This window comes from Dermacentor variabilis, chromosome 3 (assembly GCF_050947875.1).
Source record: "Dermacentor variabilis isolate Ectoservices chromosome 3, ASM5094787v1, whole genome shotgun sequence".
Classification (NCBI taxonomy): domain Eukaryota; kingdom Metazoa; phylum Arthropoda; class Arachnida; order Ixodida; family Ixodidae; genus Dermacentor; species Dermacentor variabilis.
The window spans coordinates 30448738-30693862 of record NC_134570.1 but is presented as its reverse complement, the minus strand read 5'-3'; the positions used below and the strand labels follow the sequence as shown (position 1 = coordinate 30693862).

At 49.3% G+C, this 245125-nt stretch overlaps 1 protein-coding gene across 15 annotated transcripts; it reads left to right on the top strand.

Moving 5' to 3' along the window:
- The first annotated feature begins 22534 nt into the window (after window positions 1-22534).
- On the top strand, window positions 22535-241685 carry LOC142575352 (uncharacterized). 15 transcript variants are annotated; one of them, XM_075684643.1, is made up of 20 exons: window positions 22536-22910; window positions 50592-50654; window positions 87031-87101; window positions 179068-179275; window positions 207661-207800; window positions 209124-209381; window positions 210780-211028; window positions 213396-213713; window positions 215172-215231; window positions 219566-219755; window positions 222467-222777; window positions 223874-223960; window positions 227452-227728; window positions 229492-230657; window positions 231718-231942; window positions 232696-232795; window positions 234107-234337; window positions 236379-236467; window positions 238320-238685; window positions 240045-241685. In XM_075684643.1, the coding sequence occupies exons 5-20, from the start codon at window positions 207726-207728 to the stop codon at window positions 240237-240239; spliced, it is 4197 nt and encodes a 1398-aa protein (XP_075540758.1). In that variant the 5' UTR covers window positions 22536-22910; window positions 50592-50654; window positions 87031-87101; window positions 179068-179275; window positions 207661-207725; the 3' UTR covers window positions 240240-241685. The 15 variants fall into 15 exon arrangements, with proteins under 15 accessions (XP_075540762.1, XP_075540761.1, XP_075540758.1 ...); XM_075684647.1 differs by lacking the exon at window positions 50592-50654 and having other exon boundaries at window positions 22535-22910; window positions 238338-238685; XM_075684646.1 differs by lacking the exon at window positions 50592-50654 and having other exon boundaries at window positions 22535-22910; window positions 238329-238685.
- The last annotated feature ends 3440 nt before the right edge of the window (window positions 241686-245125 follow it).

Below are 245125 nucleotides of genomic sequence, written 5' to 3'. Positions count from 1 at the left end.
AGCGATGAACCGTTCATTCTTCTCTCCGCTGTCATTCTGCGGAATTCACTCCCTGATAAGATTGCGTCTTGCAAGGACCACTCTAAATTTCGCGAGATGCTCACATCTTCTCATTAACACGGAAACGCCGACGCCACAGAATCAATTTCTTCCTCTCCCTTTTTTATTATTGTTTCTCCTTTAATGTGCCTAACGTACTACTTAGTTACTTGTGAAGTTCCAAACTATATTTCTACTAATTGTTTTTCTGCTAGAGTTGCAACTGTATTTTGACACATCCTATAGTGTTGTTATATATAGTGTACGGCTTTATATATATGCACGGCTGTATCCCCTTCACCCCTTAAGTAGTGCCCACGAGCTTTTAACGTGGGATAAATGAGGTAAATGAGAATGAAAAACATGGCACATGCGACGCCTTCCTCAGTTTCGCGCTCCTTCAACGTCCGAGGCTTAAAGGGTTCGAGATTTCGGATTGCGAAGTCTGCTACCGTACTGAGGTGGGGCTCAAGAAGGAGGCGACGACGAAAAATGAACTTTATGCTTTACAGCCATTCAAATGTAGTTTCGCCGGCGAGATATTGGCGAAAGCTCTCCGCCCTTGCAGCGCGCCTGGGCGAAGTAGAGTGTCTTCGCATCTTCTGACTTGGGCAGGGACTGGCCAACCGGAGAGTCGCAGGGTCCTCACGTGATAGTCGCATGATCTTCCTGATTCGACGGCGCTGGCTCTGACAAAGCGACCTAATCCATAAGTGCAGTGAAACTGGCTCCCAGGAAGAAGCGCAATAGGGCAATATTTTGTGGAGAAGCCTTGCTATCAGGATAAGGCTCTGTGGAGAAAAACGGCATACGTGCGTACCGTCCAGACACGTACCTATGGGGAGGGGCGCCTCCCCCCCCTGAAGTTAAGCGGCATAACCCCCCCCCCCGCCCACTCTCCGCCCATGCCAACACTCCCCAAACACATTCCTAAAGCGGCGCGAAATCAATGTTGAGAATTGACAGCTATTTGGAGGCCAGCATTTTGCTGCCTTTTTCACTCCTTTTGGATGGCGGTAGTCATCGGCATCTCCTGGGTTGTGACGGCCAGTTTTCTCATAGATTCGGTGCCCGCGCGATAAACTCGAGATGCGTTCAGTTGTCACCACCTATTTACCGGTCACGCGCATTGCTGTTGCTCCGTTCAATCTTCCTTGTTTAGACTGATCCAGGGACCAGGAAAGGGATTCGGTTCGTGGTCAGCTGGTCTGTATGCACGGGAAATGAGTTGCGGCCGGACAAAACGGCAGTTGCGTTTAACTTGCCCTTTATCTTCATTATTTCCTCGAGTGAGGGCTCGTCGCGACGGTGGCAGATCGTCGGAACCATATACCGGCGATATGGGTTAGATAAGGTGGAAAATAAAATAATGCGAAACAGTGTCCATCATCAAACCCTGCAATAACCCTTAAGAGGAAGTTTTAGCTCGAGTGCTCCTATCTAAATACATGTAAGAGGAGAATTCGTTTTTCTCGGCAACCACTGCACCAAATTTGACGAGATTTGTTGCGTTTAAAAGAAAAACTTAAAATCTAGTGCGGGTGAGGGAACAACGTGAGTTAATGGCATCTTAGTTGAAATCAAGAAAAATATTTTGGCATGCATTTTGAGATCATGAACAGCAGGCTGCCATTATCCCTCAAGAAAAAAGTGTATAACAGCTGTGTCTTACCAGTACTCACCTACGGGGCCGAAACCTGGAGGCTTAGGAAAAGGGTTAAACTTAAATTGAGGACGACGCAACGTGCTATGGAAAGAAGAATGATGGATGTACCGTTAAGGGCTAAGAAGAGAGCATATTGGTTGAGGGAACAAACGCGAGTTAATGACATCTTATAGTTGAAATCAAGAAAAAGAAATGGGCATGGGCAGGGCATGTAATGAGAAGGGAAGATAACCGGTGGTCATTAAGGGTTACGGACTGGATTCCAATAGAATGGAAGCGTAGCAGGGAGCGGCAGAAAGTTAGGTGGACGGATGAGATTAAAAAGTTTACAGGGACAACATGGCCACAATTAGCACATGACCAGGGTAGTTAGAGGAGTATGGGAGACGCCTTTGCCCTGCAGTGGGCGTAGCTATGATGATGATGATGATGATGTATTTGCGGAACAATCACAGTTCTTTTGGATCCCTCGTTTACTGCTCTACCAAGCTAAGTGCCACAACCGAGCCGTATTGTTATTTGGGAAGTTGCGTAACGATGCGTGACCGCCAGTCCCGTACAATCATGTAGAGCTCAGGACGCTGCTGTTCTAGACGTACTGCGCCCACCGCGGAAGGTTATAAAAACACATATACATAAGCACAGCAAAGAAGTGGCTATGTCAGGTGACTCGTCTGATAACTGTAGAAGCGTCATTCAAAACACACGGAATTGTTCTCCACTTCCGGCGGCGTTTTCTCTACTTCCCTTTTAAGTAAAAAGATGTTGATCCATAAAGATTTTCATAAACAACGGTTAAATTTGTTAATATTCGCTTTTCCTTCCTGTTTGGCCGTTGCCTTGGTTCTCTCCCCTTAGAATATCGCTTAATTTCTCAACTCCTTGCGACTCTTGTTTCCAGTTGCCAATTTTGCACGAAAAGTACTGTACAATTAGGGAAAAACCAGACGAGGTAACGGGTGACAGTCATATTGCTTATGGGTTAAAGAGGAAGCTTTAGCTCGGGTGCTCCTATCTAAATACATGTAAAAGGAGAATTCATTTTTCTCGGCAACCACTGCACCAATTTTGACGAGGTTTGTTGCGTTTAAAAGAGAAACTTAATATCTAATGGCTTCTGGTTCCCGATTTCTTATTTAGATTATCAATTTTTTATTAACAATTGGCAGAAATCAAAATTTTTTAGAAAACGAAACTATCAAGTTTACAACTCTTTAACTCGGCGAACAAAAATAATATCGCAATTCTGTGAATTGAATCTGATATAACATCTGAAGGGTACAAAAGTGATATGTTACACATGAATCTAAAGAAGTTCAGTAATATGTAAATACAGCTTTTGCAGAACCCTTGTACACAACGTAACACATTCAAGCAAGATATAAATTGGCATATCGGATTTGTCCGCTTTGAATGATCGAATGGATGACGTTTACAGAACCGCGGTATCTGTTTTTAATGCCGATCTATTAATTTATAAACTCCGTGCGTCTATATTTTTATTACCTTCCGAATTTTTGAAAATCTTTTTCATAGAAATCAGGTCATAAATCGAAATTCCACTTCCAACAGTCACTAGTTTAAGTTTATCTCTCAAATGCAACAAATTTCATTAAAATCAGTCCAGGGGTTATCTCAGAAAAGCGTTTTTGCGTTTTACATGTAATTGAATAGGCCGCGTCGCAGTTGGACCCGAGCTAAAGCTTCCCCTTAAGGGTTATTGCTTAGATGTTTCCCCCAGTGCAAAAAGAACATAAAAGAAAAGAGGGGAAGGTCTGCACCACCATGAGGTATAACGGGCTTAGACGCCAATCAAAATATAAAAGATTGAGGGATTATCATGAATGATAATCCAAATAAATTTAGATACAAAAGACAATAAGGTAAAAAAAAAATTTCCGGAGCTGAAGCCAAAGGTATAAGTTAGGATAGTAAAGGAGTAGGGAGAAAGTCAGCATGATTGGCAGCTCGGATCCACTAAGTATCGTGCTCCTGTATGTTATATTAAGCATTAAGCTTCGGCAGTGATGTGCTGTGATTGGGATGCTGCAGCTTTATTGCATAAAGATGCGATATTTTAAATACACCAGCCATCTTCCGTCGGTTGTCCATCTTCTGGCCAGGGGACAGATCAATGTGCTCACTTCCTGCTTCTGGGGTCCAGGTACATCGCATATCAGCGTGACAGGAGGCTGGGTCCGTGGTAGGCCGAGAGCAGCATGATTTGGTGATTGGCCTGAAAGCTCTAAATCACAAATGCCCGGGATGGTCACCGAGCAGGCATAGATAAATGATGCATGCCAGCATGGGTCTGAAGGCAGTAGTATGTTATACAGCAGCAGAGTGATAGAGATGTGAAGAGGTGGATAGGAAGGGAGGTAATGTAGATGGAGCATGAAGTTAGCTAGGACCATAAGCAACGGGGTATAGACCCCACCACGGTAGGCATTTACAGTGCTAATGGCACGAACAGACATGCAAAAGTAATATGAAAGCGTGAAAGAGCGAGGAGAGAGACAGAAGCCATGGAAAAGCAAGGGGAGTTATGAGCCATCCGGAAAGGTGATAGTGGTGGGTTGTGCAGGCACAGAACGTACAATGGCATGGGCTAATTGTAATAACAATGCGCGCTGTCGTTTACTTTGTAGCATCGCGAGTTACACTGCTGGCGTCACATGCTAAATCCGGGAGTGAGCGAGCATTTGTGCCACTATCGGCGCAGTACGTGGGCACGCAGTAAAATAGTGCTCCGCTCCCTCGCACTCCGCTCCGCAGATACACAGATTCGTGGCAATAAGATGAAACCGGTGCAAGTAATATGGGAAATGTCCGTGTCCTGTGAAGAGGTGAACGAGTAAGCGGTTTGGAGGGAACCAGCCAGGAATTGAGTGAACACTGGGCACCCAAGCGTATAGGCAGGTACCGCGCCCCTCCCGTTGCCAGTATGCATGCCACTGGCTCGCGGCAATCCCAAAAAACCGCTTTCTGATCGATCGGATGGAGTGAGCGCTCGTTCGAACTGCTTCAGTAGTGCACGCAGACGAAGCGGCGTTGTCGGCAAGCTCGTTGCCCAGCACGCCCCGGTGCCCTGGTACGTGAAATAACAGGGCACCAGGTCCGTTTCTTGCCAGGAAACGCAGCACATTCCTGACCCGCCCCATCTGTTCCCCCGCACCGCGCTACCGCGACAGGGCCACCAACAGCGACAGAAAGTCGGTTATTGCAGGGTTTGATGATGAACGCTCTTACCCATTATTTTATTTTCCACCTTATCTGACTCATATCGCGAGCATATGGTTCCGAGGATCCACCACCGTCGCGGTGAGCCGTCACTCGAGGAAATAATAAAGCAAAAGAACAAGTTAAACGCAAATGGAGTTTTGTCCGGCCGCAGCTCGTTTCTCGTTTATACAGACCAGCTGAATACGAACTGAATCCCTTTCCTGGTCCCTGGATCAGTCTAAACAAGGAAGGTTGAACGAAGCAACAGCAATACACGTGACCGTTGAATAGGTGGTGACAACTGAACGCATCTCGAGTTAATCGCGCGGGTACCGAATCTACGAGAGAACTGGCCTTGTTAGATACGGGACCTTTTCCTGAGCCTCCTTCGAGTTCACCAGACCACATCGAATCGCGCCTCACCTAAGGAAGGAACGCAGAAGCAGTTCCCGAGGCGCAGCACATCCAAACAAGTTGGCGTCCCCCACCTCGTGCGCCGCATCTGGAGCTATTCACTGCTTGACTCTTCCCGAAAGTGTAGCGATAGCCTGGCACTGTTCCAGGTAACGTGGGTCCCGAGGCAAGACGGCTGCAATGCACCGTGAAGCCCTGGCAGCAATCCCCCCATCCGCCTTTGTGAAGGCAGTTGCGGACCGGGAAGGCAATACCGCAGACAAATAATCCCTCGGACAATTGAAGCCCAAGGAGTGACCCTCTGAGCCGAATGTGACGTACACTCGCACGGGCACCTACCATTGGCCGAAAATGACGACACCTGAGCGGGCTCCCCGACTGGTCGAACGTGACGTGACTTCGATACACCGAAGGGGTTAAAAGCCAGAGACCGGGAGCAGCAAGAGTGCATTCCTTCATTCATCTCTTTCGAGCTTCTTGCCACGGGCCGCAGCGTCCGAGTTGCTGCCTGCCCGTAATGACTTTATGACTGTGAATTTCTTTGTACTCTCACTGTAAATAATGTAAATAAACCTTCAGTTTTCATCTCAAGGTCCTCCTCAACCTCGGCCAACTCCCGCACCCAACGGCAAGGTCCGAAATCTGGGGGACAGCAATTGGTATTGTCCTCCAGATCCAACAGCCTTCACACCCCAGGAGATGCCGATAACTGCCGCCATCCTACAGGACTGAAAAAGGCAGCAAAACGTTGACCGCCAAATAGCTGTCAAGCCTCAACATTGATTTGGCGGTGCTTTAGGAATGTGTGGGAGGAGTGGTGGCGTGGGCGGGGAGGGGGGGAGAGGGTATGCCGGTTAATTTCGGGGGGAGGGGTGCCCCCCCCCCCCCACTGGGTACGTGCCTGCTTCTGGTATTAATTCCTTCCAACGAATGAAGACTAAGACCCTCCGAAAGAAGTCTGGAGAATGACACGGGGGCACTTCGGAGTAACTTAAGCAGCGCATTCCTCATCGCAGCTACCTTGTGTAGCCGTCTGTACACGACACGATATTATTCACAAATAACAGAAGCTATCAGTGAGAGCCTTTACGTGGACGACCCCATAAAAGGAGCGAACTCAGAATAAGAGGCTGCCGACTTTTATCGAAAGGCACTATAAACAAATTCCAAAAGCTGCAACAACTGTTCAACGACGAAGGAACCGGATCTGTCCTGAGTTACATCGAGCGTCAAACAGCAAGTGTCGATCGAGTTCTCGGACTTGTATGGGATAAGGAAAAGTTCTTGTGGCCTTTTCCATGGAGGCCATCTTTCATTTCCTAGACCAAAACAGCAACACAATGCGATTCACCCTTCAGGCATCGGCTCGCACGCTTGGTCTCATTTCTCCAGTCACAGTGACAACCAACTGATGTTGCAAACACTGTGGTAATTGGGTATTTAGTGGGACGCACCTCTGGCCTGAAGAAGTTAAAGCAGTTTGGACGCTTTGGCATAGGCAAGTATACATCATTTACCGGACATAACAGTGTCAATACGATACGATAGCTTGCCCAATGATAACTAGAAATAAATTCACATCGTCACAGATGCGAGCCAAAAACTTGCAGCGCAGTTGCGTATTTGCACAGCTCCTGGGTCAAGGAATCAACGATTACTCTTGGTCCTCTCAAGTTCCGAGTAGCACCGATTAAGAGACTTTCTCTTCCGAAGCTAGAATTGACGGCCTTGCACAGTGATATATGCTCAACCCCTCGCCGTTTCAACATGCTGGCGCGCTGGAGAAATGCGCTAATGGTGAAAAATGTGCTCAATAAATGTGTGCCGAGACACCCTTTTGACAGCCGTGCTGCTACTGAGCCAGTTGCTCCTTTTTCTCGTGCGAGAGTGACACAAGCGGCATGTGTCCTTTGATGTATACCAGTGTAGACTTCGCAGGACCACTACAGATCAAGGAAATAAGAGGAAGTCATTCATCGTCATTTTCACGTGTGTAGTGACGCGTGCAATACCGAATCTTAACTTCAATCTTCCTGGTGGCGTCCTGAAGATACATGAAGAGGATGTCTGTCGAATCATCTTTGATGACAACGCCAAGACATTCCCCTACGCATCTAAGGTGGCTGTGGAAAACAACACGGGAAAAAGAGGTCCAAAACTTCCTCACAAGCCACCACATCCGCTAGAAATTTATAGCTGAGAAGACCGCTGGTTGGGGCGGTTTTTGGGAAAGGATGATTTTGGGATAATGATAAGGTTAACGTCTTATCTGACAAGTGTACAGATGGTGTGCTGACACACCCAGAGCCGCTTTTCTTTGTCGAACTAATTGCCCTCCTCTATACGAGTAAACGTCACCACTTTGGCCCCTGCCACTTCCCGAGCTGGCCAAGCTGAAATGAGCGACAAGCAACCAGCGAAGGGGAGGAGGCCATTGACGTCACGAATGGACAAGGGGACCAAAAGTCTGCGGCGAACACTAAGGCACTGGCAAGAGCGCACCCACAGCCCCTAGCTCCTTGAGATGACTCAGACAACAAAGATATATCGCGATGGGTAAACGACCTTTTCTTTGGAAGCCCCTCCGCTTTACTTTGCAATTTCCTTTTGCTTACTCCGCCGAGTGTCTCGGATATACGCGGGCAGCTATGGCCCTCCTGACCCCAGTGTTAACCAGAACCACTCGCGGCTCTGATCGATTCACTATATACTTTAAGCACCAATTATGCAATTACATTTATTCCCGTTTTGATCATCATAATGCCCGCCTTTGTCGTCGTCTCCTGATTCCTGCGGTGAAGGCCAATCTCGCCCGACCTTGGTCGTATCAGAGTGGTTTAGCGAGTCCAATAATCCGGTAAATGCAGGCCGACTGAGCTCTTTGCAGGATGAGCGCAGGCGCAAACGGGAACGTCCTGCATTGTGCAGCAGCCTTGTGGCACAGAGCTCAAACAGACAAACATAGGGCTAATATTGAAGTAAGCAAGTGTATTTTATCTTGCTGCTGGTGTATATTTTCGCCGGCAACACGATTACGCCGCTGCCGTAAATTTGCACCAGCAGCGAAGTAGGATGCACTTCGTTACCGCGAAATTAGCTCTGTGTTTGTCTGGTTGAACTCTGCGCCACCAGTTGGCTGCACCCTGCAGGCCGTTCCCATTTGCGCTTCTACTCATCCCGTAAAGCGCTCAGTCCGCCTACGTTTAGCGGAATAACGGACAAGCTAAAATAATATTTAGAAGAGCAGAACGACTGCATTTCATACAGCGCCGCTTGCCGGTGCCTGCCCGAAATGATCGATACGTATGTTTTGTATTACAATACGTTAAAAGCAATAGTCATACCGGGTGCCGGTACCGTACCAGAGCCCGTATACATCTACAATGGCTATGGCGATGGCGAAAATATAATGATTATGCCCTCGTTCTTGTGTATCGTGCACTTATAGCAATTTGTCAAAACGTGAAACAAAGTGCACAACAAGAAAAGGCAAGGACAGGAGAGAGCTTTATCAGTATGAACCACCGTCATAACATCGTTATACGTATGAAAGAACTAGCCCAGCAGCAAGTACTGATACGTGTACTTTACGGACGGGGACGGGCACGTTCCGCCGCTGATCAGGCCGGGTCCGCGCAGTCTTTCATCAGCCGGTCGCTGGGCCGAACTGGAACGCCTTGTGCTATATCGTCGGGCTCGGGCCATGCCGCCGTATCGCAACCCACGCACATCTCTATCTGCTACGATTGCCATATCTAAGAAGTGGCCGCGCCTTCACTCGCTTATCCGTATATTATCAAGTAATCCCCGGCTGCATCAAGTAATATCCACGCCCAAATACAATTTTTTTTTTAGTTCTTCGTATGACATATGTATACGTTTGTTCTGAAGATTAATATCCGTGTACGCTGTTGCCACTACAGCTCTCCGCCATGCGCCTTTCAGCTCTGTCTGTGATACATCCAAGTAGTTCGAGTTACCAGGTGCATGTGCGACATATATGGCTATATCATAAGAAGCCAACGAACACTGACACCAAGGACAACATAGGGGAAATTACTTGTGCTTAGTAAATGAAATAAATAAACGATAAATTAATAGAAATTGAAGTGGATAAAATAACGACTTGCTGCAGGTGGGAACCGAACCCACAACCTTCGCATTTCGCGTGCGATGCTCTACCAATTGAGCTACCGCGGCGCCGTTTGCCCATCCACTTTCTTGGGTATTTATGTGTCCTAGTAGAGCCTTGGGAGTGTTAGCCAGCGCCACCACTCACAGACCTTGGCGGCGGACGTGGAACGTCCTTTTTGCCGCAGGCGTCAGCTATAGTATGATGTAGCGTGAACCGTGGCGTACAATTCACTTACACATCGCACGTGCAGAACGAGCAGGCGCTCGATGTGGGTCAGCAACACTGAACACGCCGCAGTCACGCGTCACACGTATGCATGAATACGCAACATCGGCAGGTGTAATTCGGCACAGTTCTGCAGGCGTTATGGTTAGGTGTTTGTTGCTTGCTGGATGACAGCAGCGAGTGCAATATACAGCGCGGCCAACAGCAACGGAGCAGAACCACGAAGAACTTCCAAAGAACTAACAAGAGCGCGAACAGGTGTGTGCCGCTGCAGGAAAGATGGATTGCGAAAGTTTGGTTCGCGCAGCAGTAAGCAGCTTTGGCCTGTCCGTATACATATTGCTGCTTACGGATTACCGGACGGCAATAGCAGCGCTGATAACGAGATTTTCTGGCGCTTTGTTCAACACCGCGTTGGAAACCTTTCTTGTGCTGTATGATGTACGGTTGTTTCCAAAAAAAGAAAGAAAACCGCTACTCAGTAATAATTGATCCACCCACGCATGCCACCAGTTAAGGGTATGTTGTCCGTCATAGCAATACTACAGTCCTTCGCACTACGATTGAACTCACGTACACAAGATGGCACCACCGCGAGCTGCTACGCACGTCTGCGTAACCGGTGTCCGGTCATCCCGTTAAAAGTAATGCATATACGTCCAGGCTAGAGCTGTAAAATTAGCTTTAGTCAGTGCAGTAATGCTTTAGCGCAATAATGGGACGCTGGGCTCAACAGACAGCGTGGGTCTAGCGTGGGCCTTTTACTACGGTGGCTAGAAGGGGGCAGTGCGCACTGATGAGCCATGAATGTTGCAGGTGGCGCTACTTGTAGCTGGTGTGCAGCTTTCGCGACCTTAAAAGGGGGCAACGCACGGCAGCTAGCACGCGCGGCGCGTTCTCTTTGCCTCGCGTTTGAATGTTTAACGTAATGCGCGGTGCAAACGTCACGAAATGCTTGCAGCTCAGAGCTGCATTATTGAGAAGGGTGACACTTCTGCGGAGAGCAGAAAATGGAAAGATGTGTTACTTGCAACACCGGAAAGCGCAGCAGATGTTTCGACATGCGATTTAAAAAAGGAGGAAGACCACATTTGAAGGCCACTCTGGACGAGTGGATTTTTACTAAAAGGCTCGGTGTTAGAGCAGACGAATGTGGTCCGTGAACACAAACGACCCGAAACGCCGACTTTCAACTTTTGTCATTTGGTAACCTGCCGCAAATATAGCTAGTAGGCGCAGAGAAAATCGTACACGCAAACAGAAAAACAACGCTGGGGCTGCGCGCATAACCGCGTCGTTCAGTTCACTCTCCGCGTCCGCATGCGCCTGCAACATGTCTTTAAAAAGCTTTCGCTCTGTTAAAAAAAAAAAAAAAGTACATATGTGGTTGCTTTGGCGAACCTCGACATGCAGTAGATATTTACAATCACGGCTCTTGTTCTAGACGTTCACAAGACGAGAGGAAACGCTTTATTACATAATTCAGTAATACACATGCACACATCAAAACGAACTTAGCCGTAAGCTCTACTTCATTCTCCTTAACTTCAAATATATATGGCGCTCCCTCTGAAGAGCCTTGTCCTTCTTAAACGATTTTGGGAAAGAGTACAGCCTAATTAACATCACAAACTGGATATTTTTCGCAGTCAACTTTTTTGCGATGGAGCTCGCATCCCGCTGGGCGGAGCGTTAAACTGTTCAAGAACTGCACAAAATCATGCACAATGAAAGCATAAAGCTTCTCTGTTGAAAGAAAACATAATTTGAATGCACCCTCTAGCAGTTTAATGAGCGTGGCTTGGTTGCATAAATTATCCTCCTTCTGTTTGGCAAGCGCCTTCTTGGTTAAGTATTCGGGGGCATCCGGAAAGACAGTAGGAATAGCGCCGTCAGTTAGCTGCGGACGATCACGCGGAATTTCGACTACTTCTCTATTTATCACATGCCGACAGGTCTTTGCAATGTTCTTGAATTCGATGTGCCCTTCGCACGCACTCTGTTGCCAACTCCTTGTCAGCACATTTGATGTTTCGCGACCACAATTCACGCCGAGCTGCGTCTTAGGCGGTCTGAAAAGGGAGGCCTTGGCTTTGCACGTTCTGTACCCGCTTCTGCACCACCCGGGTGCAAAACATGTTGCCGCTTTCGAAGCCATGAGCGCACACCGCGTTACTAATACATAACACATAACCCAGTAACAACACAATACCACGCGCTAGGCACCTCAATATAATCACAGTGGCACATGTGCGACGCTTCCCAGCTTCCAAGTGACCACGATTGACGTGCAAACAAGCGCGGTCTACACGCCTACGCTAGCCCGACAGACCGCGCCGCGGCTTGTCCTTTCACGGATGGATGTTATGAGCGCCCCCTTTGGAACGGGGCGGTGGGTTGCGCCACCAAGCTCTTGCTATTATGCTGCCTAATGTCCTACCTAAGTTAAACAATAAAAAATAAACACTATGAACTCCCACACCCAAATTTTCTGATCCCCTATTGCTAACTGTGCTTTTGTACGTCTCCATTTTTTGTCGTTTCCCTACTTTTCGTCCACCAGTCCTCCAATCGCCTCTTACTAATGCCTATTGCGGACATGTTTACTTTTCAGCTGCTCCCGCTAAACCCAAGGGCTTCAAGGAGGCCAGTGGTGCCTAAATCGATCGCTGGGTAGCCGTCTTCACGTTCTAATAAAACATGCTCCGTCGTTTCCCTAGCTTTACCGCAGCAAGCACATGCTTCTTCTTCCTTCTTATATCTCGCTTTATAGGTGCGTGTTCTTAGGCATCCCGATCTCGCTTCGAAAAGTAATGAGCTTCCCGTTGAGTTATCAGAAATTGTTTCTTTCTTGATTTCGTTTCTTCCTCTTAAGTAGTTACTCATGGCAGGTTTCCTTTCCATTGCCGCCACCCATGAGATTATTTCAGCCTCTCTGACTTTCCGCTTGACCGTCTTTGTTGCTGTGTTGCCCACCCTTCAGGCCATATACTTTCTGGTAAGCTTCCTAGTTCTTTTCCTCCACTGTGAATCAATGTTTTTCCTGTACGGATACCTGAACACTCTCCCAGCCCATTTAATTTCTTCCATATTCCTCAGGCGTTCTTCATACTCAGTTTAACTGCGAGCTTCCCTCACTTCAAAACTAGTCCAGCCCATATCACCCTGCACATCTTCATTTGTAGTATTCCCGTGAGCGCCCAATGCGAGGCGACCCACTGACCTTTGGTTCCCATCGAGTCCTGATTGTACCCCTGATTTAAAGCAAACAACCGCATTTCCAAAAGTAAGTCCTGGAATCATTACACCATTCTACATACCTCGGAGGACCTCGTACCTATTGTATCCCCATAGCGCTCCGTCCTTCCATTATGGCTGCATTTCTCTTCCCCTTCACTGTTATTGTTTTTTCCTGCCTTTCCATATATATATTGCCCTCGTTTATCCATATACCAAGGTATTTATATTCTGTTACCCGAGGTATTTCCTGGCCCTGTATCTCCACTGTCTGTTCACTTTTTTCATTGAATACCATAACACCTGATTTTCTAACACTAAATTTAAAACCTAAATTGTTGCCTTCCTATCCACAGATATTAGCCAGACGTTGCAAATCACTTTGCTTGTTATCTAGCAACACAATGTCATCCGCATAAAATAAACCTGGGAGGCACATCAGGCCTCTTCAGCGCCCCTAGCGGCGCTGGAAAATTTCATCGCTCATCGTGCCTCTCCCTCGCAAGGCGCAGATACGCCGCCCGTCACACTGCCCCTTTCTAGCCAGCATATTTTTACTACGTCCTGTTGCTTTCCAGACTAAGGCAGAGGTTCACAAGAAGTTCGATACTTGACGCATTCGGGGGCGATACACGCGGGGGCCGTCAGGGAAATTATGTTGAAAGCCGTGACGGCGTCCCCCGAGCCACTGTGCAGAGAGATGACAGAGAAAGCGTGTAAAGTGCGTTTCGTGGAAGTGAGCCGTGGGCGGCGGGTCCCTAATTCACGGAGGAATGCAATTCTGCTGGATGCTACTTTTTCAGCCCATGTTGCTGCAGAGGGCCACCAACCGGCTGTTTGCTCAAGCGGGCTTGACGGGGGGACAATTAACCCGCAGCGAGTGACTGCGAACGCTTGCGGGGTTCGACGAGTTGAGTGTTGCTCCCGCAGGGACCGGGGGAAAGCAGAGACAGTCAGAAGATGTACTAGTTTTTGTTACGGTTGCCTGACTGGGTGAGACGGAGCCCTTGAAAACGTGCCCTCGCGATGAGAGTATGTTGTCGGGCGCAGCCCGGCCGCACGCTTCGCGTTGCCAGCGTGCGCTCGGGCCATCGAGGGGCGCCATCTCGGACCACCACAAACCACGAACATCCACGGGGTTAGTGCAGCCGACGAATGTGAGTAGCATTGGTAACGACATCTCGGGACGCTTTGTTCAACCACAGCGCGTTAAAAACGTTTCTGCTACCATGTGTGTGCAACGTTATTTCCCCCTTTGCGCTTGATTCTCAAGCCGACAAAGCCGTCTTATACTTGGCAGCAGAAATTGCTCGCATTCCTTCCTATCGCCGCCTTCGTTGCTTCTGACTGGCAGCACTCGCAATACAGCAACGATATTAAGTGGTTTTAATGCGAGTAAACGGGATAAACAAAAAAAAAACCTCAGTGCCCTTCCACTCTGTGAAGAAGGATGACCAGCGAGGCTGTGTATTTGGGCCCCTTAATGGCGAACTACACCTCCGCCGCGAGTCGGCCAGGCATTGTACTACCTTCGTGATCGGCCCACGTACGGGGAGTGCTTAACGCCTGCTTCCCCTCCGCCGCGGGTCGGCCCGGCTTTCTTTCCCTCTTCCTTTGACTTAGCCACTGCTGCTGCTGCTGCTGTGGGCTGCTGTCGCGCGCACCGCCTCGTGGAGTGGTGCAGAGCGTGTACATAGATGAAAAGCGCGAGTAAGAGAGGAGAGGCGACGGGATAAACTCGTTTTCAACCCACCGCGTCGAATGTGCACAATATCCTCTGGAGCTCCCTGACCGTCGCCACATTAACCGCTTGACAGCTGTAATTATCCGTGACTCCCAGCAGAAGCATTGCAGAAACTGCCGCGCTTCCCTTTCTACTAACGTGCGAGGCCAGAGAGGACGCAAATTTAACTGTAGAGAGGAGAGGGAGGAGAAGAGGCAGTTCCCGTATAAGAGAGGGAGCAGGCGACGTGAGAAGGCAAGGAAACCCCACTACTATATGACAGCGGTTGCGGCGAAACAGGATAAGCTTAACTTCAAGGTACGGTACAGTACGTTGCTGCTATTTATGAAAAATAAACGTTATACAAATATGTCAAGCGGGCAACTTACATAGGGCTCAGGGCGGGCAGAGACAGAGCCGCAATAATTACAGTGCACCGCAGGGTCCAGGAGACCCTACGGAAGCGGTCGACCGTCAAATCAACAATTCTGTGCCCGCCGCGTTAGCGTTACGGCTATGGTATTGCTAGAGGTCACGGATTTGATCCCAATCGCGGCAGCCGCATTTCGACCGGGGCGAAACAGAAAACGCACGTGCACTTAGATTTCGCGACACGTTAAAGAAGATCACGGTGTCAAAATTAATCCGGAGTCCGCCACTACGGCTTGCCTCATAATCCGACTGTGGTTTGGGCACGTAGAGTCCCATAATCCAATTCCAGTTTAATACTACTGCGACAATGCGATGTGCCATGTGAGGAAATGACAACGCTCAACTCTCTCAGAGGTTATAAAATATGGCGCACTACGCCTCAAGCAAACACTTCTCCCTGTGTGTTCTGTGTACTACGCAGACAAACAGCAGTGGTGCACGTAAGGTAACGTTTAACATCAACTCACCAATCTCGTGTTAGCCTAAACGTTAAAGAAATTAAGCTTTAGCCGTCAACATCATTGCTAGTTATCGTCAATCAAAGCATCCAGCACGGAAAGCTTCGCTTACATCGATTCCCACAGTGCGTGGGATCTGCATATTTTTTTTTGCTTACCACGGCAACAACGACACGAAAATTTCCTTGGACGGTAGAATTATACAGCTTCGCTGTAAACTGTTGCAGTTCTAGGCGAGAAGGCATGCCATTCACCACGCATCTCGCTCGTATAAGTCCTTGTCCTCGTCTGCTTGCCGTGTTTATTGGACACGCCTCGAGCACAATAGAGGAGGGAGAGCTGTGAAATGCGGCGTTGAAGCCCGATCCCTCGGACGTCAGGCATGTCTCGACGGTTGCGAGGTGTGAAAATGCCTTGTTCGTCATCGGACTGCTCGCGCGAAGAGAGGAGGGAATGAGGGAGAGTGGCGAGATGTAAAGCCCCTTTAGCGAGATCTCGTGCAGGCGTAAGGTCCCTAGATAAAACTTGGTGTTTTACCTAGGGACCTCATTGCTGCAGTGTTGGAGGCGAGGTTGTGGCGACGAGATAGTCTGTGCCGCTGACATCAGAAATGTGACACCATAGACGCTTATCGTTACACCAGCGGACAGCTTGCGGATTCCGAGGAAGATAGAGAACACACTTGGGTCGTTTTTTTACAGCGGATAGTTGAAACGAAACGTAGCCTTCATCAGTGAGCTGTATTTCTTGGTTTGCCCTTTCGGGTTTTCACGCATGGAAGACCACAGCTCCTCAGAGGCAAAGAATAGAGAAAGAAATTCAAGTTGAACGCCTTTCTCAATGGGCAAAGTGGCGCCCGCGTTTTCTGGCGAGCGTTCGTCGCTTGCGCTGTTCCGCCTGTCAGCTTTCCTGAGAGTAAGATGACCAACTTCAGCAACAAATGGCTTTCTGAGCGCACACAGCAAGTATTTCCGACGTCTACGCAAAAGCCAGGCGAGTTACCGACGCCAAGGTCATGTACAAGGCCACTTCGTGGATCCGACGCAGGTCGAGTTGCCCACTGTTCAGAACTCGACACACATGGGACATTTATAAACATAGATTAGCTTCAGCAATTCACGGCGAGTTAACTGCGTCGGCCCGGCACCACGAGTCGCTACTCTTAGCTTTTATCAAGGACTTTCTGTCCATCCCCGATGCCTTGCGTCATCCCCTGCTCGCCACACCCTCTGGATATTTCTTGGGCGTTTGCGCGCTGCGCGTTTCAAGGCCGGACCCGATAACGTACTTCGCTGCTAGCCAGATCTCCGTAAAGTTATCCAATGCCAAATGCCACAATGTTGCTATACTCTATTTCAGACATCAGGTGCAACGCTGCGGATGCTAGAGACTTTTCTGAGCGGCTGCGTTGGCATTTGGAAATACTTCGATGTTTTTTTTGACCGCAATTGTGCAAAACTGTCGTTTATAATAGCCGCATTATATATATACTGAATGAGAAAGAAAATTTAGTTTCTAGAAACAAGCAAACTGATATACGGCGGCTAATGCGTGGTTTTTTATCATTTTGCGTTTTCCTTCTTTTTTTTTCTTTTTACTTGACAGTACGTCGCGGCAGCCTCACGCGCATGCTCGCGCGAGCAAGAGCCGCTGGCGCGCGACGAAGCATTAACGCGCGGCGCGGAGTGATACATATTTTTCTGGCCGGACTTCTTATCTTCTTCGTATCAGTCAGTATAACCAGATCGTCGTCGTGCGCTCCTTTTCTGCATGTGTCCCGCTTCTGCGCTCTTTGCTGAAGTATGTGTTCGTACCAACAAGCCCGGCTAGCCACAATCTTGAAAAATATCTTGCCTTCGAGTGCTTCACGCCCTTAAGAAGATACACCATGAAAGCCTGAATGGAATCTCCCTTGGGTATCAGTTCCACCTGACGAACACGAAACTCGTCCAGGTTGACATGCATTATGGGCACTGCCATGGAATGCCTGAGCGACACAAAGGCGCGTATGTATGCCCTCTGAATGGCACCTCGGGGCCCGCACTTTTTGTCTTTCATTGAAGGGACTGCAATATAATGCATATCCGACACAACAGATGACAGTCGACTTTTGCCTGACTTTCGCTGTCTCGGCCAATCGGCACATTATTACAATCTGTATCCCTGATAGTGAACGATCGATAACTCAGCTCCGTGGTCGGAGACTGGCAAATAACCCATACGCTCAGTAGACCCCAGGAGGGTGTCTCCACCCAAAGCCCCTGCATCTACGCGCGTATGGAGGGGCTTTATTTAACGTGTATGGAGGGGCTTTATCTCCACCAAGCTCTTTCGGGCGAGCTGATGATGATGAGTCTTCAAAATATGACAAGTTCACCACAGTGGAGGATGTGCCAGGAATCGGGGGACTTGTACGCACCTATAATGGCAGGAACAAATGGCAGGAGTACAGGCAATGCTAAAACTGGGTAGAAGTTACTGCCATCTGCTTGAGAAGTCGGAGCACATGATTCACTCAGGCTTCTTTCTTTTCCGCGCGACAACAAAATCGCAGTTCCGGTTTCGCCATGGACACGCGTATTTGAGGCAGAGATAAGGGAAATGAAATACTAGAAGGTTAAGCAAAATGAATGTGCGTTGGCCGCCCTGATGTGTTCTTCTGCTAGTGGGCTGCCGAGCGGAATGTGTTTCCCTTTTCCATATATAGCCGATGTGCACTTACTAATGGACCATTTGCAAAAAGATGCGACCATAGAGTTTCATATTAGTGTACCTAGAGGGAAATCTGGCGCTGCAATCGTTCAACCATCATGGGAATGATGGGAAGTACAGGCTTCGGATTGAAATTCTATTGACTGGCGATCTAGTCTATAAGTATTTCTTTGGCAGCTTTGGTTTCGCTCCAAGCGCAATTCCTATAACCTGCAGTGAGACAGTGCAACGCAAAGCTCTCTGGCTTTGTTATGTTGCTCGAAGTGGCGATAGCGCGCTGGGCCAGCGACTGGGACGATGTTTGTGTCGCGGTGTGGCGTCGAAGCCCTGACGAGAAAGCGACGGCATCGTAAACGTTGAAAGAACTTGTTTTGAGCGTTTGGACCTTGGTTTGTTAGGTTGGCACTGTAGCGTTACGTGCTTTATGAAACTTCAGAATAGGAAAAAGAAGTCGCTACTGATACAACACAGATACAGTTGTACTTCTAGTGGCTTGACAATCAAATTGAAAGCTTCATTATGCAATGCTCATTTATGTGCTCATTGAAATGCGTTTTTTAGGACTTTGAGAACACAAACTTACTTGTGGTAGGAAAGGCTGCTGCTCCCTGGCTGTAGTCTAGTGTCGCAAAATGGGTAAGTGCAAAGCCATGCCATAACGCTTCAGAAGCGGTACGTCAATATAGAATATGATGAGGAAATACTTGTAGGAGGTCACTAGCGTCCTAGCTAGCACTGCGGCAGATGTGCTTAAAAGTACTTAAAGACGTTCAGCAACCGTGACAGCCGATGCAACCTTCCGAAAGAGCGAGAGAGTTCGCAAGTGCCTGTCGTCTGCGAGAAAAGTCTCGCGTTTGCAGCGAGCAGGCGTCGTAGCAGACGACACTTGTAGCATTCCGCTCAAAGGCGCAACACTTTCTCACAATACAACATTTTTATTCCCAGAAATGCTTGATGAGTATTTTTATATAAGTACATGCACGGTTGTTATTGCTGTTGTAGACATAAATAAATAATTATTCTTTGGCGTTAAATCAGGAACAGAATCGCACAAGTATGCATACCCTGGTGTGTCCTGGTGACAAACCATAGTAAACCATGTTTCCATCTCAAAGTCATACAAAGTTTATGTAGCGTGTTGTACATTATATAACATGCTGCAGAAGTAAAATTAGATTTTATGCGATAATATTTGAGTATAGCTTTGTTTACTGCACCGCAAGCAAACGCCACTAGTCTAAAGATCGAAGTCAATCCGAAGCCTGTACTTGACCAATTTCCGTGTTTGTCTGGAAAATTGTTCGGATTGAGCCGAGCTTAGCAGAAGGCCAGAAGCAGTGTTGCGAGTATAGGAATCTCGGAGGGTAAATTGAATTACGTATAAGGCCACCTATTACCAGTCGCACCAAACTTCACAGACCCAACTCTCACGTCTATATAGCTGACTATACTTTCCCCACCCGTCTCTTTCTGCGAGGATTAGGCAGTGGTACAGACAATGCCTGCTGTTTTCCAACCAAGAACGCTCGTTCACAGACTGCCTTTCGCACTTTAATTGCCTGCCCCCCTCTCTTCCAGGGAGGAAAGGAAAAGAGGGGGGTGGGGGCTTCTCAAAAATTACTGCGAAAATTGCACGTCCTCGTAGTTACCCTATACATCTGGTCACCGGGGACCGTATATGCTCATCAAAACTGAGAGGTGGGCGAGTTGGTGCGGTTCCATCTTAATGAAAAAGTGCGCGAGAAATAGCTAGACGTTTCTCTCTTTCTCGTCTACTTCTTTTTCGCGCACTTTTTTGTTAAGACGGAACCGTGTATGCTGTCTATCAATACGCTTTACCAGCGCCGAACTCTAGGACAGTAGAGGCGGTGAGCTGGTTCAAAGCCACCAGAGCAGGATTCGGTGGTGATAAACACGAAGCCGTTGAGTGGGAACAATGCTTGGTTAAGCTCGTGGTCTTTCTCCAACTGCCCGGCTTTGAGCCAATATTAATACCAGGATAATTGTTTTCGCTCTATGAGTGCCAAATGCATCTTTCATTCTACGAGAATTTTATTTCATCTATCCCCCAACATTTAGGCATCATCCATTTGGCATGGATAGCAGGACACACGAGCCTAACTTTAAGGGAGTCAGCAGACGCGCAACCGGTGGCATCTCTTAAAGGCACGCTACTCAGGACCACACGACCTTCATTTAACAAATTTGCTGTCCAAGATGAATATCTCAAGTTATGTGTATTGAATAACATTCATTTCCAGCATCTTTGATTACCTTAGCACAGCATATGTTGCCTAACAAAAAAAATTGAAGTTTCCTGTACGAGAATACGTTGCCCAATACAAATGCTTAATTTTTATTCCAATAGGTCTGGTATGGCTCCTTTCGCTAAATGCTATTATTTCAATGAACCGGAAAACATGGAAATTTTTTTATAGAATGTCGTCGGCTCGAGGTGCAAGGAAAACTACTTCTCGAAGGTCCCCTTCGCCAACTTGGAGTGGTCATTATGGTTCTTGTGAAACTGTCTCTTGGGGCGTCGGCACAGGGATACTGCAATAAGAACGTATCTGATGCCATATTTAATTTTTGTAAATGAAACAAAAATACTGCCATGTTGACTTTATCGGTGTTCTATTTATTTTTTTCTCGCCAAGAAAAAAAAAGCGTAACAACATTAACTATTAGTATTCATTTGACATCTCATTCCTAATAGCCAAATTCCCTTTAATTTTTCTTCCTTTGTTACCTCCTGCCGCCAGATTCATGGCCGATCCTCCGCAGTGGTTTGAGCCATGGCCGTAGACACTGAACCAAACCAAACTTCTTTCTGCTGTTCTGTGATCCAAAATATTTGGATGGAAAACACTTTTTCTCCCGCATGCGCACCAACATTATTTCTATCGAACTGGAACAATACATTCCTTCTCCTTACCGTGAACACGGTTTGGACGTCCTCAGCTAGTTTCCTGCAGTATTCTCGGAAAGGCCTCGTGTTCTCCCTTCCTCTCTATGAAAAAGCATTTCGTTCCACGAGGCACCCTTCCCGAAGCGCGGCCGGGAAAGGAGGGATTTGCCTGTAAATACCAAGCTGCTGAATGAGAAAAATGCTTCGTTCTGCTAGTATGTAGCCGAGGTTATTTGGTAGGCAAATACTTTTCCTTCGGGTGTGCATCAACATTCCTGCAAATGCTGTACTGAATGGGAACAATACATTCGCTCTCCTTGCCGGGAACACGTTTGGGCGTACTCAGCTAGTCTAGTCCCGTCATGACAGTTTCCTGTAGTATTCCAGGAAAGGGGTCTCCCCTCTAGTCCGGCCGTGACCGAGGACACTACGAAGCAGCGTCTTGCCGGCCATATTCACGATCTGACGCGCATGATCGGCAAGGCGGTCATGGTTGGGAATCTGTGGTCGCAGAAACATTGTCCTCTGGTCCTCCCCACCCTGACACCATTGGTGTGCGTCGAGTTTTCCGACTGTCTCTTAACCCACCCCTGGTTTTTCACCCCGCTAAATGGCTGCAGAAGCTTAGTGAACTGCAACTTTTCTCGTTGGAATTTTTCTTACAGAATGAAAGCCAGAGGCGCTGCAAGATTCTTCACGTTCCTTTCCCAAGTTTCAAAAAACTCCAGTGCGCGCCTGAGCACGCGCTCTCCCACAAGGCCCCCAAGCGGGGCCTCAAAATAAACGGAAAGCCGATACGCCGGAGTCGCCCGCAAAAATAAACCGGCGCGGCGTCGAGTGCGCGCGCACGTGCAGAACGTGGTCCACCGAGCGCAGGCTAGACCGCTCGGAGCTGCTTGCGAGCAAGCGCGCAGCGGTGCACGCAGCCAGCCAACTCTCACTGAACACGGCGGTCCACGCTTGCCAACTGCGGATTGACCCAAGGGCTCTCATTATGTGCCGGAGGCGCTCCTTCAAGCCTCGTGCACACACCAGCACAGAGGCGAGCGAAAAAGAGCTAACGATAAATGCACAATGAGCACGGGGGGTAATGGCGTGGCAAATGGCCGCCCGGAGAGCGCGACAACATCGGCGAAGCTGTTTCCCAAAGGCCACGCCACGGCCTCGTTCGAAGCAAACACAAGCAGACGACGCGGCAGCTCCAGCCCGCCTCCCCCGCGGCGCCCCAAAATGGACTCTACCCGAGACGGCCTCCTCTGCTCTGCGCATGCGCAGCACCACGCGCTTGCCTGGCCAATAGGCGCTAGCCAGAACCAGCGCATAACCGCTTCCTTCATTGGCTTGAATTTGGGCCGCCCAGGCAGTGTTCCCATGCCGCTGGAGTAGGCGGGACCAATTATCATGGAAGACTACGAGCTGCACATGACGTCACATGCTCGGGTGACCAATAGTGGGGCAGGGTTTTCGTCGCAGAAAGTTGGCCAGGCGGACGCTCAAGAAGGAAAGAGGTTCTTGCGTTTTTCTGGGGGTGCGACGCCGCAGCGTTGGTTGCCGCGCGTGGATCGTCGACTGCCTGTGCGCATTTCGTTTCGCGAAAACCTCGGTGGCATCACTGGGGCTTGTGTGTGTGAACACTGTGTGTGAAATATCTGCGACACATTCGCTTTGGATAACCGGCACGAAGCAGCGACGACCACTTGGATCTAACGACGACTCGCGGAGCTCGCACCGCCATTTCGGTGAGTCGTCCAAGCATGTGCTCCCTACACGAGCGTGGTTGCCTTCGTAGCAGTACCATGTCGCTGCGCCTGAAGCGGTGTACGTTCTCTTCGTGACGCTTTTCTAGCACGGTTTGCTCATATAGTGTCGAGTTTTGCGTATTCTTTAATTTTATTTATTTATGTTGTGCGTGTGCATGGATCGCTATTACGACCTGTCTTCGAAATTTGCGATTTTCGAACCTCACGTTGGCACCCTGCCCGACAGACAGCCTTACAGATTTTGCAGCACATATCCGACTTCAGACTTCTTTAGTTGTTTTGTGCCACTGCGGTCACGGCTGGCTGCCTGCCGTCCCGCATAATAATCACGCGACGACAAACGAACCAACGAAGCGACCAGAGGTCCCAGTCATAATTTCCATAGTGGGAAGGGGCGAGAGAGAAGTCAGCGAAGCAAACACAACCACCTTGGCGCGGTCGACGGAGCAATGAAAATAGCTGCAACGGCAGACTGAGCGCTTGCATCGACCGAAGCGGAGAGCGAGGAGGCGTCGTTGCATAAAGCGCAGACACAAAACGGTCGCCGTTAAATAATATCCGCAGAAAAAAACATGGCGAAGCAAAAACTGTCAAGTGGAGATCACCGTCAATACCCGACAGGAGGCGCTCAGAACCTGGCCCTTAGGTTGCCATGGCGACCGCGGACGCCCCCTCCAGCTGTGTCGTCTGCTACAATGGCCGTTCTGCTGCTGCTGCTGCTTCTACACGCGAGTTCGTGCATCGGCCGCTCACTGGGCGCTGCATGTTCGCAAGGCTCGCAGCTGAGTTTGCTCGAACATCTGATCGGCTCCGGCCAGTTTTTACCTCTCGCTCAAAATAAGCGCCAGCCAGCGCACTCGACGGCTGCTAGGGGACGGCCGTTTTATGCACGGCCAAGCTTTTCTTCGAAGTCATCCGCTTGCGACCTCCGCATCTCGGCCCCCTTACCATCTCGCTTTCTGCACCCCCCTCTTTTCATCCCCCTTCACTGCGTCAGCTGCTATGCCCCACTCGCCTGTTTGTTGCAGACAGCTATCGGCTCCACGAGTCCTTCCTGGGAGCCGGCCCGAAAAAGACGGGGGGTCGGAAGGGGGGTAAGCGGGCAGGGGGCACTCTTCGCAAATCCCCGTCGCTCCGGATGTGTTCCACCCACCGCTGTCGCTTTGTGCGTTTGCTTCCTTCGTTTTCCCTGCGGCCGCACCCCGCTGATACGAGTGCCTGTAGTTTTCCTCCTGCGGGGTATCAGTTGGGGGCTCGTCCGAGCCGTGCCTATGTGTGCTCGGTTCCCAGGGGGAATGCATGTGGGGGAAAGAGACCGCGAGAGCTTTCTCTGAAAGAGCGTTAAAGGAGGGGAGGGGGTAACAGTAGATTTGCGCGACTCGCTTGCTGGACTGAACTGTCGGTCCGCCCTTCCTTTCCCGCTTTCCGTCTCTCTCGCACGCGCGCGATGCATGACGGGACGAAAACAGCCGGCAGTCCTCCCGAGTATCCGTACCGGTCTGCGGCGGGTGCGTCTTGCCGGCTTGCTTCCCCAGAACGGTCGTCGACGGTTTCAAATGCTGTGCTGTGTGATGCGGCATCTCGACTGTTCTCCATAGCGGATTGAACCCAAACGTTCACGCTGTTTTGACGCAGCCTTTCACGGTGACGGCATGCAGCATTTGCGGACGCGAGAAATGGAGCAGTGAACGGCCGTGTGCGTGTCGCCGCCTCCACGGGCGTGTAGACGCTGGTTTGCTCTGCGATCGATACGGCGTCCTCGGGTGTTTTGGATATCTGATCTTGAGCTCCATGCATCTGGGTTTGGCTTTATTCTCCGCCTTGTGTGACCGTGTTCAAGCAGGTTGTATTGGTTTTGTGAACTTATGTTCGTGTAACCTGTTCTCGATCTTTCTATTTTTGTATACAACTGTGGTAGAGCGTTTTGCAGTGCTGCGCTATTGGATGGAATTTCGCCAGCATCGGTTTCGCCCTTTTTGTTTCGTGGTACCTCGACAACTCGTTAGTCCACCTTGGTGCAAGATTGTCTTACCTAGTGGAATAGATTTGATGCGCCCACCTTGTCCTACCTTACCTTACCTATATTTGGTAATATCGGCGCGCTTTCCGCGTAATACATTTCCTTCGGGAAACAGGCGATTATGCGAACTTGCAAACTTGGTCCTTTTCGCTTCGAGTTCTTTAAGGTGTCCGGATGATCGTACGTCGTTAGCCGAGTAGCGTATTGTTACTTCGCTAAGACATCGCTTGCAGTCTTTTAATGCAGTTGACTGTGTTGGTTGTGTCCCTGCAATTTCATCGCAGAAGCTTGTTTTTCATATTTGACATCGTCGCAATCAGTTTTTATACTAACTACACTGTTGCTTTTGGATTAGGAATGGATGCTCTGCACACATAATTTGTTGTTGCTTTGAACCGCAGACACGCCTTTCGATTAACATGTAAGGGTTGTCAGGCGCGACAGAAGCTTTTTTTTCTTCTCTTATTGTACAAGGTCCACATCTCTACATGCATGTTATAATCGTTCGCACATTGCTCCGGTCTGGGAGCACTTGCGTTAGGTCTGTTCTCCGCAGGCGCGCATATGTCGCGTTGACAGAACATATTTTGCCCGATATCATCGAATCTTTGACTCTGCCACTGTCTCCGTCGTGGCTTGGTCAGCATTTGTGTTTAAAAAAATTACAAGAAAGCTAAACATGGTCTATAGTCGAAGCAACCTGCTTCGATTCTTGTTGAACGCTTGCTTATTCCCTACTACAATGGATATTCTTCGTGTGCTCTTCATTTTGGTGATTCCCGAATAAAGTTGCCTCTGGCTTATTGTGCACGATTTGTCCGCGAGAGTGTTTGTGTGTGTGCATGGCGTTCATGCGTTCTTCTTTGATTCAAGGAATTCAAGGACGAACTGCCAGTGTTTTGTTTATGGCGCCACAAACTAGATTTTGAGATCTGCGTTTCGCACATTATTCTCGCTACTAAGCGCCGAGCAAGCAAAACATAGCGTGCATAGCGTTAACTGTTGAGCATGTTACCTTACCTTCTTGAATTCACAGTGCGCTGTATGGCGCGTTGTTACGTGCCTTGCGAAGTTTCGTTATGTAGAACTGCGGTGCATCGATATCATAGTGTAACGATGAGGCACGCTTGCGCACCGTGAACATCTTTTTTTTCCTGCTACAGGGCTATGTCCCAGGTTAACTGCAGTTACTGGTATCATTGAAAAGATAATACAACGGTTTCATCATCTCGATATCGTGAGCTACGTTTACCGGTACCTTCGCAAGTGAGTTGTATTATCTCACTGTGTATTGTAGTTGACAAAAATGGGTGGCTGTCCCCAAGTACGAGTGAATCAATCGCATTGTGGCACACACACAAAAAGAACGCACACGTTCATAACTTTCCATGCGCAGTTTGCAGTCGTTTCTTCTGAAGACACCCGCGTGACCAAATTATTGGTCGTCCAACGACTGCTCCGGCTAGGCCAGCTTTCATGCCGACCTAGCCTTTCAGTACGTAGGCACTGCTTCGAAGCAGTGTCTGCGTACTTAAAGGCTAGGTGAACACTCTGTTAAAGCACATTTCTCGGAGAAGCATTTGAGGCGCTTTTGTCGACCTGACGAGAAAAAAAAACACACTTGTGGATTTTTCCTGATGGTGTGGCTTTGGAGGAAGCGCAATAATTGGCATCTCTTCACAACGGTCGCAAGCAAAAGCAGTGTATTCGCGGTATACTTCGGAAAGTTCGAGTACGACGCGGAGTGTTTCCGAGTGCATTAGTTTGCGAACATTCTGGAAGTGTGCTGGCCGTGCAAGAAAACCTGTTTCTACAAAACACTGTCGTGCAGACTAAACTTTCGTGCTTTCCGAAAAGAAAAATGCCGTTCGTCTCTCGCGCTTCTCAGCGAGTTCGGGTCTTTGACCGTAGTGAGTGCCGCACAGAGTAGTAGTATGGGTCGAGCGTGTCTCTGCACGAGGTGTGAAATAAGAGCGACCTTCTTACTGAGATACAGGTACGGGACAGAAATAGAACCAAATTTTCGCATTGATCCTCCGAAAACGAAAACTGAGAAAGCAGTGCTCCAGCTTCGCCTCTATCGCTTTAGCAAGCTGGTTTAGGAGCGATATTGTACTGCCGCTTTCCACAGGAGCTGAAGAAATGCAGTGTGCAGCCGAACCATCTGCGAAACAGTCACTTTAATAGTCTAGCTCGAGTGAGCCAGCGCCTTCGCAGAAGGCGCCGTGTAGTAGAAAGTGCGCTTTTCGAACGCAGTTCTCTAGGATGCAGTTTCCTTCGCTGCGACAACGCTCTTTCCGATGTTTCACCTTCATGTAGTTTCGATCAGCGCGCAAAGCGAAGGACACAAGGACGATCTCTGTCCCTTCGCCTGCCCGTTACTCCGTGTAGACGAGGCACCCGCGGAACTTCCTGTAGTTGAACGAAACAAAATTTTCTGGAGATTTGCTCTGTACGTGTGCCACTGGGAGGCAGGTGTTCCTGCACTTGTTAAAAGTTGAGCATTGTGACTGGCCAGAGAATACGCGAGCCACATGCATTATGGGCTCTTTTGAGTGACTGCAACGAGGCAGTGATGTCACTGCTGACGCCGTCAATTGGCGAAGGTCGCAGCATCGATCTTATAGAATGCGGTGTCCGCCTGAGAGACTTAGTGCACTTTGACGATATCTTCGACGGAGCAACGACCCTCGCGTTGTGAAAAAAAAAAAAAAGAAAGAGAACCAATGTCTGCGCACGGCGCGTCAGTCGACGCTGCGTGGAAAATTCCTGCCGCTGCCCGTATAATGTCGCTTGCACGGCGTGTGTATCTGTACACAGTGGGAGCCGTCTCGGAATTCTTCGCCTCTTGAGTGGCAGACACGACGACCGTCGTTGAAAGAGCGATGCGTTTCGATACGTGGGCAGTGCTCGCGTATGCGAGGACCTTAATGTCGACATCTCTCGCTTCTCTATTGGGCGAGTGACGTCGGTGGGTGTGCGCGTCGGATCGAAGTGCGTCGAGCTACAGGCGCAGTTTGGGGGCACACATAGAGATGCACGGACAATGTCGAAATGTTTGTCTTTTCATGTACGTAAAAAACAAAAAAATGGAAAGAGCAGTGTTGAGGCGTGGCTTTGTCCTGTTTTTAATGTCTGCCTGTACTTTCAAAGATCGGCCCACCTGGCGCGCTTGCATTTTCAATGATATAACATTTTTTTTTTTTTTCAATCAAGAACGTCAGTTGTGGGTGAAAGCTGCTCCCGTAAGAGCGGTTTCACAGAAGCCCCCTTTACACACAGATATCGACCATATTCATAGAGCAGCATGTACGCGACGCTTTAAAAAATAATATATTCATCTCATACTGGTATGAACGCTATATCTTACATCTGCCTGCGGGAATAATATGTACGACAGTCATGCAACATCTTCCAATAACCTCAATAATTGTCTTTATTTTTTGTCATGTTTGCGAGATTCGCGGTACCGCTATTTTGAAGGCCACGGTAAACGTATATGAAGTATAAAAAAACGCGTTTCATGGACTACGTTTGTGGGGATGCGCACGGAACGAAGAGACAAGCGTGCGTCCTGGTAGCTCGATGACAACTGACTTTATTTTCTTTCTGCTGGCGCCTTCTGGAGACGCTGGTTTCCCTTATCCTCGCGCTGACAGCGCCACGGCTGCAGCTCGCGGTGCATTCCGGGTTTACCACACGTTTTCGGCGACTTTCTTTCGTTTTGCGCTGTGCTCCCTAACCGGCTGCAAAATGTAGCGTATATATATATATATATATATATATATATATATATATATATATATATATATATATATATATATATATATATATATATATATCGCCATATACACCGTTGGTAGTTGTCGCACGCGCCGGCTCTCAGGTGCATGCACGACTAGCCTTGGGAGCTACGTTGTCCGTTAATTAAGGCACAACCACAACGCGCGGCGTCTTACTATAGTTACTCTATATGCTACCAAAGCTACGTTTGAAAAAGGGTTAACCGAGGGTCCCGATTTTTTTATTAGTCATATCATAACAAGCCAACAAACACTCACACCAAGGACAACATAGGAGAAATTACTTGTGCTTAATAAATGAAATAAACGATAAATTAATGAAAATTAAAGTGGATGAAAAACAACTTGCCACACGTGGGGAACGATCCACAACCTTCGCATTTCGCGTGCGATGCTCTACCCATTGAGCTACCGCGGCGCCGTTTCCCCATCCACTTTCTTGGGTATTTATGTTTGCTAGCAGAAACCTGGGAGTGTTAGCCAGCGCCACCACTCACAGACCTTGGCGGCGGATGTGGAACCACATCCACATGGATGTGGAACCATGTGGATGTGTCTGCCACAGGCGTCACGAGTAGGTGATCTTTTTGGGTGAAGGCAACCGGTCAATAAACCCACACATGCTACCTGAAGGCATCATCAATGTTGCCGGATTCAGGACCCTCGTTATGTAATAAACGTTGTCCTTGGTGTCAGTGTTTGTTGGCTTGTTATGGCAAAGCTACCTTTGGTATCATATACAGTAACTCTAGCATGGACAAACGTTGGCGTCTAACGAGCGTCGCTCCCCCATTGTTGCATTCTTTTTGGCGACGCCGAAGATCCATGAGGCCAGGGGCCTTTGTGCCGTTGTTTCTTGGCTCGGTTCTTGGCTCTCTTACAGAAGCAAGACAAAGTGAAGTCTCAATAACGCAATCACTGCTAACAGTAAAGAGTTTTAGATTAGGTGACGCAAGAAGCGCCTTGCTCACCCAATGTCTGCTCGGGCAATGAACTATGTGGCAATGAAGCGGAAGCTGCAGAGATGCACATGTATTACTGCGCCGAGCAGTCCGGCGCAGTTTGGAGCGCTTCCTGTTTCCCGGAGTATAGATACCGATTCTCATTTGGCCGAACGCGGAAGAGAAAAGTGAAAAAAAAAGAAAAGTCAAATTTAACACTGAGCGAGTGAGTTTTATTACCTTGCTTTAGATGAACCTAACGCGAATAAGACTATATAAGGGACTATTTTCCAGAGTGCTGTTACTTGTGCGCACATTGCCTCCGCATCCTTTTTTTTTTTTTTCGTTGCCGCATAAACTTGTCGGCGATATGAGCAACGCGGTGCCGCGTTGACGCCAACGGTCGCTTGTTCTGTGCTTTTCCTTTGTGCAACGCACAACTTGAAAGTACGCCGCATAAGAACGCCATGATTGCGTAGTTTAACGCCTTGCATAGTTTGATGCCTGGAGCACAGCGTGATAGGTAACGCATGATGATCCCCCTCCTAACGAATTGCCTCTCATCTAAACCAGCGTCGTGGATCGTCGTTAGCGTCAACAAGTAATGAACGAGTCATTCCGGCATATTCTCGTGTTGACGAAACAAGCTAGCACGAGAGAAGAAGTGGAAAAAAACAAAAACAAAGCAGAGTTAAGCGTTGCATCATGTTAGATGAGAACCTGCCGATATGTTGCGATGGCCGTGGACGCATCCGCGCTGCCCTAATCAAATAAAGTGTGCCGAGAATATTTTGCTAATGAGCTTTTACTGTCTGCGCGCGATGTCGTCGAGTTAACTCGTTCGCGAGAAGCCAAACGCGCTTGAACGACCGCTTTACATTCTGTCGTTTCTTGCACTTGCGGGAACGTCAGCTTTGACTATAGACATGGCCCCGAAAAAAATAACTGCTGCGTAAATTTTGTTGCGCCTGACCGTTTGCATGGCTACCTTCCAAATCAGCAATGTGTATTGACAGCGGTAGCTGAAAGTGCACGCTCGTATTTGGACTTTGCGTACCAGCCGTCCCGTTCTACACACAGGCACTATAGCTTAAGATGCGCATGTTTCCGCGTCCTCGGTAGTACGAAAACTTCGTAATAGCAAGTTGTCGCCCAAATGCGCATCTGAAACGTCCGCAGTGATTATTAACAGTACGGCTTTCCGCGGTGACGTTAAATGGTCGCCTTTTATTGCGATAGCAACTGCATGCGGACGCTCGAACCGCGTTTAATTGCGCCGTCGTCTTGCTGTCCTGCCATTGACGGCACACGCCAGTGCGTTTGGCTCCAAAAGCGACAAAGCCACGTGCACCGTCACGCTCCGTTCAGTCGGTTCTTCCGAGGCTGCAGGGCTGCGTATACTGGCTTCCACTGCTGGCACATCGGCGTTCTGCGCACACGCATTAGACAGCTGTAGAATAGCAAACATCAGTTACAGCGTGTACATGGACAGGGACCAAAAGAACGACGAAGACAAGCCCAAACTAGCCCGTACCCAAACCCTGCTTTAGAATAGCGTTTGCCGCCTTATGTACGTTAAACGTAAGCACCTTTGCGGGACGTTTCAGTGCGTGTCCTTTCAAGTCCTTTAGTTCAGCGTACGAAAACGCAAACCTAAAGAAATAAAACATGGCGCCGTATGGCGCCTCATGCCAAACGTATCCAAGCCAAGATGATCCATTAGCAACCACATCCTGCCGTTGCTATGTGGACGCGTCTCGTTAAGCCTACGGGCGCCACAATCGCCAAATGATCTCAGAAAATGAACGCTCTATGCGCGCATAACTAACCTTTCAGGTGAGTTTAGAGAAAGTGAAAGCTCATTACAGTAGTTACTGTCGATCAACGCAAGTGAGAACGTAGCCATCACGAGATTTCACGCTGAAGCGGGAGGCATGGTTGCCGTCCCCATGTTGGATAACGCTATTTCTTAGCGTCCATAAACATTACGACCGTTAAACTCGCCAAATAACGTACGTTATCATAGCGCACGTAAACCGCAGAAACGCTGTAATGTTCCGAGCATGCACAGTGAGGACGACGCGATTTATTTATGTACGTAATGCTTTTACGTTTGGTTGCAAACCCTAAACTAAAACTGTCTGTTATAACGTGTTCCCGCTGAGCAGAGTGTGTGTGCACCGTGACACGTGCACACACACTGGTCAGAGCGGAACAGACAGCAAATAACGCCAACCTAGATTTATGCAGTGATTTCTTTGGACGCTTAAGATACGCCGACGGTTTTCCTTCGGTCGCAACTCGTGCGACACCGCTGGCCAGGTCCTCAGCACGCCAGAGTTCCGAATACTAAACCTCGCTGTCGTGCTTCTTCGCCTTCCTGCGAAACTAACGGTTTCTTCAGCGTCTATCGTGTCTACTTCGCGAATACAAAGGGGAACTTGGAAACCCTGCCTGCTCACTGGTAGTATTATTGTCATGACACATAACTTGAATACTATAAGAGCTTAAAATTGTTTTCTCGTATTTGGGCTGTTTTGAGCACAGGAAAAGCTTCCCGGAACTTGCCGGATTGATCCTTGAGTGTAGTCCTTCTTTGTTGGTGAACCATTAAATATAGGCGCTGTGAAACATTCGTGACGTCACGGTGACGTGGTGCAGCCGGAATTCACAACGCTTCAGTCTTTCTTCCTTTTTGGCTCTTTTTCTGGTTCAGCACGCCTTTTCTCTCTCTCACACACACACACACACACACACACACACACACACACACACACACACACACACACACACACACACACACACACACACACACACACACACACACACACACACACAAACACACACACAAAGGATGCCGCATTGCTATTGCAGATGCGCAGTGTACACGTACAGCATGGCCGAACATTCACTGTAAGTGTAGATGTATATATTTTTTTATGCCCCCCCTCCCCCCTGCAATGCCGCCTAATGGTCGGCAGACGCGCAGGACGACGACGCCGGGCAAACTTTTCGCGCGGACGCGTGGTCATCGCGCCATATGCGACTCACGGGGTTTCTTTCTTTTCCCGCCCATGCCGCAGGCTAAGGCGGACGTCCGCTGCTTGTCGTTGCACACGGCAACGGGCCACGCCGCGAACAAGTGCACCTTTAAATACATTGTATATAACTCTCGGCCCATACCCGCACACGGCCGCGCGAGCACACAATCCTCCTCGACGGGCGAGGACATTCATCACCGCCACTGGCGTGTATAATGCTGCCGCATCAGCAGCAGCTATAAGCTGGGCAGCCGCCATGTCCCACGGTATAGCGACAGCAGGCGCGGGCCTTCTTTCCTTTGAAGACGCCGCCCCGTCGAGCCGCGTTCGTTGGTCGGGCCCGGGTCAAGCCGCGGCATGCGCGCCGTCTCAGTCCCGCGGTCGCACCAGTCACTTGCGCTGCGTGATTCGTCGTTGCACTCGTCGACGACCTCATTGTGGTGACTGTGCTACTCGGGGGGAGGGGGAGGGGGCAGGTATGCATGCCTGTCCCCTCGGAATCGTCGGACCGATCGGCAGACGCTGCATGGTCGACACCGTGCGAGCAGTGTGTAGTTGTGCGACTTCGTGGTGGCGGTCGTCCTCGTGTGGTCATTTTTGTCCAGCGCTGATTGCACGGGTTGCGCGCGGCACCTTGATCCCCCGTCAGACGTGGTGGTTGACCCACGATGAGAAAGAGAGTGAGAGAGAAAAGATGCGGAATTGGATTTCGAAACGTCGTCGCGCCGACAGCCGATGCGGTTTATCTTCCAGACGCTCGGCATAGTCTGGGTGGCGGTTGCCGGCGAAAATTGGAAGTGGCGGCGCGGGAAATGCGTCAGGGCCAATTATAGGGGCCAGCTGGCGCGGACTCTTCTGCCCAAACTGCATGCGCGCAGAGAGCGAACAGGGCAGGGTATGTAGGTTGCTGTACTCTGCAGGCGAGCTTGGAACGTGCGCGCCGCATTTTGTGCGATGCTTACGTTGTGCGGTCATTTCTGTCCGTCGATAGAGGGAGGTGCGGCGACGCGTGTAGAAATCACGGGTGCGATGCCTTTAAGACGTGGGCGCTTATAAACTAGAGTCGAACGTAAACAGCGAGTCCTTGGACGATTGCCTGACAACCTTCGAACATCGCGTGAACGGACTGAACGGCGATGCATTCTGTGCATTCCGTGACGGACCAGAGATTGCTGTTTACGTTGGTTACCTTTCTCTGCATTCGTGTATACTAAGCTGCTGTTCTCATAGCGGTACGCAAAAATGACGTGGGGCAAGGAACGCACGCCATATATAGAGTGAATATAAAGGCCAGTCGTTCGCCTATGGCTCTACACCGCTTGGAGACCGAGGGCGAGATACATTTTCAATAAAGCTATATACTACTTTCTTTCGCGCGGTGTTGATCAGCGTTAACTGGAACATTAGTTCCTTTCGCCACAGATTTCGAAAACGCATTTCTCGAAACTGGTGCTGTGCGCAGGATTTCTGCCAAATTGATATTACCTCGATACTATATACTGCGATTCAATTCCGTAATTGTTGCATGTGCCCTGAAGTGAATACGGCGGTATCGCGAATCCTCGCTAATCAACGCCGCGCTGTCATTTATCATGCGAGCCTGCTGTCCGCCGCTTTGAGTGATCCAGCTGACATGGCATGATTGCGCTATCTGCCACAGCCGACCTTCCACAAGTCTGCTTCAAATAAAATAAAATAATGATGTGGTGTAATTTAATGCAGTGTGATCCTGTATTGTTGAAACTGCGGCTATCGTTCAGACAATCCGAGAGCGCGACCGCAGCAACGCACTTGTCCCCGCGCCGCGTATTCCTCCGCCCATGAGCGTCGAATTTGCTGTTCCTCTCTATTTTTCTTTTGCATTTTTATTATTTTTCTTTTTTTTTTCGTGAACACGATCAAAATCGCGTTAAAAGTTCGCTCGACCGTCCAATTATTGTTATGAACCCGCAAAAAAAAAAAAAAAAAAGTCTGCTGTGACTAATGTCAGTGAAAACTACCATCGAGTGTGCATGTCAACCGGCGACGACGAATTCCCAAAAATTTTTTGTTTGCAAGTGCACCCTACGATCGGCCGGTCGTCTTTACCAATAATTTCGTTACGCGTAACGTAGGTACAAAGCTATATATAGAAGCTATACCTTCAACGTTAATTCAAGCGCGACCAAGATTGCGATCGACTAGTATATATATATATATATACATATACACGCGCAAGAATGACGTGGGGCAAGGAACGCACGGCATATATAGAGTGAATAAGGCCAGTCGGTCGCCTATAGCGCTACACCGCTTGGAGACTGAGGGCGAGATATATCTTCAATAAAGCTATATACTACTTTTTTTTTGCGCGGTGTTGATCAGCGTTAACTGGAACATTAGTTCCTTTCGCCACAGATTTCAAGTACGCATTTCTCGAAACTGGCGCAGTGCACAGGATTTCTGCTAAATTGATATTACCTCGATACTACATACTGCGATTCAATTCCGTAATTGTTGCATGTGCCCTGAAGTATATATATATATATATATATATATATATATATATACTAGTAATTGGCGACACCTACGGCTTTTTCCCTGTCTTCACTGCTGCAACACTTCGTCTCCAGCGTTAGGATTGGCTGGTTGGCTGGTACTTTGCTCTTACGAACAACGCTAGCGTAAGAGAGAGAGAAAGCAAGGACAGGAAAGGCAGGGAGGTCAACCAGAAGAGCATCCGGTTTGCTACCCTACACTGGGGATAGGGGAATAGAAAGAGTATAAAGGGAGAGAGTGAGCACTGAGTGCGTGTGGGCGGGACACTATGCACAGGGACACTATAAACGGTCTCTTAAGCCGGTGCACTACAAGTACTGCACTAATGCACGATTCGCCTCTCGTGCCAGTGACGGGTGTGGCCACGGTCCGAGTATCTTTGACTCGGTGAACGGTCTTAAGTCCAGTCGGTGTAAAGTTTCCCGCAGAGAGAGGCGTTGTGCATCGTAGCGTGGGCACGTGCACAATAGGTGCTCGATGGTCTCCTCGCACCCACAGGAATCGCACAGCGCGCTCGCGACCATTCCCAAAGGATAGGAGTATATATTCTCGGCCATTCCCAAACGATAGGAGCTAGCGTAAGAGCTTTTCTTTTCTGTCTATGGGCCCAGGAGTTTTGAAGACGGGTAAGTGCGAATTATTACGGTACAGCGACGCTTGGAGCTCATGAAATTCAAATTTAGACGTTCATTTACGTCGATGGTCAAGCGCATATCGACCGACTGTCTATATATAAATATATATATTCTCGGTGTTTGAAAGCACTATATGTACCGCAAGGGTTGTGTGAATATAGCCATATAATTGTATGGTGATTATATTACCAGCGGCATGTCAAGAGTCATGCATGTCTGCTCGGCCCCGCGAGCACAATCCTGAGCGCCTAATGGCACCTTATATCTAAGCTAGCCCTGCATTCATTATATGAGGCGTGTTTTAACCTAAACGTGCTGCTGCTCCTACTGCTACTATATGAACCGCGGAAGTGCATGTAGCGGGTCAACATTATGACTCATTTTGCGTCCAGTGTGTCACAGTGTGCATGCGATATATGTTGTATGCCTCTTTCTTATAACTCGCCACCATATCGCGTTTGGCAGGATAGGGCGAGTACGACTTTTTTTTTTTTTATCACTCTTGACTGCACTAGACAGTATTGCCTTAGCATATTCACAAGGCAATCCGCCTTGAAATCGGGAGTAAGATTATCAATATCATAGCGGCACAGACGCGTTTGGCGCTGTTATACGGTCCTGAGCATAGCCGGATGAACTATCTTCTGCCGGTTTGCATCGCTTAATGTAGCAGCGAAAAGTGGAGACTCAAATTCCGCGCCTGTCCTAACTGCCTAAAACACAACTGGCTGCAAAATGTTGCATGCTTAGCAGTGTCATAAAGCTTACTGTCGAACCCGGTTATAACGAACACGCTTACGTGCCGGAAATAGTTCAAGTCCAATGCATCGGGTAATTCGATACACCCAAGCTCGCCTATACTGACGTGAAAAAAGAAGTCATTAGGTCGTTGTAGTGTACACGCCTTTCCAGTAGAGCATAGAAGCCTGTAGAGAAGGCATCCATTTATTGAAAACAGAACTGCGTGAAGTAGGCATGTTAATACTTGCCTTTCCTTTGTTTCTCAGTGTCATGAAGAATGACGTTCTCGATGCACGAGATTGTTCATACCTGCTCCCTTCCACTTCCCTAAATGTCTGCACCGTAGGCCTGCGTATAACATCCATATGGGCCGCAAAAAGTGCGTCCCGACGCGTCCTGCGAAGCGGCTTTTCACATAGCAGCAGGCATCCCGAGTGCAATAGATTCAATGTCCGTTTCGTTATGAGCGCGTTAATTACTCGACACGTGAGTCGGTCAGCAAGTTTCGCTTGTTCGAAATAAACAATGCTTCATTTTATCCGGGTTTTTTTTTTTATGTCCGGGTTGGACGGTATATATATCTTTGTACATCTATGCATTCGGCGTGCAAGCAAGCGCAGATTGGGTGGAGCCGCTGGTCGAAGTCCCGTTATGCACTGATTGGGACAATTCGGGCATAAACGCTCGTGCCTGATCATCATATATGCGTGCATTTCATCAGTGCTCTTGCAAGTGCTAGCGTGCGCACAACGCGCGTGCCCGTGTATATACACGGCTTTTTCTCCGTGCGCTGCACCTCTCGTTAGTTAGGAGATAAGTCGCAAGCACCCATTTATAGCTAGCCATACGCAAGAAGCCAATCACTCCAACATCTACTTTCTGTAACCAAGCCGGACCTGAATGTATACGCGGCGATGTGATCGCGGCTGTTGCGAACGGGGGTGTTCTGCATGGCAGCGCCGAGTTTGTGGGTCGGTATATAATGTATAGCAGTTCTGTCCCGGTTTTGTTTGTGTTTCTTTTTTCGTTTCTTTTTCTTCTTCTCTTTTCACGCGTCGTCAATTCTAAGGCCTGGGTCGGCGGTTGCAGCGCGCGGCCGCCCACGTTACCACCAATACCGGCCAGTCGTGAGCGTTGGATGATAAGAGGATAGAATCGAGCGAAATTAATCGCCACATTATATCGGTCGTTGTTTGCCGGTGTACTGCTGACTTGATATATATAGAGCGCCTTATGTGGAGGAACCATGTATGCGCTCGTGTATACTTAGAGATATATAGGTGCACGTTAACGAACACCGAGTGGTCAAAATTCATCCGGAGTCCCCCTCTACGGCGTGCCTCATAGCCATATCGTGGTCCTGGTCAGTAAAAAAGGGCAGATTTTAATTTCAAAATTTTAAGCTCACTTTGGTGAGAAAGAAATTGCGGTGGTTTTACCTATGCCGCCTTGTTGTGTCAGCGCAAGACGATCACTTTACAATGATATTCAAAACATAAAAGTAAGGGGCCGAGAAGGGGACGGGGGGGGGGGGGGCGTGACTTGCTTCCAGCAACTTTATCAATGCGTGTTCCTGAGGCAGGCGTAATCGGCAACAGCAAAGTCGCTCATAAAGTCACTGCTCGTGGTCTAAAAACAGCGTGTTAATTGCTTGTCTGTTTGCGCTGTTCCACTGCTGCTTCCTTTTGTGCTACGTTTAAAGGTAAATCGTCGTAAGTAAAGTGCACATGTATGCCACAAAAGGTGTGCGCCCAGCATAAACGTAAAAAAAAAAAAATGCACGCCATCCCTTCACCTATAATCCTCTTTGCCATGCATTTACACGCTTGATTTTTACTAATGTTAATATCCACGAGTTAGCGGGGGCATGTAGCTCTGACGTCCGTCGAGCGAGGAGAGAGGTTTTGAATGATTACAGGAGTGAGAGTGAGAAAGCATAAATTATTTTCTCGTGCGATAAGGCATGCGATAAGCAACTCCATCGACAACGTCTGGCAAGAAGGCTGGGAGCTGGTCAGCATTCACTTTTTTTCTGGAGACAACCGTCTATGTGTGTCGGAGCGTTGCAATGTTCGCGTCACCGCTCCTGGCGTTGTAGTACATTGCACTCTGCCCTTCTCTCGCACGCAACGTCGAGCTTGCCCGCCCGCGATGGAGACGCAGTACAGCGACGGGGCCTCTTCGTCTTCGCCTCCCTTCTTGCGCCCGCTACACGCGCCGTTTAACGCTAAGTTCCCCACTATGCGTTTACTCTCGTATCGTGTTCTCTGCATTCGATACCCAAATTTGTCGCGACGCCACCGTTTTCGCAGCGAAAGAAACATTCCCGGAAGACGAGGAAATACCGAGAAATCTCAAAACCGCAAGTTGAAATGCACCTGTTTTATTTCTCTCTCTTCGCGCTGTTCAATCACAATTGTTCCTTCGCTCTACATACTCAGCCCCCACCGCGCTGTCGGAAAAAAAAAAAGAAAAGAAAGAAACCCTCGCCTACCGTCTCTTTTTTTTATAATGTGATCCGGGCTCGCCCACCACGTTGAACATATTAGCCTTTAGCTATACAGGGTATAGTTACAGGCAAAATTTTTCTCCTGTAGTCGTAAACCGCAAATGTTGCATTTGCTTCACTTTTGCTCCCGAGAAGCATTTCTCGTATGACCTAGTACCCTCTGTACGGAAATATGCGGCATGTCTGTAGAGGTCTCTGACCTTGCTATCGACTAGCGCATACTTCTCGTTCCCAACTGTACCGTTGTCAGATGGGAAGAGGACTTGGCAACCAGAGGCGCCGCGTCCCAGAGCTTTCATGTACTCATCAACCCAGCATCATTCGATACATTGACCCCGGTACCCCCCACAACCCGGGCTGACTGGGTGGGGGGACTTGGGTCGGGTACACTTGACGTCCGTTTGCAGCGGCCAACTCACCACTTCCAGTGCGCTGCATGGTTGCGCTTGACGGCGGCATTCAGGACAAAGCCGAATATCGCAGCCGTCGTTCTCAACCGAGACACTGACTTAGGTCCAGCAAACTTCGACGGTTAGCTTCTCGCACTAGCTGTCCCATTGAGCAGCTTTTCACACGGTGTTCCAGCGTCCGTTGATGTAACTTAATGGCCCAGTGTGGTAAGACAGTGTTTTCACACAAATTAATTCCGCGAGACATCGGGCGCTGTATGCATGAAACGCAAGCATCAACCGTTAAATGCTTCAATGCCTACTTTATTTTTTCATGTAGGTTCTCCTCGTTTGCTTATCGAATCCTGCTGGTTCCTTAGCACAACATATCTTTTTTTTTTCACGCATAGATCACGGGACGTATGTTTGAGAGCAAAAATCGCCTTAATATGTTTTAAGAGTACATACTCAGGGGTTGTTGAAACGAAGTTGGGAGACAGTGCTTATATATATCGCGTTGCCATCGCGGCTATACGCGTTTATCGATACGCCGAACTGCCAACCTTAACGTCCCGTGAAAATGTGATATCGCTCATTTCCGACGGGCGACAAACCTCGCGCATTGATTTCAAGTAGACGCACTCTTGCTCTGATTTCTTGTCGTATCGGAGTTCCGAGTCTGTACAGCGACAGCCAGGGGCAAGGCAGGGATCCGTGGCCGTTTTGTCACCGACGGCAGCTGCACCCCCGCGGTAACCGATTGCGGTCAAAGACCGGATTGCACACTTGCCACCGATCACGCATCACGATCACGATCACGCGGAGGAAAAAAACAGAGACTCGGGTCTTAGCCACATACCTTTCTTTTCGGCCTGTATTTCGTCGCCCACAAAATCACGTGAACACACCCTGTTGCCGCTGAAGGTGCAAAACGGCTGCGGTTGAGCGCACTGCTCGGAACATCGAGGGTGAGCGGCCGAGAGGACCGACTCCGCTTGCTCGAGCTTCATAGCAGATAGAAAGGTAAAGAAAGAAATAGAGAGAGAAGCCTGCCATGGGAGCCGAAAAGAGGTTCTCTGTTGTACACCCTCCCAAGGAAAGCGCCTCAGAAGCACCTTTTTCTTTCCCTCTTTCTTTTTCAGGGTGGGGGGGGCAAACAAAAGAGTAGGGGCTTTAGGCTGCAGGGGTTAAAAGCCATAAATAACTTTGCCTGGTGCGAGGCTGCATGCACGTGTGCGCACCCACGACCTGTCCGCCTGTGATCGCCTCGGCTACCTTGGTGAAGGCTTAGTGCGTGCGCGCCCCGGAGACAGAGTGGAAGGCAGGAGAGTGTTAGCTTGGGGCTCCTTCAACCCACCCTGTTCCTTCTCTGTTCGTCGCTAGGTGGTCTCTCACATCCGCACGTCGTGCCAAAAGGGTTCCACCACCCCCTCCGCGCACCACCCCCCTTCCCACTTCCCACCACGCTAGGCCCCAGGCACCGTCTTCACGCCTGTAACTGAAAATGGCCCTCGGATTAGGTGGTGCTCCGAGAAGAGCAGCGTGCTGGCAGGATCAAAGATGCGCGACGTGTTCCGGACGGTTAATAATCTTGACGAAAGAATCAAGCCTGGCGAAAGGGCCCAAACGGTGGTAACGACGGCCGGCTTCGATCATCAGTGCTGTCAATAACGCATTTCCCAAGGGTCATTGCAACGACCAGCTGCGAACGACCTCCGCTGTGTTGCTGCTTCACGGCAGTGGTGCACGACGTTCTTGTTGCCACGACCAGACGCATCGCGTGCGCTGCATTTTCTCAATGCATCGCAACGCGAGTGTTGAAACTTGAAAATTTGCAACTTTAGTCCTCGCGGGCGCCAAGGGAGCAGTTATTGTCCAGAACAGCACAAGTGTTTGTGTTTTCGCCGGGAAGTGCTCGTCTACTACCGGAAACTTTCTATCTATCGGCAACACTTGCATTCTTCAAAACGGGCAACCTAAAAAATTCAATACAGGCTTCGTCAACAAAACCGCACTGCACGGGCCGTGCGTGCCTCCACGCTCAAAAACAATGAAATTCGCCTCCCCGCCGTGACGTCATGTAAATGAGAGAACATAATTCAGTTTCACATCTAAGGCGAGTTACTTTGTGTGTGGGACAGCTATGTATTTTTCAGTGATCGTCACCCACTAGGAACTTTGTGCTCTTGCTGTGCACTGCATCGGTCGTGAGCCTTAATTTGGGAACGTAAACAGACATTTGTCATGCCTTAGTAGAGCCTCTGCGTGCCAAGATTATACCGAATATGATTCTCGCCGTTATCTTCGCTGTGAGGTGATTTCGTCAAAAATAATGTGCTGAACATTCGTGCGCTCTTTAACGGACGAGCCCCTCTCAAACTTTCAAAGGGGCGGCAAGATGTTAAATGAGCGTTTTAATTGCGATTACGCGTATGCTTCGGCAAAACTGTAATGATTCTTCTTTTACGCGTGGTAACGTTGAATGTTTGCGCAATTGGGCGGCATACATTAATGGCCAATGTCAGCGCCACCGTTGGAGATGTTATTGAGATGTTTATTTGTTTTATCGTTTGTTTCGTAGCGCATTTTTCAATACGTTCTTGTTTGACGAAGTGTGTGCATGGATATATAGTACTGATAGACAGAGAGAGCGATGTTTAACAAAAGCCGACATGAAGGGCTTGCTTATTTGCATGGGCGATTCAAATTGTCAAACAAACGATAAAATTATAAAGAAAACAGAAACAAGTCGCTTAAGCCCCGTTTACATGAATGCGACAGTGGCGCATCGCATTTCCCAGCGCATTTGGGAAAGGCGATGCGACGCCGTTTACATGTAGCGCATTAACTCTCGCGAGAACGCAGCGCCGCAAGGTGTCGCATAAAGGAAGTGCAGCCGACTTCCGGTCTAACTGGTATCCGGTAGTGGGCGGAGTGCACGTTGGTGGCTGAGTGCCGAGAAATAGACAGTTTTGGTTTAGCGTACTCAACTTATAGCGTACACTATACGCTATAGTGTACACTATACGCTATGGTCTAGCGTACGCTAAGCAGCGCACGTTTTTTACAGTTTTAGTTGACCAGCGAGATCTTCGGATCTCAGAGGCCATATGCCGTCGTTGTGGCTATTTCCCGACTCTAGAGATAGGTAGCGCTGACATCTCGAATGTTTCTTTCGTTAGGCTTCGACCCGTTCGAAACGAGCTGCGATCTCGAAAACACTACAAGGTTAGCCATAATACTCTGTCGTCGAAGCGGCCTGAGACTAAGCGAAAGCCGTTTACACAATCATTTGCTGCGAACGAAGTTCATTTTACAAAAGCAACGCCAAATTCAATTCGAAGCGGGCAGCCGGGACCGCCGCCATGTTGGTGGCCAATTCCTTCCCATCATTCCTAATGCGACGATCCTGCGTTTACATGCTCCGCGAGAGTCGACTCGCGCCCGTAAATCTACCCTCGCCTGGCGCACTAATGCGATGCGCCTTCCTAGCGCATTACTGCTGTTTACATGAATGTGATGCGCTATAAATGCGATGCGATGCGACGTTGTCGCATTCGTGTAAACGCGGCTTTAGATATTCAGTGTGCTCCAATAGTGCCTCAAAGGTCCTGACTAGCGTATCCACGCCGCCGCAGTCGATCGGCTTCTCTTAAATAAAGTGGTTGCCCATGCAGCCAGTCTCTCTGGCACCGATCGGGGCGCTAGCGAAATAGCAAGATCATGGCTTCTCACCAACAGAGCCTTTCCCTTCTGACTATTCCTCTCGTGTCGCATATTTCTCCCTTCTTTCTCTCTCCTCACCCGCTCTGTGCGAGGCTCTGCACGCGACGGTTCTTCGAAGTGCGTTCAACACGTCCCTCGAGTTGGCCGCCTGCGCTGCACGTTTTCCCCTTCCCGCAGCTTTCTTCCTCTCCGTCCACGGCCGCCCAGGCACGAAGCTCACAAAAAGAGCGCCGGGAAGGGGGGGGGGGGGGGCGCCTGCTGAAGCAAAAGGGGAATGCCGCCCAGTCGGACCACGCGCTGTAGAACACCCTTCGGAGTATAAGGCGGGGGGGAGTACGCGCGAGCCCATTTCGTCGAGAGCTATTTCATTTGGTTTTTCTCTTAAATCGCCTTACTCTTCGGACTGATGCTGCTGCCTGCCTTTAATATTAAAAAGCCTCTTCGTCGACGAATGTATATAAGCAACGCAGAGTGAGGCGGGAGGAAGCAGTGGAGGAAGGGGGAGGGGCGAGCGGCGCAATCGATGGGAGCCGCTGCTGTGGCCGCGGCTGAGTCGTCGGCCGAGCCGAAGCGCGGCGCCCGTCGCCGCGCTGGGCCAAGCGCGGGAGGCGCTTCCGTTCGAGCGATGTTCGTTGTGTTTGTGTGTGTAAGTGTGTGTGTGTGTGACACGCGAAAATGAGCGGGAAAAAAAAATGTAGGGAAGACGCGCCGCCCACGCAAACGGCTGCGAGACGCGACGTCGTCTCACGAATATGCTCGGTTATGTTGCAAAACGCTGCCGTAAGCTTTCGTGGAGGCACGAGAGACGCGGTCGTCGTCCCCTCTGCGGTCACGTGCGTGAAGGGACTTACTTGTACGCGCGTAATTAGCGCTGTTACGCCTAAACGCAACTCAATAGCTTGAGGTTATTGCAAATTGGTGTCAGTACAATCTGAAATGCGGAGGTTTTGTATGTTCGTGCTGTTCTCAATTTTCAGCGGAGACATCCGATTTCCGCATCTTCTTTGCTAGCCGCAGATATATCGAATAATCAGCATGGAAAGCGGCAGTAGTGACGGAAGAGGCGGATTATGGCAGTGCGTGGACCATAGATTGACTGTGCGTTTCTTAACTTACTGTTATCGTCATCAGCCTATTTGAGTAAATGGACTGGAGGGCAGATGCCTCTCCGATACTTCTTCAATGTATGTATTCCCATATTCAGTGCATCTAATCAAATCCACGTTCCAGTTAAATCTGGCGCCTGATTTCGTTCGCGGACGTGCAGCTAGATACAAGCGGCTTGTTACAAAGCTCGAGTCGCACGTAGGTTTAGTTTGATTAACAACGGAAACGCCAGTGTAGTTTATTTCTGGTTGAGCAGCGAAACATATATTTGTCGCAGGAAGACACGAACGAGTGAAGAGAGGACTACAGGGCATGCGCGTTGTCCATTCTGTCTGTACCCAATTGTACATTAAACAATTAACCAGTTCTCATTTACCCTGACCTCTCCCTGTAATGACTAAATATTTAATCGCGTGTCTTGTCTTCCTCGCGGCTTCAACCCGAAATGTCCTCCCCTACCCCCCCCCCCCTTCTTCCCTTTACGACTAGGTGAGGCGTACAAATCTTTTGAATTTGCGCCCGCGGCAGTAGTATCTATTGTTGACGGAATGGGAAGAGGCCGTGAGAATCGTAACTGTCCCGCGTTTACGCGAACCCGTCGACTGTTCCGCGGCCAGGAAGGAGTTAAAAGAAAGAGGAAGGCTTAGCAGAGACGGGGGGAGGAAGACGGGGGAGGGCGATAACGGTAAAGGGTCTCAACGTGTGCTCCTATAGGCGTACGCACGCGGGGACAGCGCTGTCGCGCACCGTGAGTGCTGCGTGCGTGCCGGTCCGCGTGCACGACCCGAGAAGCGCCAGCTTCACTTCGCCATACGGATGGATGGAGGAGCGCGAAGGCTCCGTGCAGAACGGGCATTGCGGAGGAGGTGGGGTAGAGGCGTTCGAGTACGCGGGAAGCAAAAGGGGATCCTCCTAGGCAGGGAGGAGGGAATGGCCCGCGAGGCGCCGCTTGTTATGGGACGCTGGGGAAACGTAGAGCTGAAAGACTCCCCTCCGAGGGAAGATGGCGACACCCGCGGGAGCTATGCCTCGTTGTTACCTTCCGCGTCGCATGCCCTCCTTCCGTGTGCCGCCTCTTGCAGCAGTCAAGACGAGTCTGGTAGTGCTTCCACTTTGCCCCCCTGAGCATTTGCGTGCGATGTGTTGCTGGTTTTCGCGCTCGTTTTGCCCTCCTGCCTCTTCGCCTCAATGTCCCAGCGCATGTGCGAACCTCCCTTGTCTTTAATTAATAGAAGCCAGATGGCGGCAGTATGGATGGTATCTTAGGCTATAGCTGTGACGTAAGCGAAGCGAATGAACGTGTAGACGACGGAACAAGCAACAGCCGTCAGCGCAGAGGAATCCTGACGCATCAGCATACGACTAAAGGGGATAGGTGTAAACGTGTTTTATGTTTTCTTTGCGTTATATTCCTAGGCGAGTCGCCTGACATTGGGTCGATATCATCATGCTTTCAGCATTCCTGGCATGTTGATGTGCTCTGCAATCTGCCCACCAGAAAACCCAGGGGTATTGCCTTGTGTTTAATAAGCTTTCTTGCACTTTCTTTCTTTCTCTCTCTCTCTCTCTCTCTGAACAAGTAGCCTAGTCACAAAGGATGTTGGCATGCAACCTTGTGCTGTCATGGGCCACTTGAAACAATGTGATATCACACGAGTGTAGCCTTTGGGTAATCGAGTGCTAAGTTAGATTTGGGATTATTAAGTATCTTTAAGAACCCGTAGTCTAAGACGACGCTGCAAACGGCGCCAGAGATATGGAAGGTTAGGCATGTAAATCGGAGCAGTCGCAAGGCGTTGACAAACCAACTAGTCCAACAGTACGTTTTGAATAAGGTACGCAAATTAAGATTTAATTAAATTGTCGTGTTTTACGTGCCAAAACTGCGGTATGATTATGATGCACGCCGCAGTTGGGAACTTCGTATTAATTTCGACCACTCAAGTTCTTTAACGTGCACCCAATTTAGGTTACAGGGACATTCTTGTGTTTCGCCCCCATGAAGATGCGGCTGCCGCGGCCGGGATTTGATCCCGCGACCTTGAGCTTTAAGCAGCGCAAACGCCACAACCACTATAGGCCGCCACGGCGGGCGACTAAGGCTATACGTGTAGCAGGCACTGCTCCGGATAGTTTTACAATGGAAATGGTTCAGGAACGCCAGTAACACTTGGCGGTCGTATTTGTGTGGGAGACCTGGATAGATGACTTAATATCTGGCTCGTCTCGTTCCCAAGGGGTTGAAGGTTGATTTCAAGCTGACTTTTTTTTTGTCCGAGGTGGTCGACCGCTCGGTTTGGTCATGCATGTCGAATCAGTTACCCCTCTACGAAATGGAAATTCAGACGACTGCTAATAACAATCCAGTAGCAATAGTTTGATTCGCAAATTGCCACCCATGTGCTAGTTGAGGGTGCCAGTGTCACCGATATCATGTCGTTTCAACCGAGAGAAGCCACGCAACCGGCTCGCGTTTGCTTCGCGTAACGCGGGATAACGCCGTGTGCGTCTTTCATTCTGTGCCCCTGTCTTCCGCGCTGTGCTCGTTCTGCAATCAATTGCCAACTCTCTATAAGCTTCTACCCTAGTTCTCAGAACTGCTTCAATCGCACCCAAGACGTGGCGCGTGTTCGCCAAAGGCCGCGCCGACCAACGCTATACCGGGCACCGACTTCCTCGTCGCGAGACTATCCAGCTCAAACCTTGAGAATTCCTGGCGTCTTTCCGTTGAACGATTTCTGCGTCTTCTTATACGTCTTCGTATATGCAAAACGGGAGAAAGGAACCACGAGCACGTGATAAGCGCATGCCGGATTCGCGTCTGGGTTTGGGGACGCGAAATGCTCGTCATGCCGGCCGGCTCGCGCTGGCGGTCCGACTTAAAGCCTTCCTCGCCTCGCGGGCGGCAGGCAAAACGACGAAGGCTCGCTCGCTCGTCAACTGCTGCTGCTGCTGCTGCTCGTGCGTGCACGCGCTCTTGCTCTAATGACACGCACGTTTTCGCGCCGCCTGGCGCCTCATCCAATCCTCGGTAATCTTTTTTCTGTCTCTCGCTCACTCGTTCCTCCTAGAACGTGCTCGGCTGTCGTTAGGGGGCTCTGGCGGAATTTCCTTTAGACTCGCGAAACAAAAAGAACGAATATATAGCGAGATGATGCAGAGGAAGCGGATGAGATGATCAGAAGGAGTGGAAGTGGGGAGGGGGTGTTAGGGGTGGCACAGTTGTTCACTTGGCTGTGTGCACCGTGCAGCAACCACTGCACTAGCGCACTACCTCCTCCTCTCTCCCCCTTTACCTTACCCTTCCCCTTTTCTTGAGGAGATGAAGCAGCGATCGAGGAGCCCTGTGTGAGCTGAACGACGGCCAAACTTTTGCAGGAAAGCTCGTTGCGCGCCTAAAACGGAGTGGAAAAGAAAAGAAGGGGTGCTTCTTTTTCTGTGCTTTTATTAGGCGCCAGCTAAAAGGAACTAGTGGAAATCGGTGCGTTCGGGCGTTTGTACGAGAAATGGGAGGACGGACGGGGAGCGGGACTGGGGCTTTCGAGAAGCCCTGTAGGTTCTTCGTGCGTGTTCTGGGGCGAAAAGTGCTCCGTTAATTCGTCGTTGGCATTTGGGGAAAATAGCGCGCGCGCTGCGTGAAGAAAAAAAATATGAAGAGGGAATGAGTGGCGACGAAAGACGCCGTAAAAAGGCTGTAATGAAAAAGAAAGAAAGAAAGAAACAGAGAGCGCGATTAAGTAAAAGAGCGGACCAGTACGGGCGCTGTGTAAAACTCTGGAGATAACTGGAGGAGGTGGAAAAGAAGGGAGCGGACGGGCGAGGAAAAAAACGAAGAAAAATTAAAGCAGCCACTCGAGGAACTGCTACCAGACGAAGCCGGAGAAAAGAGAGAGAGAGATGGCCTTTGTGTTTGGAACAGGGCGCGCCAGCGGGCCTCCCTCGGTGTACGCACTACGTAAAAGCTCTGCGAGCTCTCTTTTTGCTCGCGCTCCTCTTTTGAACTGCCAATTTAAGAGAACGTAACAGAGGGGGAGAGAGCTAGGACGGATTTGAGTGTTGGCCCGTTTAGGCAGCGGTAAAACTACAGTGGTTCTTCGCCATTTTTTTTTTCTTACTGTCATTTCGTTATTCGGCAATGGTGCGGCGACGCAATGAGGCGGCGAGAACGCGAGAACGCGGTTTTAACGAACGGCCAATGAGCGGGCGTTCATCTCGCACACCCCGCCGCCCTCCGTTCCTGCCGAGCAGTACAATCGCGGAGCCGTTCATCTGTGGCGTTTTCCTAATGGTCCTTTATGAACGTGCACCGCGGAAGTTTTTAAATGCGCAGATTTCTGGCTTCCTGCCCCCCACCTCAACTCCTTACAGGAGCTCTCATTTGGTCGTTCCCATAGACGGTCCCCCATTTCGGCCTTGCTCGCAGTTCGTGCCCCTCGGCACAGTCGCGCTGAAGTGAGCGAGATTGAGCGATTAAAAAACGGTCCGGGGGTGGTGGTGGTGTGGGGGGGGGGGGGGGAGGGGGGCTCGGCTGGAACGCCCAGACCACCGCCCGATCTAAGCTGCGACGGGGCAATTGTCCTGGTGCCATAGCTACGTACGGAACTTGTGCATGCTGCGAGCTGCCGTTTCGTGTGCAAATGACCTTTTCCTGACCTCAAGCATGTCTCGTGTATACGATCATTTCCAGATACACTGCGATGCCGATTGTTCTGCTGCCGACTGGTCACGTCTTCTCGGAAGCTGACGCTTCGATATGGTTGAAATGGGGTGTGCTGCTAGTTGCAAGTTGTCATCCCCGTGTGATGCACGGTATACTTTCCGGTGCGCAGCAAGGTGAAAAAGCGAACGAGAATCATGCCGAAGTGGCAGCGCACAAATGCCCGGCCCGTTCGTTTTCCTCGCTAAGCGAAGTGGTGGTAGCATATTTTTTACCGCGGTTGTTCTCACGACGCAGGGCCGAAATTCACGAAGCGTTTGGTTTGCGAGTCCTATTTGCAGATCACTCGCCGCTTTCGCTAATAGTATGTCCAGCATCAGAATTGGCTGCGATTCGCTCTTACGAACAATTCCAGTGTATGTCAGCACGCTTTGCAGATGCAGGCGCAATTCTTTATTGAAGTGTGAGGCTTACAAACCATGCATTATAATATCGTGACTCAGCTTTCGGCGCGTGGGCACTTATAGTTAGTTGCCTGCATTTTCGCTCAAAGCAACCGCAGTAAACACAAATACGCTCGCCGATATCGTGGACTTACCGCACATGTCTGACTCAGTACAATATATACCTGAAACCGGGCAGTGGGCGTACATCGCGGGCTCAAAAATGTTTAGGGCAGGGGAGAGTCAGCGCGACAAACATGGCTCCTGAAGGATATAGTTCAGTTTGCACCCACTAAACGCTTAGCATGTCACCAGCGCTGTCTCGCACAGCTTTCCGTTCGTTTGCTTCATAAGCGTGCATATAGATGTTTTGTGTGCCAGTGAAGACCGCGTATATAGCACCGCTATCAGGAAGGATACTTTCGCACAATAGCTCGTCTGGTTTAGTATGTGCCGGAACTTGTTGGCTACATGCTGTGGCATTTATTTGAGAGCCTTAGCCCTCGTTTTCAATATTACTCGCGAAGCGTAACATACATGTGTACTTGAAGCGACAAGCGAGCGCATACGAACAGAAAAATTCGCAGCCGCTTCGGCGTGCCCTGTACAAAATTGAAGCGGATGAAACAAATTGGCTAAGTCGTTAAATGCTAACTGCAGCACTGTATTGCGTGTCGTAATATATATATATATATATATATATATATATATATATATATACACACACTGTGTGTGTGTGTGTGTGTGTGTGTGTGGAGGCTGTGCATCACGCAAACACACACTCCTAGAGCTCGCCAGACAATGCCAAGAATGCTTTAACAAGTATGCACGTTTCTTGAGTTGCCGAAACAACAGTTTGCTTAACTTCTGACAAAAGTATTTCATTGCTAAGGCGTGAAGCCACTTCGCATCAAATTATACTTTCATCCTTATGCTATTTTTAAAAATGACGATATTACAAAAAAACTAAAATTTCGTCGCAAATTGACGCATATATATAAGGTACGTCGATGACCTAGCTGGTGCATGACTTGGAAAAACGAACAGTGCTAAAAAACGGGGCCAAATAAAAAAAAGACAGCGCACTATCGTGTATCTTCTCGTTTGCAGGCCAGTCTTGCTGCAGCCCAGGCAACAGTGAAAACAACAGTCGTTTTCGAGCCAGATCTTCCAGTGAGTACGGAAGGCTACGTGTGGAAGAGGGCGGCTACTATTTTGCAAGTCGCCTATCACTCAGTTGCGCTTTCGGCGTTGTGGGCATGCCGTATTAATCTAGATATAGAAATACAGGCACGAAACATTGCGCTAGAACTTCGGTAGTGTCATATGGTGCAAGTTTCACTCACTTTCGGTAACCTGCTGTCCAACTTGTTTGAAGATATTCGGACCGCCACTAGCCCTCGCCTTGCGTTCACATTCAAGCTTTCCCTTTCATCCATGTCGCTCTTCGGGTGCTCACCTCCTGAAACTTTCTGTTCCGTGAGAAAGAGGAGAAGGGGGGAGGGCTCGTCAGGAAATTTCAGGTGGGAATAAATGAATATTAAAGCGACGGTGAAAGTGTCCATGTGACACGGAATATTATTCCCTCAGTATCTCACTTCGATGATTTCAAGTTTTCTTTCTGGTCATTTACCACCGAAATGTAGAATAACCTACGTGCTTCTCCGCGGTAATTGCCACATGAGCGATTTTTGAATGTGCTTGCTTTACATGTGATATGTTCAATGTATATACGTTGTATTAGTGTTCGGAAGCAGGCACAGCGGTATTTCTAAATAAATCAAATATTGAAACGCGCTTCTGCTGTAAGTTGTGCAAATATATGCTATATTTGCAGGGTGTTGTATTGTAAAGGTGGTAAGCGAGAAAGATTGGCCCCGTGAACTCCAGCCTCGCATTTTAGCGGACATTTTAACTATGCCGCGGGCTGAAGAATGTGTTTGTTCCATACGTGAAGCTCTCACTGATACTATATATATATATATATATATATATATATATATATATATATATATATATATATATATTGTGTGTGTGTGTTTGTGTGTTCTCGAATTTATTCTGACGCGCATGGCGCAGACATTTGTAAGCACGTTAACAATGACGCATTAAAACAGCATGCTATTTGAAGCCAGTTCGGTTAAACTGTAAGTACTATGGCCACGGTAAAAGAAGGAGGGGAAAAAAAGAAAAAGCCGCCCGCTGCAGCACAGGCACAGCTACGAATCTCGCCCGCGCTGTGTCGTGGTGTTACTTCCTGTCTCTGTGCCATCTGTTGTCGTCATATGAGTGTACTGCATACACCATTTTGAAGTCTCAGTTCAAGTCCCGTGAGGTGTGCGCTACGGGTCCACGGCACGAGTTGATTAAAGAGCTGCGAACACAACGTTCACGCCTGCACGTCGTATCAAAAAAGAAACACTACGGCCACGATCCCCGTTAGCATTTTGCCTTCACCAGCCGCATGGAATTCGCGTGCGGCGGACGATGGATAATACTGGCAGTGCTGACCTTCTGTCACAAAGTCAGGTCGTCCAGAGACGAGTCCGAACAACCTTTGCGAGGAAACAAAAGGTCGGCCGCGCCGCGTGTTCTTCGGCATGCTTGCGGGGTTCACTAAGCAATTCTTCGCGGGACCTTCTTTTTTCGAGGGCCGGCCTTTCTGCCGAGGCCGTGGAGAGTCAGCCAGCCGGTGTGCCGCGCTCGCACGCATGTCGGCAGACTCGACGTGTCTCCTAGCGACAGGCAGGCAGGTTCGAGGCAAAAAACTCAGCGGGGCGCCCGGCTGCTGCTGAACGCTGCCGAGCCGGGCAGCACGCCAGGCCGGCCTCGCCAGCCAGCCCAGCCGGAGAAGCCTCCTCCTCCCTCCTTTCCAATCTCCGGTTCGCCCGCCCCTCTAGGAAATGCCGGTTCCCCTCGGTCTGCGCATGCTCCGAAAGCCTCGCCTCCTCGCCTACGCTTTCTGTTCTGTCCTTTCCATTTTATTTTGTCTTTTTACGGCTCCCTCCACTGGTATTTTATTTTTCGCCTTTGGCTATTGTGGTTACTACGCTTCCCCCTCCACACGACCGTGCGCGGCGTTGTTTGATGTCTTTTTCCTCCGCTGCGCGCCCTCCTCTCCCTTTTGTCTTTCCCCCTTCCTTCTGGTCCTCATCCTCTGCCGACGCTATTATCGAAACCTTCTCGAGCGTTGCTTTGGCTGTGTGCTTTCTCGCTCTTTCTTTCTCTCTACAATGTTCTTTCCACTCACGTGGCCCAGCTTGCTCGCAGGGAGAGGGGGTCATTGCCACAGACGCTCCCCGCGCGCCACTGCAGAGAGGAGGAGAAAGAGAGGGCGAGGCTGACGAGGATGAGGAGGAATGTTTTTCTACCCGGTTGCAGCACTGGCCGGCGTCGGCGCGCGGGCTGTGGTGCGGGTTCGCTTGTACGAGGGATCTGCCGCGTCGCTGCAGCCGCTCTACGGCCGTCGCTGGTTGCTGGGTCGGTGGGTCGCCACCGCCGTAAAGCGGGCCTGGTCGCTTCAAATTCTGAAGCTCTGCTGGCTTCCGAACTACTCTGCGCACTTACACCCCCACCATTCTCCGTACGCACACACATGGTCCAGTGCACCTTCTATTCGCCATTTATTTGGCTGCACTTTCACCTTCCCACCAAACCCGCGTTCGGGCAGCAGATTTCCCTGAAGACACGACTAGCCCCCGTTGTCCGCGCTGCATTGGCCACACAGTGGTCACGCACTGTGAGGGCCGCTAGCGATGGGAGCTATTCATTACGAACACTTCTCTCGCGTTCTCTTATCTCTCGTTCCCCCCCTTTTTTTGTGTGTGTGTGTGTTTGTGTTCCATCCAATCGGCGTTCGCCTGCTTGAACGCACGCCAGGCACTATCCACTCTGGACGCTCCGCTATTGCGGCTTCGGTAGACCACTTTCTCAACGTCGGCGTAGGGCTCGCCAACCGCAGGACAAAAGGACGAAAAAAAAAAAAAAGGCGGGTTGTCTTGCGGACGGATGTGTATTACGCAATCGCGAGTAGAATTTGGGCTCCTTACGGGGGTGTTCGTTGGATTTTGCTTTTGCTGGCGACTCGTGGTCGAGCTGTGCCACACGCCGCGATGATATTTGTCTTTCGCGCTCGGTGGATGCAATCGCCGTTTCACCGTAGCCGGTGTGCCTGCCGTGCGCCAGCGGAAGCACTCCTGGGGACCCTCCTGGGTGCTCGCCGCAAAATCAACGGCCGTTTCGCATTAGTCTTCTCGCCGCTTCGCGCGGGGTTTTGTCTGTACGTGGCAGTGCCTGGGCGGCGCATCGCTTCGCGGCCGACTTCGGCCGTCACGCTTCCGGCTTCCCAGCTGGGTACCGAGAACACCGAGAGAAGCTGTGGCGAAGCAGAGGCGATGGGTCTCGCGCGTCGAGAGAAAAGAACGAGTGAAAAGAACCGCCCGGCACGTATACGGGGGGTTAATTTGACTGCCGGAAGCGCACTGGGCGCGAGAAGGTCGCGACGCTCTGATGATTCCCGCAGCGCTAATAGGAGCAAGCTCAGAGAGCTGCGTGGTTGGTCTCGCGTATGAAAGTCGCCAACGTTAAGATAATGCCTCGCAGCGAGCGCGCGCCGTGCTTGTTTTGTCGCTTTTTTCTGTTCAGCCTTTCTGTGTAGCGGACGTCTTCAGAACAGTGAACCTTTATTTAGAACGAGGCCACTCTCCGGGAATAGTTTGTCAGAAGGGAAGGGTACGGCACGTTTGCATTTCAGATTCGTTAGCAAGCGAGGTATTTTTACTACATTGCCTGCATTTGCCGGTTTTGCGTTTTTTTTTTTTTTTCATTCCTACTGCAAGCCGGATGTCGTGGTATACATCACGCCGCGCCACCCCATCCCAGGTCCTACGGTCTTGCTTCGCAAGTAGTAAAGGGCAACTTCGACTTTACTGCATTCGCGCGCGATTAGATAAGGAGGCGATACAGCCAACGTACCGTATACCTCCGGTTTCCGATATGTTGTGGCTGTCTTTCAGTGACCTCTGGCGTGTTTTCGACTTTTGTTGCGTCATCTACGCTTCGCGCCTTCCGACAACGATGAATCCCCGCCTTCAGATGATCTCCGCATTCCTTTCAGCCGGTTTCGCTCGTTTGCGATTGGCCGTGAGATTCGTTCAAACCATTTGGACCAAGCAGACGACGTGACCGATGTCGCATCTCCTCATCCGTGCCTGTAAAGCAGAAGACGTGCGGTATAGGACTCCGATAGTTGCAGCTTGTTGGAACCTGTTTGAAACTTGTTCTATGTGGTTGTTGGTGTGGCTGGTTGTAAGTCAGGCAGCATGTGGAATATTTTCTGTTCAAAGAGCTCGTGGATCTGGGACCATGTTTCTTTATAGCGCTATAATACACGACAACTGACGAGGAGGAGACAGAATACGCGCTTGTCCTGTAACTTCCCTGGCCGACGGTTGTCGGCACTGGCTAGACATTATTCTAAGCCTAGTACTCACAGATAGCCCGACATGGAAGGTGTATTCTAGAATGTGGGTCCGGTATTTCAGTAGGCTTCTGTCAGTGTGCCGAGCACGATATGTCATCGCTGTGCTGTGGTCAATATTACACGCTGCGAGAGCAGGCAAACGATAGCCACCTAGAAATCGCTGTCACTTGCATAAGAGAAGTTCTGCGAAGACGAACACTCTTGTCGTGTGCGCTTTAAATGAATTCGCATCGTTCAGGGTCACTGTTGTTTCCCGTCTTTTGTATTAGCCGCTGGCTTAGAGCGGGTTTACAGTTCGTTGTGCGAGTGCGCTAGTGCTTGGCCATCTGCTGGAAAGCAAGTCTGTTCGCTCATTCAGCAAGAACGATACTCCGACTGAACGAGTTCAGAGCACGGACAGCGGTGTGTGTGTGTGTGTGTGTGTGTGTGTGTGTGTGTGTGTGTGTGTGTGTGTGTGTGTGTGTGTGTGTGTTTGGGGGAAGGGGGGGGCGGTGCATACGCGCGCTCATCTCCCATCGTGAAGGCCTCGGACCACGTTTGGGGGCCCACATAAAACTCACGGTTTTCCTCGGTACAGTGGCGCCTCGGCGCCCTCCCTACGGCCGTTTCCAAAAGCCGTTGAACGCAGCGCGCGTGTTTAGGGATGGTCGTGTGCTAGACCATGCCTTACGGTATATAGAAGTCCTCGAGAGCCAACCTTATAATACGATGGAAGCTCTAGACAGGCCCCGCCTTCCCTCGCGGCCGTCGGAACCGCGCCTTTGTTTTGTGCGATTCGTTGCGCTGTGCCGGAAATAAGAAAAGAGAAAAGAAAAATGAAAACCGAGAACTTTCCGTAGGCTGCCCGGAGGCAAGTGCCAAGGGGCGGTGGCGGAGCCTGCACTTTCTTTTTCTTTTTCCTTTATCCAACTCGACAGCATACAATGTACGCGTATACCAGGCGCCCGGGGGGGCCTCCGTTGGTGCGCCCTGCATGCTGTTGTTGGCCGAAGGCGGCTGGAATGTCTGAACGGTCGGCCTGCATACTTTATGAGCCGTAAAACGCGCGGCTTTGGCCGCTGCGTCGCGTTCAACTCTCTCTCTCTCTCTCTCGCTATTGCCAGTTTGCCGGTTATACTATATAATATATGTGTATATACGGCTGATCGTGCGGCAGATGCGGCGGGCTGAGCTCATCCTGTTCGTGCTGTATTAGAAGCCACCCTCTCCCGCTGCACTGAAAGAAAGTACAAGCCTAGCGAGAGGGACAAGCTTAATGTGGGAAGGTTTCTCATTTTGACGCAACCTGTTTTCTCTCGTCGTGGTCTTAGTGGGGCTCGCGGACATCGGTAGGGGGGTGGGGGGTGAATCACACCAAGTAGTGTATGCACTTGCGCCATTGTCCAGAGGAAAAGAGTCACGAGCATTTGGCTTATCATTTTGTCTTCTATATTTATTTCTGTTTGCCCGGACTTTCGATGTCGTAATATCGGATACCGCTCAGGTTTAACTCGCAAACGGCTCCGCAATAAAGTTACAAACATTGAGAAAAGAAAGAAAAGCGATAAGCAATGAGTGTTTGTGCACAGTCCCTCACACGTATCGATCGTTTTGCTGTTTGGAAACTGGTACCTTGACAAACTTGCAGTTTTCCTCGGAGAAATACAGCGTGCTAGAAGGACAGTGCACACGGCATGTCTGGTTGTTCGGTTCAAGTTCTCATAAGCTGCTTTATTGAGACCTTAGCATGGCAGACAAATTGTGATAGAATTGCTGTTGGAATGGCGAATAGTGTTTCGCTCAGTCAAGGTATACTAATATACTATATGATAGATGTTGTGGGCCCATGCCACGCCGTAGCTGTAGTCTTAAAAGGATACTAAAGGGCAAATACTAAGTCAAGCTAAAGGGATAGATTAGTGCCTGAGAATCTCTAAGGCGTGAATATCATCGCCGACAGAGTTTTAATCGTCCAGAAATTGAGGTGAATGCAGGACACGATTAGAGACTCCCCCGGGACATTCAATCACTTGCGCAATGGCGAAAGCACCCCTCAGTTAAATTCTGTCACTAGTACTCAACCACTGATAGCAGAAAGCGACCTTGTATTGTGTTATCATATGAAATAAAATGCTACTTGTCCAGTTCTGTATAAGTTTTAGAAAATAGAACTAATTTCAATTCCCCTTGACGACGACGTGGGCCGTCGAAAGGCTTCGCTTTCTCTCGGCTGTGCGCCGCCCACGTTCTCGCGTTTCAGTAGTTTCGTTATCGCGTAGCGCTGCGCTAGTTTTGCTGGCTTGCGAAGCGCGCACAAACTGAAAGCAGCAGAGGATTCAACCAATTCAACTTCCATCTGATGTCGCGGGATGCCCGAACGGTCTACGCCCTCTACGCCACTTGACCAAGAAGCAGCTGCAGCGGCGAATGCACCAGTCTGTCTTGGCTCGGCACCGCCGTCTGTCGGGCTCCGTTTTAATCATCGATGGCTGCAAAGGGTGGCGATGGCGTATGCAACGTCGCCACCTTCTCGGTTGGGTGCGTGGCGGGAGATTTGAATTTCTAAAAAGGTATTCGGACCCCTCAGGTGCAATATTCTTGTAAACTACGTCTGTTCTTGGCACGAAATAAGCGTTGCGATGCTTTTAGACTGGTATTTAAACAGTCTACGTCGACTTAGTATTTGCCTGTAGTGTCCCTTTAAAGGAACTTACTAAAGGCCACTATTAATAAGTTTGGACTGGTACATTGCTCCTCCGCAGCATTATTTTTTTTTTCATTTGGCATAAAGGAATGGCTATTTATTACTGGAGAAACGTTTGACTACCTGGTGTTCTGCAAACTGCACCTAAAGCGCGATATATGCTCGTTTTGCTTTACGCCCTTATCGCCGCCGAACCCGCCATAACGCGCTCAACATCAGAACGCCATATATCCACCGACCCGCCGCTGCAGGCAGCGAAAAAGTACAAGAATGACATAAGACGAGTATGAAAGTGTCACTTGGAAGCGGGCGGAGTAACCCGCGTTTAGCTCAATATTCAGATCAACTGAACACTCCTCTGCCGGCCGCCGTTAACTCGGGAGTACTGCTTTTCGTTGTGCCTTGTGATGGTTCGTTCATGACGCCTGGTTTTCGGGTTTTTTAATGTATGCGTGTATACGGACAACTTCGCGCGCAGCATGCGCAGCAGCACCGCATGCATCTTCCAGGTGGAGGGGGAAAAAACGAACAAAGTGAACCCTCTCACCCCCTCGCAGCCGCTGCGTTTAACTGCCGGTTTGCGTGTCCTAGCAGACGTACTCACACGTGTGTGTGTGTGTGCGTGCGCACCGGCAAGTCCTCAAAGTGCCGGGTGCGAGCTCCCCCCGCTTACTCTCCCTTCTTCGCTGGCCCGCTTTGTCGCAACGGACGGCGGTAGTCCTCTCTTCTTCCTCTAGCGTTTATTGCTTTCTTTTTCGCCGTTTCTTGGTGTGGCTTGTGCGTCGGCGTACGCGGTGTAATTGCCCGACGGTCGTCTCTGTCCATCTGTCCGCCCATGCGTAGGCAGACAGCTGACGGGGACAGCAACAGGTCCGAGAGAGCCACGCCCTGTGATCGCCCTCTCCTTCTTCTGCCTCTTCGCATTTCCTTCTGTCTTCCAAGCTACAGAGAAATACGTCCAGGCATCCATTCTGGCGGCGAAGTCGACACCACTGTGTCCTTAGCACGGATTGTCGCCGAGGCCGGAAGCCAGGTTCTGGCTCCATGTGAGCGAGTGGACGAAGCCTTTCCTCTGTACACGTTTAAGCTGGCCTGACGCTCGTAACCTGGCCAATTAAGAAGTGCTCTTGCGTAGAAGAGGAGCTCGGTGAACCTGACTTCTGAGGTCCAAAGAGCAATAAGTGGTGTGTGGCTTGGACCGTAGAAACCGCTGGGTGTTTAGTAGTGTATGCGCATGTGCGGCATTCTATAAATTTATTCTTTAGGTGTTCTCATTGTCTGTTTGTTAGCTTTGTGCGTGTTCTTCGCTCCTCGTTAGCGAGCGCAAGTTGAGCGTTGCAGCAAATGGTGGCTCGAGCTCGTTGGTGTGAACCTCACCTCAAAAGAAAACTGGGAGCACGTGCGGAGCTTCCATGAAGAGGACATAGACAGCGTACTCAGCGTCTTGCTTTGTCCTCTTCACACTGTCCCGAACTCTCGGTGACGCTGTCCATAAAGCCATTGTGAGAACCACGTTGATGATGGCTGCAGAAGATATAGCTCCGAAGCACAGCAGCCCTTCTTTTTGAGGTATCTCGCGGCTCCGTGTGCTCTCTTCTCGTGATTTATTGAAAAAATCGGGAGACAACGAAAGCAGTAGGGACGTACGACTCCCCAAAGCGATTCCGTGGCTCAATTCAATGGAACCAGGGGCCCGGGAAACAGAGCTTCGCATTATATAAGACAGAGCCCTTCGGCATCGGGTTCCGACGCGGTCTTGTGTAGGCGCTCGGCGTTGCCACCGCGTCCGATTGCCGACTGAGCCCTTTCTCTTCGTCCCTATCTTTTATCTCTCCATTCCGACCCCCCATCTCGCCATTGCGGAGCCTTTTTTCATCCTTTCAATCACAGCGCACGGTTTTGGATGTTGTCATCGTCCTTTCCTGAGACATTCGTCTTTTTCGCCTCTGTCCTTTCCGCTTGTAACACGGACCATTCCTTCCCCTCCCCCCCTCTTTTTTCCCCTTTTATTCTGTCGAGGCGCCCTTCGAGAACAGCAAGAGAGGAAAGGCTTCCCCATATATAGCCCGCGAGGCCAACACGTTCTGTCTTGCTTACTGCCCGCCTGTTGTGCCACCCCTGTCCCGTGAAATATACGAGCGCCCATATATATAATCCGCGTTCTCGTTCCTTTTTTTTTTTTTGTTCGCGCCCTTGTCTCTTTTCCTTCTATAAAAGAAAGTGGAGGGGGCTTTGCCTTTCTTTTCGCCCCGCTTCGCGCGGGTCGCACTCGCGCGGACCTGCAAGCTTCCACGCTACTGCAACTAAGTACGCTGCAGTGCCGGGGACGCTATACAGACGTGCCGCACTGTCCGGGGTGACCATGCTTGGGTGGTTTTCGTAAGACTGATTCCTATATGTAACATTTCTGGAGACTGATTGTTCATGGATGGCGTATACTTGCAGGCGATCGAATCGGTGAGGCAAACGGCGCGCGAATTAAAAAAGTGAATTTCTTTTTGAATCTGCGAAATAAGTAGCCTGCGCACCTCGCCGCCTCATTTGTAGTTTTATAGATAGTAGGGAATCTTAGAGATAGTGCACTCGATCAGCTTTGCGTAAACATAACACAAACCCTTTTTCACGCCTTTTGCGTTCTTTTGTACGCTCCTTGCGATCTTTTGTACGGCTGGCCGATATCATCCCCAAGCTTTTGCGTTTCCTCTTTCTAACACTCTCTAATTAATTTGATCTTCAACGTCATGCACTGCCAGTATCGCCGAAAGACGGCTTACATTCTCGCCCACGGCCCTGTGGTCGCCGCGTTTTCGCAGTTCGCACCTTTCACAGTGTTGCACATTTTTATCGTGGCGTGGTATGAAACCCTGCTATATATAGCGATGGGCCTTTCTTCTTCCCTAACTCGAGTCTCTATTTCCCCTCGTTCCTTTCCTTTGCAAGGAAGTTGACGCCCATTTCTTTCTGTCTCCGCGACGTTATACCCCCTTTTTTCCCCTCCCTATTGTTTATATACTCACCCGAGTCGTTGTTCATACTCGTTGGTTTCGTTTTTTTAGCTCCTTTGCGGCGCGTTACGAGGGACGACAAAGCGTGCGTGATGCCGCGCCACCTATGCCTAAAACTGAAAAAAAAAGGCACGGGACACGACTAATTAGGATTTGCGTGACGGACTATTCTTCGCCGTGTTAGCTGTCGCTAAACAGCGCTAGCAGGCAGATCTCGCAGCAAATTCGCTATAGTGAATAAAGCGGACATCTAACAACGTTGTCAACATCTGAAGTAGTATTTTATAGCGGTATATTATATCAACAATGTGTACTGCTTGTACGCGACGCTTTTGGCCTTTGTGACCTTGTCTCTGCTATTATAGCAGGCAGTTAGTGGGGTGCACTCCGGCACGATGGTTTGTTCATGCTGATGAAGCCCATGGACATGCTCTTTTATTGAAATGCATTTCGTTTGCTTTAATGATTGGCGTTGTTTAATTTATTACCGAACATAGAGCGGTCACGCGTATTTAGCAACGCGTTTTCTTATTTTTCGGCCTCTGGGTGATAAGATACATCAACAACGCATTAATTTAGTGTGCAGGTTGGCATATTCGTGGATCGCTCTGCAATATACATTGACATTCAACGACTTTCAGATGATTTCGTGTTTGCGAGTTGTGCGCGCGTCACGGTCGCACGAAATCTACGTTTCGTATCCAGAGCTCGTATTCACAAAAAGCTCTCACGATATAATTATTATTCGTAATAGAAAGTTTCGATCGATACTGATCCTGGTGTCACCATTAGGAAAGGCGACCGGCCATTGGCATAGTGCACTTATAAGAACGAAGATTTTTGTGAATTTTCGCCCCTGGTTCCGAAGAAAAACGGAAAAAAAAAACGGGACCATTGATTTAGCAGTGAAAGAGGGGAATAAAGTGGGACGCCCTCAGACTCGAGCCCTATTCCCGTGATGCTATAGGAGGATGCGCGTTAACCGTGCGTTAAACCACGCCACTGAAGCGACGCCGCAAATAGTATAACTTCGCAATCTTTGAAGTTTTGTGCAAGTTGTGCTTCTCTTCTTTTCTATTCATAATTCGGTCTCCGAATGTTCCCTTTGCCGGTCGTGCATGTGTATTCAGTGTCGGCTGCGAAGCAGCCACATAATGATTTCGCATTAGACAGCAGCGTCCGCGCTTTTCCTCGTCTCAATGGCTCTTGGCTTCGCCGGCCCCGGAACTTACGCGGACGTGCCGGAGCTCGTCTCCTGTTCGCCGTATACCTGGACCAAACCATCCGCCTGTCATCACATTGCTGCTCGCTTATGGTACCATCACGACCGTGTAATGCGCTCCGGGATTGCACAACAGAGTCGCCGACAGCAGAAAACAAGGCAAACTCACGTTGCCGCCCGCGCCTGTTTCAGCCGCGGTACCCTCGGCCCTCACCGTACGTCCCCCTTTCTCCCCTTCCCTTCCCCAGTCTCCTTTCCAAACTAAACTGATGTTTTTGCTGTTGTGGTGGGGGAGTAGGAGAATGGCGAGGGGGAAGGTCTCCCTCCCCTAGAATGGAACGGCCGCTGTCCGCCTCGGCCTCCAACTCTCTTAGTACCAGCTAGCCACAACACGCAATCTCCGTTTATCAATCCGGCGATTTCAGTGCGGCAGCGCTGCGTTTCTGAACCTGTATATGGGAACCATGACGTCGACCCCCACCCGGTTGTTTCTCCCCGAACAGCAAGCACACTTTATACGCAACTTACGTTATGCAGCTTGCGATGTGAAGTACCCAGGGGAAAAAAAAAATCATGCCGAAGAAATTTAGGCGGTTTGGTTTAATTTTTCTTTTCGTGTTATTATTGTATGTAGCTGCCAGTTGATGTCCGTCAGGTTTCATTGTTCTCTCGTTTCTCTTCGCATTCCTGTGACGCCATAAATTTCTTCTTCCCACCATTGTCCCCCCTTCCCGTTTCTTCCTTTCTTTCTTCGTTTCTTTTATTCTTGCAATGCTTTCTTGCTTTGACGCCCTGTGTTTCGTCGGCTATTCCTTTCCTGCTTTTTTTTTTTTTTTTTTTTCTGTCATCCGCATGTACTACTATACGGGGCAGTATACGCGCCCCTTCCGCAGGAGAGAATACATTGTATATTGCGCCCTCTGTGCAAGCTCTGTACAGGGCCCACCTTCTCCGCGAAATCGAGGTACAGAGACAGAGAGAGATGTGAATCGAGGGTCGGGAAGAGGGGAGGGGAGCCGTAGCGCGCGTTGGCACGCCGAGATGGGTGGAGGGAGTGCCGGTAGCGTACCGTAATTTGGCTCCGAATCGTCGGAGGCCCGCAATTCGCGTTGGTTGCGGCGCGGGCGCGTCGGCGGTGATGACGGTTGCGCGCAAGTGGTCGTCTGGTGGGCGAAGAGGGAAGAATGCCTGCGTGCGTTCGTGTAGTGCGCGGGGGCGGAAAACTGGGGAGGGGCGAAGGGGAGGAGGTTGGGTCGCATACAGAGACGCCTGGCCCCGGTCGAAACGAAGGACGCTCTCGGCAGCTCGAAATAAATGTGAGCCACTTGGAGAACACAGCTGTGTGCGTCGTTTGGCCGTGCGGAGGCCCCCATGTCCGTCTGTCTGTCCTTCTCTCTCTCTCTGTACACGCGTCCTTCCTTGCTCGCTTATCAACCCATTACTGAGTCCTTCCTCTTTAGCGTATTGTCTTATATGTGGGTGATTTTCTTTGGCCCGTGTGATCTTCAGCCTTTATTGCTGCCGTATATATACGCCTGTCCCCAGCACCGTGTCTCCTTTTCGTTTTTTTGTTTTCCCCTCCTACTCCCTCGCTTATCGGCCTATTTAGTGTTTTCTTTATCTAGTTTCGCATTTTGGTGTCCTCACCGTTTTCACTCTACCTGTTCTTTCGCCGTTTCTATAGTTGTGGGAATTGGTAAGTTTGCACGAAACGGCACCGACCGCTGTGCATCCTCCTGAAGTTCCTCTGGGACAAGAAGACTGATGCCTTTGCTGCCTATTATCTCTATCACTTTTGGTTATATTTGCCTTCTCCTCCTCCTCATCCTCTTCGAGCCAGCGAAGCGGTGTGTCGTATGATTGCACTCCGTGCCGCTAGCGCGTTAATAACGGCCCCTAGCCTCAAGAAAGGGGGGGATAGATAGAGAGAGAGAAAAAAAAAGGAACAAGAATAGAAAACGAATAGGAAGCGGCCGTGAGAAAACAGATATAGCATAACAGTGCGCGTAGTAGCGAACACTTATATATACGTTTATGTATAGATGTAATTTGGCTTAACTCTTCGTAATGTTGCCTTGGTTCTGCGTAATGAGAAACAGTAGGAATAAAGTGGAAGTTAGAACATCTCGCGAGAGAGGTTTCGTAATTTGTGTACCTCGCCTATCGGGCTGAAAATCACGTTGCTGGCGGATTCTATAATTTTCAGTGGAGTTCCGCTTCATTTCATAATATGTCGCCTTGCGGTGAAAATCTGTTGTATCCGCTGCCGCCGTCCATGTCTTGCAAAAGTAAAATAATTTACGATAGGACTTAACGGATTGTTATGTTCAGGGTTGCCTTGTGCCTTCGTTATATATATATATATATATATATATATATATATATATATATATATATATATATATATATATATATATATATATATATAATTCTCGTACGCAGCCACTACTTGGCCAACAATGCTCGCTTTTGCGGCTTTATCTGGCGCCCCATTATCATCGTGCCTACGGCCGCTGCCTTGGAGCCGCTGTGGAAAGTGAGTGCAGATATGTATCACTGCCGAAATGTCGCGCAGTTGTCTCTAAGCGCATTCGTGCGTACGTTGGTGCTCTCACTTGTGGGAAGAGCTGTCGACTTACTCTTTTCTTTCTCACTTCTGACTTACCGTATTTATTCGAATATAACTCGACCTTCTATAACGGGTCAGCATTAGGAAAATCAAGCGTGAAAAAAAAAAAAAGAACGTACGTATGTGATGTATGTGAAGCCGGTCACGTATTAGTTGGCCGGTCAAGGTCACGCCTCGAGCGGCCAGTCGCGCGGCAATTTTGCGTGTATTCGCGGGCTTCTTTCACGCTCGGAAAAACACTTTTATGTAGCGCGTATTGAGCGACAGAAAGCTGTATCAGGACTTTTTCATGTCCCTCATCAATTTTCTCATTGGCACTTTTTATCTAATTGTAATATTTGAGAAGTTGATTAATTAAGACTTATTAAGTATTAAGAATTATCTAATTAGGCGGAATGAAAAGATAGTATGAGTATCTCCAAGTGACGGCAAACAACATTACCTTGGTTCTGTTCAGCTGCGTAGCGTTCGCATATTTTTATACCCTGGCTAAAGTTAGATGGGACACCCTGTATATTTGTCCTGTAGTACAACTAATGTTTTCAGTTTTCCGCGCAGTCAAGAGGAGTCGTCCTGTGGTCTGAACAAGGTGTTTCTGTCGAATGGATTTTGTTGGTTGCACATTCCAGTCAAGGAAAGCGAGTAATGTCTCGTAAGATTTTTTCTTCTTCTTTTTAAGCGACTCGAGGGGCAGTAAGCGTAAGCGTTCCGGGAGAAGTAGTTTCATAGTCGGCCCCATCAAGGTTTTTCCTTAAGTGATTGCCATGGCGGCGGCTGCCTGACGACTTTTTCTGACTACATTTTTACGCACCTGCAGAGAATTTGGTACTTTTTTTACTACTTCAAGTTATTTCTGCGATGATTTTCACTTTTTTGGACTTGGCAGTCCTGGTTCCGTCTTTCTTTCTTGCCTGTCGTCTGCGCTATTCACCACGTTACTTTAACCAGCCGATTTTCTTTCTTCTTGTTGCTCTCTTTTTTCTTTTTAAGGAGTAAGCGCAATTTATTCAAGAAACTAAAGGAAATGTACACAACGCTGTTTGTACTAGATCTCGTGCGGTTTCTATGCACGTGTGTGTTTCACACGTATGTGCAAGTGCGCGCGTATAATACTAAGCAGGGAAAATATATATTCGGATGTTGGATGACATTACCAAATTGCGATGCGGTTATTGAACAGCACGTGACGCGGCTACACACACTGTGTCACATTTTCGCTTCGTCGGAATTTAAGCAAGGCGAAGTTCACTTTCTTTCGACATCAATATCGCTGGCGCTTCCTCGTCGTTTCATCGTTTAAATGTTTGGCGTCACAATAAAAAAAATCACTTTCCGCGAAAAGAAAGAAAGAAAAAAGAATGTGTAGGAATGTTACTCTGTAGTTGGTATACGTCTGGCAGATGTACGTACTGTGATCTTAGGAAAGCAGCCTCAGGCGTCAAGAGTCATTGCGTGCTAATGGCATCAATAAAGCAAGAAAAGGAAGAAAGAGAATGGAAGAAAGAAAGAAAGAAAGAAAGAAAGAAAGAAAGAAACGCAAAAATCTTTGAAGTGAACGTCGTGTGCCGCTTCGCTTCGGAGGCATTCTCAAAGGATAGAAACGAAGTCGCGGCGAACGCGAAATCATACTTCAATTTGGTTCTTTTAGATTATGTTCTGTTCTTCTGTTCATGCAAAGACGCTGAGAGAGAGAGAGAGAGAGAGAGAGAGAGAGAGAGAGAGAGAGAATTCGGTTATACTCGCTACGGCAAGAGCGGTCGAATAAAGAGGCACACGAGCTTCATCTGGCGGCCGCGTCGGACGATGTCCTTCCCTCTTCGTAACTCGCCGTCGCGTTGTAAGAAGGAAGCGAGCAAGGCGTCCCGGTGAATGCATAAAACTTATCGCCCGTGGCGGCGAAACGATCGAACCATAGCGGTCTCGGTCGGCCGTCCCCGCGGCGTCGCCTACGTGCTCCTTTCTTTCTTTTTTTTTCACTTCTGTAGTTCTGGTTAGTTCCGTGCAACGTACAGAAGCCTACCGAGCGTGCAGCTGTGACTAGCAGTGCTTCGTAGAGAGCTTAAAGCACTGGAGTTTTGCTAATCTTTGCATAGTTAGGCAAGACGGCATGTTAGTAAACAGACGAAGATGTTGTGTGATGCGGGGTGCAGCTAATTGTGTCGTGTAGGCCAAAAATATCAGCTCGCGCTACAGCAGATCGACCCTGCGTTTCTTTGTAACGGTTCTCGTACTTTGTGATGCTCGCAATCAAACTTCTTTCTTTTCCTCAAACTGTTGGTATTGCATCGAACTAAAATTCACGCCAGGAAAGCTAGTCCTATGAGAGTCAATCACGAGCTCCGAGAACACCGCGTAAGTGCCGCAGCAGGGTCGATCTAGAAAACAGCCGATCAATATTGGGTATGCGCCGGGCGTTGCACGGATTTATTTAACGTATGTTACCGCACGCAGCCGTTGCCAAAGGTTTGTGCGACCAGCTGTTGACCGAATTAATGCTTCTAATATGACAGCCGTTCGACCAAAACTTAAATGACCTACACTTCGTGTTCGTCGGATTTTGCATATCAAAGCATTCCGAGTTCTTTCAGCGCATTATTTTCTGTTTGCTTACTTTGTGTTTTTTCTTCTTTCGATCTTTGATAGCTTCTAGTGTCGTCTGCTCTTGTTCCGGAGTGAATGCGACATTATTCCGCCTACGTATGCGTGTCGGTGTATCAGTGCATATAGATGCGTTTGTTCTTTCGTTTGAATGAAATTGTATAGCATGTTCTATAGATGTAGAGTGCACGTATCAGGCGTCTATGTATACATAAGCTGATCGTAGAGAAAAGCACAAGAATAGTGCTAGATGGAGCCTTGCTGCCGCTTTATTAATTTTTCTTTCTAAATGCTCTGCCTCTCTCGCGTGCCTTTCTTTCTTTCTTGCTTATTTTCTTGCTTGCTTTTCTTGCCTGTACATCATGCGCATGCGTTGCTGGAGCGTCCATTTGCAAAGATTTCAGATACAAGAGGAGGCAAACGCAGTAATAAGGAACATGCTTCATTTCTTTTCTTCCTGTCTGTATTCTGTCCTTTCCTCCAAGCAGCGACACTGTGCTCTTTCTTGAACACAGTGCTCTACGAAGAAAAGGAGAGAGAGAGAGAGAGAGAGAGAGAGAGAGAGAGAGAGAGAGAGAGAGAGAGAGAGAGAGAGAGTTCATGAGATCCTATAATACAAGCTGAAGCTTCAACGGAAAAGAAAGCGAACAAAAACAAAGAAGCCTGGAGTCCACATTTGAGCGAGTGCCGGGATAGTTTTGTCTATTTCCTTCCGTTTTCTTTTTTTCCAACTCCATCTTTTTCTCGCCAACCCTGCTTTATTCTGAACGAGAGCCCGCATGGGGATGGGCCCTATCGCGGCGTCTGCATACACCCCCCTTAACGACTGTTCAGCGGCGCTCGAATTTTGATCGTCGACGTCGTTCTCCCGCTGAGCACGTCCGGAACCCGCGGGGTTGAGCCGCCGAGGAGGAAAAGGCCTCCTCCTTTCGAATGCACCACGCCACGACGAGAAGAAAGTCCGGCCGTCCGCAGTGCATGTGCCGTTCTGCGGACCCCTTCTCCTCCCGGCAGCATAGCCGCCGTGGTATACATTATTCCGCAGCACTCACTGTCTCCCGCTGGGCCCTCTGATGTCTGTGTAGGGAACGTGCTGGCTCCACCCCGCGCTGTCAAAGACGCTGTGCCACGGTATTTATTCAACGGAACACACACACACACGCACACACACACGCATATATATATATATATATATATATATATATATATATATATATATATATATATATATATATATATTACTTTCGTTTGCATTGAAAGTATGCTTTTATGTTTCTACATAATTTATTTTTTAACTGGCGTACAGCGTTGTCCAACTCCCGGTTTCCCGCTAAACGGTGACGTTTCGTCCACCAGGCGGTTATCATCTGGGCAGTGATAACCGGGCCTGCACAATGTGGGTGGCCGGCTTGTAGCCACGTGACGTACATTATACTCTCTTGACATGGTGCAAGCATTGGCCCTGACTGTGTGTATGGCTAGCATATAGGATGTACAAAGTGCATGCGAAGTTCGTTGAACACCTCAACTCATCCCTTACCTATACAACATCGATATGCGTGGCCGCTTCCTGTACCTAATAGGCGTCCGGTCCTTAGAGAGAGAGAGAGAGAGAGTCGACCATAACAGCATCACAATGAAGGTGCCAAATGGTTGGCTCTCCTGGAATCCGTTCTGGCCTATTTCTTGAACGCCGCGAAGGGACAGTCGTCGTCAGCCGCCGTTCACCATGCCGTATACGAAGGAGCCCGAAAAACGAGAGGCTGGCTTTCCTTTCCCAAATAAGGCCTTCCGCTTCCGCCTGCTTCAGTGGTGCAGAGCTCGCTGTACGATTGTTTGGAGCGAATTTGAACGAATCCGCCTCCTCTGTGGGCGTTGTATGCGCGTTTACTGCCGAACAAAATGTAACGCCGCTGCACCACTGGCTGCGAATGCGAGTCACGTCGGCCGTTCGCTCGCTTCGCATATAGATCGCGCATGCGCACACGTGACCCCACTGCATGTGCACGCATTCAGTCGGGCCTTCCCCTTTCCGTGGCCTTCCTTATACGTTTAGGTGACGTTGCAGCAGGATACACCACGGGCCGCTAACGGGCCTCTGTGGGGGACGAGCGCCAAGCGCTGTGAACAGGTCGAGAAAGGGGTGCCGACGCTAACTCGATTTTTACGATGGCAAGCACGACCAGCGCCGTTGACGCCGCGTTCTCCGAGCGTGCTTGTCTGCGCTGCGCGTTCAGCCTATTAAAGAGCGAGAGGCCCGCGCGGGCGCCTTGCGTGTTGCTCTCAGCGGATATGCAAATTAAGCGGCCGCCCCGTACACTCATCCGACGCCAGCCGCCGCCAGCCAGCGAGCCTCGCCTTGGGCACGGACGAGGCCCGCAAGACCGACCGACCGACTGGAGGGCCTAACGATCGTCGCGGACGTCGTTAGCCGAAGCCCGCACGCTGTGGGCAGAGTACGATGATGGTGGTGTGTTGCGGTCGCCGCCGCTGCTGCTGCTGCTGCTGGCAGCGCAGTATAGAACGCGTATCATGGGAAGCGTGCCGCCAGCAGTCCCCTCCTCGCTATAGAACTGGCGCAAGGCTGCGGAGGCTTTGTAGCTTTCTATAGGCGGCGAGCCCTTCCTTGGCTGCAGAGACTATTTTATTTACGGCCTTGCTCGCTTTCTCTTTAGCCTTCCATCTTCCTTCATTATCCTTTCGTTCATTCATCCACTCTTCCTTGATTCGTTCACTCACTCTTTGATACTTTCTTCCTTTATTCATTCTGTCTGTTCTTTCTTCCTTTCTTTCTTTCTTTCTTTCTTTCTCTCTGTGTTGCGCGTGCTGTGTGTTCGCTTCAATTCATCCCCTGAGCGCGCGCATCGAATCGTTGCCGATCCTATCGGTTTCGTCGCCGTCGTATTATGCGGCTCCGAGACCTCCATATACTGCTCACACGCGCTGTGGTGGCGCACCAGTCGATGTACCCACTGTGGGAGTCGGCGAGAAAATGAGCCGCCGTGGACGGTCGTTAGACTGCGCCGCCGGTATTATTGGTGTTCCGCCGGCGCGTGAATGAGATGGACGCGAAGATGGAGTAGTTCGATTCGGTTCGTGCACGTACACCGAGGTCGGCTGTCCAGACTCGTGCGCCTTTTCGCGAGCGAGATCGATCCGTGCCCGGGTGGCGATAAGAACGTTTTCTCGCGTACGAGTGTAGTACACGTCAGCGGGGGCACCGTCGAATGGATATCGTTCCTCATCGCGTGCAGCGACAACTGCTGCCGTGACCTCTTTTATTTGTAATCGCCGCCGTCGCCTAAAGCAGGCTTCCATTTGGATGCGTTGGCGGATTGAATTAACTACTTTGGTTACTTTAGCGGCGCCCGTATTCGTTGATCTGGGGAGGAACAGAGGCGGATGTTCGAGTGACCGCAGGTTCGCATAATATCGCATAATGAAAGCCGCCATGCGACTTTCAGGTATATTTTGAGAGCGTTTAACTTTAAACAGACTTCATGCAGGGTACTGTAGCATGATTTGTACCTGTTGGACCGACACATTTTAAAGTATAGGATCGTCATCATCGTCAACATAAATGTTTCAAGTCGCTATACACCTTGCGCACTTCGTTGAATGCACAACGCACGCTTCTTCTTCTTTCCAGCACGCTCGCGGTAAATGTCGCCGAGAGCTTTATTTAGACGCGATTTCATATGACCACTAAGCCTAGATGCTGGCACAAACAAACCGTATATATATATACGCTTGAATGGGAGCCGCTAGCGACATCTATCGTGATCGCTTTTCTTCCCTCTAAATAACGGTTTTTTAACGGTAACGTCGGCCGTCCTCGATGACGTCACGCTCACAGCTCCCAGTGTGTTGATGATCACATGCACTATATAGACTTGCGCTGTAGGTTTGTTTCCTACAGTTGTTTCCTGTAGTTGTATCTAAAGAAACAACGACGTCGAGGCTGAGTGCGACGAAGAAGAGGCGTGCGCGGAGACACGGTCGACCACTGGTGACGCCGAGCATGACGCGCGGTTCTCCTGTATACGTTCCCTCGTTTTTGAGTCCCACACATGCACGCTCTGTAGTATGGACTCGCGCACGCGCGCACGCACTCACTCTTCCGTCCTCGGTGCGCGTCGACACGCCCTCGTCTCCTCGTGCCCCCATCCCGGTTCAGAAACAGGCTCCTTTACTTTCTGTTCCTGCGATTTCCATCCCAACCCCTCCTCCGCCCCGATTTCCCCGCAGGCATACGTCATTCCAGCCTGCATTCGTACGCCACGCGGACAGACGCATGCATGCAGGCAGGCAGCCAGACCGAAGTGCTCGCGTAATGCAAAATCCATATCCGACGGATATGCGCGCGTGCATGTCGCGTGTGTATCCGTGCCTGCGCGTAAGTATTCCCCCCATGTGCAACTCGCAGTTTCGCGTATGCGTTCTTCGGCGGTAGATGTGTGTGTCTATATACCGTGGGGAGCACGCTACGGGGGCTTCTTCCTTTGAGAGACGTGTGCTCATTGTTCAACCCCGAATGTGGTGCACGGCTGTCTACGTGGAACGTATAGCGTCCATCCATTCCGCGCGGCTGTCTCAAAGGCGCGCTCCGCCTCGAGCGCCGAAAGCAACCGGCTCGCGTCTTCGGAACGAGCGTATTCGATCTTCCTTTTGTGCCCCGTGTTGTGTAGTCGGCCCGGTTCACTTTTGGATTTGGCGTCGTGCTTCGGTACCGTCTCCTTGTCTGGTTCTTGCAGCTTTCAGCGTTTCTACGGCCCGTCTATCTGTGTTTTTTAGCGTTCGATAACGCCTACGTTTCTTCGTGTCGTCCTACAGTTCCGAAGATATACGCCATCGTCGTCCGGAGGTGCTCACTCGAAGTCAGCTCGGATCATACTTATCGATGCGATGACGTGGAGTGGTTTATATGATCGTAAAGCCAACTGACAGTACCTGAACATGTCTGGCTTGATCGAAGCCCTAAGCGCTGTCTTAGGGGCTTTGCTGAGTTATACGATTCGATCATTGTTGCGATGTCACTGCTGTCCCCTTGCTACGTCTCATGCTTAACCGGGGTTAGTGTTCTTACACTCTACACCCTGCCACTTGCTCCTTGTTGGTCACCATCTTAATTCTTGACATGTAATGTCATTACCAATTGGTGAAAATGGAAGCACGGTAATCATTGGAGTGAGGAGCTCAGCATCATTAATCTTCACCTCAGTCCAAACAACCGGGAACGTTTCACTTCATGGCGAGTCAGTGATGCAACGACTAAGCATACAGTGACAATAATAACGAAAGATGGAGTAAAACCAAAACTTGTTAGAAGTGGAAGGAGCGGAAGTTCTGCGGACGCTGTAAATGTCTTTTACCGGGCGGGCAACTCAACTTTTCTTGCTTGGCGGGAGGTAAACGTGGCAGGCGTTGGTTCGACGAACACGGCATAGACTATACAGTAGCTAGAAGCGCGACGAGCGTTCGCGCACCTTTGGGTGAATACTATAGTCAGAATCTGTTAGGTCGCGAAGCTGAAGTCAGCGTGCATCCACAACTTTCCTGACTGACATCTGCATGCGTGTCTGACAGGCGCATTTATGTCGCGCGCCAATCAACCTCTCCAGCCGGGCTTCCTTGCCGCTAAGCTGGACCGAGGCAACGCGAGAGCGCTCAGAGAGAGCTCCTCTAAGCGCTGCAAATGATTCGACAGGTGACCGGTAGCTTCGCGTCTTCCTCCTTCATCAAGCACAACCTTGCTGCCTTCCCCCTTGCTCTTCTGTGGCGCTGTTGGCGTCGTAGGCCTCCTCCCTTCTTCCAGCGCGGGTGCCCGACCCCCTGCGCAGCTTGTTACTTCGACCGCAACAGGCCTTGCCCACGCCGCGCTATCTGCGAGAGGCCGCAGAGACGCTTGGTGTCCGCGCATGCATGCGCGCCGCGCGAGACCATTAGCGGGACACGCGACCACGCACGTTTACCTACCCGCCCCTCTTTTCCCTCGGCTGGAGCGAAGTGGAGGGGGGGAGGCAGAACCGAGGGGGGGGGGGAGAAAGAGTTCGCCTTTCAGTTGCGTCGTCAGTTGCATGCACAGCTCCCGGAGCCTCGTTGCCTTGGTGCACTGCGCGTCGATGTTGTAACCTACTGGATAAGCGTAGCTTCGCATTCGGGTGGATGCACGCAGTGTAAATGGTTAGTCGGAATATCTGGTCTCGTCAGGCGTCAAACTCGGCGCACATTCAACGTTACTCTGATTGACGCGAAATTTAGAGATTCCGAAGTGTCGCGCCACCTTTGGGAGGATAAATTAACTGCGATGCCCGCCATGTGGCGTCCGGGAGACGAAAGCTTAACATATCTGGGGCACGTACCTTCGATACTTACACCCACCCTTCAAAATAAAAGAAATTGTGAAAACTGGGAGAATGGTAGTCGGGTATTTGGAGTGCTTCCCCAGGTCAGCCACCTATGTTTCGCGACACACACATGCAAATGCAAGGGCCACACCGTAAGGCGCTGCTCGTCGAAACGTCGGCTACACCGACCCTTTAAAACCTGACCGAAGCTGTTGGAAACTTGTTGGACGCGGCTGCAAGTGCGACGTCTCTCCTGGTTTTGGCCGTTGTTTACCGTAGCCCTTCGCTCCGCTGCACGGAACTGCGCCGAAGCACTGCAGCTGCCCGCGCCTTCGACGACTCGCTCTCCCGCTCCCCGAGGCGCGGCGCGGACGGCGTCGCTGGCGCTGCCTGCGTGTTGTCTGGAGCGGGCAGACAGCACGCCAGTCAAGCCGGCGGGCGGGCGGTAGTGAGCGAGGCGGTGGCGGGATCGATACGGTGGACGGGCCCGGCGTACGCAAGCTCAGTTGAGGGCGCCCGTTCTCCTCGGTCGGTGGTGGGAACCGTGAACAGCCGCTGTCTGTTGGGCCCTGCGTGGATGTCGACTGCGTGCATGCCGTGCTGTCGTTGACGGGTGCTCGCTGCACGCGCGATCACGACTCGCTCGCGTGCAGCACGTGCCGTGGACGTGCCCGCGTGCAGCACGTGCCGTGGACGTGCCCGCGCAAGCGGCACGGGTTCGTCCGGTCTGGACTTTGGCGGCGTGCTGTTGAAAGATGTGTATGAGAGAGAGAGAGAAGTTTCGTTGAGCGAGATTGAGAGAAGGCATGCGCGAGCTGTGACGGCGACGAATGGCGGGTCATTGATGTGTGCGACTTTTTCATTGGCTCTTCGTTGGCTGGCTGTTGACCTGTCTGTCGTGCTTGCTGGTCGACCCTGGCTGCGAGCGCAAGTGTTCAACGGCATGAGGCAGCTTGTTTGCTAAAGAGAAAGAAAGCATGAAAGAGAAAAAGCGATGGTGGGTGGTAGTGAGCGTGGAAGGAGTTGTTTTTATTACGCGCGAGCGGTTGTGACAAATTGCCGCGGTGATTAATGTAGCCCACAGCCACCATGATGAAAGGCCATGGTTCCCCAGGCCTCCGGCATCTGACGCTGGTTACAAGAAGTCTCCCCTCCATCACTGCTACAGAAAAGGAAGTTTGTGCCCATATTGGTTGTTTTCATGTGTTTGTCGTTGGTACTTCTTCCGCGCAAGCCTTCGCGATCGCTCATTGGCTGCCGAACTCGGAGGAAAAAAAAAAAAAAACATGTCCCACGCACTGTGGGAATCCATGTAAGAGAAGCTTTCTGTGCTGGTTGCTTTGATTGACGATAATTAGCGGTGATGTTGACGGCGAAAGCTTAATTTCTTCAACATTCAGTCTAACATGAGAGTGGTGAGCTGATGTTAAATGTCACCTTGGGTGCACCACTGCTGTTTGCGTAGTGGACAGAACACACGGGGAGAGGTGTTTGCTTGATACGTTGTTGTGCGCCATATTTCATAACCTCTGAGAGGGTTGAGCATTGTCATTGCGTCAGATGGCACATCGCGTCTTGACAGAAGTATTAAACTTGCATTGGATTATGGAGCTGTACGTGCCAAAACCACTATCGAATTATGAGGCACGCCCGAGTGGCGGACTCGGGATTCATTTTGACACCGTGATGTTCTTTAGCATGTCCCAAAGTTTAAGTGCACGTGCGTTTTCTATTTCGTCCCCGTCGAAATACGGCTGCCGCTGTCGGGATCACATCAAGTGTAGATTTGATGGTCGACCGCTTCCGTAATTTCGCCTGGTTCCTGCGGTGCACTTTCATTAATGCGGCTCTGCTGCTGCATGCCCTGCATAATTTGTCCGCTTTACGTACCTGAATGGTGTTTATTTTTCAGAAATAGCAGGAACGTGCTGTACCGTACCTTGTACTCAGGCTCATCCAGATTCCCCGCAACTGCTGTCGTATAATAGTAGGGTTTCCTTGCTTTCTCACGTAACCTCCCCCTCCCCCTTGTATGGGAACTGCCTCTTCTTCCTCGTCTCTACTATTCTATCTACGTCCCTTCTGGACTCGTGGAGCGCTGCACTCTCTGCAATGCTTTTGAGGGGGCTTACGGGTAATTACAGCTGTCAAGAGGCTAAGGTGGCGACGCCCAGGAAGCTCCAGAGGGCATTGTGCACATTCGACGCGGCGGGATCCAAACGAGTTTCTCACTTCGCCTTTCCTCACTGACTCGCTCTTGTCATGTATACACACGCTCTGAACCACCATTTGCAGCGGTGTTTCAGACAGCAGCAGCCACAGCAGCAGCAGTGGGAAAGTCGAAGGAAGAGGCAAAGAGAGCTTCGCTTTAAAAAAAGTAAATAAAACACTTGTACATGGTCTCTCCTAGTGTGCGGCCGCCAATATGCTGGATGAATATGTGAACGTCTTGCAATGCATTCTGAATTGGTCGTATCGCCTGCCGAGGCACCGTCAACTGGCTAACGTCCGCTGCTCGCTCCGCAGCCAGAATGTATCTCGCTTACTTTGAGATGACCAAATGCGGCCTTCATAGTATAGCTTAGCTGCCTTTTGTGTTAATGTACAACCGTGACGCAGCATGTCTTATATGCCGTCAACCGCGGTCTCGGTTCGAAAGCGCACGCGCACGCGGTTTATCCTACCAACATGATGAGTGTAGCGGCATCAAACTTATTTGAGCACAAGATGCTTGTACCGCTCGAAAAGAGTAACTGACTATACAGTGCCAAATACCGAATTTCAAAGCGCTATTGAAAAGGTAACTGTACAGCCAAGATGCTATTTGCTGTGAAGTTCAATACAAGGCGAAGTGCTCCCAAGGAGTTGTATATGCTTGCAGGAACAGCGTGTCGGACGCAGAATCTGGCGTCGTCGATTGCCTGGCAATATATTTGAAGCCCCAGCTCCAGGCTGGGGCTTCCCTTCCATACTGTCACGACCTCAGGGTGGCGACAAGGTCGCTACCGAGAACTCACAAAAGGGGTGGGGGGGGGGGGCGGAGGGCGAGGCGTTTGATGCTCCGCAAGACCGTAGCAAACGCAGTCAACTAGTCAGAGTGGCGTGAACAGTAACAAACTTGAGTTTATTAGACAGTGCATTAGACAGTTTATTAGACAGTGTGTGCACGGCACAAATGCACAAAACAGCGAGAAATCTGCTTCCCATGCCTGTGCCATTTGCAAAACAGCTAACCGGATGTTTACAATAGAGAGCAGCTTCCGACCCTATCCCCTCCGTTCTCTCCCGATCCCGCGCTCTGATTGGCTTGCGAAGAGCGATGCTCTTTTTTTTTTTTTTGTGTGTGTGTGTGTACGGCTACGAACATCTATCTCGGACCGATCGGCGCGACGAGCGCATTTTTTCTTTCTGTCTCGCGGCGTAGATTTCTCGGTCGCTGATGTTGTCGCCGACCGGAAATTTCTCATTGGAACGGGGCAGAAGAGCGATCCCTCGAATACGGCGGTGCCCCTATGGCCGGAGGCTTTCTAGACGGGGGTATAAGGTGTGGACAGGACGGCTGGCGTTCCCAGGAGTTGCTTGGCTGCCCAAAAGCGAACAGCTCGGAGCTCCCCTAAACACCGTTGGAGCGTTTCACGGCCGAGCAACAGGCCGATGCGGGAGATCCAGGAGCTTTAGCTTTTTTGTACGCAAACGGGAGTTCAGGTAGCCAAAGGGACCTTCGCGAAACGCAAAGCGCGACGCCCGCTTTGCGTTATTTCGTACTTCCTCGGGGTCATTTTGCATACCTCTTGCGTTCTTTTGTGAGCCCGGTGGTTTGCAACCTTCAGCTCTGCGTATTCGCAAAACCAAAAAAACTCCCTGTGGTGTAATCAAATGTGTCGCGTAACTTCGCTGGCCGTTCTTGACATTGGTGCTCACATATGGGGCGGAAACGTGGAGTTTGACTAAGAGGCTCGAGAACAAGTTAAAGACCGCCCAAGGAATGATGGAGCGAAATATGTTAGGCGTAAAGAGACAGGAAGAGAGCAGTGTTGTTTAGAGAGCAAATTGGGAAGGCCAATATTCTAGTGGACATTAAGGGGGGAAAATAATGGAACAGGGCAGGCCGTGTAATCCGTAGGGTCGATAACCGGCGAACCGTTACAGCTACAGAGTTGGTGACAAGGTAAGAGAAGCGCAGTCGAGTGCGGCAGAAAACTTTAGGGCGGGGTGATGAGGAAATCTTCAGGCGCAAGTTGGAATCAGCTGGCGCATGGCACGGGCAAAGGGTAACTGGAGATCGCAGGGAGAGGCCCTTTTCTTGCAGGGGACGTAGTCTGATGATGATGAAGAAATGTGGCGGAAGCAGGCGGAGTGTCTCCCATAAGCTGTGGTGCGGGTAGGCAATTGCGTGAGTTGGAAATAAAGTACAATTACGCATCATGTGTCTATCTGTGTGGCATACTCTCTTGAAATTATTCAATAAAGTTTCGATCGTTTTACGCTTTGCTTCGGTTCCAACAAGTGCCTTAGATCTGCAGTAATTATTTATTCATCTTTCTTGGTTTCGCCAGCGGAGAGCGAGTGGCGCTCGCCTCCGCGTTGGTCGGAAATCGGTCTGGCGTGACGGATCTTTTTATAGCACAACCTGGTGCGCCAGTGCTTGCGAACGTTGTACGTAAGCTACGGGTTCTCGCTTCACGTGGCACGAAAGCCGGCTCACCATTCGACGCGACATGCTGTTGGCGCGTTAAATTGTATGCACCGAAAGGAATTGACCGCGTTGTTCGGTGCAGCGAACAGTGGTCATGATGCCCTCGCGTTAGGAGTGTCAAAGTGGAAAACAGTGCACGCGTTTGAAGCGTGGGAAGCCGGTCACGTGGTAGAGGTAGATGCGCAGTCTGCTCCGCACCACCGTCACTTCCACTTCGCTCTTCAAAGAGGCCCGCCCGCACGTGTGTTGATTGAGCTCATGAACAACACCTTGCAGTGTAGTAAACACGGTTTAAATCATGTACCCGGGATCCCGAAAAAAAGAAAAAGTGCGACGCATTGCTAACGTATTTCGCTCGCATTTACCGCTAAATGCCCCCTGTATCTTTCATTGGCGTTACTCTCGACGACGGAGTGAAACGGACAGGAAAATTCGCCATTCGGCAGTCAAATCGAAACACTGCACGTTTGAAGTACGTACATGTTAATCTTGGAACAGGTGACAGAAAAGAGAACACATATAGGACGACACGGGATAAATATGCCACCGTTCATTCGGTGTATCCCTATCTTCCCGTTCTTCTTTATATTTTGCCATTAATGTAGTGCGAGGTGATAGGAACTGATCGAAAAACTGAAATAACCAGGCTCAGTGCTATAACACAAGGCAATGACTGCTCATTTATGATGCGCAATGTAATGTGTACGACGCTAGCCGTGCACGTATGCTTGAATGACACGCGCGCGCACTTTGTTTTGCTTTTATTTACTCTTATTGTCGTGCTCGTACGCTGCGCGCTTCTATCAGCACAATACAGTCGCATAGAATCAGCACTCAGCTCTTCCCAAACGCACGTGTTGTTATGTTGCTGTGCTAGGCGTGTAGTCACTTCAGCGCAGAGGCAAAATACAAAAAAGGAAGAAGAAAAGAAAACGGGAGGGCTCGCCGGTTGCTCGCGTGACAATAGGACTGTTCTGCTCCCATATTTTCCGATGTATAGAAGAAGCAGCGAAAGGCAAAGCTCCTTCCGTATAGGATCACAGATGGGGGACCATCTCGACGCACTAACTCAATGACATGGGAAGTCTCTCACCGGAGATAATGCGGCCAGGTGCATATTCTTACGTCGAGGCCACGCTTACGTAAAGCGAAGCCGTATACGCGAGGGGGATCGATAGCAGGATATGTAGCGGCACTATGCGCATGGGAAGGTAAACGATGACTGTAAGCGCGCTGAGAGGCCGGCCTTTCCTTGCGCCAGGCAATCCCGCCGGGTTCGCGCTCCAGTACGTCTATGTAAAATGCACTATCAGCTGTTGTGTGTGCGGGCGCCTCGCACACTCAAGAGCTATAGCGTGTCCAAGCGGCTCAGCGTATAAAAGAAAAAATGAAAAAAGAATAGGCGCCGCCACACAGTCGCACAGCGCATGCGCAGAAACCAAATTGCGCTTGGATTCGTTCGTGTGCAGGGTGGTTGACGTGCACGCTTTTGCCCTGGTTACGCACTGGTGCGCTATTTGGCGTTAATTTGTACTTTTTTTTTCGACCTTTTTTTATGCGCCTAGCTGATAGCGTCCCTTGACTTTGGGTACCCTATTTCTAAATCTCCCTCATATTTCGCACCCGACACACACACACACACACACACACACACACACACATGATCGTACGTACGTACGTACATACATACATACATACATACATACATACATACATACATACATACATACATACATACATACATACATACATACATACATACATACATACATACATACATACATACATACATACACACACACACACACACACACACACACACATACATACATACATACATACATACATACATACATACATACATACATAAAGGACGGACGCGTGTAGACACAAACATCTCACGGACTTGGGCAAGCGCTCTGGTTTCGCAATGTCGTCCGCACAGCTTGCCACCTCGCTCACCAGTATGAAAATGGGCGGCCCGCACGCGTACACACTGGCCACGCAGGGCACATAGCCGTCGCTGGTGGCTTTCCCCGGAGGCGTATATTGGAGGTGCCCGTCGTCGACGTCGACGTCCACCCCCCTGGGAGCAGCCGCCAGGAGCTGCTGTTCCCGCTGAGTGGTGGTGTGTGCCCGGAAGGGGGACCACTCGCCTATCGATTGCTATTGGATTCCCATCGGGCCTCCTCTCAGCACCCGCTGTCCCGGGCGCTTTTGTGCCATGGCCTCGGGTTGGGTTTTTGGACGCGGCCCGTGGGGGAAAGGAACGGGAGCGAGAGCGCGCAGGCTCCGCCCGCCTTGCCCCGGCGTTGTCGTCCAGATGACGGCACCCACGCTGCTGCAGATGATGGTGCAGAGCGGTCTGACTGCGCTAAATCATGCAGGCAGGATGGGGCATTCCGCAGATTGCGGTTGTTGCGTCGATACCCCCTTCCCCCGCTCCCACATACACACAGTTTCTTACAACGAGTGTGTGTGTTTATGTAAAGTTATACGTCTAGAATCAAGAAGACGGGGCCACTGTATTACTTCTATGTTTGATGAAGAGGCTAACTTTAATTACAAGCTGGAAATGTTATATAGCCTACCATGCTACTCACGGTGTTGGGTGAAAAACGTGATTTAAGCATAGATCACATAAGCGGCACATGCACCCACAGACATGCACAGCTATGCTATCCACAAAGTCTGATTGGGACCATGTAGACCCCAGAAAAAAAACAGAAGCGATTTCACCGTGGTTGACGCGTATAGGTGCTGGTTCCCCGCGTACCCATAGTATGTCCCGTAGCTCCAAGCTCCAGTAGAGCTGCTGTGTATACTATACTGGGCCGGTATTTTGTAGCGATGCCTTTTCCGATTCTATGCTTTTTCACGATTTTAGCGCTTGGCCAGTGGTCAGAGCGACGGTCTGCCCACGTTATCAACGGGATCGGACGGCCGTGTGTGGTGGATCATATATATAGCATAGAATAAGGCATAAGGCATCGCTACAAAATAGCGGCCCTGAACACCGGCGTGTGGTTACTGAAAGAGAAACCGGCTGTGCCCTGACTTTTTGTCAGAGCTGCACTCGCTAGTATGCGGCAGAAATCGCATGTGCTGACGTGTCCTTTTTGTTGATATAGTACTTTTTTTCTTGTATCTTTTCCGTCTGAATACCCACTCACCATATATCTTGTATTGCCTTAACTTTTAACCTGACCTTTTTTTTTCTCGGTCCTATGGTGTGGTAACTGACATTGTTATCTGGATTTTACAGATCTTGCGAAAGATGCCCCATTCTGTTGGTCCTGTGTATCCGGATTCTTGTCTGTTGTCGACTTCCACTGCAAGATTTAGCTTTCTGACAAGTTCGGTAATAGCCGCGGCGTTTGTTTGGCGATGCGTCGATGCAGCCACTCATCGATGGTTTGCTGTCGAATCTTCTGTTTTGGGCGCAGATATAGAGAGAGAACCACTAAGCGATAAGCTCTTCTATCCCGAACCATATCGAACGCAACCCGCTCCCGCAAAATCAAAGGAATCTTTTTTTTTTTCCCTAAGCGAGTCTTGTTTATTTTGAAAACACCACAGGCGGGTTTCTTCATTTATAAATCTTCCTTCTTCTCACTTTCTTTCGCTCTCTCTTTCTCTCTCGACTCGTTGGCCGCGATGGAAGATTGCTTAAAATGTCGCTTCCAGTCGTCCGTGCAATTCGTCATATCGGCCATTGCCGCGCGCCGGGAGGTGAAAAAAAAAAAAAAACGAGAAAGAAGAAATGAAAGCTCGAAGAAACGAAGTGCCACAGAGCGGCGAAAGCGTAAAAATGAGTTCTGCAAGAAAACGAACAACGCCGCGACGTTGGCGAGGCCAGAGGCTGCTTGGACAGCGAAGATGAAGTGCGCATGAGCAAGGAGAAGTCGTAATAACTCTCTCTTTCTTTCTTTCTCAGTTTAGCACGAAAGAGGGTAAAGGATGAGAAAGAAGGTTTGACGGAAAAGCAGGTTTCGAAAAAAACAATGAAAGCGAAAATGTAAGATTATGAAGTGTTGCCGGTTTGTTTCAACCTGTCTCTCTCCCTCTCCCTCTCCTGTATTTTTTCATTCATGTGGAACGAACCGAAACATTAAAGAAAGAAAATCATGATGAAGGTCGGGAGAGCGGAACCATCGCATTGAATAACAGCGCACGTGGGGGCCTTTACGCCCAAGCCGAAGATAAAAAAATATAGGGGGGGGGGGAAGAAAAAAAGAAAAGCGGCGACTCGAAGAAAGCGAGAGGAGAGGATGGAAACTAAGAGGCGAAAATAATGTGTACGGCGGCGCGCGACGGTTTATTTCGGCGGAGTAGCCCCCCTTCCTGGCTTCTCTTTCATTACCTTTCTTTTTTTTTTTTTCTATCTTTCATTCCACATATTAAATTGGAAGGAGCAGTGAGGAAAAGGAATATGCCAAGCTTGGAGCGCATTAACACGGGAGGCGGAGAGGTCGGCCGCGGTGGGCGAAAGTGAACGGAGAAATAGAAAGAACTGGTAAACGAGCTGAGAAAGAAAATTTGCGAGACAGAAAGAACAGGAAAATGACTGTGCAGCGTTATGGAGGGTGTGCACTACGTACTCGCTGAGCCGGTCACTACACGGCGGCAGGGGTTCGGTATAACGCCGATTATTATTAGCCGCACTTATGTACATTTCTCGGTCTTCGAAGCTTGTGTAAATACTTTTGTGCATACGTTAAAGGACGACGTACTATGATGCTTTTTTTAAATTGTTTTTTGAATAAAAACAATTCAACGTGAAAATGGTTTCCTTCTTTATTTTCTTTTTCTTCTTCCCGTGACGTTATACATACGTGTATACGTTGTATGACTGCTGCGTCTCTCAACCGGCATCTGTGACGTGCACTTATGCGTATCATTTTTTTTCTCTCTCGTCATTAGCGTGTTGTGTAGCATGATATGCGTGACGCCAGGCAAATCGCTCCAGGATTCGCCAAAGGAAATCTCTCCCTTCTTTACTAGGCTTTGGTTTAAGTACTGAACACGGTATAATTGTCGATTAGGTTATGCAACTGCTTTCAGTGTATGTTTTTGTTCCGCGGGATACATGTTGCATTTACGTCTTCGCTCATAAGTTTCCCGTTTCCACTCTACTTACTCTATATTCCCACTCCTCCCAAGCCGAAACCATGGTGTCCTGGCACGTGGCCACTTTGCCGACGTTTCCATCTCGAAGCGCGGAACACCGGCTAAAGCAATGGTGTGCGCTGTGGCCTGCAGAATCGGCGATTCTGCGCGCTGCCAGAACTTAATCCTGACGTAAAATACAGCCATCGTTAAAAAAAAAAAAAGAGTAGCAGCAGCAATACTCAATTGAATCTCCACGATGAGTTTCCCGCAGCTGCCGCGCGGCCGTGGCTATCGTTTCATTGTAAGCTGTTTAATATAATGGCCGTACTGCACTGTCGTTTGTCCACAGTATGTTATAGATATCGAACACGCCACGTAGCTGGATACCGCCAGCCTGCTAGGTAAAACTGTGTTTTCGACGGCAAGTAAAGATCTTTGCGCATCGAGCGAATGACGAAGAGTTCCTTGGAATTGCTTCCACCGCCTCAGTGTGTGTTTTCTCTTTCTCTGTCGGTGCCTTCGACTCCCAGCACATACTGCACAGGCTCATAACGCGCAGACGCTGATGATGTATCGCCTGCCCCGGTTCCGTTCCCCCTTTTCATAAAAGGAACGGCGGAGAGGAAGCCCTGCTTTCCCGCACAAAGAGGCTGGAGCAACAAAAGAAGCGCGACTGCACATGAATGGGCCAGGGCATTTTCCTTACAGAAACTTTCGAAGAATTCGCATTCTCTCTCTCTCTCTCTCTCTCTCTCTCTCTCTCTCTCTCTCTCTCTCTCTCTCTCTCTCTCTCTCTCTCTCTCTCTCTCTCTCTCTCTCTCTCATTGCGCATCGTCCTGTTTACTGCGCTTTGCATATTCACTAAGTCCGGTGCACCGCATTGTCCTCACTCGCTCACTGTAAAACGTACCTCACTTTCTCTCTGTCTCTCAATACCTCTTCCTCTCCGCTCGAGGGCATATTTAGAGAGTTTTAGCATAGCGCTGACATTCTAGGCAGCACCTCTGGCTGGGCGACAGCTTGCGACGTTATGCTCAATCGGAGCGTTTTTGCGTATCGCGGCTCATTTTGGCGAAGTAAGTACTTTCACGGAAAATGAATTACGAGCGTCAGTTTTACGCTATATCAGGGTAGCACATTTATATTATTGGCGCACTTAAACTTTTTTTTAGCGCTCTCGTTGTTAACCCTGGCGAAATGAAGACGTCACAAGATGTAGCATCCTGCGTTGCGGTCACCCGCCCTCATTTTCCATCTAAGGACGCTTTGTTAAAATAATTTGTTAAGAGATATTTAGCGCAGCGAAGACGCATACAGCAGCGTAGGGGGTATGCCGGAACACCCGCAAACGTATACCACCGGATTAACAACACCTGGGGTGACGTTTGGTGAATTGAAATGGAAGTTTAGAGCGGTAAATAGTTCAGCGTTCACCGAGCTGGATTCCTTGCATTCTGGTTAAACAGTGCCAAAGACGATGATTTGCCAACAGACCGCTCTCGTGCTGTGCAATCTTTTTGTCCTCGTCTGTCGCTATGTTTGACCGCAACAAATCCTAGAGCGGATCTGTAGTCGGAAATCGGGCTGACCTGCGGAGCTGCTCGATTGCGTTTACATGCATTTTGCGAAGCAGATCGATGCGACTCGTCTCCACCCCTTGCAGCTAACAACTCAGTTTACACTAAACCGAGTTGACAGAGCTCGGATCGACGCTATATAGCTTTACGCGATTCGTTGTAGCGCTTACGTGAACCCAACGACCGCTTTTTGTTCGGCAAGCCGGCACGACCCGGCTTTGTCGGGTTTGTGTGAACATAGCTCGGGTTACTCGTTCCCCTTACGTCGAGGTCATTAAATCCAAGCTTGTAAAATCATTAGTTCTACCCGCAGGTGTGCAACTTGTCAGTTGTGCGCGCGGAGCTCTACCCGGGCCGTCGGTGAGGTTAAATATCCTCCGCTTGACTTGCTTTCAGAGTGCCCTGAATACTGTGGAATATCACGGCATGTTCGGTGCTGCTGAATCCCACTGTGTGTGTGTGGGGGGGGGGGGGGGGTAGTGTAGAGGCGCCTTCTCCTTGTGACTGTGTGACCTGCATGCAATGGAACTTACTTTCTTTTTATGGGGGCGGGAGGTGGGGGAGGCGCGGAGTTCAGGAGAACACGCGCAGCTCACTTTTGTATGAAGAGGGAGAATTTCTCCGGGTATTCTTGACAGCTGTCACCGACCTGTCACTGGTTTTCGAAACCTACACACCCTCGTTCCCTTGTCACGTCGGAGGTGTCACTCGCCTAGAAGCGATTACACCTCACGCTAAATACGGTCAATCGGGACGTTATAGCGGTAAGTTTACCTTATACGGCCATCCACGGTCACACACACACACACACACACACACACACACACACAAACACACACACACACACACACATATATATATATATATATATATATATATATATATATATATATATATATATATATATATATATATATATATATATATATATATGCATGCCTGTACAAATATACTGCCTTTGACCACAACTCAACCGGAAGGCAAAGAAGAGGTCGTGGAAGAAAGCTCGTATAAACGTGAAGTAAAGGAACCACGAGCTTGCAGCGGAGGCCTAAGCGCCCCCTTTGATGGAACCGCGGCGCGTGTACGTTATACTGCCAAGACCCGATGGCTCAGTGGACGCGATGCACTCCGTCTACAATACTCGGCGCTCGAGCGAGATCGCGCTGCTCCACATATATACATATACAGGCATCCCGCACACGCTGACGTATGTGCGTCGGCGGGGTTACACACTGCCTCCATCATCGGAGCAGTACAGTAGACGTATCGGAGGCATATGGGCCCGGGGGAAAGATAAATATGGGCGCCAGCGATGGTGCACTACTCTGATCGTCGGCGCAATCCCTTTCGTGCCTTCTTATGCCTGCTTAACGCGTAGACAGAGCGAAGAACCTCTTCCGTGCGACTCCGAACGGGCTCTCTCCCTCCTCGCGAACGCAGCGTGCACTGTGTCTGCAGACGCGGCCCCGCGCGGTTCATTTGCATGCGTTTTTGTTTGATCTCCCGCAACCCGATGGGGAGATCAAGAGAGAGGAGGAAAGAGGGCATGAGAGCAAGAGCGGGGGGCAGCCTCTCTTACTTCCCTCCTCGTTTGTTTTTCTTCTTGCGTTTGTCTTTCCTCGTCACTTTTACTATTATTATATTTTTTCCTAGTGTGCGATACTGGGAAGGAGTTTGCGCCTCTTCGAACCTTTTCTTTTCCTCGTGCGGCTGCAGCGAGGTTTGTTTGCCTTCGTTTTAGTCCGATCCGCCTGCGTGGCTCTTTTGAACCTCTCTCCTGTTTTCTCTTCTGGTGGGTACTTCTTGCGTCCGATTCCTTAACTCCTCCGTCCTCTTCGGACTCGGTATAGGGAGCAGGTGCTCTCTATCGCATCCTCTCTCTCGCTTTAGTTAAGTCGCTCGTCGGCGCAACCTAATTGTTTTAATTTTATTACGTCGCCTTGCCAAGCTATTCGTTGCGTTGCGCCATTCCTCGTGTAGCCATGATGGCGTGCGTGAGCCCGAGCAGCCGAATCTATTATTCTCCGTTGGTGGACTTCCGCCAGTTTTCTCGGGAGTTCATCATTTCTACACTTGGGTTTCCGACCTTTTGGTGACTTCTATGTTTTACGTTGTCTCGTTTTTTTAATCTTTCGTCGTCTTCATTTGGCACATTCTAATGAGTTTTTTTTTTTTTTCGCTTTGCTTCCTTACAGGATACTTGAACGCAACGAGGTGGTATAACCTGTAAGCCAGCCCCCAGGTTCCTCATCCGGGGAGTTATAAGGTAAGGACTGCGTCGTGCAGTAACATCCCTAACACGTTTCTTATATATATGTAAGAACAAGAAACTGCGTAACTTGCGTCTTTGCCGGCGAACGGGCTTATTATATAGGAAGCGGGGAGAGCGTTTCAATTAGGGTGCTCGCGTGGTACACGAACGACGACGAACAGGTACGAACCCTTGAGGCCTCCTCGGTGCGCACCCTGTCGTTTATCGAACTACTACAGACGACGAAGGCACAGTTGGAGCGAAATTTTAGTCGTTGTCTCAGATGATCGTAATTATAGTAATATCATGCTTACAAAATCTTAATGCGCGCGCAGAACGCGGGAGCTGCGGAAAGTAATTCCGAGACCCCTCTGCAGCCTGGAGTTGCGGTTGGTACAGTGGTGTGGCAACGAGATATTCGAGCCACGGCTTCACGTTTGGTTTCTTCGCGAGCCCACGTTTGCATACAGGCTTCGCCAAAAGCCGACGTTGAATGGGCACGTCAATTGTCGTGTGGTTGCTGATGTGACGGGGCAGGCAATTTACGGTGGTCTCTACGTCACTCGGTATACGTTGACGACATGCCCTTTGATACCTTTGACGCCATAATGTCCACTGCCGTGGGTCAGACGACGGATGCACATGAGCGTTAGGCGAGGAGAGGCTAGTCTCTCCTCCGCGACGTTTTCAGTTTGGGTAGGTGATCCGGCACAGAGGGCGAACCGGGGCACTACTCCCTTCAACAACGATTCGCGCCATGTCCGCACACAGGCACTTGGTCTGGAGGCACAGAGTCAGATGACACGCACTGCTGAAGTGTCGCCGCCGCACACTCACGCTGCTGTTGGTCACGCACGCCGGAGATGCTGGCTAAGTCTCCGGCAAACCACAGTCTGTCACAAACACAGCGAGAGGAAGTCCGAACAGGTCGCCGACAAACTCTCGCTGAAACCTTGTTGTGGCTCCTGGGAAGCGTAGCCAATTCGCCGCCGGGAGTTTTTGGGCCGCCCGGTACTCTGGGTCTTGGCAGGCGTGGCGTTCGCGCTTAGCGTCGGCGGCCCGCTCATCGTTGGTCACCCTTTGCTCGCCGAAGACGTTGGCATTCCAGCTTCTGCTGCCGCCGTTGGTCTAGACGGGTAAGCTGCCCTTCGTCAGTGAAGGCACAGCTACTCGAAGTAGAAGGGCCCGAACGGTCGGCCGCTGCATGTTCAGCTGCAGCGGCTTCTCGCCGCTTCTGCGCCCATTCTCGCTTCTTTTCTCGTTGGCACTCCTTGAATGCGCGCTCTTCCTCCTCGGAGAGGAGCGATACGCGTCCTACCCATGCTGAGTCCAAAGTGCAACTGATAGCGTCGCTGAGAGAAACGACTACGTCAGGAGAGGACACTATTGCGTTTTATTATACTTTTAGACCCTCTACTGCAGGAGCGAAGGAGCGCCGCCATCCCAGGTTTTATATATGTAGCCATGAAGGTCATGCGTCATAACATGCTCGATAAGATGATAACACTCAGAGCGACCGCCCCAACTGATAACATCACGTGGAAACAGTTGGACGACGGAGACGGTTATATATATATATATATATATATATATATATATATATATATATATATATATATATATTCCATTGTACACGGCTCTTGCCCACGGACACAATTTTCATCAGAACCTAGCCATACACAGCTTCGGTGTATAAACGAAAGAAAGAAAAAAAAAATCTTGGTAGAAGGAGAGGGGGATTGAGCGGGTAAGAATATGAGCAGTTGAGAAGAGGGAGAGAAAGGAAAAAAAAAGAAGTCAAATCGACGAGCCGACGTGGCACATTCGCTGGCCCGACAAACAGGAGCCCCGCAGAAGTAACGGGCGGGGGTGTCGTATTCCCGTTAGGCTGTTTTTTTTTTCTTTTTTTTTTCTACGGCGAAATAACGGCCCGACCCGCAAAACACGCAAAGGTCCGTCTGTCGGCGCACTGCCTCGGGGGTGTAGCTGGTTGAGCGGCGTTGTATACCGCCGAAAAGGCAGGCGATCGTCACTTGCGCTTCGAGTTCGAGGCGCCCAGAACTCGGCGAAGTTGTACGCGATCGTGAATGCTCACCGATCGAGCGACGCGACGCGGCTGCGATCCAGCGGCGTATCTAGAGTGCCGCTACTGTAGACAAAAAAAAAAAAAAAAAAAGGATTCTTTATCGCTGAGATACCCGCATGTTTACATTCCTGCTCTTTTGCACCAACGCCTGGGTGAGTTGGTGTTGTGGCTTCGGGGTGGAGGACGAGAGACGGATTCTTGGAGCAGACGAAGGAGAGGAAACGGAAAGCTTTTACAATATGTAAAGATATAGTAGAAAATGGCGTACAAGTAGCGGTGAGAGCGCACCAAACCGACGGGGCGGCTAGTGGCAACTCTCCCTCCTAACAATGGGCCGGTTCTGCCTTAAATCCCTTTGGCGGCCCATCAACAGCAGGAACGAGGCGGAGCGCGTGTTGACGTCACCCGCGTCGCGTTCCTCTTTCGTCGCGCTATAAGTCTCGGTGCGGCACACCATCAGACTCCTCAGTTAGACCCACGGAAATAGGTCGGCAGTTACGTCGAACTTTGAAGGTTGTCGGTGACTGTTAAAATTGAAGCCCAGCACAAGGGCAAGATAGGCACGCAGTGTGGCATAACGGTTGGATACCATGGTACAAAATGGGTTGATTGGTGTGAAACGCCGATAAATAGGGCGAATGAGATTTTCCAGCGTGTTCATCCTCGCGATATAACATAAGCGCACCTTTTCTTAATTCTGCTTGCTTCGTCTGCGTCCCCCTCCCCCCCCCCCATTTTACGCTAACGTCGTCTGCTCCCTCCTTCATGTCTTATGCGCTGTTTCTAAGTATGAAATAGACCTAGCCAACGAGCCCAAATCACCACCTTACGTCGAACTGAAGTAGTCCGGTCGCTTGAGTGCCTGAAAGATTGTAGAAGTCTGATAATCACCCTTGCGACGTTAATTGCTAGCGTCCCTTGTCTTTAGATGCGGAGGAGGAGAGTCGGCCTCGTAAGTGTGTCGCCATCATACTCGACATGTCCCGCTATATGTATATAATAATCATCTTCGAAACAAGCTCATCCCTCAGGAGCCGGCTCTGCTCGTAGCGCTTAGCCTAGAAAAACACCGTTGCTTGAAGAATATGTCCCATTGAACGCATTGGAATTAAATGACGGGGTTCCAAAGGCCTCGTGTACTCGCAACTTCACGCTCTAGCGATTCAACGCCGTGCCTCGTTAATAACGAGCACGACCGTCGTTCGAAGGCTGCCCCCCCCCCCCCTGCAACTTGGTACTTATTTGTTATTATTTTTTATTGTAGCTTTCTTTTCCTATATCCCCGGAGATGGAGTGGCTGATTTTCTCGCGTGTAGGCTGAGAGGATGCCGGAAGTGCTGTAATTGTAATCACGAAGCAATGTGCTCAGCAAACTGCAAAGACACCAGTTCGGCTGATGTTTAGAAGAAACGTGCAAGCAAGCCTCCGCAGTCTACTCCCTCCCAATTTAACACATAGACGGAATTTGTCGATAGCAAACAAATCCTTTCGTCCCAATCAAGAAATTTTTGCACGTATACCCTCAGAACGGGACCACGTTGCGTTCCAAGTGTTATTTGTAGAAGAGCGAGCGGACCCCGCTCTTGGCTCATCCAAACGAGTCTTGGGGAGATAGGACGCCGTATGAATCACTACCGGTGTGGGTCCGGCGCCAGGAAACACGAGCGTCGCCTCTCATGGCGGAGGCTGCCGACGCTCACGGAGCCGATCAGACGCGCCGATCGAGACTCCTCTCCCTGTTGCGGTAGCGGTGCCGGGCCCGAGCTCTTCTATTACAGCTTGAACAAATCATATAGGCACCGATGCCCGCAGAAGCGGTATATGCAGTTCTCGACCGACAGGGGGAACGCAGGCTGCTATGTCGCTGCGAGCTGCATCGCTTTCGCTGTTTACAACCGCCACGCGGCGCTGCAGCACCGCCCTCGCCCGCTCCGAACGCCGAGACTCCGGTAACCTGAACCCAAACAGAGCCGCAGAGCGTGGATAGCGTCAGCGACTCACGCAAGCAGAACACCTGCAGCCACCAAGCGATACGCTTCGTATATAGAGTTGAATAGAACTTCCTAAAGACATAACAAGAAGTGAACGTATCATTATTTCCGAGCGGCACCATTTGTTCGACTACTGATGGCTAAATTCAAGCCTGCGTCTTCCGGTGACCATCAGATAACGTCAGCAGGTTTAGCCTTAACACAAACATCTACAACTATGAATTATAGTCCGCGTCCTGCGATCCCCGCAGTAAGGACTCGCGTTGCCCCCTCCCCCCCTATTTTTTTTTTGTTTACTTTCTCGTGTCCTGGAAGTCTGTGTGCGCGGTCTCTCTCTCTCTCTCTCTCTCTCTCTCTCTCTCTTCTCGTTCTGACAGGTCTCTCTGGCTTTCTGGCAAGGGGATTCTGCGAGGTGGGTTCTGCCGGCACGGGTTCTTTGATTAAGCGCGTTAATCTTGCACGAGGAGGGAGAGCTCGCGTTACCCGAAACCGCGCTGGAGTTATGCGCTGTTTGGATCGGACTGCTGGTACGATCTGTTGGGAACTCGGCGCTGACGCCCGTGGTTGTACCTGGGTCGCAAGCCCCAAGGGTAGCGTTGGCCTGGCGGCCTGGGGTACAACTGGAAGCATCCGAAGGTCCCGGCAAAGCATGAGTCGACTGGTAACAACGAAACAACTTGTTTATTTTAACATCGCAAAGAGTTGGCGGTCAGGTTTGACCGAAGTAGAGAGACGGGAGAGCACTTCACTCAACAGAAGAAATCGGAGCCCTCCTTTTTGCGTCCGGGGGCAGCTGTTTTTATACTCTCGCAGTTGAGGGCAAGAAGGAACCCCTCAAAAGACGAGCACGTGAATGTACAATGGGCTAATGGTGACGCACACTGTCGTAGCGATGCCGTAGCACCATGTCGAGCACGATCTCGTAGCACCCTGTCGTGGCGCTGCCGGTCGGACACAATGACTGTAATGAGAGGATGGTCCCTGCTTTGGCATCGCCTGTTTCGGGCACAATGACTGGAACGAGATCCCTGCTTTGGCATCGCCTGTTTCGGGCACAATGACTGGAACGAGATCCCTGCTTTGGCATCGCCTGTTTCGGGCACAATGACTGGAATGAGATCCCTGCTTTGGCATCGCCTGTTTCGGGCACAATGACTGGAATGCGAGGATGATCCCTAGGCGGTCGCATCGCCGCAGTCGCGCCTGGAAACACCTGGCGATGAGTGTTGCGGCGACGACGATCGGGCCAAAATGTCTGCCGCCCCGCCGCAGTCGCGCCGGCAAAACCACGTGTCGCAGGCGAAACGCAACAGACCGCCCCGCCGGGGGAAGGAGATCCCGATGGACAGGGGACTGCATCCGCTGTCCGGAGGGATGTCGCTCGATGATGCTCATAACCGAAGTCGGGCGTCCCTCGACGTTTCTTGAGCGCAGCGCACAGAGAAGGCCTCGTTCTCTTGTTCAGGTTCGCACGGGACACTGCAAAGTGACTTCGGGAGAGTTCACATTTTTGTTCTCGTTCCCGGCAAGCGTTAGAACTACGCTGAAACTCAACCGCTCAGTCAGCAAGCACGGCACAACCCTCACTAAGCCCTGCCAGGCTCTTTCCCCTTTTTATACCACTGCCTAGTTCCTTACAGTAGTCTAGCATCACTCAGAACGCGTCCACAAATTGGAAAATTGCACTAGAAAGCATATCATCACTTTGAAACACTAAACAAAAGCAATATGTTAAAAAAAATCCTGCCTCAGGAAGAAAAACATCAGTAACAAACAATTTTGAGGCTGATTCCTACGTTAGGGGCTTCGACTTAAGCCATCGGCGTTACCGTTGAGACTCCCCTTTTTGTAACGCACCTCAAAGGAATATTGTTGTAAAGCGAGGCTCCAGCGCAGGAGGCGGCCATTTTTGGGAGAGATGGTCTGCAGCCATTGGAGAGGGCAGTGATCCGTCTCAATGATAAACCTCGAGCCGGCTAGATAGCATGACAATTTCTGAACGGCCCACACGAGACATGCACACTCTTTCTCGGTGGCGCTATACGCCTGCTCACGACTGGTCAGCTTACGACTAGCATACAGGACGGGGTGTTCTACTTCTCCATTTTCCCGTTGGCACAGTACAACGCCCATGCCTCGCTCACTAGCATCGCACTGAACAATGAACCCTTTTGTATAGTCTGGCGATCGTAGCACAGGCTGGCTTGTTAGGGCACTCTTTAGGGCGCTAAAAGCTCTTTCCTTTGTCTCGTCCCAGACGACTGTTTGAGGCTCTGTCTTTCTTAGAGCATCCGTCAGGGGAGCCGCGATATCAGAGTACCTAGGGATGTACCTCTGATAGTAGCCGGCGACACCCATGAACGACCGAATATCGGTCTTGGTGCGCGGTTGCGGAAAGTCTCGCACAGCGGCCACTTTTATTTCAGAGGGGCGGCGACGACCCTGACCAATCACGTGACCGAGGTAGACAACCTCGGCCTGTGCTAACTGGCACTTAGGAGCCTTGACTGTCAAGCCTGCTTCGCGCAGGCGGGTTAGCACTGCCCGCAAGTGTGTCATATGCTCAGACCAGGATGCGGAGAATATCGCTACGTCGTCTAGATACGGTAAAGCGAATTCTTGCTGTCCCCGCAACACTTTATCCATGAGACTTGAAAAACAGTATGGCGCGTTCTTCAAACCAAAACTCAACACTTTAGGACGGAATGTTCCCATTGGTGAAATGAACGCCGCATACCTACTAGCCTCTTCTGTAAGTGGAACCTGCCAATAACCCCTGACAAGATCTAGGGTGGAAATAAACTGAGCGCTACTAACTTTCTCAAGGCGCTCCTCGATGTTAGGGATCGGATAAATTTGATCCTTAGTGATGGAATTAAGCCTGCGGTAGTCGACGCAAGGACGAGGTTCCTTGCCCGGTACCTCAACTAAAATCAAAGGGGAGGTATAATCACTCTCACCTGCCTCAATAACACCGAGCTGTAGCATTTTCTTTACCTCAGCCTCCATAATATCGCTCTGGCGGGGTGACACCCGATACGCCTTGGATCGTACTGGCTCTGTGGAGGTAAGTTCTATATCATGAGTAAGTACAGAAGTCCTACCAGGCCTCTCAGAGAACAGACCTTGAAACTCTTGTAATAGCTGGTGTAGTTCGGTTTTCTGCTCAGGCGACAGCGGTGCTTTACTGATAAGGTCACTAATGACTTGACCGGTGTCTTCCCTGTTCGTCACTGAGCCTAGTCCTGGAAGCTCGACCGGAAGCTCTTCAGGAACGTTTACCATCATGCACACCACTGCTTCCCTTGGTCTATAAGGTTTGAGCAGATTACAGTGGTAAACTTGCTGTGCTTTCCGCTTTCCTGGCAGACTTACCACGTAGTTAACGTCCGACAGTTTCTGAACAATTCGTGCTGGGCCCTCCCACTGCACGTCTAGTTTGTTGTTTAGCGATGTACGCAATATCATGACCTCATCGCCCACCTCAAAACGACGGGCCCTGGCTGTCCGATCATAATAAACCTTGGCCCTCTGCTGGGCCTTTGCCATTGCTTCACCTGACAACTCCTGTGCCCTTCTTAAGCGTTCGAGGAGCTTAAGCACGTACTCCACCACGACTGGGTCGTCGCGCCTGCCTTCCCACGATTCTCGAAGCATGCGAAGCGGAGACCGAAGCGAGCGACCGTACACCAGCTCAGCTGGCAAAACCCCGTAGCTGCATGCGGCGCGGTCCTTAATGCAAACATCACCCCAGGCAGACACAGCTCCCAGTCAGTTCGATGTTCAAAACACAATGCTCTCAACACGCGCTTCATGACGGAGTGGAGCTTCTCAACGGAATTCGACTGTGGGTGGTACACTGAGCTGTGTAGCAGCTTTACCCCACACCTTTCGAGAAAAGTTGTCGTCAAAGCGCTAGTAAACACTGTGCCCTGATCTGATTGAATTTCTGCAGGAAAACCAACTCGCGCAAATATGGACAGTAGTGCATTAACTATCTCAACTGAGCTGAGTTCTTTAAGCGGCACTGCTTCAGGGAACTTTGTCGCTGGGCAGATCACAGTCAAAATGTGTCTGTACCCCGTGGCTGTTACCGGCAGAGGTCCCACAGTATCAATAACGAGCCGTCTAAAAGGCTCCGTAATGATAGGTACCAATTTCAACGGCGCCCTCGATTTGTCCCCTGGTTTGCCCACCCGCTGACAAGTGTCACATGTCCTCACGAAATGGTCTGCGTCCCGAAAACACCCTGGCCAATAGTACTCTTGCAAGAGACGGTCCTTAGTTTTCTTAACTCCTAGGTGTCCGGACCACGAACCCCCGTGTGACAAGCGCAACAGATCCTGACGATAGCATTGAGGCACGACCAGCTGATCGAACTCCACTCCTCGGCGGTCTAGATACTTCCGGTACAGGACTCCACCCCTTTCCACAAAACGCGCAGTTTTCCTGGCGATACCTTCTTTGACATTGCAGCGCACGTTTTCCAGGCTGCCATCCTTTTTTTGCTCGGCTATCAAAGCCGTCCGGCTGACTTTTAGCAACCTATCAAGTCCGTCTGACGTAGGCGCGATGAGCAAATCAGTAGATAGCTCTTCTAACTTTCCCGCGTCGGGCGTTTCCTCTCCAGTATCTGGCGCCTTTAACGTTACAGACTCTAGTTTATTCAGTTCGGGCGTGCTCGGCATATCAGCTTGCTGCGCCTCTGACCCTTTTTCGTTGTTTGATAACGTCGGCCCCGCAACTACCGCCTTTGCAGGGAGCTCCCGAACCTTCGATCTGGTTAAGGCCTGAACACTAGCTTCACCAAACAAAAGCCCCTTCTCGCGCAGGAGGTGATCGGACCTGTTTGAAAATAGGTACGGGTACTGGGGTGGCAGCATAGATGACACTGCCGCCTCTGTCTCAAGCGCTCCGAAAGGTCCTTCAATAAGCACCTTTGCTACTGGCAGACACACGCTATGAGCTTCCACGGCTTGCTTGATCCACGCGCACTCGCCCGTGAACATATGGGGTTCTACGTAAGATGGGTGAACTACATCCATCGTAGCTGCGGAATCGCGAAGCACTCGGCACTCTTTCCCGTTCACGAGGAGGTCTCGCATGTAAGGCTCGAGAAGCTTCATGTTCTCGTCAGTGCTGCCTATTGAAAAAAACACAACTTTTGGTGTCGTTTGCGGACACTGCGCCGAAAAGTGACCCGGCTTCTGGCACGTATAACAAACGCGCGCTCGCCTCATCTCGAACCGCTTTCTGCGTTTGGCTGCCGCCGTCTCTTTACGTTTGGTCGGACTGCTTTCACTCGCATCCTCACCACGCGTGTCCCCCTTAAATCTCATGGGTGTGAACTTCGGCCTCTCAAACTTCGAGCCAAATTCACCCTTTTGACCGTCCTTAGCTCCGCGAGCCCGACGCGTCACAAACTCCTCGGCTAGCTCAGCGGCTTTAGCCACCGTACAAACGTCTGGCCTATCCAAGACCCAGTATCGCACGTTCTCCGGTAACCGACTATAAAACTGTTCTAGCCCGAAACACTGCAGAACTTTATCGTGGTCACCAAACGCTTTCTCTTCTTTGAGCCACTCCTGCATGTTCGACATAAGCCTATACGCAAACTCTGTATATGACTCACTTCTGCCTTTCTCATTTTCCCGAAACTTCCGACGGAACGCCTCCGCAGACAGCCGGTACTTTTTTAGAAGACTCGATTTCACTGTGTCGAAATCCTCTGCCTCCTCTCTATCCAAGCGAGCGACTACGTCGGCCGCCTCGCCGGGTAACAAAGTGAGCAAGCGCTGTGGCCACGTTTCCCGAGAGAACCCCTGCTTCTCGCACGTTCGCTCAAAGTTAACCAGGAACAAACCAATGTCCTCTCCAAGCTTAAACGGCCGCATCAGGTCAGTCATTTTGAACAATACGCGTTCTCCTGCACCGTGTGCCTGACTTCCATTACGAGCGCGTTCCATCTCTACCTCAAGACGCTTCATTTCCAAAGCGTGTTCGCGCTCTTCTTTTTTCTCTTGTTGCTCTCGCTCTTTCTGTTCTTTACGTTCACGCTCTTCTTTTTCTTTCTGTTCTTTAAGTTCGCGCTCCTGTCTTTTTGACCTCTCCTCAATAGTCTCAAGGCATTCCGACAGCTCGTCATCCTCAGCCTCTAACTCAAGAATAGCCTTTAGCAGTTCAGGTTTTCTTAGTTTGTCTGAGACATCCAGACCCAACTCTCTTGCAAGCTCCAACAATTTCGGTTTGCGCAACGACTTCAAATCCATGGCTGCTCTGAATGCTGCTTTCTCTACTGCTTACTATTGTCTTGCCGCAAACTAACCCGGCAGCAACGACAACCACAATTACCAGCTCTGTTTCTGACACTAACAAAAGCCTGGCAAAGCTCAGAAGAAGAAAGTCCCGCACTCACCAAACCTCGCAGGCAGGAATTCCGCGTAGTCGTTCCGCTGCAGGCAACCAGTCGTCACACAGGGCTCGTTGCACTGCTCCCGGATCGTCGTTGAGCTGCTCAGCATACCGTCAACTGCATCTCTTCGCTGCTGGCCTCCGTTGTCGCGATCTCACCGCTGGCAGACAGTTGTTTGAAGTCGGAGGCGATCCCACCGCTGCCACCAGATGTTTGGATCGGACTGCTGGTACGATCTGTTGGGAACTCGGCGCTGACGCCCGTGGTTGTACCTGGGTCGCAAGCCCCAAGGGTAGCGTTGGCCTGGCGGCCTGGGGTACAACTGGAAGCATCCGAAGGTCCCGGCAAAGCATGAGTCGACTGGTAACAACGAAACAACTTGTTTATTTTAACATCGCAAAGAGTTGGCGGTCAGGTTTGACCGAAGTAGAGAGACGGGAGAGCACTTCACTCAACAGAAGAAATCGGAGCCCTCCTTTTTGCGTCCGGGGGCAGCTGTTTTTATACTCTCGCAGTTGAGGGCAAGAAGGAACCCCTCAAAAGACGAGCACGTGAATGTACAATGGGCTAATGGTGACGCACACTGTCGTAGCGATGCCGTAGCACCATGTCGAGCACGATCTCGTAGCACCCTGTCGTGGCGCTGCCGGTCGGACACAATGACTGTAATGAGAGGATGGTCCCTGCTTTGGCATCGCCTGTTTCGGGCACAATGACTGGAACGAGATCCCTGCTTTGGCATCGCCTGTTTCGGGCACAATGACTGGAACGAGATCCCTGCTTTGGCATCGCCTGTTTCGGGCACAATGACTGGAATGAGATCCCTGCTTTGGCATCGCCTGTTTCGGGCACAATGACTGGAATGCGAGGATGATCCCTAGGCGGTCGCATCGCCGCAGTCGCGCCTGGAAACACCTGGCGATGAGTGTTGCGGCGACGACGATCGGGCCAAAATGTCTGCCGCCCCGCCGCAGTCGCGCCGGCAAAACCACGTGTCGCAGGCGAAACGCAACAGCGCTTGCTCCCGAGACCCGGCTGAAGAGAACCGTTCCTCTCGTTCCCGGTATTTCCTAACTTTCCTTCAACCACATATATATATATATATATATATATATATATATATATATATATTTATTTATCATACCCTCAAGGTACGGTTGTACATTGCAGAGGGGAGGGGCAAAGTAAGTAAATACAGAGGCAATCACAAAATAAGGAGGGAAGGCAAACAACATGGCCAAAAACATCGTATACAAAACAAGAATGGTAAATAGAAACTTGTGAGCGTGGCAAAAATACATGGCGGAACAAAATAAAGAAAGGAAAGAACATACGATATAAAAATACAAGCAATAATGTAAAACAATGGCATAAAAGCAGTTATTATACAGAACAAGCAAACGCAACAATTATTTATAACATGAAGCTTTGAAGTGTGCTTTTAAAGTTATTGGTGTCAATAATGCTTGTAAGTAATGCGGGTAAGTTATTCCAATCTTTGCTCGTTTGGGGAAGAAATGAGTATGAAAAGCCGACGGTGTTGCAGTGCGGAATGTTTACCTTTTGGCGGTGGTCTATGCGAGATGAAATGTATATATATATATATATATATATATATATATATATATATATATATATATATATATATATATAAGCATCGTCATCTCATTCATGCGATGATCGGGAGCGACAGGTGACAGCGTGGATTTATCAAGCAAACCTGATGCAACGAAGCGGCAGAGAACTCAAAAGCGTGGCAGGTGTTCCAATGATGTTTCGAAGCCTACTGTGCATACCGCTTGGCTTTCACAGGTCGAAGTGAGGGCGCATGCTCTGGACTCAGCTATCGTTCTAGCTCACTGTATAGTGCGCAGTCGCAGCGAACCATTAAATCGAAAATAGCGTAACATAACCGCGTTGTTACGTAATATCTCGACGTGCAACGCCTGTTTATGCAAGCAGTAATTGAGTTATTCCTGCTTGCAGTGCATGCAGGACAGGGGTGATTGGAGATCGCAGGTAGTGCCTTCGTCCTGCTGTGGACATAATACAGGATGATGATGATGATAATGACGACGACGACGACGACGATGATGATGCAAGCAGTAATAGCCTGACCTATATAACGTGTACGTGCGAAGTAGCACGCCGACAAGCGCTTCAATGCAGGACTTCTGTTTCTAGCGGTGCAAGCCAGATATGCCGTGGACGTGATTGCAGGTTCCGCACGTTTTGTGTTTGTGTCCTGTCCGTAAGTGCGTGTAGTCTCTTTAGGCATCCATATCGCCCCAAAACCTGCCGCGTTGGTCGCATGACCAGGCCAGTACATCCGATGTATATTAATAGTAATCTATATCTCCGCCTTCTCGTGAACAGGTGTATCCGCGGAGTCAAACTGTTTACTGTGCATAGCTCTTCAAAAACTCTGACTCCTTACGCATGAAACATGCGCAATGCATCCGTATAATGCGCCCTCGTGTGCTATGCGCAAATTTTAAATCTAAACCACTCTGGACTCTTCTAAAACAATTTTGCAATAAACAAAGATTAGACATGCTGACTTGCATTAACGATAACTTGGAGTATATTAGGGTGCCGGGTAACTTGGATTGCTATTTCAGCTGTTGCAATGACAACAGCACTAGCACTGCTTATCCTACTTTTTGTATTTGTAAAGATTATAACTGCGCACTGCACGACGTCCTCACATCGCGAAAGCTAGCACGTCTACGCACGTTTGGTCCTCGAATCCGTTGCCTTGAAACCGCCCCCGTTCGAACTCCACCGAGAATTACAAACGCGGAAAGACGAACTGCTAGACGAGTCAACTTCGTGGAAGTATACATTATAGTGCGGGTAGGAAGTGCGGTGCTCGTGTAGCCTGAAATAATAAATTACTAGGTGGGCGCGGGATTATATATACTGAATGTGTATACGAAGCCGCCCACGGGCCACCACCGCAAGGGTCCCCATAACGCACCCGTCGTTGAAGAATGTCGCCCGCCCGTCGGATATGGCATGCTTGCAAGGAGGTGGTCTAGGTAGCGTCAGCAGCAGCAGCAGCAGCAGCAGTAGTTGTGCAAGCGCGCATTATAAGACCCCGCGTGCGCGCGCGGAGGCAAATGCGAGGCATTCGCAACCGGCACCGCCTTCGTGTTTTTTTCCAAGAGCGCTTTTAAAATATTTACCGCTGTGCCGCGCGCGTTTTACGTTGAGTGCGAGCAACGCGCAGAGCGAAAGAGGCTTTTCGCTCAAGCCCTCCTGAAGAGAAAGATAGAGAGGAAAAGAAGGCGAACCGAATATGCTGACGATCTGTTTTTGTCGATCTTCTCGTCTCTTGCGCGCTGTTTCACTTGGGTGCTCCATTCCATAACTCCCTCTATCTCTCTTTCCTTTTTGCGTGCGTGCGTGTGGGGAGCTCAAGCCGCTTTCAGTTCGCAGTAGCCCTCTTTTCCTATTCCTTGTTTATTTTTTAATCCGCCTCCTACTGTTAAACATTTTGTACGCAATAGGCAGTGCGCGTAAAGTATATTGTATGCTCACACACGGCCCTTTCTATAGAGCGCGTATGTGTATCTACATATGCGTTGTGTCTGTCTATTTTATATAGTCTCGCGCGATTCGGTCGTGTCTCGGCAACGTCTCGCGTTTCATTTTCTGTTTACGTTTTCCTCTTCCGGGTTATATGTATACGGTCGTAAAGCGCAGGCGCGAAATGGCTCCCCCTCCCCCACCCACACTGCCACCCTGGGAGCAGCAGCGCGGTACCGTGGAACCGTGTGTAACTACGCGCCCTTTGCCTCAGCCATGGAGGTCGTTACCCGCGCCGCAAAGCGCACCTATTGCGTTTAATATTGCCTCGTGCGCCAGTTCACGTACGAATTTAAGCGCGGCGCGAAGTGCGCCGTAAAACGCACACGCACCGCGACGTAAGGGACTTTGATCTTAGTCGACTGGCACCCGCCGGCGGTGCACGTTGCGTTCTGTCGCTGAGGGCGAGGTTGCGAGGTCGAGTCCCGGCAGCGGTGGCCGAGTTCCGACGGAGGTGGGACGCCAAGAACGCTCGTGCGCCTGGACTTAGGTGCATGCTAGGAAAAAAAAAAAAGAAAAGGTAGCCAAAACAGAGCTTGGAGCCTTTCTCTGCGGTGTAGATCTGCCACAGCCCATGCGTTGCAGTTGAACGGATGAGAGTCCGTGCACAGTGCAAACATTCAAGCGAGTAACAATAACTGACAGAGTTTGACCATGAGCTTTCAGGGGCACAGTTGAGGACTGAGGGTTAGTTTAGAGCGTTTTATTTTTTATTATTTTTATTCTGCTCTCATCTGAATGCCGAGCCGGAGATTCGCACCCGGGACCTATAGCGTATGCCAGCAGAACGCCACGGCCAGCCAGCCCAACCCAAACGCTCCTGCGGGTTGTGTCTGGTCCACAGCGGTGAAGCACCTTTTTTTCCGCAAGGATTAACGCCTGGCATGAGACTTGCCTTCGCTCAGACCTGTTGCGCACAAGGGCATATGCTTGCTGAGCGCTTCGCAGAACTCCTGCTTGTCATTTGCTCTGGGTCTCGTGCGGCTCTTCTTATATAGAAATACTGTAAATCAGCCTGTCGGCCTCTCCTGCTCTCTCGTCGCATCGTTCCGTCTTCAAGGGCAGACAAGCGCTGCGTCATTGGCGAGCCCTCACTGTCCGGGCGCATCAGACAGCCAGCGTCGTTTTCCTGACAGACCTATCCGAAACGGCGATTGACGTCACTGTCAAAGACACGCATGTATATGCATGCCGTGCGTGTCTGCTTACCCATAGCCCGCGCACTGGCTGCGTACAGCGCGCTTGTCGAACAGAAAATGCCAGTGTCGAAGCGCACGGGCTGATCGCTGCAAGGACAGTACTGCGTTTTACCTTGCATGCCGGAACCACTCCGTCACTGTGTCCTCGCGCGTCCACTCTGTCGCGAAAGGCCAGCTGGACGTGCATGGAAAGCACTGAATGACGCGTTGGAAGGGGGGAGGGGGAGGGCTTCGAGATATTCGAGAACTTGTTCAAGCGAAAGCTACCTGTCCACCGCGAATGCGTATGGAATGCAAGCGAGATAAGTGAAAGGGGGAACGGGGAAAGAGAGGACGCGTCATGCGTACGGACGATATGCGTACAGTCGGCGTCAAAAGTGCACAGACCGCGTGATCTGAGAAGAAAGCTTCATGTATCCGCGCACACAGGCCTGGATACGCAGCTTGGTATTCGGATTTGCAGCTTTCACGACACTACTAGACGCGAACAACAGAGTGCCGTACGGTTTTACCGGCCACTGTCAGAAAAAAAAAAAAAAAAAAAAAACTCGAGAAAGTCAACGTTTGTTTTCTCTGACTCCACGCTCCGCAAACATTTCGCGCCGGTTGTACATTCCTCGATCGCATCGGCACGTTCAGCAGGGTCGAGCCCATGGAATGCCTATTATATCTTCGCAGCGCTCTGCATGAAACAGACTTCGCTCGTGTTTAGGAACTTTCTAACGCACAAGCGCACAGTCTTCTTCATAAACAGAGAGCATTGGACAAGTTGATGTATGGTACGGTCATGGCTGGAGCAGCGCACGGGCCCCAGAAACAGGAGGGGGCAACAAGCACAAAAAGATTGCATCATTTCTTTTTTTGCACAATTGATGAAAATGATGATGATGTCGATGTGGTGGCGGGGCAGTGAATTGTTTTATTTCGAAACAAAAAAGAACATAGAAGAAAACTGTCCAAGTATGGGACACTGTAAGTACATGCCTTGCAGTGCTGCGACCGCCCAGACTATCCCGTCAACAGAGCTGGTAGCACTCCCGTTCCAGGATGTGTACACGTTCCCTTCGCTTTCAGTAGGATGTTGTCACCTGCCCGACCAAGTGTCCGAAAACTGTCTTAATCGATGTGGACCTAGGAACGAAAGTACATTTACGAATGTTTCTTACACTTGGCGTTAGCGACTTGGTTACGTACGTGCTGTTTATAGAAAAATTTTGGAAAGTACCAGATGCAGCAGAATGATTTTTTTTCCTTCATGAGCGTTCAAGCAGAAATCATGTGACAGCGTACTTCCGTCCGTTGGACAAATCTGATCCATGAAGATTCTGATCCATGATCCATTTCCACGTTACCCCGCTACGCCAAAATAAATTGCATTTATTTTGTCTTTATATGGACATCCCACCCAGGTGAATTGAACCACACCTGACGCACAGTTTTCTTTATTATTCTTTTTCTGTATTTAATATGGGTTTGTTTTTATTTGTCTTATGTGGAGGCCTATTCATTCAAGCGTGCAGGTCTGTAGTTATTAATAAGCACCGCGAAACACTCATGCGACTGCAACGTGTCATGATGTATGCATCCCTTCACGTCCTGGACTGCTTAAGAAGAAAGAGAAAGAGAAAAAGAGCGCCCGAGAAAAAATGCACCACAGGGCAACTTCCCGGAACCACGCGCCGAAGAAAGATAGTTTTGACGCGAAACGTTATTACAATTTTCTTCCCTCGAGATGACGGCTTCCCCACAATGCCCATTCATTCCACTTTCTGCCTCAGCTGCGCATTGCGTGCCTCATTTTCGTAGCAAGAAAGCCGGTCCCTCTCTATTTCATTTTCTTTGTTTGTTCCTCTCCCCTTCCCGGTGTTTGTGTCATCGCCCAACCAAGCTGTGCGCGTTGCCGATGCTCCGAGGCTCTGTTTCTGCCGCCGCTGCATACTTCATGAAGTCTGCTGCCCGTTGCGCTGTAGTAGTCGGGAACCGCATTCCCGAATGTTTGCGTTGCTCGGCGTAACCATCCCCCCACCCCCACCCCGCGCACAGCGCGGTTCCTTGGCAGAGGTATATAGTCGCGGAATTACGGGAGCATCGCAAAGAAAGCTTGAAAGGGAGAGCCTGCATGAGGCTTCTTTGATGTCGCCCCACGAAAGCCGAGCTAAGAGAGGCGTGCGCATTCCCGAAAGGAGACACAGCTAGCGCTCGAACGAAAAGGAGAAGCAAGAAGACGCAGAAGGAATGGTGATGTAAGGAGAACGAAGGAAAAAATAAAAAAAATAAAGGGCGAGTGCGCGAAGGAGGGATGGGAGAAACCGTTTTCTCCACTTTCGCCACCGCCGTCTCTGTCATTCCTTTCGACGGCGGTGGCAGCGGCGGCGTGCCCGCTGCAAAAAGAGAAACGCTCGCGCCCAGCTGAAGAAGGCACGACCGACCGACATTGCCGACCATTTGCGTGAACAATGGGCCGGAAAAAAAAAAAGAAAATAACGTAGGCAGGAATCTCTCAGCTTTCGCTTCCTCTGCCGTGGTGCGCCTCTTTGAGAGAGGGGCAAGGGGAGGGTAGGTGCGCGTCTGGAAGGGAGGGGAATAGGGACGGTTGTAGTTGCAAAGGGAGAAATAACAAAAAACGAGCCACAACGCTCTTGCTCTGCAAGCGCCGCTAAAGAAGACGGAGAAATGGCGTTGTTGGGAGATGGAACGTTGCGTGAGGAAGTGTTATTTCTTCTTGTTCGAAGAAAGAAGGTGGAGAGGATGGCGTTTCGCGGTCCGGACCACGTGGTGCGGACGGCCAGCGCCGCGGAAGGCGGCAGACGGGATTGGAAGGCGGCTGTGGTGGTGGGCGAGGGGAGCGCTGTGCGGGCGAACTTGTAGTGCTCGCGGGGCGGAGGCCCGTGGCGTCGAAAGTGTGGTCGAAAAAGCGGGCTGCAGTGTAGCGCCGACAAGACGTCGTTGCCTTGTGTGTTTCGTGTGAACAAGAACAAACGAGCGAACGCTTGGTGCGCAGTGCCGGTCTAAACTTGGGTCTACACGCTGTCGCTGTGCCGTTGTTTCTGCATAGCGTTGCAGAAGAGTTTGCGTCATGCTGCGGTACCATTACACGATGGCTTCCCGTGGCGATGCGTATGCATGGTTCGTTTGTTAGTTGTTTTCTGTTCCCCCACATGGACTTTAGCGTTCAGTACAGAGCTAATTCTCCTCCGTGCTCACTAACCAGTTGTTCGCGCAGCCAGAGTGTGCAGGAGAAACCCCCCACGGGCACTTCGACTGTGTGCGCTTTCTCAGTATATATTTCATAAATAGCTCGTGGCTGCTTCCGAGGTCGACGGTGTCAATATTAGCATCCTTACCGTTCGACCAAAACAGAGGGCTCCTATCGCACCCAAATTGAGCGACTTGAGCTGTCGCTGAAGAGAGCTGGACCCACGGTTCTAAAGGTCAGCCGCTCCGGACGTAGTCTCTATGGCGTTATAGCCACGTGCGCGTAGGAACAATTTTTTTCCCCTAACACATTTGCGCAATGTGTAGACAGGAACACAGCCACTCGGCATAACGGCACATCCTTATCTCGCTCGAAGCCTATCGTCAGCCGTCCGCTCCGGGCGATGCGCACCTCCTCGCGCTGCTCCCCGCCTGGCACGCACAAAGGGGGCGTCTTCTCGTTGCTTCCCAGCGCGAGGAGCATAATGGCGTAATGGAGTCTGCGCTGCGTGGCGGCGGCGGAGGAGGCCCCTGTGTGCACCGGTTTGGGGTCTTACGTCAGAGTCGGCTTGCGCGTGGGTCCAGATAGCGGTGCCAACACTGCTGCTGCTGCAGAGGCGGAATATTACGCAGGAAAGGAGGAGGAAAAGAAGGAAGGAACAAAGAAAAGCATCCGCTGAGCGTGCTCGCGTGTATATGCGTGTGCGCCCGCCCACCGAAAGACTGGGGACCGCAAGGCGACCGTCTCTCACTTGTTCTCTCCATTTTTCTCGCATGTGCCTGTGTTTCGCATTGCGCATCTGCAGTGATGTACCTACGACCAAAGCGACGAGGTCTGTGATGCAAAGGAGGCAGGAAAAAAAAAAAAAAAAAAGCAGCAGAAGACAATCAGCAGACGGCAGCGAAATGATGCCTCGAGAAGGAAGGCGCAAAGAAAGGGAACTCTGAATTCAAAATGTTTTTTGTGTGGAACGAACAATAGTTGGCAACGGCGGCGTGTTCGAATCGGAATAAGCGAGCGAGCGCGGCCGAGAGTTTGTGAGAAGGGCTCTGCTCGTTGAGCGCATAAATTCGTGTGCGTGCGCCCGCGCGCGCGCGCCTTTCAAAACCCCGGCCCACGCGTATGTTGTGCGTGGCTGAATAACGTTTTCGTGTCGCCAGCGAGCCATGTTTACGGCTTTGTTCTTTTCGCCGTTTCGTTTCTGTTTGATTGAAGAGTCAGCTTCGCGCATGTATGTCCGCAGAATAGAAGTTCTTTTTTTTCTTTTTTCCTTTTTTTTTTCGGGGCGTCTGCTGCGACTGCGCTGCAGCGAAGCCATACAAGCGTCTGAGGAACGGGAAATCTCACAGCGGCGATCCGCGCTCTTTGGTATTGATTCCGCTTGGTGACATGTTGCCGCTAGAGCAAGCCTCCGCTGCTGTTACTCGGTCAGTCTATTTTCGTCGCCGCTGACATTTTTTTCAGGAACGCCTTTGAGCAGCCTCCGGCGCATCAGGGTATTATAGCTAGTGGTACTAATGAGAACTATTTTACAGAAGGCTCCTTACAATGTGTAGTCGTCGGCGCCTTACTTCTTCGTGCTCTTTCATCCGAGTGGTTCACAGCAAGGTGTGGACTCGTAGCTGTAAGGAAACTATTAACACTGCAGCCATTTTTTTTTTTTTTTTACTGCGATGATCAGAGGCCTTTCCGTGCCAGCCTAAGCCGTTTGAATGGCTTACAGAGCAACGGATACCGGGACCTTGGCCTCCAACGTCATTTATGCAGAAAACACCTGTACAACGCTTAGAGACATACACAGAGTGAGGTCGAAAGTCACAATACTGACAACGAGGGGCAGGATGTCGTTCTGTACAAACATGCAGCATCTATTTACATACTAATCGAAGTGCTTTGCCTTCGCCTCCATTTCGGCGTCCTGTTTTGTGAGTTTCCTTTTTTATTTCGTTATGTCATTCTTCATTTTTTAAGCTACTTTTTTTTCTCTCTCTCTCTTTCATCGGGAGACCGCGGATCTTCCGTTTTTGCCGCAAGCTGTTTGTAGCGTGCACGGCTGCCGACCAATCGGCTGCGCAACGACGCCACTGGAAGCGGTTTGTCCCGCCAGCGTTACTCGAGATCGTTACTCGAGAGCGAGCTCTCGCGTTTTGTTTTGGCGTCCGTTCGGGGGGCATCCGCTGGCAGCCCGGCGCACTGCGTACGCTCTTTCTTAGTAATTGCGTGCAGCGCTGCTGATACTATATGGAGGCTGCACACGCTTATCTGAATGGCGGGTGCGTGCCCCTCCGCAATTTGCGCATGCGCGCCGACGCGTCGTCTGCTGTCGATACCGACGAGCAGACGGACCTGAAAAGTGCGCGTTGGCGCCGCACGGCGGTCTCTTTTCACGATAGTTGCTTTAAGCCGCAATAAATACCCAGTGCAAGCGCCGTCAAGGCTCATCACTTCGCCTTTCTCCCTAGTGACCGGCTGTGTGCACTCGGATCGTGAATTCCTCAACACTGCACGACATCAGCGAGACGAGAGCGTATAGCTTGCGGCGGTGCTCGCTCGTCGTCCGCTGAGTCGTTCTGGTTGCCATCGCTTTGTCGTCGCTCTGTTGCGTGGAATACGACACTTCGCCAGGGCGCTGCTCAACTTCCTGTGCCTCCTCCGATGCCAGACGGAGAGGACGAGCTGCGTTAGAGGCAGAGGAAAGATGGTGGAAAGAAGAAGAGTCGAGAAGCCATGAACAATACGTCGCGCCTCTTCTTCTTCCTGTGCTTTTCTCTCCGTGCTGACCCTCCTGTTCTCGTTTTTGCCTTTCCATTCGTCGCTTCTCCCACCCGTAGCCAAGCGCGCCAAGCTTGGGTGAAGTCGTCTCTCTGCTTCGTCGTCTCTGTACGTGCGAGTTAAAGCTTCCTGTCGTTCTCGTGTGGTGTGTGTGTGTGCGCAGCCAATTGTCTAAATGTTGTTCGACGCCAGTTTCCGCTTCCCTTTCTCTCTTCTCCCCTCCGGTGCTCTTAGACACTCGTGAAGCCTTTTCAATTTCTTCTTTATCGCAGGGTGCGCTTTGACTTTTGCGCGAGTTGTGCCCCGCGGTAGCTTTCTGCCGCGATGAGAAGACAACTCCGTCTCACTCGACGCTAACAACAGCGCTCTCTGAGCAAACGGTCGCGAACTTCTGGAAAACACTGGAACTTTCTTGGAGCAAGCGAAGTCGGAGATCATGATAACCAGCGCTCACGTTTTGCGTTTATGGTCTGCTGTTGCTGGCACTGCCGCTGGCAGGCGGTCTCTCTTTAGCACATTTCGACAATTGCAAATCGCGATCGCGGTGATGTGCACGTCGTGGGACGGCGGGAGTGGGAGCGTCAATAACGCGTGGCGCGCTCGGCTAACGCCCTTCGCAGGAGAAATGGAGCGAAGCGGTCGGCTCCTGAATGGTTTTACATTACGAGCACAAGCCGCTTGTGTTCCCAAACCTCAATCTCTCTTATGATTTTTCAGTGTTTCGCTGTACCATGATTTAGGGTGGCTGAGGAACTTCTGTAATGAGAGCGTACCACAGGAATGAATGAATGAATGAATGAATGTGGAGCATCTGGCTATCGGTTAGTTCATCGTGAAATCACTGAAGCCGTGTAACTTTTCTATCATAGATAGTAACGACTAATGATCTTTCCGGTGGCTCTTCACGATCTTTCTATCTTTCAAGAACCAGTGCAAGAACCAGCAGTGCAAGAACCAGCAGTGCAAAAACAGTGCAAGAACCAGCAGCGGTGAACGTCACTATATTTTTCGTGACATTTCCACACAACGATTCGTAATAGCAGAGAGTGTTATATCAGGGAACGCAAGCCGCTTGCGTCCCCTGATCTAAACTCTCTAAGAACTCGCCGAGCGCAAGATGGCATGAAACCAATAAATCCAAAACATAACGCCTGTTCTTGTAACATGACTCGTTGCGCAGTTAAATCATCACTTCACTAGGGATTTTCTGCACACAGTTTCTACTTATCAAAGCGTGTCTACGCAGCGAAATTTAACAGTGTGCGGCATTTTAATTTACCGAGTGCCCTCGTGGCTCGGACTGGCTAATAGAGCCGTCACTTCTTCGTGGAATGGCTCAGAGGCTGGCAGCACCGGCCGAGCGCCCATTCTCCCCACGGAGCATGGGACTCTTTTGTTTCCTCGTTCACCGCGCCGGCAGCTAGGAGCAAAACGCGCCCGCACCGGAGTCGCCTTTGTACTAAGCAACCCTGCCGCGTCGTAGCACCACCTCTCTCACCCTCTAGCGTTTCTAAACACGGCGCCAAACCCTGCGCGTTCTCGCCGGGCGAGGCTTCATTTGAGCGCTCCTTTGACGGCAGAGCACGTGACCAGGCCTCGCGCTGCCGCAGCCCTTTTGTTTCCCGCGCCGGCGCCGTCTGGTCGCTCTCTGGGAGACGCGACCCGATGCATCCTATACCACCACGTGGACTACGTGCATGCGGGGTGGATGAAGAGAGTGCGGGGGGGGGGGGGGGTGTTAAGGGGCTCGAGCGTGTCGTGGAAACAACCGCCACCATCCCCCCCCCACGTACGACTCTTCTCCCCTCTCTGCTGGCGCTCGCATCGCCTCCGTCTTCTCCCTGGTTCCATTCATCGCCGGAGGGCAACACCTGAATCTGCCACCTGACGTCTTCTCCCTGCCGCCGGAGAGCTACGCGCCAGAGAGAATGAACACGTTTTCGCGTGCGGGCCGGGCTGGCGTCCCCTCAAAGGAACTGGCGAAGTGTGTACGCCGCCGCTGCTGCTGCGGCACTCGACTGGGGCTCTTCCGTCTGCTGCGCCACCTTGTTTTGTCGCTGCGTTGGCCGCTACTTTCTTTTTCAGCGCTTTTGTCGCCGCAACTGTCTTGTTGTTTTCGCGTAGCCGTATGGCGCGAGCTGGATGTCGGTCGTCTGCACGCACTGTTAAATGGCCCCCTTCGCGCGAGCGTTCGCGCGCGACCGTTGGCGCGCCGACACACTCTCTTCTGAGCGTTCCCTTGGTTTGTTCCGTTTCTTTCTTTCTTTCTTTCTTTCTTTCTTTCTTTCTTTCTTTCTTTCTTTCTTTCTTCACTGTAAGGTACTTCGAAGCAACACCTGCTGTTGGCATGGAGCAAGATGAAGTGAACGAAACGCAGTCCGGCGTGAACTGATAAAGCGTCAGCTTGAAGGTCGATCAGCTCTTCGTTGTTCTAAATCCCGGAAAAAAAATGTTCGTGTACAGCTGGGCGGCCCCCTTCAGGGCCTCGTTTGGGTGTGTTGATTACTTCTGGGAACGCTCGTCGTGAAAGCCTCAGCGTGGTGCCTCAGTATGAGCCAAGCGCCTCAATCGCCTGGACTAAACGAGTGCCATTGAACGACGTGTACCTGCCGCCTTCTTCCCCCCGTTTATGCTTGCTTGTGTACCCGCCATTAAATGGCACATGATACATATATATTGTTACAACAGCTAACCGCTTGCGGGATCTTGTTATGCGGGTACTCATGTGTAAGCTGCGTTGTAGTGAATTCAGAGGTGGGGGGAGCTGCCATCCAGCGAGAGCGAGGCTTCGATATCGACTTTTCTGAGGCTAATTAGAACGATCTGGTGAAGAGGTGGCATGCGCTCGGTTTTGGCGATGTCCTGAAGAGCCTCTCTCAGAGACAGCAATTGAGCTGTGCAGTTAGTTGCAGAACTGAAGCGGCTGAGACAAGCGAGTCTATTCATGCATACTGTCCCTCGTGGACAACTCGTTCCCAGAACAATACGCTCATATACGAATCCAACGAAGTTCAACTGGCTCTTAAATATTCCTTCGCTAGACAATCCGTCGCCTCCTTCTTTTGACAAACAATTGTTCGCGCTCTCCCTCGCCAGTAATAGAGAAAGGTTGAGTGGAAAGACCTTTATGCACTCCTCGATCCACCCATTCCTGTTTGTCGTGGTATTGTCTTCTTTTTCCTCGTGAACTGCGTTCTCTCTTAATCGTGCGCATCCGCCGTGAGTTGAGCGCAGTCGATATAGTAGGCAAGTGGTTACGGGCTACATCTCTCCAGCCTGAAATTGCCTCTTGAGGTTATAGCCACGTCGTGGTTACACCGCGTACTTAGGTGGCTCAACGGATGAGACGCGTTTAATAGCAGGTAACTACCGTGAGCGTACTTATACGTTCCCACGCGCAGGTGCGGCTATCTTGAGCCGTATCTCTCCGCGTTCGCATGCGCGACCTGTGGGTCGTGCGATCACAGTTTTGCCGTTTCTTCTCGCTTCGCTCTTTCAGTGTTTGTTTAGAGAGAGAGAAACAAAAGAATATATACAATCGACGTCTAAAGTTCGTGGACCGCAGTGTCCGAGACAGAAAAAACAAAAGTGGAATATATCAGCAGACTTGGCACGTAGGCTGGTATTCGGATTTTCAGCCTGTATTCCGCATACGCTAACGACGTAGTGACTTCTTTGACGGCTACAGTTACAAGTGTCAAGGAAGTTCCACGCTTTTTCTTAACTTGGCACGCCTCTTCAGCTCTTGCCTTTCAGTGTACCGAGCAGCACATATCGCCGCAGTCTGTATCTGCATTATCCTGCAGTATATCTCAGATACTACACCGGTACTCCGTTCACGCTTCTTTATCTGTCTGCCGTTTGTTCTAATCTTGCATTAGTAAATCATTTTGATACTACAGTGTGAAAAAGGAATAGTCGTCACTACTGCCAGAATGACTCTTCATTTCGTTTCTCTTTCACACATCTAATTTTACTCTTCATTTCACTTCAAATCAAATAAATAAATATTAAAGAAAGATATTGAAAGAACTAAAGGAATGCGCCCGTGACAACATATAATTTTTACACGGGCACACTGTCTAGGGCGGGGTTCACATTGGCACACAGAACAGCACGTCACTCTTTTCAATGAAGAGCAGGCCTGCCAATGCTGTGAAGACCACGACGACGACGTCTGTAACCTTGCGTGGGTTGTGCTCTGGGGCAGTACTGCGCATGCGCCTGTAAATAAAACTGCATGCATGGTCTTTTCCCCTTCCGCGGGACATTTTCACCGGGGGGGGGGGGGAGGGGGGGGCTCTTCTCTCGCAGACACGGTGCTCAAAGCGCCCCGCGTGCCCGTTTACAATGCTACAGCGTTGTTACCCGTTGTTGAAACATCTCCTTCGCGAACGTGTCGCAGCGGTCTCGTACATCACGGAGTGGAGAAGCGATAACCACGGCCGAGCGCTTTTCGCTCGCCCGGCGACCTGTTCCCTCCCCGAGCCGTATACGTGTACTACGTTGTCTGTATATATATACTATATAGTATCGCGGAAAGAACCGCCCGCGTGGTGCCGGACCATAATATAGTCGCTGGGAACACGTGCCATGGCAAGCTCGTATACGCGAAGTCGACCCCGCACCCCCGACTTTAGCTTTCCCGACCTTGTTTACGACTGACTTGGGGAAAAAAAACCGCGCGCCACAATCGCGGACTTCCCAGCTTTGCTGCGCGCGGGCGGGGTCGTCTCTTCGTCGCTGCTTGACTCTGCCTGCTGTCCCTATATAACCGTGCAACATTGCCATACGTACAGGGCGTGCTAAAGAACATGGATAGGTATATAGAACTGAAGAGGTTATAGCGACTTTCGTGCATAGAGTTTCATGCAATAATCATTAGTGGGAACTCTGGCGTTCGTGTCTACGGCAACTGCAAGCGGGGCGGCTGATCGAGCATGGGAATGAAGGGTAGTACATGGATTTGCCTAAACTTCGCCCTCCCGGCTTCAAACGGCGTCGTGACTTCGTAAACTAGTCAGTTACAGCTAGTTCCAAATTCCAGCTAGCGCGTGCGAATTTAATTTCATCATCCCACCTAGTCTTCTGCCGTCCTCGACGGCGCTTCCCTTCTCTTAGCACCCATTCTGTAACTCTAATGGTCCACCGGTTATCTAACCTACGCATACATGATCTGCCCAGCTCCATCTTTTTCCCTTTATGTGAATTAGAATATCGGCTATCCTTGCCTCCCTCCTCCTCCTCCTTCCTTTTCATCCTCCCTCTCCTTTCTTTTTTCCCTTAAACCGCTTCCCCTGTGTAGGGTAGCAAACGGGACGGACGTCTGGTTGACCTCCCCTACATTTCCTTCTTTCCTTTTCATCATCTTCGGCTATTCCTGATCCCACACCGCTCTCTTCCTGTCTCTTAACCTTACGCCTAACATTCTTCGTTCCATCGCTCTTTTCGCGGTCCCTAACTTGTTTTCGAGCTTCTTTGTCATTCTCCGTGTTTTTGCCCCATATGTGAGCATCGGTACAATGCATTGATTGTACACCTTTCTTTTTAATGGTAATGGTAAGCTTTCAGTCAGGATCTGACAATGTACTCCGAATGCGCACCCACGCATTTTTATTCTTCTGTAAATTTCTTCTCGTGATTAGGGTCCCCTGTGAGTAATTGACCTAGGTAAACGTACCCCTTCACAGACTCTAGAGGCTGACTGGCGATACTGAACTCTTGTTCTCTTGTCCGGCTATTGATCATTATCTTTGTCTTCGGCATATTAATCTTCAACCCCACTCTTATACTCCCTCTGTTAAGGTGCTCAATCATTTTTTTTTTCTAACTCTTCTTTGTTGTAACAAAGACACAAGAACGTGGGAATCCACAAGCACGAAATTCAGACCAATCCATGTACTGCCTATATCATTCTCGTGGTGGCTGAACGATTGCGGCGCCAGAGTTCCCTCTAATTATTGTGTCCGAAGCTCTACGCTTGCTGGGCAATCTACCTTAGGTGCAACGAGGGATGGAAGAGAAAGAGAAGGGGGAAAAGCTGCGCACTGAAATCATGGGCAGGAAAGGCGGAGGGACAAGGGTGTGCTGGGCCGGTATTTTGTAGCCATGCCTTTTCCGATTCTGTGCTTTTTCAGGCTTTTCGCGCTTGGCCAGTGGTCAGAGCGACGGTCTGCCCACATTATCAACGGGATCAGGCGGCCGTGTGTGGTGGATGATAAGAATAGCATGGAATAAGGCATAAGGCATCGCTACAAAATAGCGGCCCTGATATGTTCCGGTAGACCACTTCATCGCGAAGGTGCACTCCATCTTTGCTGTTATCGCGCGTGCCCAGGCGCCAAATCGCCTGCTTTTGCTGTAATGTTGCTCTACTCTCTACTACTCTCCGTCACTGCACGGAGATAAGAGCTCTGGACGAGCAGAGACAGTGACGCTAGCGTCAGAGCAGTATACGTGAAGAGCGCTACGTCGCTGTTTAGTTTCGTCCCATACGAACAAGAGTACGTATCGTTGAAAAAGAGGTCGATATCAACGTGCCACCTACCTCCATTGCTGCGCTTTTATCTTTCTGTTCGCGTTCGAATATTGACGTTCGTGTTTTACTTGCCTTCATTGCAGTATACTGCGATGCGCGTTTCGCGCTTGGCTATATACAGTATATACTGCACGACTATGTACACCTTATACCGACTATATACCACTAGTCGGGAAGCATGCCGAGGCTTCCCTAGAACTTCTGCTGCTCCGAAGCCTTTAGAGATTGAGAACTACGTACAGTGCTTCTCATTTTATTCAGCTTCAGGAGCGCCAGGACCTCTCTCTCTCTCTCTCTCTCTCTCTCTCTCTCTCTCTCTCTCTCTCTCTCTCTCTCTCTCTCTCTCTCTCTCTCTCTCTCTCTCTCTCTCTCTCTCTCTCTCTCTCTCTCTCTCTCTCTCTCTCACACACACACATTCTTTCTTTTTTTTTTATTTGGTATAGTCAGCTCATAGTACACAAGACATACGTGGCTTAAACCGACGCAAGAAAGATGATGGAACGTATCCCAGGGTTTCAAAACTCTGGGCAGATCTTGTATTACGGACCGGCGCTCTCGCCTAATCCTCGTCGGCTACAGAATATGTTGGGCTAGCTTTTGCTTGTTGAATGACTAGAGCAATGAGAAAAGCACCACGAGAAATGGAGACACACAGCGGCGGTAACGTGTGTCGTGTGCCTATCAGCCTTGATTGTGTCGTGTTTCTGAATTACATCCTAATTTCGGGTATAACACGACTTCCGTACGGCTCGCAGAATGCTGCACGGTATTAATGTGACGGCGTGTATGGTACGGGTGTATGTGTATGCCGCCACCTCGCGCTCTTTCGCCCTCGCCTTATTTATCTCCATCCGGCCGCGCACGGCATGGGACAGCACGTTGGAAGTTGGCAGCGGGGAACCGGCCATCCGCTCGTTCAAACCTGTTCCTCCAGCCCGCGCCGTGTGTGTACTACATACGGCGCATCGCGACCGTATGTGGCTCGTTGTTACGAGCGAATGTGCCTCCGCGCCGACTCACGAACCGTATTTTTTTTTTTTTGTCTCGAATATTTCTTTAGTTTATCCTATTTAATTTCCTTCGCTCATTTATCCATACGTGACTAGGAAACCCGAGGTGCGCGGATGGCGGTGTTTTATTAAGAGGAGCGATTTCTGTTGCCGCCTAAGTGCTTCGTATGCTGGAAGAGATGCCTGTAATTTGGTATTTATTTATCTATATTCTTGCGTGCGAGAAAGGAAGAAAGGCAGTGCCTGCAGTCGTTTGTTGGTTCTTTGTTGAATGTTTTATCGATATTACATCTGTCGTCACGGCTGGCGTTGCACGAGCGCTCGTCGGGGAAGTCGTTATTGCACCATTAATGAGTAACGAGGGAAGCTGCGTGTGGCGGGTCTCGGGGCGAACCGTAAATGGCCATTCAATGCACGGACGGTCCGCTTTCTAATGTCGCTTGCCGGTGACGGTCGTTGGATGTGATTCCGCGCCGCAACGGCTACGCTCTAGGGCAAGAAAACGTGCTCGTCACCGAGGTTCAGCGGCCTGCGAGCTGTAACCGACGGTTTTGTTCTTTGATCCTGCGGCGCGCGGCATTCCTGGAGGCAGTAGCTTGCGTGCCAGCTTACGCTTGCCGAGTCTCGGAAGCCGAGTCTCGTTTTGACGTTCCTGCGCAATTTTGTGAGCGCCGCCATAGCCTGTTGCAGCTTGAGATTTGGTCTTCCAAAATTTTTTTGTTTATTTTGTTTACAGGGCATGCACATTGAGCTGTAGCTTTTCACAAGGGTCCACAGTTGACAGCAGTGCCGGAACACACAGTGTCACGAGCGGTGGAGGCGAAATGAGTAGCGCGCGATGTATATCGCTTATCTCGAGGCAAGAGTGATAAGAGATCTGAAAATGTCCAAGTGCGCGTGCTTGCGATTGAGATTAGGTGCGCGAGCATTCCCAACCGTCAGTTTTCACTTTCTTCCATCCCTAGCGGTCGGCGTCGGTGATGCCGGTGTGGTATAAATGAAATCTTCGTATGCCACCCTCTGGCCGGTGCAAAGTGCCTATGTAGTGTCACTGATATGTCGCGAATTTCAGGGCATTTTTTTTTTCGTATTTCGACAGTTTTGAACGTATCAAGATGTCTCACAATTTTCATGGTAGAGTATTTGCTTCCTTCAGAAGACAGTGTATAGCCTTTGTTTACCGAGAAACTCTGCTGCATGATGCGGAAACTTCAAGCCGGCGTTGCTGCCTATCTTTTGGCGTCTTTTTCTCGCTCAACAAGTCCTCCGTTAGGGTGAGATAGACCACTTTGCAACCTCAGTAGCGTGATTTATTAACTTAATTAATTAACTGAATATTCCTAGTTAGTGTTCATTCATGTTCCATATGAAACGCTCGTGTGCAACACGAGCGTTTCTGCACTTGTGCCCGCAGTATCACGGCGGCGACAGCGTGAGAGCAAACACCACGTGATCAATGAAGACGCGCAAAAAGCGCCTGCCCGGAAGCCCGGAGACGCGTCTTTTAAGAAATGCTCGCTCCGAGTGACACGGAGCCAGGAGCGGAAAAGGTGTTGGGATGGTGTTGGCACAAGTGGAGAACGCGCGATGCGCTCTGCCAGCGGCGTGTCTTTCTTTCCTATGTCATTCTGTGCGCTCTGAAAGTCGGCCACGTGTTTACACATTCAGCTTCTTCCTTGTTTGTTGTTTAACTAGCGCGGCACAAACGAATATTTGTTCTTACCAGAGTTGTAACTCCTCACAGCAACGACTCAGATGGGCCAGAGTAACTACGCTGAGCGTGGGATGAGAAGTGCGACAGCGGAACGGTCTGTGCCCATAGGAACGAGTCGACGCCAGTGGAAGCGGCTCGTGAGGCGGCAGCGGCGTTGATTGAATTACGAAGTGTTAGAAGAAAACCATCGATAACGGCGTCGTTGTTGTCAGGAGCAGAACGCGAACGAGCTGAAGTAAGTCAAGAGAAAGGAAGTGTTCGTTCTCCTGTGTCTCGTTGTATTGTATTAGGACTGCGCTCCGAGGGCGTGCTAGTAACGAGGCAAGATACATATGGCTTGGAAAAAAAAATAAAGAAAATCGGAATGCTCGCTTTAAAACAAGTGTCCGGGAAAGGGCCGTTTATGGGAAAGGAGGGAGGATGGAGAGGAAATGAAATTTTCTCAAGCGGAACTCGTGCTTCTATCGCGTAAGTGTAATTTACGAGCGGTTCGAGTCGGCGGCCGGCTGAACAGAAAAAGACCAGCGCCAGTGTGTCGCTCGCGAAATGACGATGGCTAAGCATAAATAATAGCGCTCTATCTTTGCCTCGCGAGCGCAGCGTATTCGTTCTGGTTGAGTATCCTCCGGCATACGTTTTGTTCTGATACTCACTGACATTTCTTGTTTGCTGTCTTTTGACGCGTCAGCTCTGGTAGTGTCAAAGTGGAAAAAAGTGATTGTGCGTGAAGTGTGGGAGGCCGGTAAAGTAGTGTGCGTATATATATATATATATATATATATATATATATATATATATATATATATATATATATATATATATATATAGTGCAACTGACTGTGGTCCGCCCCGGGCCACCGTCAATTGCACTTCGCTTCTCGAAGACGCAGGACCTGTGCCGAGTGTCCTCCTGAACAACGCACTTGACAATGCGGTTTAAACAATCGATAGGGGACCTCAAAGAGGTGCGACGTAACGCTCACGCATTTCTCTCCCATCTACCGCTAAATTGAGACTGCTTCAACCCCCCCACCCCCTCCTTGTTTGTACACTCCTTAGTAGTCTGTGTCGCCTCTTACGAAACACTATATAGTTTATTTACATGTCGTGCTATGCAAAATAACTTGGCTTAGCACGAAAAGTTCAGCGAAAAATTGATTTGACTACATCTGAACCTCTTTACAAGCCAGTCGGCAGTGCTTTTGGTTGTTGGTTTCGTTGTTTCCATATAGAACCTGTTTGCTAAGTTTCTTCGGTTAACGATACAGTAAATTCTAAGCAATATGTATTAGCGTGTGTGTGTCTATGTGTGTGTCTATGTGCGCGTGTGCGTAAGATGAATTCATGAAATTTAAGAAACCGTACGCTGCTTGAAGTTGCTGCTAAATGCATAAACTTGGTCTCATACGCATAGAAGGCTAAGGATAATTTTGGCATATGAAAGTTAGGGCACCTTGTATATGTACAATCATGCAAGCACACACCTATCTTGGTTGCCGCGAGCGCACACCGTTGAAGCTGGATGCACTGTTCCGACCAAGCAGGAGGACGGTTATGCAGCCTTAACTGACGACAGCGGCGATGATGACGAAGAGGCCAGCAACGAGTCGATTTCGTCGCACTTGAATCTGGAGAACGTGCTGGGGGGCTGGATGAGTGGTGGCGCAGGACAGGGGAGAGATAAGTGCGAGAAAGGGTGACGGGAATCGAAGAAGGGCGTGTACGACGTAACAGCGCGCAGGAGTGTTGGAAAACGTGGCTGCTGGTCGGATCGATGAATCCCTTCTCGTTGCGTCGCAAGCATCACAGCGTAGCTCTCTCTCTCTCTGCCTCTCCCTCCTCCATAGCGTATATAATCTTCTCTATACTGAAATGAAAATGACGAAGGAGTCGCAATCATTTTGGATTGGCGGCGGGTAAGTACTTTTCTTTACTTAGGTGAGGAACACGTATAAAAAAGAAATCGCACAGAAATCATCGGAGGATTATTGTCAAAGTTTAGCGATGGCTTCCCGGTAGACCTATGTAGACTTAGCCCAATGCACGAACGCATCACCGCAATGCCCTATGTATAACTTATGCTACGCTGATAGTTATACGTGTGGATTCTAATTTGAGCACAGGAAATCTAATGCGTATAGCCTCTCTTAGCGCTTTTGGTAGTCGCACGGAACGCGTTTTCAGTTCTCGGTGGTTTAGCAAGACAATTAGTAATTTATTACAATACTGATTGTTTACTCAATTAACAATTCATTGCAGTTTGGGCACAAACGTACTCTCTGTGACCAGAAATAGAGCTGACGAAGTTCTATAATTTTCCTTTGTGTGGAACTGTCTTTGGCCATTATGTGGTTAATGCTATGGGGCGCGTGGATGCTGCGATGTGGCGCTGTCTCTGCAGATCGGCCCGCGTTACAAACCACGTTGAAATCCTTGCGAGAACACATGCATCGTGCACTCTTCTCGGTTTCGGTCCGCAAATTCAGCGCCTTGTCTTACACTCTCTCCGGGATCGGTTCAGTTCACTCAGCCAGACAGTCGACCGTGCACCCGAAGGAAGTTTCGATTTAGGAGAAGACGGGGGTCGAGGGCGCTCGCGAGCAGAACGTGCAGAAAAAACGAGGATCGCGCGAGTTGTGTAGCTGGCAGAGACGAGCGCAGCTGGATGTGCCGTTGTGTTCATGGAAACGTGCGTGCCCTCTGACCACAGAATGTGTCCCCTCCCTCTCTCCCTCACTTATTATATTTCGCCGGGTCCAACCTTTCACGTGACAAGCGTTCGGAAGATAAGGGTCCGCTACAGCACGTAATGCGGATAAGGGGTGTTTAGCTCGAAGGGAGGGCGGTGCACGAGGTCGCTACAGGCGATTGGAACGCCCCTGCCTTAAGTAATATAACGATGCCTACTAGCGTGTATCTCGCATTCGCACAACAGCTCATTTTTCTCTCTCTCTCTCTCTCACCTGCTGTGTTTTAATTTCTTTCCATGCCTGCTGTTAATACGGCGGTGCAGCGACATCGATCTCTGTCCGTATCAGTGTCAAAACGCTCGCAGCTGCTCCGTGTCGTTATCACGCAGGCGGCGTGTAGTAGGTGAAAAAGAAAAGGAAGATAAAAATGCAGCTTGCGGTCCCGCTGTCGACCCTAGCTGGGCGTGCGTGCGTGTGTGTCGAAATTATTTCCGATAAAAAGAAAGGCCCTTTTAGCGAGCCTTTCCGGTCAGAAACGTATTTGCGTCAGCCGAATACGTGTCGCGAATGAGATAAACATGGTGATAAGGATTGTTGCACATACACTGTGCGGGTTCGTTTCACGCTGAAACGAGCCCTCTCGTATGAACGAATTGTAAATCCGCCATACGTCGCGATCACGACTACCGTGTAGTACGACTTCGCGTCTCGTTTTTCTCTCTTTCTGTCTTCAATTTATTGTCTTTTTTTTAGGAGTGCGTTCTTCATTAACATTTCAGCACTATTCTTCGGCGGGGGCTTAGTGCGTGATTACAGGCAGTTCTTCCTCAGCTGTGATACAGCCCTTCCTTAGCGGCATGCAGCTAGCGACTTTTTGGAAATGCAAGAACTGAAATCCCGCAGATTGGTTGTGGAAATAGAGCGACAGCTTGTGCCTTGATTTTGCCCTGATTATACGCCACTCACAGTATACTACAAACGTGCATGTTCTTTCTTGTATTGCATGACCCTCTCCCTCCTTGCCTCTCTCTCTCATTTTGTTACCGGAAGTACCCGTTTTTGATATACACGTAATACATCCACAGTGATGCCTCGTTATCATATGGCCTTCATTAGTTATGAAAATGCAAACGTAGACAACCTACTCCTGCTGTGGACGACTTTACGAAAACAAGGGGGTGTCATATACTAACTTCCTATATTGCGGGTAGTTCAAGTACTACACACGTAGTGACTTGGTGACTTAGTTACGGAGTTGGGTAGCACTCAGTAACAATCTCGTTGGGTAATCAATGTGTGGATTCACAGACTATTGCCACTTCGTTGAGAATCCGTTGACTCAGCAAGGAGCCAGCGATATGTCAATAAAAACTCAACAGATGTATAGTTTTGCACTGCACGAGGTCGACGATCGTATACGCGTTGGTTCGTCGACGTGTATGCGGTTATCGTGGCGCATGCTAATAGACTCGCGGGTTAGGCGCGTATACCGATTGTCTGCGTTGACTGCAGCTACGAGGCCATTGCCTGTCGTGCATGTATAAACTCGAGTTTGCAGAGTTCATACGGGAGTTCGTGCACGCACCGCTTGGAGGCGCGAGCTGCAGCCCGTATACCTGCAACGCGCACTCGAACACGCGCGTCAATGAGCCCGACGTCTATGCCGTTGCGTTCGTCTTCTCCCCCCGAGGCTTTTGCCGGGTATTCCTTCGGGAGAAGGCCAGGGAATTACTGCGGGTTGGCTGCTTAGACGACGAGACGGTAATTAGCAGGAACCAATCGATACAGCTCGCGAGTGATTAGCGCTGCGTTGCCCCTCGTTGGTGGCACGCATGATCTTTGAGTTGTATTTGGCTCTTGCCTAATTGCAGCCCCCCCCCCCCCCCCAACGCAGACGATTAATTTCTAAGCCTTGAGCTCGCTTTTTTCCAATCATTTTGGCGGCGACGGGTCATGCAGAACGAGCACATGGCGAATGATTTGTAGCATCGACTGCTCAGCGCGGTGTCTCCCAAGTGGCACCGTCCCTGTCCCCTTCACAAGAGTGTTTATGGAAGCATAGTGTGTTTCTGTTGCGTCTATGTTGATTTCCATGGACTTTCTGTTGATGTGCAGTCGAGTGTTGTGAATAACCTTTGCCATGGTTATAACAAGAAACAGAAAGATGCATTTTTAAGTAAACCTAAACCGACGGATCTGGCGACGCGCAGTATTGGCAAATGTATATATATAGCACACGGGTGAGATGACATTTGAATCATTTTCGCTTTCTCACTGCCTTGTACCAAGGCCTGCTTGAACCCGATTAAACCTGAGTATTGACCGAGCAAATTTTTAAAGCCTGACTCCTAGTCTCGAACTCTGCTTTCGTGAACAATTTATGCCTGCAGAGCTTCCTGAAAATTTATCTCGCGTGAACCGAAAATGACAACAGCGCAACCGCATCTTCGTGACGCCACGATCTCCTGCTTTTTCTGAATGATTACGAACACTGCAAGCAAACGTAGCGCTGGACGGACCAATTCAGGCACCTTTACTGCATTATCTGTTGTAACGCTAATTAGATATGACAAGAGATTCTGGTTTGTTTTACAGTACATTTCGAGCGTTTATTTTATGAATTCGAGGGTCTGACGAAATCTCATCTGGTCGGGAAGAATCATGGCGAAAATAGGAAACAGACGCCGACCAAGGTAAATTTTCTATTCTTCTTTCCCCCTAACTGACGTTCCGGCTCCCATACGGGAACCTTGTCCACAGTGAACAAGACTCCACGTCAAATAAGGGGAAAGAGAGAGAAAGAGAGAAAATTCACCTTGATCGGCGTTTATATTGTACAAGGACTCAGACCGGCTTATTTTGATTTGTCTTTCGTTCTGCCACAAATTCACATGCCCGTTTCAGTCCGTTGTAGCAACCCCCCCCCTTTCTTTATTGCATTTCAGTGGTCTTGTATAGCTGCGTATACAGTCGCATATTCTGTGGTATATGGTCTGCAGTGAACATTACGTCATATTTAATTTTCGTTGTTATGTGTAGGAGGTTTATCACGTTAGCTATTTTCCTACAACATGGCATGATTTCCATGAATGTATGAATTGTATTCCCCCCCCTCCCCCTCCCACCCGTGCCCTTGTAGACGTTCAGGATACACAGACTAAAACGCACGTATACATAAATAAGATTATGCAGATCCAATGCACATGCTGTCATCCATGTGAAGCGAAGCTTCAGTCAAGCGGTGTATGTTAAATCCCATACAGCTAACGGCGGTTTCATGCAACTGTGCTTACTTTCATCCTCTGCAGCGTGCCACCTAATGCAGTGTTTATCCACCACAAAGGTCGCACAACTATAATGTCATCGTTAACCTTTAAATCTCATATCAGACGGAGTTCGGTCACTCGTACAATGAGTTCACCTCTCGGGTGAAGTTCACGAAAACAAAAAGTTTCACATCTGTGGCGGTGAGAAGGCGTGGTCCTCCTGATGATTGTCGCCACGGACCGTCGCGGCTGAAGACAGGGGCCGCATCTCTCGCGAAGTGGTGTGGTCGCGTCTGCGCGCGGTCTCCCGCCTGGCGCGTGGCTCGTCTGCCTCCTCGATTCCCTTCGGTCGCCGCTCCACTGAAGGCCCGGAACGATGCCCCCCCCCCTCTCCCTCCCTCCTCTCTCTCTCTCTCTCTCTCTCTCTCTCTCTCGTGTAAGCGTTGTTCCTTCACAGAACACTCCTGCACCGTCTTCTAAGACGAGGGTCACAGAGGTCATGATAGGCGACAGTCGGAACCGCACGCCGACACAGCAGCCGGTTCGTTTTCGACAACGCGCGCGTTCCTTGGTGTCTCCATGCGTGCATACCAGCGTTGCCACAGCGGAAGCGGCTTGGCTCCTCACCGGCCCCGCGGGGCACGGACGCTGTTTTGTCTCCGCTGCAGTTGAGGTGGCCTGACTGTGGTCCTTTGGAAAGGACTGGTTCGGGAAAGCGGTTGAATAGATCCGCGCTCCCAGACCTGATTCGCGTTCCCGACTTTTCGGCATCATTGTTCTGTCTCAGCGAAACGTAAAAAAAAAAAAAAAAGAACACACACACACACAAGAGGGCATGAAAATTGTCTGCTTACGTGAACATTGCTCTTCGAAGAGCAGCAACAGGTTTATACAACGCGCATTTGTCCGATAATGAGTGTGTAAATATCGATTTGAAAATGTTTATTTCGTAAGAACATGATGTGCGTTGCAAATGTTGTGAAAAAGTATCTGAAGCCATAACCCTGGGTCTAGTTTCATATCCATAAAACAAACCAGGGCTGGAATAATTTCATTACTCTGTTCCAGTTACCCTTTTCTTTAGGGGGTGGGGGAGGGGGCTGTGGTACGAGCCTACGTTATCTATCGTCAGGGTCGCTGGTCGTCAACGGTGAGCGATATTAAAGGAATAGAACCAACTGAAAGAAATTCTTACATTATGCCGATTCAGTACGGAATACACATGAATAAGCTGGTGATATCTGCTGTGTGTCCGAGCTAACGTTAGCCAAACTGCTCAACTAAAAAAAAAAAAGAAGATTGAAAAAAAGAGAAGAAAGAAATGCACTTTACAGGATACAATTATGAGATTTATCGAACACCGTAAATATTATAGGCGTGCCGACCGAACACCGTAGGTCTTATAACAGTATCTTGCAACGCGTTCTTTAAACATTTTTTTTTTTTCGTTGTATAGCTTGGCTAACGTAGCTGCGACACCCTACATAATTCTGTGCTGCACAAAATCATATAACCTTTACAGGGTAACGTGCACTGGTCGAATACGGAGTTTTTTTTCGACTAAGCAAGAGTGTTTCCTCAAACGTTTCGAGCTTCTAGATTTCGGCTCCAACAAATAAAAAGACTCGGCGGCCGCGTACGTTAAACGCTTCCGGAAAGTCAAGTTGCTCGTTGTGTGCCATGTCTTGTGACTTGTTTAGGTTGAATTGTGGTCGAGAAATTCCATCGCTGTTTCCTTTAGTGCGCGGAGAGCTTCAAGCCACGGACGCTGTTCTGATATCTGAGAGGACCACCGCGCCAGCACCTCTTGCATTGCATCGTAGAGATTTGAAAGCAGAGGAAGGCCCGAGCTGATCTCGCCCTCCCGCTTGGACCCGAGGAACGAAGGACGCGTACCGAGTTCTCGGTGTCGCTTCGGAGGCGGTCGGTTGCGAAAAGACGGGGAGGACAGCGAGCGAACCTGCGTACTGCTGCGTAGTAGCGGCTGCAGTAGCACACACCACGCAGTGCGAGTGAAACAGCTGAGTGGGAGAGGCAGACGAGGGGGTTGAACTTCGCAAGAAAGGCCTGCTTCGCGCGTCTGGTGTGCGGCTCCCCATATCTGGCGCGTCTTTCCTTTTCCTTTCCTATATTTTTTTGTCCGGCGCACTGTTTTCTATTCCGTCCTTCCTCTTCGATTTGCCCTTCCGCTTCACTCCATCCTCTCCCGCGCTTTGTGTCCCCTGCCCCTCATCCTCACCGGCCAGCCTTCTCTAGGCCAGGCTCAAAGTGCGCTCGCAGCACATCTCGCCTCGCGGGCACAGCCAGCCACGCAGCTAGCAGGCTGGCGCACGAGATAGGCTCGCGAGTGCGCATGACCGGCAATCCATCGCTGCCCGCCCTGCGGGAAGGCGGGTCCCGGTCCAGCCTGCGCATGCGCGCTTTTGGCATCTCGTAGCCTAGGGAAGGGGAGCGCTCAAAGCAAGAGGAAAGGGGGGGGGGCGACAGATACAAGGGGGCTGCTCACGGCATGCACGAACGTAAGCGTGTCCTTCCTTCTTTCCTTCCTAGCGAGCACGCACGCACAGTATTTTACGCTGATATATAGAGGAAGCAGCGAGCGGTCCCTGCGCACACGCCCGAGGCGGCGGCAGCAGCAGCGACCCCGAATTCGAATCGCAAGCACGCGAGGACTGGGTGAGGGTGAAAGGCGAGACCGAGCGCGTACTCTATGTACGCTTACATAAATATAGATGCACACACACACACACACACACACACACATATATATATATATATATATATATATACACACACACACACACACACACAGACCCTGTTCGACTCTCTCCCACACTTCTCCCTACTAGTCCCCGGCACCGTTGAAAAAACACCGAAGCCCCTTATTTTCCCTCTCCACTACCCTCCTTCATCTATGCAATGCTTGTACGCGGGGCTGTGGAATTAAGGGAAAGGAGGGTGACGCGGGCACCACCGTGTGCCGAGCGAGCCGTCCCCTTTCACGTTTGCCCATCGCATCTTCGGCTGTTGTGAAAGTCCAGATAGTGGGGAGAGCAGAACCTCTGTGAGCGTTCTCTCCACTTCGTCGTAATCGTACAGCCCCGGGTTGGGTTGACGTCGCTGGCACATCTCGCGTCCCCCACCCAACTTTTTTTTTTCTTTCTTTCCACAGTCAACTTTCTTTCTCTGCCTTCTACCCTGCATTCTTGTTCGAGAAGGAGGCTCTCCTCGGCTGCTGGGAGCGAACGTTTCTCGAAACACGCCAGCTCGCGCGCTGCGTGCCGGCGCGTAGACCTACTACTACGCTGCTGTCGACTTCGACCGGCGCCGCGCTCTGTGGAGAAACCCTGTTCCGCGCTCCCTGCTGGGATAATGGACCGGCCCGCCGCGTTCCTCTCGCTCTTTCTCTCTTCCATCTCTCCCTCTCTCAAGCAAGGCAGGGGAGCACTTTGCATCGAGTGGAAAGAGGGGCTTGGCAGTGCCTCCCTGCCTCCTAGCAATCCTCACCTCTCCTTGTTCGTTTTTGCTTCTGTTTTTCATCACTGCGCTCCTTCTTTGCGAGGCCTCCTACCCCGCCTTCTTTTCCTCTCGGCGCTCGCCCCTTGACCCACTTCCTTTTTATATTTCCGAAGTTTCTGTCTGTACCTCTCTCTCTTTTTTAGTTTTTTTTTGTAACTGCCACATTTCTTTTGACGTGTCTGTTTCTTTTTCCCCTTCCCTCGGAGCTTGCACGTATACCTTCTTCCTTGCGTTGGTCGAAAGAGCCCATGGTCCCCCCTCTCCTTCTATATGATCTTTTTGCTGCATCGTTTCGGCTGGCATGGCAGTTCTTTCGTTTTCCTACTCGCACTGCCGCTGCGTCCTCTCCTTGCATCATCCTCTCCTGCCGCCTTTCAGTCGTCGCCCTCTCTCTGGACCTTTTGCCGACTGGCGCCCCTCCTGGCGGGCTTCCCTCCGCGCCTCGAAAAAGCTTCGCCCAACTTAGCTTTTTACGTTTTTATTTATTTTCCTTTTCCGTGCTCTCTCGCTGTTGCCGGCGGGGGAAGCCCCGCTCGGACCAGACGGATGGACTTTGGCTGCTCGCTTTTTGCTTTGCGCCCCTCGCTGACGCGTCTTTCATTTATGCCTGCTGTTGCCGCATCTTCTGCTCTCGGCTTTTTTTTTTTTCGTTTGTCTTGTTTTTAGTTTCTTTCGGTCTTCGCAGTAGAGACGGCGCGAATGAGAGAGGCCAGACCGTGACACTGGGGACAAGACGCAAAGAGAAAAAAGTAGCGGAAGTCCCAACTTGTGGCACGGAATCTCGCACGAGCGACCGATGCAAGTCGCGAGTACAAGTGGGCGAGAGAAAGAGGGAGAAAGAAAAATACATGGTACAAGGCGAGGTGAAAGCGCTAATAGCAGCCAGAAAACTGGGTAAATTGGAAGCGCCGAGAGGAATGAAAGAAAGAAGGAAGCTCTTTTCTTTCTTCTTTCTTTCCCGGGGTTGGGAGTTGAGGAGGGGGGGCACTACGGAGGTGCGTGCTGAGCGGCTGTATTGGAAGCGGCCCAAATATACTGAAGATAGGGGCGTTGAGCGAAGTCCTTCGTGCGTACATGACACTTCGGCACTCTCCGATTCACCGTGTCACGGATTTGGTTTGTTTGCCTGCGTACTGGAGTGCTCTGGGAAAGGGAGAAACGGAAGTTCTTCTCCAGCCCTCTGAAGGCTAATGGCATCAACTTCAAGGGATTCGGCGACGCAGTATTCATATTGTGATGATGCGAATGTCATTGGCTGTGTCCATTGGAGCTCTGGTTGCCCCCCCCCCCCCCCACATATTTGACCAAACAGTGCCTGTAAATAGAGGAAGAGTAGATAACAAGGGCGGGTGGTGGGGAGGTCATCAATAAATACTCAAAAACGCGGAAGGGCCATTCCATTGCTCCCTCCGCTTTCAACCTCTGTATCCGTCACGATGGCCATGATATGAACACTTGGAGCAGAAACTAAACAGAGTCCATGTTATTTTAGAGAATTCTTGACGCCGTACATATATATATATATATATATATATATATATATATATATATATAATGTGTGTTTGTGTGTGTGTGTGTGTGTGTGTGTGTGTGTGTGTGTGTGTGTGTGTGTGTGTGTGTGTGTGGAGAGAGAAAGCGAGAGAATAAACATTTATTAAGTCATGAGCAGTGTACCGACCTTCGGGTGGAGCTCTGGTGTGTATACCTCAGGTGCCTTGCCTGCGGAACAGAAGAAACGACGTTAATGGTGCGATGCACAAGTCTTCATAAGCGGTTGCGAATAGTGCTCTCGGGCACAGATATGTGCACAACCTCTACTGCCTTTGTGCATGTCACCGCTGATAAGCCCCCCTCTCTCTCCCGTGTCATCTGTGTGGATCCGACGCTGGAGATAGCTATGTCAGGCATACTTTTCTGCCTCTTCAGACACAAATGTCCCTCGTTTCTTTATCTTCTTAGATGTCTTATTGGTGGACGTTGGTAATAAAGAGGCGGAAATACACTAGATGTGGGACCCACTTTTCAAACCGATACAACTTATATTACCTACTTTATTATATAGAAAGAAAGTGACCGCGGCCCGCACGCATATAATAAATAGTAATGGACTAGACTGCAGAATTTCATGCCAAATTCCGGCTGCTACGGGCGCGCGAATGTTAACGACGTGTTTTCCCCCGAGAGTTTCGCGACCACTTTTCCTGAATGCCTTTGCATGTAATGGCTTCGCCGCGCAAATGAAACGTCGACGACGGAGCTCAGGCTTTCACAGCATCGCATAGTATTAGCGGGGTAGAGGCAGTGTAGTACTAGTATATACGCGGCACGGAGGCCAGCCACTCCGCTACGACAGCGGGCTCCGCCTCGCCATCCACAGTCTGTCGCTTTGTCGGAGTGTCGCGCGCTGGCGCTTCGGCGGCGGAACAGGTTGCAGCCCGGCGCCTGCGTCGCCTTTGCGCAACCGACCGTCGTGCCACGGTCCCGGCGCCGCGTTGCCCCGCCAGGCAGACAGATGCGTCTGCTGCGAGTGGGCGGAAATGGGTGACGCACGATTCATCACGACCATTAGCTGTACGCCGTACGCAGTGCAGCACTTTGCGTTTCTCTCTACCTGTCCCCTTTCAATGCGAATCGCAAAGCGAATGCTTCCTGACTGCGGCGAAAGTTTGACCCCCCCCCCCCCTTCTACGTTACACGTCGTTTTGCCAGCGGGTCGTCACGCAGGTTCTCGTCAATCACGTCAAGCTAAGCAGAATTAGTCTCGGTCAGTGCCTGTGTGCGTGTGGTGAAAGGCGGGGGGAAGAAAAAGTCGGGGTACGGAGGGGGGGAGGGCGTAAGGGGAGTAATGCTACCTTCCACGGTGTGGCTTTGTGACTGTGGCGTTGTGCAGCCGAGCACGGGCTGTCAAGTTCGATGGCCGTATTCCGGTGGGACAGAATGCAAAAGCGCTTGTGCACCGACCTTTGAATGCACGTTTAAGGGGCGATCAAAATTTGCCCGGAGCCGTCCATTACGAAGTCCCTTGGTACGGTAAATGCACTCAACCAATAAATCAATCGGTCGATTGATCCGTGGATCAACGCTGAGCGCGCGTGGCTCTTGGGTTCGATCAGGTGTTCCAGTTGGCTGATGGGTTGATCAGCAAGCTTAAGATGTCAGCGTTGACTGAGATAGTTACAATACACAGTATCCGCCTCTGCAGAAGCACTATTATTATTGTACGTGCGTCATTAGGGCTCACTTATGGCAGTAGGTCTGGACAAGTGCATCAGAACCTGCAAGCTTCGTGAAGCCTCCGCACTATTCGCGTTCGAGTATACATTCAACGCGTAGCTATGGCCCACAATGTGACCCACTAACCTTAACCGATGCTTGCAAGCTAGGGAAGCGGTCACTCTGCTCGCGCAGCGTTAGCGTCGAAGTGTATGTGTCGACAGGAGACTACCTGCGAGGTTTTACCGGTTCTCGTTCCCGCTCTTTCAACTACCGCACGCCTCGGTCTGCGTTGGAACCTTTCGGCGCTTCCCAAACATGCGCGTGGCGTTCCCACAGCGGCTCAATCTAATTACGTGCACGCTGCACTGCACTATGCTTCACCGGCATTCTTCCTCGGGCTGTGGGCTGCTGTCTGCACACGGCGTTCTCTGCACCAGAGAAAGCACCCCTGTTATCCGACCGCCTCTTCTTGATTTTTTTTTTTCGTTGTCCTTTTTCCTTTCTTTCTTTTTTACCCCGCAAGCTTCTCGTGGTGGCTAGTCCCTGCGGTGAAGGGCCAGTGCCCGCAGGGTTTTCCAGCAAGAGCGCAAGGCCACGGGGAGCCGCAGTATAGAAAGACGGTGGTCGGGGACTCAAACCGCTATAGGGGGCGGAGCCACACAAAAGGGCTTGTGAGGAAGACGAGGAACGGGCCCCACAATAAAGAGCCGTAGGAACGCAGGAAACAGAAGTAGATGAAGAAAATACGAGAAAGAAAACGAAAACGAAGATGGCAGCCTGGAAAGAGGATCTTCGCCGAGCTACAGCGGGGCACCAGCGTTGGCGGTGTGCGCGCGCACTTGCGCTCGGGTGCGTCTTGAAGGAAAACGGATGAGCAGCGGAGACGGCGAGGCGCTGCGAAGCGGAGGGATGGAAGGGAAGCTCGAGCCGTGCGGCCTCGTAGGGGGGGAGGAGCAGGTCCGCCGGGAGGATTAGGGGAGGAAGGGGACGCCACCTGGTGGTGAAGACACCGCTGGCTCCATTTATCTTGGTTTGCGCGCGCGCTGCGGACAAAAGAGCTGCGGATCCCCCCTCCGGCGTCTTCTTCGCCGCCGCCGTCATGCACAGGATTCCTCTCTCTCTCTTTCATTTTTTTTTTTCGCTCCACATTTCGTCCTTGTCTCGCTCTTGATGGCAGTGCCTATCAACGTCACCGGCGTTCCCGCCTTCTGTTTCCTTCTTCTTCCTCAATGTCACATGGGCTCCCCTCCCCCTCCGATCCTTACTGTGTTACGTTATGGTTTCAGTACTTCAATGTTTTTCCTGCTAGCCGTCTCGTTCTGCTGCCTGACTACAACGGACTCAAATGAGACTTGCGAGTCCGAAACGACTCCGGCGGGAGTGCATTAGGGAGTAGCAAGATGACGTCTCTGGGCAAATTAGTGACGAATAGATATCTGAAGTTACCTAGGTATACTTAGTGGCGCAAAATACATTTCTTGAAAAGGGGCAGAAGGAAGACAGTGAGGCGCATTTGGCGTTTCACTGTCGTCCTTTCTTCTGTCCCTTTTCAAGAAATGTATTTTGCGCCACTAAGTCGACCTAGGAAATCTAAGCACCAACTTGCCCAAGAAGAAGTCCTTTTACAATATCTAAAGTTACGTATGTGCAGCTTCGGGAACAACGCCTGTGCATACGTGTTAGTAGGAGGAGTTGGCGTGCCTGCATGCGGAAGTCACCTGTGGTGAACAGCCTAGTGCTCGTTGCAGTTACCTAGAAGAAAAAGTGACGCCCCGATAATGCATCAAGCACTGCTAGAGAGGCTTATGATTGCAGCATCTGTAGCGTTGCAATGCTGGCAAAGGGGGAGGAGGTGCCTTCCTTGTAGAAAGCCGGGACATGCTGAAGCGAGCAACGTTGTTGCGAGATATGGTTCGCCTCTGGTGGAAACTGCAGTGTTTAGTGCTTTCCGCTGTTTCGCTATATTAAGGCAGACAGTACTGATCAAAATGTTCGTGCTCTCGCGCTAGGATGCACTAAATATTAATTCTCGACATCATACTACAGGCAGTTCGAACCGCTATATATTTGAAAGAAACAGAAGGTTAGCATTCGCTGCGCTCCTTTTCCAGTCGCGCATTTTTTTTTTTACTTTGCTTTTATACAATTGTGGAGGGTAAATTTCAAGAAAGATTTATCTTCACAAGGATCGGCAGGTTTTGGCCAAGACACATGCAGCGCGATCCGGGCATTCTGCTTCTCACCAGCATGCTATTTTTGGGAGGTATTCTGTAAGAGTGCACCTGGTGGGACATGTACATTTCGTCTGCTGCTGAAGTGCTGATTGGCTGTGGCGCCTGGTTGCTGCTGACGTGCAGCCCAGCCAAGCCAATCAGAACTTCAACAGGGAGCGAAATGGACATGTCCACTAGGTGGACTCACAGAATACCTCCCCTGGTAGCCACTCAAACTGGATACAACCGCCGCCTTAGACAGTCAAAGCAGACGATATAGCGAATTCGACACGGACAAAATGGGCACATTATGACCCTGGTATAGTGTCTACGACGCATACATGGTGGCGCCATACTTCCCCTAGTGGAAGCTGTCGGTAATAAACTCTGGTGAACGAATCGGCCAAAGGCCGCATGCGTGAGCTTGATTGAAAGACGTCTCGTCCTAATATGCGTGTTCGTAATCGTGAGGTCGTACTCTCGAAAGCGCACTTGTAATCTCGCGCGCCACGCGTTATTCGAACGCCGATCAGGTTTAATCTGCGCACTTCCATTACCTCGTGCAGTCCGAATGCCAACCGCAAGCATTCTCTCGCAGATACGTCCTTCGGTCCTCAGCAGACAATCAGGCTCGCCTAATCTAATAATTCCTAACTCCCCCTTTTTCCTTTTGTTTTCCTTTTCATTCTTCTTTCGAAACGTTTGTCGTTCCTCGGTTTAATCAACTACGTATCTCAACTGCTGTCGGCCGTCTGTTCCTCGAGGTCTGTGCCCTCTCTCTCTGTCTTTCTCTGTTGTTCTTGTTGCGAAAGTTGTCCGGCCGCCGCACTTTGGGCGATTAAGTACAACTCAAATACACGGCGCGGCATTTAAAAAGCGCACCCTAATGAAAAAAAAGATATCCGCGATGCAGCGTACTCCCACCGACGCCATCAGAAACAGCCGGCTGGCCGCAGGCGCGCGCCTCCAATTCCGGCGTCGTGGCTTCATTAAATCAAATTTGAAACAAAATCGATACAGCTTGCGTTCAAGCGCAGGAAAAGAAAAAGAAAAATAACCAACACTGAATGGCAGTAAAAAAAGTAAATGGGACCCATTCACAGAATTTAATACCGCGCTCCCTTTTCCTGCCTCAACGAAACGGAGGGGGGGGCAGGGAGGATGACTCCCGCTTTCCCCATTTGCCCCCTTCCTCACGCTTCCCTTCGCCTACTAGAAGGGAAGTGCGCGAGTGCGTCGATCTGTTTGTGTGCCGTCACGGTGTGCTTCTTGTACGCAGTGCCTCCGTTCTTTTTCATTTACTTGCTTCCTCCGATATTCACCTTTTGAGTTGAGGTTTTGGTCGCAGGGCAATCATTGTTCTTCATTTGGACCCCTCTCCCCTTCGTGCTCCCCTTTTCCGCAACCCTCGAGGCCTCCTATCCGAGGCTTCGTTCATGCACTCTTCCCCACTCTCTGGTTCAATTCACTTTCCGTTGCAGCCATCTCTCCCTTTTCCCTCTCATTCCATTGCACTCATTTTCGGATGGCTCTGGTTCACGAATCTTAACACCGTTCGCATGGGCGGTGACTGCGAGCTCGAAATTCATTCCGCTCAAATGCTCCTTTCGGTGTCGAACTGCCACGCAAGACGTCGCAGCAGGACAGCGGGCTATAAACGGGAGCCGCATAAGTACGCCTGGAACCGCTCTGAAATATATCTACGGCTTTTATACGTACGTTCGTTGTAGGCGTGGAAATCAGTCCTAAAAAATGAAAACGATAAGTGAGAGGGGGAGGAGAGGGAGTGAGCAATGGACACATGCTGCTTCTGCTGGCTCGAAATAGAATCATTTGAAGTCCATTTCTTTTTTTTTTTCATTTCCTTCCTATCTATCTTTTTTCTCCTTTCTTTTAGGTGGAACGTCGCGGCGTTATTAATTCATATGCGGTTCACATTTTGCTGGCTCATTGAGTGGCCATTACTCTTCGGTTGATGTTTCCTCCAGGTGTCCTCCTCTGCGGCGTGCCCATCTCCCCTCCACCACCTGCCGAATTTTGCGCTATACTGATTTTCGGAGACGTAATTTTGAATTATAGAAAATGGAACTGATAGCATACACGTGTGGTCTTACGCGCGCTGGCCAACGTTTCTCGAGGGAAAAAAGAATCTGGTGATTCGTTTCTTGTCAAACGCAGGCACACACGCACGCACGTGTACACTGAAACATAGCGCGCCGAAAAAACTCGATACTGTCACTGTTCAATCCTGAAAGCCGTGATGCTCATGAAAAGAAAAGAAAAAAGGAAAACCATCAAGGTGGCCCCTCTTGTTTCCATTTTATTGCTGATCGAAGCCGAGTGGTGGCTATGAAGAGGAGGAAAGGGAAAGAAAAAACACTTCCCTGCGAGACAGCCTTCAAAGGGAGAGAGGGGAGAGAGCAGAGCAGTGGACGGAAGAAGAGGGCTTCCCGCTCAACTGGCCGCCAGGGTGACTTGGCCCCCCTTCCCTCCAGACCTGACCCTCCCTCCCTTCAGCGGCTGGCCTGTCACTCTGACGCTCTGAGCACCAGCGGCGCACTTGTGGCGACGACGCTGCACTACACAAACCTGAGCGGAGCTGTGTGCGCCCCAGTCCGAGACGAATGTATGTACAAGAAACGGCGGGGCGTAGAAAACGTCGCCAACCGGCCCATCGATATCGCGCACACGTAGCCACCAATACTCCTCTTCTGAAACCCTCCACCCCCCTCACCTCCAGCCCTCCACAGGCTCACGCTCTAAGCAGGCGAATACGCTTAGGAACGTCAAATCAAACGGCGTTTCTTCGAAATCCCTGGGGAAGGCGCCCTGCCCTGCCGGCCTGTCCTGCTGCTGCTGCATACGGCGCCAGCTTCGTGGGCTTTTAAAAGAATTGTTCGACTTTCTTCTTCCTTTTTTCTCATCTGGTTTCATCTCGTTCTTTGCTCGGAGCGACTGGCTCGGCAAGTTCTTGCTCGACTTGTGACGATTTGGATTTCGGCCTGTGCTTTGCCCGAGCTGTACGCGGGGATAGCTGGACCCTCAAATATGGCCGCCAGCTGTGCAGTGATCTCAGACGGCTCTGCACGGCGCCATATGCCGCTGTACGTTTTGGACCAGATCCGATGAGTCGCTTTAAATTAAAGAGTGAGCGGATGGCCGCGGGAGCAAGCGAAGTCAGACACGTGGCACGAACTGCAACAATGCGGTGATGGTGTGTTGCTCCGATCGTGTGCAGAAGAGAATGACGAAAAGGAAGATTGAAGGTCGGCTGCTGTCTTTCGGTGCTTCGTATTGAGGATATGGCTTTAACTTGACCGGTGCTACCGGATAGCTGCATATAGTGTATTTGGCCGGCTTGGTTTCTCTAAGTGATGCTTTCGACAGAGAGAGAGAGAGAGATGCCACTTTATTGCAGGAAAGCTAGGTAGGAGTGACGTCTCTTCTCCATAGTGTATACTAACCGATAGGAACGGTTGACTTTCGTGCTTCTGTTCAACGCTGCTTTAGAAACGATGCTGTTGAGTTCAGCGTTGGTGTCTGGGGTAAGTCGTAAGTCGGGAAGTCTGGTAGGTGATGGCTTTCGTTCGTGTTAAGTTTGGATCGATCTCACTCGTACTGTTTATAGTTTGGTTAACTTAAATGTGCGAGCGTAACAGCTGGGGCTGTAACGGAAATAAAAATACACGGTAGACATGAAGTTAAAAGGACACTAAAGAGAAGAAAAACATTGAACTGCATTAGGTGAATTACCCTTGCAAAATACCAACAATGGCACTCTTACCTAGAGTTTCTGTATAAGCACCGAGCCTAAAGAGAGCCTGTATACAGTATCTCTACTCTTACCGTGAGAAGAGGCCGGATTTAAGCCAGAAAAGACGCAAAACCAGACTGGTGGCGACGACACCCTGAAGTTCGCGCACCAACTTGTAGTGCTGAGGCTGATGGCGTCTACTCGGACCTATACAGGGTTAATGGTTTTTAGCGCAAAGAAACGCACGACACGAGAGAAGACGCTGTGTCCTGTGTGCCTTCTCTCTTGTCGTGCGTTTCTGTGCGCTAAAAACTATTAACATACAATACCAACTAGCCTACCAGCCTGTTTTGTTGAACTATACAGGGTGTGCTTTTGTTAAACAATACAGATTTTCAAAAAGTGACGAGTGCAGGGAGCCTGGCGATGTTGAAGACGATTTCCTAGGCGAGGTGGGCACATCGTGCAGTGAATAACGTGAACTTCGGGAGTCTGATTAACAGTAATGCGTTAGTTAACTGCGCAATACAGCTCACTGGATTATTTGTTGCGCTGTAATAAGGAAAGCCACTCCAGGTTCATTCTTCAATACGAGAAATACGTCGGACGTATCAGCTTGTGTCCGCCTGTATACATAACGTATCTAGAATAACGCCACATGTATTTGGCGTAAGTGTTGTTTCGAATGAGCGAACGTGCCTTCTGTTGCACGTGAAGATATTGGGCAGTTCATTTCCCTCTCCAGTGTCGCTTCCGACATAGGGTCGGCGCTACTAGTTGGCGTCAGAGTTTTCTATTTAATCAGGGATTTTACTCGCGGTGCGCGCCCATTCGTATCATCGCGCGCGCGCACACTTCACGCGTTCCACGGTTTCGTCACCTCGGCGGGGCGGTGTCATTGCTCTGAACATTTGGCAACCGTAGCACTTCCCCGGCAGAAGCCCTTCGTGGAACGTGCAGAAGAACTTGGGATCGATGAAAAACAGAGGCCACGAGAAGGAACTAACGAGAAGAATAGAGAGTGCAGGGCAGGCTGGGCTTGCGGCAGGCACTGCGGCGCCGGCAACGAGGCGAGATACGATATTCCCGGGGTGGCGGCGGCGACGGCGACCGGGCGGGGTTATCTGGAAGGCATGCCGTTCGCACGCGCGCAGACCCACGCACACACAGCCGGCGCTCGTACAGCGAGCGCGGAAGCAGCTCCCGGAGATTGGGAAGTCCTCTGCGGGGGGCGATAAAAGAGAACGGGGTAGTATATGTGCGCTCTCGCGGGCTTCCAAAGCGCGGTGCTTTCTTCCTTTCTTTCTTTCTTTCTTTCTTTCTTTCTTTCTTTCTTTCTTTCTTTCTTTCTTTCTTTCTTTTTCTCTTGTTTTCTTTCTCTCTGCCGCCTCGGCCGCCCCTGCCACCTCGGCCTGTATAGTCTCAGATGTGGCACGCACTTTTTAGACTGGGATCGATGGATCCGGTGTTGGTATAGTTTTGGCCCCACCGACACTGTCACCACCGTGGTCCCCTTGACTGACGACGAAGGCCTCTCTGTCCTCTGTACTCAGCTCCTTCCTGATGAAGAAATTGCGGTCACTGACCAATTTAAGGTGGAAATAACACAGGGAGACGTTTCGGGACCCGTATAACAGTGAACTCTCACTTGAGTGAACTTCAAGGGACCGAAGGAAACAGTTCACTAAACTGAATATTCACTAGACCAACATAAGACATGGCATACAGAGTCAAAAGTTTGAAGTGCGATTCATGGAGCAAACGACATGGCATCCTTAGTGTTAGAAATGTGTGAAATGAAATTTGTACATATCAATGAAAAACACACAACGTGGGTCGTTCGTGTGCACACGCTGAACCGACGAGACTGGAAAGAAAGAGACAACGACCATGCCACGACTAGCCGGTCGGAAAAAAACACACACCACATGGTTTGTGGTGTGACATATCGCCGCTTTGCTCTGGCGGCGTTGTAAGCGCCAGCGATGTTACTTTGTTCATGGCCTCCGAGATTACATGCTTGCTCGTTTTGTGTGGGCGATCTCGGGGGCCATGCCTCATTGCCGTTCGTTTTCCGCGCCGACGCTTTGCCCCAGGGGCGCTGTAGCGCCAGCGACGTTACATTGCCGCTGGAGCGGCGGTTTGATAAGGGCGGAAATCGGTTGCGCCTGCAGTGCAGTGCAGTGCAGTGCAGTGCAGTGCAAGCCTTGGTCCTCTGAGCAAGTTCGTTAAACTGAAATAGTGACTGTTCCGAAATTCGTTTAAGTGAAACATTTTTGCATATAATCTGTAAGAAAACTGTCGGGGATTTTTAAAAAGTTCGTTATTCTGAAATATTCGATAAACCGACGTTCGTACAACTGAGAGTTTACTGTATACGGGTTCATTGATCACACCTATTCCTCTTTGTATTCGCTCGCCGATCCGTGATTTGCCACGTTCTGCCAGCGTAATGCACAACAGGGACTACATAAATGAAACAAGAACACCGCTGACTGTTCGTGTGCTGGCCGAACCAGTCCATAGCTACGTTTACATGAACCCGATAAAGTTGAGTCGGCTTGTCGGGCCTCGAACCGGTCGTCGGGTTCACGCAGACACTATATAGCTGAGCGGGCGCTGGGGCGAGTGCTCTGTCAGCGACCTGTTCACGTCGAAATGTTCACCTCCTCACTTGGTCGCAAATGTTTGTAATAATGTTTATTTCCCATCAATACAAAAAAAAAGAAAAAAAATGATGATAGAGTGGGTTGTATGGAACAAAAAGCGACGATCCACTTGACGGAGCTCCCACTCCGTGATCGCAGAAACTTAAAGAAAAAAAAAAAGGTGAACTAGCGTTTCGTGTAAATCGTTCCCGTTTCAAACCGACCGATAGCGAAATAAGTTGGCTGGAACTTCGACACTTCCTCTTGTTCCGTTCCATCGACAACCTCTGAGCTCGCCTCCTTGGTGTCACGGTTTACGCCGATACGCAGGGGAGGGGGGGGGTAGCCTTCCCTGTCCGCATCCCTTCTTCTTTCGTGCAAACAGAGGGGCGGGGCGTTGCTGCGAAATTTAAGCCTCTGTCTCGGCACTGAACTTCCCCTACACCGTGTTATTCCTCTTTTTGGAGAATCTTCCCCGAAACAAGTCTTTCGCTGCTCGTTAGCGAGGTCGAGTTCGCGCAGCTTCCCCGGCCACGGCGCTTACTGTTTACACACACGCGCGCGCGCGTCGTTGCCGGGATGCGAGCACCGGTCGCGTGGCTCTTCTTTCTCGCTTTATTACCGCGAGCGCGCCGCCTAGCGGGAGACGCCCGATAACAGCACGCTCCCGTGGCAACTCTTGCCAGCGAAGCTCGCGTCCCGTTCTTTCTTGCCAAGGGGTCAAAGCGCTGACGACGGTGGCGTGTAGGAAGTGCACTGGGTGCAAGTAACTGCGAAAGAAGGCAAGTTTTGTTGCCACTGGGCGCACGCTCCTGGAGAGTGTGTGAAGTTCCTCAGTATAGTGAGGGGAGTAACAGCATCCCCAGAGTGAGCGTATACGTTATCGACAATGCTTGCAGAAAAGCCCGAGCCGAGCTTGTTTTCTATACGTGCGCAGTGCTGCTGACGCAATTTCTTCTATAAGATAAAATCCCTTTGGCGTTGAGATAAGTTTCTAATACGGAGGTTCAGAACTAGCAGATACAAGGCCGACGTAGTAGGGGAGGAGGCGCTGGGCTGGGTTATAATCTGCTTTATATGCACAAAAGGAGTCCGAGCTCGGCGCATGCGCAGTGCCACAGACGAGATCTTATGGCTACGCCAAGGTCCTTTATGAAAACGCGAGTCTCGCTTTTTGTGCACTACCGCTGTAATTCTTCAATGCCGTTGCAGATGGGATAGAAGTAGGCTTCATGCGTTGCGCGTTGTACGGCAGGTTATTTATGACCGGATGTGCCAATTGCCTCCGCACCTCGCCACCCATGCCCGCCTTATGTGAAGTGCGTTGGTAACGTGATACAGTCAGGGTTGAGCGCCCTGGTAGGCGGCGATTAAACCACGAAAGACGTCGCCAAGCCGACTTAACGGTTCCTAAGGGTGAGGAGAAGCGGCCTGGGTTCAGGCCCGGGATTAGCCTAATCGCCTACCCCTTTTATTCCCTCTGCCTGGCAGTGCCGTCTAAGCCCCAAACCCCGCCTAGACAGCCTCCGCCGCTTCTACTTCTTTCTTTTTCCGGCCCACCGTCGTTGTGCATTTGCGAATTACTTTGATTTCATCTGTATTTCCCCCCTTTCTTCGCGTGCCAACTCCAAGCGCCCTCCTCTCCCTCTCTCACTCCCTCCATCACCCAGGCTTCGGTTAACCCTATCGATTTTATGGCCTTGCGCTTAGTATTTCTATATTTTCGTTGTAGGTCGCTGCCGTGGACTTCTTTTTCGACGACTCTGCCCTTTAGTTCTGCTTGCCAGCGTCCCAATATCCATCCCATTACAGAAGGAACAGCAGATTCCGGAGAAATTGAGAAGGCGGCCGTGATAGAACGGGCGAATAAGAGCAACACTACTATCTCTATAGCAGTGCAGCCAGGCAGTCCATTTGAAGGAGTGTTCCTCCGCATTAATATTTTCAGCTGTTTTGTAGAAGAGTGCTCAAAAAGAAAAAGAAGTACAATGATATCAAGGTTTCAACTAACACGGCTCTATGCGTCAAACTATAGCATCCTTTTGTTTTTCTTGAGTGTAAATTTGACCGGTTGCGTCGACGCTTTCGAAGCCGATAAGCTATTCTTGCCGCAGGCAGATAACGGCTCTCGCCGGAGCTGTTCCCGTGGTCGCGTGTGTCTCACTTTGCCCGTCGGCTACAGCCCGAACAGAAATCAGCACATCTCCAGGGAGCACAAGAAGCGTTGTCGGTCCGCGCGCGCATACCAATTTCGCGCATCAGCGCGAGCTTATTTTCCACCTCCCGGCGCTCGTCGCCATCGTCGCTGCCGTTCCTGGTGGGCGCGCGCAGTTTCTGCAGCACTGCAGCGGGGTAGGGGGGGGAACCGGCGGGGACCGGCTCGCATGGCGCCATCTGACGCCACCATTTGCGTCCGGACCCCTCCGCGCCCGCTAGACGGACGGGAGAGTTTCGCCTAGTGACGACGACGACTATACGTATAGACTGGTAGTATACGTAACACGGGGACGCGAGAGAGTTGGGCGGGAGGAGGACGCAAAGTCCCAAGTCCAGCAGCAGCAGCAGCTGCACTGCCATCACACCGCCCCCTCTGGCCGTCGTTTCGGCCTTATCGGGACGGATGCCCGCGCGCGCCATCTGATACGACCGCGCGCGCTGCCACCCCGACTCCGTCCTGCTCGCTGGCCGTGCGCGCGTCCGGGGAGGGCTCGAAACTTGCAGAACGCGGTTCGGCGGGCGGATTGAGCCGTTTTACTGGTCCGCTGCTTCTGGTCTTGTCGTCGCCGTGCGGAATGTGCCTACGTCTGACATCTGTACATCAATCAAGAAAAAGAAAAAAAAAGGGGGGGGGGAAGGGGGAAGGCCACTTCCGGGCTTGTCGTATGCCGATTGAAGCAGACGCCGCCAAGCAGTTCGCTTTTTGAGCTCCTTAATTTCAGTTATGTGCTCGTCGAGTTTTCACCCTGTATTCCGCGCAATTTCGTTTTTCCATGCCGACCTTTGCTCACCATGTCAGGCTTGTTTACTACATTTAAAGTTATACAGTGCGTGCACACATTCCTTGGTTGGGTTGCCGACGGGACATGCAGATTGCATGCTACCCTAACCGGGACTAACCAGAGCCCGAATCCACAAAGATCTTCGTTCGTAAGTGCTGTGTCACATCACGACTGGCTGGCATTTGCCGTTACGAACAGTTCTCGCGTAAGAACCTTTGCCTAAATACGGGCCTAGCCTTTCTTTTTTCCCCTCCACGACATTTCCCTGCAATTTTACGTTCCTACCAGAACTCGAGCCGCGAGTTCATGGGGTGATTGCTACACGTCAGCCAATACGCCAGCGTCACGGCGCCTTCGGCACTTCTAAACACGTTCGTGCACGAGCATCCTGGTATCCGCACGGCCTCGAGCTCCATTCGACGGCACTATAGCGGCGGTCGCGGCACTCCCCCCTTCCCATAAACGATCGATATTACGGCTAAAAGCCTTAGTTTGGGCGTGCTTGCGGAGCGGGTCTGGCCGGATCCTAGCATTTTTTATCGCCGAACCTGCGACACCGCGCTATCGCTATAGAGCGCGCGTTACGGCGGTTCATTTCTCACGCGCTGCTGCCAGCGAGCCGCTTATCCGCCCTCATGCATCCGCTGTGAGGGACGACGGCAACCGTCCGCAGGGCTGCCGATCGTGTGTGCTGCTGCTATCTGTGGGTAGCCTCCGTAGGGGAAGCTGCGCGCTATTTCGATTGCGCGGAGGAGATGACGGCTCAGTTGTCCGTAGCGTATATAGGGGCGGCGCAGTCTCGTGGCCGCTTTTGTGTGTCGTATACCGATCATAAAAGACTGAACTGTCTTGCGACCGCTGTCCGTACGTGCCTTACAACGCTGCGCCTGACTTTATCTCTTCTTTTTTCTTTCTCCAGCGTCCCTAGATGCGCGGTTTCTTTAAAAGGTACCGCTCGGGCGGAACAGTTGCGGGCATAGGTGCACGGTTATGGATCGCCGAGCGCTAACTTCCTCCTTCTCTCTTCTCCTCCTTTTTCTTTCTTCCCCCCCCCCCATCTTTTCCATGAGGAGAAACACCCGCATCTTCCCTTTACCGAGTCTTGCCTCTTTTGGCTACATGCTAGACATCCACTGCTCGTTCGGTTTCTGGAAGCCACGCAATGGCGTAAAGCGAGTGTATGGTTGAGACTCATGTATGAGCGAACCATGTATGCGCTGTGCTCCCTACACCGTGTACTCATGTACTCTGCACCTGTCAAATGAAGTTCCTAATTGCCCTACGTGTCCTTCTACGTTTCCTTCTTTACAGATTAGGAAATTAGTGAAGCATTCATGAGTTGCATGCATCGTCGCTGCAACCCAATATAGCTTTCGTTCATTATTTCCCGTTCTTCGCAGACCCATGCATGTATACCTCTTTTCCAATCGTCGTCATTGCAGTCAAATCATCTAGCTGGCCTTTCGCTGCGCCTCGTGAGCACAGTGCATATACTATATGGCTATATACGTATGTGGTAATTTTGCTCTAGCTCTCGTCGCTTGTTACTTTGTCCTGTGTCTGCTTTCGCGTTGTTACCCTACATATAGCTCGTGAGCAACTTTGACGACTGCCCAGTGCCCACCGATGCTCTGTGATGCCTGCCATCGCCCCCTGTGCAACCAGCGACAGCTCCTTCTCGTTTCGAAGACGGCATGCAAATGTCCAACAAACCTTGTGAGGGTAGCACCTCTGTAAGCCTTCTTTCACCGCCTGACTCTCCCCCTCTGGGTGTCGTTATTCGTTCCGTACCATTATTTTCTTGTCCTTCACTGGAGAGGCCCAAGCTGTCTGGTCAACGTGGAGCGATGCAAAGAAGCGTTCGCCTTCCGCGCTCCCCACACCGCGGAGGCAGGCAGACTGCGAGCGAATGCGAGTGGCTCGCTTCAGAGTCGTCAAATTGCTCGGTTCCCACGTCTGAGCCTCTCGCTCTCCGCTACTCCTCCCGGCCCTCCGCCACCCAGTGGTGAGAGATGCAACCGTCGTTGACGGGGCACGTGGTCACCGCGGCTGCAGGGAGGTATAGAGAGAGTCCTGCATGCGGCAAGTCCTGTCCGTCCGGCGCTGCTCCGCAGGCGGTGGTCACGACTTCCTTGATGCGCTAAGCTAGGGATCACGTCCGCGCGTCCGCGCATGCGCTCCGGTGTCGACATCGACGCACTTTTTTACATTTTTTTATTGCGCATGTGATGCGGCGCGCTGGTGGAACCTCTGCCGTGAGCCCGTGGGAAAACAATGCTGAGGTCGAGAGACAAACAAGAAAAAAAAAAGAGGAAGAAGAAACGGAGCCGCTCCCGTGGTGCACAATAGAGTCATTCGGTGAGCAGTAGGCCCCCATCCGATCCGATCGCTTCGACGTTCCAGTCCCTCGGCGGTTCTCGGAAATGCTGTACACATCCGGAAAGCAGCAAGCGTTCACGCGCAGGTATCGCGAGCATTATCGGCAGGCGTCATATATATACTTTTGCTGCCGTTAGTTAATGACGTACGTGCGTTTATTTAGCCTTATGCTCAGCAATAACGATGAGTAACGATCACGTTGACAACATCGTCTCCCCGCTTTGCCCAATTGTTTAATGCGGTTCACAGCAAGAGCTCGAGTTTCTTTGAAGGAGTACCGCGACCTACTGCCATTCCATTTACGTTTCTTTTTTTTATTTGCCTACCAAAATACGTTGCACTCGCGCGAAGCATCCACGCTGTTAAGAACGGCCTGCTGAGGTGCAAGTTTTGCCAGCCAGTTGCGACAGCGGCGTCAACTTTTCGTGAAACGCCGCCGCAACCCTGTAGCCTCACGGCGTCAACAATAGCCGCGACCTCGACTATCCGTCGCTGGAGCCAAGATGAGTGCGACGAAGCAGGCCTTGTGCCTGAACTCGCCACCGCCAACCTGGTCTGCTGTGAACGAGGGAGTCCCCGAGGGAACGTAGTTCGAGGTCCCTTCCCACGCGCCGTTCAAGACGCAAGACAATGGGCAACCGTCCGCGCTGCGGGGGTCAGCTCGGGGAATAAAAGGCACCTCTCCTGATGTAAGCCCCGAGTTCTACGAAGCCCGTCTGGCCTCGGTTGGGGACCGTGAACCTCGCACAAAGAAGTGTGTGTGTGAGTGTGTGTCCCCCCCCCCCCGCAGAGAGGCGACTCGTTTACGATGACTGGTCGAACGTTTCCCTCGCCTTGAGATCGAGGTAGGACCGAGTGTTTATAAACCGCTGTTGTGCGGCTGCTCAGTGCACTTTCTCTCGCAGTCATGCTAGACTGACGAACTGCAACGTCCTTATGTAGATACTGCAAATAAACCCATATTCCTCGTTCTCGATGAGAAGCAGTCCTTCCCTTCAACGTCCTCAGCGTGGATAAATTGGACGATGGCATGGGCCAGCTACCTTCTAATTCATGCCCGACTCCAATCTTGACAACTGATTACGAGCGATGGGATTGAGCCCCCAATCCTAACAACGCGTTAGCCCAACGCTGTGCTTTCCTCTTCTGTGGTCTCGCCTTTCTTTTATCTATGTCTTTCTTTCACTCGTTATGCTTCATTAATGGTGTCCACTCTGTAGTCATGCACAAACTCGGCGTCGCTGAAAGACCGCGTTATTCTCAAGCAACCAACGACGCTACCATAGAAGCTTGCTTGTAATGGTAATTAGGATGACATGTGAGTGTGGGGCCAATCCGCAAATATTTTCGTTCGTGAAGTGAATCTTGCCAATGGCCATGGTCGGCCGCCTTCGCCAATAATGTGTCCAACATCAGGGTTGGCTGGAATTTGCCCTTATACGAACACATCTAGCGTAAGAGGTAATACGGGCCCAGAAAACGCCGTTATATACGCGTGTCTCCATCTCCTTCTCGTCTTTGTCTGTATAGTATGTTGTGCTGCATCTGCTATTGACAGCGTGACTATTACGCCTCGTCGCGTTCGGGCACCCATCGCCCACTGTATCCCCGGGCAGGCAGCGATGTGAAAGCACGGAGCCCCTCCGGCATCATCCCGACGCCCCAGCTGTACCCTGTAGCTGGCAAGGGTCCGCTATTTCACCTCCTCTGCCCTAGCTCGAAGTGGGAGGAAGGCGATAGGCCGGGCGGCGAAACGGCAGGGAAGTTCTGGGTGGGTGAGGTCGGTGCTCGTTATGTGCGCATTATTTTTCGGTAATCCTTCTCGGGCTTTTTTTCACGCTCACCCGCCCTTGGCCCCCCTCTCGCCACCGGCGCCCACCCAAGCATTTACCACGGCGCACGACGGGCTGCTGGGACCCCGCTCCGTCGCCGCGGCGATAATTCTACGGCGCCGTCGCCGGCGACGACGACGGGCTAAAGCGGCCGGCGAAAAGCTTCTCTAATGCCCGCGTTACTTCGTGTGTGCAAGGCGCGTTTTTTGTTCTTTTCTTCTCTGGGTCCCTCTCGATCGTTCCTGCAGTTGCCGGAGCAGTCGGAACCTTTATCTACAGCTTCCCTAGAGTTTGCGCACAGGCAGGCCGCTAACTAACTGCCCCGGGATCCTCTGATTGTGTGAGGCAACGCGGGGCCTCGGCTTGGCTTGGCTAAGCACGCGCGCTTCCTGGCGTACTTCTTCCCGTATTTTGGCCTTGTTTTATTGTCTTTCCATTGTCTTATGCCTAGAAGAACAAAGAATGCAGGCAATGAGTGTGCCCCATTCTTAAGTGAAGTTTGAGAGAGAGCTTGTCTCTTTAGGGGAAGGGCAAAGTGGGAGGGGAAAGGAGGAGGAGTGCATAGAACGGGCAACGGGCGTAGCGGCTTCAGTTCGCAGTTGGAGAAGAAAAATCGGTCATTACAACCTCCCCCTGATGATGATTATGGTAATGGCGCCGATGGCGATCACGATAATGGATGAAAGTAAAGTACTGCCACGTGCTGGAACGTTTCGCGGATTCCGCTATGCGCCGAAGCTGGCGCGACGGTGTACGGCCGCCACTCGCGAACTGTGTGTGGCATTATTGAAGAATTGACATGTTTTCGCATCGAGCCACTCTATACACGCATTTTTATAGACACGAACATGAAAGCCTAGTGTACTCCAGATTTTGCGTTCGGCAGGCGCATGCATTGCAGATAATAATGCGCATTTTTCGAGGATTTAGTTAACTTCGCACTTTTAGCTTCGAACAACTTTCTCGTTTTTTATATTAACCTAATCTTGCGCTCAAGTTATGTCTACATTGCCCCTGCAAATTTTATTAACATTGATGTTACTTTCAGACCTGATAATAAACATTAAAAGAAAACATTCAGGCCAGCTGGGCGTTTCAGATATTTACGGTAAAAGAGCGTGGCTTACTTGTAAAAAAGCATAAAGGGAGTGGGGGAGTGTGCACCTTTGCGAACGTTACCGTGTTTGGAGCGTATACGCATGAGCGATGCGCCACCTTGCCTGTCAACGTGCCGAGTCATGTTACGTGCACGGCCATTATCCTCCAGCTTGCAGGCTATAGACGTACGCGAGCCGCAGCGGAGGGCGCGCCCGTGTGCGGTTGCGGCGGTATATGGAAAAGTAAGGAAGGAAGACATCCGAGACGGGCACGTCGTTCAGATTACAATCATCCGAGCGAAGGTTACGTCGCGTAGAAAGAAAGAAAGAAAGAAAGAATGAAGAATGGATCGGAGTACTGTGTTTCACGCAGTTTCGCACAATACTTAGCTGGAGAATTCTCTATAGTCTTCTTCGTTGGATTGCATTGCGCTGCTTTCCCTCGGGGTCCTCTGGAGTCGAATTTTCTTCGCTGGTTGCATTATACATTCGCGTAACGTTATCTTTATGTTTGTTTTTTTGTAGAACTTAGCTCGTCGGCCGAGATTCCGCTGCGATCTAACCGATTTTATGCCGTTACGGGATTTATATGCTCATCGCCGTCCACTGATCTCATCCGTTTCCTCGTATCTGTGTTTTCTTTGGCCGGCCAGTTGCGAACGGGAACGGATTATTATGGTCGCCAGAGTCTATATATATAGCCCAAAGGAAGAAAAAACTGTGGTCGAAGATTTCTTCGGAGCTGTATCCAAACTTATTTTATTGCGATACTAACTAGCGCCTGTGCTCAGCCTGCGTCTCTCGCTCTCTCTGTTTTTTTTTCTCACTTAAGTAGACTCAAATGTTTAGTACTTGTGGTGCCACTGCCACCATAAGGGTCCTACTCAGTCCACTCTAATTCGGATGCAGGGAAGCGCGAAAATATAACGACTGGCCCGCCTGCCTGCCTGCCTTGCCTGCCTCAGCGTTAACTTTTCACGGTTGCTGGCTATATACCGCGTGTTTCTCGAAACAACGACTCTAAGTGTGACCGCGTATAGATACGCGTTGCGTGTTTCGAATCGCGAAGTTCGAGAAACGAAGTTCGCAAATAAAAGCTCGGAAAACGAAGCGATGATCTTCTTCCGACTCTGCGGCAAAATCTTGGAAGATCATCGAATCGAAATAAAGTTGTGCCGTCTGTATATAATCTTTCTGGATATATGCTATAGTATATAGCGCCAGCGATTGCCCGAGGAGGTTTGTATAATACCCGCGCCAACTGTGTGTGTAGGAATGAAGGACTAGCGGGGACGAAAAGAGGAGAAAGAAGAGGCGGGGTTAGAGAACTTTAAAGCCTCTCACGGCGGTGCTGGTTTCGCCCGGCCAATATTAGCTTCACGTCTTTTACTGTTTCGTTGTTTCAAGCGTCGACTTTGTTGCCCGGTTCTCTATATACTATAGATTAGGCGAAGGCACCGTATGGTGAGCTCGCTGTCGGTATGTATTTTCGTTTTCTGTTTTCGTTATCGGCTTTCATCTTTAAGTCACCGTGTATACTTGTTTTGCGTGGCTTTGCCGGGGCTTGGTCAGGAGGAGCTCGAAATTTCCACTTTCGTGTGATGGGGCGACGCTTATATTCGGTCGTGATGCACTTCCACCTCCTCGCCCTCCTTCTGAGATCTTGCGACGTTTGAAAGCCTCCTCTGCGGCGTCTTTTGACCCCGCTGTTTTGTTTCGCGTGGTGGGAGGGATGTTTGGAAAAAGCAGGGAAATGGCGGCGCATATGCCTCAACGCCAACAGCATTAACAAGAGCAAGAGAAGAATTTTAGTGCGACGTAAGAGGGTGTGGAGGATGAAGGCGCAACTTGTGTCGCGCGCTGTCCCGTACATATTTTATTATTTGTTTCGCAAAATCTCCTGGCTAAAAAAAGAAAATTACGTATAGCGAAGGAGGGTGAACGTTGCCGTGCAGTCCACACACGCGCATACAGCGCCCCCTAAGCCCTGATCCACCATGGATTGCCGTTGGGGATTTCAGGGGAGGCAGTGCGATGGGAGGTGGTTGGGAGGTAGAGCAAAAGGGGCCGGAGGGGTCGAAGAGCTTTGAGGTTGAAACACAGAGGGCCGCACGTGGGCTTGCGGGAAAATGAAAGATCAATGTGAGCTGACAAGGGGTGGTTTTATTCGTCCATTTAGTGCGTTTCTGTTGCTCGTTTGAAACGTTTCTTTCGTATTTATGCATCTTGCGAAATTCACATTATTACTCTCCCACCTTTGAACGTGGAAGTCCCCTTCGAGTGTGCGAAACACCGGACGAAATTCGCGCAGTTGCGACCTGTCAGCATGTCGGTTATGGAAAGCCAGTGCTGCCTAGCATGTCTGAGGAAGATAGCAGTGATGTGATTTTCTGTGGCATACACATACATACACTGTATGTTCTGCCATGCCCTCTTCTCTTCTAGCGAAAACGCTTCCCACGTTATTGGAGAGATAAGGCTCAATGAGGCTTCCTGTATATGTTTGGATATTCTCAATTACTTTCATCTGTCTGTGAGTGTTGTAGGGGTTGAAGGACGGACTTCGGGATGAAGACAAACTTGGAGGATTTATTTTACATTACGTACAGAGAGGTGAGAGTCAAGTAACAGTCCTACAGTTACTACGGGCCGGCAGCAACTCCGACGCTGCGGCCCGCGGCAAGAAGTTCGAGAGAGGTCAATCCGGGAATGCTCTGGTCTCTCTGGAATGCTCCTTTTAAACCCTTCGAGGATTGGAAGTCGCGTCATGTTTGACCAATGGGAGAGTCCGCTCCGATGACGCCATTTTCGGCCAATGGTTGGCGCCCGTGCCGCGGTGCCACACCAGGCGGAGAGAGTCGCCGCTTGGTCCCCCTTGCTTGATCGCCGTCACAAAAGCCAGGTGGGGGCGACGCTGCCAGGCCTTCCCGGTACATCGCAGCCGTCTTGTTTCGGGACCCACTTTCCTTGCAACAATGCCGGGCTATCCCTTCGTTTTCTGGAAAACTCAAGCATTGAATAGCTCCACCGGCGGCGTACGAACTTGTTTGCACGTGAACTTGTTGGCTCGTGCGCTCCTCTGGAATGTGCTGCGATTCGATGTGGTCCGGGGGAACTCGAAGTAGGCGCAGGAAACAGCTCCATATCTAACAGTGTATACTACGTCATAATATACTTATCTTTTCTGGACTGGAGCAGCACACATGCGGTCATGTATGGTGGCTTAGCTTTCCGGATTCCATCAAATCCATCATCGTTTTCTTCATTCCCCCAAGCGTTCGTCTCGAAACACGTGACATTCTTTCGCCATTTGCGTTTGTGGTCGTGCCTAAACTGAAAAGAGCTGCAGTTGAGGAATCCTACTGGCGCTCCTACAAAGAGATAACATCGATACGAAAGTATTCAAGCGCAATGAGACGACGCTCTGTGGTCCACGTTTTACGTTCCCGCCTGCTATATCTGACTGTCCCGCTATCGGCTACCCTATCCTGATACATTTTCCTGCTAGCTTTTCCCTTTGTTTTGTCGCCGTGCTATGCAATATGCAACTCGCAGGAGGCAGTGCCCTCCTCCACTCAACTTATTTCCATTCGCACCCTCCTTCCACCCCTGCTGCCCCTGTGCCGTGTTCCTGAATAGCGTAAAGGGTAAACAGACTCGCGCGCCCCACGACGTTCCGGCGGGGAACGAACTTCTTGCACCCTCGTCTTCTTAGCAGTTCTCAGGAGCCAGCATCATCCATATGCTATGCGCTCGCGGCGCTCGACCGCCACTACTTCGCGCTGCCTATCACCTCCCGCGCCTCCGTCTCCATCCTTTTGTTTGCCTTCATTGTAGTCTCTCTCTCCCCACTTCCCCGCGTCCTTCTTCAAACTTCACGCTTTCCACAGCGCTTGCCTCCTCCTTGTTCGCTTCTCCATTGGAGGCTTGTTTGTTCTTCCCGCCTTCATTCGGTACGCGCCCAATTTTATTTCCTTTAGCCCCGGTAATCTTTCTTGTTCTTCGTCGTCGACGTCCCGGGTTCGGTTGGTGCAGCTTGGAAGGGCTGGCTTTTCGAGAAAAGATAACCAAGAGAAAGAGTGATAGAACGAAGAGGAGGGGACCAGTATCTCGGGATAGACCGGAGATGAAAGAAGGGGCGGCAAGCGCTGCGTTCTCAGCGGGACTCGTTCTCTCTACGCCTCTTTCCGACAGAGCGGCGTTGGCGAGCGAGCCTCTGCCGGCCCCATCGGCTCCGGAGAGAGCTGCCCCGGCATATTGGCAATCTCCGACCTCGCGCCGCGGCGGAATTTGATTGGTTGCTCCCCTCGGAATTGAATTCGAAGGCTGCGCGTGAGGCGCTGCACCACGCTGGCCTGCTTTGACCCCCCCCCCCCCTCGCTCTCTCTCTCTCTTTCTTTCTCCCTGTCGCCATTTATTTTTATTTTTACGCTTGTGCAATGCTTTATTTTTCGTCCTTTCTTTTTCATCTCTTCCGAGCTAGAAATACGGAAACAAGGGGAAACCCCTGCGATGTTTATATTGACGCTTTGCTTCCTTACTTTGTTCCGTTCTTCCATCTTTCAGTCTTCCTCGTTGAGTCTTCTCGTGCGTGGACGAGATTTCGTCTTCTGCTAACCGGCGGGGTGTGTTCTCGCTCGCTCGCGAAGCGTCGTCTGCTCCTACCAGACGACGTTAGCCCTTGAGCAGACGAAATCTTGCATCATTTATATGTGTAGTATTTCCTTTTTTCCAGCCTCGCTATTTCTGCCGCTGCATCGCGAACTCCTACTAGCATATTCGCCGTGTGTGCCTGGGCTGTCACGTGCGCTCTCCGTTCTTGCCGTAGTTTATTATTGGCTGGGGAACCAACCTGCCCATTTAGCTCCCAAGTTGGGCTTCTGTTCAATATGGCACTGCTGGGACGTTCGGGGGTGTAGTCGAGAAACGAAGATGAAATTGGAAACAGACGCAGGTCTTGGAAAGACTGGGCGGGCGAAAATTGAGAAGGGGCGAAAGTTATCGAAGAGATGAACGGGTAAACGGTTCATTTGGGACACGACGCGTTTTGTTTCGCTACTCTCCCGCACTGTGTGGCGACAGTGTAACAAAAGAAAAAGAACGACAGCCAGAAAAAACAAGAAAGAGAACACGCCGCAATACCTCTTTCCTTTTCTCATAAGAAGAAGAAAATCCTGCACTACACACTTAATAACAACGTAAGATTTCAGCACAAGCTAAGCCCACAAAACCGCACCGCACCTGTCTGTGCATCCGTGCTCAAATTGTACGGTTGGATAAACGTGATGATTAAATTTATAACAAAATTAATATTTTCAATAACGAGAGAGAGAAAAAAGTGAAAATAGAAGTAAAGAACTTTGCCCGCGGTGGGAGCCGAACCCACAACCTCCACATCATGCGTGCGATGCTCTACCACTCGAGTTACTATAACCTTTGGTATCTACGTAGACATATTTATAAATTGACCTTGGGAGTGTTAGCCAGCGCCACTCGCGGCCATGGCGGCGGATACGGGAATGTGCTATGAACCACACGTCCCGAGCAGTGGTTGCTTGTCTCTGCTGCTTCTCAGGGTTGCATGCTTTGGCAGACACGAGAATTTGCAGCGAGGGTTCGAGAGAAAGAGAGAGAGCAAGGTGGTGAGGGAGGGTGTTGTGCACCCCAGGGCTCGGCAATATTCGACGCCGCTTCGTGCCGACCGATATATAGAAGGGAGCCAGGCATCCCCGACGCTATAACCCTACGCGCCTTTTACTGCGTGTGAGAATATCCCGGTGACAGAGTTCGGAGCGACGACAGCGGCCCCTGGGGGCAACTGCCGTAATCAGGGTTCTGGAGGCACCGTTCCTTTTTTCGCTTGCATTCTTTCTCTCTTTTTTGTTCCGCGCCGTTCTTATTTCTCATTTTCTGCTTGGCGGCACCGTCGTCGTGGCTGCATGGCGCGAACGACGAGCTGTCGGCGGGGAGCGTCTCTTCGGCGGCTTTGGCGTTCTTTGTTGCCTTGTCACCGTTGCGCGCGCGCCACAGCGGGAGCTGGGTGCATAGCCGGAGATGACAATACCGCGGGGTATACGCTTATATATATATATATATATATATATATATATATATATATATGCGTCCTCCCATTTGGGTGTCAACGAAGAGGCAAATAAGTTGCGTACGCCGGTTGGCTGCTCGCTCACAAAGTTGCTGCTTGCCTGACAAGAAGCAGTGCACCTTTGGGCTTGGGTGCGGTGGTATACAGGTGTAAGCGGACTTTGTCCAAAAAGAAGTGCTGTACGGAAGCAAAGCGAGGATTGGCCGCGGCCTGGCTCACTCTCTCATTTTTCGTTCTTTTTTAGCGTTTAATACGTCAGAGCGCCAGCTCAATGTTAAATATACGCCACCCTACCCTCCCCTTTCTTTCTTTTTTATTTGTTTATCTTGAGCTTTCGCGCTCTTTGTGGGATAGGAAAAATAAACTCACGGAGACGGAGTGCTTTTAGAGCCCCACACTCCCTGGAGACGGATGTTACCGATGCGAACGTTGCATTGACGGAGTTCCCTGCTCTACAGTTCACGTATCTTACGCCGTACTCGCACTCAAGTTCATTTTGGTCCGGACCTCGAATCCCGCGGACGCAAAGCCTTTCTGGGGCGGCAGTCGCTCTGGCAGTCTGGGCTAACCGTGAGGCTAGCAGGTGGCAGCGCGAAGCCGAAGTACTTCTGCATTACGATCACTATACTCAAGTGACGACCTAGGAATTCAGTACGATCTGCGTCCACAAAACCGTATACTGCGGCTTGCTTCTCTGCGACCGCGCTCCGAAACACAGTTTGCCGAGGGACGCTGATATTGAAAAGTTAAGAGTTTTAAGTAGTAGGGAGCTGTGGGAGGCTGCCATGCGCAGCTACAACCCTGAACTTCAGGAAGCTATCCTGAGGTGGGCTGAGGTGGTAGAGGAGACCTACCGCGAGTAGGATAACCTCCCTCGCCTTCTTCCTGCAGCCCCTTTCCCTTTAAGATGGGATAATTGAAGTTCTCTCTCTCTCATCTCCGCGGTGACGTCACGGATCTAAAAATTTTCTTGGTGTTCGACAACGGTGCATTTAGAGCTTCATTCTCAGGTTTTCACTGACTATATATACATAGCAAAAGTGATAAGGGTGTGCGAATAGCGATTTTTTAAACCGTCTCGAATCGAATAGTTTTCGAATATCTTCCGAATATGGAAAGCCGTTATCACAATTAATACAGAACAGTGTTCACAACCTAGTATTCTTAAAGTTAGCAACTTTCATTGCGTAGTACGTTGTGCAGCACTGTTTATTGAACGAACAAATAGAGCGTTAGGACTCATTATACCTGTTTTTAAGGTAAAAGAAAAAGGAACACACACAGTACACAAGAAAGGACAACGGCACAGTGCGTCCTGACCAGCTGTCCTTTCTTTTGTGCTGTGTGTTGTTTTTTTTTGCGCCTTAAAAATAGGTATAATGAATCAATACCAAGTTGCCCAGAAAGAAGTTCTCTTAAGAGCATTAGGAGCAAACAAGCAGTTTCTTTGCACGACAATGACTCTTCAGAGAGCACGAATGATCGCTGTAAAACATTGTAAAATGTGGCTACCTAAGCGACGTAGCCTACGCCACGACGCAAGTTCTCGTGTTTCACGCCTGTGCTATGCCCGCAGGGGTGAATATTTACGGCACTTTAGCTCCAATTTTATGGTTAATTGGGTGCAGTTGACGTTTCGAAATATTCGAAATCTATTCGAAAAATATTCGCATTTACGAATAGTGACTATTCTATTCGAATACCGAATCGAATGGGACGCTATTCGATTCGTCATTCTAAAGTTTCGAAAATATGCGCACCCCTAATGATTGATTGCCAGTTCCTTTTAACTATGACGTGCGCTTGCTGGCTCAGTCGCGAAAGTTGCGACCGCGATGCGCTGTCGCACGCAGCGTGCGTACCGAGATGAAGCTCGGACGCGTGCTTCGACCCGACGACGACGCCGTCTGTTCGGACGCGCCGCGACCGATACGTAACGGTGCGCGGAGTCGACGCCCCGCTCTCCTCCTCCTCGTCTCGGCCGACGGCGCAGCTCTCCTCCGGAGCGTGGTGGCCCCGGGCGCAGTGCTCGCTTGGCCGGCTGACCGTTCCGTTCCGCGGCGGGGACGCACGAAAGCGGCGCACCGTCGCCAGCCGGCGGCAGCGGTGCCGTCGGGGCCGCGTCTCCCCCCACGACGGCTCGCGTGGACGCGGCGGAGCGTCGCGCGTCGCCGCTACGGCACCGCCGCGGGCGCTTGCCACGCCCGCTTTGGCACGCCGACACCACGCCTCGCTGTCTGCCCTCTCTAATCTTTCCTTGCGATCTCTCTCTTTCTTCTTCTTATTTTTTTTTTGCGGTTCCTCTATACCTTTATATGGATTTATGTCTTCCTTTGCAGGCTAGATAGAATGCTTTGCACGGATGTGGGAGAAAACTCCTGCGCTCGTGACATTGCAAAGCCGAGTCCATAATAGAGCGGCTGACCAGTGGCTTCAACTTGCGATGCTGTGTATCGCGCTGTCTTTGCATTCTTTGCAGGCCCTTGTTTGAGTCAGGCGTGACTGCGAGCTCGGCTGATTGCACTCGTTGATGCCGTCCTTGCGCTTCTCCTAGGCGGATTCGGGAAGACTGTGTACTTTGGCTGCCTACCGATGCAGCGCCGCGTGCGAGCATAAGTGCGGTCTTGCGGCGCATGTGTTTGGAATGGATTCGGCCGTGCCGTAGAGTGCGTCAACGGCATGTGGTGTTAATATCGGACGCCACGAAGCCGAGAATGAATGCAGTCATTGCGTGATACTAGCTGCACACTGGCTCCAAGTATGGCGCCGGAGGAGGGGAGGAGGGAGAGGGGAGGGACAGAGAGAGGCCTTATGGCTCCACTTCAGGATATTGCTGGTATCTGCGCAGTGATAAATGCGCACTACGTACGTTTAGAGAACTCGTACCTCAGATGATATATATGTGGCTGATGCGCGTATTTAAATTATGTGCTTTTACGTGCCAAAACCACGATCTGATTATGAGGTACGCCGTAGTGGGGCACCTCCGTGCACCTAACTAAGTACACGGGTGTTCTTGCGCTTCGCCTCCGTCGAAATGAGGCCGCCGTGGCTTCGCCTGGCCTCCTGTCTGGCGCGTATTTCCATTGCTTGTGCAATGCAGACAGAGCATGGGTTCTTCGGACTCTTGAGCAGGCGAGATATAAAGCATCGCTGTCTCCCGCAGTTCGTGCGCACTCCATATTATTTTCTGACGGTTGTTTAAGTGATATGCACTGTACATTTGACTGCGAATGCGATCGCATAGTTGTCCCGAGGTCTTGCAATGGGGTGGTGGCATAAATGGTGTTGGACACTGATATACCTTGGCGAGGTGCGTGCAGGGCGTGGAGGTAATACTATACGGCAGTACTTTCGATTCACGCCACTGCCAACAGCCGCAACGCCGTCGCAAGACATCTCGGCAACTCCACTTGTGTCCACAGTGTTTCACATTTTCTCGGGAAAGGCATTTGGCGTTTGGCGACAATGTACACGTTCTCCTTCGTAACTCGAAAAATGCTAGGAAACAAGCGAAGTTGCGATACAAACAGACGCGCATACACAAGAGTGTATGCTATTATTCTGGTGTATACGAACTGATCAAGAAGGTGATGCGAAAGTCAGTACTGTAGTGGTGGTGAACGATAAACCGGTGACAGCAGTGACAGGTGTGTTGATGGAGTCTTTGAGCGGAGAAATCTTCTCCAAGCATATTTGTCGTCACGGGAATCGTCGAGGAAGGTCGCCGAAACGCAAATACGAGTCGAAAGATGACGGCTTCTCACACTTTTGAGAATACAGTAGTAAGAGCAGCTGAAGAGCATGTTGCTCCATACTGAAAGGCTCCTTCTGCAGTGCGCGCTACGGAACCGTGTTAGCGCGGCGACAGCTCGTTGAGAAGCACGGACAGGGCGAACGGAAACGAACAGTGCACGGGTCGTCCCCAGCGCCTTACGTAGCCGTGCCGCATATATGGTGAGCCACCCTGCTTGCCAGTTTTCCTGCCTTCCCTTACAAAAAAATGCTCGTTTACATTCTGTACATTCCTCTTTGAACTTCTATAGCCTTCAGTGAACTTTCATGAGAAAAGCCACTTAAATTCCGTTTGTACTTCTGTAAGGATATTAACATGAATTGGCTAATTGCGGCAAATGCACTTCGCTCGGAACTTAATGTGCACGCATTCGTCAGCTTGTACCTTGCAAGGCAGGAACTGCAGAAATTATCGCTCGTAACAAATCTGTAAGGAGGGCAGGGTGTCTACTTAGCCTAACCAACCGATATCGCGAGAGCAACACCTACCGTTCTGCCGTCCATCTATAGTTAGCTGACGGCTATTGCGCTTAATTACAGGTGCGCGCTGCACTTTGTCACGCTCTCGCCGCCCCGGGGCGTGGCGGCGAGCTTTTTCTTTTGCGACAAGGTTGCTCGGCCGCGCGAATGAGTGGCCGGCCCCGCAGTTGAGATTTGCACTAAGCGCGCCGCTGCGCTGCATGCATGCAGACCAGGGTGTATACGTCACAGATTCCAGCGAGCGCTGCGGTGGTATACACACACACACACACACACACACACACACACACACACACACACACACACACACACACACACACACACACACACACACACATATATATATATATATATATATATATATATATATATATATATATATATATATATATATATATATATATATATATATATATATATATATATATATATATACACATACGGGTACACGTCGAAACACGCACGACTTGGTGCTCAGAACTCGAGGCAAAATGTTGTAATTATCGCTGCGTATAGTGGTCGTGACAAAATGGCAACCACTAGCCCGCGGAGGCGTTTCTCATTTGGCCTCCGATCAGCAAAAATGTCGCAGATATCCCGGTCATGTTAAGAAGTGATGGAACGGCTATGGTCGTCGCTTGCGTTTGGCCTATACATGCAGGCGTTCGTTTTTTTTTTTTTTTCATATTGTATTCGCACTTTACTCGCGCACGTTCCTCAGGCTTCGTATACAGTAGTGCATCTGTAATACTTCAGCAGCGCAGGCTTGCGGCCAAAACTTGTTTACTGCGTTGGGCAGTGACCTAAATAAACACGCTTCGCTGAAGGCAATGTAAACAAGAAGAAGAAAAGCTCGAATTTTATCTCCCGCCATTGCGATCGCTTCGTCGAGATACGGAGACACCACGCCTTGCATGCGCTGGCCGCATCACGAAACGATGGGACGCGAGTGCGTTTTGTCTCGTTTATAGTTAGGCCCCGGCCTCGCCTTGTCACTGCTAAGCCGCGATGAGATAGATGCCTTCCCGCGTCTGCGAAGGCGGCAATGTGTAGTCTCCTCCTGTGCATTAACGAGCTGCGCCCGAGGTGTAAACAATGTCTCGAGCCTTGCAAAGCAGTTGCTTCTTCGGGGCTCAAGTGGACTTTTAATATGCGTCCGAGTGACCAGCGCGAAGGCTTGCTGCATCCTTGCCGTCGCGAAACTCACCCTATTTCGAAAGCGAGCGAGGTCGTTGCGACGAAACTCGAAGCATTCCGAGCTGTAGGAGGGGTTATATAGGCTGGGGCTGGCCAAAATGGGCCCGTGCGTCACACTTGTCCCGTCATTTGGGCTGTTTCCCACGTTGACCGCACTGTAACGCCGGCTACTGTGGACGCCGGAGTTCGAAGCTGAGGGGAGCGAGTGGTCGAGATAAGCAAGATACATTTAGAGTATTGGTGTGGAAAGAATAAGTAATGGAGAGATGGGGGCGGGATTTCGTCGCGTGCATAGGCAAATGCACGATATAAAAGCGGAGACTGGCAGAGGGATAGAAGATCGCGACATGGTAACACTTGCACTGGTTAGGTATTTGTCGCCAAGCCCATTCGAATGGGATGCGGTTGAAATCATCCTTGGCTACATACAAATCAATGAACGAGCACCACAAAGCGGTAACACCTTGGAGGCAGGCGCCTTCGTACATGATCTCCGAGATTGGGGCCGTCGTATTTCGGAGGCCGTGCTTTGTTTTAATCGAATCGTAAATGGCGCAGGACACTGCCAAGCTGTAGTTCTCATAAAAATGGGTGCAGTATACGGCCGGCATTTGAAGCCGAGTTGCACAGCTGGTATAATATTGCAGGCGCCTGTTCCTGTGTTAAGGCCTGTAGCAAGTGTATGCAGAAAAAAGAAAATAAGAAAGCAGAAAGAAAGAGCTACGTGGAAGAGTAGTCCAATGACAGTGTCACGGATGCAAACGAACAACTCCTGGAAAGTCTGCCACTGTGTGCTGCCGTTGAGTGGGGCCCATTAGGTTGTGAGTGGTGGTTCTCGCAGCCAACGAGACACGAGCGCGATTGATGAAGCGTAACTTTGTAATACGAGGGCCGTTAGGCCGGTGACTTCTTGTTTATGCACACATGCGTGCGTGTGTGTGCTCGTTTGGATGTAGTCATATCGCGTTAGGCGATCGGCTCGTGTGCGGCGCTCGCGGCGTCGCTCCTTCATGCTTTACTTCAGGTTTCTCTCGTTCGCTTTCTTTTCTTCTTCTTTTCTTTTTGGTTATCTGTTTTCTCTATCTTCGTTTATGGCTCCATTTTTCCTCCTGTTCGTGACGTGGTTTAGAAGAAGTGCCCCCGCTTTTCAGTTTCCCGCGAGGCAGGTTGGTTATGCCGTTTCGTGCCCGACTTCGGAATGAGGATGATAACGTGGTGATAAACGATGTGGTCGAACAGAGAAACGGGCTGTCTGCTTGGGATTGGGCCGAGCCAAGGTCCACGTGTATCGTTTGGTTGTTCGTATGTGCGTGTGTTTAGACCACTGAACCTGGGCCCGTAAGATAACGAACACCTTGCTACAACGAGGTATAGCGAGCCGGTTTAGTGCTTTCAGTGGACTAATAAAACGAAAAGAAACCCAACAGAAACCTAACTTCTGTCTCACTCTAAGTTCGCGCATCTGAGCTTTCATGCCCACCTCGTTGCTAAAGTTTTTGACCAAGTTTATTTTTCTCACAGCTGGCACGGGATCATTGCGTTTCAAAACTGTTGTCTAGGCGCGACAACTTCGAGCTGACCTTCTAGCACACATCCCTAGCAGTTTAGTGCTCGGAAGAAACAAAGCGGCGAACTTATTTCGTTCTTCTTACGCACGGTTTTATGCCACCTACGCGCAGCATTATAGCGTCCACCTGTTAGGAGAATTCGAGTGTAACACTCGTTTCATTTCAGCTTCTGTTTCTCTTAGGAAATGTTATATATTTAAGAAAGAGGTGAAGGACTCGCAATTGAAGGACAAATTGTGGAAAGCTATGGAACTATGGGCAGCCGTGCCGTGATGGCAGAGCGTCTTTTTGTTCTCCTTTCAGTTTCACCGTGCGCGGTCAGTTTGCAAAGAAACACAGCACTCCTGGGGAGAGGTTAGGGACAATACAGCATTTGAAAGAAAGAAATAAAATGAAAAACAAGGAAGACAGAAATTGGGAAGACTATGGCGGGGGGGTTCTCGTGCAGATGAAAAGGAGACAGAGGAACACTGCGGCGATGGGGAGCAAGAGGGCCGGGGTGCTGGGAGAGCTGGATATAGAAGGGAGAAATAAGAGTGACGGGTCATCGGTTTCTGCTTCGCGGGGCATGGGGCACACAGGGATGGAGAGAGAAACGTGCGCGCGCGGTCTTTTATTATGCAAATTTGGTGGGGCTAGAGATCCTAACCTTAGCTCCTCCTGTCTCCTCGCTTCACCCCGTTGCAAAAAAAAAAAAAAAAAAAACAACGGAGGGGGGGGGGGGGCGGAGCAGGGAGGTAAAAAATGAAACGTGGGCGGCATGTATTCTTTTACATTTCGTTCAATAATTCTGTATTTCCTGGTGGTTGCGCGACGAACACACGATCTCGATTGAAGCTCTAGTGTTTCCATGCCTTCTGTACTATCGTTGTGCGTGCTCCAAGCTTTCTGTACATTATGCGAGCCTCCTCCTATGCATATGCAAGCACGTGCCTCGCCTACGGAAGCATGGAGTCGTCTTTCGCGCGCTCACTCAACTCAGCCCATGGCTTTTGCGCAATCTTTTTATTTATAGTTCTTTATTTCTTTCTCCCCTTTGCGAAAGAGACCATCATCTTGTTACCGCTTATGCGATTACGCGTATCGCGTTCTTTTTGATGTTGAGGTTGGTGGTGGGCCGTTTTCGTGATGGCATAACGACTGGAAATCCTTATCGCGTGGCTCTTGCTCCCCATTCCCCCCCCCCCACCCCTTTAATTGTGATTGTTGTACATTCTTTTCTTTTTATTTGTCTTTCTTTTTTCGTTATGTCGGGAAATGATATCCGGGATCTATAGTGCTTGTAACGAAGGTCTTCCTGTTGTGGTGAAGGTTGTACATGTTCGCACAGTGATCCATGTTTCATTGACGCCGCCGTTTTCCTGAGATTGCTTCGATTTGCGTCTTAACTATGCCCCTAACTTCTCCTGCTTTCTTTTTTCTTATGTAAAACATGCACTCGTATGATCTTTTATCACAGTGTCTGCGCAGATGTGAGGCTCTTATGGGCACATCAGCGTGCTCAGAACTTTGTCAGCTTGTGTGCTGATTGGATGCTTTCCCAGAAGCTTTGAATCCTAAATAAAACGCGATTCAGAGTATCGGTCTTCGTCACGTGTCAGGTAGCGTTCTTGCGTTAACTCTTCTGATTCCAGCAATCGCGCCCGTTTTGCTGATCATAAGGTTTATAAGGAAGCAAACAAACCTAAGAAAATACCCTAGGTGGTAAATTGGTTTGATTCGTTTAGTAATGGCGCTGAGCAAAACTCATAGAAGGACGCACCAGACAGGACGAGTAGGCGCCTTCTCGTCCTGCCTGGCATGCCCTTCTGCTTTAGTAGGCGTACTCAGTTTCGGTCAGTGCATTACAAAACGAATCAAACCGCTTTACTGCTTTACTGCCTAAATAAATAAATGTGTTGTTCGTTGTTCTGATTCAAACGTGGGTCCTCTTGCTGCGTTCACTTACACTTCGAATTCGTTACGAAATTCTTCGGGCTACTGCTAAACGTCACCCAGCAAGCTTGAAGAACTCGTGGCATTGGAGGTCATTTATCCGGACTATCACAGGAGATGCATACGAACAGTTTATAGTTGTAAAGAAATATATATATATATATATATATATATATATATATATATATATATATATATATATATATATATATATATATATATATATCTGAAAGTATGCATGTCAGTAATGATATTTACCGCAATGATAACGCGAGACGTGCAACGTAACAAAGTGCGTCTCCGACTGTGCTTAGCAGGGGTGCAACTTGAGCCGTCTGGCCTGGCTTTCGTGACCAGAGGAGGTCAACGCCCGCCAGTATGTTAAAGCCGCGCATCTATAGACCGCGTGATAATCGGTATCTCCCTCCGGTTGTGCGCACCGGAGCCCTGTAGCGACAACAACCGAGCGTGGCGGCGCGTTTTTCCAGCGCGCACTGTGCGTCAGACAGAGGGAGACCCCGACGGGTAGCCTTGCGTTACGAATTAATCCGACGACGATAAGGGACGGAGAGGGAAGACGGTTGCTCGTCGACATTTTCTCGCTAACAATGGCGCAGCGTAAATAAGCTCGTCGGCCGCGCCACGCCGCAGGGAGCTGGCTCTTTGTAAACTGTCTCAAAGGCAAACAGCTGAAGAGAAAAAAATATAATAATAACAATAAAGATATACCCAACCGGGCAAACGAGCCTACTGGAATCACGGGCGAGCGACCGTCTCTCATCCACACCAGGAAGTAAAACAGGCCCGATGGCGGGGCAGTCGGCGTGAGGGGGAGGGGGACTGGACAGAGGCTGAGCAGGAGGCGAGGAGGGGGTGAAAAGACGCAGAGAGCAACGAGACCTGGAGGAGGAAATGGGGAAGAGAGTGGTTGAGCGTGTACCCGAGAAGGCGGCGTCTCATTTTCGATTGTTCTCGTAATTATAAACCAATTAAAGGAGTGTTATCCGGGCCTCGCCATGCGTGAAGTGGACTAAACGAGCACCGCCGTTGCCGCCTCTTCTTCTTCCTCGTCACGCGCGCGCTCGGTGCGGGACCAAAATAAACTGGCGCAAGCGAAAAAGATTACGGGTCGCGCACGGGCGCGTTGCGTTGTTGCCTCTCTGGCTCTCTTTCTTGGCGCTGCTCTGTTCTCTCGACGCTTGTCGTTGCCGCGACGTCTCTCTCTCTCTCTCTCTCTCTCATTGGATAGCGTATCAGTGCGCACATACTATGTGTCTTGCTTTTTTTTCTTTTTTTCCCGCTGAGAGCAACAGTACGGGACCATCTCGCGATCCGCTGCTTGCCGTTTATCTCATCCTGCTACGTGGTTGTGTATCGCGGAGTCTCCGCAGAGCACGGAGTTGGCGTTCTGCCCACTTTGTAGTTGTACGTGTAGGCGGTTATCGCGCGGAGAAGTAGTCCCACCGTTTTCACATCGCGACAGCGGCTGCACATGCGCGCGTACGGAGATTGAGGTGGTCGCACGAAGCCCATCTTCCGCGACTCGCTTCTTTGTGTCTTTTCTTTTTTTTTTCAAAGCTGGTCTCACGCGAAGCGAGGACATGTGCCCTGTTATGCCAGAGCTCATTTTGATGCCTCGCTTGCCGCAAGCGCGTGCCTTGTCTGAAAGAAAGGAAGGCTCGATGTTTTACTGCTCAGCTGATCTCTTGCTGGCAGAGTTTCCAGAAAGGGAGCCTCTATCATGCACGTCCCTGTAGCACGCCCGCACGTTGTTATCAGGAGTAATGCGATGCTGCGAAGCAGCGTGGAGAGGTCGGGGATTCTTCATCTTTACAATGGGAATGTAATGAGGCTTTCTTTTTTTCTTTTAGAAAGAACAAGAATAGCGGCAGTGACGTTCATGTGAAGATCCGGCTGCATGTGGATATCGTTAGTCTTTTCTGCAACAGTGTGACGTGGTGTGAATGCATGCGACCGCCAGCATGAGGTATGCCCACCAGAGGTAGCCCTTCAGGCGAAGTGTTCGTCATCATCAGCCCTTATCTGAGCACTTCAGGATGAAGGCTTCTTCCGGCGATATTCATTTACCCCCACCTTGCGTCAGCCGACTCTTATCATATGCTTGCTGCTAATTTCAATCTGTGCCCCAGTCGACCCCGATTCCTGGCACGCATTCTGATACTTATTTAAAGGCTACCGTTATCTGTCCATCGCGCGACCTGCCCAGTTCGACTCATATCCTTTAATATAAACCAGAGATCGGCTGCGCTTGTTTGCTTCTATAAGATATATACTGACGCCTTTGTGTCTCTCGACGTTACGCTTATCATTTTCTGTTCCATGCCTCGATCAACTGTGCATGCCTGATCACAAAGGCAAGTATATACGAGCTGTAGCGATAAGCGTTGCATCGATAAGCGTTTATCACAGACCGGTCAGTGCATATACGAGCCGCCGCGGTACGACCTCATAATCGCTGCTCGCTGGCATAAGCCTCGAAAGCGACTCTTCGTATAGGCGGTCTGTGGCTCCGAACTCGTGCCCATGTATAACCGCGCTTTTCGCGAGCTGATAGCCACCGTATAGCTATCAGCGAGGCTACGAACGTGCGCTATAAAAGATAAGACTTTGTAAGTGGACAAAATAAAGCGTGGTTACGGCGCGCGCTAGGCTCATCTCGCGGTACAGTTATTCAGACGCCGTCCAGCGCCCCGCCATGCGTTCGTACACCCTCCTCTCGGTACCAAGATATAGCGCACGCCAAAGCTACAAATCATGTGGGCCCGAACACCTGCTTGGCTTATAGGGAACTCGTGTAATGTACCCGAGACACTCACGGGTACTAACTAATTCGCATTCGCGCTCTCGTCCACCCGCACTCGTCCGCACGTTGACGTCGCACTCGCCCTTACACGCGAGTGCTCGCCGCCCGCGACTCGCACGATTCTGCTGGGCCCGAATTCGCAAAGCTGTTCGTTCGCAACTGCTCGTCTTCGTTGGCCGACTGCATTCGTTAATAATACGTTTAGCATCAGGGTCGGTTGAAAATTCCTTTTTTCTTGCAAGCAATTCTAGCGTGAGGGGTTGTGTGAGTGCAGGCCCTGGTATACGATCGGGAAGCGAGCGCCGCAATTCCGAGAGTGTCGACTTTTGCCGTCTGCCAGATGCAGTACACAACAGCCTCGTGGCATAGCGGGTGCAGGGCCGACGTCCGCTGCAACGGTGTTTCCTCTCGGACCATTATACCCGACGTCTAAAGGAAGCATTACGGATGATTGCCTCCTCCCGTCACACTCCGCCTCACCTACAGCGCCCAGCCAAGCACCTCACCCCCCCCCCCCCCCCCCCCGGCGACCCGCCGAAAAACTATTGCGGTGCCGAGTGCGGTCTTCGGGGCTTCGTCTGGGGCTTGGCAAAGCCGATCCGCAAAGCTCGGCTGCTCGACGCTCAGCGCGTGCTGCTAGCTGGCGTGTACGGCGGCCGCCCGGCGCTTCGGCCGGGCGCGCCTTGTCTGCGCCATCGGCACTCCAGGCACGTGCGCCGCCACTGATAGGCTAAGCCCTCGTCAAGGGGCAGGCCGACTATTCATCGTCTCGCCGCCACAGGAAAGGAGAAGACGGTTCGGCTCGGAAGGGAGGCCGGCGGGCCGGTTTTATATTAGATCTGCACGGGACGCGACCTCACGCACGCACATAGATGCACAAACACTCACACGCTTACAAACGTCAGCCTGGTCGAGAAGGGGAGGTCCTTGCGGGGCCGCGACTTGCTCTGTAGTTTTTGTCGATTCGCGGAGAGCTTGCGCCGAATTCGAATCGCTGTGCCCATCTCTGACAGCAATGCCCCCCCCCCCCCCCCCCCCGCGCGCGCTCTTCCCTTTATAGTGACGCTCTTCTAATCAGCGTTCCTTCGGCCGCCACTTTCCGCTACGATATCTAGTATACCTTTTTCTTCTCTCTTTCCGCTGCATTGCCAGACACTCTGTAGTATCCCCACCTCGCCTATCGCGTACACCCCTTCCACGGTCGTCTTCGTCTGGGGCACGCGCCATACAGACGGGCCTTGAAGGAGGGGGTGTCTGCCGCTGTTTTACGGTTTGGTCTTCCCACGTTTGTCCCCGACACGACGAGCCGATCGGCAATCTATAGCACACCGGCCAAAATCGGCTCCGCCGATCGCCGCCACGAGGCTGCGTTGCCGGCGCGCCCGAGGCCGTATCGAGAAGTGGGCCTCTGAATGCAAACGTATCGGCTTCGTTTGACGGCGGCCAGTTAGTTGGCCTATTATGCCGCACTCCCCGAGGCAGGCACACATGACTATACTTCGTGCTGCGCTATTAACCAGCTTGATTTAACGCTGCAGAAACAGGGTTAGGGGAAGGATGGCGCGCCGCTCGATCATATCTTAACGGGACTAAGAGATGGAAACGAGAAGAGCGGGAACGTGCGGGTTTAGCACGTTGCTGCTATGCGAGTCGCGAAAGCGCCGCGAGTAGTTATTTTTTTTTGTCGAACGCTATATATAGCTTGCTTGGCGTACATAATGTGGCGAGCGTGCCAGTTTTCCACTTCGGTCCTTACGTTAGCCAATCTAACCAATGCTATATACCCCAGCAACTCGGCTACCGATTCCACGCACTGTTTCCGAAGGGCGGACGCAGAAAAACTTGGGCTTCCAACTCAATCGCAGAGAGAGAGAGAGAGAGAGAGAGAGATTTTCTGAAATCTTGATGAGGGGGTGAAATTCGCCTTGGTCCTGGAAATCTTCTGCTAAAAAAAAAAAAGAGCCTGTTTCTTTTTATTTTTTTTTTTCTCGTATTGAGGTGAGAGTCTACTGATCCTATAGGCTGCAAAACATTAGGCCCGTATTCGCGAAGCAGTTCGTACGCTGGAGCGGTTCCCGAGAACCGCTCGGGAACCGATACGATACCCAACCAAATCACGATAACGGTTATAATCGCGGACGACTTTCTGTGGCTGTGAAGGGAAAGATATCGAAGCAAAGCGCGCACAAGTGAGAACGCTTCTGAAAAGAGCCCTGCGTTTTAATGCACGTTAGGTTAGGCTGAAAAATCGAAAGAGCCGGCCAACGACACACCGTTTATGCTTTAGGGCCGGTTCGCCCTCGTGCAAAAACGTGAACGCGGAAAGATGCAACGCCTTTGTTCTGCCACAGTTATACCTCCTGTACGTATGGTAAGAAAGGGTTGGAATATACGTTGCATCTCCTGCATTCAAACGTTGCTCCTACTTCCAATAAGGAGCCAGGAGAAGTTGTAAACTATGAGCTCTGACAGAACAGAAAGAGAGCGAAGCAGAACGGTATGTGGCTCACTAATAATATTTGTAGGATTGATTACTCTTTTAAATCCGTTGCACCGTGACACTATCAGTTCTGACGCATATACGGGGACCAGCTGCGATATTTCATAAGCGCGGTCGACAGCACCGTTTAAAATTACTTTTCCTTTATATATTCATTATTTACTTTTTTTTGTATGTGTAAATGACTATGTTGGATGTATCCGTGTAAACAGATGTCGCACCCTGCTGTCAAAAATGTTCGAGTCAAAATTGGAAATATAGAGGGAGCCTTTAGCTCACTTGGACGCTGCATCTCAGTTTCTTGCCGTTTTATCGAATGCTGCGGACTACATTCGCCGGGAGTCCAGTCAGCTCTTCATACATAGTCGAACCAGAAATTATCAGGTGTATTATATCAAGCTTGAAGTCAAGAAGCCAGATGAGAAGCGGCGGACAAGCCTGGCGTACTGCCCCTTGGTGCAAGAGATTGAGTAGATTCGGACACGACTAAGCGACCTGAACTTGCGACATGTTGAAGAATTGTAATTTAGGCTAAAGCTGGCATAGATTCATCGCGATGTCTTAGGTGTTTAGTAGAACCACGACCGGCTTTATTACTTGGCGACCTGTTCACCGGCGCCGCCTCCGTAGCCCCCGATTTCTTACTGCTTGTTTAGTTCATTCTTAGTTCGCCCGACCGCCGCTGCTCTCCGTGGCGCTACAACTTACCCCCACGCCGAGTGCGGGCTGGCGTAGCGGTAGCAGTGGCGGCTTCCTCGTTGTGTTTTTGTGCGCGTCTGAACACCGTGTTTCCGGCTGTTCTGATTGCTGCCCGCATACGTGCCAAGAACGCAATTACTGCTGAGAGCCTGAACATTTCGTGGGCAGTTTCGAAGCCTTCGAGCCAGCACACTGGCAATGATTACTGGCTTCTTGGTCAGAGCCGTGCAAGATTGCATTGCATGTGAGGGCTGCCTGAGTAATTTGAGGGCACCAGCTTCTCAGTCTACCACTACTGCCATCATAGCAGGCATGGACCGGGGAGGGCTATCGTACCCTACCTTAGCTTTCGTAGGGTTCGTCAGCCGCCTGGAAGGTGCTGCATCAAGTGTGGCTCCTGTGCTTGTTAGGGGGCCAACGCCGCTTAAGAAGTTTGCAGACCTAGTGCTGCCGTCACTCACAAAAAATCCGCTGTTTGTGTGCTCGAAGGACACCACAGAGCCTCACAGAAGGGCACTGCTAAAGCTGATTGTCCACAAGTTTATGAGGCCATTTTTGTCTAATTTTGCCTCTGATCTCACAGAAGAGCACGCCAAACGGAAATTAATTAATGCCAAACCGAAATCTCGAAAGGTCCTAAAAGTGTAAGGATCTGGCTGACCTGAAATAAAGTTCTGGCCACGACCGGCTATTGTGTCTGGCAAACAAGCTTTTCTAGTCTGGTTTAAATTATTCATTTTTCATGTAGAGTGCGTCTTGAAATGATTAACAATCGGGTGAATGCTCCTGAAAATGAGTAAGTGTGCATGGCGCGCTTTTTGCCGTAAATTGGCGGAAAGTAGCGCGGCTTCGCCCTGGGATGCTGCTAGGCACAGAGCAGAAGCAATCATGTTGAGATTGTGCAGCTGTACGCGCAAAAAAGCCTCTCGAGTAGCACCAGAGCCGCGCCCACCACTACAACCGCTCTTTGAGCTTGTTTAGCTGCAAAACTGCTGCGCTGAGAAAGAAAAATATTACCGCTATCAGCCGTTAGTCGGGTACAGCTTTTTGTGGCCATGCAGGGGAATTGCTACGAGCGCGAGACGCCTGCTTCTGCGCTGTTCTCGCACGCTCATGAGCCAGAGACTTAAGCGTGTTAGCTGACAGCTCGCGCTCTTAAGAGGAAGCTTTAGCTCGAGTGCTCCTATCTAAATACATGTAAAAGGAGAATTCGTTTTTCTCGGCAACCACTGCACCAAATTTGACGAGGTTTGTTGCATTTAAAGGACAAACTTAAAATCTAGTGACTGTTGGTTTCGAATTTTTGAGTTAGATTGTCAATTTTTTATTAAAAATTGGCAAAAATCAGAAATTTTCAAAAAACGAAACTATCAAGTTTACAACTCTGTAACTTAACCACTAAAATTGATAATACAATTCTGTGAATTGCATCTAATAGTACATCTAAAGCGGACAAAATTGATCTGTTACATATGAATATAAAAAAATTTACTCATATGGAAATACAACTTTTGCAAAACCGTTGTAACCAACGTAACAAATTCACGTAAGATGTAAAATGATATTTTGAATTTGTCCGCTTTGAATGATCTAATGAATGTCGTTTACAGAACCGCGATATCAGTTCTTGATGCAAAGCTATGAATTTCTAAACTTCGTGATTCTATTTTTTTCAAACGGTCAAATATTTGAAGATCGTTTTAAGAAAATTCAAGCCCTTAATCGAAATTCCGCTTTCAACAGTCACTAGAATTTAACTTTCTCTTTCAAATGCGACAAACTTCATCAAAATCGGTCCAGGGGTTATCTCATAAAAACGTTTTTGCGTTTTACATGTATTTGAATAGGCCGCGTCGGAGGGGGCCCGAGCTAAAGCTTCCTCTTAACTACCACTGTATACAGAAAGCTGTCCACGATTATTGCATCTTATAAATATTAACACGTCTTTGCGGTGCGTGCTTAAAAAACGATGCGGTTTAACTCGGCCTACCGGCAACACGATAACGCAAGCGTACTGAATTTAACAGAAGCGCACGGCGGGCGCTGCCGAAATGAGGGTAAGTTGTGGCGCCACCTGTTGCGGCGCGCCGTCCCTCCTGAACAGTCACGTGGTATTTGCGCGGACACGCGCCGCCATAGGAGCCGGCGTAGTGAGCAGGTCGCGAGTAATAAAGCCGGTCGTGAGTAGAACACACACACACACACACACACACACACACACACACACACACACACACACACACACACACACACACACACACACACACACACAGAGAGAGAGAGAGAGAGAGAGAGAGCGGGGAAGAGCGCCGTTGTCCGTCCTGTTCATTGTGTGGCACCTAACAACACCACAATGAACCTAACATATTGATGACCAACCATACGTCACATTTGTTCTTTGCAGCTTCTGCTTCTTCGGGCCAGAGCCTCTTGTTTCAAAAATAAGAGATCCTTCACGGCAAAAAGCGGCGGAACCCACGACCTAAGCTTCGCGTTCACGTGCGTGCAGGTCGGCATTCTCGCTTTTAGTACTCGGAAACACAAAAAGGAGCGGACTGGACTGTTGTGATTTCCTAGAACGTCGGCGCTGGTGGTATCCATGGCGCTACCGGAGGCCACGGCTCGACTGTCCGTTCGTGGCGCGCCTGTCGCCACGCCTGCGCGACGCGACAAACAAACCCAAGCGTTCGTGCACTGCCACCATTAATACCACCGGCTGCGAACGTCAAGCGACGCCATAACACGCAGAGAGAGAGAGAGAGAGAGAGAGAGAGGAAAAATATGTTTGAACAAAAGCTGGCGGACAGGCAGAACACTGGTGACACCGCGGGCTGCATTGAAGTCGGTGTCATTGTTGCCGTACTGGAAAATCGACCTCCGTTGCATTGCTTGCATTTTATTCTGGTCATATATATATATATATATATATATATATATATATATATATATATATATATATATATATATATATATATATATATATATTACCACGCATGCTTGTTGTTTGTTCACGACGTCTCTTGTCGAGGACTTCGCAGAGTTCTGTTCGAATGTTCCCGATTCATTGGAGTTCGTGTTTGTCTCTCTCTCTTTTCAGCCTGCGCTATCTATAGTGTATAGGATGGCGTGAGGGAAAGAGGGGAGGGAGGTCACCGCCCAGCCCGGGGGCAAGTGTAATGTCGGGAAGCAGCCGCGACGTTGTCGTTGTTGTCGCGTCCCGCACGTGTGGGAAGCTGCTTCCGTCGTCATTTTGTAGCCATCCATCACCACGCACTTGCAGCAGCAGCGTCGGGCGTCGTCCTCCTCTCTTTCTGCACCCCCCTCCCCCCCACCTCCCCTCTTCGCTTCCATCGTGGCTCCGCACAGGCGAGGCAGCAACAGCAACAAAAACCGATCCCGTTCGCTCGCCCCTTCCCCAGCTTGCTCTGATCAAGCGAGACAGGCCAGGCGTCCTCCCCACTCCTGCTGCACTATTCCTATGGCCTTCTCCTCATCCTCAACAGCTCCTAACTCTCCGTTTCTCAACTCCCTTCTTATATTATCAAATACTTCGCGCTGTTTCGTTTGCTTTCTTTCTTTCTTTCGTTTTTCGCGTCGTCTTATTTCTGATATCTCGGTGTGCGCATTCTTGCCGTTGCCTGCAGCTGACTTTATAATGCAGCGCGGTACACACGAGAAATACTACATGCATCTCTCTCTCTCTCTCTACTCCGCGTTCCACTGCCATCCGTTGCCGCTGCTCTGTCGTCGTCGTCAATGTCACGAACGTTTGTTTCTGTGTCGTACGTTGATGCCTTGTGTTTCTTTTTTTCTTTGCTTCTGCCCATAGTAAGCGCCGAACGTTGAGCCCTTTATATGTCTTCCCTCCACGCACGTACTTACGTGCGGGGAGGCGCATTTGTCGTGCGTCGTGCCCCCCCCCCCCCCCCCCTTCGCTGGCAACGCACGCGCTTTCGTGCTCGTGGGCTGCTTGTATGACCGACCGTTCGGCGAGCCTCCTCCTCCACCGTCATCCTTCTCTTTCGTATATGTAATGCGGAGCGCGCGAGAAGGGCCCGGCGGCCGCCTTAAATGAATGAACGAACTGGAGAGCGAATGGATGGATGGATGGCTGAGCGCAAAATGAAATGAATTCCGGACCGCCCGCTACTCCTCGCCTAGTACTCCCACCCTCGCTCTGCCTGTCTTACTTTCCTTCCTGTTTACGTTGCGCTGTGTTTATTTATACATATATATATATTTTTTATCTTTCTGCATTTCTATTTTAATTTTCAATGAGTCGAGTGGTTTAGCACCTCGAGGTTTCCATGACGATCGCTCGGCAAGTTCTCAAACCAAGAAGTTGGGGATCCGAACCTACTTTTTTTCCTTCCTTCTTTCTTTCTTTTCTCCTTTCCTGGTTGCGATCCTGCAGTGTGGTTTAACTTTGCAGAGTCATATCTGTGCCACCACGTGCGGTCGTGCTATTATGCCTATGCCTGTTGTTCTCTCAAAGCTGAAATGAATCACACGGATTCAGGTGACTTTGCTGGCAGCAGGACAATAATTTCGGTCCAGCAGCCGTACGGCCCCTTCAGTTGTCTTCCTGGTGTCTAGTCTTGTTATTTTCAAACACCCGCGTGTTTATCGCAAGGGCTAGTCCAGCCTGTCACGCTAAAGAAACAAGAAGGAAAAAAAAGGGAAACTTCGAAAGATTGAAAACCTGTGCTTTTCCGACCGTAACTAGCATTCACTCTGCTAATGACCACCACTGTAACGATATCTATCGCGGCGGCGTTGCCAAACTCGTCGCGAAGGTGGTGCATATGGCTCCCCGTGAATCCCTTGATTTCGATGGTTCACGACCGCCTTCATCTTCTGGTGGTTTTTCTCGACATATAAACGGAACGACCCGCCATTAGAAGCCTAGTTGACTGCTGGGACTAAAATAATAATATAAAAAGAAATAGTCTTGCGTGGTTCTCTCCTTCTCTGTCGCGTGTAGTTTCTGCGTGGAGTCACGTCCGTAAATTTCTTACCGTTTACAGATTATCAGGTTACCGAAGCCGTGGATGGCGGTTGCAAGGCTGGTAGCGACATCTCGTGGCCCCCTAGTCGAACTACAATGCGTTTGAAAAGCATTTTGGTCGCCTGGGTGTTCTCGTCAAAAGGAAAATCGTAAAGGAAGACTGCAGGTTAACGGTTGTGAAGCTACCAGCGCTTTGCACCAGCGGTTAAGTAGAATACGGTAAGTAACTGAAATATTAGCTCCTTGTGCTCTCTGGTTAAACTCTCTGTCACCAGATGTCGCTAGCAGCATTGTTGCTGCTGTTACAAGTTTCCAGTATTCCGCAAACGCTAACACAGAGGCGGGACTCCGCAAGCATCTCGCTTTCCGAACGTTCGCTTGCGCTCTCGTGAATCTTCGGCGCCGCGCCTTCGTCACAGGTAGCCACGCAGCGAGACAGGAGCGCCAATCGAACACCGCCTACTCAGTGACGTAGTGAACGTTCAGAAAGCGAGATGTTTGCATGATTTCGCCCCAGTTAATACGTTTACGAACAAGGTAAAGTTCTAGCGCAGTGTACCCGTATTAGCTGATCTCCGCGGAATGTTGGGCGCCTCCGCGGAATGTTGGTAGGAGTAACCAGCACCACTGCGAAACCTCGGCGATGACAGTGACGAGGGCTTCCCGCTGCTTTTGTAAACATCTTTACTTTCTTCTTGCCCGATTCTCTCTCTCCCCCCACTCCCTTCGATTTCTGTCCACTTTTTACCCCACCGCGCTGAACCCCTAGCTGCGGGTCAACGTTCAGGTGTCAGCCGTCCGCTGGGCAGTCACCGGGGGAGGCTAGCAGATTTCTCCTCTATTTCTTGTAAGCAAGCGTCAAACAAAGTGCCACCGTGACAAGCCATCCTTCTCGCGTTGACGAACCGCGAACATTCTTTCCGCCGACCCTTTCTGCACGAGCCGCCGCTGCAGCATGCCACCGCTGCTGCTACCCGCGCGTAGAAAGGAAGGAAGGATGCGTGTTCCGAGCACTCCGCCGCTCCCTTGGTGCCTCGGCGGCGTGCCTCGCCCCCGTCGTTCCGAGCTTTCCGGTGGCGGCGCCTTCCTTCCTGGAACGCCGCCTCCTCGCTCGACGAGGCCCCAAAGACGTTTCGCCCAGTCCTTGGTGGCACCAGATGCGAGCCGATGGCAGTGAGGACCATTGCGCCGCCTTTGTGGGGTTCATTCTTCTACGAAGTCTTTCGAAGCAAAAACTAAGAAATAAATAAACAAAATCAAATAATAAGACAGTTTAGATGCATCTGAGGGCTACCCATCAATTTTCATGGCGACTGAACCACCATACTTCCAGCTCCCATAGACAGCTAGCGCCAGATGGGCTTGCTTCTTTGCGTGGCTGGACGGAGTCGGGGATTGCAAGGCTCTCCCCAACGCCTAAGGAAGAGTCAAGGCGTGGTCGAAGATATCTCGCAACATAACTTCTATATTGAAAAGTTCGTTTAGAAATTTTGCACACAGCTCAGACAGTCAACAAGCGGCATGTGAAGCGCGCGTCTTCAGGAATGAGTCGCGGCTTTGATTTGTGCTGGCTCAATCATGGGGCGTAGACTGACGCGGATGGCGGAGCGCTGGCCGCGCCTCGGAGCCAAGCCTGCGCCCGCCAGAACCACAAATGACGTCTGCTTGGCAGCGCGTGCTCTCAGCACCCGGCCGCGCCGGTCGGCAGCAGACGACGCTTTACAACAGTTTACAACGATTTGCAACAGTTTATGCACTGTTTTATTTAGATTGTATGTTGGTACACTCTAAACACCAGTTTACACCGTATGACGTGTGTGTTTGACCCACAACGATAATTGTTGGCTGCGTCTCCCTTCCAGAAAGAATTGCACTCGCTGCTTTGCCGTCATGAATGTTATGTGACGCTGATAACGCGCATTCCGTCAGTGACCTGAAAGTAACACGTTTTGTGGACATTGTTTAATGTTCCAAAGCAACGCACGGATGAAAGGCCACTACACTGCAAGACAGTGGCGTGCTTCTGGGCTGCACCTCTCTGGGAAAGTCGTTTCGTTCACCGTGTTCCAGCGTTATGACGCGACCCTACTTTACTGAAAAGTTTCGGGCACACCGTCACCGCTTCTGCTTTTGCTATAGCTGCACATGCTCTATAGCTCACGGGCGCGTGTCGCGGTAATGGTTTGAATGGTTGAGTGTTAGCGTGTTAACGACACTGTAAAAAAAAAAAAAAAAGGAAAGGAGTTAGATTATAGGGCTTTACGCGCCAGAACCACCATCTGATGTATGAGGCATGCCGTATAGTGTGGGACTCCGCAGTAATTTGGACCACATTCATGCGGTTCTTAGCGTGCACCTAAATCTAAGTACACGAGTGTTTGCGCATTTCGCCCCCATCGAAATGCAACCGCCGGGGCCGGGATTCGATCCCGCGACATCGTGCTTTGCAGCCCAACCGCGGCGGGTTTCTTATTGTAATAGTCAAGCGGTTACCTGGTCTCCGAAGGTGGCGACTATCAAGTTAGGGCGCCTGTGGATTGCGTTATTTGTGGACGGCCAAATGGACTACATAATAAACCGCTCCTGCTCTGCATCTCTCGATTTTCCTTATAGTGCATTACCTCAGGCTTACTTGGCATGCTTGAATTTAGCTAGGTGACTTACAAAATGCTTGAGGCATTCGCGTTGGAGCCTCCGTGAATCGCGGCGCGATTCCCTGCAGCTCGGTCACGTCGTGCGTATTTGCGGACTGACTAAGCGGCCCGTCCCGCTGTGTGAAGCTTTAGAGCCTTTTATCTTTGACAGCGTCATAAGGTGTGCTGCCAGTACGTATACCTGCGGACTCTCTAGCTGCGAAGAACTGCGCATAGAGCCTCCGCGAGCGCAGAGGCGCTACCCATTACATTGCTTTGCGGCGACGAGCGCATCTACGCAGCGGGGCTGCGCACGATAAACACGCGCTCTACGCGCATCGCTCTTTACTGGACAGTGCCTATACCGAAACCTTACGGCCGTTTTCCCTTACGTATGGCCGTGCAATGTAAATCGCTGCAATAGCCCAATTACTACTATTGTGTGGTGTTATAGTGTTGTACTTTTCTATCGCGCTGTCCGTGTTATCACTTCAGTGATTGTGCTATGCACTTACGATGTTTACACATTTTTCCAGTTTCGACAAGTAAAAACAAATAGTACAGCAGAAGCGGCTGACAAGGAACAATTCAGCTACAGTTCTAGGCACCAAAATAGTGGCGAACAATTACGTGTTATATAATTTCACTATACAATGCAGCCGAACAACGTGGCTCTGACCATGTCACGAACAGCTTATGCGCTGCTTATCTACGCGCATTGTCTTTGTATTCTGTTTTCTGCCTTTTTGGTAGCGGTCTGATGTGACTGGTGTGTACAAAGATAAGCGAACGACTTAAGTGGTACGCTTACCTCCTTATCTCGCGGAATGGCAGTTGGTTGCTTCTTATCCTGCATCGACTGTGGTGTCGACGAGATTTCATGCGCGCGGCTCATGCTTCCCTTTGTGTGTTACGTCACGGTGGCGTTGTGCCCACGTGTTAGCACGCTTTCGCGTTACGGCTTTGTTCTGCCAGCGCGGCGATTTATCGCAGGCTCCTGAAAGACTGCGAGTCCTGCGCATTACATTTACTTATCAGCACGAAGCGCGATGTGTTTTTTTACGTGTGTGTTGGAGATTGTGTGCCTTCTTTTGTGTTGCACGGCACAATTTTACGTGAAACTTGACGTTTCGCAGTCTGGAGCGATGCTATGTAAAGCGTAATCAAACCTGAAATGACCTAGCGAATAGCGAAGGCGGCGATATAAGAAAGTGCAAGAGATGCGAGCAGGGCACGTTATGGCGCTGTTTGTGTCTCCTGTCCCTCGTACTACGTCGGCGTGGTTCGCCATGTTAAGCTATAGGCCCTTGCGTTAAACGAACATGGACTGATCGACCCAGCTTCGAAGCCTCGTGCAGTCAAAACCGATGAGACTTTTACGACATTGGGCCTCATCCACGACAGTCCTGGACTGCCGGAGGCGGCGCTTTCAGCCAATGTGTTGCGTATGCAGCGTCTCAGACAGTCCTGGACTGGACGTGTTGGTTCATCTTGAAACATATAGGTAACAGCGCAAACAGACGACCACAAGAAGGAAGACACGTACACGCAACCGCTGTGTGTGTACGTGTCAAGAAGAGGTAATGGAAGCGTCCCGTTGACTGGGATGTTTCCGACGATGCCGAGCTAGGAGGCGGATCCGACGAGTTCAGTATCTAAACCGGCGGGCGTCATTCTGGCACGCCATCGCGACTTGTATATACCAAGCGTTCTAGTCCACGCGAAATAGTGAACGCATGTACAAGTGTAAATGACACTTGCGCGAGTGACCGAGCGGCTGGCTGCTGACTGCGCCAGCGTTGCCGCTTTAGCGGTATAGTCCATGGCTGCAGGTTCGAGATCTGTTGGTTACGAGCGCGTGACCATGCTTGGCCCCATAGCGGCGATGGCCTGTATTCATTTCTCGTGAACGATGGCGACCAGATCGGCCACTTGTCCACTCCATTTAGTCTGGCTCATATTGCTGTACGTCAGAACCGACCAATTTGTCGGACAAATGTTCGGAAAGATGGCTGCTTAGGACTGTTGCGACCAGTGGGAACTTGTTGCAACTTGTCACGACCTTGCAAGAACTTGGAATCCATTTTTTTTTTTTTTTTAACGTCTGACTGGGTGTATACGTGGGCAGTCGTTCGACGGATCGAATGGTTTCCACGCACTCGCATATCGTGCCATCTGTAGTACATTTGTCGAACTGTCACAGTGATGGCTAGTCACTTCGCTCTGGCGGGAACGGCATTCCAGAGCGCTTTGTTCCGTCCGAAGAGCCCCACCTGCTGCCACGTTTCTCCTCAGTTACGAGGATGCGGCGTAATTATATGCGTCGAGCCAAGGTGTTTCTGTGCTGTGAAGGGCCGGGGGTTAGTTTGTGTCAAGTTGGCATGGCGTCACAGTCGTGACTTGATGGTGTAACTTGCGTTGCCTGTTGCTCACGTGACTACGCACGGGGGCCCTCTGATACGCAAACACGTGTCGGGTCTGAGTACGTTTCGTGTCTGCGCGTCAGCGGTCCCTGTGCGTGTGTCACGTGAGCACTGCACGTTCAAACCACCAAATCACGCTGTATGCTACATTCGCCTGCCTCGCCGCCGGTGCACGCCTTTAGTGCTACACACATCTGTGCTTACCTGTGTGTCGTCCAAATATCCATGTTAAAAAAAAAAGAAAAACATGAAGTAAACATTTACGAGGAAGACGGCTCCACGGAACCGGGCCCTTTCCACCTACTGTCGCAACAAATGGGTCGGCACGACCGCGAAGGGGCGGCCCGCTTTCCAGAGCGCCCTTGTTTATTTACCCTTTCCTTTTAATCGCCGCCCTGAAATTGGCGTCGCACTAGGTTACTTGCCACTTTTTTTTTCTTCCCCCTTCTCTGAGTTCCCTTATCACTTGTTGTCCTTGCTGCGCGCACGCCCTCTCCACTTAGTTCCCTTATTTTTTTCCTCCTTTCATTTCTTTCTCTTTTTTTTTTTCATTAGAGCTTTTTTCATGCGGCGCGTTGCTTTTCACCCAGCTGACACATCCTTGGCTTGTCCGTTACGTCTGTGCTGAGCGCGGGGAGAAAAGAGCCGACCAATCGCTTGAATGCGCCTCTCTCTCTTTCGTTCTCTTTCTCAGGGATATCCCACCAACTGTACACCACCACGAGCATCGCCGAAGCGCCCGGGCACGCCCAAATACCCCGCGCCACTCCGCTATACACCAGTGCAGCGGGCTCGCGCGTGCCGCATCGAAAAAGACGAGAAGAGAGCGAGAGGGAGACGGAAGAAAAAAAGAAAAGGGCAGGCTTCCGAGGACCCCGCCAGGATTATGAGCCAACAGCCTGGTGAGTGGTGGTTCGGGCTGCACCGCCTAGATTTTATACGCGCCAGAGCACTTCGCCCCCGTTGTTCCATCACTCGGCGTGTCTTCTCTCTACTCCCCCCCCCCCCTTCCTCCCCTCTGCCTCACTCTTTTGTTTTCTTTTTCACGTGTTTCATTGTGCCGCCATTTATTATTTTAAAAAGTTAATTTTATCGCCGTAACTCGTGATGCAGCAGAGCAGGTAGGGAGGCTTGCGAATGGTCACACTCAATGGGGTTTACGACTGTATGCGTACAAGGACTCGTCGGATATAGGGCCAACGCTGCTGAGACGTATACCGTCTTCCTTTCTCTTTTTTCCATGAAAAGTACACCCGCTGCCAAGGAATCGGATCGTGGCGTACTTTTGGATGCGCCCGGTAGCCGTATTTGTAACGATTCTCTTCATTATGTTTTTTTTTTCGTTCTTTCCGTCCTTTGTCAGTGGCGGGCAGGACGCTACGCCCGTGCTATACAGGGTGTTTCACATAACTTGAGCCACGCTATGAAAAATATGCAAATGCTACGTAGCTGGATAGAACCAAGGTACCGTTGTTTGCCGTCGCTCGGAGATACCCAGATTATTTTTTGCAATCCGCCTAATTAGATAATTAATATTAATGAATTAACTTCTCAAATATTATAATTCGATGAATTGTGGTAATGAGAAAATTATGGCGCAGCATGTAAAACTCCCGATACAGCTTTCTGTTTCTCAATACGTGCTACATAAAGGTTTTTTTTTTTTTCGAGCGTGAAAGAAGCTATGGGGGGGGGGGGAGGTAGCGCGTATTGAGCAACAGAAAGCTGTATCGGGAGTTTTTCATGTTGCTCTACTATTTTATCATTGACACTTTTCATCTAATTATAATAATAAAGTTGATTAATTCATTCAGGCTAATTATCTAATTAGGTTGAATGCGAAATATAATCTGAGTATCTCCAAGCGACGGCAAACAAGTAATTACCTTGGTTCTGTCCAGCTGCGTAGCATTTGCATATTTTACATAGCGTGGCTCAAGTTATGTGAAACACTCTGTATATCGCCGGCATCGGCTACTCGTCGCGATGGGTGATAAGGAAGGAACGGAATCAATGGAAACGAATTATTGCAGCCCCAGTGGACAGTGGCCGTTATGACGTGCTCGCCCTGCGGTCTGAGCACAGAAGGGATTTGGGTGGATTGAAGGAATCACTCAATTTTATTATATTCCATTTGAGTAGCATTCCGTGCTAAGTTCAATGTGGCGTTCTAATGCCAGTCATTTTCGGCCGCATTTCGTCTTGGGCGAGAACAAGTAACCTTACAGCCGTATTTGTTGTGTCGAATCTGATTCAACAGAGTTCTTGTCACGTATTGCGCATCCTGCCAAGCGCCCGACCCTGGCCGTAGCGGGGGGGGGGGGGGGGAGAGGGGGGTTAGAGTCGCAAATTCGTGCGAGCCAATGTGAAGGGGCGAGAAATATTGGGAAATGAAATGGATCGTTACAAAACGCGGCCCCTTGTCGCCGTTGTTTACTGGTCTGGAAAATATCCAGTGGCCAGCGAATATTTTGGACGACACACACAGACACACACACACACACACACACACACACACACACACACACACACACACACACACACACACACGCACGCACGCACGCACGCACAGCCGCGGTTCGCGCAGGGGAGGAAGGAAATCGAGCGAGGAGCTCCTCTCTTCGGATCTCCAGAGGAGGAGGAGGAAGAGGGGTTTCCATAGCTACGTAACGAACGGCGGCGGCTGCGCGTGACTCAGATCCTCCCCGGCGCGGACCACCGCACGATGCCGGCAGTGCAGTCAGCGAGCGACGGCCGCTACGCTGCGTGCCGGCGAACGGAAGGGGCGACCGCCCAACTGGGGCACCTTTTTTTTTATTCGCGTGGGCGCGGATGCCCTTCCCTCAGTCGACACGAAACGCGTTGTTGAAGTGTAGCACAGTTTTGGTTTTGTAGTAAAGCCTGTACGGCGAGCCACTCGTTACAGTCCTCGCTGTGTGTGGTAGGGAAAAAAAATTATTGCGTTTTACGTGCCAAAACCAAGATCTGATTATTAGACGTACGCTGTAGTGGGGGTCTCCGTAAATTTGGACCACCTGGGGTTCTTTAACCTGTACCTAAATCTAATCACACGGATGTTTTCGCATTTCGCTGCCATTGAAATGCGGCCGCGTGGCCTGGATTCGATCCAGCGACCTCGTGCTAGCAGCCCAACACCATAGCCACTAAGCAACCGCGGTGGGTGTGTACGGTGGAGTGGAGACGTTGAACGGGTTACGACGGGAAGGCAAAACATCCGACATTTTACGACGCGATCCGTCTTGCCGACACAGCGAAGTATAGAAACGGGTTTCTTTTTGTCGTTCCTGGTATCCGTATCCCTGCATGTGTTGCACTACACCTCGATCATCACCATGTGTCGATACTTTACAATACGAATTCACCAACCAAGCCCACGTTGCCACTCCCACTGTCCGAGTTTCGTTCGTTATGTGCACATCAAAGTGGACCGACGTGAAGTCGAAATTTATTTTCTTAATTTTCTTAATGACGAATGATTGCGTATACAAATATACCGCGGCATCGGCTGCATGTATACCCCAGTATCGCGCGGTTGCGGAGTGACAAGAATCGGAACACGATGGTCCCGTGGGGTCAAGGCACGGTACAGGTGGCGCCGATATATATGTGGCTGCAGGGAGGGGGGGGGGGTGGAACACGGCCACTCAATGACAGTGGATATGCGAGTTCAATGTATTTAGGTCGACTTCAAGGTACGCATGCTGTTTCGTTGAGGCAGTATCATCGCTGGCGAAAGGGGCGTTTGGTGTGAGCGGTTTTTGCAACATCTCAACGGTTATAATATCGGACTTGCAGTGTACGTATATCTATAGCAGCCACGCAACTCAGTCGAGTTCTATATAGTGTTTGAGAATCGCGAAGGCCATCGACTCAATAGCCCTTGCAAGAAGTCCCCACGTGACACGGTTACTATAATACGACCTAGATCGGGTTGCAAACGAAGCTTGCAGATCGCACTGTAGCCGCCCTATATACGTTAACCATCTTCGCGGAATTCCCGCTCCCCTCGGCACCTGCTTTGGCGCCGCACGCCTATCTCGCCGACGCCGTATATTACGCGGGGTGGGGGAGGTAGGGGAAAACAGGCGCGGGCTACGTTACACACTATAACTCACTGTATCGCCCATCTCCGTGTTGGAGCGCGAAATTGCCCCAGCCGCTCGTCGTCGCCTTCTATGATACCACACACGCGCGCACCCGATGCGTCGCAGCACGCGTTCCGTATACGTAATGAGAGAGCACGTGCCGTAATGGCATGTGCCGCGACAACCGTTCGCGCGGACGCATTTTCGTCGCCGCATCGCGTGTGGACAGCGTGCAAAGGTGGCTTCGGCTAAAGGGTCGACCGTCGATAGCGCGCTGGCGTCCGGGAAAACCCAACGGCGATTTCCAGCGCAGCGCGTTGCGCGTTGCCTCAGCGAAAACTGTCCGGCTCGCACGCAGGTATACGTGTGTTGAGCTGCACATGTTCAGCTGTTCGGCTCGATGTTAGGGGGCCGATAAGGACGAGACAGTCCGCAAGGCATATATGCATCGCTAAAGCAGCAAACGCGCCCCTGTAATTGTCGTTCTTCTCCTAGTAAAATGCAAGGATTACCTGCTGTCCATAAGCCTGCAGGAGGAAAAGTTAGACTATAGTTAACACACACACACACACACACACACACACACACACACACACACACACACACACACACACACACACACACACACACACACACACACACACACACACACATATATATATATATATAAATAAATAAATAAATAAATAAATATATATATATATATATATATATATATATATATATATATATATATATATATATATATATATATATATATATAATGTGTGTGTGACAGTTGCAGCAATATAGAAAGGCTAGGGAAATTATCGTGTTATACAGTGTAACAGTTAGCCTCGAGCAGAGGGTATTTACAGCATGTCTAGTCACAGTTAGCGAAAAGGAATTCAGAACGAAACAGGTGTACGGTGGCTGAGGGAGCAGCGACAGTTCATTCCCCACTACGGCGGCGCACGAAGAGCGACCCTCGAAGACGGTGCCTCCGGGACCGGGGGCGGTCTCGTCGGCAGGGTGCGGTGTCGACGGCATGGGGTCTCCGCGAGTTTCTTGGCGCCGTTTCCAGAAAGCGAACTTACTACGTGGGTCGTGTGTCGACCGGGTAAAGGCTCGCGGAAACCCTCGCGACCACTGTCTCAGGGGCCAAGCGGGGCCCGGACAGCACGCGCACGTGAACGCACAACCAACGCAGCGAAGCACGTACGCCACTTCTCAAGTTCTGCGTGGCAGCCATGTTGAAGTTGCGAAAAAGAAAACAACTGATAAGCAGAACATTGAGACTTCAGCTGTAGTTGGAGTGACTTTGAACCAATGAACGATAGCACAGAACCAGAACAACCGGCACTGGTTCGCATCACGTTGAAGGCGAGCACAAATCAGAATAACCACATATAACAACTAGATCGTATCACGGTGCATTATTATACCTGTACGCAGTAATTACGCAGGAATCGCACAGGAATACCTGCGCAGCTTGGAACTAGCTAACGTAAGACGTGATAATTGGTGATTGCTGGTAGAGGCCTTCGTCCTGCAGTGGACATAGCATAGGCTGCTGTTGCTGCTGTTGCTGATGATGATGATGATGACGGAGGCAAAATGCAGGTATACCGCGAGTTTCGGGAGTCTTTGGGAAAGCTCCTTAGAGTCAGTGATCAAGGGGCTTTGGGGCCCTGACATCAGGAGCGCCATCGTGCGGATGCACTTGTCCCTGCGTTGTTTGTCCCATAGCCTCGTAGAGGGAGGAAAATGCATGTCATCAGAAATCGGACAGTGCGCGCCGGCTGGGTGTCGTCGGATAAGCTTAGAGCGTCGGAGGGCGCCTGCTACAGCTTCCTTTACACTGGCGCGTTATTACGCGTGTTTTCCTGAGGATGTCGGATGCGTGCAGACGGAGCTGTTGCGCTAACTTCTATCTCGCATGCGCCCTGTGTTGACCAAACGAGCAGATCTGTTCCTCGCAAGGTCGGCGATCGCGGAGGTCATTGGCTTGCCGCGACATTGAGAATAGTTACACGGCAGGTTTGTTCCAACCGCTGGCAGTGAATGATGGCGGTAAGGGTCTCACGCGCGCGAGTTGTTATCACTACGTATATACGACAGCCCAGTGACGATAACTGCGTGCGCTTATCTCAGGAAGCGCGTTGCCGCTGCTTTTCTCGAGGCAAACTGGCGGATGCAAAGGGGGAAAGGCCACTTCTGTTCTTTCTTGGGGGACGCCTTCTCGGGCCGTGGTACGAGGGGTCGTTCAACTGGTTGCGGTGGACAAGGGAGGGCAGGCGACGCGCGACTGGGTGTGTGTGTGTGTGTGTGTGTGTGTGTGTGTGTGTGTGTGTGTGTCGACAGCAACCATGTGTCGCCTCGTCTCCTGCGTGGCTTGATTGTTCGCTGCACCGAGTCGGAAGGAACGGAGCGAAATTAGTGAAGGCCTCTGGCTGCGTGGCTGGCTGTAACATTAGACATTACAGATGTTTAGCATTTCAGCGACACCTTTTTCCAACTACAACAAGAGAAACGTCTTTTTATGTTATATATGTGTTCTTGTCGAAGAAGAAATAAGAGACTAGGCACTGCCGTCGTGTACTACGGTATACCAGCAGCTACCGTATGCCACCCGGTGGCGCCGCACACGCTTTCGGTAACCTGATGTTCCGCAAAGGGCAATATGTTTACGGTGCAGTGTGCGCTCCCTGTTATACAGTACCGCCTGGAGACGTCGACGGCAGCACTGACCGTCCCCGTTACACTTGTCTGCTGGCTGGCGTAAACCTGCCGGCAGAGACGCCATCATCATCAATAAAGTATTTTAGTGCATTTTCGAAGAATCGCGTAGCTGCGAAAAAAAAAAAAAGGCTTTTGTCCGGCGATCTAGGCCAATATATTCTAGTAAGTAGCTAAACCGGCGGGTATAATGTAGGAATTGCTCTTGCTTAATTTTATTCCTTTACTACCATACACCGCTTGCGGACAGCCGACCCTAATGATGAAATGGGTGCAGCGCCGCTCGGACCACCGAAGAAAAAAAAAAAATATATATATATATATATATATATATATATATATATATATATATATATATATATATATAACCGTTACGTTATCCCAGACGGGAGGCTTCAGGATGGTATCGCAAGACCTATATAATTATTAGCCTGCGAGAATTTGTTCATTCCACCGTGCACATTGCCGCAGTAAACATTTCGTCGTTTGCAAAAAAAAAAAAAAAAAAAAAAAGTTCTCAATCTTCCTGTGTCGCCATCGGCGTGCGCTTTCCTGTGACAGCTGCAAAAAAAAAAAGAGAGAGAGAGATGCTTGCGCAAGGAAATGCGCCGACAACCGAGCGTACCGCAATATACTGTTAAAGGAAATGCCGTCGCGTCTTCTAAACAGCCCAGCCTCTCGAGATAACAATTATGTAACCGCGCCCGGCGTTCGACGCCGGCCGGGGGGGGGGGGCGCTCGTAAAAAAATAAAAAATAAGAAAGAGCATCACGACGCGCACGTCAGAAACAGATAGGGTTTCTTTTCTCTCTAGCGCGAGCGTGGGGGAGAGCTATATGGCTTTTATAGATTACTTTTTGTTTGTTTGCCGCTCACTTCTCAGTTCCTCCCGCTGCTTTTGCGCGTTTCGCGGGGAGCGACATTGCGTTCTATTTTGCAAACGAGCCCTACTTTGGACGCGGTGCCATATCCGTGTAACGCCGCGGTTTCCCTTGATTTGATAGGGGAACAACGGGGTTCTTCTGCTAGACGGACGCATAGCTGAAAGCGCACTCATGCGCACTCCTGCACGTGTAACGCTCCCTTCATAGAAAGCGCGTGGTACTTATACTCCACCGCGCTCGTTTCTTAAATCGCGAGGGGAGTGGGTATAAGAAAGGGAATGGAATTTGTGTGGAATAGGGGCGACCAGTAGCGGGGGGGGGAGGGGTCGAGTGCCCGGTTATAAGCGTCGGGAGGCGGAACGTCAGGAGCGCGTGGCACGCGCTCTCTTCGGCGCGTGCGATACGTGGCTGGCCGTAATTTGCCTGCGGACATATCTCGTGCGCTCCATGCGAGCGCATGCGGACTCGCTGCTGCTCATATTATTCCCACTGCGCGATGAAGGACGGCTAGAATGTTTCAGACGCGAAGGGAGAACGACGTCGTCGGGGAGGGGTGTGTTGCTCGCATTGCGTGCTTGTGTTCGGTGCTTCTTCTCGCGATCTCTGTTCTTGGAAACAACGAGAAACTATCCCATTTTTTCGTCGTGTGCTCTTCACGGTCACGTGTTCCTACTTTTATAGTCTGCAGAAGTAAACGATCAGGAGGAAGCTTTGGTGCGTTGGAAATTCGTAGAAACAGCACGCATGCGTGCAGCTACCTTGGTAGATGAGTATAAAAAAATAACTGTAGCCGCGTTTGCGTCTGCATGGATACCCGTCTCGCGCGTTGTGTGCTTGCTGCTTCAGAAATCGCGCTTGAGCGCGAGCCTTGACACGGTGCAGGACGCCTTGTGGGGAATCCGCTGTCAATGCTTTGTGATGGAACGTTGTTGCAGAAGCATTGCAAAACATAACTACGTGCAGATATCGCTCAGCGTATGAACCCTGCAGTGTTATGCGAAGCTTATTGAAAGTAGCTGCAGCTATCTAGGACTGCTTGTAGTTCCGCAGTGTTACTAGATGGCGCAAATGCTACGACATAGGTATACACCTTTGGGCAATCCCGAAGGGTGCACTGTCGCATAACGCATCAAATGGTTACCTGCAGCGAGGGAATAACAGAGGAAACTGGCGCTCTGTCGCACGAAGAGAATTGTTGCTACGCGAATTGACAAGAGGGGCGCCAGCCGTTCCAATAAGTGCTAGCTTGCATGCACGTGAGATGGAGCGTGGCAAAGTTATTCTCTCGCTCCACGCAGGCGCCTGTGGCCTAATGGGTAGAGCTTCTGTCATTTGTACACTTGTTAATATCCCAGCTGCGGACATGTAAATTTTATTTGATGAGGGTCCAAGCGAGATGAGACGGGAACTTACACAACGAAGTGCCTGGCAAGAGGCAAAAGATGCTTAGCTTTAAAAAGACGACGTTGTTAGGCCGCTCATCTCTCGAGCATGCAGAATGGACGGTGTAGGGCTGCATGATTGTTTTGTATATACTTTTGCAGTGCCGCGAGTTGCCCATGTGTTTTGTGAATAGGGAGGCGTCCACCCCTCAGCGCGTCGGGCAGCAACCGTTTCTGTTTCTGAGGGGTCGGACGGCCCGCGTGGTGTCGGGTGACGAGCCGCGGCGCGCGCCGGAGGGGGCGCGGTGCGGATGCGGAAAACGGATTCGGAGGACGTGCTCTTACGCGCACTGTACTGGCATTCCGCCGATGGTCATAATAGGTCCACGCAGACAAATCTCGAGTGGGACGGCGGTATATGCGACGTTGTGGCGCCGGCTCCGGAGTCCCCTGCTGGTTAGAGACGCAGCCGAGGTTTAGGGGCACCTAGCAATGTTGACCACGTGTTGCGCGTACAGAGCGGGGGTTCACGCCCCTACGCATCCGGGCGGCAACCATGTACATCTTGTTTTGAGCGCTGAGGAGAGCCCGCTTGGTGTCGAGTTACAACTTGCAGTGCGCGCCGTAGAGAGAGGCGCGGTGCGCATGCGGAGGCCGCGTTCGGAGAACGTCGTTTTAAGAACACCGAGTCCGGATGCCGCCAGCGGTCATTATTTTTCCACGAGGGAAAACGTTGACGGGGACTGCGGTACGCGGTGTTGGGACACCAGCGCCCGAGCCCCCTGCTGGCTAGAAACGCCGCTGAGGTGCGAGATGGCCTCAATAAATCGTGCGTGTCTGGCGTGTTTGCCGAGGCCGTCACTGACTACGTGGAAATAGGAGAGGGAAACGAAGCTGTGGAAAGAGGGAAAACAGGGTTGTTTTCCAATACATTTACTTTTGAGAGTAAGGCCATCCCTTTGGGTTGTGGCTTGTTTGAATCCCACCGATGGCAACGGTTGTTGTGGTCGCACCGATGGTACGACCTGTTGGGAACTCGGCGCTGACGCCCGTTGTTGCACCTGGGTCGCAAGCCCCAAGGGTAGCGTTGGCCTGGCGGCCTGGGGTACAACTGGAAGCATCCGAAGGTCCCGGCAAAGCATGAGTCGACTGGTAACAACAAAACAACTTGTTTATTCTAACATCGCAAAGAGTTGGCGGTCAGGTTGACCGAAGTAGAGAGACGGGAGTGCACGTTACTCAACAGAAGAAATCGGAGCCCTCCTTTTGGCGTCCGGGGGCAGCTGTTTTTATACTCTCGCAGTTGAGGGCAAGAAGGAACCCCTCAATAGACGAGCACGTGATTGTACAATGGGATAAGGTGACGCATACTGTCGTAGCGCCGCCGGTAGGGCACAAAGACTGGGAGGAGAAGGTGACTCCTACTGTCGTATCGCCTCCGGTCGGGCACAATGGCTGGGAGGAGAAGGTAACTCCTACTGTCGTATCGCCTCCGGTCGGGCACAATGGCACATACACTCACACACGCACATGAAGACACGTGGCATCGGAACATGCCTGGACGCGCTTGGCGGGGAGCGTAGCGGCGACGCCGAACGGGCCAAAATGTCTGCCGCTTTGTTGCAGTCGCGCCGGCTAAACCGCGCGTCGTAGGCGAAACGTAACAGGCTTAAGAAACTCAATTCTCATTGGCAACTGCTTCCGTGGGATTGGCTAACGACCCTACCGCCCTTTTTCTTTGTCTCTTCCAACTATAACAATCGAGACGAGGTGCTTCTTCTTCAGTCTAGGCTGTAATCACTAAACCTGATAGAACAGTAAGACTCCGTACGATGCAATGTTAGTCTGGGCCGTAACCACTTAGTGGTAGAACAGTGAGACTCGGTTGGTCGTATGTAGTGACAGTTGTCCTAGGCTCTAACTTAAGAGAAAGTAGAAGAGTAAGGCGCTGTTTACTTGTGTGTTTTGCATCAGTGTTCTTTTGCTAACTCTGTATTTGACTGTGTAAATATTTTCGTTGCAATATATCTTCAAGTTTTGTTACCTCCAACATGCCTCCTGCTTCATCAACGCCAATAATCACCTTGAAGAGACTTTGGTCGACTTCAAGGAGAAAAGAACTAATACTTAATTGACGTTATATAGTGCACTGTTATCGCGGAGATGGGGCAGTTGTTCCGTCAACACGCAGCGTTTTAAAACCAGGGGCCGAATTCGCAAAACCTTTGTTTCATTCGTAAGTGCTCTTTTCCTTTGGTCAGCGGCCTTCGCATCAGCATCAGGGCTGGCTGGTATTTGCTGTTACGCGCGATCCTATCGCGCGAGGTCTTGTGAAAACGGGCCCAGTCTGCAAACAGCGAGCATTCTTTCAAGCGTATACTTTGTAGCCCTTGAGCGCCGTGTACATTGAAAAGAAAATTTCACTGGTAACAGTCGGGTCGTAATGGTAAGACCCGCTACGTCCTTGCCTTGTGCTTGTGATTTTACGTTCAATCTTTTGGTAGAATTATTCACCGGATGGGCCCGGCAGTTGATGACGTGGACAAAAGACGGCGTGCTCGGCTGTATGCACGGGGCGATGTCAACGTCGCGATGGAGCTTCTCGAAGCGGGCGGCGGCTGGCTCCGGGTCGGCCAGGAGACGGCGCGGAAAGCCCCAGTGGACGGTCACCACGTACACACTGCGCCGCTTCGGCCGCCTGCAAGGCGCGAGCGCTGCTTTCTGTAAAAGCACGGCTCTCCGTCGCCGGGGTGATGGTGTTGGGGAGAAGTGCCGCTTCCTTGACGGCTTCGCCGAGAAAGAGGGTGGATGGGTGGAGAGGTGCACGGTGCCGTGCCGTTCCGAGAGGCATTTCGCGTCGAAGCCCTCCCGCCTTTATACGACCGTGCCGTGGGTCTCTCTCGAGTCTAATGGCTTCTTTATTATTTCGGGCCTGGAGCGTGGGTCTCCCTCTGTGTGCTCGGTCGGGCTCGTAGTGGTGCCGGTGGTACTACAGTGGCAGCGGGGAGAAGCTCCTTCGGAAGAGCCCAGCCTTCCGGCGGCTGCGGCGTCAGGTTTTCGAGGGTGCTGGGGAGAGGCGCCGAGAGGAAGCAGGAGGCGAGCGTGGTAGTCTCGGAGCCTTTATTCTGTTTTTCCTTTCGCACAGTTTCTTTGCCTCTCTTCGAAGAAGAGCACGCCGCCCGCATCGGTTGGTGCTGAGGGGGCGCAACAAATGATGCCCTCCCCTCATTCTTCCGTCCTCCTCTCCCTCCTGGTGTCTCTCTTGTTACCACGACGGCCGCACCGTGTCCGACTAATACCGTGCAGCGTTGCTGAAGCCTCGAGTGTCGGCGAAGCATCCACTGGTGCTCGGCAGAAAACTCCGCGATGTATGCACACTGCCGACACGTTGGTTGCTGCTTAGATTAATCATTCATTCAAATCAACCTAGGCGGTGATTGAACGGCAGGAACAGTCTGAGGCCGAGCACGAGGTGGTTAGGTCGATTTCGATTCTTGGCCAAGGAGCGTCAGTGTCACACGGGGCGAAAAGGCGAGGGCCTAGTGCTTAGATTCCAGTGCTCGTTTCGTAATGGACTCGCGAGTGACGCTACAAGGTAGTTATTGTAACCCACCGTGCAGATTTTGGGCATATACCCGGCATACCTACCAGATACTAGTTGCGTTTAACCGTCCACGTTCTTGCGGTGTGTGAACAGATGACGGTACAGACGTCGAAAGGGACGTTTACAACGGTCTTCTTGCTTCCCTGTGGCTGGCGCGAGCTTCTGGCTCTCCAGTAGTGCAGCCTGGCAGCCGGCTGGCAGCTTGGGCTCTCCGCCATGCCGCCATTCCCAATTCTCTCTCGAGCGGGTGGCGCGAAGGTGAATTTCGACATGAAAGAACAACCGCGGTTACTTGGATATCAGACACAACACTGTTCCGAAATGACGTCCAGATGAGCATGGTTTTTACCTCATGCATTTTCATTGTACATAATATGCCTCTCACATAAAGCTGGGCTAGTTGGATTTCTGGTAACTTCTGCAGTTACAGCGCTTCAGAAGAAACAACAAATCCAGAGACTACCAAAGAACAAGACAGGGAAGACACTGGCTCCGTGTCCTGTTCTTATTTACTCTCTGATATTTTTTTTTTTCAGTTACTTCCTAAACGATGGAAATGCAGCAGTTATAATATGCTTCTTGTGCGAATTCTGTTCTCTCCGAAGGAACAAACCCGACAGTTGCTGTACATTTGAGCGCGTCTTGAAAAAGACGTGCGCGAAGGTCCGTCATGCACGGATGCATGGAGGATACCTTTGTTGCGTTGTCGGCGTCGCCATGCCGTGCACAGATTAAAATTTGATAAGCCGGTCGTGTCCGCACACACTTTTTGCCTCACAAAAACAGTGCAACACTGCCAATGCTGCAGGGTAATGCAGATTCCATCAGTAGCGTGAGGGAAGAAAATAGTGCCGAGTTTAACCAGCCCTTAAACTGTACGCGTGCTGCTCTTCGCTGCACAGCATTCGACGAACAGATTGGCTAGACGTCATGCAACAATAGCGTCGTCAGCTCTCCAGCAGGGGCAGACGACGTTTTTGAAACACGTCTGCTTCATCAAGAGCAGGCGACGCAGCCGCTGAAGAATACACGCTCGCTTTTACCGATTGGCGCATCCTTGCTACAGAGCGTTAAACATGCTGCATGACTGTCACGAGACAGAACTGAATGTATTAATGAACGTCAGCAATGCGGGAATGTAAGGGCGAACAAGCAGTTGGGAAACGCTTTTGTGACGTTCCGCGGTATAAAACAAAGCCCCTGATGCGAGAGGCGAGCGATGATCGGCTGCAAATTTCGCCCGTCGCGGATGTTAGCTGCTTCTTGACACCTGTATATGTTCTGAACGTGCTTCTCGGATAATAACGTGTCCCACTAGCTTCCAGAAAACTAAGAAACTGTCGCTCGAGTAATATATACAAATTAGACCATGAGACGTCGATATATATATATATATATATATATATGTATTGCGAACGCCGCTATGTGAACGAGAAAATACGCGCGCCAGTCGAGTAGACGACGCGCGATGCCCATAGAGCGGCGTTCCCCCCTGGCAATGGTCTTTCTCCTGCTGCCGTCGGCGTATAGATATCGCCATCATCATATTTTCTGTCCCCTTCTTTTTTCTGTATACGCGATATAGACTCGGGGGAGAAAAAAAAATCAGTCCGACAGCGGGCTCAGTAACGGCTGCGCGGTACGTCGCGCTGGTGATAGATTGTGATGGTAGCGTCACCGCACTGATGCATAAATAAGGGCCGCACGTCGACTTCGTTTCCAGGAGCCAGACGCTAACGTCTGCTACTGCTGCTTCCCGCGGGACCAGACGACGCGCGCGAGAGACCGTAGAGATTTCTTCTACTTTGTTATTATTGTTTGTTTTTGCTGTTTATTATTTTTTTCCTTCGTTGAAGTGACGTATGAAAGAAAGGCGCCTCTCGTCGTCTTGTGCGTAGCGTACCGACTCAAGAGCGTGACTTGCGTTGCGTAACGCATTCATGCTTCTTCGGAGTTATACCACCGAGAGGGTCCTGGAATCAGGGCGTGCTTCCCGGAAAGAAAAAAAAAATTTCTGGCCTTCTCACTTTTTTTTTGCTTGTAGTACAGGGCATTCGCTCCTTCTTTTTAATGCGAAATCATTACTTGGCTCATTGTGCGATCCCGCCGACATGAGAAAACAGTGGCAGAAAAACGGCGAACAGAGTACGTCAAATTCATCTGACAAAAAAAAAAAAAAAAGTGGCTATATACGGTGAGCATACGATCCACTGCACCGCCACCACTGCTACCGCTCCGTAGCCGAGTGCGCTAACCACTGCGCCACCATTGCTTTTCTTGCTCTCTTTATTACCGGCTTGGCAAAAGGAGCTACATTGTAAATATTACATGGTCATAAAAACACTAGTCAGTGCCTGACCAGTGTGTTGTGATAAAAGCGATGTAGGTTGGTCAGTTTGTCCAAAACAGGTAGCCAATCAGGAGGATCGCTCTGTGCACAGGAGAATTCGCGTATGTATAGCACACTTTCAATGAAGTACTGTTGGGCAGGGGTCTCAGCAATTTGCTCGTGTTTGATATAAGCAATACGCTCGCGTTCTCCACACGCTATGCATGCACAGAAGTATTAACAGGGCGCAAGGCACTCTCCCTGGTTCAGCGCATGGAAGGAAACGTATCCCGAATTGACTTATCGGCAAATCCTTTTTAATGCCGCGTTTCAGGATATCCCACAAAACACACTGAGTCATGACAGTCCATAAACATATGCTCCATCGTCTGCGATTTTTTGCATATCAAGCAATTCACAGGTCAAGGCACAAATGTGCATTTGCTTTGCAGCCACGGCTTCACTGGGAGGGTGCCTGTTTGTAATTGGAAAAAGAAAGATTTAACAGAGGGTCTTACCGGCATTCTTTTAACTCTCTTATGAACATCTCGTTCTGAACCTAACACAAATACTGTACGATACAAAGGTACAGGCAAGCATACATCAGCAAGATCTTTGTACAATTTCTTACGAGTAACAGCGGCCAGATATTCACTTAAAAAACTCGTCGTTAGTACATCAAAAGACGCGAACACTTCCCGCAATAATACACTTAAAGCCATCGGCCCCGTATACATGGACGACACTACATGATCAGGCAATCGAATTGAATCGATTACGGAATGAATCGCGTAATCGGGCTTGTATCATTGTTCTCAGAAAAGCATCCTTTTGATCACGCAAAAAAGCAACCTGGTTACAATCTGCTTGAGGAACAAATGTGACAACCCCAGCCCTTCATTCACCACTCTACGAAACAGATTACTACGACTTGTACGTACACATGTTGGCGCCCAAATAAACGTCGCGAATACTCCATGCAGCTTTTGCAGACATGCTCGTCAGATATGACGCTTGCATCACGTAAAATATTTTAGTAACCAAAAAGAAATTGCACACTGTGGATGTTGCGAACATCGAAAAAAAAAGTATGCCCTCCCCATTTGCCAGCTACCATTAGGAGTGATGAACATGTTCGAGTCTGTGTATGTGATTATGGGCCATTCACTAGGTGGCAGAGCGAGCGGAAGCCGCTCGCTCAGCCTTTCGCGTTGTCGGGGGCCCGCAGACGCTGTCGCCGAAAGCCATGAACGACGATGATTAAGATGCGACGCGCACTAGCTATACCCGTCGTCGAACGACGAAGACTACGACATCCCTCCAGAGTACGAGGTGAAGCTCGCCTACGAGCCCGATGAAGAAGTGTGTTGTCAACACGATGACGCCGTTCGGAAAAGTACTGCCATCGCTCGGCGAAGTGGTGCCACTGAAAAAGAACACTCAACGCAATGTGCGTGAAACGCTACTTTAACGAGAACTCGCAAATAAAACTCGGCTGACAGATCGCAATGTGGCGGCCCCGGTTTGTTGTCTTGCGTTGTCGCGACCTCGTAAGCGGCAACATTACACTCGGAAACACAACTCAGCAGCACTAAACTCGGCAACAATTTGCCGCAACACTAAGCTCGGCGATAAGTAATGTTCTCCCATTTACACATCATGATAATTGTTTAGGTGTACCCATAGCTTTTCTTTTTCTGTGGCTAACACACACACACACACACACACACACACACACACACACACACACACACACACACACACACACACACACACACACACACACACACACACACACACACACACACACACACACACAAAGTTTTCGTTCGTGTGTGCCCTTTGGCACTGTTGCTAATATGGAGTCATAATTGGCTGGAATTTGATCTTACGTGGAAGCTTTAGCTCGGGCGCTCCTATCTAAATACATGTAAAAGGAGAATTAGTTTTTCTCAGCAACCACTGCACCGAATTTTGCAAGATTTATTGCATTTAAAAGAAAAACTTAAAACCTAGTGACTGTTGGTTTCGAATATTTGATTTAGATCCACAATTTTTTACTAAAAATTGGCAAAAATATAAAGTTTTCAGGAAATGAAACTATCAAGTTTACAACTGCCCAACTCAGCAAGGAAAATTGATATCACAATTCTGTGAAATCCATCTGATAGTACATCTAAAGCGGCCAAAATTGATATGTTACGCATCAATTTAGAAAAATTCAGTAACATGTAAATAAATGCTTTTGCAGAACCTTTGTACACAACGTAACAAATTCACATAAGATATAAATTGACATATCGAATTTGTCCGTTTTAGATGATTTAATGGATGCCGTTTACAGAAGCGCGATATCTGTTCTTGATGCCGAGTTATTAATTTATAAACGTCGTGCGTCTATTTTTTTTTCGATCTTTCGAATGTTTGAAAATCGTTTTCACAATATTCAAGGCCTAAATCGAAATTCTGATTCCAACAGTCACTAGAATTTCGCTTTCTTTTTCATATACAAGAAATTTCATCGGAGTTGGTCCAGGGGTTATCTCAGAAAATCGTGTTTGCGTTTTACATGTATTCGAATGGACCTTGTCGGAGTTGGGCCCGAGCTAAAGCTTCCTCTTACTAACATATCTAGCGTAAGAGTAGGTACCAGCCAACCGTGATGTTGGACATATTAGCTAATGCGGTCGGCCAATGGCTAGCACCACTCTTACGGTCAAAAGGTGTTCGGTACTCACGGAGTGGATGCGCCATGACGTCATGTTACACTGGCTCGCTCACTTCCTGCTGTTGCTGCGGCTGCCAAACGCAAGTGCAGCCAGAAGAAACACGTGCGGCACTCTTCCTTATAATTATTATAATAACTATAATTATGTATTCACGCCTAGCAGTGTCGCTACTCAAAGTGAGCAAATGTTGTCCCGCCGTCACGACGTCGTGATAATGGAGAGTTTTAGGGGACGCAAGGGGCTTGCGTACGCAAGAACTAAGGGCTACGGTACTGCGCGTGCGCAGACGCTGAAGTAGGGGTCTGCGCATGCGCAGTACCGCCGACCCCAGTTCTTGCGTACGCAAGCCGTTTGCGCCCCCTAAACTAACACTGTCTAATGTCGACGACGCAGCTCATCTCAGACCACTCTTAAAATTATATAGAAATAAATAAGGCCAACTTTAGCCTCGAATTAAATTAAAAGTATTTCCGAACCTTCGTACTTGCTAAGCGTCATTCATTTGCGTGCGAGAATCACGTGGCAGAGATTTACGAATTCGAAAACATGTGTGGATATTCCTTTTAAAGCTTTCTTTAGCTGCATATGCGCCATTGTCGCGCGCTCAGCGTCTGCAAGTAGGCGTGTCTTCAGTGGCGTAGCCAGAAATTTGTTTCAGAGGGCGTAGGTTGGGGAAGGGCGCGCACCCGGTACGCCACCCCCTGGGTTCGCCACTGTTTTCCCCCTTGCTTGTTCCCCGTCTTATCAAGAACCACTTCTATTTCTCTATATGCTGTTTCCGTGACCAGAACATTGCATAGGCTTACATGCGATGGTTACATAGGTTGCATAGGGCTACATGTATTAGCCAGTGTTTGGACACAAGAAACAGCTGCACTTTGAGGAGTGTGACGCACGTCGCAGTCGTTTTTCGAGGGTTGTAACACTGCTCCCTGGGAGAGTGACGCCCACCACGACAGCTTTCTTCAGCTGCCGCAAAACAAACGGAAGAAATGAAAGTAAACGAAAGTAGTTCATGTCGATTATCTGGCGCCCTGCGTCGTTGGAGCCGTGTTTGGGTGGCGGCGCCGTTGCCGCCTTTTTCCGCACGGCGCATCGCACGCGCCAAAACATTTTGACGGCGTCGGTGCGCGTTCCGGCCTAGCTCTGGGGGAACGTAAAAGCAAAACAAACCAAGAGAGAGGGGGGGGGCTCTCGGTCGGCCGTCTTCTCGAGGCTAGACCGTAATTTGACTGCAATCAAGCAAGCCCGCCCGCTCGCGCGGGCACCCTGCCCCCCCATTTCTCTATCCTCACTCTCCCCGCCGCCTGGATATCGGGTTGTACCTTGGACTCGCGACACACCCAGGGTTGGGACGACGGCAACTCACGCCCCGCCGGCGAAAGCGGCAGAGGAAGCATCGGCCCTGCGGCAGCGAGCTCTCAGAAGTGCACAAAATGCGGACAACGCCCTTGGCATTCCCTGCTTGTTCGCCTCTTTCTCTCTTTCGCTGCCTTCCAAAGTTCTTCGCATGCTACAGAGCCCCACTTCCCTCCAAGAGCGGAATGGTTTCACCCAAGGTCGCGCATGCGCAACAACGCAGTCGCTGTCTGCTCATAAACGCGCACCGTCCCCCCTGGGAGTGAAGTGGTTTCGCCCAAGGTCGCGCATGCGCAAAAGCCACGTAGTTCACATTGCCGTCCGCTCGTGCCGCGTGGGGCGTTCGCGGGTGAGCCGGCGCTGGCGGTTGAGTGCGTGATGTTTGTCGGCGCAGTTTGTAACGGCTGACTGCTCCTCTCAATGGTTTACTGACTGATCTTCTGCCTGTGCTGTGGGAACCAGCCTATCGCCTCGTCTATCTTTGCCGCCGCGTGGACCAATGGTTCGGCCAGTTCTGCGTAGCTCCGGATATATGCGAAGCTCCCCCCGATACGGCGGCCCACGCGCTGCTACTATCTGGAGTGCTGGCTGTCGATGGGGTGCTTGTCGCAGAGAGATCTCTGTTGTCATAAAGGGAACAACAAGGTCTTGTGAGCGCCTCATTTGGGCAGTGCGCACCTTTTACTTTTCCCTTGATGTCGTAAACTTGTACGAAAGTCGTGCAAGCACATCCACCGCAGCTGACCATTCTAACGCCACTTTGATGCGAAGTTAGAATTTTCTGTAGTAATCACTGTAAACTAGTTACCCTAAAGTCTTCATATTCATATCTTGTGTGATAATGTTGCTGTACTCCCTTGGTGCGCTCGGAAGTATTTTCAGCGTTGTCGCCTCAATGCCATGATCAAAGACGGTCGCTTGAACGCCTATGCACGGCACGTTGTTTTTTCATCCACTTTCATTGCCATTAATTTATCATTTCCTTAGTTTAGTTAGTAAGCACGAGCAATTTTCCCTATGTTTTCCTTGGTGTCTTTGTTTGTTGGCTTCTCATGATATGCATGGTTTGTATTTCGTACAATTCTTTACGAGGTCACTTGTATTTAATAACTTACAGCAAGACTTGACATAGTATATCTGTTCATTAGCCTTAAATATCAATCGTATTTACTCGTACTTGGCGATTTGCTTACCATTGAATTATTTCTCCATTTGAGTGCCCCAGCTGCATCCTTCTCCCTGAAATCATGCGTTTCATGACGTGTCGCACAGCCTGTTCAAGTTACAGCAAAAGCCAGAAATCCAACCTAAGGCAATTAAGGCGTGTATGAGATGTATAGTACTCCTACCTATGAGGGTCTTGTTCACAGTGAGCAGCTGAGCACTCACTGTGGGTCACAGGCGTTGGTCAAGCACCCCGTCACTGCAGTGAAACAGTGCAACCGCTACAATGATTAGTTCCGAGCCTGGTAAGCCTTCCTAGTAAGTGAACAGCTCTCAGCAGTCATGCTTTTCGTACAGCACCCACCGTGTGCAAGGGACCGTGGATATTTAGTTGAGCAAACTCTGAAAAATAAGTGTGCGATATTTATTCAATAGAACGAACTAATGAGGTCCAAGCAGGGTGGGCAGTGTAGAGGAAAATACAACAGCGATACACAGCAAAACGAACAGCAGCAATGTAACCACGATAATTTTTCGTTATCTCACAGTTTGTGGTTCACAACAGTGTCATTCACGTATCGTCCTTGGGGAAAAAAAGTATAATAAAACAACTCAGCACCTGCAAAATATGGAATTAGTGCGTTTTGTTGGTGATGTAGGGTGGAGTCCCCATGCACTATAGCTAAATGTCATGAGCATAGCGATGCATCTTTAATACTGTAAAATTAGTAGATAAATTCTAGCCTAAAGATTTGCACTAGCACTTCTAATAGCGCTGATGTGATTAGGTTCTATTAGTTGCGAGGGCAAGTCTAACGCCGCAAATTTGCTAAATATCAAATTGCAGTCTTCTCTCGAAGTCGTTTAAGGCTATGGACCTATAGACTGATAAAAGTATTCTGCCTTAAAACGACAGTTATGTATGAGAAACTGTTGACATATTTTTTTTCGTATTTCACGAATAGTGGTGACCTTCATTTGACGGCATGCAACAGCAGTGCCGCAATATCCAAATTATAATACTATGCCGCCAGTGCACATTTGCGGTCGATAGAAACCTGAAAACTAGGTGGGGTGGAGAAATGAGGAAATTTGCAGGCGCAAGTTGGAATCGGTTGTCGCAAGACAAGGGTAATGGAGATCGCAGGCAGAGAGGGGCCTTCAGAGGTCCTGTAGTGGACATAAACAGGCTGATGATGATGATAAACCTGAAACCTTCGATTGTTCCTTGTAGCTTCACTATTAAATTGGGAAATCATTGCAGCATTGGGAAATCCGCGTTTGTTTTCTTTATATATATATATATATATATATATATATATATATATATATATATATATATATATATATATATATATTAAATTATGGGGTTTTACGTGCCAAAACCACTTTCTGATTATGAGGCACGCCGTAGTGGAGGACTCCGAAAATTTTGACCACCTGGGGTTCTTTAACGTGCACCTAAATCTAAGTACACGGGTGTTTTCGCATTTCGCCTCCACATATATATATATATATATATATATATATATATATATATATATATATATATATATATATATATATATCCGTGTATTGCTACACGTGTGACTGCGTACGTAAGGCCGGCGGTGACTGTAGAATGAAAATTTCGGGCCTCCATCACAGCATACTATATCTTCGCGGGTAGTAAGGTCACTCATTAACAACATACAAACGTCGACGCATCAATCTTTCATCCGCAGGCACGTTTCCTGCACATAGTTGGCTACGTTCCCTGTGTGCTTCCTTTTCTTCTACTTTTATGTGTTCGTTGCCCATATCTTTTAAGACAGCCGCGTCCTTCCGCAGCCGATATATCTCTGTTCGCTTCCTTCCCGGGACGTCCGCTCGCTCGCCTTCCCTTCCGTCGCACTCGCCTCAAATGTCCGATACGGCGGCCCCGGGATAATGACGAAAGCAATAATTACAGACAGGAGGACGAGATGTCCCCGCTACCTGCGGCGACACGCAGCGAAGATTGACAAGAGAGGAGGCTGAGAGAGGGGAGTGCGGTTGAACGGCGCGGGCTGCGATAAGGCGAAGCTTCCATCTGCGCGAGCGAGCAAGAGAAAATTGTGTTGCCTCGAAGAAAAGCGAAGGACGACCGTGCTCGTTTCATAGCAAGCCCCTCCCAGCGGGCATCGTCGTCCGATGGCGGAATAAATAACGATCGTTACCTCATATCGAGGACGCCGGTTGCACACCCCACCACGCCGTGAGCACGTGGGTGCTCTCGTCAGAGGAGGAGGAGCGCGGCGCGCCTTCTCCGATCTAGCAGACGAACAAGGATGCAGACGACGCACGTGTGAGAAACGGAAGTGGAAGGGGGCTCCACTGTGTATGTATTTTTTTGAGAGAGATAACTTCGTTCTTTTTTTCTAATCTTTTTTTCGGTCCGGCAACGAAAGAAGATTAACGGACGGAGAGCGCGGGGTAGGCGAGGGTATTGACGACAGAAATAAGAAAACGCCTCCGTTGCCTTTCTTTTTCTTTTTTTTTCAAACTCTGCTATCGACCGCTCGAGGCTTCTCAGCTCGCCCTCGCTTCCACAGGCTCGCCCTCTTAATTTCGGTTTTTCCTCATTTAGTTTACGGCGCCTCTCTGCCTTCCCGATATGTGATTCTGCCTCTCCCCTCCCGGTGCCTCCTCGTCGCTCCCGTCCCCCCCTCCTCTTTCATGTGTCCCCCACTCAACGCTCGCTCCTTCGTCACCGGGTCATTTTTTTTTTCTTTTCGCAGCGCTCGCATCGTTTGGTTGCGGTTCCGCGCGGCCTCCTCTGGCTTGTACGTGGGATTGCGTGGGGGGGGGGGGGGGGGTCGTCGTTTCTTGATATTTTTTTCTTCTCTCGTTTCGTCGTTTCCCGGTACACGCTGTTGCGGACCCCCTCCAGTGGCGGCTTGTTTCTCCCATCGCTCTCTTTCCTTTTGGAAATGACGTTGATTATTGGAAGGCGAGTCGCGCGGCCGAAGGACGCCCCAGGGCACGAAGCCAACTAACGAAGGCCTGCGCCGCTCCCCACCGGCCAATGAGGGGTGGGTCCCGACGCGTGACGTCAGGCGCCGAGCGGTAGGCCAGAAGCCGCCGGTGGGACGGCTGGCCGCCGCTCGCTGCGCGCCTGACACGTTTCGTACTCCCCCCCTTCCCCCCTCCTATCTCGTCTGTATTAGAAGTTTTGTTTTTCTTTCTTTCCCACTTGCCTCCCCCCCCCGTCCGTCTGTATCGCATGGCTGCGTCGCGCTGAGCACGCGTGCTACCCGTCCCTCTGCATAATGCAGGCATCTTTCCGAGAGCGCGCGCCCCGCACGCTCTAATGATAAGCCGCGGACCTTGGCAACGAACGGGCGGGACCGCGTGAGCGTACGCGCCGCGCAGGCGGGCGCGAAATGCCGTGCTGCATAGTTTCGGGGGCTTGGCACTCGGTGGCATCGTTGCCGTTCTGTCTCTCTTCGTTTTGCTTTTTCGTTGCTTTTGGACAATATCAAGCTCTCCTTTGATTGCTTTCGTTTTTCGTTGCATTATTCAGACGTTCCTTGAACGAACATTCCGTGCGTTCTCTTCTTTTACCATGGGATGGATACCACGCAGATTGACCATTTGGTGGCGGAGGCGGACTAGGAGCGTTTGAGGGGGTTTTCTGCTTTGCATCGTATTTACTCCTTATGTCTCGTAGCCGCGCTTTTTAACGCCTGACATGCTTTCAGGCTACGGGTTGGTACGCTATTGTAGGATACAAACAGCTTGAACTAAAACTCAACAGGCACCCGATGATACCACGGCCTGCGCGAGTCCTGACCACAACACGTGGGGAACGACGACTCCGGACGGTTTCCGCGAAGCTCAGTAAACGCAGATTGTCCTCTGAATCACGAGAAACTGACTTTATTGCGGAAAAGGATATGAAATGCGGGCAAGTTGGAGTGGGTTCATAGCTACTTTAGGTTGCGACAAGAACTAGGACAAAAGAAGGAGTGAACTGACAGGATGATGAATAACTTTACTGCATTCATAGCCACCACTGCTGAAGAGTTCAGTCTGCTGGTGCAGTTTATTCTGCGCTGCGAGCTTCGTAGTGCTGAAAGTAGGGCGGTCATCTTCCTATGGACGCCATTGTAACATTCACGACGACAATGTGCATTCGCTGATGTGTTTGTATGGTGCTTCCTCACTGACTATGCATGTGTGCTTACGCCTTTTGAAGTTTTGGATTTGTTTGTTGGTACGCTATCGCGGTCATCCTTCCGTATATCTTAAAAAGTAAGTACGTAATCGTAAGTGAAAACATAGAATAAAACCTGTTTCACAGTGCCTCAAACTATTCGATTGTTACTATCGGTACCCTCAATATGACTTGCCATAGGTAGAAGGCATTGCTCTTTTGAGAACAGGAATCCCCCGGACTACGCCGAGACTTGGTTATTACGTACTGATTAAGGAGATGTACCTATAGATTTGCAAAAACCGTTTACATGCAAGGACGAGTCATATGATTTGATGCCTGCTGATAATGATAATCAGAAAGAGAATAATAAATCAGAAAGAGAACGTGAGGAATAAAAAAGAACTTGTCAATCCGCATTCTATTTCCTGAATGTGTGTGGCTTGTGCGCGTGAGCTGTCAAGACAAACTACAAATTAATATTGAAATGTACTCGTAAATTACTGTTTTGCAACAGCAAAACCACTCCCGTTACCGTGACAGGAGGCTTTGTAAGGCACTTACTTCGTAATATTTGTAATCTAAAGATGCTTGGTGACGCCGTCCGAAAGTAAATAAATTACCACACCCGTCACATCATGGATTTCGACAGCGTCTACACGAGTCTAGTTAATTGTTTACTGGTACAAGGAGTAGTACATTCCTTTCAAAAGAAGCGAACCCAGCAAATTTTTCAGATTAAATAAAGAATTACGCCAAACCGTCCCAAATACGAGAAGATACTTGAAATCCGTGATATCACACTGGTGTACCGTTGTCGAGGTTACGGCACGAAATGTGTAGAAAATAAAGTTTGGTGTTCCAGTACTAATTCAGTACTAATCCAGTACTGTACTAATCCTCCAGTACTAATCAACCTATTTACGCCTGGTGAACAGAAATGAAGTTTCCCAAGAATGAACGTGTAAACATATTTAGCGTTGCTGTTTAGTCTACCTTTATTATAACCTCTCGTATTTATCAGTGCTACCACCGGCCCGCCGTTTATAGTTCTGCTGGTCCTGCTGCAGCTGTCCTCTTACGACGCAAGGATTAAGAGGCGTATTTGCTTCTTATCGGAGATAATGAAAGCTACAATTGCGCTGTTCAAGCGGTTCCATACCATTCTGGCGAGACGCCAGAATGGTATGTACGCCGACATCCGATATGTATGTTCGCCGATATCCTCCAGACTTCAGGTATGCCCATTTACTATTCGCTCGTACGACACACCGTCGAACACAACACAGGCTCAAAGCCGTACGTGCGACAAGGCAGCTCGCACTTTCGCGCCAGCGTTTCCCACGTCTTATGTCCTGTTCGTGCTTATCGTGTGCTTTTTAAACTGTAATGACTTGTGGTAGCTCACTTCACTAAACACACTAGCGCCAACGACTGTGTACACGTTTGTGTACACATCATTCATCCGATTCGATTCATATCAGTGACCTGCCAAAATCCTACTTAAGCTTCGAAGTTTAATGTATTGAAAGGTCCAGGAATCGGCAAAACTGAAAAGCAATGATTGAAAACGCACTAACCGGAAATGCCGTTTGTTTGCTGCGCCTCTGCAGATATCTTCCAACATTTTCGCCGATAGCGTCGGCAGACCTGCGCTGCAATCTTTTTGTCAATGCAGCACAGTGATGCGCACTGGGGAGAGCGAGTTCGTGAGCACTGCCTAATCAGCGCGTGAGATTTCTGAAACACGGAATCTAGAAAAAAAAAAAAAAAATAATTCCACGCTGTTTCCAAGCGGACCTCTCTGCGCGGAATCCACGGTAATGGTAGTACTTGAAGTGGCGGTGCCTCCATCTATCAGTTCGCGTTTGAAATATTTGCCCTCCGGAAACTAACCTAGCGCCATCTATCTTAGGGTAGTCAAGTTAGCTTTTTCACCTCGTCTTCCAGCCGATTTCTTGCCGTTCTTGTCGCGGCTCTGTTGTATTCGCTTTCTTTTTGTAAGATCGACGTCTCAGCCTTCCCGTTTATCGTCGGACCGATGTGCCGGAGGTGTCGGCTATCGCACGTAGCCATCGCTAAATTCGTTCTTAATGTCCCAACCGCCATGGCTGCCGACGGCATCGTTATAAGTTTCCGGTCTCAAGTATCCACAGCAGTGGCGTAGCTAGGTCGTCTGGCACCCGGGGCCCATAGGTCTTCTGTCACCCCCCTCCCCGGGTGTAGCTGGCGGAAAGAGGGGTGTCTTCAGACGCATATGACACCCCCCCCCCCTCTCTGGCCCCTTGCACCCGGGGCCCACGGCCCCCCGGCCCCCCCTGTTGCTACGCCACTGATCCACAGCCTCATCAACAATTAAGGAAATGTAAAGAAATTGTACGCGGTTGAGTAGCGCGATGGTTGTCGAAAATAGTACGAGGAGGGAGGGCTCTGGCAAGGAAAAAACCGCAAGCAGAAAAACGAAAGAAAAGTCCAGAATTGAAGAGGGCATCACCAATGCGTTCCCATCAGCCATCATGTATGCAGATAGCTCTGCGAACCAGATGCCGGGTTCTGCCGGAGTCATTAACGTCATTAGCAGGCCGTTAAATCCCGCACGAATTTCGGCGAAGAACAACGTAAAGATGCGACGAATGATAGGCAAGAGAAGGCCAACATAAATATCGAACTCCATGCAGCCCCTCGCAGTGGGGGTTGGGAGGCGGCAAGGAAACGCACATAATTTTTTGCCGGAATTAAATAATTAAACAAAATGTATAGAAAAAAATATATATATATGAGGAAAGGAACGCGCGATGAGCGGAAGGGGCTTGGAAAGGAAAAATTTAGCGCTGCCAGATGGCGGTGTTTGTGCTGGGCGCTGCGCGAAGCCAGAAGAAGCGGATGAAGCGAAGCCAATCCAAGCACGGGAAGTGCGGGGTGCTTTTGCGAAAAGAAAAAAAGAGGAAAGAGAGGGAGAAAGAGTAAGACGAAAGAGCTGGAGATAAACTCTGAGGTGGAGGAGGAAAGAAAGATGGATTGGTGGATAGATAGATGAAAGTTTGAGCAGAGAGGGACTGCGTTGGAGAGAGTGGTGGAAGAAAAGACTGCTGCAGGCAAAGTTGGAGGGCGAAGGAAACACAAAAAATACATACAAAGGGAGAAAGAGCAGCGATGCGAACAGAAAAAGAAAAGTGCACAAAGGAGGCCGCTTTGCTATTGGGCTCAACCTCCTCTCCGCCGCAGTTGTGGGCGGAGCGAAAAATCCATTCGCTCCCACCCCGCTCGGCCGACGTGGCTCGCTCGGGGCGGCATGGGGCTCTCTTTAATTTGCGGCGCTACGCGTAGAGGAGGTGGTGCGCGTCTGCGCTCTTTGTCTAGCCCTTCTTTCCTCCCCACTCCCTCTTCAAGCTTATCTTTCCTTCTCTCTTCCTTCATGTGACCCTACCTACTTCATCCGAGCGGCACGGCGTACAGCCGGGTAGCCTGGCGTTTCCACATAGGTTGCCTCCCCCCTTGCCTCCCCCCTCATTCTTTTCCCCTCTTCTCGGCGTTGCTTGGCTTGCACGACGAATCGAACACCGCGCGGCTTGCTTGTATTTTTTTTCCACTTGGGACGAGGAATGAGCGAGCGCTGTCGGAGCTCTGCTTTTTTTCTTTTTTTCTGTTTTGCGTCGCCGACGAACTACGGGAAGAAGAACCACGCGCGCCGCCCGCCCGACCCGAGGATCGCTGGCTGCGTGAACTACCTACCGACCATCGACGAAGTTCGAGCCGCGTGACCACGTCGCCGCGGCAAGTACTGACATTTACGAATGCGACGTCGCGGTGTCAGCATGGCGATGAGTCGCCTACGTACGGGCCCCGGCACCAGCCGAAATAAAGGGACGGTGCTGGCAAACGAAATCGCCAAATAGCTACCGTGCTGTGTCGCGCTAGGCGCCAGTATGGCGACGAGGAAGCGATTGGTTGTTGGTCCGTCGATCGATGCTGGCTGTCGCGAGTGCGGATTGGCGCGGATGAGCATTTCCTTCTTTTATTTTCACCACGCGCCTTTTTGGTGCGTGAGTGCAAGCACAGCTGTTCCACAGTGCACGAGCGCTGCCCTGCGCGGTCTTTTGCCAAGCACGTTTCTCGTGAATTTTTTTCTTTCTTTTTGGCACTTTGTTGCGCTGACAACCAACAGTGTGATGCGGCATTGTCATTTTTTAGTGAACATTCATTGGCAAGTTTCAGCTTGTCTCGTTGGTTGTTTGATGTGAGCACTTATCTCTAACATCTCGGGTGAAGCCAGAAGCTTGGCAGCATTAGTTGATTAAAACTCTCTGCTGGCCTAGTTCGTACATAGCTCAAGGTTAGGAATGGCACGACACAACATGCACAAAGTTGGCACTCGTCCCCGTCACTTGCCATTCTTAACTTTGAGCATTAGCTGAACATACTTGCCTCATCTTCCACCCTTCACAGCATGTATGTTACGAAGTGTAAACACTTTTATAAATCGTGCGTTACTGAATAGTAAAGGAAAGCAAAGCTGGGAGAACTTCATTTTTTTAAAACTGCTATTGAATTCACAACAATCCAGCACATGCTTTGCTTTGTGGTAGACTGGAGGATCAAAATTTAACGTGCCTATTTAACACGCAGGGTTTGGCCATGCTTTGTGACATCTTTATTATTAGCGACATGGCACATGAGGAATGCTCACGAGCTATAGATTGCTTGTGGAGCCTTTATAAAGGTCACGAGAGTTCTGTGTTAGCACTTTGTTTAAGGAATAGTTCTTTTACATATAGCATCCCATCCTGGTCATTGTTAATAATGCGTAGTTACCTCTCATTTCGGCTGCCCAACAGAGCGTGTGAAGATGGTAGCGGTGAATTAGTGAAGAGGAGGCAGGCCTGCTGCACCCAACGGGATCATGGTTTCCACGCAGACTGCCATGCCACCGCCCGCACCACCGCCTGCCGTAAGCTCACCCATGAATGCCCAGCAGGTTGGTCTTGTGTTGAAATAACAATACATAAAACTTGAAAATAATGAAACTGCTGAGGATTGACTGATGTAACTATTCTAGTTCAATTTTATTCATTTTTGCACTTCATCAATGGTTCGAGCAGCACCTTGCTTGCGTGATCACCTGACTCTGACAGCAGTGCAGAAAGGTGTATGATAAGGTGGGAATAATGTCAGCAAGATAGAATTGTTACATTGTGCTGGTTGTGAATGGCAGATAGCACTGTGCTTTTGTTTGTCTGGCAACTTTTATGGCATCCTGTGCTAAATTGTCATCTTGCAGGGAAAGAATTCAAGCACTCGCAGAACCTTACAAAAATGTGCATGGAAGCTCGCACATTCGTCTTTCATTTACTAGGTACATTCATTAGGCTGCATGTCATAGCCCCCCTTAAGCGTTTAATACCCTAAGATAGTTTAATACCATAAGCTCAACGCTTATCAAGCAGTAGTAGATCTTTTGTAACTCTCATAAAATATATCTGTAGTGTGGGTTAATCTACATTCTGACAAATGACAGCATGCTTGAAAGCTTATCTTGTATGTTGCTACTAAGGTGTGTGTGTGTGATCAGTAGTCGCTATACTCTCCGTGCCAGACTTTGTCGGACCAAATGTTGCCGAGTTTGGTGGTGCAGTTGTCTACAGTACTCTTGAGTGTGAAAAAACTTCCACAAGAGAGAGAGAGAGACAACTTCATGTAGTCGCCTGCAGAACGACACCATGACTAAATGGCGCCAATAAGCACGGTTTTTCCCATTTTTCAGACTAGCTTGGGAATATTTATCTCGCACACCTGGCTTGACCGCCAGAATATTCCAGTGGGACGCTAAGCAGAGCCACTGCTATGAGTACAAGCCTTTAGAGAATGTCATTTTCTCCAATGAACTTGTAATTCATGGTGTGCTCGTGCACAACCTGCTAACACACCATTTCATTTCACACCATGCATAGTATTAAGCATGAATCCCCAAAAGTCTAATAATGAAGCCAATATGGCAGTTGATAGAGCCAGGTGTGATTATCATTACACCACTATATTATTTACTTTGCTTGCAATTTGAAGATCAAGACCATTAGAAAGTGTTGCATTGAAGTGCCTTACTAGATGAAAAGTCAACGTGAAGATTGTTTGGTGACATGATGATGACTTTTGCACATCATATGATTACGTCTTTTTTCTTTTGTCCACTGTACTTCCTCCATTAGAGCTTGAATGTCACTAGTGCCTGTTTTTGTCTGCATGTGTTTACGACTCTTTATTTTGCGGTTTGTAGAAGTCTGCCTCGTAATATTTGCCACAGCAGCAACAACAGCAGCAGCAACAGACTCAGCAGCAGCAGCCACAACAGGTTGTGGTCAGTTCACAGCCCAACCTGGCATCGCCCACCTCTGTGGCCGTGACCCAGGTTCCCAACCAGGTCACCATGACCACTAGCGCCCACCTGCAGCCTCAGCAACCACAGTCACCCATCGGTGGCCCCATGCCCCCGCACTCGTCGACATGCACTGTCATCCCCCAACAGGCGATCCAGAGCATGACCCAGTCACAGTTGCAGCCCGTAAGTGGCTGCCACTATTGTGATATCATATTATGCCCATTGTCTCCATCTTGTGAATTCCTGCAGTACACATTTGGCTGGTGTATTGTTTCAAGCTATTCAGGGTCTTCCAGTTATCGAATAGCTTAATTTGTTGTCTACTAGCATCTTAGTTGGCTCTACTGGTAGTGCAGTTGCCCTTATCTTGGGTGGGTTGTGTAACTTAGGAGCAGGTTTGGATTTCTTCCAATTGTGCAACTGCTATTTTAAGGCACAGAATGTGTTCTCTCTGTAGTGTGCATAGGTTGGCGAGGTAAACAGAACTTGCTCAGGTGGCATTCAAAAATATATGTTTAACTTAGGCCTTAGTCGGACTCAGAATCATTAAAATCGGACTCAACCGGGCTTACTTAATCTCAAACACGCCAAAAGCAGACTCATTTGGACGCAGGCTCACTGGTTACTGTCCAAGCTAGTCGACTTACGAATGAGTTCGCCGACCTATAATAGTATATTATGTTTGATGGGTGCAGTACCAAGGAAGTTAGCTGTTTCAAGAACATGTCTTTAGTGCAGAGCAAGAATGGTCCGTGAAGGAGCTTGGGTGCTAGTCCTGCAAGGTTATAGTGTTGAGTGACGATAAGCCATGCTGGCATATTGGCAGATGCTTACAAGCGCATGCACTGGCAAGCAGGGCGGATGGCTAGTACAATGCAAAAAGAGTTCATTGCACAGTGTTTCAAAAAAAAGGCTACATACTGTTATCCAAAAAACATTCTGCTACAGTAAGGACAAAAGCTAGTGTTTCATTTCTTAAGTTGACAGAGGTAGAAAAGTCCATAATTTTGGCATGCGCCATCCATTGTTTCTTGTAATTTTTTATGTCATGAGCATTTCGTAATAGCTTGTTTGCCTGTTTCTTCAATTGTATTGCATGCACCTTGAGTGAATATTGCTATGCATCATCATTTTACATATTCCAAATGACTGCTCTGCCAATTTCTTGCTATTATTGAATTATCGGTCTCACACATGACATACTACAGTATAGCAAGTTTTGTGACCATTGTTAGAAATTTAAAGCTGAGAATACTTATCGAACTAATCACATGTATGATGTGACCAGTGTTTTACATTCTTGAATCTACTTGAGCACTATTGATTTCTGTGGAATGTATGGTGGTGCATGTTTCATATTGCTATTTGCATCGATGGCTTCTGCGTCCACAGTCATGTACGACGTGGTGAAATAAGCCACACATTAGAAATGAAGCCAGTATGTGCCTCACAGAGTGACATCTATCCCAGCATGCCTCGCACTCACGAAAATGGCTGATTGTCGCATTCACGCTCATTTACGTGCAGTGATACTTGTGTGGAGCAGGTTCTCTAATGAAGGCCTCTGTTTGGTATGTGCAGGTGCAGGTGATCCAGCAGTCACTACCTAACCACTACCTGCCGCAACTCTACTCGACCCAGCAGCAGATGCTTTTGCCAGGCAACCTCGCCATACAGCAGCACAGCATGGGGGCCCTGCAGGGCCTGAACTTGCAGCTGCAGAGCAAGGCCCACATGGACCACACTAAGCAGGGTGGGGCAGGGGGACCGCACGGGACGACCACGATCATCCCAGCCGTGTCCATCGCAAGTGTGAACCCAGGAGGCAAGGTGCGTACCAGGATGCATTTTCTGGAGCTGTATTTGTACATGTTGTCTGCAGTATGTCAGATGTTTCATTTTGTATTCAAGACTTTTTTTTATTTTTACCATGTAGATCACCACATTATAATGTAGGGGACAGAGCCATGTCTTGCAGAGTATCTTTCCCAGTCTCTATTTTTTTCTTTGGCTTGGGCATTGATCGAAACAACCTTCTCATGGATATGGTAGGTAATAATGATAGCGCTCTCTTTTGTGAGATCTAGCTACCATTATACTATAACCAGGAACTCTTGCCATTTGGATTATTCTTGTGGCACAGTAGCTGATATCGTATAAGCATGATGTTTCTTAGATTGTATTTATTGCACTGTGTTGTTTGTCATGCATTTACTACCACTCCTTTCTGTAGTTCCTCTGGCCCTGAGGGTATGACAAATAAAGATAGTTGTACACTGAATTGAATACACATTCAATAGTCGCCAATTTAGGTGCTGTTTGTTATGATGTTTCTGGAATGCATTAGAAAAGTGTACGAAGTCCAAAATTGATACCGTGGCCAGTACAGTCTTAAGCGGCACACGCATGTCGCCAGCTGGCACAACAGCAAAGGAAACATGCAGGCAGCGTGCAATACAAGGCATGCATGTGCATCTATGAATTCAATTGCTTGAAGTCTTGCATGGCTGCTACCACCTAGTTTTGCTTTACATTGACAGCCGCTACATGCTATTTCCCTTAGTTCTAGTTGCCGTTATGTATGGCCTACACCGCGCAAATCTGAAAGCAGAAACTGACAGAGAAGAAAGTGAACTGTATCAAAATCTTTTAATAAAAGATTTGACACAAATTTTCTCGTAGCCAGTCTCCTAGCTGCGCCTCAGAGCCATGACAGGTTTCTTGTCACTGCCAAAAGTTCCGGTCTTGCTTACAGTTTACAATCTCACATGGACTACATTTATGCTCTCAATTTGAGCCTGTGGAGATAGCGAGGCGACACTTTCGTCTTTATTACTTGTTGGTTAATGATTGCCGTTGCATACAGCCTGAATTTACAGAAATGATAAAAAAGAGGACAAACTACCGTATTGCCTCTTCTTTGTCCTTTCTGTGAATTTCCTGGCTGCACAGTACAGTGAAATAGTGAGCTGCTCCAAAATCGTTAGGATGACAACAAATGGCCATTAATGGAATCATGTATTTCCATTCAATATGCTATGGCTAGTCCATTCAGCATTTCTCTGCGAAATGTTCATGAAAGTGCAATTGTCATCAAGGCGTGTCAGCTTGGAATCGGAGGTAATCTTGCATAAAGTATGTTAAACAGAGGAGACACGCATTCCTGCCTACAGCTGTACTGTTCAGCCTCAAGTGCTCCTTTGCGTGGCCCTTCAGAATTTTTCTTCTAAAGCTATGTATGTTAATTTGTGACTCGTGTGCATTACTGCCTTTGTCTGCTTTTATGTGTGTGCGTTGCTGTGTGTGCGTGTTCAGGGATTCTTGACAATTTTTGTGCTGGGATTGTTGAAACTGCGGGAAGAGTGACTCATTGAAGAAGGCTAAATGGTGGGAGCAAACATCAGCAAAAATAAGTAAATATAATTGGTACATGTGAAAGGCTCTGAGGACAAAGCTGTTTGAGATGGTCTGCTACTGCATGTGTCTGTGTGTTACTTGTGTGTATAAATGCATGCATTGGAGCGAGAAAAATGCTGAGAGACTAAAGAAAAGTAAGTTGAGCTGCATTACTAAATTACCATTTTACAATGCTAGAAAAGCCCCTCTGACCATGAGACAGGCTTGGTAAACCAGAAAGGATGCAAGAACGAGATTGGTGGTGATGCCGCCTTGAAGTTCCTGCACCCGCTCGCCATGACGTCATTGATGTCAACGAGGGGCATAGTTAATTTTTCATTGATGAAAGTCGACTACATTGTGCCCTAATATAGCCAAAGAATGAACGTGAAGTTGTACTGAGCCACAAAAGGCCCACATATGAAAGAATGCTTGAATATTCTTTACATCAAACTGATGTACCGGCACATAGGTTTCAGTGAGAAATTCAGTACATGGAACTTTGATTTTCATTTTTTCTTCTAATAGCAAGCCTGTTGCCTTGAAACTAGGAAAATAGTGTTATGAAAAATACTAAACTGACTTAGTACTTTAGTGTGAAGTTTGCCTAGCTGATGGCCTAGAATACTGGTACTGGTGCTTGGTAAAAAGTTAATATATATGTACGCAGGGATCACGTAAACGGCACAAATATTTACAGATGCACGCATATACTCAAACTGTTCATAAAGTCTCATTAAGGCCTGTAGTACATGTTGTATGCTAAAGCTTTTGCATTTCTGGCTCTTCTTTGGTTTCCAGGGGGTGACCATCAGCAGCGCACCAACACTGGTGACCACCAACTGCCACATGATGAGTGCTGCTGGCAAACCCTGCCTTCCTACCGGTCAGATGATCCACAAGGGCACCACGGTCATGGGCCACGGTGGCTATCAACTGCCATCCACCAGCACAAGCCAGCAGACGCTGGTCATCAACCCTCTGGGACTCATCTCGAGCCAGAGCATCCTCCCAGCTGCCAATCAGGCCAAGCAGATGGATGCTAACAAGGCCAAGCCTTTCGTAAGTTGCTTCGGAATCCACGAGCATCCGGTTTCAATGTGGCAACATCAGCAACAGGTTCGACAAGACTTGTTTCGTTTTGTGCTGCCAATTTTGTCTGCATTCATGCAGGGCTTAAAGTCAGGGAAGGCTCAGGAGAGCTGGGCTCTCTCACCAAAAATTTCGGGAATGTCCTGGCCTCTCCTTGCCTGGCAATTAGCAATACATACATCATACACATCTGCATATGTATGCACACGCAGATGTACGTCGTACATACAAGCAGCCCATGTATGCATGGGAGCCCCTCCTCGAACAGAGGGAGACTTTGAGACTTTAAGCACTGCATGCGTGTTTTACCTGTAATTGTACAGTGGCACACTGTCACCGTGGTCTGTCACAGAGCGCTGTCTTCTTTTTGCTCACCTACATAATTATTGATTACCTTTTGCTTTGTTTATGAAGAAATTCATCAATTCAATCATTGCGTAATTCAGAGCAGTCCTCTGAGTCTTAATTTAGTCGACCGGTTTACAGCACTGTAAGCCTGACCTAATCATTATTGTGCAAACGAAGTGCTTCTTGAGGGACCCACCTTTAAGATCAAACATCGAAATGTTCCAGATTTCCGCACCAAGGGATTCACTTTCTTTTTGTTTGTGTGTTACTTGTAACTGAGAGCATTGCAAACACATAGTAAACAGAACATGCACGTGATGTAGCAGGTAGCACTACAGCATGGTTGATAGTTACATATGTTTTGCATGTAGCGAGTGAAGATGTATACTTCACTGTAGAATATCGAGTAAGTGCCCGTGGTTCATAAGTACCAACCCTCCTATTGCTGACATGGCAAGTGTACCACACCATTATTTGGAGTTATTAATGACGCACCAAGCTGAGGTGCTCCTGTCACAAATAACTTTTCCCTTTGTTTTATATGTAAGAATTTATCATCTTGAACATTCCAAGAGGACTAGTTCAATGGCGTCATTGAGAAAAGAAATGCTAATGAGCTAAAGTAACTTAAGTCTTCTGGATACTTTTTTTTAGAAGGGGTTTCAGCTAAAAATCATAAGGGAGTTTTAGAGATAACGTACCCAAAGTTCTGTGCCCCGCTTGCATTCTTTAGTATGCCATTTCGCTTTTGTACTCTAGGCAGTTTGTGCCCCCCTAACTTTGGGTGCGTAAAACCTAAGACTTTATTAGTGCAAGCTAAGTTCTCATGGAATTTATTTCTCAGACCAGATAAGCACACACTTTCTCTCCTGTAATCTGGTCTTGCATTTCTGCAATGTGGCCAGACAAGCACACATCCCTGTCCTTCTTACCAGTGACCCTATCACTTCTGGGTAAACGCTTGCTCTCTGTGTTGTGTAACGGGTGTCCCTGGCATGCTGATTTTTTTGCTTCCATCCCGATTGGCACTGCTCCTCACAAGGGGTGTCTGTTGTGTTATGCCTGTCTCCCCTTTTGGTTGGCCCTGCTGTACATATTCCTATTGTGTTTGTTCCTCTTCTTTCCCCATGCATCCAGATGGTAAAGCATGCTTCCTTGATGTCCCAGAAGGTACACACCCCTACCTCTTATGCTCAGGTCAGCCCTTAGTGACACTTTTGTTTTTGTTACTATATTATTATACATTTACAGTTGGACCTTGCTATAATGAAGACAGATATAAGGAAATATTGTATATTGCAAAGTAAATAAAAAAGTTGGTTGGCCTTGTTTTGTCTTGTGAGTGCTGTACAGTAAAACCTCTTTAATTCGACCCTCATTAACTCAGAAAATCGGATAATTCGAACTTGTCCTCTGATTTTGACAGGCGTGTGCATTATTTAATGCAATAAAGGTCTCGTTAATTCTGACATATTTGGCCGCACATCGATTAATTTGGACAACTCTCGGGGCTTGGCTAGCATGGAGTACCGCAAATGTGCATAACAAAAGAGCAAGAATGGTGCTAGCGTCCATCTAAAACAAAGTGAAAAAGTCTGCATTGCAATTGTATGTGAATGACTGCAACACCACAATGCTTCGTGCCCATTTGTGCCTTTAAAGCCTTTGTTCTTGTGTTTACTGCAGCACATAACACTGCGTTGACTGCGTGCCTTCATAACTGCATAGCGGCCATTCATGAATGTGTCAATAGCCCCACAGCTTTGTCCACAGTAGTTGTGGCAAACGGCAGTTTCATTATGAATTGGGGTGCACATCAGCCGCATGTCTTCAGAACTGCAAGATTGCCATCCATGATCGCGTTGCTAGCGGCCGTGTTTTCTTCTGCAGCAGTTGCGGCAAAGAATTTGAACGCACCTTTTATTTAAAAAAGTGCACTTTAGAATCGTGCAAATATAGTATATTGGGAAATGAAAACGCGCATAGAGCTGCGCTCAAATTTTGTATTGGGGAGTATTGTATTCATCGGTGAAATTTTTCTCTCGGTGCAAAGCTGTTGAGGATGAAGAGCTCTGGCTACATCAGCTACATCACTGGTGACCAGCCCACTGGTGAAACAATAATCAGGATGTGTGCACAGTAGTGAAAAGTGTGTCTTAGATGAAGGCATGCGTCACGGCTGCTCTGCGAAGGAAGTTGTGAGGCCTTCACCGCTGTGAGAGCCAATCAATCATGAGATGATTAGTATTGCAGATTCCACACTGCTTTTGTGCAAAATAGAAACGGGGTTTGCTCATTCATTCAGTACATAATAGCATGTTGGTGTAGTAAGCATTCATTTATTGTTTTCTTGATACCCTCGATAATCCCACATTTGGTTAATTAGGACATTCTTTTGGTCCCGCAAAATCCGAATTAATGAGGTTTTACTGTATAATGAAACCGAAAATACCAGATCTGAGACAGTACCACTTAGAGCAAAGCGAATATTTGTACGCTCAAAATATGTATTCTAAATATCAACTACTCAGCAAGAGCAACTCAAAGCTGCGTATTCTGCACTCACATGCATGTTTTCACAATCGGTTTCACTTAGCTGACCAGCAGTTGGCAAGTGAACATGCCATTACCATGTTATCACTGGTCGCATCGTTGCATTTTGAAGGTGCAAAACAGACATTTGTAATTTAGCATTTTTCAGGTGCCTCACATTGGCATGGCATGCCACCGGAGGGCTATCGAAATCTACAGGAGGCCCTTTACTGGCCGACGGGAGGCACCATACTTTCATTGATTTTGCATAGACTTTATCGCAATTTTCTTTGCTAGTATCGGCTTGCACCTTGATCGCCATATTTTTATTGTGAACGTTGGCTTTTTGCCTTTACAACAAATATTGCATGTAAAAGGTATTTCATGTTCAATGTGACTTCATTGTACCAAGGTTCAACCATTTTTATTTTGCCATCCCATTTTGCTTCTCTTCCCATGTGTTCCCTGTTGCCTTACGGTTATCCCTGATGCTTGTGTGATACTTGTATGCTTTGCAGCTCTGGCATTAAGCTCGTTACATTTAGTTGAATGAAAATGCAGAAATGTAAGTTGTTTAGGGGAAATTGTCTTGCTTGTCGTGTTCTGTTGCCTAGCAAAAAAGTTCAAAAGAAAAACCAATAGCATATTATATTACTCAACATATTGTTGCTAAAATTGTATTGGCAATATGTGTGTATTTGTTCTATAGGTGTAGTGGTTGTATATGTGCATTGGTCCTATAAGTGTATTGCTTCAATCAGCCTATTAGTCCATGTATGCATATTGGTCCAATCTGCTATTGGCTTGCACCATAAGGTGACCCACGGATGCTAGCATGATACGAACATTTACTCCACGGTTAAGCTTAACGTTCTTTATTTGCACTTTGCAGGACGGTACTTACCCAAAATGTGTGCAAAAATAACCACAAATGAAGAACTTAGGCAGGCATAAAAAGTTCAACATTACACTGGACTGTGGCAGAACTAAGCGAGAAACTACTAGCACAGGCTTAGAACAGCCTTGGAAGTTCGGATATGTTCAGAGAGACAGCAAGAAATAAACAAAAAGCACACAGCTCCTTTGAACCACAGGAATTATCAGTAACACACTTGGTAGTATCGCTCCTTATATCAGGGCACCGCGTCTATTTTCATAAAAGTCATGTCAGGTCACGTCAACATATCGCCTATCACAACATGTGCTATATATCGACATTGCGGGACGGACTTTTGTAGTACGTAACAGATGAGGCAGTGAGCATGTTCAAGGAGGATCCGATGGTCAGTCGGCATGCATTTCGTGCTTTTGCAGGTAACATCGTAGCAAGCGTTAGGAATAGGTCATGCCGGCTCTACTTCAAGTTTGGTGTGACTGACTGTTCTTGTTGTATTCACCTTACGGTTGCCAAAATGGTGCTTCTGTGTGGTTATGGACTGCATACAACAATTGCAAATTGACGACACAAATTCCAGCAGACACTGGAAAACCCAGGAAAGAACCACAAATGATTGAGGAGCCCAAGTTGCCACTGCCAGCGCCTGTTAATCGTGCGGTAATTTTCATAGCGATGGTGCATCGATGGACACACAGTCAGGCACAGTTTCACAGCCTCGTTGCACTTACACACCGATTAGGATGATTTGGCATAGCAGAGTCGTTATTGGAATGCCAGCAACACAACTGCGCATATGTGGGCTCCACTGGCCCAGCAAAGTGGTGGGGACTGCTGTCAAATCAAGTTTACCTTAAACAAAACTGCTACAGTCTCGGTGCTGTTCCGTAATTAACCAACACCGCTCTATCGTATGCTTTTCTGTGTGGTACAGGGAAGTATCTTGGGAAATTGGTCTGCTAGGTAAATCTTCAGCTCCATAATATTTATGTTTACAAATCGGTCCAATGGGAAACAAATAGACAACACATAGCTCATTGGACCTTCTTGATACCAATAAGAGCCTCTCGATCTTAGAAGTGAGAAATAGCTGTCACCTATTGGTACCAATGCAATCTCTATTGGTCCTATAGGCAACAAGTATATGTTACCTTATGGACCCTATTGGTACCAATAGAATCCAAAGAAAACCCATAGAGTTCCAATAAGTTGCATATAGTAGAAACCATAAGACTGCTCTGTTGAACCAATAGAAAATTCTATTGGCATTTTCAGAAGGGTTATTTTCTTACTGGTTTAGTAATGGCATAACTGTGGTTTAGTGCACATTTGATGGTTTCAGAGCGCAACAAGTGGTATCAATATCATTAGCAATCTCTAAGCTAACTGATTTTTTGTAACTTTGGTTAACCTAGAATAGCTAAAAGGTTTTCCAAGCAAAACGTGCAGTCTTTCTCTTATCTGCCAGCATTTGTTGTGGATCTTTATTATTGGTAGAGGAGTGCTGGCACGACATTTTCTTCTTTCTTTTCCTTCAGATAATGAAGGCCTTAGCCCTCCAAACCTTTGAAAATATACTCACATGTACGAGATTGCCCTGAATAATTAACTGTAATGCTTGGTTCTGCAGACCTGTTTCAGTTTTGGTACCCAAGAATGGATGCATTGTGACCTCACGCTACAGCGGCTGGCTCTGTTATTGTGACCGCTTACGGTTGCTACACATGAACACAGCCAGAAAAAACATGTGCAGCATTCCTGTTTATTCTTTTATGAGAAATATCATCATACCTAACCTCACTGCTACAGTACGTGAAGAAAATCTTTTGTCTCACGATCACGCAATAATGTCGCTGAGGCTAGGTCCAGCATTTCAGAACCAACTTTAAGGCCAATATAAAGTACCTTATAAGCGTTTCCAAACTTTAATACTTTTAGGTGTCATCCATGCTTGAAGCATTTGTACAGTTTCCACATCTCTGAAAAAATGTGTTGGTACACCTATATTAGCGAATGCAGAAGTGTCTTATTATTATTTTGTGTGTTAATAATTTGTAGTCGCATTGTATGTTTGCTTAGATTGTAATGTCGCCTCCACTTACAGGTGATGAGTCAGCAGACACCACTGCAGCCAAAGTCACCGCTAATGGCCAACACAATAAATGCCCAGGGATCAGGCCAGATGACCACTGCTCAAGTGATCAACACCAACCAGTTCAAGCAGCTTTCCCAGAACAATCCTCAGATCATCTCCAGCCAGCAGCCCACTGTCATCAGCCAGGCACAGCTTCTAGGTTGGTTTGAACTCAGGGCCAGAGTTCAGAGAACACTCTACCATATACGTTTGCACAAAAATGTGTCAAGTGCCGTCAGGACAGTAGAGAGTAAAAAGAGCCGATGAATAATAGTAAATTTAACAAGCTGAGTCAGTTATATCAAGATTTTCAGCACCGTTGTTTGGGGTAGGGATAATCTCTGGGGCACTTCTTCCCAGCTACTGTAAGAACTGCTCCCTGTGATGCCTGGCACGGTGCAAGCTCTGCTCATGCCTGGAATTCCCAGGTGACACAGCTGGCCTGGCCCTGCAGGAGGAAGATTAAGCCTTAGCTGCTTGTGGTCTCGGTTTTCTTAAGGGCTACAGGCTGAGCCCAAGATCGCAGGTCCCCACATATTTATAAAGTGATTTTTTTTACGTTCCTGTGTCTTCTGTAACTATTGGAGTGCAAATAGAAATTTTTGAGACCTACTTGAGTACAAACTGAATGATGCCAAAAGTAAATTGATCTGAGGAGCAAATCGAATAGGGCAATTCGTTATTTGAATGTTTTGAATATTCATCGCTCCCCTACTACTGATAACTCCTGACACATACAGTGTCTGCAGGATGAAGTCTTTTCCCAGTTATCTCCAGTCATCCTTGCAATATGCTGGTTGACTCCACTCAGTGCCTGCAAATTTCTTAGCGTTATCACTTCTATGTTGTCCTCAAATGAGTTTCCCTTTTCTAGTAACCAATTCTGTTTTTCTGTTTGCCCACTGCTAACCTTATCCTTGTACATGACCTGCCCAATCAAATTTTCCCTCTTGTTTTGAACTAAAACGTCAGCTACCCGTCTTAGCTGTGTAATCCACACTGCCGTCTTTCTATCTCTTCATGTTGCACTAGTTGTTCTTGTCCTACTGCACATCACGTTGTCTTAACCAAGCAGTCAAGGGGAACCCGGACCATGAGAACAAACTCTTCAGATGAATAATAATGACAAAAAAAAAGCTCGTCTCTAGACTTGTCCAACTTTGCATAATCAAAAACCAAGTTCCATTGAAGCAAAGTTCACCGGGATGATGAGGCTGAGGTGCCCTGCGCATTCCTTGTTACAGTCAAACCCACTTATAGCGATAGCGTTTTTAACTATATATTGGTTATAACAATGAAAAGCTTTTGCACCGTCAACTTTGTATGTTTTCTATGGAGAAATAAGCCGCTTACTACAATGTCCCCATGCTGCATTATCAGTTATAACAATAAAGTCTGGCTGCCAAAAGGTAATGGAATGTGAAATCCTTGAAAAGAAAAAAGAAAAAGTGAAATGCAAGCCGCTGCACCATCGCCCGCCACTGCCACTGCCCACTTCTATGGAGAGAGAGATGCACGCGCATCTCTGCCATCGCTTTTCCACCCCTCTGAAGACAAATGGGCTGTGCCCATAACTCTGCGCTGTGCCACCCTTCCGACACACAAATGGACTGCCCCAACTGTGCTGACAACGCTGCCGGTGCTGCTTCCAGATTGCGTGCTGCGTCCTCATTCTACGCAGTTATGCTAATGAATGAAGTTGTACGTCTTTGTCTTTGTTTGTTGCATTGAAGTTGTTCCTGGCCACATAGTTTCTTAGCCTCGTTTGACTCGCCGCCGAAACGGAACATGGCTGATCCGCCTGCTGATCATCGGCAGTGAACAACATTGCTGGTGAAAAGAAAGCGAACTGCTATAGATTTGGAAAGTTCTCCTAACCGATGAGGTGATCGTCGCGAACATGCCTGCATCGCATAGGAACAGTGACGGCCACGATGGCAGTGATGACACGGTAGGGCAGGCTGCCTCAACACTGTCCCCGCGGGAGGTCCTGTAGGTGATTCAGTCCCTCATGGGCTTGTTTCCACAAGGGACCTTCCGCTTCACTACATGGAGCACCTGGATGCCTTGGAGAAGGATGTCGGCAAGCTTCGTGTAAAGCAAGCAAGGTTGAGGGACATGCGGTTTTCTTGTGCAAGGCAGTGGAAAGTACGTGGCGAGATGCTTGTGGTGATCTCGTCCCAGCATTTCTTCTGGATTTCTCAAGCTGAGATCCTGCCGCGGCAACCTTCTCGCATTCTTTAAATGGTGCCTCTTTGGGCCACCAAAGCAATGCCTCGGTGGAGCCCGTATGCCACTTGCTGCCCATGATCCCTGTTTGCAGTTGTTATAGCAGTGCCATTCTTGAACGCCCCCAGCCGCGGCTTCTTAACAATGCGCCATCGCAGCGCACAGAAAGCAGAGTTAAACAATTAGGCGAGTCAACACAATGAGAAGCTGGATGGAGGAAGGTGGTGGGGAGGAGAACTGGCCTCCCTGCCATTATAGTTTTCTCGGAAAAGCCATGCCATCCCTATTATGATTTGTTTTCTTTTTTTCATCGATCCAGTTATAACAATTATTGGTTACAACAATGGAATTTTCGTGGCACTTGAATGTTGTTATAAGTGGGTTCGACTGTATGTCCTCGCAACGTTTTCTATTCAAAAAGGCGTTTGCTGCTCAATTTTCTGACTCCAGCAGTTCTATTGAAATTAAGTTTCACTTTCATGTTGAGGGGAGAGAATTTTCATCAACACACATTTTTCTACTGCTTCTACTTGCACCAGAAGCTTTGCTGTAAATCGGGTTGGATCACATTCGACAAGGGATTCCCAAGTGGAAGAGCTTTGCTGCATTGTGAACCTTGTGTGTGTGTCCTCTGGTGCGCAGGCTCGCTGCAAGCTCTCAACGCCACGTTCCCGCATGGCATCACGTGGGCTCAGCCAGGGCAGCTGCAGAGCCCGACATTGCTCACCCAGAACCCCATCTACATCCGGAGCCAGCAGTCAGACGTCTTCCTGCAGCCTGGACCCCAGCAGGCCCTTCATGCCCTGCCTGTAGCTACTGCTCAACCCACCGTAGCTCAGGCGCAGCCCCAGGCCCAACCCCAGGCCCCCCAGCAGCCCACTGTGGCACTGGCTGCCGCCCCTCCCACGCAGCAGCCACAGCCGATCCAGCAGCAGCCATCCAAGCCCAAGCAGGTATGGATGCCGTTTTCCTGCAATGGCAGCCATCCATAGAGATGTTTAGTCATTTTACCAGTTGCGAAAGTCTGTTATAAAAACCTGCCTCAGTGACTGTTTGTTTGTTTGTTCAATATTCCCAGTTTCCTGTTTCCAAGAAACTAAAAGGCATTCACCACACCCGACTAGGTCCCCAATCTCATGCGTTCTGTACACGGAAGGCAGCAACAAATGGCACATGTACAGAACATTTTTAGCCTATACATTATACATGATAAACTCAGAATTAATTTCATTGCATAGAGTCATTGGTGTTTTGCCGTTGAACGAAATGTCATGAATTTAATCCTTCACCGTGGTGGCCGCACTCTGATTGTACTGGAATCCGCATCTAAATTTACTCTTGTTAAAATTGATCCGGAGGTCTCCACTATGGAATGTTTAATAGCCTGTGTGTTGCTTTTGGTCATTTAACCCCATAATTTGATTTTGATTCTCAACCATGGGAGCCACACAATGATGGGGACAGAATGCAAAAATACCCTTGTATGGAGCAATGGATGCGCATTAAATAAAACTCCAGGGGGTCAGAAAAGTTGAACCATCCATTATGTTGTCCTTCATTGCGCCTGTGTTGCTTTGGAACACTATCCCAATCAGTCACTCAGTATGTTTCCAAAATTTGAGTTGCCATAATTTTAATACCAGTTGTGGTTGGGGCCAGTTTCACAAAACAAGCAGATGTGTGACCTTCTGTCTTAGTCGCGAAGATATATATACTAATCATGCAAATATCTGGTTTGCACTTTCTGGAGACTAGTGCAGGCCACAGTGCATAGTTAGAAACTTGCTTTCTATTTACCTCAATTAAGGTAGGTTCCCACTAAAAAGGCATGCTAACTCGGTACTCGTGTTACGACTATTAAGATCTTATCTTCATTTAGAAGTGCAAAATTGCTTACTTGTCATTGCTAGATCAGAAAGCATGCAGAATCTTTGAAGAACAGAACACAGTCAACTGATGAAGTAAATAACAACAGTCTGTCTTCTTTTTTATGGCGCCTTCTTGCAATGGCTGCATTGCAATTCATGGTTTTTCCTTCCCTATACTCAGGTTCGTCCAGCCAGCTCAGTTGCTACTCAGACTGCCACCTCAACTTCTGTCACCGTCAACTCTCATGTCCTCCCGGCACGAACACAGGTGTGTATACATGGATTGTCATTACAGCATACACATAAACATTAGAAAAACCATGGTGAGATACTGCGTCAGCTTTCTAATCATTATCAGTCATTTGTAGCCATTGTCAGTCAGTCATTTCTAGTCCGTCCATGTTATGCAGGGTGTGGCTATTGAAATGACCCACTTCATTGTGTGGCCTCTTTCATTTGGCAGCCATTATACATCCCCTTGTACCATCATGAAAAATTACAGTAATATAAGCATTACCATATTTTCATGAATATAAGCCACACCTTTTTTTCAGTAAAGGTTAGTCTGAAAATAGGCCTGCGTGTTACCATCAGATACAAAACCTAATCTGTGTTCTTAATGTTGGCAACAGCCTACCGTCAGAGCCATCAGGCGTACCGTTATTTCCATCACGAGATGGCGGCAGAGCATGTTTTCCCGAAGATGGCTATCGGTTCATTTTGTGCTCAACTATGATCGCTTTCAGTGCTATAGCTTGTGCAAGATGTCGCAAGGCTTGGTACCGGATGCATTGGCACATACGGCCACCATCATTCCTGGAGCTATGGCATGCTTTCTATCTGCGCAGACTAAGTTTGATACAGAGCGACGTAAAATATTGTGAGAGTGATAGTACCATATTTACATGATTTTAAGCCGACTCGAATGTAAGTCGACCCCCCATATCGCTTGTGACAGGGGATAAAAAAAGGAAGAAGGTACCTGTGGGCGCATTCCATAACGAAAATTTATTAGTAGCTTTCATGGTCACTGGACTACTACTCCTCACTAATGCTGCCATCGTCATTGCTGCTACGGTTCCAAAGCACGTCGCCATCCAGCGAAATTCCGCATCTGCATACACCCACAAGTCCACGCCGAAAGCACCCAACCACACAGAGCCGTCAGGGAGGCTCTTTTGACATGTCCGGTTGGCGTAAGTTCGCGGTCTTCTGCTGCCAGCCACTTGTACTCACGGCAGAGCAGGTCCTTAAAAGACGAAGATCCAGGCTTGTCTCATGACCATGTCGCATGTTACTGGCAGGGACCGATCACACATTTCGGTGACGTATGCCACAAGCTTGGCCTTCAGCTCTGGAAAGCGTCCCAACTTCGGCCCACGGAAAACTCTTCGCTTGCCGTCACAGGTGAAAATTTGCTTTGCTGCCATCGCCACTCTCGCAGCACCCATTAAGAAACATCAAACTTGCGGCCCGCTGCGCAGTTAGTTGTTTCTTCAGCGTAAAGGATGGCAGCCCTCGTCAATGCCACTGTGAACAAGCGCCGAATGGTTAGTGGACTCTGAGCACTCATGAAGACTGAGGAAATGAAACTAAACACATGAAACTAAAGAGCTACAGGGAAAGAGAAACATGCGAGCCGCGAGCGGTGTCTGCTCTTCCATGAACTATTGATACTCCCCGCAAGCGCTGCCATTCTGGAGGTGCCGCCGCAAATGGAACAGCGGCACTTCCATGAACTATCGACACCCCCACATGAGTGCTGTGTGTGCTGTAAAACTCTCAAAAATGTTGAAAAACCCTTCCGAAAAGCGAACAAACGCACAGGATAGCGGAAAGCTACGGGTGGGTTTGCAGAGCAAACATAAAATTGGAAATACATTGTAGCTCCCCTGATATCCCATTGGTTTCGTTTTTTTTTTTTTTCGATGCCAGGTTTTGGTTTCGATTGTAAGTCGACCCCCCTACTTCAGATACTCGAAATGTAAAAAGGAGGTCAACTTACAATCATGTAAATATGGTAGTATCTCTAAAAGTTATTGCTTGAAAATTCTGCCTTGTGTGCTTGGTATCTGTGGCCAGTGAAGTGCAAATGGTGATGGCGATTCACCGCTTTCGATGAGGATAGCTATAGGGGCTTGTTGATACGGCATATGTTATTTTATTGTGGAGTAAGTTGAACGACAAGGACAACAGAAAGGCACATTTGATACACACAGCACTATAAAGCCCGTTGAATAAGAAATGAAACTCTCTGAATAGCACTGCATGTTTCAAATGTGCCTTTCTGTTGTCCTTGTTGTTCGGCTTGCGCTACAACAACATAAGGTAACTGCTTTCATTATGGAAGCTCACTTTAAACAAGTTTCCCTTCTGTGAAAGTAAAGTCTGCCCATGTTGATATTTTATTGCGAACGTAGGGAGCATACTATACATATTAAAAAAAAAATTTGGGGAAATATTACATGCAGGAGCATGTTTACATTCAGCTACACTTTTATTTTCTTACATTGAGCCCATGAAAATTGGGTGCACATTAAGATTCAGGTGCTTCTTAGAATTGTTTAATTATGGCAAGTGTTCACAGAGTGACACTGTCTTCACAAAAAACTAGCTGCAAAACATAAGTGCACTTGGAATGTTCCTGCTATGAAGCACTCGACTGTCCACCAACCACAGTTGCCAAGTGGCTATGGCGTTCTGCTGCTAAGTACAAGTCGCATGTTTGAGTCCTGGCCAGGGTAGCCAACCGGAACTGCCTCTGGTTAACCTCCGTGCCTTTCTATGCATCCTTTTCTCTCTCGAGTCCTGGCTGTGGCAGCCACATTTAAATGGCGGCAAAATGCAAAAAGCAGTCGAAATTTAGCTGTAAATGCAAGATAAATGTGTTGGGGCATTACCTCACACCTCTTTGGGGTCCCAGATCCATGATTTAAACCGCGTTCACCACACTGCAAAGTGTTCAGGAACTTGACACGCTTCCTGTCTCTTCAATGGGCGAAGTGCAATTGATGGTGGTCCAGAGCAGACCATTGTTAGTTGCACCACACACACACGCACACGGTGCAGCTGAGGTTGGTCTGTTCTGGACCACAGTCAGTTACATCAACTGCATCATCAGTTGCACTATGTGCATGCGTCCACCCATTCGCGCACACACACAGATTTTCCACTTTTGATGCTCTTAATGCTAACACATTAAAGTGTCTGTGTACTTGGATTTAAGTGTGTCAAAAAGCCCAGGAGGTCAGAATTAATCCAGAGCCTTCCGCTATGGTTTATCATATAGTCCCACTGTTGCTTTGTAATTTTGAACCCAACAAATCAATTAATGAATAAACCAATCTATGACTTAGTTTAGCATGCAGGCTGGTCTCGCAGTTGGTATCACTGTGCCATCGTAACTATGGCAGTTATAATCAGTCCAGCTTGTCAGATATGTTAGCACCACAAATTGACGTGGAAAGTTTCGTTTCATTTTCCTCCCACAGGCCAATGTAAGTGCAAAGTTAGGAGTTTGCGTTGCAAGAAATCTTTCTCTGAAATTGCTGATAGGTAGAAGTGTCACGCAGATTTTGGTAATTCAGTGTTCCTTGCTTAATTTACTGTTCCTTCTTTAGCTAACTTGCTAGCCCAAGATGTGTTGCACATCCCCACACTGATGCTTATTACTGGCATCTTAATATTGCTGCAAATGTGTGAATGTTTTAGTTTGTAGTAAGTTCATTTAACTCCTTTTCTTTTTTGCTCCCCTAACAGGCCAAGCCGAGGATCAGGGCGCAGACAAACCGCACTTCCCCAGGTCCTGGGCAGCAGCAGAACATGATCCACACTCAAACGGCAAACACACAAACACAGACGTTTGCCGTGCCATCTCCACAACAGCAGACGACTGCGCAGCAGCAGCAGCAACAGCACCATCACCATCAACATCAGCAGAACCTTCAGCACCCGCACACTCACCCTCACCAGCATACTGCTCAGTTTCAGCAGCAGATTCATCAACAGATACACCAGCATCAGCAGCAACAAAAAGGTACGCGGGCTCTTGTGAATGGCCAAGCTTGGCACACTCGCTTCAGGGCATTTGTGTTAAGGCAGTGAGCTGGGTGAGGTGACATTACAGGCTTGATGGCTTACATATTGTGGAATTGCATCCTGTTCTACTTTGTTCACCTGTCTCGCATTACGCTGGTGAATGAAAAGCCTATAGATTTTACTTTCCTTGAAGCACCCCTCACCAGGTTTGAGTGGTGTTCACAGACAAGCGCAGCGCATATATCATGCAGTGGCAATCCTGTCTGCAAATTGTCTAATGGCTGCATGGTGCCAAAACACATAAAATTTCAAACAGAAGCCTGAGTGCCCTTTTTCTCAAGGGAGCCTGGCTTCCAGCCGGGGAGTCAGTCGCATGCAAAATGCCTCTACTTAAAACTCACTGCCTGCAACGTCACCGGTGCTGGTACATGACCTTGGTAAATTGTCTAATGCAAAACATGGAATACCACCGCTCGAAGTGCACCGTGCAACAGAAAAGAAAGAAAAAGAAATAAATAGGGCTTATGATGTGGTACCTTGGCAGTGGTATCAGAGAAGGCACGGAATGAATTTCACTTGTGGAATTTAGTCGACGCAAAGGGGGAGAGTATCCACATTGGCAGTGAAGCTTGCCTCCTGTCAGCAGGGCAATGCAGCATTTCAAATTTTCTTATCTCGTTTAATAATGAACCAATCTGAAAAATTCTTGCAACAATATGATCCTTAGACGGCACTGTACCACTTCAGTGCATAACCAAAATTTTCTGTGGGACGTAGTGAAAGTAAGCTCTGCTGAAAGGCAGCACTCTGGGAGCATTTGCCGGCAGGTCTAGCGAGGCTAGATCTGCCTACAGTCAACAACAATATCCAGCTTTAATTCTTGCAGGTTAACTTCATCAAGCTAGCAACAGCAAAATAATCTGTTGTAGCCCTTAAGAAGACCCTGACCAGCGGAAAAATTGATCTCCTGCACTTCCTCTTTTGTGGTGACATTATCATCCTAGGCCGACTTCTTGTTCATGTTGCTACGGCCATGATACCTATCGTAGAATTGGTCTGTCCTTGGCCATTAGAAACCTTCCATGAGTGTTTGGGCACAGAACTGTCATGGCTAAAAGCACAAATTTACAGCATGATTCGGGGCAATGAGAGACCTAAAGGGTGAGGACCTAATTGTTATGGCAGGCTCTGATGCTCTCGTGCACATCTATGAGAGCTTGTGAATGGTAGAGAGAGCCAAAATAAAAGTGAGGTTATTTGGTCATGTGCCTGCTCATTTAGATGCTTACTTGTTGACTATCCATAGTCCAAGCCTCTTTGGTGTCATTTAAAGCCAAACTGCATTGAAAGTTTGATTTGGATAAATTGGTGATAAATAAACAGTACTATGTACTACTGAAGTAATCTTGGCAAAGTTGAAGGACTGGTAATTGTCTAATTTTCTTATTAACAGCCCTTAAATAGCAGTGCCTTTTAATGTGTAGGTTTGTCACATTTGTCAGAGTTTAATTTGGTGGTTTGGAGGAGGGGGTGGGTGGGGTGAGGTAGCACTAAGTGAAGCTGATTCAATTGGCTGATTACAATTACAGTCGTAGCTTCCACACCATTGTCACATTAGTGTGAAATACGGTGTTGGCTATGTGCATCAGAACTCATTGCTCAGCTTATTTAAGCGTTCTTCTCTATGATTTCACCTAGGAGCTGATTACAATACATATTGGCCTTGGAACTGGCAACAAACACAGTTTCTCGTGTTTGCAGCCGATGCAGCCAATCAGACAACAGTCGCCCAGCAGCAGCAAGTGCAGCAACAGCAAGCCCAGCAGCAGCAAGCTCAACAGCAGCAAGCTCAACAGCAGCAAGCTCAACAGCAGCAAGCCCAACAGCAGCAGGTGCAGCAGCAGGCACAGCAGCAGGCACAGCAGCAGGCGCAGCAGCAGGCGCAGCAGCAGGCACAGCAGCAGGCACAGCAGCAGGCACAGCAGCAAGCGCAGCAGCAGGCACAGCAGGCACATCAGCAGGCACAGCAGCAAGCGCAGCAGCAACAGGCACAACAAGTGCAAGTGCAGGTGCAACAAGTGCAGCAGCAGCAGGTGCAACTTGCACAACATCCAACCCAGCAGCAACAACAGCAGCAGCTCCATCACCATCACCACCACCATCACCAGCACACTCCTATTCAGCCACGTATTCTTCCCGAGATGAAGAGCACATCCACTCAAAGCACAGTGAAGACATCAGGCATGGTGAACATTGAGCCAAAGCCAGCCAACATGCAGCCCAACCTGACCCAGAGTCACCAGCAGCAGTCACAGGCTCAGAACACAAACATGGCGAACCACGGAACACCTGGCCACGCCGCCACTGCCAATACTCCTGTCCCGAGCACAGCTCCCTCCCACTCCACGCAAAGCCACCCTAATGCCAGTCACAGCACGCCCAGCCACTCCATCACAGGTCACTCGACTCTGGGCCATGCAGCAACCCCCACCAGTCATGCAGCGTCGCCAAGCCACCCAACGAGCAATGTTACAGTGACGCCCAACCATTCTCCTTCCATCCACGTCAGTCTTCCTAGCTCAACAGCGCACGGAATCACCAGCCATTCTGGTCCGTGCCACACAGCTGCCAGTCATATGACTTCCACCCACGTATCCGTGACGCCTACATCGGTGACGCACACGTCAAGTACCTCACATTCGACCATGGTCCATGCGCCGGTGGGAGGTCACATTGCTGCTGCTCACATGCCGGGACCTCACATGACTAACCACCACTTGACTGGCAATGCTGTGTCCGGAGGTCTCAGTGTTAGCAGCCACGTCGCCGTTGCACCTCAGCAGAAGGCAACTGTTGGTGTGCCGTCTCCTCCAGTGGCAGCACCACCACCAACAACTGTCAAGGGGTCAGCCGAAGATAAAGTTGAAGTAAGTTATTTCTCACTTCTGGTGCACTGGGCTTCACTTTAATAGTGGCCAAACAGCTGTAGGTAGGATTCTTCAAGCAAAGTAGTCATGTGGGTAAGTCTCAGTAGCATGTAGATTAGCATTGATTGATCAGCCAGGATGAAGTACCTGGTTTGGGAAAGCTGCATAGCAAGTGATGAAATGCAAAAGCATATCCATAACATTAGGAGATCCAAAGGTGGCAGTGTGGAATTAGTGATTAAATGCATGTTGAAGATCTCTAGGTGAGAACGGGAGGATTGGGGAGGTCACATGATTGCCAAGGGAAGGGAAATGTAGTTGAAGGTTATTGGATGTTGCAGGATGGAAGTTGCAGGATATTGGATGGAACCATGAGAACAGGGAGTTCGCTAACATTGAGTGGTTTGAATTTGCGCAGGACAGGACAATAGTAATCTAACATTTCTGGAATGGGCCGTTGTCCTGCAGCAGACTTGAAATAGGTTTCTTTTTCAGGCATCTTTTTTCAGAAAAATTGAAAAAAATAAAAAAAAAATTACATGTGCACTGATTCTAATGTGAAACCACTGCAATGGTGGTGACAAGCTATTCTCATCAACATAAGAAACTTCCTTACTCCAGTCCAGATGTAACAGCAGCTGTGGGAGAGCTGTGGTAACTTTGTGCCCACTGCATAAGTTACTGAGGCTGTTATGGTCTGCAAGGCGTTTAAGAAATGCTGTATTTTAAATGCCCTAGATGCCACTAAAGATTTGATGCTTTGACACCGATGATGAATGATATCCGGTCCACTGTAGATTGTATGCAATTTTCTTTATCTAAGAACCAACTATTGGACCCACTTTTACCATCAAGAACTGGGGAGTGAACATTCCAGAGTAGTATAGCATTTATAACTTCTTGAGGTAGGAAAATCGAGGCGCATGCTACAGTAGAGGGCCTTGCACTTTTCGCTTCTGTCCGTAAAAATCGGTGCGCATTAGAATTGAGTAAGTACAGCAATTGCCGTCTGTTGCGGCAATAGACCTGACTTCCAGTGATACAGTCCATTGGGTTGCAGGTTTCGGCTCCGCCAGAAGCAGCCATGCCGTACGACAAGCAAGGCGGCGAGTCTGGCCAGAAGCCTGAAGCCATGACCAATGGCGGTGCGGTGACGCCTCAGATGACCATGTTGACGGCATCAGAGCCTGTTCGCCAAATCTCCCAAAAACCGGTGGTCAAGCCTAATGTCTTAACACATGTCATAGAAGGGTACATCATTCAAGAGGGACCTGAGCCATTTCCGGTGAGAACTCATCCACGTGTTTTTCTTTTTTTTTCATTCTTGTATGCAGGTAAATGTAATGATTGTGAGATGTACGTATTCGCAAATGGTTAGTAGCTGCGCCACTGCTGCAGTTCATTTGGCTGCTGTATAACTTCAGATTTTAGGACCTTCATTTTAATTAAGGACCTTAATAAGGCTGGAGAAATTATTCTTTGCAAAGTGTCTTTGGCAGACGAACTCTTTCTAGGGTTTTCCAATTTCCAGTGATGGTGACAGATGTGATTCTCTTCACAGCGTTACCGCAGGAGCCTTTCTTATAGTAATGGTCTGTAGTAATACATCTGCTTAATAAAAGCAAGGAATGTGTTCAATGTGTGTATTGTTTTACATTACGTCTTTTTGTTAATGACGCTTGCAAGACCATATAGTACAGTGTTTTAACTTTAGCTATCTGAAACAGCTGAACTAGACTCTTTAGCTTCATATTTTTGGATTATTCTTGGAGCTGTGCAGCCACATGTGAGCATGTCGAGTCAGCATCATGTGACAATGATGCTGCTGTCATAGTTGAAATGTGTTCCATAGGGCTATACCCGCTTTTTGGTACTGAATGGCACCATTCTGGGGATGCAATGGAATTACATTCATGGCTGCTGCTTTACATCGCAGTGTTTGCGCTTTCAAAGAATTCAGTGAGTGCTCATTAACCAATTTTGTTGTTTTATGGTGCGGGAAATTTCTACATATTCGTGCGGCATTTCCTGCACACAGGTCAGCCGCTCATCCCTCGTTGCTGAAACTGAATCGCCAAAGCCCTCTGTGGAGACGAATGGAAAAGCAGGGAATGATGAAATTCAGCACATTGCTCAAGGTATGCCTATTTGACTTTCTGCGCTCTTCAGATAATGCAAAGCAATGCTGCTGCTATCTAGTGCAGGCTGTCTAGCGCTAGCTAGTATGGGCCATAGATTAATTTGTTTTCAGCTTGCGGGGAGGGGACAAGTCACACTCTGTTAGAAAGTATCTCTCACTTTCCTGATCCTGTATAACCTTCACTAATGGTTCCTTATAAGCTGCACACAATTTTAAACCCAGCTGTGCCTTCGGTATTTATTGCTCCTAAAGCAGTTCACCTGATACTTCATTTGATTATACAGTGTAGTAGCATGCTCTCGCATACGTGCCTTAATTAAAGAGGTCTGTGGAAGGCTTAATCATCAATTCTTTACTCTAAAAGGAAATGGGGAAGTTCCTAATGCCACTTCAAGACTCTTCTGCCTCTCTTGTACCTCTCTTGCATTGCACTAGCAGCACTTTCTTTTCAAGCTTAACACAGCGCAGACTCCTAGTAGTGGCGGCTCTCTGCTTTCATATTTTTTTTTTTGTCGCAATAGGGCGGTGTTCTGGAAGGACCACTTTCAATAATATACTTTCTTTTTTTCAATATTCTGCAACATTTCCTAGATTGTTCAACTACCTCATAGGGAAGCATAACAGCAGCAATGTTTCTCTCAAATATTTTTTTGTAAAAAGTGTGCGACAGACTTCTTCACCAAAACTTCTTCATAAACTCTTTCAGCCTAAAAGGATAACACCGGCACATAAAAAACACTTACAAATCCATGCAAGACAAAAGGTCAGGAGGAAGATGGATACGAAGTGATCAACATTAGCCAAACAGGAAGGCCTCAGTCTGGAGCCAATGTTTTGACAAGGAAACTTGGAAAAGGGGACTTACCCTGACAAAGACAAGTGTTTCTGTCAAAACATTAGCTCCACTATGAGGTTTGCTTGTTTAGCCATGATTGATCACAGGCATGTGATAAATCAAAGGCAGCTGGTGAAAAAGTTGTCTACTGGTGTCTGTGCACAATAAAACTCCATTGGTGAGCGTGCCGTGCCCACCCAAGAATTCATTCAGTCATGTTTGATTTCATCACTTAAGCCAGTTTCTCTTAAGTGAAAGCAATAGTATCCCCGAAAGTGGTTGTTCCATGGTACATGGCCTTCAGTTCTTGCTTGTCTCGCAAACTGCTTACTACAGCCTCTAGCACCTCGCCTCTTCTCACTTTCCCATCACCTGCTTTGCTTGCTTGTTCACATGCAAACTGGTGCATGTTCTCTCTCTCTTTTTCCTCCTCTCCCTCATTCCTTGGTGCTCCCTCTCCACTGGCCCGTGCAGTTCCTCCTTCAGAGGCTGAGCCTCCTCCTTCGAAGGTCATGGCTGCTGGGCCGGACCGGGTGGAATTGGCCAAGTGTGAGATGTGCGGCAAGCTAGGCACAAAGTCAAAGTTCAAAAAGTCCAAACGCTTTTGCTCGTCGTCATGTGTCAAGCGCTATAACTTGGCATGCTCTGAGCGGCTCGGTATATTTGCCTTCACCTCGGAGCCTGAAAATGAGGACGAGCTCCCAGGTGAGGCCACCACCCTCCCTCCGCGCCAGCGGGCTCTGTACACTGCTTTTGCATGATTGAAACTGAAGGGGTACTGGCTTAGGAATTGAGAATATGAGCTATATTTACTTCCCTTTTTTGCTTATCTTAATGTACAAACTATTATCAGTATAATGCACTGAAACTCAATCTGCAAGTCTCATCACCTTACCTGAGCTGTAATCAGCATTTGAATACTTAATTGATGATCCCCTTAAGTTTGTCTTGTACTTCCTGTGCTGTGGCCATTAAGTGAGAACCAAAGTCATGAGTAGCCGGTAATGTACTTACTTTGATGCTGAAAAGTGCTACAGCTGGCTAGCATGCTCTCATGTGAGATTGTGTAGCATGTTTTAAGTGCAGTGGCAGTAGATATCACTTTTCACAGAAATTTTGTAATGTTTATTGGATGCTGCAACTTTTTTTGATGTTCATGGCACTGCTACAGTGACATCCAGCAGGAAAAATGTTTTGTGTGAATTGTAGGCAACTTGAAGAAAAGAAAATGGGAAAAAAATGTGTTGGAAGTTCAATTTCCCTTCTGTGGTGGATCGAACCATCATTCCTGTACATAAACGTATTGTCAAAGCCAAAGCTTGTTAGCCAGCTTCTGAATAAACTGTAGACTGGACAAGACATCATACCTGGATACAATGTTTTGCGTTCTGCATGGTTCCAGTTGAGTAGTCTTTGTCCTCAAAATGTCCAAACATAGCCTGTGGTGACTGGGGCTGGTAGTTCTTTGCACAAAATCGGGAAGGGACTGGAGGGAGGCTGTTTGCTATTCCTGCCAGTAATACTGCATTCTCTTGTACTCCTTCATGATGATTTAATTACTCCCAATTTATAGAGAAGTCTATGACTTTTATTTTCATGGGTATTGGATTAATCTCTTGACCAGCTTTTGATGATAATGAATGCAGTTTCATTCCCCAAAGTTAAGGTGCAACCAAGGGCGAATAAAAGCTTTAGGACAGGAAAGAGCATCACTTGCAACTAGTTTATCGAAAGCAGACAATTCCTGCATGTTCCTGCAATTCCTGCAGATCTTTTCCATATCTGCATTCTTGGTAAAAGCAAAGATTCCCTGGCACAGGAATGAATGGAGGCCTATTTCATCAACATGAAATGTGACATCTGTGTCAACGATACATCTGTGGCATTACGTAGCACTGAACGACAGTTTCTGCACTGTATGATTGGATAATGATGCATACTTGTTTGAGTATTATGCACAAATGTATGTGCACACATGGCCACCTTCACCTATAAATACGATCCTGTCTGCTTTCAGTAAACTAGTGCAAGTCATGCTCTTTCCTGTTCTAAAGCTCTTTTCCGCCCTTGGTTGCGTCTTAAGTTCGGGGAATAAGATGAACCAACTAGCCAAGCAACAAGTTTCGGAATACAGTTTCGCTGGAGCATGGCACACATAAACAGGAAGAGCAGTCACTGTGAAGTTGAGGAGTCTCTGGTAGTTCGGAGCCACAAGTTGTCCAGTATGCTTCCAGCACAGCTGTGCCTGCCAGGGGAGACAGAGCCCCATATTCTCACATGTTCCTAGACTCGTAGCGGTTCTTGCACACCACCACGTTGAGCACAGCGCCACCTCTTGTCTGATCAAGACGCTGCACTTCTGACAAATTGTCGTGGATGATCATGAAGAGCAGGGACTACTTCTGCCAAGGGGTGGTGCTGCTAATTTCTTGAGTTGAGGTGGAGTGTTGAGTTCTAAAATGCAGGGGTAAAGCTCAGAGTCTCAACAGGCTTGACTGTGACAGAGTCAAGACTTCATCAAAAACTCAGACAATCCCACAAAGTTCAGTACTGCTAGGAACCCTATTGATTGATGACCTTGTCAAAAATGAAGTGCAGTTGGATTCCTTGCTAAACTGATGATCTTATCTCGTTTAATGCTGTTTTGCCTTCCCATGTAGTATCAGGTGGCCATATTATTTTTAAGAAGTAGGCTGAATGCTTCACAATATTTTCTTCTTAAATAATACATTTTCTTTTAATGCAGGGAAAGTAACTAAGAAGAAGAAAATGGGAAGAAAGAACTGGCGAAAAGTTCAAGGAAATCACTTCAACGAGTACTCATCTGAAAAATGGGTGAGTAATACTGATGTCCTTCTTCCCCTTGCCTCAGCAGCATGGCTTTGTGGTATAGCTTCAAGTAAATATAATCGGTATATCTAGCTGGGATAGAGTATAACAATGACTAGTCTAGAAAGCAGTTGTAGAAGCAGCAGTATATGAAACTGATTAAGAGGAAACTTTAGCTCGGCCTCAACTCCGACGTGTCCAATTCAAATACATGTAAAATACAAAAACATTTTGCTGAGATAACGCCTGGACCGATTTTGATGAAATTTGTTGTATTTGAAAGAGAAAGTTAAATTCTAGTGACTGTTAGAAGTGGAATTTCGATTTTGGGCCTGAATTTTGTTACGAATATTTTGAACAATTCAAATAATTGAAAAATATAGAAGCACAAAGCTTACAAATTAATAGCTCTGCATCAAAAACAGATATCACATTTCTGTAAACAGAATCCATTAGATCATTCAAAGCGAACAAATTCGATGTGTCTATTTATATCTTACGTGAATTTGTTACGCTGTGTACAAGGGTTCTGCAGAAGCTGTATTTTCATATTAGTAAATTTTTTATATTCATGTGTAACATATCATTTTTGTTCGCTTTAGATGTATAATTAGATGCAATTAACAGAATTGTGGTATAATTTTTCATTGCTGAGTTACAGAGTTGTAAACCTGATAGTATCGTTTTCTGAAAATTTGCGATATTTGCCCATGTTTAATAAAATATTGACAGCCTAAATAAAAAATTCATAACAAACAGTCACTAGATTTTAAGTGTTTCTTTTAAATGAAACAAACCCCATCAAATTTGGTGTAGTGGTTGCCGAGAAAAACGAATTCTGCTTTTACATGTATTTATATAGGAGCACCTGAGCTAAAGCTTCCTCTTAACATGCCGATGTTTCAGGAATGACTGTCTGTGACAGCCAAAAATTGGGGACTCGGGATAAAATGGTAATCTTTAGTGATCGAGCTGTATAGTAGTAACAGATATCACAATTTGAACAATAATTGCCAATGTGATTATTAACAAATTTTGCTAATTAACTTTCAACATATTGACTTTGGGAGCAAGTTATAGTTGTAAAGTTAATGACATGCTATACTGAAACCATAGCTTTTGCTAGAAATCTTGTTCCCCACACCAGTTTCAAGAAATACTGACTCAAAGTGTGCTGTCAAATGCATTGCTGTTTCAGTTGACAGTTCATGGCACTTAATTTTTTCACAGTGCATAAACATGTTAACCAGAGCACCAATAAATTCTGCTGCAGATGCTGACTGTATTTTACAGCGGCAGTGTGTCTGACTACCAATGGCAACAAAGCAGCAGTGTGCAATTTATGTGTTGATGTGTCAGCGAAAGTAAGCGCACATCTACTAATGTGAAGATTGGCAGTTGCTTTATCAGTAGATGCCATTAAACGAAACATGTGAAAAAAAGCCTTTTGCAATTGTTGGGACAGTATTCTTGGTCATTGACATTCGGGAGATGTGACAACTTTTGTAAGATTTGGCACGACTAGCGCTGCACTCTTTGGCATCTGTGAGAGACAGTGTTCTTGGCATTGTGGTAAGACGATGTGTTTGTCGCGGTGCCAGGACACTGCTGTAACCCACTCATGCCAATACGTCTCCTGCTAGTCACGCAAAATATTGTGAAAATGTTTGTATCCCCGAAAGTGAACAGCCGAGAACACTGCCCCTGAAGCGACTTGTAACATATTTCCTGCCACAAGATAGCACCATGCAAGAAGGCTTCAGGGGGGTGTTGTGACCTTGTGGGCCTCTGCCCAGAGCTGTGTCGTTGCCTAATTTTGGCCAATTCCGTTTTATTTCTCTCTTTTCATGCCTCACAGCCACACCAGCAACAGCAGCAACAGCAGCAACAGCAGCAACAGCAGCAACCACAGCAAGCACAGCAACAACAGCAGCAGAAAGCGGATGTTCCCCAGCCGCAGCAGCAGTCGCAAGCACAGCCACAGCCACAACAGCAGCAGCAGCAGCAGGCTCAAAGCAAAGATGTCAGCATGGACAGTGCTGAGCCAGCCAAAGAAGATGCCAGCACGCCCATGGAGACAGCTGCGAGTGCCTCGGTGCCCGAGCAGTTGCTAAGGCCTGAGAGCTCAGTTGAGTCGCCTACGCCTGCCCCCCCTGTGGAGATGGAAGTGGATGCACCAGAGCCTGCACCAGTCTTGCCAAGCAAAAACCCAAGGAGTTGGACGGTGAGCGTGAATGCACTGGCAATGCTTTGTAGGAGAGAAAGTTGAGGGAGTCGGTGGATATGTGGACATATCGAAACAACAGTGTGAATGCCAAAAGTGGCAAGTTCAAATTCGAGTTGCTGCAGCTGCATTCTGATTGGGGATGGATTGGAAGTGTGTCTATGTGCTGCCTAGCTTTGGGTGCCCATTAACCCTTTGAATGCCGGGCATTTCCACCTGCTGTACCTGGTGTATCTTCGAAAGTGTGCCAAATTCAATTTTTTATATAAGGAGCATGTTAGGAGACTTTAGGTTCAAATGGCATTTACGTGCCGACATAGTTGCTGAACGTTCTACAAAGTCTGTTGATCTGAGTACTATCTTTTGAGACTAATAAATATGTTAAATAATGATTTCACAAAATTTGGTTACATTTTTTTGCATTTCAAAGACAAAGTTACAGATTTTTTAAAGACAAGTCTACAGATATTTTGGGAGTAGAGTAGAACAGATGAAAAGCTAGCTGTTCCTCTAGCTTTAAACCTATTGCTCATAGTACCTTGTGATCTGGCTAATAGAGTACAGAGCATAGAGGGTTGGAATCACATGGACTGCAAACTCTTTGTTAATTGTGTAATGATGCACCATGATGGCTATGGTGTTCTGCTGCCGAATGTGTAGTCACAGGTTCAATTTCCTGCATATTTAATTGGCTGAAATGCAAGAACACACATGTACTTAAATTTATGTGCACATAAAAAAAAACCTCAGGCAGTCAAAATTAATCGAGTCCATTACGGCATTCCTCGTTTGACCCCATGGGTTACTCAGTCGGTCTATCAGTCAGTCAGTCGATGATCATTCCCTGTGCCAATTTAGATTAAGCAAAGAAGGGTATTCATTTAGGCTTGCTGGTTCACAACTTTGAGTAGAAACAGCCCAAAAGTACAGCAATGTAAGAAAGAGATATAGTTGCCTGTCCCTTCCTTGCATCCTGTTCATTTTGCTGTTTCTGCTCAGACGAGAGTGTGCTTATGTCATCACCCATAAGTGATGCAGAGGCTTTTTGATCCTTCGACTTTCTGCACTTTGTCATTCCTGATCCCTGAAAGCCGAACACACTGCATTTAACAACTTTTACTATATACAGTATCTTGTACTATAACATTCATTGTAAACCCCTTTGAAAACTCCAGTTTGCTTCCTACTATAGTACTCACAGTGCCTAAAACAGGGTAGCAGTGCTAAGACAGCATACAGCTTGTATTGAATGACAAGTGCAATTGGAGGCTACCATGTATTAGGCAATACGGCACTGTTTGAATGTGGCATTAGCTTTTATTTTAAATTTATGTGAATTCCTATTTGCAATACTTTCAGGTGCAAGAGGTTGCCGACTACATTCAAGAGCTTCCAGGCTGCACTGATTATGCTGAGGAATTCCGCTCCCAGGAAATTGACGGTCAGGCGTTGCTTCTGCTCAAGGAAGATCACTTGATGACAGCCATGAACATCAAGCTTGGCCCAGCCCTCAAGATATGCGCCAAGATCAACGCCTTGCGAGAGGAACAGTAGTGCACGCAAATTCATACAGCCTCTCACACCGCTTGTGTTCGGACTGTGTTATATTTTTTTTTTTCCTTCTTGTGCTCAAGACAAGCTCTCGAAAATCGAACTGCGCCCTGTAGAGTCATTTCAGTTGGTTTGAGTGAGCATCAATAAGTGTAGTCAGTTATGTGTGTGATCGCTGTAGTGTGTATGTAGGTTGATTCTGTGATTTTGTGGAAAACGTGGAGTGGATCCCCCAGTGAGACACTGCGAACGAGTGTGATCAAACTTTGAGGTGGCAATTTTGCACCGTGTTGGTTGTGCTTTGTGGACTTTGGTGCGCGAAACGCGAGAGGGCAAGTTCATCCTCGCATCACAGTTTTTCATCGACAGAACTTTTTCAAGCTGTGAGTTGTGTCCTGGGACGCTGTGTGTGGACACTCATGTTCCTTTAAAGCAGGCTTGAGTGTGCTGTTTTGAGGTCTTCTTCTAGTAACTCACTTGGAAAAGAAGCATGTTCTTACTGGACATTATACATATGAAGCTACGCTCTATCATCTCCTCATGATATCTGGATTATGATCACACAAAATGAAGGAGGCTGAAACACGTGCAGCTTGATGAGCCAGGACACTGTGCAAACTGACGAGATTCACCTACTGCTTGCCGTGTGCAAGGACGTGCGTAAACTGCACTTCCCATTTCTTACAGCATCTTTCTGCCTCTACTGTTGTGAGTGTGTGAATTCTTAGATGACATTCCCTGCACCCTGTAGAGTTCCCGTAGTGCACAGCTGCAATGTGGGTGAATGGTCGTTTACGTTTAATTTATTGTTGACCCACATAAAAATTATTGTACATCCTAGTTCAGAGTTGAAAGATAGATCCTATTCATTTATGTGATTTTGTGTGAAAGGTGGTGAAGTGTTAGTTATTAAGCTCACTGTGTGATTCGTGGCAAGAGCGAACTGTAAATCTCATCATAGCTGGGGGAGTGAAGCTAACCATGCCTAGCAGTGAGCATCTCATGTACAAAGTTTAGCGTGTCCATTGCAAGAAAGTCCTCTGGTTAGTTTTTTTTAGTGATGTGCGTAAGTGTGCGTGCCTGCTTGAGTGTAAGAGAACACATTTAGTGGTGACGTCAGTTTGTGTAAGATACCGACCTGGATATTTTTCTTCATAACTGGTGAGGCAATCTCTGTATTCCATGATGCCTTGGAGCATATGATGCCTGTAGCCTGAAAACCTGTTGATTGGTTGTGTATGCTTTCTTTGTAACTATCTTTCATGTAGGAAAGCAGAATGAATGTTTTTACATTTTGTTTGTTTCTGCAGCTTGCCATGTGAAGCTGCAGTGCTGAGATTCATACTTATAAAATCAAATATTTCATATTTATTTGTCATGCTGGAAGAACCACTGTGTAATTATACTTAAAGTACTTGCCCAGATGTTAATAAAAAGGCTGTATCCTCACCTATAGGCATTCTCCAACTACTACCCATTTCGGGGAAGTTTGTTGCTTTTTCTTGGGGAGACCTGTTGACACATGTGCTCTAGCTCTCTTGGAAACTTGGTAAATAATTTTGGGCGATGAGAAACTAGAAGTATGCTTCTATGGAATGTAAACTGAATGCCTTTGTATCAAATCAATGTATGTTGCTATAAGTGTGTTTGATTTCTTAAAAAATTTGATTATGCTAGACTATAATGGGGTTGCTACGATTGTTTGGGCCTGCCAATCACTGAAAAAGGTTCAAATAATTTCCGTGATTTGCTTCAGCGCTGAGGAAATTCCTTGGTAAACTTTAATCCTCCTCCATAAATCCTCCTCCTCAGTGACGCGTAATTCAGTTTTTTGACATTTCCTTGGTCTTCGAACAAAATCACGTTTGTCGGCAGTACTCCCCAAGATATTCGAAGCCGTTGCTAAACTTTCAGTCCAAGCATTCCGAAGTAGTAAGAAACGGAATTGTCATGTCATGCCTTAAGTCTTCTCTCACCAGATCCTGCATGCACAAAATGAGCGCCAGTTTTAATGCGCAAGTCCGGCGCCTGTTAGAAGCAGGTTATCCTAGTGTAGCAGTGGCCACTGTGGCTGAGCGCCTAAAGAAGGCGGTTTCAAGGGGGACGGACGGGATTACAGAAAGCAGTAATAGCAAAAAAAAGAGTAGTGGCTATTCCGTACATTCATTCAGTGTCGCACAGGCTTAAAAAAGTTGCAAGTAGATATGACAATGTTGCTTTCACTGCTCCCAATAAGCTAGGTAAGATATGCGCTGCCATACAGAGGAAAAAGGAGCAGGTAAAAGGCAGAAAAAGAACAGATATTTGTCCTGTGAAGCACAATAAGAACAAGTTTTACTGGCTGTCGTATGGGTGTGGCTTATAATATTCCCCTTAGCTGTGGCCAGTTCTACGTAGGGCAAACAGGACGTTGTATCAATCAGAGGCTAATGGAACATAAAAGGCCGTTAACCGGCGGATCGCCTTCTAATCTTTCGCTACATTGCCAAGATTGTAACTGCACGCCAGAGTTATATGAATGCGCCATATTGCACAGGCATAAGAATGAAGATACGCGTCTAATGGTAGAGGCATGGCATATCTATAATGGTAGAAGTGCATGCGTGAGCCAGCCTTCGATTACTTTACATAATGAAGAGATGAAGTGCCTTAACAGTTATCTCTCACGTAGACCGGCACATGTACCCGACTGACACGAGGTGATACCATCCCTGAGCTTGCGCAGATGAGTTTTGTGCCTTCTTTCTTTATTCGCCTCAGTGCTCCCTTCAGTTGATAGTCGGCGTTCGTGTTGTCCACTTCTCAACTCTTGTGTCCTGTCTGCACGCCTCACCTCCTTTTTGCATGATGAATCCTTACCAACTAGCTCAGCTTTCTGTCGTTCTATGCTTTAGAGGTACGATATGGCGCTTTCGGCTTCGCGCCGTACGTTGCCTCCGTGAAAGTGCATGCGTACGAGACCATTACACAGTTATAGTATTGCGCGCGTACGTGGGGAGCCCTGCGTGCTGCTCTCGTGGTTCTCGTTTGTTCGGGAGAGCGCGAGACAAAAACGAGTTTCGCAAAATGGTGGCGTCAAAGGCGACCGGCGGAAGGCTGTACTTCTCAGTGGCCTACGATTTGGCTTTGCCGCGTGAAGTGAACGCGCCGAACCAACTTCAGGATCCTGCACGGTGGGAATGCGCAGCAAAAACTATGAACTTTGTTTTTGAGAAAGTGTTCAGTGCGCGCCGTTTGCGCGAAAGTTGCAAATGACCGTGCCAGCCTCAGAAAGTGAGTACTTAGTTATTTTTCTCGATACGATTCGTGTACTGCATCCGTATTAAATGAAGCGTCTTTTAAAGGCGTGAGACGCGCCGCTACGTTCCGCGAAGCGCTTGCGTGCTGCGTACGTATCGTCATGGCGCAGTACTTACCGCTTCCGCCATGTTACTGTGCGATCAGCTGTTGGAAATGCAACTGGGTGTTCGCTAACTCACTATGTTCCATTCATGCTGTAAATGTGGAACAGTTGAGGGAAGGTGTGTGGAGTGGCTAGCTGACAAAAATTGTGACTGGCATATTAAGTATATTATGGAATGAATGTGCGTAACCAAGTCGACGGGCCGCTGCTACATAAGGACTGCCTGTCTTACCGGCCTTTCGCGATGCACCGCTTTCGTTGGGGATTAAAAAAAAAAAAATCACTCATCCACCAGCACTGTCGAAACGTCGGCAAGAGTGCAGTACCGCTCGTTACATAGTTACAAGGGGAGTAGCGCCGCTTCCTGGAATATTAAGTTTCTCGCGTGTTATTTACACACATCCACCCCGCTCATACGCATACTTACGCCCACTTTATCGCCAACGTTTCAAGAATAAGTGAATGAGCGCAAACTTGTAATCAGTGCGGCGAAGCATGGATGACGGCGACTACGCCGACAACACACGAATGTCCAAGCCTTGTGCGCAGCAAGAACTAATCTATTGCTGCCCAGTCACCATCTACTATATCCGCCGAAGCAGGTGTTTTCTGCATCACACCCGGCCTCATGCATATACATTGTGAACATCATAGACTGTATTCCAATACTCGCCGTAGACGGCTAAGTAGACATACAATGTACTATAGAATGCTTTGTAGTAGACGGCTAAGCAGACAGCGGTCATCTTAAGTCTCGTTCCACTCCTCACGAAGACGTCAAAGCAGACTGCTTCGCGAATCAAAAACAATGTCCAAACAAGATGGCGGCTGAGCAGGACTCTTGGAACAGCTTGGAAACTCGACGGGAAGGTCATCTGCGCATAAGGAAACGTAGACACGCTGTGAGGGTTGGGGTCGGGCACGAAATATATGGTAGCTGGCCCATGCCGTCGTCCGACTCATCCACGCTAAGGACGTTGTTGAAGGGAGGGAATTGTTCTCATCGAGAACGTGGAATTGGGATTTATTTACAGTGTCTACATGAGGGTGGAGAACGTTACATTTCATTAATCTAGCATGACTGAAAGAGAGTGAACCTTGAGCAGCTGCCAACGGCTGCTTAAAAGCACTCTGTCCTCCCTAGATCCCTAGGTGAGGGAAAACTGCCGTTCAACTTTCGTCCAATGGGAGAGTCATCGTAGTTGACCCGCCTTTGAGGGGGAGGGTTCACACACTCACTCCGTCACTTTGGTTTCACTGAACACACCGAGGGAAGAGGTTGTTTCTCTCTCTCTCTCTTGTAGACAGGGGTCTTGAACCGAGAAGGCGCCTCTTGATCCCGGAGCTGACACCGCAGTCAGTAGCCGCCACGTCTGTGCACTGAGTGTGACGACTTCTGGGGCCCGTGAGATCGCACCGCAAAACATCCCCTTCCAGGAGTTCCCCCGCTCCAAGCGAACCGTGAAGGCGACAACGAATCGACTAA

What these genes read in the sequence shown, in the direction of transcription:
- LOC142575352 (XM_075684644.1), top strand. Translation starts at nt 207,726, where the DNA reads ATGGTTTCCACGCAGACTGCCATGCCACCGCCCGCACCACCGCCTGCC. An exon ending in CAGCCGAAGATAAAGTTGAA is followed by an intron (nt 230,658 to 231,717) that starts GTAAGTTATTTC and finishes ATTGGGTTGCAG; the next exon opens with GTTTCGGCTCCGCCAGAAGC. An exon ending in AGGGACCTGAGCCATTTCCG is followed by an intron (nt 231,943 to 232,695) that starts GTGAGAACTCAT and finishes TCCTGCACACAG; the next exon opens with GTCAGCCGCTCATCCCTCGT.